Raw genomic sequence first — 255,703 nt, forward strand, 5'->3', positions numbered from 1 at the left:
TTTGTGATTTTCCAAATCTTTGTGATCTTTCTTGCTCTTGGTGGCTCCCAATAGCTGAAGATATGCCAAGACCCTTAATTGTCTCAAAGGGAAAGATCACAGTCAATACCTAGACACAGGCTGTTTGGAAGCCAGTTAGGTGACTGCTGGGAAAGTGTGTAGTTAAGTCCCTTTCAGGGAGAAACTGGGAAGTAGGCATTTTTGTCTGTTGCCTTTCTGCTGGGCCCTGGGTGTATAACCATGGGTGAGAGTGTGGTCCTGAATCTATTAAGAATTTCTTTGTTTTTAATAGTACCATGGGACTCCTGAATGCATGTCCCATTGGCTATAAGGGCCAGGTGATCTGGCGGCCCATTCCTCAGGTGTCAGCCACAAAAGCTGGGCACAAGACATGCATACAAGCTCCTTCCAGGGAGATACTAGTGACTTGAAACAGGCTAGAGGGAGAGGACAGAGGAGATGTCTGCAGGCTTTCCCTGGTCTCTGGAAAGGATTGCAGTTAGCCCCTAGTTGTGTGCTAAATTAGAAGCCTTATGCTCAGGCAGCAGCTTTTAAAGGAGGCAAATTTCCCTTTTCAGGGAAAGACTGAGAGGTGGGCCTTTCTGCCTGTTCCCTCTGTGCTGAGTCCTGGGAGAGGGAGAATAGCCAGTTAAGAACTGCTCCTTTGTTTGCTACTGTCCTATGGGACTCCTGAATGGAAGTCCATTGGCTATCAGAACCAGGTGATCTGTGGATCCATCTCTAAGGTGGTACCCATGAAAGTGGGGTACAGACATATGTACAAGCTTCATTCAGGGAGATATGGTGATTTGGGACAAGCAGGAGGTAGAAGGCAGGAGAGGCGTCTGCCAGCTTCCCTGGTTTTGTAGTCAGCCCCTAGATGCCTGCTAAATTAGAAGCTTGACCCAACGGCACCAACTTTTTTTTTTTTTAAAGTAGGTTCCGTGCCCAATGTGGAGCTTAAACTCATAACTCCGAGTTCAAGAGTCCCGTACTCTACCTTAAAGAAAGGATATAAATGGACCCTGTTCAGGGAAAGGCTGGGAAATTGACAGGTTTTGCTGGCTCCCCCTGCACTGAATCCTAAGGTGATAACAAAAGACAGTGCTCAGGTCTGTTAATAACTGCTTCTTTGTTTCACTATAGCCTTGTGGGCCTCATGAACTCAAGCCTCACTGATTTTCAGAGGTAGATGTTTTGGGGGTCTATCTACTGCATGAAAATCTTAAGAGTAGAGATATTAAATATGGAGTCCAAACTCTTCACTCCTTGAGGAGAAGCTTAGAATTAGGGGTTCCCTCCTAATTGTATGGCACTATCCATTTTGATGTGGATATTTTCTTGTTTGCCTGATGTATAGAAATTACTGAGCCAGTTCTGGATTACCGTCAGAGGGAACTGCTCTGTGTGCAGCTCTTCATTTGGTGTGTCCAGGGGAGCAGGAGAGTTCAGGAGCCTCCTATATCACCATCTTTAACGACCACTCCTGAGCAAGCCTAAATTCATTCTTAATAAGTAATAAAAAGTACAAAAGTGTATCCATTGAAAAATAAGTCTCCTTTTCATCTCTGTCTCCAGCCATCCAATTCTCTTAGCCAAGACAACACTTGCCTCTTGAATATACTTACATAGGTAATCTATGCATTTCCCACTATGTGTATATACATACATGCATATATATGTCTTTATAATATTTTATTAGTATAAATGATAATATATTATATACACACTTCTCTCACTTAACAGTATACCCTAAGGTGCATTCCATCTGTAGCTAGGTCTGTTTAAAACTCAGACCTTAACCATGTTATTATACTACTTTAAATTCCTTAGTGGGTCCACATTAACCCACAGAATGAAATTTATGCTCCTTAGTCTAACTTCAAGGTCCTCTCTAACCTGACTCTTCTTAGTACTTCAATATTCTCTCCCACCATCTACTGATTGCTTATATTCTAGTAGTCAAATTGCTTATAGTATGCCCTCATACTCAGTGTTATTTCACAAGTCAGAACCTTTGCAATGCCCTTCTCACCTTTCCTCATCTTAATTATATTTATATACCCTTCAAGAAAACTCAGATGTTTCTCACCCAGGAAGCTTTCCCTTTATTCCCAGCCTGGTCCAAGGATTCCTGCATGCTTAGATCATAGCCATTATCATATTAAATTAAAAGTATCGGGGCACCTGGGTGGCTCAGTGGGTTAAGACTCTGCCTTCGGCTCGGATCATGATCTCAGGGTCCTGGGATCGAGCCCCACATCGGGCTCTCTGCTCAGCAGGGAGCCTGCTTCCTCCTTTCTCTCTCTCTCTGCCTGCCTTTCTGCCTACTTGTGATCTCTGTCTGTCAAATAAATAATAAAATCTTTTAAAAAAATTTTAAAAATAAATAAATAAATTAATTAATTAATTAAAAGTATCTGTTTATGTGTACATTTTCATCACTTAACTTCTTCAAAGCAAGAATCTTACCATTTGGGGCTCATATTTGTTTCCCCAGAGCCTAGCATCATGTCTAGCATATAGTTGAAGCTAAATAAATATTTATTGACAAGGACTGATTTGAACTATTGAACTTCCTCTCTGGTAAGGTCAGAATCCTTTTTTAAAGCCGAGAGTCAAATGAAACAGTACACATTTCTAGAAATAGTGAGTTGTGATTGGGATGGGGCTATAAGGAAACTTTCTTGAAAAGTTGACATGAGCATGTTGAAGGTGAGAGACAAATCCTGCATTGGAAATGGCTAATGGGTAGGAAATGAAGAAACCTAAGAAGCATCAGTGAAAGGAGAAAAGGGAGTTAAGAATGAGTGCAGCAGGCAGAGGTATTAGGCCTAAATTGGACATGCTGGGATGAGTTAGCAAGAAGTGACTATAGTAGTATCTTCTAGTGCAGGGCATTTTTTCACTAATAGGCAGCCTGTGTATCAGGAGAGAAGGACCCTACACATTGCAAACTCCACAGTTCCAAAATGACCTTCTTTTCTCCACCCCTCACTCCCTGATGAAGGAGTAATAACTCTTTCAATGGTCTGGGGGAAAAAGATGGCTTTTCATGGTATGGGTAAGGAGGATGGGTTTGAACCAATTATCTACAACTGTTGATGTGGTTTGAAGTTCAGAGCCAACAGCCAAGAAAGAATTCTTGAGATGTCTTCAGTGCAAAAAGGTAGTTTTATTAAACCATAGGGTCAGGACCCATGGGCAGAAAGAACTACACTGGGGTTGTGAGGAGTGACTGATTGTATAAGATTTTCTATCCTATGGAAGGAAGGGTGATGTTAGGGTTCCAGGAAATCCAGTCTATAGGTTTCCGGAGATTGCTTTTTTCTTGTAAATCATTAGGACAGTTCCAAACTGATGGAGACTCATGTCCTGCATGACTATGATCTCTATCAGTTAACCACTTGTTTTTCCCTTTCCTTTGTTCTTGGGCAGCCAGGAGTGCCTGAGGAATGTCACACATATCCCACCTGGGGTTGGGGGGCTGGTCACGGTATTAACTTGTGCTTTACCCTCAGCTTGCCTTTTGCTCCTTCATTACTGTGATTAGTGCTCCTCCTAAGGGATGCAGGTGTCACAAGCACCTATGGCAGGGGACACCTTCTCAAAGAGGTCAGGGAAGTCTTCCTTGAGAAGTTTCAGCTGAGATCTGTAGGTTGACTAGGAGTTAGCTAGACAAAGCATGGTGTGAGTGAAGGGGGAGGGAAATGTGTTTCTTGCAAAGGGAAAACAATATGTGTGGAAGACTAAGGAAGGAAGATGTGAGGCTTATAGAAGAAAATAAGTTAAAAATGGCGTGAAATGAATGGCAAAAGACAAGGCTGGTGAAGTAGATAGAAGTCCCATCAGGCAGGGTCAGAAAGTTTGTGTACTTTATCCCCAAAACATTCAGAAGCACCTTAAGGTTCAGAGGAATGATGTGATTTGTGTTCATAAAGTATCACTCTTGGGGCACCTGGTTGGCTCAGTTGGTTAAGCATCTGTCTTCTGCTCAGTTCGTGACCTTGGGGCCTTGGGACTGAGCCCTGCATGGGCTCCCTGCTCCACAGGAAGCCTCCTTCTCCCTCCACCTCTGCCTGCTATTTCCCCTGTCTTGTGCTCTCTCTCTTTCTCTATGTCAAGTAAATAAATAAATCTTTAAAAAAAAATCCCTCTTGTCCATCATGTATAAGTGAATAAACAAAATTCAGTGTAGTCATACAGTGGACCAATATTCAGCCTTAAAAGGGAAGGAAATTCTGACACATGCTCCAAGGTGAATGAATCTTAAGAACATTATGCTAAGTAAAATAAGCCAACACATAAGGACAATATTGTATGATTCCACTTATATGAGGTACCTAGAATAGGTAAATTCATTGAGACAGAAGGAAGAGTAGTGGTTACAGGTGCTGGGTGGGGCAGGGTGGAGAATGGGGAATTATTGTTCATGGATACAGAGTTTCAGTTTGGAATGATGAAAAAAATTCTGAACCTGGGTAGTGGTGGCAGTTGTACTGCATGGTGAATGTATTTAATGCCACTGAATTGCACATTTTAAAATGGCTTAAATGATCTCAAAGAGCTCTGAATTGCCAAAACAATCTTGAGAAAGAAAATCAAAGCTAGAAAGATAACACTTCTTGATTCCAAACTATATTACAAAAATATAGTAATTACAGTAGTCAAAACAGTATGGTACTAGCATAAAGACAGATACATGGACCAACAAAAAAAAATAGAGTCCCCAAATACCGCCCCCCCCCCCCACATATGGCCTACTGATCTTCAACAAGCATGTCAAGACCATGCAATAGGGAAAGATAGTCTCTTCAACAAATGGTGCTGGGAAAACTAGATATCCACGTGCAAAAGAATGAAGTTGGATCCTTACTTTACAGAATATACACAAATTAATTCAAAATGGCTTAAAAACTTAACAGTAAGACCAAAAACTATAAAACTCCTAGGAAAAAACATAGAAAAATCTTCATGACATTGGATTACACAATGATTTCTTAGATATGACACAAAAAGTCCAGGCAACAAAAGCAAAAATAGACAAATAGAACTACATTAAACTTCAGTGCAGCAAAGGAAATAATCAACAGAATGAAAAAGCAACATATGGAATGGGAGGAAATATTTACAAACCATATATATGATAAGGAGTTAATGTCTAATATATATATAGAACTCTTACAACTCAACAAGCGAAAAACCAAACAGCCTGATTTTAAAATGATCAGAGGTGTGTAAACCTGGTGATTCACAGACCTGTACCCCTGGGGATAAAAATACATTATATGTTTATTAAAAATAAATAAATAAATAAATAAATTTAGAAATAAATAAATAAATAAAAATGATCAGAGGACTTGATTAGACATTTCCCCTAAAGAAGATGTTCAAATGATCAAAAAACACATGAAAATATACTTAGCATCACTAATCATCGAGGAAATGAAAATCAAAACCACAATGAGATATCACCTCATACCCACTAGGATAACCACTATCAAAAAGGGAAAAAGAAAAAAGAAAAGAAGTGTTGGTGAAGATGTAGAGAAATCGAAGGTAGCCCATGCTTCTGGCTACCTGGTGCATTTAACTCTCACCCCTAAGGTAAAATGGTGCAGCTGCTGCAGAAAACAGTACAGAGGTTCCTCAAAAACTTGATAAAAGAATTACCATATGATTCTGCAACCCTATTTCTGAGTATATATCCAAATGAACTAAAAACGGGATCTCAAAGATATATTTGCATACCCATGTCATTGCAACACTTTTCACAAAGGCCGAGAGGTGGAAGTAACCTAAATGTTCATTGATGGAGAAATGGATAAAGAAAAAATACATACATACAATGGAATACTATTCAGCCTTTAAAAAGAAAGAAATTCTGTCACAGGCTAAAACATGGATGAAACTTGAGGACATTATGCTAAGCAAAAGCAGCTAATCACACACACACACACACACACACACACACACACACACAAATACTGCTTGATTCCACATATATGAAGTATCTAAAGTAGTTGAATTCTTGAAAACAGAAAGTTGAATGGTGATTTCCAGGGCCACCCAGGCGCCCCATGGTATGTGTTTTTTAACCACAGTTTTTTACTTGGTTAAAATGGTAAGTTGAATATTATGTATATTTTACCATTTAAAAAAGAAAAAAAGACATCACTCTTTCTACAAGATGAATTCAAGAGGAAGCAAGGATTAGGTGTTTGGTAGGCCCAAGCAGAGAGATGACGGTGGCTTACTCTGGAAGAGTTGAAAGTAGTGGACAGGGGGTGCCTGGGTGGCTCAATGGGTTAAGCCTCTGTCTTCGGCTCAGGTCATGATCTCAGGGTCCTGGGATCGAGCCCCACATTGGGTTCTCTGCTCAGCGGGGAGCCTGCTTCCTCCTCTCTCTCTCTCTCTGTCTGTCTCTCTGCCTACTTGTGATCTCTGTCAAGTAAATAAATAAAATCTTTAAAAAAAAAAAAAAAAAGAAAAGAAAGTAGTGGACAAAGTAAAGCTATATTCTGGAGATGTCTTGTCTCCTGAGTTAAAATGTGAGTTCCTAAAAGGGAATGAGCACCATATTCTTTTTCTTTTATGTCCTTATACTGTATCCATCATAGATATACTATAAATATTGTTAGATCACCTGTAGGAAAGTGGCTACAGAAAAATCATATCCTGACTGACACGTGGAAATCAAGAGTTAATGACTTTTTCTCACAAGCATAGTGATTTGCCAAGTAAATCACTCCATAGTAGAGCTTTGGGAAACTGAGGTCTTCTCTATAAAATGGGAGGATTTTCTGTCAGGTCAAAGGAGACCCTATGGCCTCATGAAGGGGTGAAGGGGTGACTAACAGATCTAGCAGCTAAATGATATCCCAAGGAAGCAAATAAGAGATAGGCTTGTGAGCTAAACTTGCCATGAGCTAGATCAGTTCTTCTCCCTGCATGTTCACAAAGTTCTGTTCACAAAGTTCACATGTTCTGTTCCATCAGAACACGGAATGCCTATGGTGTTAGCCAATCTGATGAGGACTAGAGAATGAGGAAAGAGAGAGAGTGGCAAATGGTGGTCCTTGATATCTCAGGAGGGTGAGGGAATGGAGGTGTTGACACAGGGAGCCTTACAGGTTTTTCCTAGACCAAATAAAATACTAGGAGGAACTACAGATTTATTTGAGGCCTGCATCTTCCTTATGTGACATCATGTTTCTGACTTCCAGTATTCTGAGAAAGAATCCAAGCAAATATATATGTATTATATATAATATATATTTATATTTATAAGCCTATATATAAACATATATTTATAAGCTTATATATAAATATTATGTATATGATATATTTATATATATTATGTATATAATTATATATTTTATAGACTATATTATAATGTTAATAGTAATTAAAATAGTTAAGTGTTTATATATTATATATATCATATATTTTATATATATTTATATATACAAAAGCATATATATCTATATATCTATATATGCTCTTGTGTAAGTATGTGTGTAGTTTAATTCTGCTTGTTCAGGTTATATATCTCTGCTTATGTATATAGGATACCTGATACACACACGGGGGACACTACAGAGGTTGATACTTATATACACGTATGTATGTACACATATGTGTGTGTATATATCAGTGTGTGTATGTGTATGTGTCAGGCAGGGAGGTCGGGTAGAGAGAAGGGCTTTGAACTGAAATTTGATTGTTTTTGGTCAAGATGAAACGCAATTAAAGTGGACACATTTTTGCTGGCAGGCCTCTAGCTGCCTCATGATGTCAGCTGTAATCTTGCCACTCTCAGCCTTCTTCACAGCCCCCTCACCCTACTGATGAGGATAATGATCCCTATTAGTCACTGTCTGATTAACCAGACTGAGAAGGTCTCTGCCTCCCAAGGGAGGAACAATGTGGGGGATCCCTGTAGGTAGCTCAGTGATAGAGGAAAGACAGATACCAGGGGAGCTAAGCCACAGGCAGCCCATGCTTCTGGCTATCTGGTTCCTTTAACTCTCAGCCCCAAAGAACATTCTTTTAATCAGAAGACATTTAATTCCATAAGTTTAAGACTCAGAGACAGGATTTCTACTCATTTTCATTCAAGATCTCCCATTTCTCTCCAACTCAAATTCTCTGCCTCAGCCTACTCATTGTTTTTAATATACCTGGAGATTTCCTGCCTCCAAGTCTCACCTTGCTCATTCCCCTATCCCAGAATGCACCTCTCCACCACCACCCTCATTTCCAAACACTACATCAGTATGAGCTCAGAGTGAGCTCTCCTTCTTCAGAACTCCACTGGTCCTCATTCCTACCAATCAACCCCCACTGGTCATCTGCTAGGGTTAGTTCCCTCCATAGGCATGGATCACTTTTCCTCAAACCAGATTATAAACTCTACTCTCTCATCAAACACCCTGGTGTGTATGCAATCAGAGGCCCTGTTCTCACTGTTTTCTTAGTCGTATTAAGTGTCCTTAGAGTATGTTTCAATCAGATAACTCCCAATGTCTGTTAAACTGCCCTTAAAACACAGGGTATGTGTAACAAAACGGTCAAACAAAACATAACTGCAGACCGTACATGGCCTATTACCAATTTGTAACTCCTGACTTGAACCAAAAAACTTATTAACTAAAGGTTTGTTTTTCTCATTTTGGATACTTCATAAAGATCAGAGTCTTCATTTCCTGAGTTCTTTATTGAAAGCATTAAACCTTCTGGATAATCCACTTTAGAAAATCATTTGTAGGGTCCAGTTGGTTTGGGTTTTGGTTTTCGGCTTTTTTAGTCTACAAAATCACCTCTAGGAACAGGTGAATATGAATTTGGGACCCAAGATCCTGTGTTCTGCCTTTAGTTATCCATTATGCTTAACTCTCTAAGGACTGACAGGCTAGGTTGAGAATGATTTGAACCCTCTGAACTGTTCTCCTTCAAGCTTCCTGAGTTTCTTTTCCTTAAGCATCTCTCTTAGAGGTTAGCCTGGGTAACAACAGCATCCTTACTGCTAGAACTCTTGTCCCAGACACAGAAAGCAGCTAGGATTCCTTAAGGATGAAGTTTCTGATATCAGAAATGTAAACGTTCTTTTCAATGAGTCAATGTCACCTGCTTAGGAATCTGAACTGGAAACCCTGGGGGCTGTGGATACACAAGCAGATTCCAAGTCTGCCAGGGGACAAAGTTTTTCATTTGGACAATGATACTGAAGTCTGTTGAGTAGACAGGCAAGAATCCTCCCTCACAGGAACTCTAGCTTACTTCAGCCTGTCAAGGTCCAGAGTGGAATTGACCAGGGTTTTCTGAGTAGCCCAGGTTAGGAAGCCCCACTGTGTAAAGGGAGACCATGTCAAAATGCCTCTATGTTATGTCTATCTTGGCTTCAAACTGTGCTTGAGATCACCTTTTGCTTTATATTGACACATCACCTGATGGTCAGTTCTATCTAGAATGGTCCTACTACTGTGACCGAGATGGATCTCCTCCACCTGACTCTGAATTCTGTCTTGTTCTATTCCTTTCTTATGATGAGTACACAAGTACTTTTCTTTTCATACTTCATCTGTTACCTGCAAGTCTGCACAATCACAGGTGCCAATCACAGCTCCCCACCTGCTTAGGGCAGAACAAGGAGTAGACAGTGACAGAAGGGCAAAGCTCTCCACTTTACTAGTTACACAGTTCTGGTCAAAAATTGAGTAGCACTTGTGATGAACACAGCATAATGAAGAGACTTGTTAAATCACTATGTTGTACACCTGAAACTAACGTAATATTGTATGTCAACTATAATTTTAAAAACTAAGTAGAGGACCAAACATTACAAAATAAAACTATTATTTACCTTAACTAAAATAAATCAAAATTTATAATAATTCTTTACATGGGACCCCTGGGTGGCTCAGTCGGTTAAGCGTCTGCCTTTGGCTCGGGTCATGATCCCCAGAGTTCTGGGATGCAGCCCCACATCCGGCTCCCTGCTCAGCCAGTAGCCTGCTTCTCCCTCTGCCTGCCACTCCCCCTGCTTGTACTCTCATTCTCTCTCTCTCTCTCTCCCATGCTCTCTCTGGCAAATAAGTAAATAAAATCTTTTTTAAAAATAATAATAAATTAAAAAAATAATAATCCTTCCCATTTCCATAGCACTTTTACAGTTTACAAAGTGTTTTATTTTTCCTTATATTTGATCCTCACTTGCTCCTGCAAAATGAGGAAAACTGGTATTTCTATTCCTATTTGACAGTTAAGGAAATACATGCATTAGAGAAGAACCTTGATTTACTCAAGGTTACACAACTAATAGGTGGTATAGCTGGAACTCAAACTTAGACTTTCTTATTTTAGGTCTATAGTATCCTTGGTGTTCATTTATTCTTCTTTCTGCTGCCCTGTAACAGGGCCAGACAGGAGTGGAAGATCAGAACGCTCTCTGAGTGATCCCTTAAGTTTGTACTCCACCTGGCTTTTGTCTCAGTGGATGTGACTAAGTCCAAGGAAGAATATTAGCTGTTTCCAGGCATGCAGGCTCATTGTTTCCAGGTAGAAAACAGTACTGACTTGCTCATTTACTGCTTCAAGCCTAGGAGCCTCTCCCAAGTCTTCAGCCCCAAGAGGCCTCCTACAATAGAGAACATTCTCAGTTAGTGTGTTTGGTGCCAGTGACTAGGCTGGTTAGAATGAAGGAGAGGGGCTGACTTCGGGATGTGTGGGAAACTCCATAAAGGAAGATGAAGTTCCCATAGGCATGCCCTCTTATCTTCCTACCCTTGGGCCTAGCGGTGTTTAATAGGAACAGAAGAGTTGCCAGGCACAGACCTGTCCCCCTTCCACCCTGGCTTGGACAAAGCCATAGGCAGCGCTTGTTCCTAGCCCTATCTCCACCTGACCTGAGATATCATCATCAGAAAGTTCCTATTAAGTGCCCAACTGTAGGTCAGAGGCAAGAGTGATTTCTGCAACACTGTGCCCTTGAGCAGCTACCCAGGCCTTCCAGTTTTGCAATACTGTGGGGTGATTCTAATTATCCCCTGGGGGCGGGGGGAGGCAGGTGGGTAGTGAAGGGCCAGGGGAAGGGTTGATAAATTCCCCAAAGCCAAGTGTATTAAAATTCACACCAATTTAAAAATAAATATATACCATCTGGCATTTTTAAGAAAATGGAGAGGAGTTGGGTTTGGGGAGGAAGAATTGCTAAGTGGCACAAAAACAGGTTGTAACTTCTCCAACAGACGTGAGTCACTCTAAGGAGCTCAGTCTTGTGTCTTTCATTCCAAAGCCCTGAATCTCAGAGAGCTGGTAGCAGAGCTGGAGAGCAGCCAATCCCAGAAAACTGGGCTGGGGAAGGAAATACAGTGGGGAGGTTTCTGAGCTGGTCTCCAGGGAACAGAGGGAACAATGGAAAGAGGAGGGGCAGAGGAAACTCTTTACCACCTGGTGTCTTGACCCCAGACGACAAAACCACAAAACCACTTGGACTTTGATCCCTTAGTGACTTTATTAAATGCACCCTGCCCTAGTAGACACCTTGCTGAGAGATAAAAAGACAGTGGTTAGGAGCACAAAATCTGTAGCCAAAATGCTAGGTTCACATTCTGGGTCTGCCATTCACTAACTTGTGACCTTGAGCAAGTCACTTAACTTCACCTCCATTTCCTCAACTAAAAAATAGAACTAAAAGTAATAACTACAGAATAGAGCAGTGGGTAGGACAAACACAAAGAATAGTGCTTGTGTTCTGAGTTAGTGAAATACAACGTTGGTTACCTTTACAACTGAGTACAATGGAGAACTACAGAGGAAGTGAAGCCAGGGTAGGACAGCAGCTATAGTCTAAAGCACAAATGCATTTAAGACAGAAACTTGTTCTAAAAACATGAATATGTGCCAGGAGATTTAACTATGGCAGTTGGGCTTACTATAGGCCAAGTTCAGGCTACCTCATTGGAACAAGATAATATAGTTTCAGAACAATGACACTTCTTCTCAGACCCTGAGAAAAAAATAATAAAGGAAAAAAATGTCCTACTCCATCTTTAAGAAAGTCAAATCATTTAAAACACACTAAGCACCTACTCTGTATAAAATATTCTGATGTTATTAGAGTTAACATGAAATAAGGGACTTGTACCCTGTCATTTAGGGACCTTATAATCCCATTGTGAAGTCTGGGTCAACACTAATAGTGATAAAAGTGTATGTTTCCTCTTCTTGAACAATAAGAATCTACATCATAGGGGCACCTGTGTGGCTCAGTGGGTTAAGCCTCTGCCTTCGGCTCAGGTCATGATCTCAGGGTCCTGGGATCGAGCCCCGCATTGGGCTCTCTGCTCAGCGGTGAGCCTGCTTCCCTCTCTCTCTGCCTGCCTCTCTGCCTACCTGTGATCTCTCTCTCTCTCTGTCAAATGAATAAAAATTAAAAAAAAAAAAAAAGAATCTACATCATAATTTTTCTCTTTGTCCAGAGCAAGTTTAAATTTTAATTTAGTGCCCAAATTCTATAGCAATTCACTTTTCCCGAAGGGCCCTTCTGGATTCAATTCTTCATTAAAAGTTTTAACAGTTTTTTAAAAATATATATTCTAATATTACAAACTACTCTGAATTGTTTTGGTAATCAGAGGGTCAAAAACATTAAAACATTATATATCAGAGTGAAATAGCAGTACAAGAGAAATGACCTATGAAGGCTCCCTGAGTTAAAGGGAACTTAGAAGTCAAGGAATCAACATTTCTCCCAGAGTAGTATCCTCCTGTAAGATCTCTGATGTATGCCCCCCAGCATTTCCTTGAGCACAGTTCCAGACCATTCTGTTGTCAGCCAGCAATGTTGGGAAACTCTTAGAGCAGAAATCCATTTCACATTAACCATCATTCCTAATGATCCTACTTCTGCCCTTGGAGTGACATAGAACAAGTCACATACCTCTTCTTCATTTGACAGCCCATGAGCTATTTGAAGATAGTGATCATGTCCTTCAGAAGTCTCCAAGCTAAACATTCCTAGCTGCTGTGTCCTTTCATCCTGAGGAGCAGAGCTCAGGCCTTCACTGTCTTGTGGTGGATGGACTCCAGTTTACAGATCCCTCTCAGAACACTGTACCACACATAGTGATACAAATATGACCAGGCACACACTCCCTGCAACATCAGATCACTCTCTGCCTATTAATATAGCCCCAGAGGTTGTACCAACTGTTTTAGCAGCTGTTCCTCACTTGGGACTTTTACATAGTTGACTTCACTCCACCATCTTGTTTCACATGAACTTTAGCCAAAGCAAGCCTATACCATGCAATAGATTTTTCAACCAAAAGTGTGGCCATTGTATTTATTGATGCTAAACCTCTACCTACTGGATGTAGCCTATAATTCCAGACAGATCATTTTTAATGTTTATATTGTCATCTATATACTAGAAATAGATTTCAGTCTATTTCTGTTGGCTATCTTTTCTAGCTTTCCGTCATCTGCAAATTTAATCAGCTTGCCTTCAGACTTCAAGATCAGTAATAAAATTCAGTGCAATCTCAAACTAGTCATTTCAGCTCTTTTGGCTCCAGTTTTCTCATCTGTAAAATAATAAAGGGGCAGGGAATGATTTCCTGGGTCCCAAGAAATTTGAATATGTCTTATACAAATCAAATGGCCAGCTGGTGAAAGACTGGGAAGGGGGAAAAAGATGGGGTGATCACTTTCACTCCAGGGTAACTTGCTCAAGTAAATTGTGAGAGTTAATTTAATGTGTCAACTTGACTGGTTCCTGGGATTTCCAGATATCTGGTAAAATATTATTTCTAGGTGTATTTGTGAGAGTGTTTCCAGAAGGGATTAGCATCTAAATCAGTCAACTGAGCAAAGATCTCCTCACCAGAGTGTATGGGTGTCATCTAATCTAAGACCCAGACAGAACAAAAAGGCAGAGGAAGAGCAAATTTTCTCTCTCTCTCCTTGAGCTGGGACGTCTATCCTTTCTTGCCCTCAGACATGAGAGTTCCTCAGACATGAGTTCTTGGGCCTTTGGACTTGAACGAATTACACAATGGGTTTTATGGTTATACAGCTTACAGATGGCAGATCATAGGACTGTTTGACCTCCATAACCCTGTGCGCCAATTTTTATAAGTATATACATACATATATACATATATTATATTATTCTTTTGGAAGAACTCTAAGACATAAATTTTGTGTTCAAATAGATGGATTTCATGTATTTGAAAGGTTTTGACTTTGAATTCTGAAAAAAACATGGTAGATACCTTCACTCCTAGACTTTCTACTTTTGCATAGCTCTAGTCTGTGAAAGAGAAAAGTTGCAAAAGATATAGATAATTGTCAATTTAATTGCAATAATTTCAGTTCCAAATTCTGTGTGGTTATCTAAAACTACCTTGGTGAAATATTAGTTGTATATTCCCTTTAGTGAAAACAGTGCTAAATGTTATGTTATATATTCAGAAATTTACTATAACATATCCCAATAAGAGAATTTACAGAAGATCAGTTACCACAGTGTACCCACTCCTGCCAATTTTGCAGCAGCAATTAGCCCTGTAGCCAAGAGCAAAAACCTTTCAGTATAATCTGGATTTACAAGGTAAATTTTTAAATAGTCAAAAATAGATCTCCCTTCCACCCTGCCACACCTAACTTCTTCTATAGAGGTATAACAAATGCTTAAAGGGCTTAGATGGGATATCTGGCTGGTTCGGTTGGTAGAGCATACAACTCTTGATCTCAGGGTCATGAGTTCAAGCCCCCATGTTGGGCATAAAGCTTATTTTAAATGAATGAATGAATGAATGGCTTAGAGATACTCCAGTCAGTGTTGTACCCACCTCCACTCTCCCCTACATGTCTTCCCTCTTTTGCTATCTTCTGCCAAGGAAGAAGGGATCCAGCATTAGGCCAGCTTTCCTTGCATTTCACCTTGGCAGATCATCAGTAACATCAAGCAGTCTTATCTCGCAACCTTGGAAAGTTCTATTACTCTTGCTGCTTTTCTTCAGAAATCCCCATCATCCAAGCCCAACCCTCTATGACAACATTATTAAATTCACCTAATCATCTGGTAAGTGCTGAACACTGAACTAAAATGCAAGAATCAGAGGGAAATCAAAGGCACCTTTTCTTTTTCTTTTTTAATATTTTATTTACTTATTTGTCAGAAACAGACAGAGAAAGCACAAGCAGGGGGAGCAGCAGGAAGAGGGAGAAGCAGTTTCCCCGCTGAGCAGGGAGCCCGATGCAGGACTCAGTCCTGGGACTCTGGGATCATGACCTGAGCTGAAGACAGACACTTAACCAACTGAGCCACCAAGGCATCCCAAAGGCAGCTTTTCTATAACAGGATGGAGCTTAAGCCACCACCAGAGTCAACAGTGAATAAGTTTCAAGTTCCAACATCACTGACATTACAAGAACTTGGAAAGCTTACCACTCTGTCTTAAATTTTTCCTCCCTAAAGTCTAGTGTTTTACAATTTCTTGCTTATAGAGTTGTGTTTTTTGTTGTTGTTGTTTGTTTTTTTTTTAAACTATGGAATGTTTCATGAATTTGTGGGTCATTCTTGCGCAGGGGCCATGCTACTTATAGAGCATTTTAAAATAATAAAGAACTATTGAGTTTTTTTGAATAAAATAAGCAAACAAAAAAAAACAAAACAAAACAAAAAAAAACCTGAAAACAGCTAACTCCAATTTTCCAAAGGATTTATGAAATAATCAACTTCAATGCCAAATGCTAACTGCAGGCACACCAGACACTGGGAAATGTGTAAGTGGAATTTTATTGTGAATGCCTTGTGGAAGGGCCAGTGATTCAGAAATCCCCACTAGAGAAGAGCATTAGAAATTTTTTAAAATGTTTATACCTTACATTAGCATCCCCAAATCTAACAAAATATGTACAAGATCTATATAAGGAACACTATGAAGCTCTGATGAATGAAATCAAAGGAGAACTAATAAATGGAGAGATATTCCATGTTCATGGTTAAGAAGACTCAATACTGTCAAGATGTCAGTTCTTCCCAATTTGATCCACAGACTCAGTGTAATCTCAATCAAAGTCCTAGCAAGTTAATTTGTAGATATTGACACACTGATTTTAAAGTTTATTTGAAAAAGCAAAAGACCCAGAATAGCCAACACAATATTGATGGAGAACAAAGTCAAAAGATTGACACTACCTGATCTCAAGACTTACTATAAAGCTACAATAATCAAGCAGTATGGTATTGATGAAAGAAAAAACAAATAGATCAAAAGAACTAAGAGAGCCCAGATATAGACTCACATAAATATAGTTAACTGATCTGTATATATATATATATAGGAGTATATATAGTTATATAACTATATATATAGGAGTATATATAGTTATATAACTATATATATAGGAGTATATATAGTTGCCTACTTGTGATCTCTGTCAAGTAAATAAATAAAATCTTTAAAAAAAAAAAAAAAAGAAAAGAAAGTAGTGGACAAAGTAAAGCTATATTCTGGAGATGTCTTGTCTCCTGAGTTAAAATGTGAGTTCCTAAAAGGGAATGAGCACCATATTCTTTTTCTTTTATGTCCTTATACTGTATCCATCATAGATATACTATAAATATTGTTAGATCACCTGTAGGAAAGTGGCTACAGAAAAATCATATCCTGACTGACACGTGGAAATCAAGAGTTAATGACTTTTTCTCACAAGCATAGTGATTTGCCAAGTAAATCACTCCATAGTAGAGCTTTGGGAAACTGAGGTCTTCTCTATAAAATGGGAGGATTTTCTGTCAGGTCAAAGGAGACCCTATGGCCTCATGAAGGGGTGAAGGGGTGACTAACAGATCTAGCAGCTAAATGATATCCCAAGGAAGCAAATAAGAGATAGGCTTGTGAGCTAAACTTGCCATGAGCTAGATCAGTTCTTCTCCCTGCATGTTCACAAAGTTCTGTTCACAAAGTTCACATGTTCTGTTCCATCAGAACACGGAATGCCTATGGTGTTAGCCAATCTGATGAGGACTAGAGAATGAGGAAAGAGAGAGAGTGGCAAATGGTGGTCCTTGATATCTCAGGAGGGTGAGGGAATGGAGGTGTTGACACAGGGAGCCTTACAGGTTTTTCCTAGACCAAATAAAATACTAGGAGGAACTACAGATTTATTTGAGGCCTGCATCTTCCTTATGTGACATCATGTTTCTGACTTCCAGTATTCTGAGAAAGAATCCAAGCAAATATATATGTATTATATATAATATATATTTATATTTATAAGCCTATATATAAACATATATTTATAAGCTTATATATAAATATTATGTATATGATATATTTATATATATTATGTATATAATTATATATTTTATAGACTATATTATAATGTTAATAGTAATTAAAATAGTTAAGTGTTTATATATTATATATATCATATATTTTATATATATTTATATATACAAAAGCATATATATCTATATATCTATATATGCTCTTGTGTAAGTATGTGTGTAGTTTAATTCTGCTTGTTCAGGTTATATATCTCTGCTTATGTATATAGGATACCTGATACACACACGGGGGACACTACAGAGGTTGATACTTATATACACGTATGTATGTACACATATGTGTGTGTATATATCAGTGTGTGTATGTGTATGTGTCAGGCAGGGAGGTCGGGTAGAGAGAAGGGCTTTGAACTGAAATTTGATTGTTTTTGGTCAAGATGAAACGCAATTAAAGTGGACACATTTTTGCTGGCAGGCCTCTAGCTGCCTCATGATGTCAGCTGTAATCTTGCCACTCTCAGCCTTCTTCACAGCCCCCTCACCCTACTGATGAGGATAATGATCCCTATTAGTCACTGTCTGATTAACCAGACTGAGAAGGTCTCTGCCTCCCAAGGGAGGAACAATGTGGGGGATCCCTGTAGGTAGCTCAGTGATAGAGGAAAGACAGATACCAGGGGAGCTAAGCCACAGGCAGCCCATGCTTCTGGCTATCTGGTTCCTTTAACTCTCAGCCCCAAAGAACATTCTTTTAATCAGAAGACATTTAATTCCATAAGTTTAAGACTCAGAGACAGGATTTCTACTCATTTTCATTCAAGATCTCCCATTTCTCTCCAACTCAAATTCTCTGCCTCAGCCTACTCATTGTTTTTAATATACCTGGAGATTTCCTGCCTCCAAGTCTCACCTTGCTCATTCCCCTATCCCAGAATGCACCTCTCCACCACCACCCTCATTTCCAAACACTACATCAGTATGAGCTCAGAGTGAGCTCTCCTTCTTCAGAACTCCACTGGTCCTCATTCCTACCAATCAACCCCCACTGGTCATCTGCTAGGGTTAGTTCCCTCCATAGGCATGGATCACTTTTCCTCAAACCAGATTATAAACTCTACTCTCTCATCAAACACCCTGGTGTGTATGCAATCAGAGGCCCTGTTCTCACTGTTTTCTTAGTCGTATTAAGTGTCCTTAGAGTATGTTTCAATCAGATAACTCCCAATGTCTGTTAAACTGCCCTTAAAACACAGGGTATGTGTAACAAAACGGTCAAACAAAACATAACTGCAGACCGTACATGGCCTATTACCAATTTGTAACTCCTGACTTGAACCAAAAAACTTATTAACTAAAGGTTTGTTTTTCTCATTTTGGATACTTCATAAAGATCAGAGTCTTCATTTCCTGAGTTCTTTATTGAAAGCATTAAACCTTCTGGATAATCCACTTTAGAAAATCATTTGTAGGGTCCAGTTGGTTTGGGTTTTGGTTTTCGGCTTTTTTAGTCTACAAAATCACCTCTAGGAACAGGTGAATATGAATTTGGGACCCAAGATCCTGTGTTCTGCCTTTAGTTATCCATTATGCTTAACTCTCTAAGGACTGACAGGCTAGGTTGAGAATGATTTGAACCCTCTGAACTGTTCTCCTTCAAGCTTCCTGAGTTTCTTTTCCTTAAGCATCTCTCTTAGAGGTTAGCCTGGGTAACAACAGCATCCTTACTGCTAGAACTCTTGTCCCAGACACAGAAAGCAGCTAGGATTCCTTAAGGATGAAGTTTCTGATATCAGAAATGTAAACGTTCTTTTCAATGAGTCAATGTCACCTGCTTAGGAATCTGAACTGGAAACCCTGGGGGCTGTGGATACACAAGCAGATTCCAAGTCTGCCAGGGGACAAAGTTTTTCATTTGGACAATGATACTGAAGTCTGTTGAGTAGACAGGCAAGAATCCTCCCTCACAGGAACTCTAGCTTACTTCAGCCTGTCAAGGTCCAGAGTGGAATTGACCAGGGTTTTCTGAGTAGCCCAGGTTAGGAAGCCCCACTGTGTAAAGGGAGACCATGTCAAAATGCCTCTATGTTATGTCTATCTTGGCTTCAAACTGTGCTTGAGATCACCTTTTGCTTTATATTGACACATCACCTGATGGTCAGTTCTATCTAGAATGGTCCTACTACTGTGACCGAGATGGATCTCCTCCACCTGACTCTGAATTCTGTCTTGTTCTATTCCTTTCTTATGATGAGTACACAAGTACTTTTCTTTTCATACTTCATCTGTTACCTGCAAGTCTGCACAATCACAGGTGCCAATCACAGCTCCCCACCTGCTTAGGGCAGAACAAGGAGTAGACAGTGACAGAAGGGCAAAGCTCTCCACTTTACTAGTTACACAGTTCTGGTCAAAAATTGAGTAGCACTTGTGATGAACACAGCATAATGAAGAGACTTGTTAAATCACTATGTTGTACACCTGAAACTAACGTAATATTGTATGTCAACTATAATTTTAAAAACTAAGTAGAGGACCAAACATTACAAAATAAAACTATTATTTACCTTAACTAAAATAAATCAAAATTTATAATAATTCTTTACATGGGACCCCTGGGTGGCTCAGTCGGTTAAGCGTCTGCCTTTGGCTCGGGTCATGATCCCCAGAGTTCTGGGATGCAGCCCCACATCCGGCTCCCTGCTCAGCCAGTAGCCTGCTTCTCCCTCTGCCTGCCACTCCCCCTGCTTGTACTCTCATTCTCTCTCTCTCTCTCTCCCATGCTCTCTCTGGCAAATAAGTAAATAAAATCTTTTTTAAAAATAATAATAAATTAAAAAAATAATAATCCTTCCCATTTCCATAGCACTTTTACAGTTTACAAAGTGTTTTATTTTTCCTTATATTTGATCCTCACTTGCTCCTGCAAAATGAGGAAAACTGGTATTTCTATTCCTATTTGACAGTTAAGGAAATACATGCATTAGAGAAGAACCTTGATTTACTCAAGGTTACACAACTAATAGGTGGTATAGCTGGAACTCAAACTTAGACTTTCTTATTTTAGGTCTATAGTATCCTTGGTGTTCATTTATTCTTCTTTCTGCTGCCCTGTAACAGGGCCAGACAGGAGTGGAAGATCAGAACGCTCTCTGAGTGATCCCTTAAGTTTGTACTCCACCTGGCTTTTGTCTCAGTGGATGTGACTAAGTCCAAGGAAGAATATTAGCTGTTTCCAGGCATGCAGGCTCATTGTTTCCAGGTAGAAAACAGTACTGACTTGCTCATTTACTGCTTCAAGCCTAGGAGCCTCTCCCAAGTCTTCAGCCCCAAGAGGCCTCCTACAATAGAGAACATTCTCAGTTAGTGTGTTTGGTGCCAGTGACTAGGCTGGTTAGAATGAAGGAGAGGGGCTGACTTCGGGATGTGTGGGAAACTCCATAAAGGAAGATGAAGTTCCCATAGGCATGCCCTCTTATCTTCCTACCCTTGGGCCTAGCGGTGTTTAATAGGAACAGAAGAGTTGCCAGGCACAGACCTGTCCCCCTTCCACCCTGGCTTGGACAAAGCCATAGGCAGCGCTTGTTCCTAGCCCTATCTCCACCTGACCTGAGATATCATCATCAGAAAGTTCCTATTAAGTGCCCAACTGTAGGTCAGAGGCAAGAGTGATTTCTGCAACACTGTGCCCTTGAGCAGCTACCCAGGCCTTCCAGTTTTGCAATACTGTGGGGTGATTCTAATTATCCCCTGGGGGCGGGGGGAGGCAGGTGGGTAGTGAAGGGCCAGGGGAAGGGTTGATAAATTCCCCAAAGCCAAGTGTATTAAAATTCACACCAATTTAAAAATAAATATATACCATCTGGCATTTTTAAGAAAATGGAGAGGAGTTGGGTTTGGGGAGGAAGAATTGCTAAGTGGCACAAAAACAGGTTGTAACTTCTCCAACAGACGTGAGTCACTCTAAGGAGCTCAGTCTTGTGTCTTTCATTCCAAAGCCCTGAATCTCAGAGAGCTGGTAGCAGAGCTGGAGAGCAGCCAATCCCAGAAAACTGGGCTGGGGAAGGAAATACAGTGGGGAGGTTTCTGAGCTGGTCTCCAGGGAACAGAGGGAACAATGGAAAGAGGAGGGGCAGAGGAAACTCTTTACCACCTGGTGTCTTGACCCCAGACGACAAAACCACAAAACCACTTGGACTTTGATCCCTTAGTGACTTTATTAAATGCACCCTGCCCTAGTAGACACCTTGCTGAGAGATAAAAAGACAGTGGTTAGGAGCACAAAATCTGTAGCCAAAATGCTAGGTTCACATTCTGGGTCTGCCATTCACTAACTTGTGACCTTGAGCAAGTCACTTAACTTCACCTCCATTTCCTCAACTAAAAAATAGAACTAAAAGTAATAACTACAGAATAGAGCAGTGGGTAGGACAAACACAAAGAATAGTGCTTGTGTTCTGAGTTAGTGAAATACAACGTTGGTTACCTTTACAACTGAGTACAATGGAGAACTACAGAGGAAGTGAAGCCAGGGTAGGACAGCAGCTATAGTCTAAAGCACAAATGCATTTAAGACAGAAACTTGTTCTAAAAACATGAATATGTGCCAGGAGATTTAACTATGGCAGTTGGGCTTACTATAGGCCAAGTTCAGGCTACCTCATTGGAACAAGATAATATAGTTTCAGAACAATGACACTTCTTCTCAGACCCTGAGAAAAAAATAATAAAGGAAAAAAATGTCCTACTCCATCTTTAAGAAAGTCAAATCATTTAAAACACACTAAGCACCTACTCTGTATAAAATATTCTGATGTTATTAGAGTTAACATGAAATAAGGGACTTGTACCCTGTCATTTAGGGACCTTATAATCCCATTGTGAAGTCTGGGTCAACACTAATAGTGATAAAAGTGTATGTTTCCTCTTCTTGAACAATAAGAATCTACATCATAGGGGCACCTGTGTGGCTCAGTGGGTTAAGCCTCTGCCTTCGGCTCAGGTCATGATCTCAGGGTCCTGGGATCGAGCCCCGCATTGGGCTCTCTGCTCAGCGGTGAGCCTGCTTCCCTCTCTCTCTGCCTGCCTCTCTGCCTACCTGTGATCTCTCTCTCTCTCTGTCAAATGAATAAAAATTAAAAAAAAAAAAAAAGAATCTACATCATAATTTTTCTCTTTGTCCAGAGCAAGTTTAAATTTTAATTTAGTGCCCAAATTCTATAGCAATTCACTTTTCCCGAAGGGCCCTTCTGGATTCAATTCTTCATTAAAAGTTTTAACAGTTTTTTAAAAATATATATTCTAATATTACAAACTACTCTGAATTGTTTTGGTAATCAGAGGGTCAAAAACATTAAAACATTATATATCAGAGTGAAATAGCAGTACAAGAGAAATGACCTATGAAGGCTCCCTGAGTTAAAGGGAACTTAGAAGTCAAGGAATCAACATTTCTCCCAGAGTAGTATCCTCCTGTAAGATCTCTGATGTATGCCCCCCAGCATTTCCTTGAGCACAGTTCCAGACCATTCTGTTGTCAGCCAGCAATGTTGGGAAACTCTTAGAGCAGAAATCCATTTCACATTAACCATCATTCCTAATGATCCTACTTCTGCCCTTGGAGTGACATAGAACAAGTCACATACCTCTTCTTCATTTGACAGCCCATGAGCTATTTGAAGATAGTGATCATGTCCTTCAGAAGTCTCCAAGCTAAACATTCCTAGCTGCTGTGTCCTTTCATCCTGAGGAGCAGAGCTCAGGCCTTCACTGTCTTGTGGTGGATGGACTCCAGTTTACAGATCCCTCTCAGAACACTGTACCACACATAGTGATACAAATATGACCAGGCACACACTCCCTGCAACATCAGATCACTCTCTGCCTATTAATATAGCCCCAGAGGTTGTACCAACTGTTTTAGCAGCTGTTCCTCACTTGGGACTTTTACATAGTTGACTTCACTCCACCATCTTGTTTCACATGAACTTTAGCCAAAGCAAGCCTATACCATGCAATAGATTTTTCAACCAAAAGTGTGGCCATTGTATTTATTGATGCTAAACCTCTACCTACTGGATGTAGCCTATAATTCCAGACAGATCATTTTTAATGTTTATATTGTCATCTATATACTAGAAATAGATTTCAGTCTATTTCTGTTGGCTATCTTTTCTAGCTTTCCGTCATCTGCAAATTTAATCAGCTTGCCTTCAGACTTCAAGATCAGTAATAAAATTCAGTGCAATCTCAAACTAGTCATTTCAGCTCTTTTGGCTCCAGTTTTCTCATCTGTAAAATAATAAAGGGGCAGGGAATGATTTCCTGGGTCCCAAGAAATTTGAATATGTCTTATACAAATCAAATGGCCAGCTGGTGAAAGACTGGGAAGGGGGAAAAAGATGGGGTGATCACTTTCACTCCAGGGTAACTTGCTCAAGTAAATTGTGAGAGTTAATTTAATGTGTCAACTTGACTGGTTCCTGGGATTTCCAGATATCTGGTAAAATATTATTTCTAGGTGTATTTGTGAGAGTGTTTCCAGAAGGGATTAGCATCTAAATCAGTCAACTGAGCAAAGATCTCCTCACCAGAGTGTATGGGTGTCATCTAATCTAAGACCCAGACAGAACAAAAAGGCAGAGGAAGAGCAAATTTTCTCTCTCTCTCCTTGAGCTGGGACGTCTATCCTTTCTTGCCCTCAGACATGAGAGTTCCTCAGACATGAGTTCTTGGGCCTTTGGACTTGAACGAATTACACAATGGGTTTTATGGTTATACAGCTTACAGATGGCAGATCATAGGACTGTTTGACCTCCATAACCCTGTGCGCCAATTTTTATAAGTATATACATACATATATACATATATTATATTATTCTTTTGGAAGAACTCTAAGACATAAATTTTGTGTTCAAATAGATGGATTTCATGTATTTGAAAGGTTTTGACTTTGAATTCTGAAAAAAACATGGTAGATACCTTCACTCCTAGACTTTCTACTTTTGCATAGCTCTAGTCTGTGAAAGAGAAAAGTTGCAAAAGATATAGATAATTGTCAATTTAATTGCAATAATTTCAGTTCCAAATTCTGTGTGGTTATCTAAAACTACCTTGGTGAAATATTAGTTGTATATTCCCTTTAGTGAAAACAGTGCTAAATGTTATGTTATATATTCAGAAATTTACTATAACATATCCCAATAAGAGAATTTACAGAAGATCAGTTACCACAGTGTACCCACTCCTGCCAATTTTGCAGCAGCAATTAGCCCTGTAGCCAAGAGCAAAAACCTTTCAGTATAATCTGGATTTACAAGGTAAATTTTTAAATAGTCAAAAATAGATCTCCCTTCCACCCTGCCACACCTAACTTCTTCTATAGAGGTATAACAAATGCTTAAAGGGCTTAGATGGGATATCTGGCTGGTTCGGTTGGTAGAGCATACAACTCTTGATCTCAGGGTCATGAGTTCAAGCCCCCATGTTGGGCATAAAGCTTATTTTAAATGAATGAATGAATGAATGGCTTAGAGATACTCCAGTCAGTGTTGTACCCACCTCCACTCTCCCCTACATGTCTTCCCTCTTTTGCTATCTTCTGCCAGGGAAGAAGGGATCCAGCATTAGGCCAGCTTTCCTTGCATTTCACCTTGGCAGATCATCAGTAACATCAAGCAGTCTTATCTCGCAACCTTGGAAAGTTCTATTACTCTTGCTGCTTTTCTTCAGAAATCCCCATCATCCAAGCCCAACCCTCTATGACAACATTATTAAATTCACCTAATCATCTGGTAAGTGCTGAACACTGAACTAAAATGCAAGAATCAGAGGGAAATCAAAGGCACCTTTTCTTTTTCTTTTTTAATATTTTATTTACTTATTTGTCAGAAACAGACAGAGAAAGCACAAGCAGGGGGAGCAGCAGGAAGAGGGAGAAGCAGTTTCCCCGCTGAGCAGGGAGCCCGATGCAGGACTCAGTCCTGGGACTCTGGGATCATGACCTGAGCTGAAGACAGACACTTAACCAACTGAGCCACCAAGGCATCCCAAAGGCAGCTTTTCTATAACAGGATGGAGCTTAAGCCACCACCAGAGTCAACAGTGAATAAGTTTCAAGTTCCAACATCACTGACATTACAAGAACTTGGAAAGCTTACCACTCTGTCTTAAATTTTTCCTCCCTAAAGTCTAGTGTTTTACAATTTCTTGCTTATAGAGTTGTGTTTTTTGTTGTTGTTGTTTGTTTTTTTTTTAAACTATGGAATGTTTCATGAATTTGTGGGTCATTCTTGCGCAGGGGCCATGCTACTTATAGAGCATTTTAAAATAATAAAGAACTATTGAGTTTTTTTGAATAAAATAAGCAAACAAAAAAAACAAAACAAAACAAAAAAAAACCTGAAAACAGCTAACTCCAATTTTCCAAAGGATTTATGAAATAATCAACTTCAATGCCAAATGCTAACTGCAGGCACACCAGACACTGGGAAATGTGTAAGTGGAATTTTATTGTGAATGCCTTGTGGAAGGGCCAGTGATTCAGAAATCCCCACTAGAGAAGAGCATTAGAAATTTTTTAAAATGTTTATACCTTACATTAGCATCCCCAAATCTAACAAAATATGTACAAGATCTATATAAGGAACACTATGAAGCTCTGATGAATGAAATCAAAGGAGAACTAATAAATGGAGAGATATTCCATGTTCATGGTTAAGAAGACTCAATACTGTCAAGATGTCAGTTCTTCCCAATTTGATCCACAGACTCAGTGTAATCTCAATCAAAGTCCTAGCAAGTTAATTTGTAGATATTGACACACTGATTTTAAAGTTTATTTGAAAAAGCAAAAGACCCAGAATAGCCAACACAATATTGATGGAGAACAAAGTCAAAAGATTGACACTACCTGATCTCAAGACTTACTATAAAGCTACAATAATCAAGCAGTATGGTATTGATGAAAGAAAAAACAAATAGATCAAAAGAACTAAGAGAGCCCAGATATAGACTCACATAAATATAGTTAACTGATCTGTATATATATATATATAGGAGTATATATAGTTATATAACTATATATATAGGAGTATATATAGTTATATAACTATATATATAGGAGTATATATAGTAATATATAGTTATATAACTATAACTGATATAGTTAACTGAACAAAGGAGCAAAGACAATACAATGAACAAAGTCTTTTCAAAAAACAGTGCTAGAACAACTGGATGTCCTCATGCAAAAGAAGAATCTAGACACAGACCTTATACCTTTCACAAAAATCAACTGAAAATAGATAGCAGAGCTAAATGTTAAGATGAAAAACTATAAAACTCCTAGAAGATAATATAAGAGAAAAACCTAGATGATCTTGAGTATGGTAGTAAGTTTTTAGATACAGCACCAAAGGTACAATCCATAAAAGAAATAATTGATACCTTAGAATTCATTAAAATTAAAAACTTCTAATTGCAAAAGAAAGTATCAAGAGAATGAGAAGGCAAGCCATGGACTGGAAGAAAACATTTGCAAAAGACACATCTGATAAAGAATTATCCAAGTGCACCTGGGTGGTTCAGTGATTAGGCGTCTGCCTTCAGCTCAGGTCATGATCCCAGGGTCCTGGGATAGAGCCTCACATCAGGCTCCCGGCTCAGTGGGAAGCCTCGTTTCCCTCTCCCACTCCCCTTGCTTGTGTTCCTGCTCTCGTTGTCTATCTCTGTGTCAAATAAATAAATAAAATCTTTAAAAAAATTATTATCCAAAATATACAAAGAACCCTTATAAAAAGGACTCAAATAAGTAAGAAAAGAAACAATTCAGTTTAAAAAAAAAAATGGACCATAGACCATAACAGACCCCTCTCAAAGAAGGTATTCAGATGAAAAATAAGCATATGAAAAGATGTTCCATATCATCATCACAGGGAAATGCAAATTAAAACAACAATGAGGGATGCCTGGATGGCTCAGTCAGTTAAGCATCTGCCTTCGGCTCAAGTCATGATCCCAGGGTCCTAGGATCCAGTCCCACCTTGGACTCCTCGCTCAGCAGGGAGCCTACTTCTCCCTCTGCCTGGCTGCTCTGCCTACCTGTGCACTCTCTGACAAATAAATAAAATCTTAAAATAAATAAATAAAAGGAGATGCCACTGTACACCTGTAAAAATGGCCAACATCTAGAACAGTGACAACATCAAATGCCAGCAAGGATGAGGAGCAACAGGAACTCTCATCTACTGTTAGTGGGAATGCAAAATGGTATACCCACTTCGAAAGAGAGTTTGGCATTCTTTTACAAAACTAAACATACTCTTAGCTTATGATCCAGCAATCATGTTCCTTGGTATTTACCCAAAGGTAAATTTATTTACAAAAACCTGTACATGGTTGTTTATAGCAGCTTTATTCACAGTTGGCAAAACTTAGAAGCCACCAAGATCTCCTTCAGTAGATGAGTGGATAAATAAAGTGTGGTACATTCAGACAATGGACTATTACTCAGTGCTAAAAAGAGATGAGCTATCAAGTCATGAAAAGACACGAAGGAATCTTAAATGCATATTACTAAGTGAAAGAAGCCAATCTGAAAAGGTTTTATACTATTTTATTCCAACTGTACAACATTCTGGAAAAGGTAAAACTATAGAGACAGTAATCACAATAAAAAGATCTGTGGTTGCCAGGGGTTAGGCGATAAACAAGCAGAGCTCAGAGGATTTTTAGAGCAATGAAAAATATGATACTTTAACGATTGATGCATATCATTATACATTTGTCCAAACCCATAAATGTGTAATACCAAGAATGAACTATAGGATAAATTATGTGGGCAACAATGATGTATCAATGTAGTTATAACAACTGTTATTAACATTGGTGGGGGATGTTGATGATGGATAGATAGGCTATGCATGTGTAGGGACAGGGAAATCTCTGTACCTTTCCCTCAATTTTAATATGAACCTAAAACTGCTCTAAATAAGTAAAGTCTTACAGTGCCTGGCTGGCTAAGACTGTTAGCCAGTTGGTGGAGCATGCAACTTTTGATCTTGAGGTTGTGAGTTCAAGTCCTGCATTAGATATACAGAAGACTTTATTAATTTTTCTAAAATTTATTTGAGAGATGGGGGGCCTGGGTGGCTCAGTCAGTTAAACATCTGCCTTCAGCTTGGGTCATGGTCCCAGGGTCCTGGGATCAAGCCCCACATCAGGCTCCCTGCTTAGCAGGGAGTCTTCTCCCTCTGTCTGCTGGTCCCCCTGCTTGTGCATGCTCTCTCTCTCTCTCTCTCTCTCTGACAAATAAATGAAATCTTAAAAAAATATATATTATTTGAGAAAGAGAAAGAGAGCATGAGAGAGCAAACACAAGCAGGGGGAAAGGGCAGGGGGAGAGGGAGAAGCAGGCTCCCTGCTAAGCAAAGAGCCCAACTTGGGGCTCAATCCCAGGACCCAGGATCATGACTGAGTTGAAAGCAGATACCTAACCAACTGAGTCACCTGGATGCCCCTAGAGATGATTTAAAAAAAAAATAAAATCTTTCATGACTTTAAAAAAAAATCTTTTTTTAAAAAAGTGAAGTCTTAATTAAAAGAAAAAAGCTCATACCTTTAATCCAGTATTTCCAGTATTTTAAATCAAATATTCACAAACATGGAAAAGATTTATGTAGAAAAATTTTTATTACAGTTATATGAAATCAATAAAAATGGGAAATAACTCAAATATTCCATAAGAAATTATGATACATTCATAAGCTGAAATATTGTGTAGTATTTAAAATAATGTTTTTATTTTTTTTTTAAGATTTTATTTATTTATTTGACACAGAGAGAGAGAGAGATCACAAGTAGGCAGAGAGGTAGGCAGAGAGAGAGGGAGAAGCAGACTCCCCACTGAGCAGAAAGCCTAATGCAGGCCTTGATCCCAGGACCCTAAGACTATGACCTGAGCCAAAGGCAGAGACTTAACCCACTGAGCCACCCAGGCACCCTAAAATAATGTTTTTAAAGAACTGTAATGGAGTGTAAAATTCTTACAAGGTTATTTTAAATGAAAAGCAGGATACAATTATACATATATGGTCTTTGTCTTAGTTCATTCTGGCTGCAATAACAGAATAACATAGACTGGGTGGCTTATTAACAACAGAAATTCATTTCTCATAGTTTCTCAGAGTTGGAGAGGTCCAAGATCCCCAAGGATCACCAAGTCCCATGTCTGGTGAAGATTCATAGACAGTAAGCATTCCTCTCCCTGAATCCTTACACGGCAAAAGGGGCAGAGAGCTCTCTGAAGTCTCTTTTACAAGGGCATTATTCCCATTCATGAGGACACAGTGTCCATGACCTAATCACTTCCCAGAGGTCCCACTTCCAAATACCATCATTTGGAGATTAGATTTCAACATATGAACTTGGCAGTGACACAAACATTCAGTTTATGGAAGTCTTAGTTTAATGATAACAAGGAAAAAGACTGGAGAGAGTTCCTGGGTGGCTCAGTCCATTAAGCATCTGCCTTCAGCTCAGGTCATGATCCTGGAGTCCCAGGATGGAGTTCTGCATTGGGCTTCCTGCTTAGCAGGGAGTTTGCTTCTCCCTCTGACCCTCCCCCATCTCATTATCTCTTTCTCACTCTCACTTTCTCAAATAAATAAACAAAATCTTTTAAAAAGACAGGACAAAAATAGGAATATTAATCATAGTTTTCTTTGGATGATAGGATTATGGATGATTTTTATTCCTTTATGTTTCTATATTTTTCAAGTTGTTTTTTTTTTTAAGATTTATTTATTTTAGAGAGAGAAAGAGAGAGAGCATGAGTGGGAGGGGCAGAGGGTGAGGGATAGAGAATCTCAAGCAGACTCCATGTTGAGCTTGGAGCACAATGCTGGGCTCAGTCTCAGGACCCTGAGATCACAATCTGAACCAAAACCAAGAGTTGGAAACTCAGCCAACTGTGCCACCCGAGTACCCCTCAAGTTTTCTAAAATAAACACCTTATTTCTTTTTATTTATTTTTATCAAATTTTATTTATTTATTTGACAGAGAGAGAGAGGGAGGGAGCACAAGTGGGTGGAGTGGGAGAGGGAGAAGCAGGCTTCCCACTGAGCTGAGAGCCAGATGCACGGCTAGATCCTAGGACCCTGGGATCATGACCTGAGCTAAAGGCAGACACTTAATGACTGAGCCACCCCGGCGCCCCGGCATCTTATTTCTTTTTAAAAACAATGGAAATAGGGGTGACTGGGTGGCTCAGTGGGTTAAAGCCTCTGCCTTCATCTCAGGTCATGATCCCAGGGTCCTGGCATTAAGCCTGCTTCCTCTCTCTGCCTGCCTCTCTGCCTACTTCAGATCTCTGTCTGTCAAATAAATAAATAAAATTTTTTTAAAAAATGGAAATAGATAAAAGTAGTAAATGAGAAGTAGAAGAAATTATCAGTGATTCTGGACATCCCGGGAAGTTTTCCTTAATGGGCCAAACCCTGATGGCCTCATGCCCTCCACTATCATGTCACACAGAACTGGGTGGCAATTCCAGTTTTACCACTTATCTACATGAATAGCCTAGCCTTGCACAAGCAAGTAACTTATTTTGTGGGCTTTTATGTTCTTAATTTATAAAAGTGATGTAAAATCTCATAGGTTGACAGGAGGATTAAATGAAATAACCCATGAAAAGCCCAGGAACATTGTCTGAACTCAGTAAAAATATATTCCCTCCCTTATTCTAGAAGTAGAGCAAAACACCTGCAGATATGTAGGTGGAACAGACATTGATGCAGAGTTCTGTAGTGGACGAAGGACGCAGGACATCAAGCAGGTACCACCTCTGCACTACAACCCTGATCTTCTCAATAGCCTGATCCTCAGATTAAAGACTACGGAAATGAGGGGAACATGTTAATGAGGCAGACAATGACATGATTAAGGGATAACCCTTGTGACAAGAGCCCTTTCTCCAAGTCATCAGGCAAGGGTCAGCCCTCTTCTGAGAGTGCTGGCTGGAGTCAATCTGCTTTTGACTACAGAGCCAAGATGGATATCATACTGAAGCCAATGATCCTTGAAGACAAAATAATCTCTAAGGCTTCTTTCCGCTCTGATTATAATGCTATAATTATAATAAGCAAATGCTGGTAGGAATTTATTCAAATCTATCCAGTCTTCCATCTTTAAGTGCTTGGCAGGTTTCTTTCAAGTTCCATGGGCCATGACAATCCAGGGGGCGTTGTTTGGGAGTGTGAAATAAAATCACTTTAAACTCCAGCAGCAGGAGCCCTTCTCAGAGTAAAGGAGAAAGGTCTAGGTCCTGAGCCCTTAAGAGGCTTCTGGCAACTGCACCCTTCCCCCAGGGAGTCACGCACTGATCTCCATTTAGCAGGATTCCCTAGGGCAGGGGGGCTTAAATTATGGCTGGAAATTCCAAGCCTTAAAATGCTAGTGTGTGTGTGTTGAGATGGCCATTGGGGAGCGGGGGAGGGAAAGAATCCCGAAGGAGGAAGGAGGGTTTGGTTTTGGTTTTGGTTGGAGGCTAAAAAACAGACATTCCAGACAGTACCATTCAGGAACTCCACTTCTCTCAGCTCCCTTGTGGGTCAGCACATCCCAGGAGAATCTATCACGTCATCACTCATCTGTTACCTTTTCCCCACTGCCTTCCCCAGCCACCATCAAGCCGCCCGCTCCTGGTCACCATAGCAACCGGGACGAGCCAGCATCCAGCTCTGCAGCACTGACTTCCCCAACCCCAGCTGAGATGCAGCAGTGAGGACAAGAAGCGAGAGGCAGACACCCAGGATCTAGGTTCTTCCTTGCTGCCCCGACTGTGAATCCCTGGACCCTGGGAGAGAGTTGCGGAAAAGGGACAAGGGGGAGAAACGGCTGTACCTTGGAGCCTCCCGGTGCCGACCTCCGGTGGGGGGTCCAGCGGGAAGGTGGAGTGGGCAGCACTGAAGGTGTGTGCAGCCATAGCCGCGGCATCTGTACACTGAGGACCAACCGACTCTGGAGAGAAAGCATCTGTTACCTATCGAGGAGATGCCCTTTGAAGCCCTAATCGGTGAGTACCATCAAGTTTTCCTTTGGGTGAACAATCTCTGAAATGACAAGGTTATATGTTTTGATTACTGCCTTTTAAAAAAAATCACATTTTTAAATTGCTTATGATTGGGAAGCATTTTCCCTTCTGACATCCTTGGGTTTCTGGGAATTGTTATTTCCTTCTCCCTTTAAATGCGCTACTCCCTTAGCCAGTGGGAGCTACACTCCAGTCTGTGTCCCCATTACCGCAGAACACCCCAATGGTGCAGATACCAAGCATCACAAATAAACACTCCAAAGGTTATCCGAGAAGCAGCAGGGCTCCGTTTCCCAGCACCTTCATCCCATTTGCTTTGCGTTCCTATCCAACAATCAAAGAAATAACGTCCGCAGGCAAACCAGTGCCATGCCAGATGTCAGAGGAATGCCAGGAAGTCCTTGTTCCTTTCTGGTGAGCTCAAGGAAATGAATCCATTACCTCAGCCCGAAGAAACAATTGTTACACGAGGAGAGAAACCCACTTCATGCCAGTAGAGGGCGCGAGCGCTTGTCTGCGCAGCTAAGTACACAACCCAAAGGCGACACAGGCGCGCGCGCACGCGTGTACCGGAGGCTGCGGAGGGATGCAGGGCACTCCTTCTCCTGGAGATTTTTAACAAAAGGATGGTCAAATTCGTTACTTCTTGGAAGCACAGGGAAGCGCCAGATGGCTTCTAGGGGACTGCATCTTGTTTTTAGAATTGAATGATTACGACTCCGTGGCAAAGTACTTTCTGTGTATTAAGTCCTTTCCTTGCCAGACTACCCTTCCCATTCCTCTCCACCCCTCCCTCGAAAAAAAGCTTTGTTATTGGCCTAGCACTGTGATCAACTACTTAGAGTTTTCATTGTTATTAAGATTCCTTTCAAGGGAAAGGTGAAATCTTGTTAAAAGGTAAACAGAAGGCAGAACAGTTGGGTCCTTGCAGCACTGTTGAGTGGTTCTCCGCCGGCTGCGTGTTGGAACACCTGGGGAACTTTTAAAAAAATACCGATTCCTGGGTCCCATCCCCAGAGATTCTAACTTAATTGGTCTGGGACACAGCCTAAGCTGTGGGCTTTTTAGAGGCTCCGAGGTGATGCTAATGAAGTAAGTTTGCAATCCACCATTCCAATTAATTAGGATGACATTTTTCCAGTTGAATTTGATAGTTAAACTAAGCCTCTCAAAGAAGCTACTGCTGTGGGGCACAGTATATAATTGTTGTGAATGCCTAGAAGCTACAAGCTAAGACAGATGGCGGGGATCTAACTGCCCAAAGGGCCCAGAATGAAGGTGATGTTTTAGATGTGGGTGGGAGCAAGCATCTCTCTTAGAATAGGTTCTGTCACTAAATGAGATGTTCTGATTTATATTCCAGGGCAAGGGGAGAAAGAGATGTGTGCCTTTGCAAGTCTGTAGGGTGAAAGCCATGGCTCCAGTAGATTTATAGGCTTTACGTCTATTGGTACTAACCAGGGTCACATGTGTAAATCTTCCACCCACTGCAAGGAGAATGGACTCAGAGGGAAGAGGAGGGGTTTAGAATGCAGTGGTCACTCTAAAAAAGGGAGAAACAATAATAAGATCACCTAAGAATTATAAAGTCTTACTCTTCTCAGGCTGAAAACTCTTCCAAAGGGCTTGAACTCCTCCTAAGCTTGAGGGGAATCTGAAAATCTTAGGTTCCCTGAAAATTCAGGCATCAGCTCTGCAAGTACCACTGCATACTGGAGGGCAAACCTTGCAGGAGGTTCTTCCAATGCTCACATGGTAATGTTATCTCATGAATATTCATAAGTTCTGTGAAGCAGGAGGGAGGCAGAAACTACACAGCAATACCTAAGGTCCTCAAGGAGATAAGGTAAGACCTCAAAACTCTGGACATGAGAAGTTCGAATTTTAAATACTCTATTAAGTATCATTTACCAGCCTGGAGTCAGAAATTCACCCATCATGGCTGTCTTTTGTTCCTGCTTTAATTTGGGTTAGAAAAACGGCTACAGCCTTCTTGAGGGATAGGTATGAAAGTACTATATCTTATGAAACCCTCAGCAAGCCTCATTCACCAAATAAAAAGGCAAGAGAACTCAGATTCTGTTTAAAGATCATACAAGCTACCTGATGTGGATCACAAAGCCTAATGTGCCAGGGCCACTGAGGGAGTAACTGAGAGGTCTTCCTGACCACAGAAACACCACACTGCTACACGGGATTATTTGTATGCCTGCATTCTCAGGCTCTGCCCTCCACAAGTCCTTCCCTAATACCTCTCTCCAAGCAACCCAAGACAGTTGTAACCACCTCCATCCTGCCCTTTAGGCATTGTTTTCCTAGTCTGTGCATAGCCACACACACAACACTATTTTGTTCCCTCTTGGAGTCCCCCTGGCCCCCCCCCCCCCCCGCCCCGAGACAATGCTTTCCCTTACCCACCATGGGCCTCCCCCAGGCTTCCTCCAGCATTCACTTGGCAAGTCAGGCCATAGGCAGGCTTAACCTTGCCTGCTCTTAGCTCTCTCAGCTGAACTGGAGCTACTTTCAACTAATTCCACATAAGGGACGGCTCCCAGTGGCTTATGCTACCTCAAACCCAAGGCCCTCCCCCAACAGACCACCTCAGAGCTGATTCTAGAAGACCTTTTTATCCCAGGTGTGTCGATACAAGAATGTGAGTGAGAGTCACAACTTCTGTTCCGCCTACACTGTACTGCTCTTTTGAGATTGAACAAAACCTTTAATAAAGTATTTTGAATACTACAAAACAAACCTTTGGAACTTAAAAAAAAAGCACACACTAGAATTCTATGCATAGCTATATACTGTTGGATTCCATTTACATGACATTCTGGAAAAGACACACAAAAAAACAAATTTAGCAATTACCAGGAACTGGAGGTGTGGGGGAGAAGTTGACTACAAAGGGGAACAAGGAGAGTTTGAGGATAATAGAGCTATTTTACAGTGGCATATATTTGTTAAAAGCCAGAACCTTACACTAAAAAGAGTACATTTTTAATATGTAAATTACATCTCCATAAACCTGACGGGGGTGGGGGAGGAACTCCTTGGATAAATTCAGGGTCCATAAAAAGAAATTCACTCACTTGAGGAAGTAAATGAGCAAACAAACACATAGATATGTGTTTATTTTGACAGCAATCAAAAGTGCAAATTATAACACTGTGCTACTCTTTTATTTTTTGCTAATGATTAACAAATTTTAAAAACTGGGGCACCTGGGTGGCTCAGTTGGTTAAAGGTCTACCTTCAGCTCTGGTCATCATCCTGGAGTCCCTTAATCTCCCTGCTCAGCCTGTAGTCTGCTTCTCCCTCTCCCTCTGTTCCTCCTCCCCACTCATGTGTGCTCTCGCTCTCTCTCTCTCTCTCTGGCTCCTCTCAAATAAATAAATATACAATCTTAAAAAAAAAAACAATAACATAATGCCATTGAGGGGGCAATAAGATTGCATTGCTTATTGTGTGTTGCAGTGTAAATTGGTAAAATTAGGGGGGGGCGATGGAAGATGATAATATATAGGAAAAGTTCTAAAAGTACTATATCCTGGAATTTTTCTCAAAACAGTTTTTTTTTTAAATATTTTATTTATTTATTTGATAGACAGAGATCACAAGCAGGCAGAGAGGCAGGCAGAGAGAGAGAGGGGAAAGCAGGATCCCCGCTGAGCAGAGAGCCCGATACCAGGCTTGATCCCAGGACCCTGGGACCATGACCTGAGCGAAGGCAGAGGCTTTAACCCACTGAGCCACCCAGGTGCCCCTCTCAAAACAGTTTTTAAATCAATATTTTTAAAATTCCAAATGCATGAAAGATATCCTCTAGTGTGCTACCTTAATAAAAAAAAATAGAAATAGCTGAAATGTCCAACATTGGAGGAATAGTGAAAAAATTCATGGTACATCAACACAATAGAATATTTTGCCTTCATAACAAAAGCTTAAATCCGGAGACAAGTAGAAAGAAACATGGAAGAGATTTATGATTAAATGGATGTCAAAATATAAAATAGCAAGCATTCCGTGTTTGTAGCTTTTTTTTTTTTTTTTTTTTTTAGATTTTATTTATTTGGCAGAGAGTGACAGCAAGAGAGGGAACACAAGCAGAGAGAGTGGAAGAGGGAGAAGCAGGCTTCCCACAGAGCAGGGAGGCCAATGCAGTGCTCGAGCCCACCTGGGATCATGACCTGAGCCGAAGGCAAACACCCAATAACTGAGCCACCCAGGCGTCCCTCATGTTTGTAATTTAAAATAACTGTGTGTACCTAGAAGCCAAAAATCCTCATGTGCGAGTTACTGTGCTAAACTGATGTACTATAGATGATTTTTAAGTTTTAAAAATTCATTATTCATTTGCTGTTATACATTGCCATTTCATTAATAAAGAACTCTCAAGGGGTGCCTGGGTGGCTCAGTGGGTTAAAGCCTCTGCCTTTGGTTCAGGTCATGATCCCAGGGTTCTGGGATCAAGCCCCTAATCGAATGGAGCTCTCTGCTCAGCAGGGAGCCTGCTTCCCTTCCTCCCTCTCTGCCCGCCTCTCTGCCTACTTGTGATCTCTGTCTGTCAAATAAATAAATAAAAGCTTAAAAAAAAAAAAAAAGAATTCTCAAACCTTCAAGATAGAAAGAAGTACATGTGGAGGAGAAAAGAAATCCCAGAAATTATAATATTACAATGTAGAATGTTGTTTTCTTGGCCCTAGAAACCAGAGAAATAATGAGAGTCACAATTATGTTGAATAAGTTCAAGCTGTATGGATTTTTGTTCATTCTTGTTATGAGCTAATGTCAGTTTTGGTAAATTCCTTGCTTATGGCAAGCAGTTTGTCAATATCTGATAATTGACTGAATAATTAGGTCTTTTAGTTGTGTTTTTCACCATCTCAAACCTAGAAAAACCTGAATTTATCTCTGAAGAAGCATCAGAAATCTTAGTACAAATAACACTTTCTCCTTATCTATATATCGTGAGAGGACTTTAATTTTTCCAGCATAGTGAACGCCATCTTTGGGCTCCCCTGCCATTAAAACAATTATAAGATCACTTTAAGGAATGTCTGGTTGGCTTAGTTGGTAGAGCATGCAAGTCTTGATCTTGGGGTTGTGAGTTCGAGCCCCATATTGGGTGTAGAGATTACTTAAAATTTTTAAAAAAGAATTATAAGCTAATTTTAAGTAGGTCACAGCTCTGAAGAGAAAGACAAGGTGTAGCATGGATAGAAATCTGGAGAAATTTTCTTAGAAACTTGCCTAATGTAGCTGTTTAAATGATGGGGCTGTTTTATTTCAGGTGAGAAGGAGAGTGGGGGCAAAAAGAAAACCAACAACTTAGAAAACCTGCTTTTTTGGGGCGCCTGGGTGGCTCAGTTGGTTGTGTCTGCCTTTGGCTCGTTGTGATCCCGGGGTCTTGGGATGGAGTCCTTCATCGGGCTCCCGGCTCCATTGGGAGTCTGCTATTCCCTTTCCCTCTGCCCCTCCCCCTGCTCATGGTTTTATATGTGCACTCTCTCTCTGGCTCTCTCTCTCTCTCTCAAATACATAAAATCTTTAAAAAGAAAGAAAGAAAGAAAAAAGAAAAGAAGGAAGGAAAGAAGGAAGGAAGGAAGGAAGGAAGGAAGGAAGGAAGGAAGGAAGGAAGGAACCCCTGGCCCCCCCCCCCCCCCGCCCCGAGACAATGCTTTCCCTTACCCACCATGGGCCTCCCCCAGGCTTCCTCCAGCATTCACTTGGCAAGTCAGGCCATAGGCAGGCTTAACCTTGCCTGCTCTTAGCTCTCTCAGCTGAACTGGAGCTACTTTCAACTAATTCCACATAAGGGACGGCTCCCAGTGGCTTATGCTACCTCAAACCCAAGGCCCTCCCCCAACAGACCACCTCAGAGCTGATTCTAGAAGACCTTTTTATCCCAGGTGTGTCGATACAAGAATGTGAGTGAGAGTCACAACTTCTGTTCCGCCTACACTGTACTGCTCTTTTGAGATTGAACAAAACCTTTAATAAAGTATTTTGAATACTACAAAACAAACCTTTGGAACTTAAAAAAAAAGCACACACTAGAATTCTATGCATAGCTATATACTGTTGGATTCCATTTACATGACATTCTGGAAAAGACACACAAAAAAACAAATTTAGCAATTACCAGGAACTGGAGGTGTGGGGGAGAAGTTGACTACAAAGGGGAACAAGGAGAGTTTGAGGATAATAGAGCTATTTTACAGTGGCATATATTTGTTAAAAGCCAGAACCTTACACTAAAAAGAGTACATTTTTAATATGTAAATTACATCTCCATAAACCTGACGGGGGTGGGGGAGGAACTCCTTGGATAAATTCAGGGTCCATAAAAAGAAATTCACTCACTTGAGGAAGTAAATGAGCAAACAAACACATAGATATGTGTTTATTTTGACAGCAATCAAAAGTGCAAATTATAACACTGTGCTACTCTTTTATTTTTTGCTAATGATTAACAAATTTTAAAAACTGGGGCACCTGGGTGGCTCAGTTGGTTAAAGGTCTACCTTCAGCTCTGGTCATCATCCTGGAGTCCCTTAATCTCCCTGCTCAGCCTGTAGTCTGCTTCTCCCTCTCCCTCTGTTCCTCCTCCCCACTCATGTGTGCTCTCGCTCTCTCTCTCTCTCTCTGGCTCCTCTCAAATAAATAAATATACAATCTTAAAAAAAAAAACAATAACATAATGCCATTGAGGGGGCAATAAGATTGCATTGCTTATTGTGTGTTGCAGTGTAAATTGGTAAAATTAGGGGGGGGCGATGGAAGATGATAATATATAGGAAAAGTTCTAAAAGTACTATATCCTGGAATTTTTCTCAAAACAGTTTTTTTTTTAAATATTTTATTTATTTATTTGATAGACAGAGATCACAAGCAGGCAGAGAGGCAGGCAGAGAGAGAGAGGGGAAAGCAGGATCCCCGCTGAGCAGAGAGCCCGATACCAGGCTTGATCCCAGGACCCTGGGACCATGACCTGAGCGAAGGCAGAGGCTTTAACCCACTGAGCCACCCAGGTGCCCCTCTCAAAACAGTTTTTAAATCAATATTTTTAAAATTCCAAATGCATGAAAGATATCCTCTAGTGTGCTACCTTAATAAAAAAAAATAGAAATAGCTGAAATGTCCAACATTGGAGGAATAGTGAAAAAATTCATGGTACATCAACACAATAGAATATTTTGCCTTCATAACAAAAGCTTAAATCCGGAGACAAGTAGAAAGAAACATGGAAGAGATTTATGATTAAATGGATGTCAAAATATAAAATAGCAAGCATTCCGTGTTTGTAGCTTTTTTTTTTTTTTTTTTTTAGATTTTATTTATTTGGCAGAGAGTGACAGCAAGAGAGGGAACACAAGCAGAGAGAGTGGAAGAGGGAGAAGCAGGCTTCCCACAGAGCAGGGAGGCCAATGCAGTGCTCGAGCCCACCTGGGATCATGACCTGAGCCGAAGGCAAACACCCAATAACTGAGCCACCCAGGCGTCCCTCATGTTTGTAATTTAAAATAACTGTGTGTACCTAGAAGCCAAAAATCCTCATGTGCGAGTTACTGTGCTAAACTGATGTACTATAGATGATTTTTAAGTTTTAAAAATTCATTATTCATTTGCTGTTATACATTGCCATTTCATTAATAAAGAACTCTCAAGGGGTGCCTGGGTGGCTCAGTGGGTTAAAGCCTCTGCCTTTGGTTCAGGTCATGATCCCAGGGTTCTGGGATCAAGCCCCTAATCGAATGGAGCTCTCTGCTCAGCAGGGAGCCTGCTTCCCTTCCTCCCTCTCTGCCCGCCTCTCTGCCTACTTGTGATCTCTGTCTGTCAAATAAATAAATAAAAGCTTAAAAAAAAAAAAAAAGAATTCTCAAACCTTCAAGATAGAAAGAAGTACATGTGGAGGAGAAAAGAAATCCCAGAAATTATAATATTACAATGTAGAATGTTGTTTTCTTGGCCCTAGAAACCAGAGAAATAATGAGAGTCACAATTATGTTGAATAAGTTCAAGCTGTATGGATTTTTGTTCATTCTTGTTATGAGCTAATGTCAGTTTTGGTAAATTCCTTGCTTATGGCAAGCAGTTTGTCAATATCTGATAATTGACTGAATAATTAGGTCTTTTAGTTGTGTTTTTCACCATCTCAAACCTAGAAAAACCTGAATTTATCTCTGAAGAAGCATCAGAAATCTTAGTACAAATAACACTTTCTCCTTATCTATATATCGTGAGAGGACTTTAATTTTTCCAGCATAGTGAACGCCATCTTTGGGCTCCCCTGCCATTAAAACAATTATAAGATCACTTTAAGGAATGTCTGGTTGGCTTAGTTGGTAGAGCATGCAAGTCTTGATCTTGGGGTTGTGAGTTCGAGCCCCATATTGGGTGTAGAGATTACTTAAAATTTTTAAAAAAGAATTATAAGCTAATTTTAAGTAGGTCACAGCTCTGAAGAGAAAGACAAGGTGTAGCATGGATAGAAATCTGGAGAAATTTTCTTAGAAACTTGCCTAATGTAGCTGTTTAAATGATGGGGCTGTTTTATTTCAGGTGAGAAGGAGAGTGGGGGCAAAAAGAAAACCAACAACTTAGAAAACCTGCTTTTTTGGGGCGCCTGGGTGGCTCAGTTGGTTGTGTCTGCCTTTGGCTCGTTGTGATCCCGGGGTCTTGGGATGGAGTCCTTCATCGGGCTCCCGGCTCCATTGGGAGTCTGCTATTCCCTTTCCCTCTGCCCCTCCCCCTGCTCATGGTTTTATATGTGCACTCTCTCTCTGGCTCTCTCTCTCTCTCTCAAATACATAAAATCTTTAAAAAGAAAGAAAGAAAGAAAAAAGAAAAGAAGGAAGGAAAGAAGGAAGGAAGGAAGGAAGGAAGGAAGGAAGGAAGGAAGGAAGGAAGGAAAAAGAAAACCTGCTCTTTCTCTTCTAGGCTCTAGCACCTTCAGACCAAATGGCCTAGTGTATCATTTCTGCCTCCCCACCTTAACCTTTGGTTTGCTGTGTAACCTAAAGATAGACATTTAGTGTCTCTGTGCCTCATTTCCATATCCTTAAGAGGAATGAAAATTTTTGTCTCTTCTTTTTCCAAAGGCAGGTTGGGTGGAAGATTGTATGCATATTTATGTACCCCCTCTGCTCTTTTTCCTAAGGGTGTCTGCATTTTCTGATAGGCCTTCCACAGACAGGACATCAGGACACAGGTGGAGGACAGAGATATGAGGGAAACCTCCATAAACAAAACTGTGTGTGTGTGTGTGTGTGTGTGTGTGTGTGTGTGTGTGTGTGAAAGAGAGCGAAGGACGGAGGGAGAGAGAAATTGTACTTGAATCAAGTCAGAAGCAATAATCTTTGGACTAAAAAAAGAATTGATTTGTTGAACTAACCCTACAGAGATAATAATTTTCATTTTTAGGGAAAGAAAATTAATATGTATTAAGCACATACTCCAGGCCACTGCCTTTGTGTACATTATTTTCATCAACCCTCAACAACTCTGTGAAATAAGCGTTATTTTCCCCATTTTTCTGATTTAGAGGGAATTACTGCAATTTGGAGACATTAATGTAACCAGGGTTTTATGCAGAAAAGTGGGGATTTGAGCTCATTTTGCTCTCAGGACAAAACCTGCTTTATTATGCCTCCATGTCAGACAGACTTGGGCTAAGATTCTGACTGTAGGTGGCATTCATTAGCTGTGTAACCTTGGGCAAGTTTTTTAACATCTCTGAAGTTCAATTACCTTGTATTAAAATAGGGATAATAATGACACAAAACTAGGTTCTTAAGAAGGTTATCTCATACCTTTGGGGGTTTTTTGTGGTTGCAAACAACAGAGATAGACTTTAGGGCTAACTTTGGGGAGCGGTGGAAGAAATTTATTGGAAGAAGATGAATTAGCTAACATAAATGAATGAAAAGTATACTACCAGATCTTGCCAAGGATGAGGACCAGGGCTGCTAAGGGGATCTAGAGAGTAGAGAGAGAACCAGTTTCCTTCTTCAGGATATTCACAACGGGATGTAACAGCTTAGGTCATTTTCAGTTCTTGTGTCTTTCTGCATAACACTGAAATTCTAAGAAGAGAAGTCAGCCTGGCCTTGGCTGGGCTGTGTGCTGTCTACCTCACAGGTGAACAAGATGCCTTGGCTGACATGCCCACAGGCCTGCATGCAGCAGGGAAAGGAAGTTCCCACAGAAGATGTAGGTGCTGTTCCCCAAGAGAGGGCCTGGGTGCTGAGTAGGCACAAGTCGGTGATACCCACCACGGAACTGATCCAGGACCTGGCACAGAGGAACAGCTCTGTGCAGGCTTGCTTCTGGTGTTCTCACATCACTTTCTGTAAGATAGCAGTTCCAGATCAGCAAATTGTGGTTTAACAGTACATCCTGAAATCTACTTCAGTGTTTTCCATATGTGTGCTATGTTATGGCACATGTAGAAGATGGTATTTGACCAGTACCCTGGGGTGAACTGACAAGGTACTCCTGCAGGAAGAGGCTAGATGGAAGGCTCTGGCCATTGCGGGTCCTACCAGGCAGCCCGGAGAGCTGAGGGCATCACAGTGTGGCACCCATCAGTGACACACTGGTAACAAAGCTTAAGCTTATATAGTAGGGCTTTCAAACTACCTGCCATTACCTAGTCTCAACTCAGCTTGCACCACCTTTCCTCCTCCCAATTTTATTTTTGAAGATTTTATTTATTAATTTGAGAGAGAGAACGAGAGCATGAGAGAGCATGAGAAGGGGGAGGTCAGAGGGCAGAGGGAAGAGCAGACTCCTCACCGAGCAGGGAACCCCAAGCAGGGCTTGATCCCAGGACTCCAGGATCAAGACCTGAGCTGGGGGCAGTCACCCAGGCGCCCCTCTTCCTCCCAAATTTCTCATGAGGCTTCCCAGTAGGCAGGCAGGAGTTGAAGTCAATAGTGGTGACCCAGAGCCATCTTCTGTCCCCACTCCTTCCTTAGGGCTTTCACTGTCAGGAATTCAAGATTTGCAGAAAATCAAAGTAACTTCTCTTCTAGATAAGGTTTAGGGATATCTGGCCTAAGGGGCCTAAACTATCTTAGAGATTTTATTTTGCTGAAGCCAATGATTTTGCCATGATATACTCTCTGAGGGACTGCGCTGAGGCACGCTGCAGCTCTTGTTGAAGCAAATAGGCTGGGTTTCCAAGCAGGACAAGACATTGGCCGTACAAAAGACGGCCACGATTGTGGAGGCAGCCAGAGCACGCAAAGACTGTGTAAAGTTGAAAACATGTGGATGCCCTACTCATTCCTTTTTCTCTTTTTTTTGGGGGGGGGGCTATTTGAGGAGGAGGCTGTTGAGGAGGAGGAGGCTGTTGTTTTTATTTTTTCTCATTACAAAAGTATGTTCCATAGTCCATTCTTTCCCAAAATGAAAAAGCACAAATAAGCAAAAAGAAGAGAATCTCATACCCTACCCATCCCTTACTTCACTTAGATGTTAACATGTTAATATTTATCCTTTCAAATTAGATATCTATAGATAAAGATATCTATATATCTATCTATATAGATAGATATATACACAGAGATATCTATATATAGATATCTGTGTGTGTGTGTGTGTGTGTAGACATATATATAATTTTTGGTAAATTTTTCTTAGATGTGGCTGCATATGAAGAAATCAGTCCAGAAAAATCCTGTTAGCAATATTTGCCATGTTTCTAGAGACTTTCAAGAACTTGGTCTGAGTTGGATTAGAGAAGAGCCTTCTTGCACTGGGACTCTAGGAAACTCTATTTTGATGATGATTATAATGTGGTAACCATAGATGTTATTTTGCAGCAACTTTAGTGATTAGAGATTTCTTCTATAGACTATACTGGTTTCAGTTTGCTTACACGTAGATAGAATTTCTGACCACAGAACGTACGTACCAATGAGTTGAGGCAAACACTTCTTAATTTTTTGACATTGTATTATGGAAAATTGATGCAAAAATAGATTTGCAATTTTTCAAGTTGTGTTTAAGCTTTTTCCTAGCATGGTGAAACTTGCAAATCTGGAGTTAGTTATATTTAATTTGTTAAAAGATTTCTAACTTTTTTTTTTTTTTTAAAAGATTTTATTTATTTATTTGAGAGAGAGACAGTGAGAGAGAGCATGAGTGAGGAGAAGGTCAGAGAGAGAAGCAGACTCCCCGCGGAGCCGGGAGCCCGACGCGGGACTCGATCCCGGGGCTCCAGGATCATGACCTGAGCTGAAGGCAGTCGTCCAACCAACTGAGCCACCCAGGCGTCCCAAAAGATTTCTAACTTTTTAAAACCCCACTATGAAATGTTAGCCTAGGGATAAACCCCAGAACTGAGGATGTATTCCAGTTCTTGGACATCCCGATCTATGATTCCCTTTTCTCCAGAAGACTGGGTTATTTCAAACCAGTCTTTGGTATAGAAGAGGAGAGGACAAGGGCATTAAGTTTTTCATCTCATGTCTTCATAGGTCTATATGACAATGCATGTAGCCCAGGAATCAAAATTGTACCAAACCAGCCTCTTTTTCCCTCTTGACTCTCTTATCCTATAGAGAGAGAAGAGAGCATTCTGAGTCTGTCCGGCATCCTAGGAGACTTTACGCTACACATAGCTTGGGATTTCCCTGGAGATAGCTTCAAGGTAAATACCTCCTGGAGTCATGATGAACTGAACTAGCAGTGGTAATGGATGTGATATTTGGACTACAGAATCTCTCCACAACTAGTGTTTTAGTCGGCATTTTTTGCATTGCCAGTGACAGAAAGCTAACAAAATCTGATTTACGTTTAAAAAAGTGGGGGGGAGTATTTACTGTTTCATATAACTGGCTTCCCATGAAACTTGATTCAAGGCTCACATACGTGACCAAATCCAACTTTGCTTCTCTCCATTTCTCAACTCCACTCCTTCAGGCTTTCTCCTCCTGCAGGCAAAGTCTACCTCATGGCCCCATATGGCTGCCAGCAGCTTCCAGTGCTACCTGTATCCCACTTCAAGTCCAGAGAAGGGTTGTGATTAATTCCAGCCAAACTACACTGAAAATGGGGAGAGGTAAATTCTTCCATGAGAGATTAGGCTGTTGATGGCTGGAGAAAAAGACTTATGTAGAGGCAACCACAAAACAGAAAGCTAAAGGACATGAAAGCTAAGCAGGAGCTGAGAGTCACGTTGAGTGGACTGGTGAACCACTCCGTACTGGAGGATGGGCTGCCATCTTGGCCTGTCTTGGATTTATCCCCATCACAGAATTGGGTCTTATTGAAGAAGCACAAACTGATTTTAATATTAGCCTGTACTAATTGGTGACTGATACATTTTACAGCTGAAAAAATTTCTATGCATGGATTTGTCACCCATTTCAAAGTTATAGTGTATAGATTTATGTGTTGTTTTGAGCCATCTGTTCCACTACCTTTTTTATTGTTTCAGGTAAAATGACACTGAGTTTATCTGAGCTCCGATCATTTGAACAAATTCTACTCTGATTTTTCTATCATTTTTCAGGGGTTTGGGAGAAGGGTGGTTAAATGGAGGAAAAGGGAAACACTCATTTTCCTGTTTAATTTCAGGGCACTTGGGAGGAAAAATATATATTCACCACTTTTTTTTTTAAGATTTTATATTTATTTATCTGACAGACAGAGATCACAAGTAGGCAGAGAGGCAGGCAAAGAGAGAGGAAGGGAAGCAGGCTCCCTGCCGAGCAGAGAGCTCCATTCCATTTGGGGCTTGATCCCAGAACCCTGGGATCATGACCTGAGCCGAAGGCAGAGGCTTCAACCCACTGAGCCACCCAGGCGCCCCTATATTTACCACTTTGATAGGTAAAAATACACTATAATAATTGAAACAACGAGATGTTCTTCATCTGTTCAATTGCCAAGGATTACAAAAGAAGAGAAATGCCCAGGATTGGTGAGGGTTCAGAGAAATCAGTCAGCCCCTTCATAGCTTGCTGGTGGGAAAGTAACTGGTGTAAACTTCCTGAAAGACAACTTGCCAATATATATGGAATATTTTAAAATGTGCATGACCTTTGACCAAGGAATTGTGTTTCTAGAAATACTAGGAAATAATCATAGCATATATAAACATTTATATATGTGGATAATCTTTGAAGTTACATATATAATGGAAAATTGGAAATAATCTTTATGACTAAAAAGAAAATCTTGGTTAAATAACTTAAAGTATACCCATTTAAAGTGCAGTCACTTAAAGTCATGTATTAGAATAATATTTATTGGAATGGGAAAATTCCTAGTCTATTGTTATGGAGAAAGTAGACTGTAGAGCAGTTTGATTAAATTTTGTTTAAAAGATACATACAAAAAAGACATGCACACATACACAAAGAAAATACAGGAAAAATACATGGAAATAGTAACAGAGATAAGCTGTTAAGGGTAATGAGTAATTTTAATTTTTTGTAAGTCTCTGTATTAAAAGTTTTTGAACAATGAACATGTATTACTTTTGAAATCAGAATTTTTTTTTTTCTTAAAAGTAAGACAGAATTTTAAAAAAAGTAAGACAGAATACACCATAATTCTTTGGCCAAATCATGGGTTGATATTATCCCCCCTACTGTTTGGTACATGTCCTGTTATTTCTGGGTACCCTCCATTTTTCCACCTTCCTCCCCAATACAGATGCCATCTCCCCCACTCTACCCTCTCCCAGAAGCCTGCCCAGTGCTCTTCATCCTACTCTAAAGGACATACTTTTTTTTTTTTTTTAAAGATTTTATTTATTTATTTGACAGACACGAGTAGGCAGAGAGGCAGGCAGAGAGGCAGGCAGAGAGAGAGGAGGAAGCAGGCTCCCCGCCGAGCAGAGAGCCCGATGCGGGGCTCGATTCCAGGACCCTGGGATCATGACCTGAGCCGAAGGCAGAGGCTTTAACCCACTGAGCCACCCAGGCGCCCCAAGGACATGCTTTCTGACATGAGCTTGTAGTCAGCCTGGGAATGGAGTCCTGTCACAGACTTTGAGCTGACCCATTCCTCACCAAATAAATTTGATGTTTATCACCCTCTCCACTTGGAGAGTACAGCTTCATTTGCGATCAGTCAGGACAACCCCACACAACCTGACAGTCCTTTGCTCATGGTAGGTGCCCACTAAATGTTAGAGTGCATAAAGGAAACACTTAGATAAACAGAGGCTTTTTTAAAAAAGATTTTATTTATTTATTTGACAGAGATCACAATTAGGCAGAGAGGCAGGCAGAGAGAGGAGGGAAGCAGGCTCCCCGATGCGGGGCTCGATCCCAGGACCCTGAGATCATGACCTGAGCCGAAGGCAGAGGCTTAACCCACTGAGCCACCCAGGTGCCCCTAAATAGAGACATTTTTGAGCTCTCTGGGGATAAGACAAGACAGGAGAGCAGTGGGAGTGAAAATTAACTGGACTGACTAGTCCTGGGCCAGGCAGAGATCGAAACAGAAATATTGCCTTCAGAATTACCAGGCTTAGTCTTCTTAATGACATTAAAAGTTTATTGGCTCCCACATCATTTTGCCAGGTTGTCCAGCCCTGTGAGGATTTCTGCAGTTTAAAAAGAATGAGATCATTAGCCCAGCTTACATTTTCAGGGCTGTGTTTACAAGTGTCAGCGGAGCAGGGTACTTTAACTAAACAGCAACTAGGAAACTTCCCAGAATCTGTGAGCAGCAGCAGCCCTGCACATAGAAATCCCTTCCTCCTGGGCACAGGGCTGATTGTATCTCCCGGTACTTCAGGCAGTGGTGGGGGTTGCGGGCAGTTTTTGTTGCCCTTTGCTACTGAGTTTGCCAGGTGTGTCAAAGGCATAATCTCAGAGACAGAATATAAACACGACAGTAGAGAGAAAAGCTTAGTGCCTCTCACTCCTTATAGAAGCCTTCCTTGACTTGTTTTCCGCCCACTGTCAGCACTGGTGCCCTTCTCCCTGGATTCCATGCTGGGGGTGGGGTGTTTGCTGTTATTTGTTCCCATGTTGCTTATAATTGCTCTCTACTGGTTATATGTGAAAAGATTGTGTTCACCCAGGGAGCAGGGATTTCAGTGGGGAGAAAATGACAACTTGGAAAACCATACTTCATTATTGAACACTTTTGTTACCATAGTTAAACTGGTCAGCATTTCTGAGCTGTAGTTTTTTTCTCACTGCAGACAAACTGCTCGTAACCTTTCTGACATGGTTATTTTGAGGCTGAAATGGTATTATAGGTATAGACATGTAAAAAATTATATAAGTGTATGACATTATCTTTTGAATTTCCATGCTGTAGCTTCTTAAGAAATAGGAGATAGTGGGGTACCTTGGGGGCTCAGTGGGTTGAGCCTCTGCCTTTGGCTCGGGTCGTGATCTCAGGGTCCTGGGATCGAGCCCCACATCGGGCTCTCTGCTCAGCGGGGAGCCTGCTTCCTCCTCTCTCTCTGCCTGCGTCTCTGCCTGCTTGTGATCTCTGTCTGTCAAATAAATAAAATCTTAAAAAAAAAAAAAAGAAATAGGAGATAGTATTGCACTATGGGTTTGTGAAGGTAGAAATGACAGACCTCAACTATGTGTTCTTGGGCAAATCAGCTTCTCTAAGGCTCATTTTCTCTCCATAAAACAGGAATAATAATAGCACTTCATAGAGTTCATGTGATGGTGAAATGAAATGATACATACGGAGCATTTCCCAATAGTACTTAGCACATACTAAGCATTTAATGAATGTAAGCAGCTGCTGCTGCTGTAAATGAATGAGAGAGGAAACTATATTAATCAAAATTGCATACTGGGGCAGAAACTCAGGGTTATGGTGGCACTGAGTAGAAATGGGAGCTCTATAAATTCACAGCTTCTGTTAATCAACCTGGGGAGAAACTAGACTTTCTAGAACTCACTGAATAATAGTTGGAAGATGAGTTGGGAGTGGGGTGGGGCCTAGAGAGTGGAGCTATTAGAAAAGTATCCCTAACACCTCATATAATTTGGAAGAAGGTTGAGTGGATGTAGGGTGAGCAGATGATGGAAGATTGAAAAGTTCTGAAAAATAAAGGTGGAGTTGGTCTGAAGTTTGGTGGCCAAAATTTTGGTCTAGCTGCTGGTATAAAGCTCTAAAATTGAGCAAAGTAGGCCCCCCAAGGGTTGTTTTCAAGTCTCGAATTTGATGTGTAGTGTGACTAAAAGCATAATTGGCCATGAATAGTTGAATGGTATGCCAGACACTTCAGATAGTGCTTCAGCCTCTCTAATGAGGACTGCCCAGTGAGCTGTGTTGCTAAAAGTATGGATTCTGGACGCTTCAACAGGTGTAGTAATTACGAATTGAAACTTTTATATGTGGAGGAAGAGAGAAGGAAGAAGAAAAGGTGAATCTTGTAAGAGTAGAAATTATGAGATATTTGTAGCGGGGAGTAGAGAGTTGGGGGTGTTCACCACACATAAGAAAAATGCTTTGCTTTAAGAGAGGAGGGACAACGAATATTGAATGTGTCTTTACACAAGATGGGGTCTATACTGTCTGTATAAAGTGTACTTTCAACCAGAAAGTGTCCTTCCAATCAGAAAGTGTACTTTCAACCAACGTTTTTTAAGATGGGGCAGCATACTGAAAATTGAAGAATATATGTAAATACTGCCAATCCCACGCAAAGGATTAGAGGACCACAAAATATGAAAGGATCATCAGAGATCATTTCTAGTCCAATATTGTCATTGGATTAGATGAGGAAACTGAGGCCGAGAGATATAGTGTAACCTACCCAAAGTCACACACATATATCTGATTCAATTCTCTCCATATCTTGTTTTAGCTCTCTTACCCCAAAATTTGAGGAGCCCTTAATCTCATTGTTTCCCGTCTGGATAAGATCAGGAAGAAAATTCTGGTTTTGTTTTGTGGCGGCTTCTGAGGGAAACAAACAAGTTCCCTTTAAACGCATCCTCTCTTCTCCCCATCTGGCAGGTTTGATATGCCCACCGTGTTTTTCCATTGGCCATTTTGTGTGGTTCCTTGCGCCCTTCCAGGATTCCCAACCAATCAACTCCTCCCTTTCTCACTTGGGCGGGGCTTTGAGGAATGTACCATGTGGACCGTACGGGGGGATAGAGAGGAGGAAGGGAGTGGTGACAGCCTATTTCTTTACCTTTTGCATATACCATTGAGATTCTGGCAAAGCCTGAGTCTGCAGGTAGCAACAGCGCCCTGAGGACGGGAACCACGTGCCAGTTTCAGAGGCTCACTTAGATCTGTCGCCCCCGAGACTGGGGTCCTATGGCCAGGGCTGAAGGGCCGCAGCCCCCGCCCTCCCATGTGCCCGCCCAGCCACCGGCGGCGGCGCCGCTGCTTCAGCTGCCGCCGCTGCTGTTGCCCGCGCTAACGCTGCGGCTGGCGCGCGGGGGCTGCGGCGCTGCGGGGCTGCGCGCCCGGAGTGGGACTTGGCGGTCCGGGCCGGCCAGGGGACGCTGGCGCCGGGGGACACACCAGCATGAGGCGGAGGTGAGGATCGGGGTTCGAGACCTAGACCGGCCCCAACCGTTCCGTGGGGGCCGCATCCCACCCGCGCCCTGAGCGCAGGGTTTCCGGGGCCCCCAAGGGTGACTCCAGAGACGGCGAGAGCCGCGACCAGACCTGTGGCTGAAGACCTTACCCGGGGCAGCCGGGAGGGCTCGGGACCCGCCGTGGGCGCTTGGCGCCTCCTTCTGGCGGCCCCTTCGAGCCCTTTTCTTAGCTGGGCGGCGGAGTGAACGAGGAAGCCCCTCCTCGAGCTTCTCCGACTCTCCCGACCAGTGTCCTTGACCTGCAGGAGTTGGATGTTCGGTCAAGTGCGGCCGCGCGTGCCCAGGAGTTCCAGGGGAGGCTGGCACTGGGGGAAGCCAGGGGATTGGGGAGGTTTCCAGCGTCTTGTGGGAGTGGGAAGGAGAGTGGCTGGGACTGAGTGTTCTGAGGAAGCTTTGGGGGCGGGGGCGAAGATCTCTTATCTTAACCCGGGGGGGGGGTCCCCGAGGCTTGGGGATGGGGTGCGTCCAGCCCTGGCTCCCAGGCCCAGCCTCCGGGCCATTGGCCTTCCACTCGAGCTGGGGTATGGGACTCCTCTGTTGCACCGTGGCCAGGCGAGCGCTGGCTTCCAGGGGGGTAGATCCTGTCTTGATCTGGAGTCTAACAGAGGCTGAGTGTGGATTGCTGGGTCTCTCTGGGCAGGTGGCCATGAGAAGCATGAAGTGCTTTTGCCTTTTGTTTTCTTAGGGTAGTGGTGGGCTGGGTGAGATGATGGCAGCCACGTACGTCACTTATCTATGAAGCATCCCCCCCTTGCCTAACTGCCTTACAAGGTGATAGTGTTATTGGAGGTCTGTGTGGTACAACTGTAAATTCCTGGTTTAAAAACTACCTCGAGGAGCCCTTACACACATCAGAGACTTACCTTGTGTTAGCAGAAAGCCAGACCTGTAGTGATAGCCTTTGCAGGTTCTGGCATGGATGGTAAACTAGTCATCACAATTCTTTGTTGGGCCCCTCAGGCAAGGCCTCTACCTCATCCCATTAAGGGGCATGGATTAGCCCTATGTCTTGGCTGGTTTTTTCTCCGGAGGTTTAATTCGGGGAAAGCGTTTCTAAGAATGCATGCAAATCACAGTTACGTTCTTTTAATGTTGGTGTTTAACACAGACATTAATTAAGGTTAACCTGAAGTGCGTTAAGGCAGAGAATTGTGAAAAGTGTCTTTTTAAAATAAGGCTTATTATTACTTTATTCTTTTTTAGTGGGTTGTAGATGGAGAGAATGGCATTTAAACATCAGAACATCAGTATTTGGTCCCATTTGACAGTTTACTGTGTGGACAGTCATGTAGGATGATGGTTTGTACCCCAAGGGTGAGAATGAGTTGGGTTTTATAGTGAGAAAGGTAGCTTATTTTGCATTGTTGCTGCCAGCAGGGAGGCTTTGCCCTCTCATTACCTGGCCACCCAGATGCCAATTCATTATTGTGGTTGCTTTCTCCCCGTGAGCACATCTGTAAAGAGCCTGGAAGAGAATAGTGTACATTCTGGGTTTGATTGTCAAATGTACTCTCAGGTCAGAAATTTGGCTCAGATTGTTTTAGCCCTTAGTGAATTCTTATTGTGCTCTATGTTTTAAACATTTTTGAGCTTTTTTTGATAGTATATTATATATTCCTATATTCCAGAATTATAGGAAAAACGTGGTTTGAGTATTCCTCTTGCAAACAGTCTTTAGGAATGTGGACCTGGTTCCTATCCAATTTACAGATAAGGAACTAGGGTTTGGTAGGACCCCAAGTCGAAGGAGTGAGAGCAAGGCTGGCACTCAAACCTGGGCTGTCAGATCTCGAAGTGTGTGCTCTTAAATCCCAAGCTTTAGTGGTGACTAAAGGGCAGATGTCAGTCCCTAACTCTTGTTGCTGGTGCCTCCCTGGGGCCTGATGGCGCTGTGATTGTACTGGGCCTTTATTTTTCATTGACATAAAGTTTTCACACCCTGGAATTTTTCTCGAACCAGGGGCATTCTTCTAGCCAGGTGTAGGGTCGTTACTTTAGAAAAAATATTCAGAGCCGAAAAGGCATCTATATTTGGAGAGTAGGAAGTACTTAATAAGACCAGAAGGTAAGAATAGGGACAGAGAGAATCAAGGTGGTTTGTGGGCAGGAAATTTGTGATTTTCTAACCCCGGGGATATCTTTAGTACCCAGGCTTTTTAAACTTAGACTGTGCATTGAAATTGTAAACTTGGAGACAGGGCAGCACTGGGCTAAAATCTGTGTAGTAAGGCTCTCAGTTTCTCGTTTAGATGGCGAAGTTGAAATTCTGATTCCTTTCCAGGCTTTAGCTTCTACAAATAATGCAGTAAGTTATGGGAATGATGGGGATATTGTTTGGAAATTCACCTAAACTCTTTGTGGACTTCCCCTTCCTTTCATGCTTCCCTCGCCCATCTTCAGTTCCACTTTTTCAGAATTCCGCTCTGATCCTGTGGAGTTGGAATGGTGGAAGGTGTCAGGCTCTGCGATGCTTGGGATATACCAGTGGATAGAACATCCCTACCCCCGTGGGCTCTGCTGTACATGACTTGCTGTTGTCATGGTTTGGGCTTTAGCTGTCTTTGGATAAAAACTGGGCATGGAGGACAGGAAACCATCACTACAAACCCTGCAATTCATTGACTTGTCATTGTGGAGTCAGAATTTCACAGAGAAAACTGCCAACTGCCACAACTTACAGAAAATGAACAGTGGTGATAATCAGATTACAGAAGGGTGGGTGAAGTAGGACTATTGGTTTGTACCTTGCTGAAAGGGAGAAGAAAGGCAGGAGTTTCTGGTAAGTATTAAGTTTTGTGATAAGAACAGCTGGGTCTCCCTGCATCCCTCTTGCATGGCTTGCTCAGTGTCTATCACAAGAAAGGAGAAACGAGCATGTCTTGGTGTGTGAATGGAAGCCAGGAAAGGAGTCTTTCTGCATTAGATAGGTCTACAGAGGTCTGTTTAATTGTATCTCCAATGAAGGATCTGGTTTGGTTAACTCTGGAAGGAGAGAGACAGCGAGTGGTTAACTAGTAGCTTTTATTGACTTCTTTACTATTTTAAATAATAACTAAAAGGCAGAGTGAAACTTTAGTCCCAGCCTTGTCCTCTCTTCTTTCCTGCTTCTTTTCCGTTGTTGATTTACATAAGTATGGAGGAAGGCTGAGTTTGGGGAGGTCTTCTCTATGTCATTGTTGGAACCTGAGAAGAGAGGAGGGTCAGAGTAACCATCCAAGGGAAGATCAAGAGTAGCAATACTTCTAGCTTCTGTAGCCCCTCTGGCTTACACAACAAACCTTCAGCACAAACTGCTCCCAGCCTACAAAACTCTGACTTGTGAAGGTCCCAGCTGCACTCGTCCCTGTCTTCCCCCCCAGCTTCACCCACCTTCACCACCAAAGCTGCCTTCGATTGAGAATTGTTGGGTTTGTGAGCGGAAAAGGAAAAGAAGCGGGGAGAGTAACACAAGGATGATAATGACGTTAGCACTGGTGGCAGCAGCAGACACTTAGAGACAATTGACTGTGTACCAGGCTCTGCGTGGATGAACTCATTCAGTCCTCATAGCAGCCGTGGACGGTAGGTGCTGTTCCAATCCCGGCTTTCTGCATGAGGAATTCAAGGCCCAGGGAGTAGTGACTTACTGAATGTTTCACTTAGTGGTGGAGACGGACTGCGGACTTAGGTATTTGGTTCCAGATTTGTGCTCTCATGGACCAGTTAAGGGCAGCTGACTTGGGTAAACTTGTACCTAAAAGAGTTTTCTCTGGCCTGAAGGTCGCCTTTCCTCTCTTACAACCTCCCTTCCATTTTTACATTTAACCCCCTCTTTATTGATCTGAAATGCTGTAGGAGAGATGCATTTAGGTTAAGTGGTATATTCCTTTAAAATTGGGACAGAGACAGAGAAGGTAATTCTGAATCATGTAGAGGGGCCTAGGTGGGCTTCCAAAAAGGATACCTAAGACAGTGTACAGAGACTTCAGGGACCCAGAGGCTGGACCAAGAGTACTCATTATAGCACTGCTCCCAGAAAAGATGAGGAACCTTTCCTTTCCCGCCTCTACCTTTTTGCTTGGCATGGGTTGCTGATTCCCAAGACCTAGAACGTGAGCAAATCCTCTCATTGCCCTAGCTCAACTACTTTATGGATGATTTTAGTTTCATTTTCTTACTTAACTAAATAAACTAGACTTGGGTCCTCACCATGTTTGGAACAGAACCTTTTACCCAGTTTGGTCATAACTGGTCAGGATCATTTATTTCCCTGTGAAAAAGGAAAAGGGAAGTATTGTGACTAGTGGCAAGGACATGTGTCATTTTGTTTCCAAACAGGTTTTTCTCAAAACCAGACTTGCAGAGGAAGGGGGAAAAAAATTAACCCCTGCCTTTGGCATTTTAAGCATTTTTAGACAAGTGAGTCCTGTGGACAGTTAGGTAGTAATACTTACTGAGTGTTACTGTGGGCCAGATACTGTGCCAAATGCTTTAATACACACACACATCATATCTAGTCTTCAGGTAGACACTCCTATTTTATCATAGGAAAAATGTTCCAGAGAGGGTAAGGTCCATAAACCCAGTAACTTGCAGAGGCTTGATGACTCTGAATCACCTCGTTGTAAGGAATGAAAGGAAGAGAAAATGGGGAAGAAAAAGACAGTATTGGGCAGGGGAAAGAAATTCACAAGATGGCAACATGAATCAGCCCCTGGTATTTACTGTATACCTCAATGTACAGTAGGTGTACTGGGTAGGGCACCAAGAAGCCTATGGACTCCAACCACCCTTGGGGAGCCAGGGAACAAAGAAGTTTCAGAACCTAAGAGTATTAGGTTACACGCTGGGACTTGGTTTTAGTATGGATTTATTGAGTGAGTACTATATAATAAAGCAAGTGCCAGGTATTAAAACAATGTCTACCTCCAAGAGGTCACCAGATTTCTTAAGGCAAGCTGACATGAATCCAGAAAACCATAGTGTGTTATAAGTGACTTCACTGGCCAGGGAGCCCTGCACATGGAGTGGTGGGGAAAATTTATACTTACTGGCAAAATATTTCTTCTTGATTCAGTTTTGTTCATTTAATGCACATAAGATTGAGAATTTCTGAAATTTACCCACCCCTGTGGCTATTGTTTCTGGAATGTTTGTGTTTTAGCAAACAGAGGATCTCTTTGCAGATCCTCTCTGAGGACCATCCCTACACCTTGGTTGCAGGAAAGGCTGGGGCCACCTCCCTTTCCTGCAGGTTGCCCTTAGATCCATCACTACTGCAGATCTGTTGGGTTTGGTGCGCTTGTCCTTGCATAATCACTGCTCACTTGGAGGTATAGGTGCTCCAACAGACCAGTAACCCTTGCTAAAAGAGCATATTGCTGGGCTGTGCCCTTTCCAGGTGTTCTAACAGGGGTGAGAGCAGTCCTGGGCATGATGATGCTTTACCTATGCTTTGGGAATTAGATCAGACCATGTTACTACTGTGGCTCCTTTCTAACTCTAAGACCACATTACTGTGCCAGCAGTGACCTGGGCTCCCAGGGTAGCCTTGTAGTGATTGGTATCCGCCAGCCCTCCTACTCCTCCATCTTCCTTCCATATCTTCTTGTCATGTGCTATATTTGAAAGCTGATATATTGTGGAAAAGGCCTAATGGGGCTTCTTATTGCTTGAAATGCTTAGTGAGATTGTTTTTGTTTGTGTTTTAATATTTTATAAGGCCTTTGGATCACTATGATCAGGTCCATTCAAGTAGAAAGTACGTACGTCTCCTGGACATTAAGTTGACTCCGTTTGGTAATAATACTTAGGATCCTTCACATGCTGCTCATGAAAAGCTCTCTCTGTCCAGACCAGTGGCTCCAGAGAAGGGTTCACCAGTTTAAAGGTATCCCTTGCGTTAGGCATAGTTGATGTATGGAAATTGTATTGACCTCCAAAATATGATAGTATGTGTCTGTATTTCTTAGCTTTAAATTTAATTCTTCACAGTAAAGGAATTTTGCAACAGAATTCTCTCTCTAGGGATTTAAAATTTTACTTTTTCTGTGTACAACTTTTTCAGGCAGTCTGATATTCCACCATTGGTGGAAATGACTGCATCACTTACCTGCTGGGACCCTCCCCAACCCCCAGTATGCATGCAGCTGCAGAGCCACGGGAGTTACTGGGCTCTGCCTTTACCGGTTCGCAGGCTTATCACCCCGGCTTGTTGGTGTGACAGACAGAACCAGATGCTGTTATGGCCATCAGTCAGGGCGTATCCTGGCACTGCCTGGATGGCCAGCTTTGGCTTATGCAGTATTCAGTTGCACACCAGGATTCATCTGGACCATCTCTGTCTGTGCTTCCTCACTTGGCTCCATGCGCACTTTTCTTTCATGCTTGTCTCCAGGTTATTTCTGCAGGCTTTCATGAGGCCCAAATGCTTGGCCAAAGGCGATAGGCAAGAAAATGCAAGGTGAAGTGTAGATTGTTCCTGGCTAGTGGGCCGAGGGCTTTTGGCTAAAAACCTTGTATACATTGAAGTATGGGACAAGTGGGAAAGGAACTAATATATCAGGAGTCTACTTCATAAAAACACTTGATGACATAATCTTTGATTCTTAAACAACAGTTAAGTATATGGTGCCCACTTAACAGGTTGGGAAACATGAGACTCAGGGAAGTGAGATGACTTGCCTGATCGATATCTCTCATTTGGTGAATGGTGGAGCTAAATTAGATTTAAAAGACCAAAAGGTGGAGTGGTTAAGATCATGAACACCGGAGGGGCACCTGGGTGGCTCAGTCAGTTAAGCGTTTGCCATCAGCCCAAGTCATGATCCTGGGGTCCTGGGATCGAGCCCCACATTGGGCTCTCTGCTCAGTGGTGAGTTTCCCTCACTCTCTCTCTCCCTCTTCCTGCCACTCTGCCTACTTGTGCTCTCTCTCTATCAAATAAATAAATCTTTAAAAAAAAAATGAACATTGGAACTAGACTGTTCTACAACATTTATTAGGGTGTGTGACTTTGGGTGTGTACTTTAACCTCCTTGGGCCTCAGTTTCTTAATCTGTGCAGGGGCACAACAATCCTATTCACTTTATTTGGTCGTAAGCATGTGGAATTCTGCCAGGTACCTATTGAGCATCCTATTTATTAGCTGTACTGTTAGTGACTGTTGCTTATGAAACTTGGAGCTAAATACTGAGACATTGGGTTTCTTCTCCTCCAGGGACAGAGCATGTGTAGGTTCATGCTTAATATCAAAGTACCCTCAAATGCCCCCTGCTCTCAACCGTTAGCAGCTATTTAGACTTCCTGGAATAATTTGTTCATTAATTTGTCATCTGCTGGGCTCTTCTTTCTCCTGTTGCTCTATGCTGGGTATTAGGGCAGGGCACAGATTTGTAGAAATGTATGACCTTACCCTGTTCTTGATGAATGCATCTGCTTCAGAAGATACAGTATAATTGTAAAAAAAAAAAATGTCTGGGGGAAGAGGAAAGAAAAGCAATGACATACCAAAGTGGCACAGGCAGGTGACTCCAGTTGTAAGGACAGTAACCACAGCTGACCCTTGAATAACATGGGTTTGAACCGTGTAGGTCCACTTACATGCAGCTTTTCTTTTCTTTTTTTTTTTGTAAATGCAGTCTGGTACTACAAATGTATTTTTCCTATGATTTTCTTCATAACATTTTCTCTGGCTTACTTTATTCTAAGAATATAGTGCATAATGCATATAATATACAAAATACGTCTTAACTGTTTATCAGTAAGGCTTCTGGTCAACAGTAGGACACTATTGGCTAAGTTTTGGGGGAGTCAAAAGTTATACGCAGATTGGGGCACCTGAGTGGCTCAGTGGGTTAAAGCCTCTGCCTTTGGCTCAGGTCATGATCCCAGAGTCCTGGGATCGAGCCCCACATCGGGCTCTCTGCTTAGCGGGGAACCTGCTTCCTCCTCTCTCTCCCTGCCTGCCTCTCTGACTACTTGTGATCTCTATCAAATTAAAACAACAACAACAACAACAACAACAACAAAAAAGTTATACGCAGATTTTCAACTTTGGGGAGATTAGCACCCTCAACCTTCCATTGTTAAGAGTCAGCTGTATTGTCCATCCTGCAAGTTAGATGGTACCGTATCCTCCCTGCTTTGTAGATGAGGACTCAGAGATACAAGTGTCTTGTCCAAGGGCACACAGCAGGTGAGTGGGAAGAGCCTGGGGTTGGAACCCTAGTTGACACTGACTCACCTGGGCCCGGTCATTGGTAAGATCGTCCAGGTGCTGCTGTGAGCAAAGCTTGGGTTGAGAGTGAGCAGGATGCTTTCCCAGCAGTGAGGACTGACTGGCTTGCAGTTGAGTTCAGGGTTTGTGGACTGCTGTGCCACGTTCTGTCTGGGTGTTGGGATATGAATAAGACATGTTCCCTGCCCTCTTGGAATTGTACTGTAGCTGGGGAGACAGACACACAAATAGATGATTTCAGTGTAGTGTGGTAAGAGCTGTGATGAGAGTAAGTATAGGGTGCTGTGGAAGCCGAGGGAAGGGAACCAGGAAATGCTTCCAGAGTCTTGAAAAAGGTAGGCTTAGCAGCTGAAGGCAAGAAGAGTTTTCTAAAAGGCAGAGGGCCACATGAACAAAGGCATGGCCTTTGTGGGCTTTTCTTGCTAAAAGCAAGTTTATTCACCTGTTCTGATGGATACTACGGGACCAGGTGAAGTTTATAGGCAACACCAGAGGTGTTGGAACGCAGAGTAATAGTGTGGAAATAGTGTTTTGTGTCCATTAATCTGGTGGAGGCGGGAAAGATGAAAGTCAAGCAAGACCACCTGTGGGAGGGGTCGGCAAACTTTTCTCTGTAAAGGGCCAGAAAGTATTTTAGGTTTCAGTGGGCCATGTGGTCTCTGATGCAGCTACTTAGCAGCCTAGTGGGAAAGCAGCCTCAGACAATAGGTAAACAAATCGGCATGGCTGTGTGCCAACAAAGCTTTACTTGTGACCCTCCAAATTGAATTTCATAAAATGCTCACATGTCTCAAAATAGTCTTTGATTTTTCTCCCTTGAGCCATTTAAAAATGTAAAACCCTTCTTTGTTTGCAGGTTGGATTTGTCCCACAAGTCCTGGTTTGCCCACCCTGAGTGATTGGTAGTAATTCAGGTGTGACATGACAGGGAACTGAAACAGGTAGTTGGCAATGGAAATAGAGAGGAAGGGACTTGATGCCAAAGACATTTTGGAAAGAGGACACTGATTAGATGGAAGAGATAAGGGAAGAAAAGAGCCCCAGATGATGCTGAAGCTTCAAGTTTTGTGGCTTCCCACCCTCTTTTTGGTAAAATTGGCCCCATTTTTCATGTGCTGAGAATATGACTTGATTCGGGAGAAAAACCTGAGAGCATGACTTGATGCTAGACAAGAGCCCAGAAATAGCGGCTGCCCTACATGATCCCTAACTTCTGTCAGCATTGTTAATTGTTCCAGTTTCCCCAAGAGCGTCACTGTGCCAGACCCCTCTGCTGCCTTGGCCTCTGGGTGCTTTAGGTGAGAGATGGCTCCTGCTATAACTGGGAGAGCATGGACACCTGTTTGACGGGGCACAGGTGAAGTTCCTTTGTTGGAGAACTTCCTTTTATATACTTTGACACAGAGAAGTTGCAAGAGCAGCCGCCTTCTATCTGTTAGCTAGGTCTATTAAATGAGATTTTAGTAATTATTTACATTCTGTCCCATTCGCTGTTTTATTCTCTCCCCACTCTTCTCCCATTTTTTCCTGACCCATTTGAAAGTTGGTGACATCCTGCCCCCTTTTGCCACTAAATACTTCAGCATGAATTTATCAAGGAAAAGGTAACCACAGTGTGGTGGTCAACATCTAATGGTGGTTTTTGGAGCTAACACACCTCTAATAGCTGTTACTCATAGACTATCTGCCATATGTAAGGAATGATGCTGTCGTTCCCCTGACAGTTGCAGACACAGACACCTCCCTGGCTTTGGGGACCCACACTCCCCGCAGTAGCAGTTCTCTAGGACTCATGCTTGGGCTGGTCACTGGGTTTCTCCAAAAGGAGAAGCAGCCCCAGGGCTGCAAGGTCACTTGGTGTCTTGAGCTGCTGAGCTGCCGGAGGGCAGGCACTTTACTACTGCCATTTCCTGATGCCTTCATGAGAAAGCTCTTCTCTGAAATGGAGCACAGCTGCCACAGCACCCAAACTCTCACTTATGGTTAAAAACACATTCTTTCTCTTGGCTTTTTTCTCCTCCATTGCTCCCCAGCCTATGGAAAATGATTCTTTTAGAGTGGATTTTGTTCCAGGCCTGATCTGGGGGGGAAAAAAAAGGAATTAAATTGGAGTCATTTATTTTGGGAATAAAATAGGAGGGAAAACTATATTATCTTTTCTGACTTAGAGCAAAGGGGGATTTTCTTTTTTCCAGACTGAAACCAGAAATAGGGAAATATTTGATGCATACTCTTTAGTTCCTTATCAGTAGTGATAGTTTGTTGAGTTCCATGGGAACTATGGAAAAAGGAATCTGGAAATTCTGCCCCCAATGAGAAAGGAATAAAGGGAAGGCTTTTATCTTAGGTGTAACATGGGTGTTTCATTCCATTTACCTAAGTTCTGTATGACTTAACTGAATGCTTGGTCTTTGCCAGTGTGGATATGATTGGGACCCTTCACTGTGTTCAGTCATTACTGACCTTCAGAGAGCCCATTCTTGAGATCCAGGACATCTGAAATCTGAGAGTCAGGAGTCTTCAGAGCCTTAGATCTTGGAGGCCTTGTGCTGGCCTTGGGGTGGGGGGCGGGTCACAAAGCAGGATGAAGGTGTCAGGTGCCTCTGCATTCCCTGATTTCCCAATCTACATGAGAAAACCTTGACTCAGCTGTTGTGCAGTTAGCTCAAGTGAATCACTTAATGGTTTTGTGTCATGGTTTTGCCATTTGTAAAGTGGAGAGATATTGTCTCTTAGCCATTTAGAGGGACACCCTGGAGGGGCACCTGGGTGGCTCAGGTAATTAAGTGTCTGCTTTCGGCTCAGGTCATGATCCTAGGGTCCTGGGAACGGAGCCCCATGTCGGGCTCCCCCTCTTGGGAGGGTGAGGGGGTTGGAGGGAGAAGCCTGCTTCTCCCTCTCCCTTTGCCCCTCTCCCTGCTTGTGCTCTCTCTTGCTCTCAAATAATTAAATCAAAATTTTAAAGAAGCATTCTGGAGATAAAATTTGAGTATAACATTTGCAGGTGTGCTTGGAAACAAACTACGAGTACTTTTTACATGCTGACATTTTCATAGGAGCACCCTTAACACAGGTGGAGGTTACTGCTTACCGCTAGCTAGTATAGGAGGACTGATGGTCACAGATGTCCTAAGCTGCCCTCACGGGATCTGCTTGTCTTCTGTGTGGTTTATGGAATCCACAAAGGCAAGGCAGTACTTAAAAGTACTTAAAAGTACTAGGGACATACAAAGAGGGTAGAAGTCACAGGCTCTGTTCGTAGAATTCACAGTTCATCTGGGGAGTCAAGATAAATAGTAAAAGAGCAGTTAGTGAACAGCAAGCAAATACAGAGAATCCATGTATGTAAACCATATATTCTGCTGCTCAAAAAGCAGTGGGTATTATTCCCCTGGCTCCCTGTGCTCTAGCTTCTCTGGGTGTCGTGCTGTTCCTTGGACATCCCAGGCACACCCTGCCTCAGACCTTTCCCCAGACTCTTTGGTCTCTGTGAAGCAGGCTTCCCTACGGTGTACACAGTTGACCTCCTTAGTCTCTGCCTGCCTTTGGTCACATGTTACCTTCTTTATGAAAGCTACTCATGCCACCCCGTCTGAAAATTTCAGTGTGTCCCCAGTATTCTAAATTCCTTTCATCCTGCTTTTTCTTTTTTACCAGAGTACTTAAACCACCCTCTAGCATGTTTTACCTCCGTTTATGGAGAGGCACAGTAGCCTGGGCTCTGGGACCAGACCGCTTTGGTATAAGTCTTGGCTTCACCACTTACTTCTTATGTGAACTTGGGTAGATTATGGAACCCTTTTAGTTTTAGTTTCCTCATTTGTAAGAATAATACCTAACTCAGAGAATTTTTTTGAGGATCAAATGAATTGATATTTATTGAATGCTTAGCCTAATACCTGTCATAGAGTAAGCACTATATGAGTGTTTGATGAATAGTTTTTATTGTCAAATGAAAAACTGCATGAGGTCACAGAGCTTCATCTGTTTTGTCCTCTAATGTATCCCTAGCATTTAGAACAGGCCAGGCAGGAAGCAGGCAGTAAGTACATGTTCAGCGAATGAAGAGGCTGTGGAGAAGTTGGTCTGGAAAGGGGAGTAGTGAGGTGCGGGCAGCGCTGTGGATGACAGGCCAACCTGGGATCCCATTCCAGCCAGCTCTGCACTCTGTAATCTTGGGCCAGGGTCTCAATCTCTCCAAGGCTTGAGCTCTTGCTTCCCTTGCAGATTTGTTAGCAGAATTAAATGAAAGAATATACATTTAAGGGCCAAGCACGATACTGGCCTGGCTGGTAGCAGATGGTCCATAAATGTTAGTTCTTTTCCTTCCTCAGCACCCCTGGAAGAAGTGAGTCAGTGAAGGAAGCTGGTTGTTAGGGAGGAGCAGGGGAAATCCTGAGTCTTGGTGCAGAGAAGGGGAACAAAAACAAAATATTCGATAAAGATGTGACCATCACCAACACGCTGGACTGAAGTGCTTAGTTAGAAGGGGCTGTTCCTTGTCAAACTTTGATGTTAAGATGAGAAGTGTAGGGTTTTGTTTGTTTTGTTTTGTTTTTTGTAACTTTGTTTTGCTGCAATTTCAGAAAAGTGCAAGCATAGTGTAAGGAACTCTTTTTTACGCAGAACCATCAGTTTTCATTTTGCACCATTTGCCTTTCATATTTTTTCTTTCTCTCCATATGAATTAAAGACATTGTATTCCTTGTCCACTAAACAGTTAAGTGTTTATCTCCTAGGAAGAGGAATATTCTCTTAGATTTTTGATAGGAAGCTTTAGGTTCTTAAATAGGGTAGTGGCACTCTGTGAAAAGTACCTGGGGAAGATGGGCTGGAGGCCGATGGGCAGGCAGTTTAGGGTAACTTGCCCTGGTGGATAGTGAAGACATATTGATGAACAGAAATGGGGAAAGGGAGATAGACCTAGGAGATATATAGGGAGTCTTGGGTATGTTACAGCTGGGGACAAGGTGAAAATGATAACCAAGGGGAAAGGAGGGCTCATATGTAGCAGGCTGCAGTCTGGGGAGGAGAGCAGCATGCATAATATGAAAAAGCAAATTCAGCTTTATTTTATGCTTGGGAAAATGAAACCTCACTCCTGGCTTTGTTCTTGTTACTCAGTCTACAGAAGATAAAGGTCCACCAAATCCTGGCTGATGCAGTAGAGTCTATCTCCTACATTCTTAGAGGAGCAGCTGTGACAGGCTTGTATTGTCAAAGGCATAGAGATACACAGTGTGATCTGAAGGACACTGTAGTTGCTGAGAGCTGGGGAAGTACTTTAGGCTTTGTTTGCCATGAAAATAGTAAGTAGAGATGAGCATTCAGATAGTCCAATGGAGATCTAGGAGTTATTAGTGACAAAGACAGTTGATATTGAGTGGGGACAATGATGAGAAGCCAGGGACCAAAACCAGCTTTGGTGAAGTGATCTACAGCGAACCAAGGAGAGGGACGAAGACCAGAGAAAGAAACTTAAAGGGAGGGTAACAACAGTGATGTAAAAAGAAGTAGCATTAGGAGGACCCAAACTGAGCTAAAAGAGATCCAGGGAGTCGGTGAGTAAGCTCCCAGCAGTTCCCAATGCCAGCCCAGTACCTTCTGGGGCCTGGAGATACTTGCTGGGCTCTGTTTTTTCCACAGTAGGAGCCAGAACTCATGAGCTTTAAGGAACACCCTATGAATAATGCCACCCAGGGTGCTAAACCAAATTAGACTGTTAAAGGATTTTAAATTAACTTCCCAGTGCCTAAGTGTGTTGTGGAAGAAATCTCAGGGAGAATTTATCAAAAATATCTTACTTCTGAGCTTATACTAAGTATTAAAAGATCTCCTCCTTGAAGATAATGTGTTACATGGAGCATTCTGCTATTCTCTCTGGCCTTCAGAATTCTCAGATACAGTAAAATCTTGTTATAGGAAAGTCTTGATTCCCTCTAGAAGAGCAGACTTAAGTAACTGTAAGAGATCATGCTTTGTTTCCACGAATATGCATGAGTACCTTTTGTGTACTAAACACTGGGAATATAGTAGTGAGTCATGGCCTGCCTTTACCTTGTTAAATTTTCAGGAATTTTGCAGGTTGGTTGATAAGTACAGCCATTATTAAAAATTCTATAAACTTATAATTGAATAAATTATATTAAAAACAAGGGTAATAAATACTCAACATTCATCTCTTCCTCATTAATTTAGCACAAACAATGCTCTGTGTCTCTTCTATCCGTATGGTTGAGATACTATGTAATAGTGAGCTATGGTGCATTTCTTCCCAGCTTGGCGCCCATGCTAAGAGATGTCAAGTTGGTAGCTTGAAATTGACCATGATGGGAGTATATATTCCATAGAAACAAACAGCACTAAAAACCAGGGCCTGATTTATTTTGTTCATTGCCTAAGAAAGTGATGGAGAAAATGTGAACATTTGCTATTCAAACCTAGTGTTTCTTTTTTTTTTTTTTTTCCTAAGATTTATTTTTAAGTCATCTCAGTACCCAATGTGGGGCTCGAACTCACAGCCTCAAGATCGAGAGTTCCATGCTCTACTGACTGAGCCAGCCAGGCACCCCCAAACTTAGTGTTCCATGTCTACAGCTATTTTACTGTGAATTAATATGAGAAATTGATGAAATATTCATCTAGTGTTTGAAAGCTAGGGTCCAGTTCAGCAAGGAAGTTGCTCATATCCTGTTTGATATACATACATCTTTCTTCTTTTTTTTTTTTAAAGATTTTATTTATTTGACAGAGAGATCACAAGCAGGCAGAGAGGCAGGCAGAGAGAGAGGAGGAAGCAGGCTCCCTGCTGAGCAGAGAGCCCGATGCGGGGCTAGATCCCAGGACTCTGAGATCATGACCCGAGCCGAAGGCAGCGGCTTAACCCACTGAGCCACCCAGGCGCCCCTACATACATCTTTCTTCTTCCAATTTTATTTTACTCCTTAAAGTAAAAGAAAATATCATCATTCTCCTATTAGTTGAATCCATGAGTTGATTATAGATATATGAGTTAGACAAAAATCTGTGACAGCATTCTGTAAGAATCAATTGGCTATATGGAATTTACAGTAGAGAGTATTATATATTTTATTACTATATACTTTAGTATATATTTATTACTATTCTGTATATTTTGTTACTGTTGTATGCTACACATTTTTTTATCAGTAAAATTTATTATTAAAATTATTGAAATTTATTATAAATGTAAATATATGTTCACATAAATATATCTGTAAAGACATGAGCATGTTTTGGAGAATAGGCGGTTAAGCATTTACCAGCACCCCGCCCTAGTCAGTTAAATAAACACTGCCTTCATGGTGTTCACAGTTTAGTGGGGGAGACAAGTGTAGTCACAGAGATACATGGTGTTCACAGTTTAGTGGGGGAGACAAGTATAGTCACAGAGATAACTAAGTCTGTGAAGGACCTACAGGAAGGATCAGTGCAGGGTCCAGGGAAAGTGTGGGACAGAGTACTTAATCAGGGCTGGAGTGGGGAGGTGGAAAAGGCCTCCCGGGGGAAAAGGATACATAAGTTGAGTACAGACAGCTGGCAGCTGGGGAGTGGAGGAGGGCCTGGGGCAGAGTGAACAGTTTAGGCCTGCAGGAGGTTTGTGGGCTTGAGGAGTAAACAAGCTGTTGGACTGAAGCAGAATGATAAGAAAGAAGGAGAGGGCAGTTCTGGAAAGAAAGGTGGGTGTGTACCACATGGTGTGGGTGCTTGCTGTAGATCATGTGAAAGTCGTGGTAACAATTTAAGGATTCTGCTTTTAGGCTGTTTGGCAACTGAGATGCCAGCGTTATTTTGGCTGACTAATGTGGTTTAAGAAATGAGAAAAGAGACATTAATAATATTTTTATTATTTTTAATAATATATATGTTATAAAATAATATATAATAATATATTTTTATTATTTTTAATAATATTTTTTGTGAATAAATACTTAAAGTTGACAAATATGAATTATCCACTTATTATATGTAGGACTTGGTGCTAATGGTTTTCTTTTCTTTTTTTTTTTTTTTTAATTTTTTTATTAACATGTAATGAATTATTTGCTTCAGGGGTACAGGTCTGTGAATCATCAGGCTTACACAGTTAACAGCCCTCACCATAGACACATACTCTCCCCAATGTCCATAACCCCATCCCTTCCCCCCCATCCCCCAGCAACCCTCAGTTCGTTTCCTGAGATTAAGAGTCTCTTATGGTTTGTCTCCCTCCCCAGTCCCATCTGTTTCATTTTTTTCCCCTCCCTACCCTCCTATCACCTCCCCCAAATTCCTCAGGTGCTAATGGTTTTCAAGGAGACAAATCGTTAACACTGTCCTTACCCACCAGGAGTGTGTTGCACGGTGGGGGCGAGCAGAAACACCTACAATTAACTGTAGTATAAGGTGGCTTTAAACAAATGCTGTGGAGGAAGCAATTAATTCTGATTGTAGGATGGGGAAGGCCATATAGACAAGGCAGGATAGTTAGTTTTGCAATAATTTACTTGGGGGACCCCAGGAGAATATCCTGCTTTTGACCAAAGACTTTTACTGTCTATTTCCTGATTTATCCCCATCATCCGCTGCCTTGGAGTTTCAGCTTACTTCATGAATGCCAGTTCTGCCTCCAACCAGGCTGCTAGAGAGGGACCACATCCCAGACTTCCCTCGCATTCCTTAGAGCATCTGACCTGGAGCTCATGTTATATGCCTTCAGAAATATTTATTGGCTTTGTATGTTCACCAGCAAAGCATCTTAGAATCCAGGTTTAGAAGAAACTTTAGACTGAAAATATCAGCTTCATGTGCAGGGGGGTGTGCTGGGCTGGAGAAGGTGCTATGGCAGGGCTCCTGGCTCCTCTAGGCTGGGACTTGTCTCACGGAAGTCACTGAATGCGGTGGCGATTGCTCTAATGAAATCTTTGGTGAAAGACTCAACATTTCTATTATCTTTATTTAACCAACATTTATTGAGTACCTACTGTGTGCCAGGACCTTGAGCTAACTCTTGTTCTCAGTTGGGTTTTTTTTTCTTTTTTTTAACAGCTTTATTATATAATTCACATATCATACATTTCATTCATTCAGATTGTACAATTCAGTGGTTCCTAGTGTAATCAGAGAGTTTATAACCATCATTCCAATCAATGCTAGAACATTTTTGTCATCCCCCAAAGAGGCCGTCTACCCATAGCACTGACTCTTTACTTCTCTCCAGTGCCCCTCCTTCTTGACAGCCACTAGGCAACTTTGCTGTCTCTGTAAATTTGTTATTCTGGATATTTCATATAAATGGAATCATACAATATGTGGTCTTTTGTGAATAGCTTCTTTCATTTAGTATAGTGTTTTCAAGTTCATCCGTGTTGTAGCATGCATGAGAATTTCTTTCCTTTTTATGGCCAAACATTCCATTTTATGGATAGACTCCATTTATCCATTCAACAGTTCTGCTTTGGGCTATTTTGAGTAATGTTGCAGTGAATGTTCATGTACGAGTTTTTGTGTGGACATATGTTTTCATTTCTTTTGTTTATTTATGTACCTAGGGGTGAAATTGCTGGATCAGATGGTAACTCTGTTTAACATTTTGAGGAAGTGCCTACCTATTTCCAAAAGTAGCTGCACTATTTTGCATTCCTACCAGAAATGTATAAGGGTTCCAGTCTCTCCACATCTCATCCCCACTTGCTATTATCTTTTTTACTGTAGCCATCCTGGTGGATGTGAAGCCCTATTTCATTGTGGTTTTGATTTGCATTTCCGTAGTGGTTAACGATTTTGAGTGTCTTTTCATGTGCTTATTGGCCATTTGTGTATCTTCTTTGGAAAAATATCTATTCAAATCCTTTGCCCATTTTAAAATTTAGGTTACTTTTTATTATTGAGTTGTAAGAGTTCTTTATATATTCTAGATAAAGTTCCTTATCTGATACACAATTTGCAAATATTTTACCCCATTCTGTGGGTTGTCTTTTCAGTTTCTTGATGGCATCCTTCTTGGTTTGAAGCATAAAAGCTTAATTAATTTTGATGAGTCAAATCTGCCCTCAGTTCTTGAGTAAACCCAGATTTATATGACAGATTTCTATGCTTTCAGGTATTTGTTATATTTAACAAGTCTCTGTTGAATAGTTTATAGCCAGTTTTATAACCTTTACTACTTGCAACTTCTTAACGTTGGTGAGTTTGTTTTAGCTTTTATTTATTTTTTAATTTTTAAAAGATTTATTTATTTGAGAGAGAGCACGCGAAGAGTGAACATATGAGCACATGCTCATGAGCTGGGGAGTGGGGCAGAACGAGAGAGAGAGAGAGAGAGAGAGAGAGAGAGAGAGTCAGTCCAGAAGGGCTCCATGCTCATGGGGCTCCATCTCACAACCCTGAGATTAATGACCTGAGCCGAAATCAAAAGAATTGGCAGCTTAGCCAACTGAGCCACCCAGGTGCCCCTGTTTTAGCTTTTAGAAACTTAAAACCCTCTAAAAGCAAAGACTAAGGCGTATAGACTATTTATAGCATTTTAATCACCATATCGCTGGTAAAAATACAGCCATAGGCTGATGACTACTGAACCCATTGGGGCCAGGCTTCTGGGAATAGTTGGATGTTGAACCGAAGAATATTGAGATTATATTTAAGCACAGGCCAGGAAAATGGAGCATTGTTATTTCCTATTGTAATCTTAACTCCTTTGTGTTATCTAACAAGATTTTTGGTTATATTTACTCTATAAGGCAAGGAATTTAATAATAAGAAGTCCATCTGGGTTATGTAGATAAGTTAACAGAGTGAAATACTTAAACTATCTTCTACCTGCATCCCTATGGAATATTTTAGTTGTCTACCTTCTGCTTATATCGTTCAGACAGGACTAAAGACGTTTTACTTACATAATAATGTTAGTTCTGTTGCCTATTTTATTTGTTACCTCCTCTGAGCCACCTAGCACATACTGTCTCCTGTCGATGAGGGAACAAGCTCAGGGGGCATGCAGCAGGTGCTGTTTCTTGTCCAAGATCACATTCCTACTAGTAGGTAGGAATGCTGGGGTCCCTTTGCGGGGACATACTTGGGATTACTTGCAAATGTGGTATTTCAGAGCCTCATTTGTTTTGTATCCTTTTAGCTCTCTTTATAAGGTATTTCCCTTTCTAAGTTTGGATAAATGAATGTGTGAAGTTTTTTCCTTTGCATGTAATCTGAATAAGTGGGTATAAATCATGCAGCTGGGGGCTGGGAGTGTGTGGAACATAAGAACAAAAATGTGTGAGAGGGAGAGGACACCTGATTAATAATCAGGAATAGTGGAGAAGACAAGAAGTTCTGTCTTCCCAGCTTCAAGAAAGTAGTGGGAATTTATGAAATAGGAAGTGAATTAAGTAGGCCATAAGGCAATTTAGATTCTTAGGCTTGTTCACTTCTTGTTACACTGAGGTATCAGAATGCTTGGGTGTCTTTAGCAAGTGCAATTTTGAAACAAAGCCTGGTTCCATATTCCCACTTTGAAGATTTTTTTTTTTTTTTAATTTGACAGATCACAAGTAGGCAGAGAGGCAGGCAGAGAGGGACAGGAGGAGGAGGCAGGCTCCCTGCTGAGCAGAGAGCCCAATGTGGGACTCGATCCCAGGACCCTGAGATCATGACCTGAGCTGAAGGCAGAGGCTTTAACCACTGAGCCACCCAGGCGCCCCCATATTCCCACTTTGAATTGGGCTGCCTGGGATCAAGTGGATGATAGTGGGTGATGATGCTATCTTAGATTGCTCTAGCCTTTGTCTTCCATAGAACCATGCCGTATGGTTTTGTGATTACAAGGTCAACCTGAGACTGACAGTTCTTTCAAAGAAGTCACTCTCGGAATGTTTTTGGAACCTGTGACACTTTGGTCTCTTTGCCTACTTTATTCTTAGTGAGGGCAGATACTTTGATGATGGACATGATGTGGTTAAGACTCCAAATTTGGACTGCCTGGGTTAAGTTCCATCTTTTACTACTTAGAACTGTGTGACCTTGAGTACATTACTAAATTTCTATCTCTTCACCTATAAAATGAGATTTCTATCTCTTCACCTATAAAATGTGTATATTAGTACCTATCTCATGGAACTTTGGAGAATCAAAGGAAATCCTGTGTGATGTTCAGAGAACAGCATACAGTATAGTGCTCATCACATAGTAAGCACACATTAACTGTTAGCTGCTATTATTTGTCTTTGCTGTTGCTATGAAATGACCAAAACGTTAATTTGGACCCAGCTTTTGTAAATAAAGTGGGCAGTTAGGTTGGGTAGCAGTATTTTTGGTAAAACATGAAGTGTGAAAATAAATAGCAATCTCCATAGTTCCTATTTATTAAGCACCTCCTGTCTGTTTGGCCCTGTAGTGTAGGCTCTTACTCATACTTCCTCCGTTAGTTCTGATGGTGGTCATGTAGGGTGGTTGATCAGCATTGTTGAGGGACACGCTCACAGTCCGACAGCTGCTCAGTGTGGAGCAGCTAGTCTCGGTCACACAGCTCTCAGGAGCTGGGCTTTCTCTCGACTATATTGTATTGCTTCCCTTGTCTCTGTTCACCTTGGCAGCCAAAGTAACAGGAACGTCTTTATTTTCCATGAGCCTGTAATTTTGGTTATGCACACAAGCAATAGCCCAGAGGGAGGTAAGACTTCCAGGGTATAACCTTTTTTAGGTGAGTCTTTTCCATTGTGATGATTGAACAGTGAGGAGAGGAGGACGTCGGTCGATCTGTCTTTTAAAAAGGCCCATGGTCATCCATTTCAAGCCAGGTGGCTATTGGTTCTCCTGGCACTCACAGCCTTAATTAACTGCCACCACAGGCTGGGGGATGAATGTGGAAGGGGGTTCTTGCCCCATCCTCCACGGTTATAACATATAGGTCTCAGGATGAGTGCAGGGTCTGGATGACCCTTCCTGTGTCCTGTCCTCTCTTGGGAAGGAACATGGGCTCAGTTACATATTCCCTAGAAATAAGTCTCTTATCAGATATATGATTTGCAGAAATCTTTTCCCATTCTCTGGATTGTCTTTTCACTTTTTTGATGGATGTCCTTTGAAACCCAGCATTCTCTTGCCACCCCTCCATTTCCTGCCCTGTTTCCCATAAGGTGAGGCTTTGCAAGTGTTGGGATGCCACAACATGCAAAAGAAGGTAGTAGTACCCACTCCCTGCCACCCACATACACTTCCCTTCATTTTAAAATAACACAACAAAAGAAGAGTTAAGATTAAAGACCCATTGTTAAGTAGGCATGGAATAAGAGCGAAGCTCTGCCCAAATAATCCAAGACTGCAGCAAGTGGCGGTGGCTGTGGCCGAGGGCCCAGCGCAGCCTGATGTGGGCAGTCCAGGTGAGCTGTGAGCGGAGCGCAGGCGCGGCCTCCCTGGCACTAAGGGGCGGGGCCACAGGGCGGCTGAGCAGCGGATATGTGCTGTTGGTGCAGGGGCTGCCCGGGGTGTGGAGCATGGTAGGTTGCTTTGAGTCTGGCACTGCCAAAGACTACATGGGCTGGTGGTTCAGGTTACAGTTGCTGTGGGAACTGTGACCTTTGAGTTTCCTGGCTTATGCATGGAATTTCAGTTGCATAATACTACCAACAACTTGGATTTTTTTCCCCCTTCTTGCCTTTCTTGACATTTAATTTTTTTATCCCAGTGAATGGGATCCATAGCTCTTTGCCTCTCCTTCCCTTGGGGCAGACAGTTTCACTCACTTTCCTTTTCCTGCTCCCTCTGAGTGTGCCAGGGAGGAGACTAGCTTTGGCCCTTGGCCTGTGGGAATCTTCCTTTTGTCTCCAAGCAAGGCCCTGAGGTTGGGGTGAGCCGGCCTGGAGCAGCCTGTGTGGGGGACTGCTGTATGTTTTAGGGTGGGCTCAGTTGTCCCTGTGTGCTTATTTCTCCCAAATGGTCTTTGCTCGTTTCTACTTCTGCACCTCCATTTGCACTATTCCCCATGTCTCGAGTATCCTCTGCAGGTGGCTAAGTTAAATACTCCACAGACTTCAGTTTCTACTTGAGTCCCACTGTCTTTGGGAAACCTGTTGTCACAATAGCCTAAAATTATACCCCTTTCCAGTGAACTGTATATGACTTGAATGTTTCATTTGGCATTTAATCAGATATTGCCTTAGGATATTGTTCTTATCTCAAGGACATTTGTCATTTGGGGTGAAGTGGTAGTCTGGTTTCTTTTTTCTACAAACCAGATTATAAGATTCTTGAGGGCCAAGATTTTAAGTCATTGCATTGCTTGTTAAATGGTCACTGGTTTATATGTGATTTGCTGAATTAAGTGTGTATTTTCTTAATGTCTGCCATGAGGAAGGCATTGGGCTGGTAGCTCCAAAGGACAAAAGGAAAAAAACAAGGTCCTTACATCCAGAGTCCTCAAGATGCCTAGCCTGGCCTGGGGTGGTATGGCTGGCCACATTTTCCCTGCCAACCTCTTCTTTCTCTCCCAGTGAACTCTAAGCCCAGTTACAGAAAGTAAATGGCCTTGGTTCGTGGAAGGCCCAAGTTGGTTGTCACCAGACAACCGGTGCACATGTGCTTCCTTCTGCCCTCAGAGTAAGTGCCTACCTTCACTTAGCACCATCCTTCTGGGCTCTAGTAGGATAATACTTCCTTACCAAGGCCTTTCCTGACCACCTCAGCCAGGGAGGTCCCTTCTGTTATTCTCTCTTACATTCGCTTTTGTTTTCCACCAGAGACTTTTTTGTAGTACTTAAGTATAAACTTACTTGTTTATGTGTTGACACTTCTCTTTTGATGGTTATGTCCACCACTGTATTTCCATTTCTGGCGCATAGGAGCCCTAGCACTTTGTTCACATTCTATACTCAGTCAGACCCAATACAATGCCTGGTGTTTAATAGCCTCATTGGAAATGCTTAAATGATTGGGCATTCTTACAGAAATGTATGTACTTTTTTTTTTAAGGGAAAGAAAGGAAAAAATGGTGATTTATCCTGTGATCTATGGCTTTGGTTGGTCTGCAATAGACAGGCCTTGGGACCCACCCAGGATCCCTCTCTTGAGATAAAAATGGAAACATCTTTGATCCTGGCAAAGTGTATTTGCTTTTTTTTCTTTCCTTCTCTTTTTCTGTCATCTTCCCTCCCTCCTTTTTTGACTTGTCTAATAAATAAGTTAAGGCAGCTTTGGCTGTCTATCTGTTCTGTACTGTGAGGAGGGAGAGGCAGGACTGTTATTCTGTTCCCTATTCTGTGGAATTCTAGACACTTTTTGTGGGGGACCTTTGGGATACTCACTTTTTTCTAAGCTTTTAGAATCGAATTTGAGAAGCAGCCTTTGCTATGCACCAGAACAGCTATGAGAAGGCGCTGCTCGTCCACTTTCTTCAGATTTCCCTGGGGCAAATTGGTGTGGGTATGTGTGCTTTTCCTAATCTGTTAGGGTGGATTTAACATCTTCACTTTCCCAGGTATTGGATCCTGTATATGACTTGCCTTTGAAAAAGTTTAAATAAAGAACCTGTAGGGTCTAGTGAAGTAATGTCTCCAAAGTACTTCAAGTTCTTCAGGAAAGAAAGAAGCGCTCTGTAAACTCTGAGTATAATTATTAATCAGACTTTCCTTTGGTCCACTTCTCTGCCCTGGGTTTGCCTTCTGCTGCTGTTTAGGCTGCCAGGATTAACATACGGAAAGTAACTGGATCATCTTTCCCAACCCCCCTCCTGGCATGGTGGCACAGACTGTGGATAAACACTCTGAGCGACTGTCCTCAGTTTGAGGAGTGGCAGCGGTCTGAGCGAATGCTCTGACAGTCTTTGGTTCCTCTGGATGGCTGTCTCTGCCTCTGCCGCCTTCCGCCCTGCATGCCATTTTCAGCTGCCTCTGACACCCACTTTTCTCAGCCAGACAAGAAGAGGAGGGACTGGTTCTCCTTCAGTAGGCCCTCTTGTGTTGTTGAATATAAGCTGGGAGTGGGTACCAAGTTCTAAACCTGTTTTTTAGTCCATCCTTCAGTGAGCAATTAACCCAATCAACTGACCATGGGGCCCACACCTCAAGGGTCTCCATTCTCCACCCCAGTCCCCACTGGGCAGGCTCCCTCTAGGAGTCAGATAAAGAAGCTTCTGCAGTTGGAACTGTGTCCCTTTTATTGTAGCAGATTGTCGTATTTGTTTTTCAACTTTAGTTTTCTCTTCTTTTTTTTTTTTTTAAGATTTTATTTATTTATTTGACAGACAGATCACAAGAAGGCAGAGGCAGACAGAGAGAGAGAAGGGAGGAAGCAGGCTCCCTGCTGAGCAGAGAGCCCGATGTGGGGCTGGATCCCAGGACCCTGGGATTATGACCTGAGCCAAAGGCAGAGGCTTTAACCCACTGAGCCACCCAGGCGCCCCTAGTTTTCACTTCTTAAAAAGCATCAGATTTCAGTAAAATCATACATATATTTTTATTTTTTACTTTTTTTTAAGTAATCTCTACACCCAATGCGGGCTTGAACTCATGACCCCGAGATCCAGAGTCATTCACTCCACCAACTGGGCCAGCCAGGCACCCCTCTTGTAGACGTATTTTTTAAATTTCAGATATATGTATTTTAATGCAGGCTGCATGCCTAGCGCAGAGCCCAGTGAGGAGCCTGAACTCACTACCCTGCGACTGAGACCCGAGCAGAGATAAAAAATGGGACGCTCAACTGACTGAGCCACTCAGGCACCCACCTCCTTGTACATATACTTTTTTAAAAATTCAAATTCAGAAGCAGAATTTGATCACTTCCCCCTCATTGGCTTTTCCTGTGTCCCTTCCTCCCTCTTATGAAGTCCTGTTGCCTAGTTCTTATTATGTTCCTGGCACACAATAGGTGCTTTAATAGTTCTTAAGTTGGAGGTGGTGGGAAGAGGTATCATATAATTTAGCAGGATTCACCAAAATATTAGGAGAAAGTTTTATTTACTGTTTTCCCTGTTTGTTTTTTATCTTGTCCTCTAATTTAGCACTGTACTCTACATTGAGGCAGTGTGTCCTAAACTGTGTTCCATAGACTGTTAAGATGTGTTCTAGAGAAAATTAAAACATTTCTTAATAAGATAATTGAATTTTACTTTTTTTGTAGTGGTGAGAATTTTGTTTATGAAGTTTTAAAAAGTGATTGTTTTCTGCAACAGTTAATTTATCTATGAGACCTTTTGATTTGTGGTTAATAGAATACAACTTTATCCAAAATGTGGTTGAATTCATAGTTTGGATCACTAGGCACTTCTTAAATTTGTTGTCCCTTGCTAATCTAAGTGCCCCTAATACCTCTTGAGCTCCTTTAGTATTCTTTTTTAAGTTTTAGTGTGAAACTGTTCTGTGGCCAAATCTACTTGAAAAATGGTGGACCAGCATGGAACCAGCCTTACCTTGAAGACTACTTTGTGGGTTTTGAGTAGTCATGGTGATCACTGAATTCTCTGCTCTGTGTTGGAAATGTCCTAGGCACTTCAAAGAGGTTGCCTGTTTTGAGCCTCACCTCAAAATATTTATGTTCCAGGAGTTAAATAGTACTGGATCTCTCTTTCACAGTGGGGTAATGTAGGCTTAGGAAGCCTTGCCTATCCAAGGGTGTAGTAAATGGTAGATCCCAGATTCCAAGATTCACATCCAGATCTGTGGGATTCCAAAGCCTGTTTCCACAGTAGCCTCTGACATCTATATTGCTCATATTTTGAGAAGCTCTGTCTCTTCAGTATTGAGAGTCTAAACTTTGTGCTAAGATTACTGTCCTTTCCTCCATTTTCCCACATCACCATTCCCAGAAAGGCAGGCTTCACTACTTTGATTTGTTGCTGTATCTCTCCTTTGCCCATCATGCTAATTTTCTCATGTTCCTTCCTTTCCCCTTCTCTCTGCCCATCTCCCCCTTACTCATCCTTCAGGATCTCCTCAGATCTGTCTTTCTTTCTATGAAACTTGCTTGGATCTACTTACCTACTTTTACAAGCACTATTTTTTATTATCATAGTTAAATGTTTATTGTAATTAAGTTAGTTGCATGTTTATTGAATTGAATCTATTAGAAGTTTGTAGTCCAATCTCTACCCTGCTTCTGAACTCCTGTTGTCAGTAGGAGTCTGTGCCAGTAATCCTCATGCTGTGGGCAGTGACCATTTGTGTGTGTTAATGGCCTGAACTTGGTTTGAGTTAGTGCCATCTCAAACATACATATTCTGCTTTTTTTGCAATATGTAGATGCTGTTGTGATTAACAACATGTAAATTCATTGGAAAATGTTGAATTCATGGTGGGTTTTTCATGGTAGGTTTTTTTGTATTGTTAGGCATTTTTTTTTTCAGTCTGCAGGTTATAAAGAATAGCCTATATCGCATAACAATAACAACAAAATAGTTAATGGTAAAAAGGAGTCATCATGTCTCCCCCCCCCCCCCCCCCCGCCGCCAGAGTTGGGAACTGGCTATCCTATCCATTTGGCATGTATGTATTTTTTTGTATTTTTAGTTATTTTATGTGTTGCCTTACCTGCTTAGCTAGATTGTAAGCCCTCTGAGTATGAGCCCTTGGAGTACTTGCACATAATCAGTGTCCAGGAAATATATACATGTTTGATTTAATCTTGAAATCTTATTTTCCCTGTTTCACTACCCATCTCACTATATTTTATTTTCTTGAGCTCCCTCTCCTCTTCTTGTCCAGTTGGTTTTTTAAAAAGTTTTTATTTATTTATTTGACAGAGATCACAAGTAGGTAGAGAGGCAGGCAGAGAGGGAGGGGGAGAAGCAGGCTCCCCACTGAGCAGAGAGCCCGATGTTGGTCTCCATCCCAGAACCCTGAGATCATGACCTGAGCCAAAGGCAGAGGCTTAACCCACTGAGCCACCCAGGCACCCCTTGTCCAGTTTTTATAAAGAATCCCTAACCTCTAATAACTTCCCATCACTGTAGTGCAGTTACTTGTTGAGCTCCAACTGCACATTCAGCAGGCGTTTGGCTAGGCTGCGGGCAGATGCATTATCAATTATATAATTATTTTGTGGAGCATTTTGCAGGCATCGTGGAAAATACCTTAGAAATGCATTCTCTCATTTACTTCGTAGAAATACCCTATTACGCAGGCACTGTTTCTGTCTGCATTTTACAAGTGACTTATGTAAGAATTGGATAGCCGAGGGTGCGGCAGCCCGCATCCAGTCTCACTCAGACTCCCAAGCCAGTACTTGGAGGCCTTCTAACATCTGCATCTCCCAAGGATCCGGCATGGCTGTTCCCCTAAGGAATTTTCCACTGGGGAAACAGAAACAATGGCAAGCTATACTGCTTGGTTAAGAGTAAGTATTAAATTGTCTAGAACTGTGAAGGAGCTCAGAGGCGGAGGGACGCAGGCAGAACCGGAGATGCTGAGGGGCTGCACGGAGGGGCCCGTTTTCTGCTACGATCTGAATATGGTGGAATTTGGGTGCGGGACTGCCATGAGCCAAGGCCTGAGGAAAATGTGCTGAGCGGCAGCGGGGGCAGGGATGGGCATGGGGCTGGCCCAGCTGGAGGGCACAGTATCTCAGAGAAAGTGGGAGAGGAGACTGGGTGACTAGAGCCAGCAAATCCGTTGATTTTTGAGCAGGAAGTGACAGGGTGAATTTTCTGTTTTAGAGCCACAAGGTTGGCAGCAGATGGCAGATTGCTCATGGCACAATTGTTGCCTTCACTCTCTTGTATAGTTCTCCTTTCTTAAGGCTTCCTTCCCTGTGTGCCCCTGGGACCTCGGGTCACCTCTTCTGGTCCCAAGAGTAGCCATCTGTACAGAGATCCCATGCTGGTTGATTAAACTGTCTCAGAGTGAAAAGTTACTGAACACGGAGGTCAGAGACCTAGATTTGACTGCTGGGCGGTAGTTCACTGGCTAGACAAATTATCTAACCTTTTTTCATTCTCTTTTCTCCCTCCATCTGTGATCTGCAGATAATAGTAACAACTAAGAGTTGTTCCAGGAACAAGAGGCTAACAGATATAAATACAGAAGCTGTTTAATAGTCTAGTGGTTCCAGACTTTTGGGATCAAGTGCCAACTCTGTCAACTTACTGTGTGACTTTGGGGAAATTTCTGAACCTCTCTGTGTCTTCCTCTTGTTATCTATAAAATCAGGCTACTTCACAGTGAGAATTAAATGCAGAAAGATCAGTGGATAGTAGCTAGCTCTTACACAATACTGGCACGTGGTGACGTGATTAATAAAGTAGAGCTGCTGTCATTATTATCATCTTCATCACCACTGTCACCACAGTAGTCAGTATGGAGTATGTGCTTTCTTTAAGGCAGGAAACCAATGAAGAAAGCCTCTAAAATATATAGTAAGAAACTCCCTCTAATTAAACTGGAGAAATATATGTCTTTCAGTCCAATTACAGAGATACATGTCTTCATCACTTCTTTTTTTTTTTTTTTTCAAGAAAGATTTTTATTTGAGAGAGAGGGCACACATGAGAGAGAGAAAGAGCATGAGCCGGGGATGGGCAGAGGGAGAGCGACAAGCAGAGTTCCAGCTGAGCAGGGAGCCCGATGCAAGATTCGATCCCAGGACCCTGAGATCATGACCTGAGCCAAAGACAGACACTTAACCATCTGAGCCACCCAGGTGCCCCCAGTGCTTCTCTTAAGCACTACCATATATCCATCTTCCCCCAATTTCGGGATCTTTTGGAGAGTCCAGGTATTACTGAAATTCTTTAAAAAGTCACAACTTGCAAAGTTGGAATCACAACTTTTTCTCAGACATAAAACTATTTCCCTTCTTTTTTAAATAAAAAGAGGGGAGGAGGGAAAGGAGAGAGGAGAATGCCTGGATTTGCTTGGGCTGCACAGTTCTCTCTCTGTCAGAGGTCTTCCTACCTCTGAGTGAGAGGCAGCTGCCGTCATGGGACAAGGCCAGCCCTGCTGGATCTGTCCTGGGACTGAGTGTCACTGAGGCTCCCATGGGGAGTTCAGGGCTTGCTTTGTAACCCTTGAGCTACAGTGTTTCTGCTTAGGAATCTTTCCCCTCCCTTTGTCCCAGACCTAGACTAGCACGTGGAGCTTTAGCAGTGCAGTTACATTCAGCAGCCAAGGCCAGTACGTTCTGGTTGCTGCTTCTAAAAGACCCCAACCCCTTGGTCTTGAATCAGCAATTATGTCTGAGTCTTGACTATATCTGTGTGGAGCAATTCTTTCCCCCCCCTTTTTTTTTTAAATACCCAAAACTCAAATTGTTGGACCTTGTCCTTTGCAGATGAAGTGAGAGTTGTTTTCTGAGGACTGGTTTCATACCAGAAACCAGCTGCTTTTAAATTGCTACAGATCTTTAAAAAGACAGTTTATTTGTGGACCAAATTCCCTACCCACAGAACCTTGTTGTCTGTAGGATTCTCATGAAGACTATGACACTGTTGAGGTGGGTGACAGCTGGCAAAGGTGCATGAGTTTGGTTTTAAGACTTTAATCTCATGTAGGGTCAGAACCTTGTGGAGCTAATCCCTTTGACACCTCCCCCCCACACACACACATTATAGTTGGTAAAATGTGTGGATGTGTGCCATGGACTGAAATGGTGAACAAAACCCAAATGCACACATTAGGCATATGGGCAGATGATCAAACGAAAGTAAAGACTTATCATCTGGGAGCCTCTGACATTGGCAGTGGTGTCTTACATGGAACGATGCCCTTGATTAGCAGTTACTTTGTAAAGGGTCAAAAGACTGGGCTGTGTATACTTGGCCTCAACTGTGCAAGATAAAAATGCAATCAGAAGGATATGATGGGAGGACAGCCTTTTGGAGGGAGTGCTGGGTGCTGAAGAAAACAGGGTGACAGAATGATAGCAACAGGCTTTGCCTCCAACTTTGCCTTTCTTGGATTTGCACTGGCTCTGAGGGGGAGAGGCTGATTTTTTTGGGTAATGACTGGCTCTTTTCTTCATTCTTGTTAGAACATGGAATTCCAACTCCAATAATAATAATACCATTTTGATTTAATTTCATTTATGACCTATAGATTGGGGTTAGAAAGTACATAGATCTCCATCTGGTTTTGGGGAAGACTAGAAGAAAGTCTCTTTTACTATGTTGGTTATAATTGCCTTTGCATTTAAAAAAAATCTGTGACAGGGTCAGATTTTGCCATGTATTATAAATGCAGTAAGGATGGGGATAGTGTCTTTAAAAATGTCCCCACAAAATTTTTAGGGGTGCCTGTGTGGCTCCCCAGCCATTCTTGATGTCCCAACTCTTGATCTCAGCTCAGGTCTTGATCCCAGGGTCGTGAGTTCAAGCCCTGCCTTGGGCTCCATGCTGGGCATGGAACCTACTTTAAAAAAAAAAAAGAAGTGTCCGTAAAACCTTCTAGATATTTGACCCTCAGCTAGTCAGTTAGTAGGTGAAGAGGTTACTTGTCTGAAGCTAGGAGCATCTTATCTTGAAAGGCTGGTAACGGAGTGTATGGCATTTTATTTGGGTGTGGGTTAGGATGGGATGGGAGGTGGCAGAAGAGACTTGTGGCCCCTTCAGTGCATGTGGCTATGTCCTCAGTAGAGCACAACTTGCCAGGTTTGTGGATACTCCTGAGGTTCAAGCGGCGGGGAGGGAGTGAAGAGTTTTCCTTAGTGCCAGTGGAGCGATAGGTATCCTTCAAGCTCCAGCCCATTGTCCTCATCTCTTCGGGTTCTCACAGAGGGAAGATGGTGCTTGGCCATAGTGAGGTAAAAGGATGGGGAAAGTAGGCCCATCAAATGTTAACAACTGTTGTGTTTTACTGTTTGGGAAATAGGAATTTTAAGCTCTTTTCCTCCGTATTTATGTAAATGGAGCAGACAGAATAATTGCTGTGAAAGTGTGGAGATGGCTGTCATTCGGTCTCATGCATAGAAGACTAATGGAGTCTTCCTTTAAACATTCTGTGTTTAGGGGATGTTTGGGTGGCTCAGTCCGTTAAGCATCTGCCTTCGGCTCAGGTCGTGACCCCAAGGTCCTGGGATTGAGCCCCTCATCAGGCTCTTTGCTCAGCGGGGAGCCTGTTTCTCCCAATGCCTGCAGCTCCCCCTACTTGTGCTCTCTCTCTCTGACAAGTAAATAAATAAAATCTTTAAAAAATAAAAAATAAAACATTCACATTTAGGACAGTTGTAGGTAAAGTTAAGGCATTGACTGGAATATAGATGTATTTGTCAGCCTTCCTGCCTTTGAACAGGATGCAGATGATAAATAAAGTCAACAGTTGGTTTGTATAACCTCTATATCTAATCTGCTTTGTTATTTCTTTCTTCAGAATGTCTTTGGAAACTGCTTATCTCCAGCACCTAAAACTACATCTGCATAATTTGTTCTCAATATTTGTTAAATGACCTTCCCTTTTAAAATTTCGGTTCCCACTGCCACAGCTCCAATCTGGTTCCCTTCCGTTAGGTGCCCAAGTGATTGCGTGGGCTCCTGGACATTGCTTGGCTGTGGTTCCATCTTGCTTCTTAACCACCCTCCTGGCTGTGGCCAGGCCATTCTGCTGCTTTGAGGCTGGGCTGCTCCTCTATGGCCCTAGTCATATGGCTCCTCTCTTACATGGCTTCAAAAGCTCATAGGGAACTTCTCACCCTCCTCCTAGTCTCCTGCATGTGTTCTGCTAAGTCCTTCTTCTAATCCTGTCTCTGCCTTCTCTTCCCAGTCTTCCCGAATCATAACCATCCTAACCCTGATAGCCTGGCCATACAGTTTTAGGATGTGTTTGCTTGTTTGCTGGGGTACATGTGTTAGTTTTTCTCTGACTGGATTGTAAGCTTCTTGAGGGTAGGGATATTGTCTTGTTGTATGTACTACTTTCATCAGTCAGCATATATTGGTCACATTGTGAGCATTGTAAACACTTAAACTTACCACCGTCATAGTCATTGGCCTAGAAAATAATCAGCAAGAAGCACTTTCCTACCTTTGCCCTGTTTTAAATTCTTTTTTTTTTTTTTTGTATGACTTGTCTTTCTCAGGCTGAATATTCAGGATATAGCTTGTGTGGATTTGTAAGAAGCCCCAAATAGTATGTTTTTATTTTTTATTTTTTTTTCCCCCAAACAGTTTTTAAACAGCTTTTTAGGGGCGCCTGGGTGGCTCAGTGGTTAAAGCCTCTGCCTTCAGCTCAGGTCATGATCTCAGGATCCTGGGATCGAGCCCTGCATTGGGCTCTCTGCTCAGCGGGGAGTCTGCTTCCTCCTCTCTCTCTGCCTGCCTCTCTGCCTACTTGTGATCTCTATCTGTCAAATGAATAAATAAAATCTTAAAAAAAAAAAAAAGCTTTTTAAGGATGAATCTCACAGAAATGCAGAGTACCCTTTTGGTCTTTGGAAGGTGAGGGGGTAGAGGAGAGGAGTAGCTCTAGATGAGTGATACAGTGGTATTGGTGGTGGCTGCAGGGGTGGTGTGGGGCTGGGAGGCCTTCGTTTGAGCAGGAGATGCTCTAGAATGTCTGAGGGCAGGCACAGCCTGAGTGAGAGTGGGTTTGGGGTACAAACCCTCAACCTTTCTTTGACTTACCCTTCTTAACTCCTGTTATTTCCTACCTCCACCCCCAATTCTGTATCACCTTCTGCCATTATTGCCTCCTCAAGTAGCACAAAGTGTGGGGAAGAGACCCTAGTAGTTGTGTATGTACTAAGAATATGGGCTTCTGCTTTATCTGGAGCTCCGTTGAGCTGTCCTGGACCCGTTCGGGATTGGTAAAGAGTTCCAGGAGAAGATTCTGAGGATGTGAGACTGTGTGCCCGTCCACCTAGGGAGGGTTCCTGGTTCTGAGAATGCAGGAGGCAAAGTTGGGGGTGAGAAGCTGGATCTGGAGAGGATGCCCTGGTGGTCACATCTGGAGCATGGGAGAGGATCTCTGCCAGGTGACCATCTTCCCCTTGAGGGGACACACACAGTGAGAATGGCCGAGGGATTATTTCCCTATATCACTGCCTCTACTAGGACCCAGAATGGGGGAGCTTTATATGTTGGTCCTTTTGTTAGTTGGTTCTTCATTTATCTTTTTAGTTCTTCATGCCCAAGCCCTTTGGATGCTCCATTGGCAAGTCCTGTCAACTCCACTTTCCTGTTTGGACTCAGAACCTGACTACAACCTGCACTGATACTTCTTTAGGTCAAGCCACTATCACCTGTTCCCTGGAATTTTGCAGTAACCTCTAAATCAGTTTCCCTGTTCCCTGCTTTTTACCCCTAGACGTGTTGTCAACACAGCAGCCAGAGGGGTCCTCTGAAGATCTGGCTGCACTCTCATCATTCTTCCTTGCTCACACCTCTGCAGTGTCTCCCCCCCTGGTGCCCCAGTAGAAGCTGAACCCCTTGCTGTGGCCAGCAAGGCTTCACACAGCCAGATTGCCTCTTGTATGTCATGACCCCCTCTTCAGTCCATATGCTGCTCCCTTGCCTCCAAGGCTGCCCCACCCCCAGGTGATCCGGGATTTGCCCCTTTGGTTCTTTGCTGTGCTCTGTTTCCTCACAGGCTTCCCAAACCGTCCTGGTTAACCATGCCACCTCCTACCCAACCCCCCCCAGGGCTTCCTAGCCTCCTTCCATACTCTGTTCTTCCTCCCTAGCGTGTCTTTCCCTCCAGTACATCAGGGTCCACCTGCATGTTGTCTGTCCCCCTGTAGAATGAAAGCTCCACAAGGGCAGGAATGTTTGTCTCGTTCACTGTTCTGTCCCCAGTGCCAGGTGCACAGGGAATGAACAGTACATATTTGGTGGCTTCATTTCAGTTATTTTGCACTCATTATGCACTAGGCTCACACATACACACACACAGACACACATACATACACGCTACGCACACAGGAATAAGACAGGAATTTTGTTACCCTCCCCTTCCCCCAATGAGCTCACCGCCTGGTGAGGAGCAAACAGTGAAGTAATAGCAGTGAAGTGAAAGTAATACCGAAGGAGAGATAAATAAACTTCTGTGAGGATAAGGAGGAAACTGTCCGGGGTGGGGAGGGAGTGGGGCTGGGAGAGCCGCACAGATTCTCTCAACTCTGAGGCTGGTTTACCTAAACACATTCTGCTGTTCTTTGTGCACATCTGCTTTCCCCCTTCCTCACGGGGCTGAGTGAGAATTCTCAGCTTCCATTTGCTAATCAATCAACAAATATTAATGCTTTTTTGCATACGTTTGTAGACACTGGAATACTATTAGATCTTGAAAGCAGGGAAGGTAGCATGAGTTTTTTCATCTTCATGCCAAATGAGTCCAATTCCTTTAACCTTCCCTTATAAGGTCTGTCTTCTATCCAGTTAATCTTTTTTTTTTTTTCCTCCCTGTACCCTTTCCAGTTTTTTTTTTTTTTTTCCATCTTTGTTTATCTTTGTTTTTCTGTCCTAGAAGGATCACATCCCTACCAGGAGGAATATTACCTCCTTAAGCTACGTAGTATTTTACTAGCAAAATCCCCCTCCTGCCTTCTCCAAACAGTAGGCAGTCATTGTAAATCACTGTTGGTGCCAGCTGCATTTAGCGCCATACCTTCATGTAAAACAAGCCCCAGGGCTTGGGCTTCCACCACCTAAGCCCCATTCTTATGGCCAGTCTGGCCCTACTGGCTGCAGCCATGGTATGATCTACTCGCCCATGGACAGTTCTGTTTGACCTGTTGAGGGTTATCTTTGGCTCTTGGGGTGGAGAAGCACATCTGTCTCCACTTTAACAGAAGAGGGTGGGTATCAGGCTGGTAGGAGACACCTTTGGAAGGAGGACAGAGCTGAGCTGTAGCTCTATTTTCCTTTCTTCTGTAACCACCTCCAGTCATTTGTTACCATCATCAGCACTGTAGAGAGTATCCATTCAACTGAGGCTCTGTCAGGCATTTCATTTGGGGGAGCATAATACAATTAACAACATGTCCTGAAAAGTGAACCCTAATAAGGGTGAGTCTTGGTTGGTGAGTTAATGAACTGAAGGTTTTGAAATTCACTGAGATTTGGATTGGTAGGGCTTTTCTGCAGGAGGTAATAGTATAAGATAAACTGGCCTAAAACTGTTAGAAATTGATTATAATGGGGTTTGCATTATTTTAATTGGTGAGGAAAATCTAGTTTTGTATCATCTAGGGTTCACTGAAGAGATCAGATCATGCCACCTTACTGAATCAGTTTTTCCTGAGATTTCAGTTATGGATAATGTGGAATGTTTAGTTCCTTGGGGATGAATCTTCCTTTATCTTAGCTTCCCAGGAAAAGCTCTGCTCTTACTGATGAAACTGCAGCCAAAGCTGTGTTTTTGTAAGCAGGTACCAGTTGATAAGCTGCCAGGTAGAGTCTGTTCTATCTCCATATGCAAGACTGTATGCCATTTTATCTCCTTCAGAGCTTCCTTTGGTAAGTAAAGGGCTTCTGTTAAGGTCAGTGGTGTCAGTTAGGATTAGTTTCAGTTGGGAATTGCAAAATATGGTTGAAACGTGAAGGTTTTCTCCATTATGTAAAAGAAGCCTAGAGGTGGGAAGCCCAGAGCCAGTATGGCCAGTTCCATGGACATCAGGACTTTGGCTAGGATAATAGAAGTTCTTTTGTGTTAGCTACAACATGTGGATCCACTCCACGGATATATAGGTGAGAATTTAACTTGACCTAACTCTACTATCCTGGTGCATGATTTCCATCTTCTAGGTTACTCATGGTCAAATGTGGCTGCTGGAGCTCCAGCCATCATATTTCTGTTTCCAGGGAAAACACAAAAGGGAAGAAATGAAGAAAGACAAAAAGTTGTTCTCCCACATGAGACAACACCTTGAAAGGAGTCTTTCTGGAAGGCTCACACATTTCTGCTTGTATGTCATTAGCCAACACTTAGGAAAACGTGATATAGTTGGCTTTAAGGAAGGCTGTGAAGTGTGACTTTGTAACATTGCTAATAAAACTGGAGTTCTATATATTTTTTTAAAGATTTTGTATTTATTCATTTGAGACAGAGAGCACAAGCAGGAGGGAGGGTCAGAGGGAGAAAGAGAAGCAGACTTCCCACTGGGCAGGGAGCCCAACAGAGGGCTCGATCCCAAGACCCCGGGATCACAACCCCAGACGAAGGCAGACACTTAACCAAGTGAGACACCAGGCACCCCTGGAGTTCTATTATTAAAAAAGAAATCTTTGCACTAGTCGGTATGTCTAACTTTTCTGCCCTGTCTCCCATGGACATGGAGAAGAACTGAACATATAAGCACATAGTGGTCCTTTCTCCTGATTCTGTCCTTGCATCTCTCCTTTTAGCCAAATAATAATGTAATTGCAGGATTTGGTTGGAAGCTGGTTGGGTGAAAGTATATGAGTATTTCTGTAGGTAACCGCTCAGTTAGTAGCCGTGGGGGCAGTGCAGGCTGGGACCTACGGGGGCGGTGGCTTTTCTTATGTCTCTGGGTTCTTCCTGTTCTCTCTCAATCTTGTTTTGTTTAGAAGTTGTGATCTTGATGTGAAACCTTTTTAGCTCCTTTCCTTAGCTTACAATCACAGGACCTCAGGGGGATTGGGCACTAGCTAGGTGAGCACACAGCGCTTTGGAACGTGCGGATTAAGCCAGTGCAGAACACGAGAGGGTGGCCTGTGTGTGTGCTTTCCCTGCAAATTCTCTCCTGCAGCTGCATCTCCTGAAGAGATCAGGGATTACAGAAGATGCATTCTCAAGGGTCCTTCTTCCTGCTAATTTTCTCCCCCTTTGTACATAAATACTCACAAATGCTGTTTAATGGGCCAGGATTTGGGTTTATGGCTAAAAATCTGAAATTCTGAAATTCTCTGGACCCAAGTCCTCAGGAAACCTGGATCATATACTCAGCTAAGAGAGCGAGTTGAGATCTCTTGGATCTTTTCCAGATCGAATCCTCAGCAGTTCCGTGATGTCAACTCGGGGCTTTTTGGGCATGAGATCTATTTCCACCTTCCAGGCCTGGCTGGAAGTTGTCCGGAAATTGACACTGACACATTGAGTTGCATAGCAAATGGAGCTGTCAGGGGAAATGTGGGGTTCATCTTAGAAAGCACTGGTCCCAGTAGCATCTTGGCAAAGTGTTAATTTGTGAGAATTAAGCTGGTGTATTATGGGACGGTAGTAGGTGGGACTAAGTGTGTGAGTGAGTGGAGGAGACTGGCTTGGCTTTTAGATTTTCATTGGTTCTCAGCTGGCAGTCTTTTTAGGTGCCGTCTGTTTCCCCTGCTGTGCACAGAGTCTTTCAGTGCTGGGTCTGTCTTGGGTGAGCAAGTCACTGCTAATTCCTTAGCATACTGATATTTACATCCCCTCCTAAGCATGACAGAAAGAGGCTTCTCTGTAGAGAGGAGGATGGGTGAGTGTGGATTTGACAGGAACAAAGGGATGGGGGGTGAGGCAGACACACCTATAGCTTAGGTTAGGGTTGGGATGAAACAGGGCTGTCACTCCAGTCTGATCCTTTGATTCTGTGTGGTCCTTGCCTCTCTGCTGTCCCAAACCAGGGGGATTTTGAAGAATGGGCAGGGAGAGAAAATGATTATAGCTAATAGCCACCATTTGTTGAGAGCTTACTATACGCTAGGCATTAAATAAATAAGTAAGTAAGTAAATAGGCATTAAGTAAATAAATGCATTGTCATTAAATCCTTAACAAGAATTCTATAATGGGATTTAATTTGAGAGAACTGGAGTGACTTGATTAGTCACATAGCTTAATAAGTAGCAGAACCGGGATTTCAGTCTCATTCTGTTTGATTCAAAGCTTGTGCCCTTAACCGTATCAGGTTTCTGCTTCCCCCTCTTTCTTTCATTTATTCAGCAAGTGTTTGAGTGCTCATTCTTTTCCAAGCACTGTTCTAGGTGCTGGAGAATAGCAGTGAGCCAAACAGGTAACAGTCCTTGCTCTCGCAGAGCTTCTGTTTCAGCAGGGGGTTATTTCCCACCTTCTTTCACACGTACTTTCCTGTATTCCATCTTTTCATCCCCATATATTCTATAATATCACACACACAGGATGTTCCTTAAATGACTCTTCTTTTTCTCAAATACTAGAACAAGGGTTTTCTTGTTTGTTAGATATTGGGATATTGATCCCTACTCCCGCCTCCACGTGTTATCAAAGCCCATCATTGGGACAGTAAGCACTTATGGGAGGCCTGGGGGGTGCTCAGGAGTTTACCTGTGCCTGGGATCTGGCTTTGCCTGTCAGATCATTTCCTTTCTTTTCCAGGGAAGGGTACGCCTGACTTAGGTGGATAGAGTTGTCTTCCCTCCCCTCCCCCACCCCCAGAAGTTGTTTTTTGAGGTGGCTAAGAGTGAAAGTCAAGAAATCAGTGATAAAAATAAATAAAAAAATAAAATCAGTGATAATGTTGATTCTTGCTGTGAGCTGACCTTATGGCTGGTCTCAGAGGTTCTTGTTTTCAATTTGTTTTAGCTAGTCAGTCCCCCACCCCATCCCCAGCATCTGCTTTAGGCCTTAGGGATATAAGAGAAGGTTAGCTGAATGTTTTTGTCTGCCTTCAGATCAGCTTCAGGTACCTAGAGACAGATGACTTCTTGATTCAGAAGAAAGAGGAGGGAAGATGTCAGGAGATTAATTTATACCAAGAACAATGCAGTTATGGGCTTAGAGTAAGTATATTCATCTTGTGTTCATGAGATCTAGTGAATGAAGAATTTTGAATTTGACATTGCCATCAATTTTCTGATGTTAGGCATATGCAACAGGGAAACTCCAAATTCCTCTGCGGACTGTTTGGATCCAGCTGGGTAGAAAATGGACAGGAGACCTCTCAGAGCCTTAGTTGGGACTGCCCTGGCTACAGAGTACTAAGAGGACCTTGAAGAAAGTCAGTTGTCTCTTTCTCTAGGAGTTACAAATGAGTACTGGTGTATTCCCTTTAGAAAAAAGAGCTTCCTAGAAATTATAAGAATGTTCTCTCCAAAAAAAAAAAAGAATGCTCTCTCCCTTCCCTGGTTCCTCTGAAACCATCAAGACCTGACTGAGATCAAGTCTCGGAATTGGTATCTGAGGACCAGGGCATAGGCCTGTAGCAGGAGGTGGGGGCTTTTGGACACTCATAGCTGAAGCAAGTTTGGGGAATGCAGTGGCTTCCGCGGCTATTGCTTAGTAAAGCCACCTGAGACAATGGAGGGGTTCCCTGGAAATAGGAACACACTGATGTTGCTGCCCCCAATGTGCTGAATATCATCCATGTGGGTGAATTGGAATGTAGATCCAGGAAAGAGGGTAAGTCGTGGCCAGCTGGCCCATCAGGCACAGGTGGTGTGACAGTGGGGCAAGGCTGTGCCCAGTTCCCACTCCCCCAAAATGCATACAGGTTGGCTTAGTTCTCCCTCCTCATCTCCAGAATTGAAACACATTTTAAAAGCCTGGGAGAGTGGAATGTGATAAGAGATTTGAAGAGGAGGTATGCTGCCTTTGCATGTCAGAGCTGGTCACTTACTCCAGACATTTATAATCTGGATGCTGGGGTTTCCTTGGTGGTGCCACAAAGAAATGAAAACACAAGATTGTTGGAAGAGTCTGGAAAGAAGTGAATGGGGTATTGGGGTGGCTGGGGGCCACCCACCCCTATTTCAGTCAGAGAAGTTTTTACCTATTCTAGATAGATGTTGGGCACTGGCCGCTAACAAAATCTTTAATTGCTTAGCTAGTACAGTCCTGTCTTTTTACAAAAAAGGAATCTGAATCTTTGCCCAAATGAGTGTTTTATCCAAGGTTTTACAGTCTAATGAGCCACTGAGTCAGTGCTGGAATCCTGTTGCCGTGCTTGCAATCAGTTCGTCCTTGGGTTTTCATGTGTCAGATAACGCAGGTAGAGAGCTAAGTGTTTTGACTCCTGTAGGGCTTCTTTAGAAAATATTACAATGTTGGGGAAAAAAAAGAAAATATTACAATATTGATTCTCACGAAGTGAATTAGTAGATTGCTCTCTTATTATCCTGTAACAGAGAAATGTTTGACTTCATGGCAACCTTTAGTGGTCATTTCATTCCCCAAAAGTCATGTATAGTTGGTACTATATTCTTACAATAAAGTCAGCTAGAAGAAAGAAAATATTAAGAAAATCATAAGGACGGGTACCTGGGTGGCTCAGTCCGTTAAGCATCCGGCTCCCGATTTTGGCTCAGGTCATGATCTCAGGGTCGTGAGATCAGGCCGTTCATTGGGCTCCTCCCTCAGCGGGGAGTCTGCTTGAGATTCTCTCCCTCACCCCCTCCCCTGCCCAAATAAATAAATAAATCTTTTTTTTTTTTTTTTTAAAGAAAATTGTAAGGAAACAAAAATAAATTTACAGCACTGTATTGTAAAAAATCCACATTTAAGTGAACCCACATAGTTCAAACCCATGTTATTCAAGAATCAAACTGTTATTTAGTATTTGACCTTAAACAAGGCCATGGTTTCTTCTTTGTGCTTTGAGTTTTTCCTTTTTTTTTTTTTTTTTAAGATTTTATTTATTTATTTTGGAGAGAGAGTGTGAGTGCTTGCATACACATACATGAGCGGGGAAGAGGCAGAGGGAGAGAAAGAATCTCAGGCAGACTCTGCTGAGTGCAAGCCCCATGCAGGACTCAGTCCCACGACCCTGAGATCACAACCCGAGCCGAAACCAAGAGTCAGGTGCTTAACTGACTGAGCCACCGAGGCAGCCCGTTTTTCCTTTCGTAAAAAAGGGGATAGTAAATACTAGATATATACAATGGAGTACTGACATAAAAGAAAGTGTCATAAAGGGCCTCTTATTTTTCAGAACTCTAGGAGTAAGGAATTGTGTTTTTATAGTGCTTTACAACTTACGAAGCATTTTCACATACATTGCCAGATTTGACTCATAATAGCTTGGATTATAATTTGTTTTGTAAATGTGAAAATGGCTTTAGAGAGGTTATAGAGCTTAGTAAATGACAGAACCCTGATTCAGATCCCTGTTTCTAATTCTGAATACAGTGCTTCCCTGCCACACTACCCTGCCTCTTCCCAAACACAATGTGCACACTGTGTGACCTTTCCTTGCATCTGGGCATTCATTTCTGTTTGCTGAGGAATTCATTGGGAAAAGGCAGTGCCACTTTGTCTAAAACAGCAGAGGAAATGACCCAGCCAGGAAGTTGGGCCACATCACCAGATGGCATAGTTGGAGAGACCACTATTCTGGCCCTTCTCTTGGGAGATCTGTGTTAGGAGGCCAACATAGGGTGGGGCTGACAGTGGGGTTTGCTTTCCTGTTCATTATGGGATGGTAAGTATTTAAAAATGTCTTATGAAACATTCTTTGGCTAGTGGCTGAGTGTGTGCCAAAAGTTCATGGCTCTAAACTTCTGAGCATCACCAAGTAGCTGAGTAGTTGGGGCTGCCTTCTGTAAGATATTTATCATGGTGTTACCTTTATTAGATCAACAAACTAAAGTCATTCCCTACCTTAAACTTATTCTCAGGCCAGTCAGTAAGAAGCTCAGGGTTCTTCAAAGAGAATGAAGGTCGTAATTCCTAGGAATTAAGCGGTGATACGGTTTAGGAGTTTTTTATCTTTTTTTAAAATAGACATCTGTACCCTGAGCGACCTGTGTGTCTGTGCTTCTTCTTTCCTGGAGTTTGTTTTGTTTTTCCCTCCATCTTAAATATCATTTTGGGGGACACCTGGGTGGCTCCAACTGTTAAGTGTCTGACTCTTGATCTCAGCTCAGGTCTTGATCTCAGGGTCATGAGGTCAGACCCTGCATTTGGCTGCATGCTGGGTGTGGGGCATACTTAAAAAATATATATATTTATACATTTTTATGTATATAATACACATTTTCTTTCTTCCCAACACTCCACCCTAGACTTCTCCAGTTCTTTTGGTTTTTTTTTAAGAGTTTATTTATTTATTTGACAGATAGAGATCACAGGTAGGCAGAGAGGCAGGCAGAGAGTGAGAGGGAAGCAGGCTCCCTGCTAAGCAGAGAGCCCAATGCGAGGCTTGATCCCATGACCTGAGCCCAAGGCAGAGGCTTTAACGCACTGAGCCACCTAGGTGCCCCAGACTTCTCCAGTTCTACTCAGTTCTTTAAGGGCTCTGTTTCTGATTTACTTATTTACCTTTTCTAGACTACGCCAGCCCAGAAAGACCTTTGAAATACTCTAGCTCCTTGATCACAGCGTGTTAGAAACACAGCACCAGGGGCGCCTGGGTGTCTCAGTCTATTAAGTGTCTGCCTTCAGCTCAGGTTGTGATCTCAGGGTCCTGGGATCAAGCCCTGCACCAGGCTTCTTGCTCAGCGGGGAGTCTGCTTCTGCCTCTCCCCTCTAGTTGTACTTGCTCACGCTCATCAATATATTCATATCAATATATTCATATCATATATATATTCATATCCGTATAGAAAATTTGTCAGAGCCTGTATGGATCATATAAGAGATGTGACATGCATACCCATAAAAATTTACTGCTAAAGGTTAAAAAAATGTGAGCAAGGACACAAATTTGAGTCCACCAAATGAAGCAGCATTTGTGGAAGAGGCATATAGGCATTGGAACCAGCCATGTTTCTGTAGGTGGATTCTCCCAACTTTATCACTTGCTGTCTGTGTGTGTCCTGGGGGAGTTTGTCCCTTCATTGGACTCTTGTTCATCTTTGAATTATCTTCTGTTTTATAAAAGGGATAAAACAGATAACTTTCTTAAGAGTCATGTTACAACTATGCTCCCTTGTATTGTTTTATGATTTCCAGGATAGGTCATAAGCTCCTGAGAAATAAGGTTCCAGTCTTGTGTATTGACTTGCCCAAGAACGCTCGTCCCAGGAAGGAATGCCTGGGATTAAATGCTATTCAGCTGGTGTGTGAGGATGTGGGAGGAGCAGGAGCTTGATGGAGGGAGAAGAAAACTGCTGCTTGCTAGCCCTGCCTTGGAATACCATGCCCATCCCATCTCCCCCTCTCCCACCTAGTAGTTAAGCTTTTACAGATCCATGCACAAAGCAGACTACTAAAAGGTGAACTCTGGTCTAAGTAGCTGTCTTGGGAGCTCTCAGAAATAGGTATAGAGGGGCGCCTGGGTGGCTCAGTGGGTTAAAGCCTCTGCCTTCGGCTCAAGTCATGATCTCAGCGTCCTGGGATCAAGCCCCACATCGGGCTCTCTGCCCAGCGAGGAGCCTGCTTTCCCCTCTCTCTCTGCCTACTTATGATCTCTCTCTGTGTCAAATAAACAAAGTCTTTTTAAAAAAAATAGGTATAGAAATCCAACAAGATTGTGGCAACACAAAACATCTTCCTGCAAGCTCTTATATATACTTCTGCACAGGGCAGGGAGGGGAGTAAAGGCTTGTCAGATTGCCAACTAATTTGTCCTTCAATGGCAAGCAGCAGAAGGAGAGATGGATGGTATAAGCATCTGGTAGATCAGCTTGGGACCTGTTAAGCTATTGTGCATTTACTTTGTTGGAGCAGAGGCTTGGGGACTTCAGAGACCTTAGAGCTGATGGCCGAGATCCACATTGACAGGTTGCGTTTTACTTTTTGCTGTTGAACGCGTGGTGTCTGTCTGGAGCCAGGCAGGGTATATGTGAATGTGTCACAAATACGCTTCTTTGAAGGTGAAAATCATTAAGGTTACCAGCTGGACCATCATATCCTTTACTCTTGATTCAAAATAAAACAGAGGGAATGCCTTGTTTTCAGCATTGGATGTCTGGCCTTGTTACAAATCATGTTTAAAAAATGTCTAACTTTTGAAGGGATTGAGACGGCTTCCTAATACTTGTAATTTTACAACGACAAGTCAATGAAAATTGACATTTCCGTTCACATTGGTGATTTTGTAACAGCTGTGTGTATATGATACCCTGAGGTTTAGTAGAAGGAGGGCCATTATCTTGGAGTTAGCATGAGGCTGGTATCAGAGTGTTTCCCTGTTTCCTTAAAGGATTTCTTTCCTCTGAATTAGCTGCTTGTTAAGGGTGAGGCTGACTGTGTGATTGGAGTTGTTGTTAGGTTGGTGGGCGGCCTTCAGGTTGAGTAGTTGTCTTGGCTGGTTCAGCCTTGCCCACGGGGGTGCGGGTTGCAAGATTACTGTGTACAGGAGCTGTGGGCTGGCCTCAGAGAACAAAGAGGAGAATATAGGCCAATTGAGCCATGTGGTACAGCAAGCTCCTAGATGGACAACAAACAATTTATGTACAGTCTTTCTCTTCTGAAGTCATACTCCTACTTTCTTTGTGATTTAAAAAATTTCTCCTCTCCCACTTTTACTCCAGGCTCCTCAGTCCGTATTCTTTGAAGTCTGAAGTGTGGAGAGGTGGTATCAGGGCTGCCACAGCCTCACCTTCCCACATGGTGTCAGGAGCCTGTGCTCCAGCCAAAGCAATTTGCTGGAGCGCAGAGGGCGGGGCGTCCCTAGGGAAGAAGGCAGGAAGGACCAGAGGCTAAAAATAGGCAGCTTGGAAGAACCTGCTTACTTTTTTTTCAGGTCAGATGTGGTCCTCCCATGACAGCCTAGCTTGGAGTATAGTGATGGTTTTGGAACAAAGAAGAGGAAATAAATCACCTCTCATTGAAAGAAAGAGAGAGAAGGAGGGAAGGGAGAGAGAGATAAAGGGAGGGAGGGAAGGAAGAAAGGAAGTAAGAAGGAAGGAAGAAGAGAAGAAAGAAATATCACAAAATACAGGCTTTTGCAAGAAAGGAAAAGAAAAACATCACAAAGTATAGACTTTTACTGTATGTTCCAGATAAAAGGAACTTTCCCAAATGGACTGATGGTTTTGGATGTGTGTCCCCTTGAAGTTCTGGGGATATATGTGTTTGGGAATGTGTGCATGCACGTGTCCCCGCATGCCTGGCACTAAAATGGTTCATTGTGTCAGGTGCTGAGACATTCTGGGACTGTGGGTAGGTGTTCTCACAGAGGTTTTTCCCAAGAGATCTTTTGCACATATAAAGAAAGATGTGTCCCATTTATAAGGCAACTCTCCTTATACTGAATGGAAGAAACTCCCCTGGGTTGTGTTTGTACAGTAAATACACAGTCTGGGTCATTGTTTCTTTCACACAGGAGGCATACCAGATGCACAACAGAGGATCAAAAAGCAAGCTGTGTCAGCTACTCTCGTCCCTCCCTTTTCAGTCCTTTTAAAAAATGGTGGTCTCCTCCCCGCACCACCCCTGGCCTCCCCCCACCCCCCACCCCCAACCACAGAAAATGAAATCTTCCCTGAACTCCCTCCCAGACTATCTAGCAAGTGCAAAAGTTGCTGATTCAAGCTGGTGAGAGTCCCTTCTGCTCTCCCTGGGATAGCTGAAGGGGACTTCAAGGGAAACAATAGAAAGTCCTTGAGATGCTTTAGGTCATTTATACCTGCTTGCCGTATCTTCCTTCTAATACTCAGTACCATTTTTCTGAGGGAGAATTTTCTATCCTGACTTTCAGGCCATATTTCTAATAACTTAAAAATAAGGCTATTGCTTGTATATGCCCTTCTGCGCTTGTTTCTGCCTTTTTTTCCTGTAACCTGAGAAAGTAGCTGTACTCTTCAGCAGACTGCCCCCAGCCCTGATCCTACCCTGACATGGCTTGTGGCCGGACCTTCCACTGGGCTGGGCACTAGTGAAATCCTTGTGTGGTGTTGGCCTCTATGACTCATTTCATTCCTTTTATCTTTGTTAGCTAAATATATCTGCTTCTTTCTCTCACTCTTTCTCTGATCTCTGGGCAGAAGACAAACTTTGTCTATGGTCTTTGATGTAGTGGGGGCTGGACTAGAAAGGCATTCTTGGTGGGTGTGGGAGCATGTGGTAGAACTAGGACACACTGATGCTGCTGGCAGGCTTGTGGCAAGGGAACCCCACTGCTCTCACAGAACTCCTCTCCCTGGGTGTTGTGGTCCACATTACCCCATAACATCCAAGTCAACAAGGAATAGCTTCTCTGGTAGAAGAAAGCATTTCCTCCTGTGAATTTTGCTGTTTTACTTGGGGGGAAATGTGGGAATATCAATGATTGAGGATCTTCTTAAGGGGTGGCTTTTTTTCTGTAACAGGTGACTGCCCTGCGGTGGGTAGGGATGCACTCGGGGCTCACAGAAGATTGTGGTACTACCTGCTGTGGGGTAAGCTAGCCAAGGACCCTGCTTTCACATTGGGCCAGGGTGAACCTCAGTGTGAGCCCAGAGCCCACGGCGTCCTTGAATGCAGACTTTCATGTGTATTAGTGGCCAAGGAAAAGGAAGCACAAGCCATTGGGTAGTTTTAAGACTTAGGCTATCAGCTGGCAGTTCTGAGCCCAACCGGGGAAGGAAGTACGGAGACAAATGGAACTCTTACCCTGCACCAGAGAAACAACTCTTGGGAGAAGGTAAAGACAGAAATGGCAATGTGAGAGAAAAGCTGAATGTTCTCTTCTAGAAGTCAGGGAGAATCACAGTTGACAGCAGTCAGCCCTAAAAGGCTAGATTAAGTCTAGCCTGAACCTAATATTAGATTATATTGACTGACTTAATCTTACCTAGTCATCAAGTCTAGTCCATCAAAAAAAATGGAGTCCCATTGTTCATGTGTGAGACATTTATATTTAATGGCATTAGATGCTATATTTATCATAGAGTAACTTTTAAGAGCTCAGAGGGGTGTAGTGATATTATCAGAAATAAATAGGGCAGTGATTTCCCAGTAACTCTTCCCCCTTCCACCAGCATGGTGTGCCTGGTTCTCAGAGGGCTGTTTGAGGACCCAGCATTCTATGCTTCTCTTAATATGTTCAGTTGCATCCTATTTTCATTTAAAAATGCAGTTCCTCCTACATGCTTTCTCATACAGCGGCATGTGAACGTAGTGCCCATCTCTTGCAACCTAGTCACTCTGGCCTTTAATCAGAGTTGAGTGCTTGTTCTCCTTGCTGCCTGGCTGTGTCCAGCAGTCTCAGCTTGTAGAGTCCCAGGAGAGCTGGCGCACACGTTGCTGGGCAGACTTTGCATGGAATGTTGCCCTCGTGCCATTAGCCAAAGCGGAGGCTGGGTCGGCCCTGCTCTCTCTGCCTCCGACTTTATTGTTCAGGACTTAATGTAATAATATGCTTGAACAGGCGGAGAGACTGCATTAGCTTGGCTCTGCAGTTGTAAACAATATTTGCTCTGTGAGTTTTCTCCTTCACCCTCTACTCTCCTAGATCCCTGTGCCCCCTACCACCAATACCCCCTCTCTTCTTGCATATTCTAACCTTGGCTAAACAGCTTCATTCATAAGATGGTCAGTGTTTTCTGGGAGGAGAATGTACTGAAAATAACCAAGTCCGCAGAACCTCCAGCTGTCATGCACCGGTAAGAACTGCTTAGTTTCTGGGTAGAGATTTTAATTAATGTCTAGATAAGCAAAGTATTTTCCTTATATTTCCCACTTCCTTTGCTACTTTGAAATCCTGTTTGAAAACACATGCATATGCACTCTCACACACTCAGGTAACAAAAAACAACTTTCCTAAAACTGACAGCCTCCTTGGCAGGGAGCACTGGGAAGATTCCATTCAGTGCCTCCCAGAACAAAGCCTTCTGTGTCAGTCTTGCCAGGAGTGGAAGGTGGAGAGGGACAGGTATAGGGGCCTAGATGGTCTTTACTTACACGTAGGGAATTGTGGAGTTTCTATATTTTTTCCATAGACAAGTTTTTCTCCCTCTACTTCTCACTTTCTTACGTAATTTAACACAAAAACAGGGTAAAAGAAAACCCTTCCTCACACCTGCACCGTCTTTGACAATCATCGTGGTTGGCTTCCTTCACAGAACCTGCTCCACCTTCTCTGTGTTGATTGGTGGCTGATGATGTCATGGCATAAAACTCAAACTGATTGTTTTCTCTGTGGGACAGGACGAAAAACAGCAGACAGCAGAGCTCTTGCTCTGTTGTCTCCTCCAGTTCATGCTCTCAAATGAGATGGAAAAAGGTGGGAGCAGAGCCATGGCAGCAGATCACTTTGATTTACTCATCAGGCTCAGGCTCCAGCACCTGGAATAGGGAAGCTTCTCATATATGGAAAGAGCTTTTGTTTTTTCCTGAGAGGACCTACTGCTTTTTGCACAGAAGAGATTTTGATCCTTTTTGCTTTAATCTGTTTAAGGGATGGATAGAGGTATTTTCAAGGAAACTATATTGGCCCAAGAAAGGGTAGTAATAGGAGTTAATTTCAGGAAAATAAATGATAATTGGAAAAATTTCACTTGGTTCCTCACAGAACTTGGCAACTCTTGCTGTCAGCATGCTTCTGTCATGGAAGTAAACTTCAGCTCTATAACGACAACTCTAGTATGTGAATTAAGGGGACGGTACAACCTCAGAGTGTTACATCTGATCTGAAGAGCCCAGGGAAGAGAAGTTACATGTGATTCTAGTCTTGAGTGGACTTGATGAGATTCACTTTCACTGTGGACCTTTCTGGGCCCACTGTGGTACAGGCAGAGCAGATAGGCCTGGCCTGAATCTGGGGTAGGACCCATCAGACTTGAACCTTCAGGACTGCCTTGGTTGACCTCAGGGTTTGGGCTCACCTTACACTGTGCAGTAGAATTACCAGCATTAATAGACCCTTGTCATCTATAGCTGCTCAAAACATCTGGAAGCCTAGGGGAGAGTCTAGGCTCCTTCAGGGGCTTCTGCCACAGATAGCACCAAATGAATGAAGCATCTAAACAAAGCTCTGTCTTTCATCAGGTATCCACTGATGATGGTCTTCAGACTTGGTAAGGTCGCTGAGCATGTGAAAGCCTTTCCCCTTAGACTTTACACATTACCACAGGACACATTTTTTCAACCTACCTTTCTTTTTTCAGAGTTGTGGTCATACCTGAATTACCACTAACCTTAATGACCATTTCCAAAAAAATTGACCGGAAAAGTCACACCACTCTGGTAAGTGGAGGAGGTGAGGCATGTCTGACAGGAGGCATCATTGGTAGGACAGAGGCCTGGATAGGAGTCCCTCCCAACCCACAGAGCTGTCCTTGGTGGGGGCAGTCTATATTTACTCTCACTGAAGCACCCAGGACTTTGATTTGTTGGACGAAAGGAAACTCTAAAGCTGGCCTGGCAACCACAGTCACTTACATACAGTCTTCTTCACCCACTTGGACTGTGCTTAATTCTGTGCTTCCCTGCAAACATACAATCACTGGGCTATCTTTAGATATGTTGCGGTGTAACTTCACCCCAGGAGAGACAGAACATTACAGCTGGTTTACATTTTCCTAAACAAAACATACACACTGAAAGATTAGGCACACCATTTCCTTGAGCTGTGTGGAATATTACTCAGTTCTTTGCTGGGAAGCTCCCTTTTTGTTAATGTTATTTTAAGGTTGGGGATAGTAGAGATTTTTCAAATATGTGATTGACATGTATGTAAGGGAGAAGGCCCACTCGAAGGTAGATGAGCCTTTCATTATTCAGCCAGATGTGTGTTGCATTCCTAGATTTGCCTTCTGTTTCCTTTCTTCTCAACTCTGGTGGCTCAGCAGAATCATGGTGTGGGGAGAGTGACATATACCTACCCCATCCCACCACAGAGATTCGGATTGGATTGATCTGGGGTAGGGCCTGAACGTTGGTAAATGTTGTCAAGTTCCTTGATGAGTCTAATGAATAAATAGCTGATCTGAAGAGTATAGTAAAATGTACCCCCAGAATGGTACATCTGAAGTATGTGGTAGTTTCTTTCCCATCATCAAATTCTTAATCATCAAATAATTCTTTTTAGTAGTTGAGAATTGCCTACATTTTCTGAGCAGTGACACCTGTTGCTCTGGTGTGGCATTTGACGGCTCAACTTACTTCTTCTTTCCTTCTTTTAACTTCCATCTTTGCAAGGGAACCCCTTGTCTTCTGGGAGGAACCCAGTCATAGGTCTGCTGAGGGCATCTCTCTGAGCCCCAGATTTCTCTCCAGAAAAACTGAGAATGGGGAAGTGCTTGAAATGCTCAAGACCCTGGCCATTCTCCACTGATGGAAGGCTTTGTCTCCCCTCCTGAGAATAGCTGGGTTTTCAGCTTGGCTGACTAAGTAGACAGTGTTTTTGTTCACTTCTCCAGGCCAGAGAAAAATGGTGTAGAACAGCTCTTTGCCTCATTTTACCCCACAATAGCCAAAATGAAGACTCAATATAGGTCTAAGAGAACCAGAATTGTGGGGTACAGTCAGTGTTGAGTACAAGCACCTGCTGTACCTGTGATCAAGTGGGGGGAAGAAGTGCTCTGTCTGGTGGCCTCTGAGCACAGTTGGATGTCTTGTACACTTTTAGTGTGCAGGTGGGAGGGAGTAGGTTGGCCCATCATTCTTTCAGAGTTCTGACCTGATTGTGGGAGTTTGCATGGCTTTTGGCTAGTTTTGTGTAATTTATTACACTGTGATTTAATAGCTCTCTGAGCATTTGGCACTAACCTGTCGGAGGCAGAATTTATGGCTTTTTCTTGGAGAAGAAATTAGCCCATTGTTTGAGAAAATGTTCTTTAACTCCTTAAGTATTCACTACCTCATTTCTATGCCTTTTTCTACCTAGTTTCCCTTTCTGAGCCCCTCTGCAGCTGCCACTGCTCTTGTATTTATATAGACTTGAGTTTATACTACCTTTGCCTCTTTCCTGTGATGAGCAATTTTTTTTTTCTTTTATTCCCATGTACGTTATGTTCTTTGTATCTTCCACCACTGGACTTGACTGTTTCATGGAACTAGGCCTTCCCTGTTCCCTTTGATCTTCGGGTTTGATTTGCCTTTTCTTTTCTTTTCTTTTTTTTTTTTTTTTTTTTGATTTGCCTTTTCTAATGTTGTGTTGTACAGGTTAACAGCCTTCATCAGGATCAGTTCTCTTCTTTGTGGGCTGATTCACAAATACTTTTCACCTGTGTGAAATCTTGTTTTTTTTTAAGATATTTATTTATTTATTTGACAGAGATCACAAGCAGGCAGAGAGAGAGGAGGAAGCAGGCTCCCCGCTGAGCAGAGAGCCCAATGTGGGGCTCGATCCCAAGACCCTGGGATCATGACCTGAGCCGAAGGCAGAGGCTTTAACCCACCGAGCCACCCAGGTGCCCCTGAAATCTTGTTTTTGAAGTGGTGTTCAACTGGCCCAGAAAGACCAGATATTAAAATGGCAGCTAATGAGGGGCACCTGGGTGGCTCATTCAGTTAATCATCCGAGTCTTGATTTTGGCTCAGGTCATGATCTCAGGGTTGTGAGATTGAGCCCCACATCAGGCTCCACACTGGGTATGGAGCCTGTTTAAGATTCTTCTCCCTCTACCCCTCCTCCACCCCAATTCTGTCCCTCTCCCTCTTCCTTGCCCACCCCCGTGCAGTTAATAGAAAAAATCAGACCTTGGGGGTCGCCTGGTTGGCACAGTGTGTTAAGCCTCTGCCTTCAGCTCAGGTCATGATCTGAGGATCCTGGGATCAAGCCCCATGTTGGGCTCTCTGCTCAGCAGGGAGCCTGCTTCCCCCTCCCTCCCTGCCATCTCAATATTACCTATCTCTCTGCCTGCTTGTGATCTCTCTCTCTCTCTGTCATATAAATAAATAAAATCTTAAAAAAAAAAAATGAGACCTTGGTTCTGAAAAGTCCAGGTATCCTGTAAGATGGTAGACAGGTGAAATCTGGAAGACACCATGGGAATCAGTGGACTCCAAGCATATTGCCTCTTAATAAGTACCTACTTGGAAAGACTACAGAGGATATGCCTTAGGAAAGAGTTCAGTTCGAGCAAGAACAGGGAGAAAGCTTTGGGAAATGAGGCTGTATATGTAGGGGAGTTGGTTGGGTATGGAGTGATAGTTATAGAATGCACAATGGCCAGATTTGAGGTTTGAAGGTAAGAGAAGGAACAAGGAAGTTCAGGGCATTATGGGAAGAAAAGTATGGTAACATAAGAAGCTCAGGAGTCTTCCACATATGGTGTTGACTATTGAAAGTAAGGTATTCAGTAAATTTTGTATCAGTTCCATTGAGGAAGAGTGAGCACTAGCCCTACTGATAATCTTGATGACTTTTTATTCCCTTTATTCAAATCCAACCATAGTAATTGAGTGATCATCAGTATTAGCAATTCCTTATTGAATAGAGATATGTAGGATTTGAAATTTTTAATATTAGAAAGATATAAGGTGATCAATTTTAGATCATTTTGGCTTATCATTAAATATGACATTTCATTCTCATCAAATAAATTATGTAGATCAGCTTAACTAGAGCAACAGTGCCAACATTTTAAAAATTTTTAAATATTACATGCTTTTTATTGAAGTATAGTTGACGTACAATGTTATATTTAGTTTAACATAGTGATTCAACAGTTCAGTACATTACTCAGTGCTCACCAAGATAAGTAATAATCACCATCTGTCATCATACAACATTATGACAATATTATTGACAATATTATTGACAATATCCCCTATGCTGTGCTTTTTATCTCCATGACTTATTTCATTTTTAAAATTTCTTAGCTCATTTTAGTACCTATTTTCAGTAATCAAGTAATATATTAACATATTAGTCTTTTAAGAGAATACAAAGGAAGCCTGATTATTTGCTTTTGGGGTCCTAATCTGGAGTGTATAGGTTCCTTCCAGGAAAAGGAAGTTCATGACATGGTTTAGCCCAAATTAATATTGGCATTTGGATGCAAAATATGTTAATAAAGATGATTAGCTTCTCAGTCATTGGATACCTCTTATATATGGTCTTTGGGAACTTTTTGAATATGGTGGCTGGGAGCAGAAAGAATTCCAGTGTTTATAGGCTTCCTGGAAAGATGTCATCTCAGTATTACCTATTAACATATTTACAGTGTTTTGGAAGACAGTGCAGAAAATTTCAATATCATGTGTTATCACATTCTTTATAAACTTCATCTGTCCCAGGCTTTTTTTTGTTAATTAATGATTTGAGGATATTCAGTTGGTTCCTTTTGCCCAGAAGTCAGGTTAACGTATAGATTTAAACATCTTTTGAAGTAACATTAACTATTTTATTTTCCCTGTAACACTATTTTGATAATTGACAAAGTCAGTGATTGTAGTCAGGAATAGGTTACTTAGGTGGTGACTTACTGGTTTTGTAACTGGAAATTTGTATCTTTTAATTCCCTTCACCTATTTTGCTTGTCATCTGTACCTCGCTGCCCCCACAACCACCACTTTCTTTTCTGTATTCAAGAATCTGTTTGTTTGTTCATTTATTTTATTTTTATACTTCACATATAAGTGAAATCATCTGGTATTTGTCTCTGTCTGACTTAATTCATTTACCATAATAATGTCACAAATGGCAAGACTTCATTCTTTTTTATGGCTGAGTAGTACGTATATTTTTATAACTTGTGATTAAGTAAATTTACCTATTTCCTTTGTCTTGAAAATATAGCTCATATGTATACCTTTATTTAAAAAGCAAAGGTGAGGGGCGCCTGAGTGGCTCAGTGGGTTAAAGCCTCTGCCTTCGGCTCAGGTCATGATCCCAGGGTCCTGGGATCAAGCCCCTATCAGGCTCTCTGCTTAGCAGGAAGCCTGCTTCCTCCACTCTCTCTGCCTGCCTCTCTGCCTACTTGTGATCTCTGTCTGTCAAATAAATAAATAAAATCTTAAAAACAATAAAAATAAAAAAATAAAAGGCAAAGGTGAAAATCTTTAAAGATTTTGCAAATAATATATTTATAATTTGATTATTTCATTTTGCTAATAAAGGAAGAAAAATTCATTGTATGTTTGGTGGTGGGGGTTGGGGAAGAACCTTTAGACCTTGGCATTTCTTTGCCAGCCTTTTGTCCTTGGCCTCCGAGTTATAAAGCCCAGGGCCTTCTGTAGTGATCTTATAGGCATGTTCTGACCTAGGAGCAGAACAGGATTGCTGATAGTGATGACATGACTTCTAGGGCTACTTGGAGGAGTATTAGTATCTTCAGTAAATATAATAACATGTTCCTATGTCTCCTTAAAGTGTGTCCAGATGTTTTCTGAACGGGTGTCGCATGTTTCCAGGGTGCCTTGAGTGAGGTAACTTTCTGGTAGTAGACAAGGCAGTAGTGGGTAGGACTGTTTGACTTCGGAGAGAGCAGTCACTCTAATTTAATATAAAGATAGGAGCCTAGTTTCCCAAATCTCTCTCCAGCCAGGAAGGAGTTCTCATTTCTAATTATAATTAGAAGCAATTGCGTGATGCCACCTTTCAGAATTGCAGAGACAGATGGGTCTGTCCTTGACAAGGTACACAGAGTTGAATCTGAGCCCTTTTACCTGGCGAATTTGCTGCCCATAGTCCAGATCGGCACTCATGGGCTTCATGGCCTATCTCACGGTGTTTGCTCTCCTTGATGTAGGGCAGGGGTGCGTGGCCATCACTGGCTCCGAGAGGGGCTTTGTGTGAGTAGTGTGTGGATGCCGCTCCTTACCAGGTGTATAGTTTTCTGAGTGGGGTTGTAGCCACATTTCAGCCCCTGTCCATTCCCCTCTTTAACTGGGGAGCTCGCAGTGTTCCACACAGTGGCCAGGGGTTGGGGAGCAGGAGCCTGGTATTTACTTGGAATCATGATCTCTAGTGACTGTATGGATGGATATTTATCCTTCATTAACTTGTTACCCAAATGGTTTTTGCTATAAGTGTTTAATGTCCTTGAGATTTCAGCTAGAGCCAGGAGCACACAAGGCAGAAGTGGCCTCACTCTCTGCTCAGCTTCCATTTAGTCCGTTTATTCTCCAGTCATCTGATTATCAAAGCATTGTCTTAGAGCAAGGGACTCCTAATTCATCTTGACATCCAAATCTTTTGTCCAAAACTGTATTTGGCACCAGAGTATAGCACAGTTACTTCTCGGGTTTGATGTCGTTAGAGGCCTCATTGTAAGGAAACTACCTCCCACCCCTCATCCCCCATCTTTCCCTCAGCAGTGGTTGGAGCTGAACCCTGCTGTGCTTGGTGGTATAATAAATCATGATATCAAATGTCTAAGGTTTGGAATGACTTCCTTTCCCATTGGGTGCTCTGGTCTCCCTTCAGAGGTGTATGTTTGTATTCCATTTTTGACGCATTAGACTTCTTGGGGAGGAGATGGGATAATTTGGGCTTCAGAGTAAGGCACTCCTGGGTTTGAATGTTACCATTTTCAGCTTATTAGCTGGACAGGTTAATTATCCTCTGATTTTCAGTTTTCTCATGTGCACAATGAGAATCATAAGAGGTCTTGTAGGGCTGTTGTGAGGACCAAATTAAAAGATTTCCGTGAAGTGTCAGCATACAATGTTTGGCACGTAGGAAAGTTCAGTAAATGGTGACAGTTGTTATAATCAATAAGAAATAGGCCAGTAAACCTCTTAAGCCTCATCCTTCCAAAGCACAGAGTATTTATAAAATCTTACTCTTAGCTTGAAATCTGATTGCTACGACCATTTATAAGAGGGAGAAGAGAATATATGAGTTTTGGTTTTTTAAGTTTGTTTGGTTTACTCCTATCTTAACTGCTTTAATGCTGGGAATAGGACATGCTCCTTGTCCCTAGGAACTTAGAGATCTGGGAGACAGTCATATAAACTGGTTATACTGGAGTATAACTAACCTTATAGGTGCCATGATAGAAGTCATTGTGGGATACGGCAAAGTAAGCAATCCATCTTTGATAGTGAGCATCCTTTTTTTTCCCCCCTGCTTGGGGCTAAACTTGTCTTTTTACATGAAGTAGATGGGGAAAGCTACTTTGATATTATCTAATATAAATTGTTGTCCTTGGAGGGTTGATGAGTCCTTGGAAGGACCTTGGGCTTGCTTAAAAGTATGATATAGAGAAGCAAAGGGAGATAATGGAGAGACTTTAACCCTTAAATTGCAGTGCTATTGGTAGCTTTTTCTGTGACTCAGGACAAATTATTTCATCTTTCTTTTTTTTTTTTTTTTTAAGATTTTATTTATTTATTTGAGAGAGAGGCAGTGAGAGAGAGCATGAGCGAGGAGAAGGTGAGAGGGAGAAGCAGACTCCCGGTGGAGCTGGGAGCCCGATGCGGGACTCGATCCTGGGACTCTGGGAGCATGACCTGAGCCGAAAGCAGTCGTCCAACCAACTGAGCCACCCAGGCGTCCCTTATTTCATCTTTCAACAACTATTTTCTCTGGCCCTCAAGAGGAGGACATTAGCATCTGCCTTCCATACTCAACTGTGCAGGGAGTAAGTAGCGTAATGTATGTGAAAGTGCTTTAAGAAGCAGGAAATGCTACCTACATGGTGGTGTGGTTGAGAGCAGTATATAGACAGACATCACTCCCGTGTTGTATTGTATTGTATTGTATTTTTTCAGTGTTCCAAGACTCCATTCTCTTTGTAGAGGAAGATGGCACTGAGAATCAGCTAGAAAGAGAGAGAGAGAGAAAGAATTAGAGAGGAAACCTGTGAAAATGTTCAAGACTGAGCACATGGTGTTCCCTCTTCTTGTCCTTCAGACCTCTGCTTTAAGTTACCTACTCAGAAGAGCTTCCATGACCAACTTATTTTAGGGCCCCTCTTATTATTCTGAGTCAAAGAATCTGCATCTCCTTCCTGGCACTCATATTTTCTAATGATATGCTTGTTTGCTTACTTGTTTTCTGTCCATATGCTCCATAGGCAGTAAACTTCCTCCACTGAGGCGGGAGCCCAGTGTGGTGGGGCTCAATCCCAGGCTATGATCTGAGCCAAAGGCAGATGCTTAACCAACTGAGCCACCCAGGCACCCCATATTTAAATTTTCATAACAGTAAACTTCCTCGGCCTGACATACACTGCAAACTCAACAAATAATTTGATGAATGAGGTGAAAGGGGGCAAGACCTCTTGGTCTTCTACCGGCTTTGGGAATGCCCAGGTAGACATCTCATTCTTCTGTGGGTAACCAGAGGCAGGGTGTCTGTGCCTGAGACTGTTGTCGCACCTCCCGATTGCAGGTTCTAAATGCCACAGTCTGGATTTGTGACTCATCTCTCCCCTTCACACACGTGTCCCTTTCTACCCATTTAGAGACCCCTAAACTCATGCGCACATTGAATTTGGTGACTCTGTCCCTTGGAAAGCGAAAACTTACTCTGAACTGTGGAACTTGGTTCCAGGGAGTTGAGAGCTTGCCAGGCATGGAGCATGTGTCCTATTTACTATTTATAAAGTGTACCACCTTGGCTCTTGGTCAGAGGCCGCACCCCTTGGGTTCCCAGCTGTCTGTCCCCATCTTATGCCAAGTAGCACTATGTCAGGTTCTTCCTTGGTATGTGAGGCATAATGTAGGTTTCGTTCATGTATGCTGCTGGGTGCCCCTCGGATTGCAGTTCTCTTAGGACCCTGAAGAGATGCCCTTTTTTGGTTTATTTTTTGACTTTTAAAAAAATTAATTATTTTTATTAACTATAATGTATCATTTGCCCCAGGGGTGCAGGTCTATGAATCGTCAGGCTTACACATTTCACAGCACTCACCATATCACATACCCTCCCCAAAGTCCATCACCCAGCCACCCTATACCTACCACCACCCCCAGCAACCCTCAGTTTGTTTTGTGATTTTAAGAGTCTCTTATAGGGGGGCACCTGGGTAGCTCATTGGGTTAAAGCCTCTGCCTTCGGCTCAGGTCATGATCCCAGGGTCCTGGGATCGAGCCCTGTCAGGCTCTTTGCTCAGCAGAGAGCCTGCTTCCTCCTCTCTCTCTCTGCCTGCCAAATAAATAAATAAAATCTTTAAAAAAATTAAAAAAAGAGTCTCTTATGGTTTGTCTCCCTCCCAATCACTTAGTTTTGACTTTTTTTTTTTTTTAATTTGAACTCAAAGGCAGACACTCAATGACCGAACCACCCAGACACCCCTGCAACTAAAATTTTTATATATGTAAACATCTGTATGTGTCTGACTGGGTTCAGTTGGAAGTTGAGCTACTATGAATTTGGGTTATAAAAGATTTATTACAGAAATTAGACCTTACTCAATTGAGGGAAGAGCTAGGAAAGTGAAGGTCGAAATTGGGGTATTGGAGTGAGAGAAGAGTCACTAACCAGTCTGCCTGAAGCATCAGCGTAAGAGGACAAGTCAGAGGCTACAGGGAAGTCTGAGAAGTCTGCCACATCTGTTTCTGGGGCGGAGCTACCTACAAAGCTTTGTGGGAAGCCATAGCCTCTAGGCAGCTACTATCCATTCTGGTCTACAGCCAGTTGTCTGGTGGTGGATCAGAGGATCAACAGTGAGACGGAAGAACAGTATAGGGGAGAACAAGGACCTGCTGGAACCTGCCAGGGATCTCTCTCTCTGTCCATTACCACATTTGACTGCTAAGACCTTCAGAGAGTAATGGCCACTGATTCAGTACCATTTTCCAAATCTCATGCAAGTTCCTTTTTTGGCCAGCTCTAACTTGGAACCCTAACTGGGGATTCTGGGGAACATAGTTCCCAGCTTAACTAAGCTGACACAGCACTGTCCAGTACACCATCCAGTTCAGGATTCTAAAGGCCCCTTTCTGCCCCTTCTCAGACTGTAATACCACCCCATCACTTGCAGTCATTTTTAAAAATATTTTATTTATTCATTCATTCATTCATTCATTCATGAAAGAGAGGGAGAAGCAGAGCAGGGAACCCAATGTGGGACTCGATCCCAGGACCATGGGGTCAGGACCTGAGCTGAAGGCAGACGCCTTAGCCAACTGAGCCACCCAGGCACCCTGCAGTCATTATTTTGACTGACTTCTGCACATAGATTTGAATTGCATTTGCTTGTGATTGTTATATAAATGGAGTCATGCAGTATGATCCTTTTGTGTGTCTGCCTTCTTTGCTCACCTTTAATCTATGAGTTCATCTGTATTGTTAACATGTTGCAGTGGTTCATTCTTTTTCACTGCTGCATAGTATTCTGGTATAGGAGTATAACTGCTGCTTATTTTTCATTTTGCTATTTTTGGTCATTTGGGTTGTTTCCAGTTTGGGAGTATTATGAATAAAGCTGCTATAAACATTCTTATATTTATCTTTTGATCAACATAGACATTTTATTTCTTTTGGATGTATCTCCAAGAATAGAATTTCAGAGGTTTATATGATTAAAGGTATGTTTAGCTTCAGGAACTACTGCTGAACAGTCTGCAAGGTGGTTGTGCCAGTTCACACTAAGTATCTGAGAGTTTAGGTGTTCCATATCCTTTTCTACCCCTGGTATTATCCGTCTTTGATTTTAGTCATTCTAATGGGTGTGTGATAGTATCTCATTGTGGTTTTGCTTGATGTTTTCCGGATAACTAATGATATTGGGTGCCTGTTCGTATGCTTTTTGGCAACTCGGATGTCTTCTTTTGTGAAGTACCTGGTCAAATCTTATGCTCCTTCTTCACTGGATGTCTACATCTTTCTTATTCGTTTGTACAAATCCTTCGCATCTTCTGGATATGAGATTTTTCTCAGTTACAGGTAGCCCTTTGGTTTTAAGGAAGCATGTTCCTTCTGAAACAGTGAATAGGTGGGGCTTCAGGCATGTTTGAAGAGGGAAGCCTTGGAAAAAATGTGTTTATTTATTACTCTTTTCTCAGGGAATTAATACAGTTCAGGACTGGAAGTTAGCAACCCAACCTACATGTGGTTTTAAAAATAAAATATAGGACCCACAGATATTTCTGTTGTTTTTTAAAAAATACAGTTTATCTTGAGCACTCAAAATATATACATACACACAAGCCAAAAATTTAATTCATTCCATAAAGCTTTGAATGTTAGTTGTGGATCTGACTCAACTAAAAGCTGAGGATAGAAACCTGGCTATGAAACTTGCTATCCCCTAAGAGCTCAGTGTCCAGTGGTAGGTATTTGAGGAACAGAGGAGAGATCTATACCTAGGAAGAAGGGAAGAGCAAAAAAGCTGGGCAGAGAAGCGCTCAGAGAAAATGTGGAATTGAAGCCCTGATGGACGAGTAGGTTCGTATTTATCATCAACCTTGGTTTAGAGAAGATTGAAGGAGGTCGAATGTGTGTGCATGGGTGGGCATGCGTGTTGTAAGCTGTGAAAACAAAATGTACAGGAAAGAGCATAGCCTGTTTCTGGAGCATTCAGCAGATGTGAATGCCTGAAGCATGGGGCACATGAAGGCAGATGTAGAGAGTGATGAGGATGAGGTTGAAGCCAGGGCTAGCGTGGGCTGGCAGCCAAGGAGTTTAGTCTTTCAGGAAAATGGTGTCTTTCAGAGTATGAAAACAGGAGAGTGGCATGATTCGATTTGTTTAGAAAGATCACTTTGAAAGAAATGTGGTATATGAATTGGAATTTCAAACTTGAGACAGGGTCTGTAAACTTGTACAGCTGTGTTCATAGCAGCATTATTGACAATAACCAAAAGATAGAAACAACCCAAGTGTCTAAAGATGGATGAATGTACACAGATGATAGAATATTATTCAGCCATAGAAAGAAATGAAGTTCTGGTACGTGCTACATTGTCAATAAACATTTGAAAACGTTATGCTGAGTGAAACAAACCAGGAAGAAGAGGGCAAATATATGTTCTACTTATATGAGGTAACTTAGAATAGGCAGATCCATAGAGAAAGCTGAATAGAGATTACCAGGGGATGGAAGGGAGGGAACATGGGGAGTTACTGTTTAATGCATTACAGAGTTTCTATTGGGGGTGATGAGAGGAGTTCTGAAAATAGTGGTAATTGTTATTCAACTTTGTGAATTTACTTAATGCTGCTGAATTGTATACCTTAAAAAATGGCTAAAGTGATCAATTTTATGACACACACACACACACACACACACACACGGGCGCGCGCACCTTCCCACAAAAAATAAAAAACCTACCTTGAGGCAGGATCTGCATCTAAGAGACCTAAAGGTATGTCTTGACTGTTGTAGGAATTAAGGTAGAGATAACAAACTTCAAGGCAATGAATTTGAAAAGGAAGGGATATATGAGAGTAATTTAGGAAGACCAAATGGGAATGAATGTATCTTGTACTATCTTGTGTTCCCTCCAGTACTTAGTATAGTATAATCCCCATCTCCCTTTTTTTCGCCAATGAGAAGAACTTGGGAAGGCAGATGTGGAGGCTGACACCTGGAATTCTGGCTCTGGTGGGTGGCAGTTTTATACGAGGGTTACAATTCAGGGTTGGGGGCGGGCGGACAAGTTTGGAAGAGAAGATGAAGAGTTCTGTTTCGAGTGCCTGAGTTGGAGTGCCCTGACATATTCTGATGGAGATGTCTAGGAGGGAGTTACAAAAATGGTGCAGAATGAAATAAAAGGAAGAAAAAGTCAAGGGTAGAGTCCTGGGAGCTCTCATTATTTCTCGGTGTGGCAGAAGTCAGAGGAGCAACCCGAGAGAAACCAGGGGAGGAGAGTTCAGTTGTGTAGTCCTCTGTCTTTTGCTGGGTTAGCCTTCTGATTGTTCTTAATAGAGTCGTACTTCTCGCTTGGGGTATTCCCTCAGCAAGCCCGATTTTTCTTCAGAGGGCCCACACCTCTGGAGTGCTGAAGATGAGTATAGTAAAATGCACTCATGGAAGTGTATCCATGTCTAAGCAATTCAGTTGTGTATTTGGGAGTTGTGGACCTGTAGCCTTCTAACCTTTCCTGATTTTCTGATTCAGTTGTCCCTTCATTGCTTCTTTTTTTTTTTTTAATCCTGCATATGAAGAAAAATCGATGGCTTTTGACCAACATCAATCTCAGGATAAAAGGCATCTATAAAACCCTACAATCCCATGGGTAAAATTAAGATGCCTGTATGTTTATGGTTTTCAAAAAGGTTAATGCATTTTTTTCATAAATTTCAATTCTTTTGTTTGATCAGTGGTTTGGAAAATTATTGGGTTTGGGATTCAAGACCTCTTGCTTTACACTGTGCTTTTGAAAGCACACAGCTGTCAGGAGGGAAGTGACAGTGTCTGCTTCAAGATTTAATTGAAATCTGTTTGATTCTTTTGCCCTAGTACTCAAAATCTGTCCTGATGAAGAGAGATTTGTGCAATAGTACTACTGAGACATCATTGGGGGAGGGTGCCAGAAAATGTAAACAGATTAAGGTAGTCTTCCTTTTAGTTTGGGAACCACTATTAGCAGCATTTGTTACTTCTTAAAAAAAAAATTGTGTAAGTTTCCAGGTCCCTCAAGCTAAGCCCAGCCAAGTGCTTTTCAGATGAGACGGCTGTGATTTCTCTTCTGTGGCTTCTTCTGAATTCCTTTCCAGGTGCTGAATTGGCAGCAATAGCAAATGGATACTAACATCTTTCTTCATATTCTTTAGCCTCTTAAACCTGACTAAGTCATAATCATCTTCAGGTTTGGGAGTTATTAAAAAGCCTCCCTGAAGTGATGGAAATGTTCTGAAACTAGGTTTAGTGGTGATGGTTGCATAGCTTGGTAAATTTACTAAAAATCATTGAATTGTACACTTAAAACAGGTGATTCTTTGTGTATGTAAGTTATACCTCACCAAAGTTGTTTAGAAAAACATCCCTTCCAATCCTGAGCTCCTGCCTAAGTGCTACTCTTTTCGGGCAACCAAAGCCCTACTCAAAGCCCTCTTGGCTCTTGGCCAAGTCCTGGAGAGTTCTCTCAGGAATCTGGCACAGCTTGTGGCTCTTGCCTGGCTCCTCTCCACTTGCTCTGCCCAGTGCATCCAGCACCTAACCTGGTTGAACTACCAGCCAATTCTGTTTCTTTTGTGAGGCTAAAAGGTGAGCAGTTCAGGCTCTCTAGGGCCCAGAGGCCAGTTTTACTCAGTTTGTGGTTTATTCTGATCTGATGCCTCTTATTTTCCCTTGCTGTTTGGCCTTTTTACTGCTGTTAACACCCAGGTTACAGGGTAAGCACACTATTTCAGTGCAACTAGAACCTTGCGATATGGCCATTCTCAGCGGTTCCATTTGAAGGTTCAGTGGGAAGAAAGGTTAAGTAATGTTTCCAGTTGTCTGTATATTTTCTAATCTCTTTATCCTCTTCTGCTTTCCTCCCCAAATTGTCTAGATGACTGAAAATGAGGTGAAAACATTTTCCTGCCTTCACCCCAAATTTCACTCTACCTAATTGGATTGCAGCAAAGTTTGTTTCAAAGATTTTTTTTTTTTTATTCATTTGACAGATAGAGATCACAAGTAGGTAGAGAGACTGGCAGAGAGAGAGGAGGAAGCAGGCTCCCCGCTGAGCAGAGAGCCCGATGCGGGGCTCAATCCCAGGACCCTGGGATCATGACCTGAGCCGAAGGCAGAGGCTTTAACCCACTGAGCCACCCAGGCGCCCCCAAAGTTTGTTTCATATTGGGTGATTACTGACTTTCTCTTCCGGAGCCATAAGTCATGAGGGCAGGAGTCCTGCCTACCTTCACTGTTAGGAGTAGGAATTGAGGCTTTAATACAGACAGGTGGGTTAAATTGCCACACAGGAGGTGGGCAGCCAGAGCACAAAGCGAGTCTGCCCAGTTTGATGTCATCCTAGTGTGAAAATTATTGAGTTCCTGCCATCCTCACACTGTACTTGGAGGTTCTCTGGTGCTTCCGGTCAGGTGTCTTCGGAAATATAAGGTTGTTAGTTAAGGGTCTTTTTTAACACTTAGTCTTTATGTCTGTCATGCCCAGTATTTGGATCAAATACGGATTTAAGTTAGAATGCTTTCTTTTTTCTGTCCCAAAGTGAGTGATATTTCTCAAGGTGGTATACTTAATACTCAAAAGGGGAACCTTAGAGGGTGAGATGCACCCACTTCAGCTTGTAATGCTTGCTGTTGAGTAGTCTTGACTCGTGACTACACGCATAGAAGTCTCAGTTTGTGAAAGGGCAGGTGGCATCCTTTGGTGCCTTCCTCCCAAGGATGGCTTCCCTGGAGTTGGACCTGCCTAAGCCACAATGGTGAGAGGGTCAAGTAGTAAGTAACACTTTATAATAGCCCCTAGGGAGCATTTGGGTTCTCTTGGTTTCTAGATTTCAGTCCATGGAGCAAGCAAAAGTGTTTACCTTCTAAATGCCAGAGCCAGCAGGTCAATTAGCAGTTGTGCTATGTCTGTAATAAATTAGGCAAGCATTTTAGAAAACCGGGCAGTGGGCAAGGAATAGCTTGTAACCTTATACTGTGCTGCTGCCAAGCCAGAGAAGACTGCCTGGTGGCAGCCCTGGGCCTCTTGGCGGTGTTGGCGTTTTAGGACAGGAATGGATGGGGAATATAGTTTTTAGGCCCTTTCAGGGCTATATCACCTAAACTCTAAACTCATTGGCACTAAAGTAAGTAAAGATTAATTAATACTCTGTAGAAAAACTTCGTAGGTTGCTGGTTTTGAGCCCTGAGTAGTGGAATTTTGGAGCCCAAAGGCCTTGTGACAGTTGGTTTTTGATGATTGGTCTTTGGGAGAGTAGAAACTAATGTGTCAGCAGTACTTCAGCACCCCCTTGGACAGGGTGGGGGGGTCATTCCCAGGGGCTGCGGGTGGTGCAAGTAGGTAGTAGCTGTGGGCTATACACTTTGAAGACCCTGCCAGAGTGTTGCTTAGGGAATTTTTAATATTCCTTAAGCATAAAAAAGAAAAGTTTGTTGTTATTCCCTTTCTTTGGATGTTTCATTTCTAACCAAATGGACTCTTGCCCTTGTGAAGGAGTTAGACATACTGCTGTGGGAGTGATCATCTGATGTCAGAGCTCAACGAGACTCAGTAGAGTAGGGGTTGGCCTTGAGCATTTGATACAGAGAAGACTTCTGTCTCACTGGGAAAATTATGCCTCAGTTCCATACCCTTTTAAGCTAATTCAGAAGGGAAAGTATATTCTATAGAGATGCTTTAGAATTAGCCCTCTTGGTTTATTTCTGCTTTGGAGAGAACAACTGAAGTTTTTTCTATGAAAGTGGTTGAAGGAACCATGGCCTTGGAGCCAGGTAGCCCCACCTCCTGTGGCCTGGAGCAGAGGCAGATCTAGTTGGTTGGCTTGGTTCATGGATTTGAGGTGGAGGGGCCACATCTACCTTGCTGGGAAATCAGGATCTCTTTTTTGCTGTCAGCCTCCTGAAACAGCTTCTCTTAGCACTCCTGAGTTATAGCCACTCTTCTAATACTTCACTTGCTTTGTCTTTCCCTTCCTTCCCCTTTCCCATCTCCAAGAACCGTAGGGGGCATCGTTTTTTCTTTAGATGCTCTAATTTGAGAGCTTCACAGTCACAATTCCAGTAACTTAGGGATCATTTGGTATCTGAAAAAGGGTAATACCATTCTGGAATGTGAATTGAAAGTAGTGATCCTTTTTATAATCAGGAACTGTCCAGAGATGTCTTAGGGACCTCAGCTTGGCCACTTGTCTTTCTCTCACACCCTAAATCAATAACAGGTCAATAACAAACTAATCGTCACACAAATACCTTTTCCCCTTTTCTATACTTCTGTGACATTATACAGTGTGGCCCAAGTAAGCCTTTCATTTATGTTTTTTCTTCTTTCCTGGCATCTGCTTTTCCACAAACATGTGTACTAAGTGCAATAAAAATGAATTACTCTAACTCCTAACTAACATTGCATGAGTAATGGGTAGACAGAAATGGATGTAATTCCAGAGCCATTGCTAAGTGTTGAAAGAGAGATATGTACCAAGGTAAGAAGAGACACAGAGGAGGAAGTGATGAACTTTGACAGGGGTGGGTGGGTAGGTGGGGTCATTTCAAGTGGACGGGGAGAAATGGCATACTAGGCAAAGGGGAATGACATGAATAAAGTTCAAGAAGTTTGTAAGAGTGTGGTACATCCCAGTAACTGCAAGTGTGACTGAAGAAAATGGTTTGTGTTTGGAAGTGTAGGAAAGAAGGCTGGTGTTACATCTTGGTGGACCTTCTGAACCTTGCTGATGGTTTGGATTATTTCCTAAAGATAGTGGAGGGTTGTAATATCACATCAGAGGCAAAGAATCACACTTGCTCTTAAACAGGAACACTTTGGCACTCATGGAGGGTGGATCGGAAGGGAATTAAGATTCAAAGGCTGGGGCACCTGGGTGGCTCAGTCAGTTAAATGTCTGCCTTTAGCTCAGGTCATGATCCCAGGGTCCTGGGATCAAACCCTGCTCAGTGAGGAGTCTGCTCCCCTCCGCACTTGTGCTTGCTCTCTCACTCTCTCTCAAATAAATAAATAAAATCTTTTTTTGTTTTTTATTTTTTTAAGATTTTACTTATTTATTTGACAGAGAGAGAAAACAAGTAGGCAGAGAGGCAGGCAGAGAGAGAGGGGGAAGCAGGTTCCCTACTGAGCAGAGAGTCCGATGCGGGGCTCGATTCCAAGACCCTGAGACCATGACCCGAGCCAAAGGCAGAGGCTTAACCCACTGAGCCACCCAGGCAACCCTAAAATCTTTTTTTTAAAAAAAGATTAAAAAGCTATTATAATACAGTCAAGCTAGACATTGTGGATGCTTTTACCACAATAATGGTAGTGAGTATTAACTCTATAAATAGAAGTCCTAGAGAGTTAGAATCAGTGGGACTTTGCTTTTGGTTGATTGGATTGAGAGGTGAAGACAGAGAAGGGTCTAAGATGATTTCCATTTGATTTGTGGATGGTTGTAGCGTTAGTCTGTATAAGACGGTATAAATTGGGGGAGGAGAGCAGAAATTTTGGATTCCTCAGTCTGAGGTAATACGGGATGTCTAGGTGAAGATACTTAGCATTTGGACCTCAGCAAGGTCACAAAAGGTAAAAGTTTAGGGGTCATCCAATTTTATGAAAGGCAGGGACACATGAAATCATTGGAGCCATTTGAGAGAGATGAGCAGCAATGAGAATAGTAGTAGGAGAAGCAGGAGATAGAGCCAGGGGAGGGGCAGTTTCTAGGAAGAGCTACTGAGAGGGAACAAGTAAAATAAGGTTTGAAGTGTCTGAGCCTTTCACAATTAGGAAGCTATTGTCAATCTCGGTGGAGGGATGGAGACAGAAGCCAGATTGAAGAGGGAATGAAAAGATGGACAGAGGAGTCATTAAGAAGTCATGAAGTGGTAACAGAAAAGTCGACTGCTTTTCCAGGAACCCCAGTTATGAAAGCAGGTGGGAGAGATTGGTAGGTTGGCGGGCATACTGGTTTCATGGCCGGGGTGGCGGTGGGGGGTGTCTGTGTCTGTGTGTAACATGGAGAGACTCCAGCATATTGGCAGGCTAAAGGAGAAGTAAGCTGGTAGTGAAGAAGTTTAAAATGTGTGACACATGGATGGTGGTGATGGTTATAAACACATGGGTGTACTTAATGCCACCAAGCTGTACACTTACAAATGCTTAAAATGGGGAAATGTACGCTAGTAGATGGACCCAGATTCAGAGGAGAACCACGTGGATAGGCTGGGCAGCCTCTGGCTGGTGGGACTTTTCTCTGAGATGGGGGAGCAGGAGGGTGAGGGCATCCTTTACTCTTTTCTTGACCATGTGAGAGGCAAGAGCATTGAGAGTGGAAGGGGTTATGGAGTGGGGGACCTGAGAACACAGAGCCAGGGGTACAGGAACCAGAGTGAGTTCCACGAAAGAATTGCTGGATAGAATTGAGGCCCCATCTGTGGTTGGATGTGATGGTATGGTGTGGCCACATCAGGCTGCACGGCTGACTTTTTAATTTTTTCTCTCCAGCAGCTTAGAAAAGTTTTTATCCCATCTCTATTCCACTTCTGAAGCTGGTATTTCAAGTGTCACGCTATCTGTCTGTGTTTGCCTCCCTACCTCTCCACCTAATCTCTGGGCAGCCTTATCAGAGAAGCTGGTGAATAGTGAAACGCACTATCACCCTTGGCTCCCCTTTGTTATCCTGCCTTGAGTGAAAAAGTGCTGCCTTTTCAGACACCCTGGGCTTAAGACAGGTTCGTGGTTTTCTGATGCAGATTTAAAAACTACACACACAACTTGGATTTAGAAATATTATGGCTGCTTCCCTTATCTCTCTAGGGAAGTGGGTTGGGGCCTGTTGTATAGCATTTCATGCCACTGATACCACTCTTCTAAAACCCAGTTTCTTTTTATAGGGGACAGTGGCTTTGAACCTGTTTGGCTATTGAAACAAAGCTGTCTCTAGGTCTTGGCTCCTGTCCTGCTCTCCTCTACACCTTGCAGGTCCTGAGCTGGGTGCAGTGGCCTCCTGGGCAGGGCCTGGATAAGGCAGGTCTAGAGCAGGTAGTGGTCATGTAGAAGGACTAGATCATCAGCAGAGCAGAGGGTAGAAACCATCCAGATTCTCCTTGTGGGATTGATACCCTGATCTCTGTATGTGTACTCCTTCTCCTACCCTGATGGCATTTGCCCAAAGATACTCAATCTGTTTTCATTTGATATGACTTAGTCTCAAATCCTAACAGAATTCTGCCTCGGCAGGCTGGAGAAGTATATTTACCTATTCACTTATTTATTCAAGAGGTAATTATTGTATACCTGCTATGAACCAGGAACTGTCCCAGGCATAATAATAAAACAATAGTGGACAAATTGGCAAAAATCCTTACCCTCATGGGGCTTGCATTCTAGAGAGGAAGACAGACAATAAATAAATAACAATTTAAGTAGTTTGGGGAAAACCAGGAAAGGGGATACGCAGAGTGGGGAGTCCCTTTTAAATAATGTGGTTAGGGAAGGCCACACTAGAGAGGTGACATTTGAATAAATACCCAAGGGTAGTGAAGGAGTTAACTGTGTTCCTGTCAGCTCCATCAGAAGACTTCTGCCTTTGAAGGTGAGAGTGTTTTTCCCTCTGCTCACTGTATTATTTCAAGAACCTAGAAAAGTTCTCAGCACATAATGGCTGCTCAGTTCTTTTTGTATGCATGAATGATCTGAGGGAAGAGTATTTCAGACAAAGGGAGCAGCTAGTGCAACGACTGAGGTGTGTGTCTGGTGTGTATGAGGGACAGCAAAGGGGCTAGTCTGGCTGAGGGAGTGTGCACGATGGGTAGCAGGAAGAGGTTAGGAGAGGGGTAAGGTGTGTATGGGGTGTAGATTTTAGGGCTCCCTGAGACCTTTTCAGGGCATCCATTAGGTGTTTCACAAGAATACTAAGATGATACTATTTGCCTTTTCTACTCTTTTATACTCATGAGTGTACAGTGGAGTTTTCTGGAGGCTACATGATATGTGTGTGTTGCAACAGATGGAATGTAGAAAGCAGATACGGGAATCCAGCTGTCTTCATAAGACAGACATTAAGGAGCTTTGCAAAAATGTAAAAACATCACTCTTCTCACTAAGTTTTGTTTTGGAAAATATTTTTGTTTTGTATAAAATATGTTAATTATGTGGCTATATAATGGATTGTTATTTTTTAATGAATTAATAACTATTGAAATTTTTTTCTCTTTTAACCTTAAATGCATTAAATATAGATAGATCTTTGGGCCCTCAATATTTTTAAGAGTATAAAGGAAACTTGAGACCAAAATTATGTGAAATACTGCTACAAGGTCTTGTAGGCCATTGTAAAAATATTTGATTTGTCCCCAAGATGGGAGCTATAGCCTTGGCTCTGGCTGAGTCAAACAAGATGAAATTCAGTGAAAGTAGTTAAAAGGTTCTGAGGGGTCTTGAAAACAAAGCACATAAGTATAGGGTTAGGGAGACATATTTTAGAATAATAAGAATTTGGAGATGTACTATACAGTATGTATCAACAGTTCAGGGTACATTTCAGTCAAGCTCTTTACTTTTTTTTAGTTGGGCCTTCGTTCTGCTGGAGGAGGTAGACAATAAGCAAATAAACCACATACTGTGTCAAGTGATAACAAATGCCAGAGGAAAAATAAAGCAAGGGTGATAGGAGATTGGTATTCTTTCATGTAGGTGGTCAGGAAAGGTTTGATTAATTAGGTGGTATTTGAGCAAAGATCTGAAGAAAGTAGGGAAGAAAGCGTGTAGCTGCCTGGGTGGAGATCACCAGGCAAGAGACAGGGAAGGTCAGAGACTCTGGGTGCACAGCCTGCTGAGGGTACTTGATGAACAGGAAGAGGCCAGTCTAGCTAGAGCCCAAGGAGTGTAAGGGAGAGTGGTAGGACATAAACAAGGAGATACGGAAGTGGGGACAGGCCGCTCAAGGCCTTAGAGGCCATTGCAAGGACTTTGGATTTAGCTATAGGGTGGGAAGCCATTGGAGCATCTGAGCAGAGGTGTATCACCTGATTTGACTCACGTTTACGTGAAAGCTAGGGCTGCTGTGTAGAAAATATTTGGGGTTAGGGAGCAGAATTTGGACAGTGGAAGGGGAGAGAGGCTATTGCAGTAAGCCAAGTAAGAGATGATCGTGACTTTGGTGAAGGTGGTAAAAGAAGAGATGGTGAAAAGTGGTTGGATTGGCTTTGTGTTTTGAAGATAGACCAAAGTTACTGAGAAACTGAACATGAGATGTGGCAGAAATTAGGATAATTCTAAGGTTTTTGGATTAAGTGAGTAGGTGGAAGGTGGTATCATTTGCTAAGATGCAGAATACTGAGGAAGAAGCAGGCTGAGGGTAGGAATGGGAACCAAGTACTTGGTTTTATGTATGTTAAGTTTGAGATGCCTGTCCTATATCCAGGTAAAAGGTGTCAAATAAACAGTTGGTTATACAAGTTCAGAAGAGTGAAAATAAATATTGGAGCGCCATCAACTATCTCTACTATGAAATGGTGCTTAAAGCCATGGGACTGGAGGGTTTTCAAAGTGAATTGTGTCTCCTTAATGGGTCATGAAATCAATACAGTGGGGATCAGTAATTTTTTTTTTTTTTTTTAGTGAAATAGAATACAAAACATCAGAATATCTCAGTAGTAAGGGTAAACTGTGAAAGTTTAAAAAATTATACCTACAGAGAGATGACTGTGTGTACAATTTAAAAATTTTAAGCCATCAATGATCTTTAGGGAGTAGATGTAGATTGAGAAGAGTGCCCAAACCGAGGTGATCCTGTGGCCATTTCAACATGCAGCAGATGGCAATGTGTGAGGGACCAGCAGAGGACACAGGGAAGTGGCTAGTGAGGCAGGAGGAGAACCAAGAGAGTGGTGTCCTAGAGGCAAAGAAGAGGGTTGATCAGCTGTGACTCACACTGCAGATAGGTTGCGGACACTAAGATTGAGAATTGGCTGTTAGATTTGACAGTAGGGAAATGATGTACTTCCTTGATGAGACATTTCCATGGAGTGGTAGGGATCAAGCTAATTGCTGTAGGTTCAAAAGAAAGTGGGAGAAGAAAAAGTTGTGACCACAGGCAGTTCTTTCTGGGAGTGGAGTAAGCTAGTCAGAGGACATGGGGATAGGGAATGGTTTTTAAAAATGAGAGAGAGAGGTGTTACATTGATGGAAATAGTTCAGTTTGGGGGAGGAGGTTAATGCGGGAGAGAGGGACCAGTGTAGGAGGCCATGTAGTTGAGTAGGAGGGGATGGGATTTGGGTGCACAGATGGAGGGTTGCTTCAGGTCAGCATGTGGATAGTTGTCTGCTCACTGTTACATGAGGAAATGCAGATGAGATGGGTATAGACATTAATGATGGGAGTTTGTCGAAGAATGCTAAAGAAGGTAAACTGAAAACCATGTCAAAATTGAAACAGTTGAAGGAGAATGTGTAGATAGCAAATATTTGGAAGGTTGTTGCGTAAAAGAGAGGAACTGGTTTTGTTCTGGATGTCGCTTAGAGGGACATTTTGGACCACTGGGTAAAAAAATGATGGGCAGAATGATTTTGGTCTTCTACATAGAAATTGAGTCCTTGGGAAATCAGCATTTCAAACGGATGGAAGATTGTGAAGACTACTTCCTAAGATAGAAAGTTGCCTGTCATTGGAGATGTTCCTGTGTTGTGGCTGGTATATAGAAGATGCAAGTGTGGGATGGCTGGCTAGGTTAGATGATCTTTCAGATCCTACCCAACTCTGACCATTGTGTATTTTGTGAGTCATGGTAACTGGTAGTAGGCAGACTGTACAACTGAGAAACCCCAAATCCTATTCCAGGTTAATCTCTTGCCAGTTGCTTGTATGTTCTGGGAATGCTCTGGCTGCAGGTCTGCCCCTGGGGGAGGCAGATCATTAAGATGTGACAGAGTGAGTGCCTTTACAGGACCTCGAATTTTCCCCAGCAGTTCTACAGTCATCTTTACGGGGGTGTTTGTGTCCCTTTGGACATAAACACAACATTGGTGTTGTCTGAGCCCCTGTGCTTAGTTGGCCCTACCCAGCATTCTGCCCAGGTGTCAGCCAGATTATTTCCTGAGTCTGCAGAGGGTGTACCTGGCTTGGTGTCCCCTTTAGTCAGCAAAACCTCATTGAACATCTGTTGTGTTCCTAGAACTGGTGCATAGAACTGAACAAAGTAGATGGGAGCGCACCCCCTTGTAGAAGAGCAGCTTTTGGGTTGTGCTTTCCCACAACCTCAGTGAGCCTTTCTCCCGGCCAGAGGCCCTTCATCACCCTGAGAGCCCGGGTCTTTGTAACTCAGTGCTGTCCTCTTAGTAGTGGGTAGGTTGAGGTTCACCTTCTGTCGTGCCCTGAGTTCTTACAATGCCTGGGATGGCAGTAGAGGATTCAAACATTCTTTGTAATGGACTTCTGAAAGGTATTGCTGTTGGCTGGGGTGGGAGAGCCTCCTGAAGAATGCAGACTGATAAGAACTCTGCTAGTACTATTTTAGTTGTCTTGCCCTTCTGCAGCCAATGGGAAGAATTGCTGTGAAACCAGACCGCCCTTACTGCCATTTATGAAAGGGCTCCATTTCAAAGGAGCAGATGCAGCGATAACTTGTGAGAAGAAAAAGAATCGTGCATTGTATATCCTTACTAAATTTGCTTGAAACTGCCTGTCTGTCAGTAGCTGAGCAGCGACCTTCGTAACAGGCAGGGTCTGTCTGTGATCTGTGTGTACACCTGCAGGTTCTGGCTCTCGGGCAGCAAGGGACTGGGAGCATGCTTTCCAATGCGCCTTTATTCCTCCAGCTGTGTTCTCAGGTGGTTTCTCATAGTGGTGAGGCTTTGGGCTCAGAAATAGACAGCTCAGGATGCAAAACACGGCTGCATTACTTTCTTGCCATGTGGCCTTTAAAGCTCTTCAACTTGAGGGGCGCCTGGGTGGCTCAGGGGTTAAGCCTCTGCCTTCAGCCCAGGTCATGATCTCAGGGTCCTGGGATCGAGCCCCGCATTGGGTTCTCTGCTCAGCGGGGAGCCTGCTTCCCCTCTACTTTCTGCTTGCTGCTCTACCTACTTGTGATCTCTCTCCCTCTGTCAAATAAATAAAATCTTAAATAAATAAATAAATAAATAAATAAAGCTCTTCAACTTGAGGTTTCCCCATCTGTAAATGGAGGGAATGGATTCTACCTCAGAGGATTGAGGTGCAGATGCAATACCTGACAGCTAGTAACTGTTCGTGTAATTCGTTAGCTATTTTTACCATTATTGATGGAAATCCATCTTTCTTGTTTTAATACTTAAGTTTGGCAGGAACTTACACAAATCTTATTCCTATAGCCCTCCACCATTATCATACCTTCTAGAACAGATGGAATGGAGAGGGTGCAGAGCAATGATGGAACAAAGAAAGTTTTGAAACATTTTTCTTTTCAAAAAACAAAGCTATCTGAGCGCTCGAGTCCTAGTGTGTGAGCCATTTATTAGCTGGAGTATAACCTTTTGTTGCCGGGATTATAAACAACTGGTTAATAATAACTACTGCCACTTACAGGGTCCTGCCGTGTGCCTGGCACTGCTGAACATTTCACGTTCATTACTTCAGTTCCTGCAAAACTCTGTGATCTCGTGGGTATTACTTCATTTTGTAGATGAGGAAACTATTTATAAGAAACCAGCCTCAGGGACACCTGGGTGGCTCAGTTGGTTAAGTGGCTGCCTTCGGCTCAGGTCATGATCCCATGGGATCGAGTCCCACATCGGGCTCCTTGCTCAGCGGGGAGCCTGCTTCTCCCTCTGCCTCTGCCTACCACTCTGTCTGCCTGTGCTCATGCTCTCTCTCTCTCTCTCTCTAACAAATAAATAAATAAAATCTTTAAAAAAAAAAAAAGAAAAAGAAACCAACCTCAGGGATTGTTCTTTTTAGATTGGAGGGGGACATCGTTCTTTTTGACTCCTTGTTTTTCTGGTGTAAAATAAAGTTAGAGAAGGTATAACACAGAAGATAGGGTCTTAACCATGTCTTCAGAATTAGACTTCGAGAGAGCACAGAGATCACACTGCCCAGGCTCTTTCTCAGATCTCTCTAGAGAGGGTCATAACAAAAGATAAAGTGGTATGAGAATTCAGGGGTGCCTGGGTGGCTCAGTGGGTTAAAGCCTCTGCCTTCAGCGCAGGTCATGATCCCAGGGTTCTGGGATCGAGCCCCGCATCGGGCTCTCTGCTCGGCAGGGAGCCTGCTTCCCCCTCTCTCTGCCTACCTCTCTGCCTACTTGTGATCTCTGTCTGTCAAATAATTGAATAAAAAATCTTAAAAAAAAAAAAAAGTGGTATGAGAATTCATAACAAAAGTGCTACATTTTTTTTTACTTAACGTTTTTTTGAATTCATTTTTTCCTATTTATTTTTTAAGAGATATATTTATTTATTCATTTGCGAGAGCGTATGCAAGCATGAATGGGGGGATGGTCAGAGGGAGAGGGAGAAGCAAGCTCCCACTGAGCAGGGAGCCCCAAAGCAGAACTTGATCCCAGGACCTTGGGATCATGACCTGAGACAAAGGCAGACTCTTAACCGACTGAACCACCTAGGTGCCCCTCCTATTTATTTTATTTACTTTTACCTCATGATAAATGTTCTCTTTAATCCCTACCCCCTACTTCCTTATCTCCCCACCTCCCCTCTGGAAAAAAAAAATTACCAAACATAATAAAAACATGAGTGACAGTCAATAGAAAAAAAATAGCACATGTACAAACCCAGGAATTATAATAGAGTATAATATAACTTAGTGTAATAAACTTTATAGGCAAAATACTGAATAAATACTGGTTTTTAGAGCAAGAGACTATAAAAAATGGGCAGGAAAATATGAGAAAACTTTCAGAAATAAGATTTAAAAATGTTGAAATTAAAAACTGAACAACTGATTAGAGAAAATGAATAAATCTAAACAATAAGGGATTATCTAGAATACAGTATATTGAACAAGGGGGAGACTTTTTTTTATTCGAGTAGAATTAACATACAATGTTACATTAGTTTCAGGTGTACAATATAATTTAGCAGTTCTATACATTTCTCAGTGTTCATCAAGATAAGTGTAGTCTTAATTTCCTTTTCTGTTTCACCCACACAGCTCCCCTGTAGCAACCACTAGTTTGTTCTCTGTATTTGAGTCTTTTTTTTTTTTTTTTGGTCTTTTTTGTTTGTTCATTTGTTTTGTTTCTTAAATTCCGCATATGAGTGAAAGCATATAGTATTTGTCTTTCTCTGACTTATTTCACTTAGCATTATACCCTCTAGAACCATCCATCTTGTTGTAAATGACAAGATTTAATTATTTTTTATGGTTGAGTTATACTTCCTAGTATATATCCCTCACAGCTTCTTGATCCAGCCATCTATGGATGTATATTTGGGTTGCTTCCATATCTTGAAAAGTGCTACATTCTTGCTAGTGTCTCTTAGGACATCGCTCCCTGTCCAGGCTGACCTTTGCATTTTTAGATACAACTTTTTTGGTAGCAAGGTAGAAGTCTCTGTAACATGTATCCAGTTCTCCTCCACCTTCCCCAGCCATGCAGGCCAAGGCCAGTGCTTTTCTAGGACTGGTCCTTCCAGTGTGGAGCTTCTGGGCTCCCATACTGAATCCCTTGAGGAGATTCTGTTCCCCTCATCAGCTCCAAAGAAACTGTGTTTTCACTACAGGTCAGGCTCTAGCTACAAAGACGTGGGCCCTACCCTAAGGAAGCTCTTAGTGGAGGAGGGAGCCATTTATGTAATGACTTTGTGAACTGAGAGTTGCAGGTGAGTAATACAGTATGACTAAAGAGTAGATATAGGGTTTGGGGAAGGACACCGAGGTAGGGTGGAGACTGGTTTTATGTGTCCTTAGCATCTTGCTGAGTGTCAGTTTGATGCTAAATAGGATGGGAAGTCAGAAACAAGCTGAGGACGGACTAGTGCAGAAACAAGAATGCAGGAGAAAGACTCCTTTCCCAATTGTATTTTGGGTTTGCTTCCTAGGTACCTGCAGAACTTTAGATAAGGCTGTGAGAGAGACGCCATTGGTGCCCGAGATGGGAAATAGTAGGAGGCAACAAGGAGTCTCATTCCCAGACTGTCTGGTTCAGTCAGCTCATTGCCTCCTGAGGTGAGGGCCTCAGTGTTCCCATCCACAGATGATAGTAGCCTGAGTGGCCTTTGTTGCAGAAAGTCTGATCAAGAGCTCAAGGCACTTGGAAACTTTGGTCTTTGTTTCTGAGACAAAACACACAGGAATCTCTATAATCTGAAGCGCAGTTTTCATCTAAGTTTCCTCCTAATCACATTCCAAAACCTGCCTTCCTGTAGATCTACTTACTGCTAAGATCTTTTTAGACAAGTCACAGCTCTGACTGAATGGGTTAGGGAAAGAAGCATTTCTTAGATTCCTTAATAAGATTCAGAGATTTATACATCTGCTGGTATATTGATGCTGCAGTGGCTAGGGAGAAAATTAAACTTGACTCTGTTTCATACTTTTTTTTTTTTTTTTTTTCTTTTTAAAGAGAGGGAGAGGGAGATTCCTAAGCAGTCTCCACACGGGGTATGGAGCCTGACGCGGGGTCCAGTCCCACGACCCTGAGATCGTGACCTGAGCCAAAACCAAGAGTCGGACACTTAACTGACTGAGCCACCCAGGCGTCCCTGGTTTCATACTCTTAACGTATAATTCCTACTTTCTTGTTTTGTTTCTCTTTCCCTTTCCTATTTTTTAAGGATTTTATTTATTTATTTGAGCAAGAGAGAGAGAGAATGAGTGGGAGATGGGGAGGGGCAGAGGGTGAGGGAGAAGGAGACTCCCCACTGAGCAGGGAGTCTGAAGCGGGACTCAATCCCAGGACCCTGGGGTCATGACTGGAGCCAAAGGCAGCTGCATAACCAACTGAGCCACCCAGGGTGCCCCTCCCTTTTCTTTCTTTCTTCCTTTCTTTTTTTTTTTTTTTTTTTAAAAAATTTTTTTTTTTTTTTTTTGACAGAGACCACAAGTAGGCAGAGAGGCAGGCAGGGCCGGGGGTGGGGGGCGGGGGGGGAAGCAGGCTCCCTGCTGAGCAGAGGTTGTAGGGCTCAATCCCAGGACCCTGAGATCATGACCTGAGCCGAAGGCAGAGGCTTAACCCATTGAGCCACCCAGGCGCCTGCTCCTTTTTCTATCTTTAAAGATAGTTCTCCCCTCCTACAAATAATCATCCACCTACTCTAAGTTAGAGATTGAGTGTTCTCATAACCGGCCGTGAGTCAGTGACAGCTTTTTACTCTTGTTGTAAATAGAAACATAAATTCTGTTCCTGCATGCACTTCATAGGCTGCCTCCCCAGCATTTTCCTCCACAGCCAAGGAATGTGCAAGGCTTCTGAGTCAGCAGTCAGCTGCCACGGGACAAAACATGCAGGATATTGTCCACTTGCAGAAATTGCACCAGTGCCCTGGAAACCTGGCATCATCTCCTCTTCCTCTTCCCTCCTCAGACTCCTCACTTCCCCTTTCCCTTCCTTCTACACCTTGGCTTTTCAGTCCCCAGGATTTCTGGCCCCCTCTGGCCAGGTTTCCTGGTCTTTAGGTTCCTGTAATTACGAATACAGAATTTTCCCAGGATACTAGGATGTTTGGCACACAGGGATGGTCCAGGAGAGGCCAGGAGAAGCAGGATCTGAGTTGACCTTCAGGAATGAGGGAAATGAGGGCAACAACAGGAATGGCCCTTTTGCAGTTCTCCCCAGCTACTCTCAGAATAAATCAGAATGCCAGATTCCCCTTGCTAAATGACACAGTCCCAGTCCAACAGAGGTACAGAGTAATGCTGTAGCACTTGAGAGTATCTTCCTGCTGTGGTCATTTGGCTTGCAAAGTAGGAAAAGTGAGGCAACCCAGGGGAATTAATCTTGTGTACTCTTACCTTGGGTGCTTGTCACATTGTTCCAGGAACCAACTTAACCTCTATTTATCTGTTGTCATTAGTGACCTGCAGGTCGAAATCCCTTAGACTGTGCATTTAATACTTGACTGCTGCTTGTGAGCAGACTGTCTGCAGCTGTCTGGGAGCTGTGGCTGAAACCCGAAAGTCAGCAGAAGGATTGAGGGCCAGTTATTAATGAAGGTGTTCATCTAGGGTGGGGGTTGATTTGGAAACTCTCTGTGGTGGTTAGTAGCTCTATGGAAGTGAATATTTCAAACAGAGTGGGCGACAGCCAACCAAGGAGGTATTAGTGTACAAAGCAGAATTTTTCTTTGAAAATAAATGCCCAAGACACTTTAGGGAGTTGTAAGCTTAAAACAGGCATTATGACAGAGGAAAGGCTTTTAGAAATAATGTTGCAGGATTTTTTAAAAGATTTTATTTATTTGAGTGGGAGAGAAAGAGCGCCTGCATGCATGCAAGCGAGGGGGTGGGGGCAGTGGGAGAGGAAGAGAATCTCCAGCAACTCCACACTTAACGTGGAGCCAAACTCGGGACTTGATCTCAGGTCCCTGGGATCATGACCCAAGCCAAACCAAGAGACAGATGCTTAACCAACTGAGCCACCCAGGTGCCCCAGTTGCAGGATTTTTAATGTTTTGGTTTCAGCAAGAACATCCTGGTACTGAGTGCTCCAGATGCTGGCAAGGAGTGGAAGGTGACTGCTTTTTAGGAACAAAAAGAAATCATTTTCTTCTTTGACAAGAGGCAGAGTGATCAGACCAGGTGTTTTCAAAGCTTTCCAAACGTTATGACTCTGGTGGAGTCAAAGTTGACTATGAACAGAGGTCGGGCATGCAGGGTCAGGATTGCAAAATGCTGTCTGTTTGCCAAAAATGCAAATAAAGCCACAGAAATCTACACAAGGAAGGCAAGAGGCAGTCACTCTGGGACCTTTGTTTCCAGTCATCAGTTGTTACCTGTTACCCTTCTGCCTTTGGATAGACACGCTTTTTTTTCTGCTCTTGCAAGATCTCTTTTTATTACGTACCAATTCTAAGATAAGCTTTGGCATGTAAGAAAAAGAATGGGCTCTTTTTAGGAATTTTAAAATACTTTTCTTGCCACATATTGTTTCCTGGAATAAACTTTTATTTAGGAGGATCTGGAGGTTAGTTGCAGTTAATTCTGTTTCTTGATGGACTCTTGGCCAAGTGGCTATTGAGACAAGCTGTGTTTTGTAGCAGTGTAGTTTTCCTATCTAGAGCCAGGAGAGGTTGTTGAGTAAGTATATATCTGAGATGAGAAGTCAAGTCGGTGTGTTCTGGGTGAAGAGTGCCGGGTCTGCTGACATAAAGGGAGAATGTCTGTTCTCAGTGGATAGCTATTGCTTTCTCCCGCGAAGCTTAAGACAGGTCTCCTATTGATGCGATTTAGCCTTATAATATCATGGTAAGGAATAGAGAGACGAAGAATGTTATTTCTTCACAAAGGGGGATTCTGTTGCACAGACGCTTACCCAATGTAAGAGCTTCGGGACAGAACATGGTCTCATCCATGTCCAGAGCTTGGTGCCTTCTTCTGACGGTTGATTTCTTCAGCACATACAGTTTGATGGTTCCCAGTACTCTTGGGGGTTGCTTCTCTAAAAACTGAGTGAGTCACTTCTTACCTCTGTACCCCTCCTGACCACAGTGGATCAACACCCCCCATCTCCCCCCATCTCCAAGAGAAAGTCTTCTTTAAAGCAAAGTTTCAGTGCAGCCCTGTTTGTCACACTAGTAGCAAGTGTGACACTAGTGTGACACACTAGTGTGCCTATGATGGAGCTAGCTCAGACTAGAACACCGAGAGTGAGCGCTGTGACCATGAGGATTTTCTTAGTACTAAATTCGGAGAACTTCAGAATTGAAAGAAGAGTTTAGGGACCATCCAGTGTAGCCCCCTCATCTTACACCAGGGAAAATCAAGACCTGGTAAGGCAAAGTAACTTGCCCAAGGTCATGCAACCAGTATCTGGCACAGGGGGCTCAGAGCTATATTAGTGCTCATCTCCTTGCTCTCACCTGCTTCTCTGTTCTTACTGTGCCTTAGTTTTCGCTCTTGGCCCTTTGCCTCCCACCTCCCAGTAGGAGTTCTAAGTTGTGATGATACATGCATGAAACGTGGTACAAAAATGATGAAACAGACTCCAGGGAGTGAGTGCATTAAAGGAGCATGTAAAGTGCCTTCTCCCATCTTAAAGCTTCTGTCCAGCAAACATAGGGTGGTTGATGTGTAGATGTTTTTAATAAGTGGAAAGTGTAGACATTATCATTACTTTCAGATATGTTTGTGGGCAAAATGAAATGGCTATAAAGTCTTCCCACCCTGCTGTGTACCACACGCAGGGGCAGGACTTTTTCAGTCCTTTAAAACCCTATTGACTTGGCAGCCTCTGAACTTTGTGCTTCTTAGACTGATGTGACACTGCCCTTTGCTTCTCCTCAGACCTCTCTCCACTGTGCTTCACAATCTTGTTAGAGAGCTCCTCTTTCTCTACCAATTGCTTACAAGTTGACAAGTCCCAGATCTCACCCAGGGCCCATGGCTCTCTCTTCCCATGGGCTGTCCTTGTGTGATTGTACCACTTTTGAAGATGCAACTACCATCTGTATGCAATGACTCCTGAATCTGGGCCTGGGTTCCCGGCTACTCCCCCGAGCTTCAAATACTTCCTAGCAAGTACCTCTCTTAAGGCAGTTCAGACATAATAAGCCAAAGGGTACTCACTACTCTCCCCTCACAAATGAGTTCTTCTATTTTCTTCTATTTTTAATTCATTGGCCTGGTGTCATTATTTACTCTGTGGCCTAAGCTAGAAACCCAAAAATCATTCTTGAGTCTTTCATCTGTAAAAGTCACTCACTCACAAGCCTTCCTACTTTATTTCTTTCCCTACCTTCCACACTTCTTCCCTGCCTGGCTAACACTGACTTACCCTGAAAGATTCAGCTTTCACCTTTCAGAGGTTCATCTTCAACGAGCACCCACTACAATTAGGTATTCATCATCTTCGTTCCGAAATCCCTTACACCTCTGTCTCTCTAATGACACTTAGCAAAGTACGTTTAACATTCTATTTATGAGTCTGTCTCACCCACTAAGCTGTAAGACCCTTGAAAGCAACATTGTCTTACTCATCTTTCCATCCCTAGTGTCACAGATAGTGCCTGGAATTCAGAAGGTATAGGATATGCATTTGTTGAATAAATTAATGTGATACTTCAGAAGTTCATCTGAGAAGGAGTTACGTCTCCTAAAAAATGTTTATAGGTAGAAATTTGGATTTGCTAACGATTCCTTTTTCTTAATTTATTTTTGTTAGATTAATGTGACAGAATCAAGTGGATCAACAGTCATCCCACTGCCCCCTTTGTTGGGGGGTGCTGAGAGTGGGGAAGCATGGAGGACAGTAAGAACGAGACGATGAATCGCGCTCACGTCCTCTTTGACCGCTTTGTGCAGGCCACCACCTGCAAGGGGACCCTCAAGGCCTTCCAAGAGCTCTGTGACCACCTAGAACTGAAGCCTAAGGACTACCGCTCCTTTTATCACAAGCTCAAGTCCAAGCTTAACTACTGGAAAGCCAAAGCGCTGTGGGCAAAGTTGGACAAGCGGGGCAGCCACAAAGACTACAAAAAGGGAAAAGCGTGCACTAACACCAAGGTAAGGGTTCGGTTTCTCCCAGGCCTTGGGGTCACTGACCTAAGGATTTAGCCACAAGAGAAAAGATTGTGAGGACAAGTAGGCCAAAGAAAGGGATTGAGTAGTGGTAGACCGGGTGAGAACTAGACAGTCTAGCAGAGACTTAGTACAGAAAGTCAGACTCTGTGAGTCTATTACCTGTGTTCAGTTGACTGTTCCATATCCCAGACCCTGTTCTTATTTCATGTATTCCCATTGAACAGAGTTTTAGCTATTTAAGTACAACCCTGAAGTCAAGTGATTTAGGAACTTTTTCCCCCGCTGAGAGCTCTGTTTTGAATTTCACACTATTAGGAGGATGCAGGTTGCTTAGCAAAGAAGAAGCCATGCCATGTTAGCATCCTGTCTGAACATGGCTTCGTGGTGCCTGGCATGTCATCTTTATAAAGTCGTCATTCCATACCCAGTGACTAATAAGGTCTAGATAGTATTTGCTAACTTGGGGATCTGCCACAATCTTCAGACCTCTTTTCATCTGTATTCCAATGGTTTGTTTTGATAAACAAGGGCTTTGTGAGCCAAAATATTTCTTTTGCTTTCTTCATGATCTAGGGAAATAGAGTTTTCATGAAATAGGTGAGGTATTCAGTCACCTGTGCAGGTGGTAGGAACAGGGAAGTGAGAAGGGACAGTCTATTTCCTGCTTTCCTCCTTATGTGAAAACACCTTCTTGTGAGAAAGTTTTTTGGAAAAAACTAGCAGAGAAACAAAATTGCAAACGACTTCATGACTAGATTATTAATGTCCTTTCATGAGCTTTAATTTGCCCTGTGTGGAGACCTAGAGACCCTTCCCCCACGGGTTTGCCTCTGGTAGATACTCATCAGCAAAATTCAAGAAATTCAGAGAGGCATGACTGAGTGCAGTGTTTTATTAAGAATAATACAGGGGCGCCTGGGTGGGTGGCTCAGTGGGTTAAGGACTCTGCCTTCGGCTCAGGTCATGATCCCAGGGTCCTGGGATCGAGCCCCACATCGGGCTCTCTGCTCAGCAGGGAGCCTGCTTCCCCCTCTCTCTGTCTCTGCCTGCCTCTCTGCCTACTTATGATCTCTGTCTGTGAAATAAATAAATAAAATCTTAAAAAAAAAAAGAATAATACAAATTAGTTAAGTGTCCGTTCTCACCTTGAGTACTTCTCTAGAATATGGGTTTTTAACATCATTTCCCTGGATTTTCAGTCCTAAGATGGTGATTTTAGAACTCTTTTTAACACATAAAACTTGGGCCCTTGGAAGTTACCTTCTGGGAATCCTTGAGTGGTAGATTCATTTCAGGACTCTGAACTATGTATTTAATAATCTGTGTCTCCTTGGACAGAAATCTGCTTGACTTCGAAACCTTTCAGAAGGTTCTCTCCTGTTAATAAAAGGTGACATGTGATTTTCGAGTCATTCGTTGAAATGACCACTTCAGTATATTGCAGACCTACAAGGTGAACCCGTGCTGGGTTTATGTGAAGCACTAACAGTTAACAGTCTCCTCTGTCCATAACAATCACCGGCTTTCCTCTCAAGCCACTGCAGATGCTCTCCTGTGACCCAGACAGGTCTGAAGATTTCTTAGGAGAATAGCCTAACTTGGAGGCTTTAGGGAATGATGGTTATCAGATCATGAAACTGTTACAGAAATGTGAGCTTTCCTAAGAGGTGCTGCCTTTGCCCTGAAAGCAGATGTGTTTTTCAGTGTCTCATCATTGGAGCTGGGCCCTGTGGTCTCCGTACAGCCATTGACTTATCCTTATTGGGAGCTAAAGTGGTCGTTATTGAGAAACGAGATGCCTTCTCCCGCAACAATGTCTTGCATCTCTGGCCATTCACCATACATGATCTGCGAGGTCTGGGTGCCAAGAAGTTCTATGGCAAGTTCTGTGCTGGAGCTATCGACCATATCAGTAAGTAAAACCAATCCTCCTGCAGGATCCCATGCCTGCCCCTTACCCACTTGTTCAATAGAAAGAGATAGATTATTTGAGGAATTCATACTCAATAGCCCAATTTGTTTTGGTATCATTAACGTCCACTGTGCTTGGAGTCAAAATACCTGTGATGCGGTGGTTTATAACCTAGGACTCTTACCTGCAGTGCAAGTGTTATCTCCTGTGACATGAATTTAACTTAAGGATTTCTAAAGTTGGGTCTTGAACGCTTCCTGAGCACTTGGAGTGGGTGGGATGGGCATTGGGCCAGCCTAGGAAACACTACCAGTTTGAGCCTTAACCCTCTGGTGATTCTTAAGCCAGTGGAAAAAGCACAAAGCATGAAGCTCTCTCTAATGTGATATGATAGATACTCTATTGACGTAAGGACAAAATGCTGCGGCGTCAGTACTGGGGAAACCACAGTTTTAGAAGCAGCCTCCTAGTTTAGTCACCAATGGCAAATCAGTAACGAGATTCATTTGGTTAGGTGATTCTCGTGAGGTCTACAGCGTGGATAACTCTGGCTGAAATTTTGTCATCTCCAAGCTCAGCTTGGGCCTGTGCTTCTCTAAAATCCTATAGAGTAGATACAGGTCAGTGCAGACAGTGGTTTTCTCTCCATGACTGTCAAGTGGCGTGTCTGAAAGGTGATTCAGGATAGACAATGTCCACATTATGAAGTTTTGAGTCTTGTTTATTGATCATCGTTAATGATTCCAGGAGATTCTTATCAAGGAACTTTTGTTCTAAGCTCCTCCAGATATGTCCTGCAAATACATCAAACTGTTGGACTGTTTGCTCTTCGTAGTGGTTGTGCCAGTTCACCAAACATTGGCCGGCAGCTGCCATAGTCCATTGGCAGAGGAAGCACTCTGCCCATCTGTTTTGCTATAATATGTAAAGCATCTTGGAATCTAGTTGTCTGCAAATATTAAATGTGTACTAGAAGGAGATTTAATGAGCCTTTAGGAGTGTGACTTAGAGGGTGATGGTTGTGATAAGCTGGGGGAAAAAACCAAGATGACTTAGATGAGGACCTGCACGCACCACATTAGTCAGAGGCTGCAGGTGAGATTGGTCTTAAGAGAGGACCAAGGTCATTTGATTTGTCTGGATTTGTGTGCCTTATGTGGAATTTGTTTCGGAGCTAAGATAGTCCTACATTGGGGACTAGATTTTTATCTCAGTAGGCCTGGGGCTGCTACTGTGTCTGACACTTGGTGGTCACTCATTAGACACAGAATAAATAAATCTCACTGTGATAAGGAGCAAGATTTTCACTCATTTTGAGCCTCAGTTTCTGTGCCTGTAAACCAGTGGTGGGAGAGGGAATGGTAAAAGACTAAGGTTGGATGAAGGTTTCCCCTTCTCACTTTATAAGAGTGTATTAGATCAGGATGAAAGGGAGATGTGGGAATCTCAGGAAGTAGTGCAGCCCTTTTGTATCAAACTGGAAAACCCACTGCAGGGCGCACACCTTTTGCCTTCTATGGTAAATCCCTTGTCCTGTCAGGATTGTGGATTCCGCTAGATGACTGCGGCTCTGATGGAATCGGGGGAAGATGGAAAAGAAGGTCTCCTGTTGGCCACAATCTGTGTTGTCTCAGAGCTTTAGGTTGTTTTGAACACCCAGCCCAAAAGGTGGGCGTGGCCTTGCATGTCTTTTTAGAACATCTCGCACTGAATTGTATTTGCCCTTAAAAAAAAAAAAGAAAGAAAGAAAGAAAGAAGCTATAGACTGTGGCTTGGAAAATGTCTCCAGCTACAGGAGGCTTTGAGAATCTGGATAAACTGTGTTTGTGGGCAGGTAAGAACCCAAGCAGTAATTGCTGACTAGTACTCTCTTTTTAGTGTGCCCTCACTGGTATCATCTTTTTGTTCCTGCAGGTATCCGTCAGCTTCAACTAATACTTTTGAAAGTTGCCCTGATCCTGGGCATTGAGATCCATGTCAATGTGGAATTCCAAGGTCTTGTACAGCCTCCTGAGGACCAAGAAAATGAACGTGAGTTAGGTTGAACAAATGAAGGAAAGATAAAAGGGCATGGAGTGTATGAGAAAAAGATGAGCTCAATGGAGAAAAGTATAAGAATCTGTGGGTTGTTTTCAGAAGGAGTTAAAGAGGTTTCTTCAGTTGTACAGCCTATCTCTTTCAAGGGACTTTGGCTTAATGAGGAGGCTTTTGACATACTATTAGATGTTGCAAGCACTTGTATTCATTATAAAAAATCATGTCGTGGGGAACATTCTTTTGTGAGCCTTCTCCAAGGCTTTTTTCCCTGTGTTTTGTATCCCATGCTTTTACTCCTAGTGTTTTCAGTTTGGGGTTTTGTGCAGTTTGTATCTAGAGGTGTCTTAGGTGTATAAATATAGTCTGGGTAATGACCTTCATTTTGACTTTGGTCCACAGGGATAGGTTGGCGGGCACTGGTCCACCCCAAAACCCATCCTGTGTCAGAATATGAATTTGAAGTGATCATTGGAGGGGATGGCCGTAGGAACACCTTGGAAGGTATTGGTCAATGCTGCTTTGCCTGGTTCATAGCAGAGTGAATGGTGACCCCCCACCCACCCACCCAACCCTGCGGGGAGAGTTTGTATCATCAAAGAATCCACATTCCTTAGTATCTGCTTATGTGTGCTATCTATTCTAACTGAATGATAGACCCAGCCTTGCACTAGCCAACTGGTATTTGGGTTCTCTTCTTACGGGGCACTTTTGTTAGGGCAGTAAGAGGTAATTAATTGGTTGACACTGCAGGATTATATCTATGTTTAGTAAACTGGTGGCTTCCTTTTCTTTCTCTTCTTTTTTCTTTTCTTTTCTTTTCTTTCTTTCTTTCTTTCAGTGGAATCCATTGCACTGAGTAGTATTCTGGTCAGTTAGATTTCACATTGTTAGTGCATGGGAGACTTTGACTTCCTTCCTGAAATTCATGTATTTTTTGGCAGGTAAACACCTTATTTTCAGATAGAAAAGAATTGTCCTAAAATTTTCCCATTGATTCCCATCCCACATGTTCCCCAATGTCTTCATCAACACCTGTTCCTGTTTGAAGTGATCTTCCTTCTTCTCTAGAGAGCCTTGGTCTCCTCTGAAAATTTCTTTCCTTCCAGGATTTCGCCGGAAGGAATTTCGTGGCAAGCTGGCCATTGCCATTACAGCAAATTTTATTAACCGAAATACAACAGCAGAAGCCAAAGTGGAAGAGATCAGTGGAGTGGCTTTTATATTCAACCAAAAATTTTTCCAGGAACTGAGGGAAGCCACAGGTTGGTGTAGATGCCTCCAAAGCAATAGGGATAGAATTTAAATAACTACTTGTGATTTTTCTCTCAGAGGGTTTGGTAGAGTGGGTGGTCATGGCATTGTTGCTATTATTTGCCCCGCTGCTCGCTCTTTCTCTAGTGCTTTCCTTACCACTGTCTCCTCTTCTAGCGTTCTTTATCCTCTTTACAGTGACAGGGCTGCTCTGGGCTTAGTTTCTATTTATTTGTTTGTTTTTAAGGGGCCGTTCTGCCTTTTACCAACTCTTCTCCAACCCTTTCCACTATGCTGTGGCTCTAAGTAATGGTGCTCGATGCAGTAAGCTACTGATGGGTAGTTCTCTGGTTCTCTAGAACCTGACTTTAGATACTGAGTATACAGTCTCCTGGTGTTCCAATTTGGGCATGAAGTAAACCACGTGCTAGATAGGAATGAGATTATTGTATGATAGCTTTTGAATAACTTATTTTGCTGCTGCAAAAGTGTGCATCAGATTTCATTTCTCTGTTTTCTCGAACATGATTGCTTTCCATTATATCTGTTTTTTAGATTATTGAATTATTATTGAATTAAAATATTATTGAATTAAAAACATCAGTAGTTCACTCTCTGCTTCCAGACATCTAGTTATCTGTCCTGTTACGAGCAGAGGTGATTCTCCCAGTTGCTTTGATGACTATCAAGATATTTAACTTGAAAACTAATCCTGACCTCTTACTGGAAGTTGACCTTTCTTTTTCTTCCAGTCCTTCTATTTCTGCTTACTATTGATCATGGTTTTTAGGATAACTTAGGGTATCAAGTGAATTACAGAGCAGTGCAGGTATGAACATAGCTCCCCCTCTTCTCATGAACTGAATATGCAGGAAGTAAGAATGTGGGCTTAGACATCTTTTTATTTTCACTTTCTCTGCCTAGTGTTACAGCCTGGTCTCTGTGGACACATGTAAACGTTCTGGCTGTCCTAACGTACCTTCATTTCAGCAAGCCCACATGTGACAGATTTGCTTTCTGGTTGCAGGTATCGACTTGGAGAATATTGTCTACTACAAAGATGACACACACTATTTTGTTATGACAGCCAAAAAGCAGAGTTTGCTAGACAAAGGGGTGATACTGCATGTGAGTAATGGATTTCTTTCAAACCTCTTTTATGTTGTACAAGGTAATATGACCACTAAGAGAAAGAATTTTATTTTCTGATGAGTTTTTCCTGCAAGGGAAGGAAAATGAGCACCCAGTTCATCTCCTGGAAACATGTACTCCTCTAATGTTTTTTAGTTTAACTTCTAAAAATTCTTTTGTTATGGAGAATTTCAGATGTAAACAAAAGTAGAGAGAATCATATAGTGAACCCCCCCCCACCATGCCCACTATCTTGCTTTAACAATTGTCAACACATGGCCATTATTATTTCAGTAGTACCTCACCCCACTCCCCACTCCTGCCATTGGATTGTTCTAAAGCAAATCTCAGATCTCAGTTATTTTGGATACCCAGTTTAATTTTAGGAGATTTGGTATGTCATTATAACTAATTCTGCATATGACTGATTAGTAGTTGGTTAATAGGTTGTCTTTTGGAACAGGGTGGTAGGGGGAAGGGAGTTTGACCTGAAAGTCTGAGAATGGTTCTGGTTTTACTGCAGATATGTCTCAGAAGTCTAGGGAACACTGGCTGGATCAAGGTATATTTAGACCTCTTCGTGACCTAACAATCATGAGAGGTCTGCTTCAGCCTTTTTTCCAGGTGGATAATTGTATGACATTCCCTGAGATGATGAACAGAATATGAAATCAGAGAACCACAGGATAGGTGGTTCTTTAAGGAGAGTCTCTTAAGTCTTATATGGTGCTCAGTCTGAATCAGAATTACTATTCCCATGTGATGAGTTGGAAAGAAGAGGCACCAGATGTGCTGATTCAGGCCTCTACAGGTCTTACCATAGACTCCTGGCTAAAGTTCAGGGTGCCTTTGTCTCTGCAGCACTGAGTTATACTGTTGCCATATCTGAGAGCAGCAGTTGGGGGCAAGCCAGTGAACACGTGCCTGCTGCACAGCCTCTTCCCAGTCACAGACCTCATTTTCTGTTTCTCAGCCTTGAGTTCCTTTATGTACATGAGGAGAAACAGGACAGAGCAGTTCATGCAGCCCATTCTGCCAAAAGCATAAGCAAGATGGCAAGATGTACTTGGTTTGATGCTTTATCAGTAAGAAATAGCCAGTGAACCCGGGGGTAGGCTGTGGACTAAATTAAGACAAATTTATCATCTTAGGCAGAATAGTGGTTATTAGTTGAAATTATTGTTTTATTGTGCTTCACAGTTAGTGCTTTTTGTTTATTTATTTATTTTACAAAATTGAGGGTTTGTGGCATCCTTGCGCTGAACAAGAGAATTGGTGCAATTTTTCCAAAAGCACTTGCTCATTTCATGTTTCTGTGTTATATTTTGGTAATTCTTGACAGTACTTCAGACATTTTCATTTTTATATTTGTTATGGTGATCTGTGATCAGAGATTATAACTTGCTGAAAACTCCAATAATGGTTAGCATTTTTTAGCAATAAAGTATTTTTCAGTTAAGGTAGGTTCATTGTTTTTTTAGACATAATGCTATTGCACACTTTTTACAGCATAGTATAAATATAATTTATATTTACTGGGAAACCAAAAAAACTCATTTGACTGCAAGTTGTGACATTCACTTTATTGTGACATTCACATTGTGGTGGTCTGGAACTGAACTTGCAGTATCTCGAAGGCATACCTATATATAGGAACCGTCTAGAATGCCCAGACCTGATATACTTTTGCTTTTTGTTTATTCTTCTAGAAGGCAGGGGCCATGTTTCTGTGTGTGCTGCTAATACTAAACCGGTTGTAGTCACTTACTCAATGTTGAACAAACATGGTTTCAAGGACCAACTTGAGTATTTGTGTTTTGACTGTTAACATCTTGTAGTGGTAGCTGGAAGTACCATCAGGGACACTTGGAAACAAACCATAGGCCCCACTTTAGGAGAATAGAGATCTGGCTCAGTTAGCCAGGAATCTCCAAAACAAAAAAGGAATTTTTCAGTCCTTTTATGTGGAAAGCCCATTTTCCTCTCATCATTGTTTTTCTTTGTTGGTGGGTTTCTATGGAGCCTTTCAGAATCTTATTTTGAAAGCCTCTGTTCCATTTTCAGTGTATTTCTTCTCACCCCCTGGCTGCTGTTGCTCCCACCTCTCATCTTTTTGGCACTAGAGCTTTCAGGTGCTTCCTTTGGGTTTGATGAATTACACAATGCTGAGTATTTCATATGTTCCCATTTGCCAGAAGCTATTTGCTACCCAGAAGATAACGATCGCCAATATAACATAAATTATAAAATATGTTTTCAGTTTAGAAAGTACCATCACGGGCGCCTGGGTGGCTCAGTGGTTTAAGCCGCTGCCTTTGGCTCGGGTCATGATCTCAGGGTCCTGGGATCGAGTCCCTCAACGGGCTCTCTGCTCGGCAGGGAGCCTGCTTACCTCTCACTCTCTCTGCCTGCCTCTCTGCCTACTTGTGATCTCTCTCTGTCAAAGAAATAAATAAAATATTTAAAAAAAAAAAAGTACCATCACATAAATTATTTTATTTGATATTCAAAACAACTCCATTAGTTGGATTAGGCAAGATTAAAGAAGTATGACATGCTCCAAGTAAATGGAAACACCAGGCAGCAAACCTGTGCTCTTTTAGAAACAGCCTCCCCCATGGGGCACCCAGGTGGCTCAGTTGGTTGAGCATCTGACTCTTGATTTTGGCTCAGGTCATGATCTTAGGGTTGTGGGGTCATCAGGTTCCATGCTCAGCAGGGAGTCTGCTTGGGATTCTGTCTCTCTCCCTCTCGCCCTCCCCATCATGCTCTCTATCTCTCTCAAATAAATAAATATTTATTTATTTTTTATTTTTTATTTTTTTTAAAAGAAGGGCCACCTGGGTGGCTAAAACAGTTAAGCATCTACCTTCAGCTCAGCTCAGGTCATGATCCCAAGGTCCTAGCTTACCCAGTGGGGAGCCTGCTTCTCCTCCTCCCTCTGCACACGCCCCTTCCTGTGCTGTCTCTCTGCTTTCTCTCTCTCAAATAAATAATCTTTTTAAAAAAACAAATAAAAATTTTTTCAAAAGAAACAGCCTCTCTTTTTCTCTTTAATTTGTGTAGAAGACTTGTTTTGGAATATGAAATCACTTTAGGAAGAAGGGAGAGGCTGTGAAACTAGCTTATATCTGACATGTATAGTGTGGCTCTAGCGGGGCTTTTCCTTCGACCCTTTTCTCTCTCTGGAGACAGGACTACGCTGACACAGAGCTCTTGCTTTCCCGGGAGAATGTGGACCAAGAGGCTCTGCTGAACTATGCCAGGGAGGCGGCTGACTTCTCCACTCAGCAGCAGCTGCCTTCTCTGGATTTTGCCATCAATCACTATGGGCAGCCTGATGTGGCCATGTTCGACTTCACTTGTATGTACGCCTCTGAGAATGCTGCCTTGGTGCGGGAGCAGAATGGACACCAGTTACTAGTGGCCCTGGTTGGGGACAGCCTCCTGGAGGTGAGTGGTAAGGGTGGCAGCGCTTTATAGTAGAGGCAGTAGTAAGGAAGCAGTGATAATGAGGAACAATGGGAGTATCCCAGGTTGCAGAGCGAGTGCCTACAGCATGGTGCAGCAGAGGTAGACTCCCTGCAGAGATACCCCAGGAAGTAAGGAGGTTGCTCACTATGGATGGAAGCTCTACAGCTTTTGTGATTTGTTCTGCCGGTTTATGAACAGTTGCCAAACAGTACCGTCAACAGCAGACTTTCTCTCTTAGTTTAGTTTCCCTCTATTGAAAGGTAATTTATTTTAATTCTTTGTTTTCTGTTCCTTCATAGCCTTTTTGGCCAATGGGGACAGGAATAGCCCGAGGATTTCTAGCTGCTATGGACTCAGCCTGGATGGTACGAAGTTGGTCTCTAGGAACAAGCCCCTTGGAGGTCCTGGCCGAGAGGTAATGGGAAGTAGCCACGGGTCCCTTTCACGGGAGTGATGAGTGGTTTGCTCCTCACGCAGAGTACAGGTTTTCTTCCTTCTCTCTCTCTCTCTCTCTCTCTCTCTCCTGCTTTCTTAATTAAAGATGTTTTCATATTTAAGAGAAGAAAAGCAAGATAATGATTAATAAAGTCATAGATATGTAAAACTATCTAATTTAAGTGCTCTTATTTCTTTCCAAATTAAATTTATTACTGACAAATGGTATCTGAATCTTTGTATTCCTTTAAGGAACAGTATCTGATTCCTTTATGGCAGTCACATGAACAAATACGTAAGCATAGTACATTAAATCTTCCCATCCTTAAAGTAGAAAGACTTGCACTAATGAAATCAGTATGGTAGCAGGGGACATACTAACATAAGAAAAGAAATACAAAGTGACTTTGGATTCAAAAGAAAACCCAAATTGCTTGCAAACATTTCTCAAACTTTCAAATGTCAGATATGTTGAAGGAGATTATTGCATATGAGGTAAGAGTCCTAGGATTTGTTTGCTAATAAAGAACAAATGCCTTGACCAGAAAAACTAGAGAAATAAGATTTCCTGGGTGTAGTCGGTGGTTGATAGCATTTTAAGTCTGTTATCTAAGGTACTCTGAGCAAGTTTAGTGGCAAGTTCTTTTTTCATCTGTGGTTTTTGTAAATATTGGCCTACTTGAAAAAACAAAAGAGTAAATTATTTGCCTTTTAAATTAGAATCAGGCTTTTTATCTCAACCCACCACCAGTAGCTTTTGCTACTGGTCCTCAACCAGTCCAGTGCCTGTGGAATCACTGGAGTAGTAGGAATGGGAGCAAGGGCTGATGTAGGTTTGGAGAAAAATGGCCAATGATGAGGACTTGTCATATCCTTCAGATTATTTGGGATATTGACAGAAAATAGGAATATTATCAAAGGAGAAGGAGATATGCATGCTGCTTGTCACTGCTCTGAGTAAATTGTTGTATGTTCTTGCAGAGAAAGCATTTATAGGTTGCTGCCTCAGACCACCCCTGAGAATGTGAGTAAAAACTTCAGCCAATACAGCATTGACCCTGTCACCAGATACCCCAACATTAACGTCAACTTCCTCCGCCCGAGCCAGGTAAGAGCCTTCTAGTCAGTTATCTACATCTAAGCCCATATTCAGGATGGATCAGGCCTCTGAAACACTGAAATATGTCTGTTAATACCGTATACATACACTTCTTTCATAATCCAAGTAGATGTCTCCCTGGAATGGTATCACTTTCCCTCAATAGATTGAGCAGCTAAGGGAGGGAGTTGTTGAATGACTTGCCAGAAGATCCCATGTGACCAAAATGGTGGATCCAGGACTTTCTCCGGGACTTTCTCATTCAAGCTGCATGTTGTAGGGGAGAGAGTACTTGCTCACTACTCAGGAAATGGAACTTCTTAAATTATTGCCGCCCATCACTTTGATGTGGATGTGTCATCCCGTCTTCTCTGAACCCCAGTTTCTTCATCAATAAAGTGGAGGTGATAGTCCTGCTATTCACGGGACCATTGTGAGGGCAAATGAGATTATTCACTTGAACAGACTGACTTTTGAAAATTAGTATCTTCTGTGCAAGTTAAAGATACTGTTGGTCAGTTCTGTTACACTGCTGAGTCATTTCTCACAATGTCTAAAGCCTTAAAATTGCATTGAGAATGACATTTGACAAAGCGCTATAATCCCAAAGAACCCAACAGTTTTTAGAAAGCGGTCCGTTCAACATATTTGCCTCTGTACTTGTATAATTTTTTATTCACTTTCTATCTGAAGTTTATGGCTCTAAGCCTTCTATATACCTCTATTTAAGGGGTCTGTGAGACCTGCTATCAATGGGCAGTATTAATGGTTCAATAGTAACTATCAAGGGGCCCTCCTTGGCTGAGTAGCTAATTTTTAGCACAACTTTTTTACACTAGTCTGTATTTGTTTACATGTAACCCCAACACATTCCAGAAAGGATTTAAAGGTCATTGTCATAGCTTTTATCTGAACTTTGCCCAACCTGCTATCTTAGTCTTTCATTTTGCTCTCAGGTGGGAACTTGTTAAGTACTGTTTGATTTTCCTTCTTAACTTTCTGCCAGGTGCGCCATTTATATGATACTGGGGAAACAAAAGATATTCATCTGGAAATGGAGAACCTGGTGAATTCCCGAACTACCCCAAAGTTGACTCGCAACGGTGAGTTCTGGCAATGACCTATTAAATGCGAGTACCCTATTCAGAGAAGTCTGTACTTACTGAGCTGGTAGTGCACACAGTACTGTATGAGGCCATGGTTCTCAACTGGGGTGATTTTGGCCCCCGGGGAACATTTGGCAGCATTTGCAGACATTTTAGATTGTCATGACTGGGGGAGGGTGCTAAACCTCCTATAGTGCACAGGTCAGCTCCCCACAACAAAGAATTGCCTAGCCAGAAATGTCAAGAATATCAGGGCAGAACCCAGAGAAATCAGGTATAAATGCTGTTGAGAGAGAGGAAGTGAGCACACATCCACACCAACTAAGGTTTCTTGGGGGAGACTTTAGGAAAAAATGGCATTTTAGCTGAGTACTACGACATTGCCAGGATACAGTTATGAGGGATAAAAGCCATTCCATATTTTGTGTTCACTGAAGGGCCCCTGTAGATTTTTTTTTAAATGAGAGCAGAATGAATGTACCTAGTCAGCTACATGGAAGATGGGATGGAGAAGGGAAATGCGAGAGGCAGGGCCACTAGTTAGAAGTACATTGTAGCAGTCAAGCTAACGGTGGTGAAGGCCTGAATCTGATGCTCATGTCGAGGACGGACAAGGGAGTGGAGCGTAGTTAGAAGAACTCTGACTTTGGAGCCAGGTGCAACTGTGTCCCAATCCAAGCTTTGCCATTTGTGAAATTTGAGGGCCAGAACAGGTTATTTTGCACCTCTGAACTTTGGTTTCCTTTTCTGTTAAATGGGCATAAGAAATAGCTACTTCCACCATGGTCACAAATGGCAGCCATTTTGTCATTGTCGTTATTCATCATGCAAGTGAGAGTATATTCTAGAGCCAGAATCAATAGGCATTGGCAGTTTGGTTGCATGGGTCAAGAGATGGTTGCAGATGGTGCCACCATCAGTTTGGACAAGGAAGCAGGAGGATAGAAGGTTTGAGTCTGTTTTGAGTTTGACATGTTATTGCAATATCAGGGTGGATTTCACAACCAACAGGCAGTTGGAAGCATTTTCGTCTGTGTCCACTCGGGTGTCATCTACTTGAAAGCAGGCAGTAAACCTTTGTCACTATCATTTTAGAGCCTGGAATGTTGAAGTTGCCCAGTACATGTTGGGTTGGTGGAAAAACAGATTTGGGAGACATCTGAACAAAGTTAATTTCTGAAGTAAATTTCTGATTTATGATGATAACAGCAGGAGTATTTCTCTGTATAGTTTTAGAATAAATTTTCACTGAAAAACTTAAATGAAACAGGGTTTTTATGATATACAGTTTTTATCTTATGTTCCCAAGTCACTAAATGACTTCATACAAGATTAGATATTTCCAGCTGCCAAAGGTAAGAGAGAGCAGACATTCTTGGACACAAATAGGAATTCACAGATTCTTCTAAATGCTCCATATCAGAGCTCCTCTGATGCAGTTAAGAAAAATGGACTTTTAGAAAGGCCATCCGTGTTTAAGAAGACACAGCGGTGAACTGAAAACATCCAAGTGTATGTGTTGATGTGTTCTCTTTTTCAAGTTGTGATCATTTATGATATGGAGTGCCAGTTCTGGCCTGGGGGACTGTTCTGGTCCAGGGTCTTTGACCTTGCCAGTGTAATCCTACAGAGTTTCTTCATTTGCCAAATCACTCTGTACCCTGGAATGTTTAAGAGTGGGCTTTGCGCATTATTGGTTTAATGTATTGCTAGAGAGAACAGACTCTTTACTGCTCTACTCCTCCCAGTATAATTTGAAGGGAAGGAGCTTCTTCAGCTAGCTGCCAAGCCACGCTTCTAGACCTTCTGTAGGTGGGGTAACAGGTCAGTAGATGGTGCCCTTCCAGCTAAGTCAGTATCCAAGAGTGCTGCAGGGACCCCGGGCTTCCGGACCAGCAGATCCAGATCATTCCTCTTGTGACTTACCATTCTGTTAGAGGGACTGGTGTTGACATCAGATACTGGGTAAATTCGGTAGTTTCTTATCTACCTAAAATTCCACTATTGTGATACCAATTACATAGCTTTTTATTTTTGAAAAACAGTGATAACTGTTTTGTTCCTGCCTTTAGTAAGTTTTAAAACCGATATGTGTACTATAAGGAGGATCCTACATCAATGCTACCAGGTGACCACACTTCTGATGATGTTTTTGTTTTTGTTTTAGAGTCTGTAGCTCGTTCAAGCAAACTGCTGGGTTGGTGCCAAAGGCAGACAGATGGCTATGCAGGGGTAAATGTGACAGATCTCACTATGTCTTGGAAAAGTGGACTGGCCTTATGTGCGATCATCCATAGGTACCGCCCTGATCTGATGTAAGTTGTGACAAACTTTGTGTTTCATTTTGTATTTGCTCAGGACCTCAGAGTATTTTGCTATCAGGTAGCCAAATTTTGCATTTCTTCCTAGAATGAGATACATAGCAAGATACTTTTTTCTAGGAAGCAGTGATTAATTTCAAGTTAGTTATATTTAAAACTTGTGTCAAGCATCGTGTAGCTGAATCCAGCTGAAGTTTTAAAAATCACAGCACTCAGAAGGTCAAAAACTGGTTTTAATACCCACCTGGGCCTATTAACATCACACAAAGGAAAACTCTGTTTATTGGCCCCAGGTTGAACTCTTCATTTCGGCCAGCTATTTCCCAGATGCTGGTGGTCATAAGGAAAACCTCACTAGAACATTTGGCTGGCTGAAGGCAAATATGTCACTACCAACAAACTCAAAAGCAGTGAATACTTACCCAGTTTATCATGGTTCATTGGTATTTTCTCTGTTAAGAATTGTGCCTTTTGCAAATATACTATGCCCAGGCCCATAAGATTCAGGCTACCTTACTCGCTTATATCAGTGACACCCTCTCTTTTGGCCATTCTTTACTCACCTAAATGCAAAATCACTACAATAGGATGACCCCAGGTCAACTACAGAGACCAGTGCCTTCAGATTTCCCCCATAGGCATTCGTTACCATGGAAGCCAAACAGGAAGATCCAGAAACAGAAGAAAAGACTGTTGAATTATTTTGGCTGCCTGTCCTTTTCATTAGGGCCCAAATTTGTGCATTTGCTTTAATGATTGCTTAAGGAAACCTAAAAAACATAGTTCCTGTTTATATTAGGTTATAAATTAATAAGGCCAGAGCTACTAGAAATAGCCTTACATATATGATTTTGGAATAAGAATTTCTGATTTATTTAGATAAAGCTAAGTGATCTCCAGTGCTCCTGTCCCATAGGTAATGCAGAGGTTGGTAAATGAATGTAGGGCCCCCCCACCCCCCATCAAGAAAGGACAGGAGAAGAAAAAGGAGTAGTTTGAGAAGGATTGTGATGAATGGCAGAAGACTGGGTGAATCTGTTCTCTTCCAAAGGGAAGGCAGGAAAGAAAAGGAAATGGAGGCAAAAGTAGCTGAAGGGAAGCTAGCAGGTGAGATGGGGGGTGGTAGAGGGAGAAGGCTGCCTGCAGAAGGTCTAGGGAAGTTCCATGTAACAGAACACAAAGCAGTGGGGGTAGGTGATTTGGCACCGTTTAGACTACAATGACGTCATTCAGGAGGAGGCCTTCCTGGTTTAATAGACTTAATCTATAAAGAAAAAGCATTTAGAAAAATGAAAACCTTGCTACAGAGTCAGTAGAAGGTTAACACAAAATAAGGCCTGCCAGTTGATCTGAAATCACCCCTTAAAGAAGAATGGTCTCGGTCTTTACTTCATCAAATGGCAAGAAGTTTGAGACACAGCGGGAATTTATTTAAGTACTTGGGAAAACTTGGGAAATTTAGCCTCAGAAACATCTTTTGAGGAAGGTTTTGGTATTTCCCTTCACGTAGAAGGCTGAATAAGATTTACCAGAGCTGATTTAGTGCATCAACAGCTCGTCTGGTCCAAATGACACAGCGAGTAATAGTCCTAAGTCTTTAGAAGCAGTCTGATCCAAATAGGATATTCATCATTATTGAGCATTAGTGTAATATGTACAGATCACATACGAGGTACAAGAGGATACATATTAAAGATAGTTCCTATTCTTGGGCTTACCTTTTAGTAAGAAGTTTACATTATTGGGAAAATGAGAGTAGTTCTTCAACTTTTCCCTCCTTTTTTACTTTCTGGGTAGATCTTTAGTCATTTCTTCTCCTTGAGGATGATTTGCATTTTATTGGTGTAAGGGAGGAGACCAAAAGGTGAGAAGATCAGGTTGGCTCTCAAATTGCAGTAAACCCCGCACCCTGGATTTTAGCTGAAAGACGAAGGAAATGATGATGACTCTACTGATACTGTGTTTTCTGGCCTGAGGATAAGCAACCCTTCTCATGTTTTTCTCCTTCTGTTTTTCTTAGAGATTTTGATTCTTTGGATGAGCAAAATGTGGAGAAGAATAACCAGCTGGCCTTTGATATTGCTGAGAAGGAACTGGGCATTTCTCCCATCATGACAGGCAAAGAAATGGCCTCAGTGGGGGAGCCTGACAAGCTTTCTATGGTGATGTACCTGACTCAGTTCTATGAGATGTTCAAGGACTCACTCCCCTCCAGTGGTAAGGGCTGGCGGGCACGGGTATGGAAGGCCTCCATTTTTTCTGTATTTTCCTGGCTTTTCTTTCTTCCCTTCTAACCACGTCCTTCGTTAGTACCACCAGAAGCAAACCTGCACTTACTCTGTATTATTATTGGTTGGCAATCTGGGTAAGGCCCTGGGACTTTGCTCCATTATTTTTTCCTTCTTAACTAGTATGTTCTCAGCCATTATTTCTTTCCCCAAATCTTTCTCACTAAGCCTATGAGTTTGCAAAAATCATTCCTTTACAAAATGTTTTCCTTGACTCTACTACTTCCTTATACCCTTCCTCTCAGAGCCAGCCTTTTTAAAAAAAGTGGTTTGTTCTAAGTAGAACCTCTGCCTCCTAAGGCCTAAACTTCGCAACACTTTGCAACCCGGCTTCTTCTTTTTTTTTTTTAAGATTTTATTTATTTGACAGATCACAAGTAGGCAGAGAGGCAGGTAAGGGGGGGGGGAAGCAGGCTCCCTGCTGAGCAGAGAGCCTGATGCAGGGTTCAATCCCAGGACCCTGGGATCATGACCTGAGCTGAAGGCAGAGGCTTTAACCCACTGAGCCACCCTGGCACCCCTCGGCTTCTGTTTTAACTGTTCTGCCAAAAACTATTCTTTACAGTCGTGAAGAATCACCCAATCTGCATTCTTTTCTCATTTTGCATCTCTCACTCACTTGGCTTTTCTGCATTATTTAGCACTATGGAATGGTATTCTTTTTCTTGAAATTCTCTCTTCTCGTTGGCCTCTGTGGTCCTGTACTTGTTTGCTTCATTCTCTTTCTTCTGTAACTGTTCCTTCTCTGGCTTCTCTCTCTTCTCCAACCTTTTAGTGTTTTTCAAAGTCTTTGGCCCTCAGCCTGCTGCCTCAGTCTACCAAAATGCTACCAAAAAATATACCTGTTATCATTTATTGTCCCTCAGAGTAAGTCAGTACACATATTGCTTTAGAGTGTTGACCATGGTACCCAACCTGGATTTACTTCCCAGTACTTGCACCTGTTTGACCTTAGGCAAGTCACTAAATTTCCCTGTGCCTCAGTTTCGCCATCTATAAACTGGATTTTATGTACATATAACATAAAACTGATGAGCTAAGGAGAGTGTTTGGCAAACAGTCATTTAATATCAGCAGTATATTATTAATTTTGATTACTTTTTAAATTACTGTTGTTACTAATAAAACATTATAATCCATAGAGTTTGTGGTTCCACAGTGTGTACTCTTACAGATGTCCATAGCTTTTTCTGATCAGATATGCAGTTCTTACAACAGGAATCCACAACTCTCAAATCTGTTTAGGGAGAGCCTGTTTAGGGAGAGCCTTCCTGTTATGTGTGCCTGTGTACATGGTTGCCTGCATCATCAAAGCCAATGACCCTGAGCTATGTATCCTTCCTCCCTTTCTCCCTCTACCTTGAAGTTTTTGTCACGACAGTGAGGCTTTAGCAGTCTGTTGTAACTAACAATCATAGGCAGATTCCAACGTTTGAAAAGCAAAAAGTGGAGGGTTTTGTGACTGCAATGGATTGGAAAGAAGAGTTGGTTCTGTTAACATGGATGGAAAAGAAAGCTCAACATCCAGACCATAGTGTGCATTTCTTTATTGAATTTTCCACTGAGTTCCTCTTGCTTTTGTCAGAGCAGATGAACCTTTAAAGTTTTCTGGGGTTCTCTGAGCCACCTGCAAGGAGTGTAGTTCTGGTCAGTACTTTGAAGCCCCCTCCAGGGCTGTGCTCAACATTGCTTCCTGTTCACAGATGCCCTGGACCTGAATGCCGAGGAGAAAGCAGTTCTTATAGCCAGCACCAAATCCCCCATCTCCTTCCTCAGCAAACTTGGGCAGACCATCTCTCGGAAGCGTTCTCCCAAGGTAAATAGAGGAGGTTTTTGACCTGCTACAAACCTACAGGTGAGGTATGGTGACTAGGATAATGCAGTCTCCCTCCTCTCTTGATATAGGATAAAAAGGAAAAGGACTTGGAAGGTGCTGGAAAGAGGAGAAAGACCAGTCAATCGGAAGAGGTAAGATTTAGCTGGGATTTGCTAGAATGGTCATACTGAATTGCCCATTGGGGCTGAAATTAATTTCCAAATTGATATTGCTAGATCTTTTCATATTCATTTTTATGAGAATTTCTGTGAGCAGCTGCTTTTTCAGTAGGCTTTTGCCTTTGTACAGTGTTTTGGAGAGCATCTAAGGAAGCATACACACACGTGTGTGCACTAGTGCTTTCCTCTCTCTTCAGAATTTTACATTTTGCCGGGGGCAATGGCTTTCTTGAGATAGGACAACACCAGCCCAAGTCCAGGTACCTCTTTATACTGCCCCATGCACCAAAGTCTTGCTGACTGCCTCTGGAGTTTAGAACCTTGAAGAGAGCTGTTAAGCTTAACCTAAAGCAAAAATAGCAGCTGCCATGCCAGGCACTGGCTGCACTCCTTTGAGGGAAGGGCATCTGTGGGGGACTTCTCTAACCAAGGCCGGTTCTTGGGTGTTGGTGTTTGTCAGGAGGATGTGCCCCGTGGTTACAGAGGAGGAAGGCCCACACTGGTGAGCACCCTGACAGACAGGAGGATGGATGTGGCCCTTGGCAATCAGAACAAAGTGAAGTACATGGCGACCCAATTGTTGGCCAAATTTGAAGAGAATGCACCCCCACAGTCCACTGGTATGAGGAGACAGGTAAGCCCCACTTCGTATCTCACCCATCCATGCTTGGTCTGGCCATATAAGAAGGAGGGATCTTCTCAGTCAAATGAAGTGGGACAGGGTGTGTCTCAGCCGAGCACTCACACCCTCATGACTGTGTCTGGTTTTCTCCTTGTCTGACTGTGGTGGAGAAAAGCTTTTGATAAGCTCCTCCCATGCTTTCAGCACTGCTTTCTCCTCACCATTCATGTCTGAGGTGTCTGTGGCAAAAATTCAGAAGAGGGATTTGAAGTTTTATAAATATCTATACATATTTATATGCTCACATATGTGCACAAGTTGAATTATTAAAGAGATAGATGCTTACTGAGGAAAATGCTGGAGAGAATAATAAAGGTAATCAAAACACCTCTAATTCTGTTAACATTTTTTTGTATTTCTTTCTCGTCTGTTTTCAGTGCATTTTTGTTTTTATAGTTGAGGTCATTTGGAAGATACACTTTCTGTTCTGCTTTGTTCGCGTAACATTGGGCATATTCCCATGTTGTTCCAAACTCTACAAGCATCTTCCGATCCATGTATGTCCGTGCTTTTCTTAACTCTTCCTCTGGTGTTGGATGTTTTTGATGTTGTTCATCTTTCATGATGAAGTATAAAGATAAAAAATGTTCTTGTGAGAAATCTTCTTTTGTGTATTGTGGATGGTTTTCGTAGGCTATCCTTGAACTAGGTCAGGAATTATGAACATTTTAAAGAGTCATCATGGGTACTAACTTGAGAGTGCTAGACAGAAGCATTTGACTTGAGATGTCTTTGTTAGGTCTTCCCTCCCCTCTTGCTTATTTGAAAGTCACTAAGACTTCTTATAAGAGGAGGTGCTAGGATTTGGAGTAAGTGCAGGAAGTTTCTTACAGAGCTCCCAGTGACCTGAGAGAACATCCAAAGGAAAGGGAGCCCATTCTTTTTATTCTTTTACTCTCTTTCTTCAGCTTTTTCCATACATATCAGCCATTGTTCTAAGGACCAGGGGTGAGGGGGGTACTGACTTTGCTTGGAGTCTGGCCAGAATTAACTTCTTCTCACATTTAGCCTTTGGTTATTAATTTTTACACTCCAGTCATATGTATTGTGGCTCATAGAGAGGAATAATACTGTTCATTGGTAGACGTCTGAGGTTGCCTGGCAGCTCTGGCAACTGTGGGATCTGCCCCATCTCAGGAGGTTTGGAAAGCTCTCCTTGGGAGGAAGTTTGCCCCTAAGAGCAGGTTGTGTTCCTCATTTTGAGTAGAAAGTTTAGTTTTCCAAACCAGAATTAGTAGTTTAGGTTCAGAGCTTTGAACTAGGGAAGAGGAGAGTGAAAATTACAGCTTCTGATTTCGTTTTTTTCCTTTTGTATTTGCTTTTGGTTTGTGGGGTTGGGTATTTTGTTTCCTTTGTAAATGTAACTTTCTAAGAATTAATTCTGTGTCTGTTCCCACTCCCCGCTCATATATGTGTGTCTGTCCACCGTTATCTTTTTTGTGTCTTCTCCTACCTTAATGTATTTTATTTTGTTTTGTCTCCATGTCCTGTCCCCCACCCATACTTGGCCTGTGTGTCACAGCCGACACAAGAGCGTTGGGTCAGCCAGCCGTCCTGCTGCCTACCTGAGCAGGGTCGCCCTGCTCCCACCCCCCAGTGGAAACAGGTAAAGGAGCTGTCCAGGGGCCAAAAATGGGTGCTGCTTCCCTGGGCCTTCCCAACCTGCTCATCCCTCAGCCAGCCAGGGCTGAGGCCTACACTTTAGAATCCTGGCTCCCAAGGACAGGAAGCTTTTGTACTCATTTGAGTAGCAGCTTTGGGGAACAGTTTAACAGACAGTGCTGATTGTATTGCATGATTTGTTTAACTCCTTGGGATTTGAGAAATTAGTTAAAAGAGTGGGTGGTAATTTGGTGTTGAAACTAGCTGAAGCTCTGTGGGAAGTTGTTCCAGGTACCTTAGCTTCTCTGCTTTACCACTGTAACCTTTGACCCAAGTTGACTTTTTACTTACATATGTCCTTGTAACTAATGGAGGGAGAATCCTGAACTCAGCAAGGCTGAGAATTGGGGCAGTGGAGCCTTTCATGTTAAATAGGGAAATGTTAGCCAAGAAATATCTTGAACTATGATTTTTATTTGTTTCAGACCCTCAACAGAGATGATCATGGGCATTTTCTTGGCGTTTTGTCTCCATTTAACATACACCTTGAAAATTTTCAAAGTAAAGTTTTTACAAGATCTCCTAGAAGGCTGCGTCTAAGCAGTATTGGATAGGACAGAAGAAGTGAGTGGAGGGATGTCAGCTGATTGATAATAGGAAACCCTTCGGTAGCATTGGGGCCTCTACTGTATTTTCTCCCAAGTCACAGTTGAGCAAGGTCCTGCTCTAGTAAGTGTAGCCTGGATTCTCTGTCTTGTGGTTTGGTATCATCTAGGACTAAGATTCTGAGAGGTCAGGTGAGCTGACCCTTGATTTCTTCTTGTGCTATAGAGTGCCAGCTGTTGCTGGGAGGTGCTGGGGAGTGGCAAGTGGATTTTATTTGAATTACATTCAGGACAAAAGTTCCTTTCTAACCTCTTTTAAATAATATGCCACATTAAAGGCAAGCTCCAGGAGGCTGAGATGAAAGCTGGAGAGAGAAGTTCACACTCACAACAGAAGCCAAGCTGCTTCTTCCTCTGTATTTGGAGGACGTCTTCTGGAAAACAAACAAAACTCATTGGAAAATCCGTTTTATTTTCTTACCCTTTGCCTTGAAGTGTAGGTGGAATGTATGATTTGAAAGGTAATTTTTAGTTGAGGATCTGCTGAAGGAGGAAGTGAACTCTAGATACCCCCAAACTCTAGATTCTGACAGTATTCATCAAGGTCACCTGACATAGGAAGAGCAAAGGGGAAGAGAAGTTAATTTTAACACGTGTAGTGGATGAACAGATGACTTTAAATGTCACATGCCCAGAGCAGCTTTGGTTTGGCTTGCTGGGAAGTCTCGAGGGTAGTAAGTGTGACCGAGGAGCCTGGCTCAGCCAAGCCTCTGTCCAGGTGAAGAGTGGCATGTCAGCTCATCACCTGATGGAGCTGTACTGAAGGGGCATCAGTAGCTTGGTGTTGGTGGGCCTGCTTGTGTTTCCCCTGTTTATGAAGTATCTGATGGCCTCTGACCTTGTGCACGGTGCTACATGGAGACATAAAAGCTAGGTTGTCATCTGGGTAATTTATGAAGTAAAATATTGCTAGGCTCTACAGGCAGCAGAATAGAGCCCTTGAAGTCAAACCTGGCTTCTGTGGAGTGGGCACCAGAGATTACAGTTGGAAGGAGTATCTGGGTAGATCTTGGTAAGTGAAAAACGATGAGCCGTGAAAATCCTATTATATCGTTGCTGGATAGAGTTGGAAATTGTAAATTTACTTCGTTGTGAAAGAACTGTAACTCACAGTTACATGTAATTTTTCCTCAATACTAAATCAGGGATGGCATTATGAGTCTTGGCCCTGTCAGTTTATCTCCTAAGAGAACAGGAACATGCTGGTGCTCCAGAAACATGGGAACAGAGGAACTCCGGTTGTGTGCTCCAGTGGCCCTCTGCTCCTGACTCATCCTGATGATGGCCTTCATTAGCTCCCTTTAGGAATGAGGGGCTTACCAGCCAGACCTTACAGTGACTCACTTTCTGTTTCTCTTGAAGAGGTTTGACTTGAGGCAGGAGGGTGTGGCAAAGCAATCACTGGTGGCTGAGGTGGCATGAGGATCAGTTTTAACTTCGGTCATGGATGGAAGAGGGAAAATGAATAATAGTTGGCTTGCCAGTGGCTTCTCTTTTTTACCTTCCTATGTAAATAAACACTTTGGCTCTTCCCTCCCCACCCCTCTGCCATTTGATCTCAGAAATGGGTCCAGCAGGCAAACTCTGCATATTAACCAGTCTTGGTTTGGAAGTAAATTGTCGTGAGAGGTGGGAACAAACCGGGGGTGGGGGGCTGTTTCCCCGGGCCCTACAAGCTCCACACCTTCTTCTCCCTCCTGGGCTGCCCCTGTGTGCTGCCCCACACGGTCATTGTGGGCATGAGGAAATGGAGGATTCCTCTGGTCTGGAAATAAGTAACTGTTTCTTAAGCACCGAAAAGTTCTGTAAGTCACAGATGTACAGGAAGGGAATACAATGGAGAGGGGGAGAATGGGGAAATAATCCATGGATATATATGGTATTCGGTTAGTGACAGATGTACTTATTTTCTTATATTCTGTTTCCTGTACTTTATTCTATCTCCCTGGTGGTTTTCCAGAACCTTTTAAGTACACTCCAGAGGCTGAGGAGAGGGAAGCCATGGCAGGGTGTTGTCTCGGTTGGCACTCAGGGAGCATGCTGCTTTGCTGCTGGTGGGTGTACAGGTGACTGAGCCCTTGGGGGCCGGTCTCCACACTCCCCTCATGATGGTCGGCCTTTGTGCCCTTTCTCTCTACCTACATCCAAGCTCATTTCTTCTATCCTCAACTTCCCTCATAAAACCAACAAAGGATATATCCTTGATCCCTGGCGTTTAGAAAGTGTTACATGCAAGTTCTGTCCCAAGACCAGCTGCAGAGATGACCCATGTGGTCTGCACTTATCAGACAGCGCAAGTATGGCCTGGAGGCCAGTTGCTGACTGTGACCAGCCATCTTTCCTGACCACACAGCGATTGTCATGGAGGACAGAGAGGCACGGGAGGGATGTCTTTGGTAAATGCTCTTAATCCTTCCAGAACCAGCCTAAACGTGGCCCCTGTTTCATCAATGTTCTCTCTATTTGTGTCTGTTGGTGTAAAAGCGACGGGAAAAGGAGCGTTCTCGGACCTGCCCCAAAAAAGTGATCACGCTCTCTCCTCCCCCTACTCCACCTCCCTGTCGGGTGCGTGGCAGCCAGCAGGTGATCCTCTCTGCATGCTCCGTGGTCCTCGTCTGTCTTCCTGCCTGCCTGCCTGCCTGCCTGCCTGCCTGTGTAGGTGGCTAGGGTGGAGACCAAATCAGGATTCCCTCTTTTCAGAACTAACAATTAAAAAACAAAAAGAGCATTTGTAGCAGAAGCAACCTTATTACTCAAATGAGCAATTCCAGATCAGACCCCAGGATGGCACATAATACATTCAAACCCTGGCTGGTTGAATCTAGTCCCACATCATAGGAAAACAACTATGCAAGCACAGACTAAAACTATATTTGTCGCAGATGCAAAGTCCAAGAGCCCTGAAGAGCAGCACATTTTTATGTAACCTCATTTAAAGCAGCCACTTTTGTCTTGCTACCCAAGGAGGTATATTTAGATGGGCTTTTGGAAGGCTTTTATAGGGCCTCACTTTATGAGTTTTGTTCTTTCCAATTTTGAGAGCCCTGCTTCTTCTTATCCAACTTGTGCTAACAAACACCTGCCCTTCCTGTCTACCCTACTCACACTCCAGGAAGTTCACTTAAAAAATGCTTTCAGAGCAGTTAACCACAGACACGATTAAAGGGGACAACAAGGATACTTATATAAAGTACATTTATAGAATATATATTGACCTCTGTAGGATATCCATATAAAATAAAATACTAATTTTAAAGGCAGGAGCTATGGAAAGACATTTTCTCAACTAAGGTGGCTTATTTAAAAGGTGACCCCTAGTAATGTATCTGAAAAGACCCACACTGTGTTCCTGGGTCTAAGAACTGAGCCACTGTAGGTTTAGCGATTATGCTATGCCTTATCTCTACATAAGAACTAACACTTAGATCCAGGTGGTATTCCCAGCTCTTCCTGTGTTATCTCATCCAATTCCTTACAGTAACCCTACAAGGCAGGTACTATTATCACCTCCATTTTACAGATGAGGAGACTGAGGCATAGGATAGGGAGGCCAAAGCACTTGGTACAAGGTCGCACAGTAAGTAATGGAGCCAGGAGTTGAATCTGGGATGTGACTTGAGCCCAAGCTCTGGCCTCATCCTGCCTGTGGAGACAATGTGCTCATGGGCCCCATTACCAGCTTTGGATTAGTTTTTCCACCAGCACATGGCCATAAGCTGAATCCTCAGAAGTAATCCAAAGAGTGGTAAGAGTAGCCTTTCCTTTCCCTGTGTGATTGCTGATAGTGGTTTCCTCAGGTCAGTGGTAGCAGCCATATGCCTGTCTTCCGGATTTCCATCCCTGTCACATACATATTCCTGTCTGTTGACTGAAAATGCTTCCAGTCATTGTCCATGTCTCCCTTTAACAAATAATGCTCTGGTCCCGTATTCCTATTCAGGGACCACTCCCCACCCTGGAGTTTCCTCTGGACTGTTGGAATGGCCATTTGTTGCAGCCAGTTTCCATCTCCCCACCTTTCCTTTCTAATGTCTTGTTGTGGAAAACTTCACCCTCCTAACCAGCCTCTCCTATTAAGCCTTCCATTTAATGCCTCTGATCTTGTGCCACTGTGTGAAAGAAATACGTTTGTTCCACTTTGGTACTAACCATAGTTCTTTATATCTGTGGCTGACCTCACTGGAGGCCAGATGGACAGGGTGCTGGACAAGGAGTTGTCCTAGGGTCATGGGATTTGATATAGATGGGATTGTGGTTACCTGGGGTGGGGATATGTCAGGGGCAGGGAATATATGTTGAAATGAATTCTGAATTTCTGGCACTGTCACTTAGTAGGTCCACATAGAACATGTGGATGGAGCTTAAGTTTCTACTTTGTTGCCAACAGACATACAGGGATCTTGATGCTGACAGCCGTGGCAAGCAGAGTCCCCATCAGGAGAGGGTAAAAGAGCATGAACCATGGCATGGGATGCTGAGGGCCAAACAGATGGGGCACGCTGTGGTGGGGGGCGGGCAGAGGGAAGGTGGGGATGGTCTCTGCTCCCCTTGCTTTCTGCACACTCTTGTCACCCATCCAAGAGCAAGAATTCTTGTTGCTAACTGCGTTGACCTGTGTAAATAGCATTCACAGGAGAGCATTCATCCGCCCAGTATTCAGATCAATAAGCAGGTGGCATTTGCTTCTATCTTTTGACATTCAGGGGTCTAGAGGTAGAAATACTGAGAGAGCCAAAGCTCTTACTGGTGTGGGGATTTTGTAAGTATGAAGAGGGTGGAGAGGAAGGAAGGCGATGACGAGATGGGGGTACGTAGTGAAAAGCTTCAGCTACTCTCTTTTCTGAAAAACTGAAGGGGCAATTACTGATGACACCTGGACATTGTATCATTTGACATATAGCAGAGATGCCCCTTTTAAAAAGCCTGCTTATTTTATGAAGCCTTTGGGGTTGTTATTGTTACCCTTAAACCCAGTTCCTGAGTCGGTATAGCTCTGCAGCAAGAGTGAAGAATCATCTTTTAATTTCGCATGGGCCTTTTTCTTTTATTTTTACCTCTCTTTCTGCTTTTGCTCTGTGAGAAATAGAGTCACAGCTAAGGAAGCTAGTGCTGTCTCCTTAGGCCCTGTCACCACGCGAGAAGCAGGTAGGCTGTGTGTTGTCAGGACCACACAGGGATTGGTGCTGGGTGAGGGAGAAGAGTCCGGGGTGGAGGTGGAAAGAGGACATCCCTTTCACCTCCTCACACACAGCCTTGCTCTGCCTCCTTCTCTTCTGCTGGGGCTGCTTCCTTCCACAAGCACTGTGTGCGCCCGGCCTCTTTCTTTCTTCTTCCTAGGCTGTATTCCTCTCAAAAAGAAAAGTAGGCATTTCCTGGAGACCGGCAAGCCCTACATTTCAGGGAATTCATACTTAAATGAGGTCCTGATGATTTTTCATGAAACAGAGCCTAAGTGAAGAAGAACAGAGGGAAGTGTGTCAAGGAAAAGGAGAGATGGGCAGGGAGAAGCTATCAGACGTCTGGGGCTACAATAAGGAAAGGTAGCATTTTCCCAATGAGCTGATTTCCGGATTCTTCACTGCAGGGTTCCTGTCTAGATACCTTTAAGGGTTACATTTACGTTCTCTTCCAGGATTTTCTCTCCACTGTTCCAAAATCTTGCCTGTGCACTCACCTGCTCCCTCACCCTCCCGCCCCAGTCTTCTCACCAGTTTCACTGCTTTGCCTTCTCTGGGGGAGCAGCCTTCTGTCTTGTTTCTCTGTGGTGGGTGGTGCTTTTCTACAGAGATCGCCAACCCTCCCAACCCCTGCCTTGGGTCTGTGTTTCTGAGCCTGCCCTGCATGTTGAGCGGAGGGCCAGTGAGCTGGCTGAGTGTCTGGAGCAGGGGTGGTTACATGCTATGTTGCTACCCGTTCAAGCTATGAAGTTAGTGGGGAGCACTGAATTGGGGGTGCCGTGGATCTGCTTGGAGCTAGAGGGCAGAGGGCTGGCTTCTCTTACCATGATAGTACCTCTTTCCTCTACCCTGCATGTACTTCACCCTGAACTGGTAGGAAACTAAGCAGTTATCACTTGCCAGAGCTTTTAGCCCTCTTCTTCCTCTTCTGGCGACTGGATGGCTCTTGGCTGCATGGGCCATGGAGGATCGTGGCTTTGTTATACATGCTGCATGCAGTCTGCAGGAAACTTGGGATCTTTTCTCCTGATCACTGCTGGGATTTGGCTGGCTCCTTGGCAGGCAGAGTTTCTCTGAGCACTGGCAATAGGAAGAGGCAAAGCCACCTTTCTGGCCTTTATGGAGAAGGAGTCAGCTTCACTCGAGATTTGCTATCTCTGGTCACTGTTTATAAGATGGTAGAATCTCCTTCTGCCCAGGAGAGGTCCCAGCTCACGCCAGTGAGGGGTCCTGCAGAGCATAAAGAGTGTGTGTGTGAGCAGGACACCACCTTTGCCCTCTGCCACCTCCTGGCTGGTAGTGTTTTCCACTTGGGGTGGATTGAGTAAAAACCACCAAACAGGAGAAGACAAGGCTTTCAGAGGAAGCTCACAACTACAGTGACCGTGTTCCAGAGCGAGCTTCACTGTAAGCACGAGGCAAGGGTGAGCTAAAAGCAGAATGGAAGGCTTGAATGAGCCATTAATGCTTTTGGGAACTAAGAATATTTCTTTACTTCATTTACTATTTAGAGAAAGGTCTAAAACTCCCAAATTCCATACACTCAGGTCAGTATGTAACTTTTTATTTAATATTTCCTTTGATTTTTTTTTTCTCCATCTTGTATTTTGTAGCCAGAGCCTGAACCTTCTCGTCGATTTTTTGTTGACCAGTGGGAGCTTTCTGTTAGTCTCCGCTCCTCCAACCGCCCTGCCTCTCCCTCCTCTGACTCCCTCCGACAGGTAGCACAGCCTGGAACTTGGCAATGCTCTTTCCTCTTCAGCCTCTCCTCAGTTCACCTACACAAATGTTGTGTAGCCCAATGAGGTTGCAGTGCTATTAACTTTAGCCTGTCTTCTGTGGGAATCCACGTGTGTGTGTGTGTGTTTCCGTCTGTCTGTCTGTTTTGCATGTGAGGTCTGTAGGCATACACCAAAGTTACAGAGGCTGCTAGCTTTCATTGCATCAACTTCTGTCAAATAAACCCTCTTTTATAATATTTCAGCTATATCAAATAAAAATAAATATTTTTTAGCCATTAGCTTTTTAAATTCCAGGTGTCCTCATATTAATATGTATGACAAAATATGAGCCATAGTGTAATTAAATCTCTTCCATGGAGTGGTGATTATGCAGTATTGTGGGTGCCTCTTGAATTGTAATCATTTGAAGAATGAGCCCTGCTATTTCCTACAATGGAACTGATCCAGCTATAGAGTAGTTTAGAGAGCAATTGGCGGGTCTTTTTGCCCTTTCTGTTTATTTCCTGTTCTCAAGCAGTCTATGCAGTACGTGTGCGGAAGCATATGCATGTGTGGTGGCAAAAGTGTAAGTCCAATAATTGCTACAGTTAATCTATTTCTTAAGAGAGGGGAGAAGGAAACCATCTGCTTTTCGTGCCAGAAAAAATAGACGAGTCTCCACCTCTTTTATCTGCTTATCAATATTACCACATCGCTGAGAACTGAAAGTGACCAGTGCCTTTGTACGTGGGCAGCCCTGGGCTGTATTTGCTGAATATGCCGGTTCCTGGTGGGAGGAAAGGGTCCTGGCTGAACAGTGAGGACCCTGGGCTTGCTTGGCGTTCCAGCCTCGTGTGTGACATCTGGTCTGTGCTCTCACTTACTTTCTGCAGAATGAAGTGCAATTTCCCGCACCCTCAGTGTCAGCTGTTAGACGATCTGCTCTGCTCTGCCTGGTGCCAGTCCGTTCCAGGCACGAGCTTCCCTGATAGCTCTCAGCAAAAGAAGGTTTAGATTTTAGAGCCACTTGTTTTTCTCGACTACTAATCGGTATAAGCTGTGGAGTTAATGAGCAAGTGGCACCAGTCCTTGGAAACCTCCTTATTTTAAATTGAAAAATAGAATTGACTCCTCAGTTCCAGCAGAACCTTGGAGAATTGTTTGCTCATTTGGGCTTGTTACTCTCGTAGAGTTCACACGGAGTTAGTTTTCCCCCAGAGCGCTTCTCTTATTTGTCCCTGCCCAGCCCAGGCCGTGCCGTTGCTCAGGCTAGCAGTTCTCGTACATACGGGTTGGTGTGTATTGTCTATTCACACCACTTCCTAATGGGGTTGTGGACATCCCCAAGACAACGGACCTGGTGTGTTTCTCAGTCAGAATGAGAGGACTCCTCAAACCCGGCCGGCAGCTGTCCTATTGCACATAATTTACGAGAGGGAGTATCGCACACACGGGGTGTCCTGACCATCTCCACGTGGAAGGGTGACTGTGGAGTCTGTAAAGGATGGCCGGCAAGGCTTTGACCTCATTCCCTTGGGACAGGCTCAAAGCGAGGCTGCCTAGCAGGAAGGCTTACAATCGAAATGTGGTAGGTTCTTGTTACTTCTTCCACATTGCTACAAAGAGGACTGAATTGGTTGGATTTTTTCTTTTCTCTTTTTTTCAACCTATGAAAAAATAATCCCTCTTGGACTAAAATGCATTCTGATTTCCCAAAACTATACCGAGCCACTTGTCTGCATGGCTGCGTGTGTTAGCTTCCTGAAGCCGAGTTTAAGAAGCCCAGCCCAGTCTAGAAGGTTTTAGCTGTAGTGCCCGGATAGAACACATATGGGAGAACAACAGGGAGAATGGGCCAAGAAGGATTCTACAGATGAATTTCAGGAATATTTGATGTATGTGACAGGTTATAAGCGAAACAGTAATAGAAGGAAGGTGATCATCACTAATAATACTAGGCTGTTGGCATCTTTTACCCAAGTGGAGAGTCAGCCTTGCAAGAGTGAGCTTGGTTTCTTTCTAAATGAGGAAATACCTTCCCAAGCCCTCCCCAGACCCAGCTTGAAACATGCTGTTCATCTGGACATCTGCCGTCTTGGTAGGAGTTGTTCCTCTTGCATTCTTTATATGTAATTTGAGTCACTAGGATATGGGCCCTTCTTATTCCATTCTATATTTGTTTCCTTCCTGTCTTCCCACCTCCCTGAACTATATATTCCAAAAAGAAATGAAAGACTATATTCTCCCTTATTGAATTTAATTATTCCTGCAGCCATTATTCTTACCAATGCTGATACATCTGTGTGGACAAGGACACCCGTTTTTCTTATCACCAAGTTTCCCTGCTTGTGGGCACTGTGTTGGCATGGTTTGCTGCTGCACCTTATATTCATTTTATACCTTTCAAAGATTTTTTTCCCTGTCTTCTTAATTTATTTATTTTTTTCCTTCTCATTTCCCTTCATTCTGGTCATTTTATAATCTCCAACCAATAGAAGTATATAAAGATGTACACGGGCGGAGTGAGCTCATTGGCTGAGCAGATAGCCAATCAGCTTCAAAGGAAAGAACAGCCCAAAACCCTTCTAGACAAGAAGGAACTGGTAAGAGATGTATTAAGGGCACTGTCTAGATATAGCACAGCTGTGGCAAATAAACCTGGTTAATTCTAAGTAGCTTAGTAACATATCTAGCCATTATCTGCCATGTGGTAATTTTTTTTTTAAGGTTGTCGGAATTTTGTAACTAAATTTCTATGACTGAGTGGTTGTTTAGAATGTCGTGTGGAAAAACGTACTTAGTATCTCTAAAAGTGATTGCTCTAGGTCCAGGGGACCCAGATTGCTGTAGAACCATGTGAACACTGAAGAGGTATTTTTATGCTACCTTCAAAACAGAGTTCTGTCAAAACAATTTGGTTTGATTGTTGTGCGGTTCTGGAAAACCAACTGGGGTTCCCTCTGGACTGTTGGTTAACATCAATTCAGAGTCTGCCTTCTGCAGCTTGCTGCGTAGAAGGCACGTGGGACAGTCACTGCCATAGTTCTGCTGTGTTGTGGGAGAGCCTGTAGCAGAGGGAGCCAGCTTAGTCTGTTTCAAAGCACAGTTGCACAGTGAGGGTTGGTTTCACATATGGAGAAGTCATGCACCTCCTGGAGGTGAGCCTGAGAAGTGTTGCCCTGACATGCCTCCCACCGCCCCCCATTACAGGGCTCGATAAAGAAGGAGTTCCCACAGAACTTGGGAGGCAGTGACACGTGCTATTTCTGCCGGAAGCGGGTCTACGTGATGGAAAGGCTGAGTGCTGAGGGCAAGTTCTTCCATCGGAGCTGCTTCAAATGCGAGTACTGTGCCACCACCCTGCGCCTCTCTGCCTATGCCTATGACATCGAGGACGGTAAGCCCATTTGCACTTGAGGCCATACTTAGAAACTGGGCCTACGGACACTGTTTTCCACGTGAGCTGATCTTAGGGCCTCTTTACTGCGTTCTTATATATACATTTTTTCTGCCTCTCCTAACCCTTCCCATCCATCTCCCTCTACTCTTTGTTTATTTTTTCTCTGAGACTCCTTCTTATAAATATTTCCCTAAAGTCACCAGGCCATAGCATAGAATTACTCAGCAGTGATGGTAATGAGAATGGCATGTGTTTACCTAAATCACTTCCCTGGCTTCATAGCCACTTGTTTCTTACTTCAGGGTGGGATCTTAAAATAAAAGGGACACAAAGAGGATAAAGTTTTTCTTGTCTTTACTTTAGAGAAGGGGAAATCACAGATCTGTCGGAGTCCTGTCTCTTGTCACAGATCAGTGACAGCCTGGATCCCATGCCGCCTAGATTCTCACACTTTGCTTCTGAAGGATGTCGCTCTCTAGCATCAGCGTATCTCTGATGAGAGCTTGTTGCGCAGGATCTAAATCTAATTTACCACAGTGTTCAAGCCTTCGCCTTTTGTGGCATGTATTGTTTTTATAATGAAAGACCTTAATGGAGCAGAAGGTGGGGAATTATACAAATAGATGACAAAGCCTGACAGACAGACAGAGGCAGACTGGCATGCCTGTCATTTGAAAACTCTTTAAGATTAATTGAACTGGTCACCAAAGACATTGATGATTACTGTACTCATTCCTGTAGAGTGCTGAAGGAACTTCATGAGAGGCAGTCTTACTGATTCAAAAGTAATGAAAACACCTAGATTAATAGGAGTCCTCACAGGGGTGGCATTATATGACCTCTTTTTGGAATCTCGGACCCAATTCCAGTCTAGGAGTGGGGGGAGTCCCTCACCCCCCGAGCCCCATAACACCAAGCAATTCTCTGACACCAACAGAGTGTATGAGAATTCAGCTCAATTCTGACCCTATCTACTCTGCCCAGTGATAGTATCGCATTCCACAGGTTAAGCAGGCCTGGAAGACTGCCCCTCACCCCCCACTTAGACACCAGTCACAAGCCCCAGGCTGTTACTTGTGCTTCTGACCCATCAGCTGCAGATTGGAGGTTCCAGTGACCTCTTCCCTAGGTTCTTTTCATTTGCTAGAGCGACTCACAGAACTCAGGAAAACACTTAGGTTTACCAGTTTGCTAAAGACTATGATAAAAGCTACAAATCAACAGCCACATGGAAAGATACATAGGGCAGGGTTTGGAAAAAGGGCATAGAGCTTTCATGGGGCACCTTTCCAGGGACGCACTACTCTCCCTGCAGCTCAGCGTGTTCATCAACCCAGAAATTCTCCGAACCCCATCCTCTTGGGTTTTTACAGAGGTTTCATTGCAGTCATGTTTGACTAAATTATTGGGCATTGTTTGATTCAAACTCCAGTCCTCTCCCCTGGAGAGTTGGGGGTACCCTCTAATCCCACGGTTCGTCCTTCTGACAACCAACCCCTGCCCTTGGGTGGGGTCTAAAAGTCACCTTAACTATTACAACAAAAGATGCCTTTATCTAGGAAATTTCAGGTATTTGGAACTGAGTCAGGAACTGTGGACCTTGACCAAATGTATATGAGAAATATATTTGGTTTTCTGATACATGTGTCTTATAAATTACAGTATTGTACATCCATTACTACGTTGGTAGGTAATTTTTGATGGAGGAGATTGTAAGATGGTGTCACATAGGAGAAGGAGTCACCTATGAGTCACCTCAGTCATCCAGGCTCTGCTAATAATGGATAAATAGGTAGCTCTGTCAGAAGTAGCAGTAAAGGAGCCAAAGGGATGAACCAAGAAAAGCTAACTCTTTCCATGATGGTACCTGCCTTTTGTAACATTAGTAAAAAGCACCACCTTGTGAGGGAAGAGTTCAGACAGTTATCTAAATAACAAAAATATATCCTTAGGTATCAGATTTCCTCTGGCACCGTTCCCACACACGTGCTCTTTCGGTAATGCCTTTGACTTCCAAGGATAGGGGTTGGCAGTGGAGCCCACCAGTGTCTTTTAACTGTCCTTAATGTTCGTTATTTTAGTTAGCCTTTTACTGAAGTCTCTCTGGAAAGAAGATTCTTCAAGGTCCAGCCAATAGATCCCCAAGTATTTTTGCCCATTGATTGTGTACTCATCTCTGCCACATTCTCTTGAGGATGCAGACAAAAGGTAAAATGTTCCTCAAGGAGCTTATATTCTGATGGGCCTGATAAGACAAGGGCACATGGAGCAACAACAAATGATGAAGAGTATATAATTAAGGGCTCAGAGACAAAATACAGATTCTAACTTTGCAGAAGTTCAAAGGAGGAAGAAATCAATGAAGCTTCCCAGTGTTTAGGAATGACTGAACTGACCTTGGGCTAGACTCTGAGAGACAATAAGTAAATATAGAATGTCTCAGTGGAGGGAGAGAAGGCATGCCAGGCAAGAGAACGACAGAATGACAGGAGCACAGATGGGAATGAGCGTGACATTGGGAGCAGACGAGGCATGCCAGGCTGGTTGAGTGCATTGTTCACACTGGCGGGGAGGACAACAGATCTAAACCAATTCCCCAAATTCTAACCCCAGCCCCTCCACAAAAGGACAGGTGAACTAGAGAAAAGAATGGAATTTTAGGGATCCTGAAATTTTAGTCTGTTCTTTATCCACATTACTGTGTGACTCAGAAATCTTAACTGAAGGGCCTCAGATAAGAAAAAGACGGGGAAGTCATAGGTCATTTATAGGAGAAAAGAAGTAACCCAGGCACTGTGGTGGGCCCTCTAACACATACCATGCCCTTCCATCCTCACAACAACCCTATACAGTATCACAACAACTCTATACAGTAACTAGTTACATTATTGCAATTTTACAAATCCAGAAAGCAAATTCGGAGAAGTCATAAGTTCCTTGTTCAAGTTCACCCAAAACTAGTAAGTGCTGGTTTGCACTAAATGACCTCTGGGATCCCTTCAGGTCAGATGTTCTGGAATTAGTGACTCTGCACCCGTGTCAGCTCCACACTGGCAAATTGAGAATCGTACACTTCAGAGAAATATCCATGTTCTACCCTTGTCCCTGATGAGTCTTCCCTTCAGCTCTTTTAAAAGGATGCAGTCTGCCCTAAAACTAAGCTCCTCTTTCTCTTGCCAAATACTAGCTTATTTCCAACTGCTGCCAAGTCTTAAGACAGTGACTCTAGGGGCTCCTGGGTGGCTCAGTGGGTTAAAGCCTCTGCCTTCGGCTCAGGTCATGATCCCAGGGTCCTGGGATTGAGCCCCACATCGGGCTCTCTGCTCAGCGGGGAGCCTGCTTCCTCCTCTCTCTCTGCCTGCCTCTCTGCCTACTTGTGATCTCTGTCTGTCAAATAAATAAATAAAATCTTTAAAAAAAAAAAAAGACAGTGACTCTAAATTAGGCAGTGTTTCAGGTCTTAAACTTTCATCTCAAGGAGAGAAAACCCACTATCTGCTAAGGTGGTCTGTGAAGGGCCAGCATCGGTATCGACAAGCCTGAAACAGTCCACTGCTCTCTGTCTCTTCGAGTATCAACCGCCCTGATCACCCTCTGCATCTTCCACAGGGACTACCAGTCTCCCTGCCTCCACCATTGCCTGCTATGGTCTGCTTCCACAAAGCAACTGAGGGATCTTAAAAGATGTAAATCAGATCTTTCCAGCCTCCTGCTTTATACCCTTACCATCTGCTGCAGTCCAAATAGAATCCATTCAGGCTGAGAGCTTTGCTTGTCTACCCCAGCCTACATTTCCTCTCTGCTGCCAGCTATCCCCTAGCTCGCTCTACTCCTGCCACGTTGGTTTCTTTCCATTTCATAAACCTGATTAGGCTGCTGCTACCTTGGGACTTTGCTCTAGCTGTCTCTTCTCCTGGAATGCATTTCCCCCTAATCTTCACAGGGTGGGCTTCTTGTCCTTCACAGCTTCGCTTACATAGTCCCTCCCCGGAGAGGCATTTGTAGACCTCCCGATGTGTGGTACTCATCACTACCTGGTGCTTATTTACACATTTTCAGCTCTTCTGAGCAGAGACTAGTCTTTCTTCTTGACTGAACATTCTCGGTGTTTAGATTAGTACCTGTCCTATGATGGCATTCAGTAAGCTGTTGAATGAATGAGTCATGGCCCATTATGCCTTAATCTTGCCCTTTAGCCATTTGTTTCCTCTAATTTCTTTTTCCAGTCACGCCCATATTTAATTACCAAGATTTAATTTATTTAGACCATCTAAAATCAGTGGGTTGGCAGAATCAATTTGTGGTTAGTTTATAACATTAGCATGGCTGTATTCACTGATTGAGACGGACATCATAGAGTAGTGACTAAATGTACAGACTTTGGAGCCAGGCTTCCTAGGTTCAAATTTTCTGTGAGGTTCAGAGTGGGGGCACTTGGGGCAGGTTGCTTAACCCTTCTGTGCCTCACCTGGAAAAAGGTGGAGAGTAACAATATCTACCTTATTGTGTTCTGAGGACTAAATGTGTTGGCAGATGTTACAATAGTTATGATAGTATCTGGCACATGGTAAATGTTAGATAAAATTAGCTCTTTTTGTTATTAATCAAAGAAGCAAAAAGTACCATCAAATTGAGCTTCAGAAGGGGTTTGAGGAGATACTGAGTACCTGCAACACATAATATGATTTCTCATTTACTTATCTCATCCTATGAGTATTATCTTCATATTCTACGTGAAGAGACATGTTTCAAAATGCTAAATAGTTCACACGGCTACTGAGTGTGACAGTATTTAAACTGAGATCTGACTTCAGTGCTCATGTTCCTTCCATCACATGATACTGCATTTTTAGAGAAAACAATTTTCTGGACTTTTCCTGAAAATTACCTTTTGGTTAGGTTTGGGACTTGCTTTGAAACCTAAACATCTTTTCTTTATTAATTTAGGATACTCTAGCAGAATTCAGTGAGGACTCCCTGGAGTTTAGCCTATTGAGTTGTATTTTAAAACCTAGGATTCTGGGGCACCTGGGTGGTTCAGTCATTGGGCATCTGCCTTCGGCTCATGATCTTCGGGTCATGATCCTAGGGTCCTGGGATCGAGCCCTGCATTGGGCTCCCTGCTCAGCGGAAAGCCTGCTTCTCCCTCTCGCACTCCACCAGCTTGTGTTCCCTCTCTTGTTGTGTCTCTCTCTGTCAAATAATAAATAAGATCTTAAAAAAATAATAAAATAAAATAAAACGTAGGATTCTACTTTAGTTGAAGAAAGCAAACTAATGCAGGGAAAAAAAATAAAAGAAAGGAATGAAAGTAACTATAACTGTAGTTTTCTGATACTATAATAAAACAAGACTATGCCACCCAGGCACCCCAGGAGCATTCTTTAAAAAGAATAAGGTACAGGCGCCTAGGTGGCTCAGTTGAGCATCTGCCTTCAGCTAAGGTCATGACCCCGGAGTCCCGGGATTAAATCCCTCATCGGGCTCCCTGCTCGGCAGGGAGTTTGCTTCTCCCTCTGCCCCTCGCCCTGCTCATGTTCTCTCTCTCACGCTCTGTCTCTCTCTCAAATAAGTAAAATTTTAAAAAGAAAGACAAAACAGACAAAAAAGTAGTATGTGATCCAAGCACTAATAAATTCTGTCTTGCCCTTATTACATTTTATCTTACCCAAAATTCACAAAAGGGAGGGGTGCCCGAGTGGCTCAGTCAGTTAAGCATCTGTTTTAGGCTTAGGTCATGATCCCAGTGTCCTGGGATCATGCCCAGCATCAGGCTCCCTGCTCAGTGGAGAGCCTGCTTCTCCTTCTCCCTCTGCCACTCTCCTTACTTATGCTCTCTCTCTCTCTCTAATAAATAAATAAAATCTTTCTTAAAAAATTCACAAAAGTGAAATGGTTTATTACAGATTGTAAAAGATATTTTGTCTAAGCTGAAAAAAATAACCCATAATTCAACTCCCCTTGTAGAGAAATCAGCAGTGAGACTGATGGTCCTTTGGCTGTCAGTGTTCCTGACAATAGATGTAGTGTCTCTGAGTTCTGGTTATGTGCTAAGAGCTAATAGGAAATTCTATTTCAGAAAACATGCTATATAATGAATATTATTTGAAATTATGAAATCCATAAACTACATTTTTCTAAAATATTTAATTAGTGTTGGGAGGCAGGGTACAGGTAAAAGAAGGCAGAAGTCAGTTACTTTGAAGGAAAAGAGGAAAGATACAGTAATCAGAGCACCAGCTCTGGAAAAGAAAGGCCATCTCACCTTTATTTCTTTTGACTTTTATGTCCTCCCCCTTTTTTCCCTAGATTTATTGAGATATAGTTGACACATAACAGTATTTAAGTCTGAGGTATACAGTGTGTTGATTTATACTTCTATAAACTGTAAAATTATTACCATCATAGTATTAGGTGCCATCTGCATTGTATCACATAGTTCTTAATTCTTTTTTGTGGTGAGAATCTTCTCTTTTTTAAAAGATTTGTTTTATTTAGTTATTTAGTTATTTATTTATTTATTGAGAAAGAGCAAGCAAACGAGCATGCATGTACACACATGTGCCCACGGGTCAGTGGGGGAGGGAGAGAGAGAATCTCAAGCAGACACCCCCACTCCCTTTAACGCCCCCACCACCATGCTCCTCTGAGCATAGAGCCTAGCACAGGGCTCGATCTAACCCTGAGATGACAACCCAAGCCAAAACCAAGAGTCAGATGCCCAAGTAACTGAGCCACTCACGTGCCCCTATGGTGAGAACTTTTAAGGTCCATTTTCTTAGCAACATTCAAGTATATAATACAGTATGATTAACTATAACCACCGTGCTGTGCATTAGATCCCTGAGCTTATTAATCTTATAACTGGAAGTTTGTACCCTTTGACCAGTATCTCATCATGTTCCCCACCCCTTAACCCCTGGCAACCTCCATTCTGCTCTATGTTTCTCTGAGTTTGTCTTCTTTAGATTCCACATTTAAGTGAGGTCACACAGTGTTTGTCTTTCACTATCTGACTTCACTCAGCATAGTGCCTTCAGGGTCCATCCAAGTTATTAAAAATGGCAGGATTTCCTTCTTTCTCATAGCTGGATAATGTTCTTTTGTGTCCATGTACCACATCTTTGTTATCCATTCATTCATTGACAGACACTTAAGTTTATTTCCATATTTTGGCCGTTGTAATGCTGTAATGAACATCGGAATGCAGATAGCTCTACAAGATTCTGATTTTCAGTTTCTTTGAGTATCTACCCAGAAGTAGATTTCTTTTGACTTTTATGTCCTTCCCCATTTTTCATTTATTGAGGAACTTCCATACTGCTATCCGTAAGGGCTGCACCAATTTACATTCCCACCAGAAGTTCATGAGGATTCCCTTTTCTCCATACCTTCACCAACACTTAACTCTTCTCTTTTTAATGATGTCCATTATGACTGGTGTGAGGAGATATCCTGTGGTTTTGATTTGCATTTCCCTAATGACTAGTAATGTTGAGCACCTTTTCATCTACCTGTTGGACATTTGCAAGCCTTTTTTGGAAAACTATCTGTTTTGGAAAACTATTCAATTCTGCCCAATTTTTAAAATCAGGTTGTTAGTTTTTTTGTTGTTGAGTTGTATGAGTTATTTATATATTTGGATATTAACCCCTTGTTGGATATATGATTTGATTTTTTTCTCATTCTGTAAGGAGAAATACTGCCTTTTCATTTTGTTGATTGTTTCCTTAACTGTGCAGAAGCTTTTTATTTTGATGTAGTCCCACTTGTAGAGATTTTACTTCTATTGCTTGTGCTTTTGCTGTCATATCTAAGAAATCACTCCTGAGACCAGTGTCAAGTTGCTTTTCCCCTGTTTTCTTGTGGTTTTGTGGTTTCAGGCCTTAAACTTAAATCTTTAACCCATTTCAAGTTCGTTTTTATGAACGGTATAATATAGAGATACACTTTCATTCTTCTGCATGTGGTTGTCCAGTTTTCCCAACACCATTTATAGAAGAGACCATCCTTGTCCCATCAAGTATGCTTGGCTCTCTTCTCAAACTGGGGTTTATTTCTGCGTGTTCCATTGGTCTGTGTGTCTGTTTTTATGCCTATAAAAACATGTTGATTACTATAGTTTTGTGATAGAGTTTGAAATCAAGAAGTATGATGCCTCTGGCTTTGTTTTCAATATTGCCTTAGCTGTTGAGGGTCTTTTGTGGCTCCATACAAATTTTAAGATTTTTTTCTACTTCTGTGAAAAATGCCATTGGAATTTTGATGGAAATTGCATTGATTCTCTAGATGGTTTGGGGTATTATGGACATTTTAACAATATTAATTCATCCAGTCCACAAACATGGATATTTTTCCATTTGTTTGTGTCTTCTTCAGTCTCTCTTATCAAGGTATTGTAGTTTTCAGTGTGTTGATCTTTTACTTCCTTGATTACATTTATTCCTAAGTATTTTATTTTTTTGATGCTAGTGTGAAAGAGATTGTTCTCTTTACTTTTTCAGATATTTGGTTGTTAATGTGTAGAAACAATTGCTTTCTTTGTGTTGATTTTTTTTATCCTGCAATTTTACTGAGTTATTGATTAGTTCTGGTGGTATTTTGGTGGGGTCTAGGCTAGGATTTTCTACATACAAGATCATATTATCCTCAAACAAAGACAGTTTTATTCTTTCCTTTCTTATTTGGATGCCTTTTATTTCTTTCTCTTACATGATTACTCTGGCTAGGACTTCTAGTGCTTTGTTGAATAGGAGTGGTGAGAGTGGGCATCCTTGTGTTCCAAATCTGAGAGGAAAGGTTTTCAACCTTCACCTTTGAGAATGATGTTGGCTATGGGTTTGTTGTATATGGTCTTTATTGTACTGAGGTGTGTGTTACTCCTGTAACCCAGTCTGTTGAGTGTTTTTATCATGAAAGGGTGTTATACTTTGTCAAATGCTTTTTCTGCATCTGTTGAGATCACATGGTTTTTATCTTTCGTTCTGTTCATATGGTATATCACGTTTACTGATCTGTGTATATTCAAACATCCTTGTATCCCAGGGATAAATCCCACTTTGTTGTGGTGAGTGATTGTTTTACTGTGCTGTCGAACTGGGTTTGCTAGTATTTTGTTGAGAATTTTTGCATCTGTGTTCATCAGGGATATTTGTCTGTGATTTTCTTGTCGTGTCCTTATCTATTGTGGTATCAGGGTAATGCTTTCATTGTAAAATAAGTTTGGGAGTATTCCTTCCTGTTTAATATTTTGGAAGAGTTTGAGAAAGATTGCTGTTAATTCTTCTTTAAATATTTGGTGGAATTCACCAGTGAAGCCATCTGGTCCTGAACTTTTCTGTTTGGGAAGGATTTTGATTACTGATTCACCCCCCCTTACTCAGTATTGGTCTATTCAGATCTTCTCTGTCTTCATGATTCAGTCTTGGTATGTTATATGTTTTTAGGACTCTGTTAATTTCTTACAGGTTATCCAGCTTTTGGTGTATAATTATACATAGTAGCTTCTCACAATCCTTTGTATTTCTGTGGTATCAGTTGTAACGCCTCCTCTTTCATTGCTGATTTTACTTTTTTGAGTCTTCTGTTTTTCTGAATTAGTATAGTAAAGTCTTGTGAATTTTGATTATCTTTTCAAAAAGCCAGCCCTTAGTTTACATCGATCTTTTTTACTGATTTTCTGGTTAGGTTCTCTTATTTTAACTTTGAGAACAGGAAAGTTCATTTGTCAAAGGAGTAACCTCTGCAAATGAAAAGGATAAATGGGATTACTTCTGTTTCAACAGTTTCTATAATAGGGTCTATCCTTTAATTTTCATAAGCCTTGGCTCTTTAAAGTGGGAGTAAGGAAAGAGCCAGGAAAAAACTGACCCTTTGTGACTGACTCCCACTACCGGTGTCATGGGAAAAGCCAAGATCATTGTTTTTCAAACTTTGGACCACACCTGCAAAAGAAAATGCATGTTCCATTAGGGCTCAGTAAACACATATAGACACAACTAAAAGCTGTCGGGACTGATACTTAACTCTGATTAGGCCGCTGTGCACTTTATTGCATGTTACTGCTTCATTCTATTCGTAGTCCGTCGCAGGATTGTTTGATTTGGTTTGGTATTGTTTTTTAATGCTGGTTGTGACCCACTACGGGGTCATAAGGCTGGCTTGTGGATGGTTGCAGCAGCGGAGGCCCTGTCAGAGCCAGTGCTCCATGCTGCCCCACCCCCTGCAGCCTTCACGCCTCCACCCTGCGCTTATGTTCATTCTTGGTTTCCCCAGAAATGCTACTCCCAGCTTTCCATGTGACCACATCTTTGTTCTGTACACACTGCCACTTTGTTCACTGGCCCTGCCATGCAAGCTTCACATCTTTGCTCTGGATGCTGATTGGGTGATAGCTCAATGGCCTTCACATATCCAAAAGAAATCCCCTCCCCCTTCAGGCAAAGGGGAGAGGAGGGCTGAAATCAAAGTTTTTAGGGAGGGTTTGGCCTCCCTGGACAAGAAGCCTGGGCAGTGGTGACAGTGCCCTGTGGCTAGAGGAGATAGACAGGAGTGTGCTGAGACCAAGGAGTCAAGTTCAGAATTAAGAGTCTCACTCACTTCTTTTTCCCCTGCATCTTGCTGCCTACAGGTAAATTCTACTGCAAACCACACTACTGTTATCGACTCTCCGGCTCCGCACAGAGGAAGAGACCGGCAGTGGCTCCTCTCTCTGGAAAGGTAACGGTGATCCATCTGTAGGTGGGGGAGAAGCAGCAGGTGCATTTTAACATGGTGACAGGTGAGGGTGTTGATGGCCACTAACTTGCCTTTCTTGTGAATGGGAAGGGCCTGAGAGACGGTCACAGTCCAACTGGGGAGGAAACCCACTTTTCAAGTATAATCTTGATACTGCATTTCACTAAGGTAATGTTCCATCCACCACCTGAGTTAGATTTATTTGAGAGACTGTGTTAGGCCCTCGTGTTTACTCTATATAAAAGAAGACTTCAGTCATTGTTAAAAGCATCCTTCTGAGAGAAGGACACCCTGCAAAGGAACTTGGCTGTAAATAATCTGCTCTGCTTGTCAATTCCTTTCACTTTCTTTGTTCTGTGAATTACTTTTCTAAGTTCCTTTTTCCTTCTTACTTTTTTTTCTTTTTTTTTACCAAGAGTAGCTCCTCCACTTGTCATTGTCCAAGTGAACCGGGTATTCCCTTCATGACAAGGTGTTCCCTTGTCAGCATGCAGGCTTACTAACCCATCCTGGAGGGGCTTTTGTTGACTGCAGAGGGACCTGTAGGGAAGGGAAACTTATTCCAAGATGGACCTAGATTTTGACTCCTGGTGATTTCTCCATGAATTTTGTCCTGGGTTTTTAAAGAAAGACTGTGAGAAATACAGTGTGGATTGACTGGTGGGAGCAGCAAACTAGCCAGGCAGGGGCCATTGTCTTCTGAGATTTGAGTGCTTCGGTCAGTCACTCTTCTTCTCGTGGACTTTCCTAGGAAGCCAGAGAAGCCCTGCAGGATGGCCCCACTGTGGACACAAGTGGACGGGCCAGCGCCATCGCCAGCCCTGCTGAGAGAACTCCAGGTAGCCTCACTTCCTTGTTTGGCTGGGTGGTGCGTCACTCTCTCGGCCTCTGTGACAAGGCCAAGGGGATGAGCCAGCACCTCCAAAGCAACATTTCTTCGATTGGGCATCAAGTGGCCCAAAACCCTTTGGACTCCTTTTTCATGTGCCAGCTGCTTGCATTCGGAGTCCCCTTTCTCTATGGCCTGTCGGAGGTGCTGGTACAAATCAGAGGGGAGTTTCACTTGCAGGCCGTGAGCCAGTAGGGGCGCCATCTGGTAAGCGGGATCACCTGAACTTCAGGAATGTCTGTTCACACTGTTCACAACCTCAAAGTGTTGTTGCCGGAGCTTGGGAGGCTGCCCACACTTCTTAAGTGTGTCTTAACACTGAGGTGGTCGGTCCAGGCCCTGCCCAGATAGACAGGAATTCAGAACAGGCTGCTTGCCAGAGTCTCGGGGCCTTCTTATTTTGGACTCCTTGGACAGCATGGAATTGTAATAAGGCCACATGATCTGGATTTATGTTCACCTAAACTTGAAATTCTTGCATCCTATCCCCTATTTGGGTATCTACATAAGCTGACACTATACTTCTATTTGATGTGTAACCACTATAGGCCATGCCCTGTCCTAATCACTTTGGGGCATTTGAACTTGTAATGAGGACCAAACCCTAATTTGTTCAATTTCCCCTAATCATTTTCTTGTGTCAGGAAGTGAATGACACTATCCATACCTCTGAAAACATTTATTCTGGTTTTCAGTTCATGGGCTCATGGACATTAAGCTTATTGTGAAGAATTGTGGTTTTTCCCTTAAAATTGCCTCTCTCTGCTCCATGTCAAGCCAGCCCATGAGATGTGTCCCCAGTTCCACAAACTGCTGGATGGTCCCAGTACCCCCAGTGAAGCCACAGACTGTATACAATCCGGGGTCATTGTGTAGGTGAGAGAGGAAGTCAATGGGCCGTGTTTCTGCTTCTCACACTTTCTGTGTCTTTCACAGCAGATAGAGCTCAAGCAGCCATTTACAAACTCATGAAAATTACCATATAAAAGCTAAAGATCATCCCAATTTCTAATGCTAGAAACTGTGGAGCAGGAGTTGGCAGTGAAATTTCCATAATGGGAAAAGAGAATGATCCACTCCACTTTCAAATGACAGGTTTTCAGAGTTGTTTCCCTCCCTGTGCTTAAGAATTAGAGAAAGGGAGAATGTGCCCAGGGAGGGCAGTGATTTGGAGGGTAAGACCCAGCAAACCCCAGGTGAGCTAGGCGAATTCGGCTTCTGCTCCTGTGTGTGCCCTTATTAAAATCCGGGGAAGCTTTTTAAGTGCCCTGCAATTTGGACCAACATTTTATAGCAATGTTTAAGCCACAAATGACTTTGAAATGTATAGCTTCGAAACCCTTTACAATCTGTCTTTCCCATGAAATGCTGGCAGCCTTTTGCAGTTGACACTCTCAGAGCACCAGGGGGAAGTACTGGTAGCGAAGACAGTCTTCAGCTGTGGGGTCTAGAATGTGCATTTGACCGGGTGAGAATACCACCTCATCAATCTGGGCCTTGTTCCAGCAGAGATGGATTTCCCAAGGAACTTGGCTACTCAGTAAAACAACTCAGAGAAATGAAACTTTCCTTTTGGGTATCAAGTACAGAACATTCTTTTTAAAAAATCTGAACACAATGAAGTTCAGGTTGTTTCTGAGCAAGCCAGGTTTGTTCACTTTCCCATGTGGTTCAGTTTGCCATTCTTACTGTCTAGTTTGAAAGCATAACGGATTTAAAGTTACTGTAGAGAAGAAGAATATTCTACAAAGCAAAAAGAGAAGATAAGAGTCTGACAATGTCATTAAAGACTCAACCAAGAAAGAATCAAGTCCCTGAGGATGTCTCAGCCCCTATGGTTCATGATTCTGAAGGTGACTTGCCTGTTCTAGCACAAGGGGTTCAAGTTGTGCATCCCAAAGGAAACCCTGCTTGAACCCTAACATGAATGAGGAATGCACTGTCCCCCCACTTGAAAGCAGCTGAGGGCTAATGGGGTTCAGTTCGTATCTGCCTCTGGGGACTTTTGGAAATGACAGTGCTGAGTCTGAACATGCTCCAAAACCCCAGCACTTCCCCATAAGGTATCTAATTCTTGCTAGACGCTATAGAAAAGGAACAGAATTATGGGTGGTATTTTATAGTTGGCATGAAGTAGATTTCTTTTTTTCTTTTGATAGGGATGTCTTTCTCTAAATCCCACACTAAAGCTTTGATTGGTTTGGAATTTCCTTTTGAAAAGCTTCAGAAAAACTCAGGTATTTCAGGGTTTCAGAATATGTGTCCTTGATAAGTCATTAACCCAGATCCATGGTACATCTCCTCTCCTGTACTGTAGACAAGAAGAAGCTGCGAATGAATGAACTTGATTTCACTGTGTATAAATAGGCTATCCTCCTAGATGCATATCCGCCAGAAGGCAGAGCTGGAAAAGCTATGGCCATAGCTGGCACTTAAGCCTACTGTGCATTATCTCTGGGCCACCTCTGTATTTGTGGCAATGCCCTCTTTTCCCTTATGTACTTGTCCCCTTATGCCAAAATTACTGCTGTTGCCAAAAAATCCCAAACAACTCACAAGTTGAAAGAACCTATTCCAGCCTGCTTTGCAGTGTTGTCTCTCTCTGATAACCTAATCTGTAACTGCTGCTAATTTAGTGTTTGGAGGAGGACGTGGTTTACAGTACTGTTGTTTATAATGTGTTTTTAATATAGAAACCCTCCTTTCTGTTCCCCAAATCTGTAAATGCTTTGTTTCCAAGCTTCTTATACTTAACTGCTATAGATTAGTGGACCTGGCACAGATTTTCTACCCTGGCCTCCTGGTACCTACCCTGACTTTAAGAAAAGTTGGGAAAACAACAGGTAGAGAAAAAAAAATCCCAAATTATATATTTTTCTCCTTGGACTTAAGACCCTCAACTGCAGAATCCTCTTTACATTTCATATAGAGGATAATCAAAAATGAAACATAAAGGTTATGGGGAATCATAAGGGAAGAGAAGAAAGCTTTTCTTGTAGTACAGGTAACAGAGTGGGATGGAAAGGACAGTCTTAACTTTAAAAGCTGCCTAACAATTAACAAGAGGCAAGCACCTGCTCCCTGTCCCTAGACAACCCTTGTATGATCACTATTAAGTTCTATAGTTTGGGTGCTAAATGGACCAGAATAGCCATGCGATACAAGGAATGCCATGCAATCCTGGGATTCCTGCCTGTCAGGATGAAGTTAGGGAGTCTCACTGCTTCCCAAACCCTCTTCTCTTATAGGCATTTCTGGAAAACCTCTTAGTAGAGCAAAGAGAATTGTGCAGTCCAGCTTAACTCCCCAGCTCTCCCCCAAGAGTCATAGTTTGATGGTAATGTGTAAATATTTATACATATACACATGTATATTTATATAGGTATAATTTCATACATACAAGTAGATATTTATCTATCATGTCCTAAATAATTATAACCATATTAATGAAGCTGTTTCTGAAGCTTCTTTTTCCTGGGTTCTGGAAACCAAGGGAGCTTTTACAATGGGGAACCATGCCACTGGCCTGGCTTAGAGTCAGGTCAGGGTTTGGAGGGAACAGAGCAGGCCAGCACATGTGTGGAGGTGGAGACTTTGGGGGCAGGGCATGGGTATCTCAGAAAAGGTGCAGTACCCGGCCCCAACCTCAGAAAGTTGACTCACAAACAGGCTAGGAAAGCAGGGGTTCTGTTGCTCATGAACTACCACAGAGAGGCAGACCCCCTCCCACTCCCGTTTTGCTTCCAGGCTTTTCTATCAGTTCCCCTGGCTTAGTTACTGCAGCTTCCTTCCGCCTCTTGGTGTTTGGTTTGTCTCTGTAGAGCAGTGGATCATTCTTAGTCCCTCCTAAATGGGCCTCAGCATGGCCTGGAATGCCGGCCCAGCGGATTAAGGGCTTCCCTTTTTCCTGGGCCATTCAGCTTGGGGTGGAGGTCAGGGTAGAGGTGGGGGGTGGCAGCCAGCCAGGTTCCCACAGCCATGGTACAAAGACGCCATAGCGAGGGAAGATGCACTGTGCCAAGGAACACATCACCTGTCTGCTTCTGGCCTTCCCTACAGCCTTTACTTTTGCCCTTGTTTATAATCTGTGCTGTGAGTTTTTGGTGTGTTTCTTTGTGAGTTTTTTAATTTAATTGTGTAACTTTGTTTTTGCCGTTACTGTGAAACTAAGGTGTTGTGCTTTTAATTTTTTTTAACAAATGTTACCATTCTTATTTAAGAGAATAAATTCCAAACAATCTTCAGGTTTCTGAGTTTTTCTTTTCCTTCCCTTTCTTCTGTTTGGAGGGTGGGAAAGGGGTTAGCTTAGGCAGGTCTCAAGAGTGGGCCTGAAGGCCATTGTGCCTAAGAACTACCACTTCTGAGGTAGAGTCAGGAGAGAGTGTGGATGTAGTAAAATGGGGAAATGGGGTGTTTACACCTAAAATACAGATGGTCGTTAACAGAAGGGCCTCTGTCCATGGGGGATGGCATGGTGGAAGACATTTTGTTCTGTAGCCGCTGCAGATAGAAGAGACCGAAAAGGCGCCACCTGTGCCCCCCAGGCAGTCAGGCAGCGTGAGGGACTTGAGGGCTAGAGCAGATGGAGGGATAGAAATGGAGCCCATGTCTGCCATGGGGACACGGAGCCAGAAGCCTGCCTTTCCTGTTCCTGCCTCTGGCAGGCCACTCAGGGAACTGGGAGCAGTTATGTGTCTCTCCTCTGCTTTGAGGCTTTTGCCTAAGGCACAATGACCTCACTCCTGGTGACACTGAAGGTTCCTGTTCTGTTCTCTCCAGCTGATGTCCCTCTCATGCTATCTCTGCTGTCACCTGCACACTGAGCTAGCATATCCAGTTCTGCTTAGCCACTCACCCTCAAGCCAGGAGAGATGAGCCTGTTGCCTTCTCCCACACACTGCTGTGACCTTAGCAGTGTTGGCTTCTTGTGTGGTGTTGGCACACCGGCCACAGTGGCACAGCCCAGCTTTGGTGCCACATTGGGCCAAAAGAGGGCACCTGGTAGGGGAGCACTCAGCACCAACTCTGCTCCCACTGACTCTAGGAAATTGGGTATCCGTTGTTAAAAAGGCCTGTGGAGCCTCCTCTACTCAGAAGCAGCCCACTTAGGACTCTGGGTTCTCAGGCTTACCCACAGAAAAGAGAAACAGAGAGCTGGGTTCTCTTGGTATCTAGATTATCAGACTCCCCTGTCAGGGAGGGTCTGTATCCTTCCATAGCTTCCAGTTCTGTCAGAACACTATTTGTACCGTTTTAATCCTCAGAGCATTGCTGCAACAGAGAATTTGAGCTCTCATTCCCACCCCCCACCCAAGTCTATATAGTCTTTTGCTCCCCTGTCTCTGAAATAAGTCTCTCAGTACCCTGGTGCCTACAAAAGGCTAAGAGAAAAAGAACTGGGATGTGGGGGATGCAATAAGCGATAGTGAATAATTGACTAAGAATCGATAAGGCTAGATCTACATATATAATTGAAGAATTTTAGACCTTTGCTTCCATTGTCTGTCCCATGCCCCAGTAATAAAGGGAGAGGAAAGCCAAGATTGTTTAGAACAGTATACTGAAGCATCTAACAGGAAGGCAGTGACAATGAACGTGATTCTGTGCCACCCGTTGTGAAGACCCTAGACGAGTCCCTTTGGGTCCCAGTTTCTTTCTGAAGCTTCTTAAAATCCATCCCCCCGCTTCTCTTTTATAAATTCCCTGGAGATGTCCCTAATTGAGATACTCCCTAGGAGAATCCTGTGGTGTAGACGTGGAAGCAGTACAAGCAATGAAAATGGGCCACTCTCTATTTTCATACTGAAAAATAGGGCAAGATAAGGCCATGTAGGACCCAGGTCCTACAAGTGTCCCCCTTGAGGTACAAATAAAAGAAAAATGCCCAGGTGGGGCTGTCTTAAATGTAACAGCCAGGCATAGATTTCAGGAAGAAGCCTCCCTGAATCCCATTCCCTTTCACAAAGCTTCAAAACCTTATCCAGATTCCAAAACCAGTCCTTACCTTGGAACTCAGATCCAGCCAAGCACCCAGCAAGTGCCAACAAGTAGTCATAATGAAATGAGGGGGAGGGACATCAGATTGGCGCTCCCTGTCTTGGTTAAGCCATAGGATTGCTGTGTTCTTCTCTAACTCCTCTTTCTCTCTCTCTCGTCACTGCCCACAATTCTCAGCTGTGTGTGTTGGCTGCTGATGCCTCTTTCTTCACAATTGCTCCTTGTCTCTTCAACATGTACGTTCTGGAGGGGGTAGGCTTTTGGGCAGAAACACCTTCCATATGCCTGAGAAGAGAGGCGGGGCTCCAGCGTATGTGACTCTCCTTCAATTACTTCCAGGTTTCACTAGCCACGTGAGCACCATTTCCTTTTTTACTTCCTGTGGGTCAACTGCCGCATAGCTTTGCGTAGTTAATGAACATTTTGAATATTTCTGAGGCAGTTCTATGGCCCTTCAAGAAGGACAATGGGCAAAAGTTTGAGTCACTGCCAACACCCAAACCCTAACTCAGGCTAACTGAACTCGACCTTGCCTTTGATGTTGTTCTTTTCCTCCAGATCTATATGTACAAGTGTAGCCAGAGGGCTCCCAAAATGTGAAGAAGACTCCCAGCCCTCAGAGAGGGCCCTCATTGGCATGAAAGGGGGATTTTGGGGAACATACTTCAACAGAAAGGGAGTCCAGGGCCCCAGCTCTGCCTGGCTACAGAACAGAGTCTCTTGGGGCCATGCTAGGAGAATTACTAGAAAAATTCTTACAATTGAGTCAGAATTTCTGTTGGCCTCTTAGGTTTCCTTCACTTCTTCTTGCTTACTTACCCAGCTTGTGTGATTATGCATTAATCACATGAAACTGTTCCAAGTGTGCCTATTAAGTGATTGAATTCCTTATTCTGTACTTTTGTAAAATATCAGGATTATTGCCATTTTATCACTTATTTCGTAGTTTAGCCTTATTTCGTTTAGGTCCTTGCCTGACATTATAGGTCTTTTGTAATTATTTCATAGTTAGTCACCCTGTTACCAGAAGAACTTTACACCCAGGGCCACCTGCTTCTCTTAAGGTTCAAGAGCTCTCTTCCCTGTACCCTGTGTCCTAGTGTTCCTGGGCCTCTACCAAAGACACCTCCCTGAAAAAAGATGAACCCAGTTAAAAGGGTAAAGACCCCAAGTTCAGTAACTAAAGACCACCACTACCAGGCAAGGACCTACAGGTACCAGAGGAACTCAGGACCTCGATGAGTTTTGGTTTCCTCAACAAACGGGACAAAATCAGAGCTGTTTCACTGGTGAGACCTAAATAAATATGTTTTCCTTCCGTCCTCATGTTCTTTCAAGGTTAATAAAACCAGGAATACTATGAAAATAAATTCCAGGGAGGGTAATCCTCTTGACATTTAGTAGCTGCTCAGAGATCAGACCTGACACTAAAAAGTGTGATTAGACAACCTTAGGGGGAAGAGTTTGTCTCCAAAAAGCTAAACCACAGTGGGTTTCTTAGACTGAGTTCAAAGCCTTAACCAAAGAATAGCTGATATTGACTGTAATAGGATTATAACAGCTTATTTATTCATGTTTCCCTGTTTTCTAGAAATAAATCAGGATCTAGAAAGATCAGATTAGAGAGGGATCAGCTATAAAATTCCTCCAAACAGTTTACCAACAAGAGACATATTTGAGTTAGTAGGTTCTTCTTTTAGAAGTAAATATTCTCAGGGCACCTGGGTGGCTCAGTTAGTTAAGCGTCCAACTCTTGGTTTCAGCTCAGGTCATGTCATGATCTCATGGTTGTGAGATCGAGCCCTATGTTGGGCTCTGCGCTTAGCGCGGAGGCTGCTTGAGATGCTCTCTCCCTCTCCCCCTGCCCGCTGCTGTGCTCATGCTCACTTTCTTGCTCTCTTTCTTCTTGTTCTCTCTCAAATAAGTAAATCTTTAAAAAAAAAAAAAAAAGTACATATTCTCTCCTAGAGTTTAGTCTAATGTGAGTTACTCTAAACCAGCTATTTGCTTGTCTTTTACCTGGTTCACCTTTCTTGGGAATTAATATTGGTAGAGAAGCCTAGGAACATGGGGACACAGAGTACAGGGAAGACAGCTCCAGGGCTGTCCAAATCTCAGTGAAGGGCTTTGTAACATCAGAGAAGTAGGTGGCACTGGGTGTCTGGGCTAACTATGGTAACAGGGAATTGATGGCCTGCAGGAGTTAACAGCCGAAGTCTTAAGGGCTTTGCCACACTGCTGAGAGCTGGCAACCATCCAGCTCTGTAACCATCCTCCATGCTGCTGGAAATACAGTGCCAAAGGGTCGTCTATATTTATAGTCAAGGGAGCCCCCTTCTCTCCGAAGTCTTTTCCTCAAATAAAGATAGAAATTAAAACTCGAAGTATGCTAACTCCTGTCGTTTCCTCCCTGTGATTAATACCGGCCAGTTTACCATCATAGTGTTTGTTGTACTAACTCTGGAAAGTAATGTGGGAAGACACACAGTCGTGATGTAATAACACAGCACCTCCTGTGTCCTGGGTATTGTGCAGGAGCTTTCTGTGTAGCCCTCATGTAATCTGCACAGGAGCTTGTGAGGGAAGTGTCATTTTACAGATGAGGAAACAGGCACACAGAAGTCAAGCAAACTTGGTCAAGGCCACATAGCTAATCAGTGCAAAGTCAGGATAGAATCATACGGAAGATATGAGAGCATTGTTCATGCACTGTGCCCTACAGCTGCCCGTCTTCTGCTCTCGAACCTACCCTGTCAGTACTTGGTAAGAGGCAAAACACTGTTTAGCTACAGAAATAAGATATTAAAAAAAAAAAAAAAAGGCGAATGCCCTGTATAAATCAGTGTATGCATTTGATTATTTCTGAGAAACATATGCCCCCCATCCCCCAGTTTCCTGGGGAGTGATCCCAGGGCTAGGAACGTGTCTTTGGAAAGATACTAGTTGGAGGCACCTCGTGGCTTATTCAGTTGAGTGTCTGACTCTTGATTTCTGCTTGGGCTGTGATCTCAGGGTCATACAATCAGGCCCCTCGTGGGGCTCTGTGCTCAGTGTGGAGTCTGCTTGTCCTGCTCCCCCATCCCAACCTGTGCATGCACACTTTCTCTTTCTCTCAAATAAATAAATACAATCTAAAAAAAAAGATACTAAAGAGAAAATTGTTTCATCACTGATATGTAAGGGGAGAAAGTCACCAAAAGAAATTGAGGAAGAGAATAATAATCACTGAATCAACTATAAGTAATACAAAATGGACTCCCTCTTCGTTTTCCCCATGTCAGCTCTCCTTGCTCGTCACAAATAGAATCAAGCCTAAAGCTGATTATTCAGAGTAAGCCCAGAACTGGAATGTGTCCCTCCAAATGGAACGTACCCTGCCAACAGCCTAGAGGAGATGGGATTCTGTTCAGGGGGAATGTTTCTTGTTCTCTGGGCCCCAGTCTAACTGCTTCTAACTTATTAATCTTTCAGCTTATCCTCTGTCTCTGCTGGCTCGTTTGATTGTCATTTTTAAAAAGGCCGCATGATGGTTGAGCTGCCCGACATGTTTATTATAATTGTCATTCATAGTCCCCATAGGAAAACGCCTGCTTGGCCCTGGGTGGAGTTAAGGTATGAGGGAAGAGAGACATGATCTTATGCTTCCTTTTGTACTGAGAGTTTGAGCAGAGTCACCTGTGACATCAGAGGGGAAACATGGAAGTTCTTACCTATCCAAGTTTGGGCTACTTTGGTCTCAACTCACATGTAAAATGACTTGACTTTCAAGTCTTTGGGCTAAATGTGCATATCATTCTGGGCAAGCAGTTTTGGTTTTGCCCTGTTGGATAAAATTTGATTTAGGCACAGAAATGATTTCAAGAAGTCTCCTGAGCATGTGTAGACATAGCTTTGGAAAGGGATGCCAGGACAGGGAGCTTTTAGAGCTCGTAGATAGGATGTTTTGGGTAAGTGGGAAAAAAGAGAAAAAAGGTGAGTTTTTCCACATGTGTCTTTAAGTCTAGTTTTTCCCTGGGTTTAGTGAGAGGTCCGCCCATAATGTGTCACAGGGCTATTCCAGCTATCAGCAGGCTGCTGTATCCAGCTGGAGAAAGTGGGTGAAAGGAGGAGTTAATCAAATGCATTTTTTGGTCTCCTTAAATTCCTGCTTCGGCCTGATAGTAGGATTCACACCCAAGACAAGTGTGGATGGTTTGGGGGAGTGGATATGTGTAGGTTCCCCTTGAGGGGCATTGCCAAGGGTGAGCAGGGTCAGCTTGTAAGTGGAGTTGTACCATAAGATGAAAAGTCCAGAAGTCTCATGCAATGACTTACTTCTGCTCAGTGTGGGCCATTGGAACAAGCTCCTCACTCAGCATCTGAACATCTTCCCGCAGTTCCCTTTCTGTGGGCAGCATGCCAAGAGCTGTCTGTTGACCATGGCAGTTCTCAATTGGTCCTTCATGTATTACACTTCTATTGGTCAAGATGTCTTACCTTGGCAGCAGACATGAAGGTTCATGAGCTCACTAGTCTGTGTTCTACATGCACCCCATCCAAATCGAGCCATGGTCAGAATATTTGGTGGATTGGTTGACCTGTTGGTGAGAGATTAGGGAGAGTTTGATGTAACTTCTAGGCCAGTGCTTTTCAGGCTCATCAGTGTTGACATTTGGGGCTGGATAACTCTTTGTTGTGGAGGGCTGGCCTGTGTATTGTGGGATATTTGGCAATATACCTGGCCTCTTCCCATTAGATGTCAGAACACACCACCTCCCAAGGGTGTGATGACCAAAGCTGTTTCCAGCCATTGCTAAATCATCACTGAGGAAAAAAGGATGTGAGACTGACATGCAATTAACGTCAATTTTATTGTTTCCAGTAGGAGATCAGGAAAGAGGGTGAGTGAGAATAATGAAAGTGATACAGAACCATGTTGGAGCCTTACAGGAGTGCCTCTAAACCTTACTGCCTCCTCCTGTGAAAATCATGAGCACCTATGTCCCAACAGCGTACTTATTTACATGAGGGTACCCCACTAATACGGCATGTGCTATCGGACATTTACAAGACATTTTAGAAAGCAGGGTAAAAAATTAAGAATGAAGATCTAGTGTTTCTCTTCTCTACCCCAATGACTTAATTGTCCCTGTACCCTCAGAATGCACTCATCCTTCTGTGGAGACTATAGCCTCAGAGCACTGGCCTGGGTCTAAGTGGAACAAACAGAGTTCTTAGTAACAGAAGATGCTAATTTGAGTTCCAAGTCTGCAGCCTGTTGTCCTTGTCATCTTTGGTCATTAACTTCTCTGAGCCCCTGTTTCCCTAACTTAACGAAATTATAAAATGAAAAAAATGCAACCTTTTTCTTTCTACTCCATAAGATTATTGTGAATCTCAAATAAGCTAAAATATATGGAAATTTGTTTATTCAAAAGCATTACAGGAACATCAAATATTATTACCATTGGTAGGGATCCCAGAAAATTCTGGAGTAATCAGAGTGAGAAAGTGTTTTCTATTCACTGACTGACTAATGGTCTCCTGCTCTGGTCTGTGCATCCTTTGGGGTTAGCACAAGAAGGTGCACTGGGTTGTATTCTAACTGGCAGAGGCTTAGGGGAACGGAACAGTAAGAAGGGCTTGGCTCTCTGTAGTCTTCAGCAGAATGCTCTGGGGGGAGTTGACCTGCACCGAATGCCAGGTTTTTTGAAGTATTGTTAAGACTCTGCAAGTGATTGGCTAAATTTGGCATTGCTTTTTTTCTTAGCCTGCATGGATGGGATGTGAAGTCACCTACTAATTGCATGATACCCTGGGGGCTCTTCACTATAGTAACGAAAGTAAAAACAATCCTAGATAGGGTTTACATTTTGAACTAAATTTTGAACATCTAACCCAAAAGTCAGGACTGACCAGGAGTCAGTTAGCCTTATCCTGGGCAGATCTAGGGTTATACCTGGTCCTAGGCATGTCTGCCTCTGTGTTGCCTTGACCCACAACCCCTGCCCCCACCCCCCGCCACAGGCCTCAGTGCTTATGTCGTGACCCTTTTGCAGAAGATATGAGAAGAGGGGGTCTGATTTCTTCTAGGAATCAGTGCATGAGAGGGCATTTTATGGGTGACCAGAGAGCACTGGTCATTAGTAGGGGCTCTCTGACCCTCTCTGAGCACTGGCTCAGTGCTCAGTGCCCCTATTCCATCAGCCTTCTATGGCCTCTGTCCCCAGGCATGAATGTTTTCCAGGCCAGGTCTCTGTGACCTTCAAACAGATGAAAAGAAAGGTGTAACTGTTGTAGATATGAGTATCAAGTGGTAGTTGCAGGCATTGCTGGAGGGGATTTTAGTTCGTTTCCAAAAATGTATCTTCAGCTAGCTAAGAGAATGCTGTGTATGAGGTTTTGTGTCCTTAAGGAGGAACCTATTTGAGAGAGGCTTTTGTGGGGATGTGGGTTTGTCCTTACTGATGGTCTGATGATAGACAGAGCCCCGGGAAGTTGAAAATCACTTTCCTGGCTGAGCAGCTGGCCACGTGTAGGCCACCTCGCAGCCAGCTTCGGACACAGTCTTGACTGAAGGGCTCTGGCACTGTGCTCTGGAGAGGAGGAGGGACTGGAATTTCAACCTGGCATCTTGGAAAAAGCACACCCAGTTTGGAATGCCTCGCCTGCAAACTCATGGTCCTTCTCTGCCTTCCACCTCTCCTCTCTGCCTCTTGTTCTTAGGTCTGCTCTTCTGGTAAGCAAGCTGCTGCCTATAACTAGACTACTCTCTACTGGGAAGTGCAGCCATCACTTTTGGACATCAGATTCTTTGAGGTAGACTCTTTAAACAGCCTTAACGCATGGTCTTCTAAAACGTTGGCGACCTTGTAGGAATTTCTCTTTCTCTGGTGCTAAGGGAAGAGTTGCTGTTTTACACATTTACCCCTTTCACTGTACTATCTCTCGTTTGTTCGTGGGGCCTTGCACAGCATCCAGCTGCTTGGGAGACAGAGGCCTTAAAGTTTCTGCATTAGGTTGAGGAAACAGACCGTACATAATACATTCAACTAACTTCCTAAATTATAGTGTGATATTCTAGTTTAGGCCTTTTATGCTGGTCATTTATTCAAAACATGTTATTGACATACCCACAGGCATCAGAAACACAAAGATGACTGGAATAATTCCCTCCGTAGCAGAGCCTCTGGTTTTGGGGTGCATTCAGACCACTGAACAGGAGATAGATACATGAAAGAGTCCTTCAGGAGGACAGAAGTCGAGCCTGTAGGCAGAATTGGGAAGCAGTAGGCAGAAGTAGGAGAGAAGGAATGGTCTTAGCTTACCTTGTTGAACCATCCTTCTCTTTACCTGCCTCTCAGGATTTCAGAGGTCAGCCCCACAGCCGGATTGATTTCACAGCTTATATATACTTAACTCTACAGAATCTCCTGGGTTATGAGGCACGTATATAAGCTAATAGGTTAAAATATTCTGCTCAAGGCCCATTGCACAACAGTTAACCCTTCTGAGATTTCACCCTCAGGAATCTGAAGGTGGGCAGCCAGAGAAGGAAGGTAGAATATTGCTAGAGCGCAGCTCTCCTGAGACTTAAAAGAAAAGACAGCCAGAGCCCTGTGCTTTAGACATGCCCACAACTTCCCAATACCCAAGAGGTCACCAGTTAGTAGGCTGACCCCACTGATTATGAAGGAGCAAGTCGAGTTTCATCTGTGAGATAGTACAACACATGAAAAGTACAAGAGAGCTACATAATTCACTGGTAAGAATTTTTGTAATAAAAACTAGGGTATATACTTTAAAATAAACCCCTTTGCCTTGGCCAGATGTACCAGAATTTCCATCTGCCCAAAAGGTGCCTTTGGAACATACCATAATAGTAGCAAGAAGAACAATTTAACATTAGTAAATGAACTTAAGGGTAAAAGTTTCATGGGATCACACAGATCAAGAGCAGAGGTTATGGACGGTGGAGAAAGGGCCACTCAGTAGCCTGCTAAAGGGAGGGCAGTGCCCTCAGCATTCCTGAGACACTGTCCCAGTCTGCAGGAGTCCCCATTCTCATGTGGATGGTTATTTCTGGTGCTGTTCTGATTTATTCCTTGTTGGGTTTTTCCCTTATTGGTTTTTGTCATGTAATATTTAGCACAGAATTTCCCAACTCTTGGTCATTAAATATCTCCAAAGCAATTGAGCTTCCCCTTGAATCCAAATAACCTACTTTTCTCTGTGCCCCACATAAAAATACAGTTACCCCAAATGAAGAATAAATTGTTCATGAGTAAGGGGCAATTAACAATTCCGTCCCACGTGGTTTAGTGGAACCAGCTCAAGCTTTGGAGTAATAGAGCCCTGGGTTTAGTCTTGGGTCTGCCTCCTTTGAACCTTTGAGCATGTTACTCACCATTACAGAGACTCAGGTGTCATAGTGGTAACAACGGTGACTGGCTAGCATGATGTGATAGGCACTGCCATCGTGTGCAGCATAGCTGTCGCGGTGATTGACACAGGCAGCTCTCTTTATTCCTCCATCACCCCTGCTCCACAGGCAGATTCTGTGAACTCCTCTTCCCTGCCAGCAGGAAGCCAGAGAAGAGTCTATTGGAGGGTGAGTGTTTACGGGCAGAAGCCCCCTTGTCCTAAGAGTAGCTTGGACCCTCCTTTCTTTGGTCTCCACAGCAAGGGGATCCCTTTCCACAGACAGCTACAGTGCTTGTAGAATGGTTAGTACCCCCTCAGAATGAGAAATCTCTGCAAAAGGTATAAAAAACCGTGAGCCCAGTCAAGCAGGGTCTACTAAGGCAAATGTCCTGAGGGGCTAAAGAGGGAGAGAGCCCAAACTGGTAGTTCCAAGCACCAGCAAACATGCAAAGAAAGGCCTTTTATCAGCCCTAGTAAATCTTTACTCTCTAGATCGGGTTCTAGGCTGGGAGTGACCTCCTGATCCTCTCACAGGTACCAGATCGAGCAGTAAGGAGGTCTCTGAGGCAGGTGACCAATTCTGTTATTTTGTTTCTAAGCCAGGATGACACTGAATTGGCATGGTGCGTGCTCTGCCTGCCTTTCAGGCCACTAAGCAAAAACATATATAGCAACTATAGCTCAAAGCAAGATGGAAGGAGTGGGTTAATATCCACGGTGACTTCTAATTATAACCAGCCTGGCTCAAGTTACCAGGGTCCAACTGCAGCCTAATACATTCCAAAAGGAAGCAGGGCCCAAGCCCCAGGCTTTGTCCCATGTAGGAAAACGTGTCTGGGCTGGACCGTGGTGGTTCTGTTTTAGACCAGCCACCACTTCAGATGGCTTCATCCTCCTTTCCCAGTGGATGAAGAAACATGGGAGAATATAGTTTCAGTATCATTTCTAACAAGAGCAGAGAGAAAACATAATTAAGACACAAATTCCCCCTCATAGCCTTGTAAGGATTAGGGTTCTGTGTGAGGAGGGGTATGCTAATTTCCCAGGGTGATTTTGTGAATGTTTCTGAGACCAGTGAACAAGGCAACATAAAAGTCACTTTAACCAGTTTTGCAGTGGGTCCAGGAATTTTGATTTATACTGCCAGCCTGGTAATTCTTTCTTCAGGAGCCTTCATCTTCCTTAACACCTCCTTGAGATCTTGTAGCTCAAACCTAGTTCATGCTTTGGTGCTTTCTTTTGTGTCAGATCATGGACAGGCCAGGCTTTGCGCGGATGTGTGAGGAGGCCATCTGAAATGACTTTAGTTCATCCTTCTTAAAAAAGAAATCGCAACAAAAATATCCAGTAACTTGTTCAGGGAAACAGAAGTAAAAATGAGCAACCTTAAGGGAGAATCTCTATATTCCAAAATGGCAAAGGGTGCTTTTCTTCTCAAATGGTACCAATCATTTCAAATCACAGGGCCATCTCTTATTAGAACATGGCCACAGTTGACACCTTTTGATACCCTGGGTCATTGGTCTCTCCCAGCAGATAGGTGACACCCATCGTCCTACAGAGTACAGGCTCCTCAAGGGCAGAATTCTTGCCTATGTTGCCTGATGTACGCCCAAGTGCCTAGCATGGTGCCTAGCTGGAAATAGCTACTCCATAAATAATTGTTTAATGTACAGTTGAGTGAATGAATCCAAGCATCCATTCAGCTTATGGGTGCGGGAAATATGATGAAAATCCATCCTGAATCTCAGTTCACTGTGCCTTTTCCTAAAGTCCTTTTAGACTTTCAGATTTCATTCAAGCTTTCCCAAGCTTAGAGAGAAGGAAAGGAAAAAAGAACGGGAAACAGGCCAGACATGAATATGGTGCAAGGAGAGAAGCCCTCAGATGTTCCAGTCTCTTAGCTGACATCCTTCACAATCACCTGAAGTCCTTCGGTGCACTGGGCTGCTGGCCACCACCACAGGAGAGAAAGGGGGAAGAAGAGCATCCCGGGGAGGATTGGGAGGGCCCGCCTCTTCAGTGTCATCGTGTCCCTCGCATCCCTTCAGGAATCGGACAGACACAAACAACTGCTTTTGGCAGCTCTTGCACATCAGCTGAGAGCAGGTTGTTCTGTTAGGAAAAATATTTCTTTCGGGATGATGTATGGACCTCGTGTTGGCAGTGACTGTTCCAAAACAGAGCCCTGGGGTCAGGCCCAGAGCCTTTTTCCTATTTAGGAGACGACCCAGATCCTGGGAGCCGTTTCCTTCTGGTATGTGTGAAGCTGGAATTGGCCTCCCGTGACCTGAGATCTGACTTAGTGAGGACGCGGCCTTGGAAATCATTTCAAAACTTTCACCCGTGTTGAGCTGGAAAGTCCCCGTGTAGTTGCTGTTGCGCTGAAGCGTGTGAAGTGGAGGCCAGGTGGGCCCTGGCCAGGCGGCCTGACCCCACTGCTTTTCCTCTCACTTGCCAAACCCACATCTGTCAGCTATTTTTACAGCTGTGCTCCGATAGCCTTTGCTTCCACGTGCCCTTCTCTTCACAGAGAGGGGGAGGTCCTGCGTCTGTCACTGTTACAGCAACTGCCTGGGCCCCCTCCACTCTTTCTTCCTTTTTGATACTGTAGTTTATCATCGCCACCTGGTTAATGTAGCCCCTTGCATATCACAGAGAACCAAACATGCTGCTTTTGTTGATTTTTTTTTCTTTTTTTTTAATCCCTGTGGCGTTTTGAGGTTATGGGCTAGGAATGTTAAGCATATTTTGGCAGTTGGTGAATTTTGGATACTTGCCGAGTATCCTCTGAGGTGCCACATTCCCTTTGGGAAAACAGAACCTCCCTGGAGCCTCGGCCCTCGGGGAGATGTCATGTCATGCCCATGTTGCTCAAAGCTCTGGGTGTGTCTAGCTCCATGTGGACATGGACCCAGTGGGCATAGGAAGACTGGAACAGTGAGGCAACTCTCTTCCTTCCACCTCAGTTCTTACCAATTCTCCAGTGGGACCCTTCTAACAGTTTTCATGAAAAAGCATCCTTTCTCTGTGGGACTGATGTATGAATGATCTGAATAGTTCTGAGAGCCTCTCGTTTCGCTTTTGTTGATTGTGGCCAAGGCCAGAATTAAGTCAACATTTCCCCTCCCTAAAGCCCCAGACTCTGGGTTTGGTCTGCCAAGTTCTGTTACTTGTTGATCTATTAGTCCACAGAGCTTATAGAAACCCCAGAGAAATAACTCTGGAAGGAGGACAGAATGTCATTGCAATTGCCAGATCCTGTGCTCTAAGATGCTTTCATATAGTTCTGTGTCCCTCATCTTGAAAATTATAGTGGGGAGGAGACAATGGTGAGGAGTCCCAAAGGGAGAAAGCAAAACAGGACTGTGTGGATTAACGCTGCCCTCCTTGGATTCAGATCTTGGCTCCACTGCCCACTAGCTTTGTGACCTTGGGCAGGTTGGTTAATGTCTCTGAATTTCAGTTACCTCATTTGCAAACTACTACCTAGCTCATCGAATTTTCTTTAAAGCTGGTTAGGCTAACACCATATTCCTCCAGAAAGTCATTCTTGACTCCCCTGGGGGGTGGAGCTGCCCTTTTAGGCGCTCCCATAGTTCCACCGTGCGGCATGAGCTGTGGTATGGGATACAGCACACTGCAAAGACCCCTGAGCGGGACTGTCTCTTCTGTGACTAGCCTACAGCTCTTTAAGAGTAGAGAGTGTTTTAAATCTGCTTTGTGTCCCAAGGTTCTAGTTGAATTTCTGGCAAACGGTATGGTTTTTACCCGCTAAAAACAGGTGTCACTTCTGGAGTGTTTCTCTCCGTGAGTATGTTTGTTCAGTCTACCTTGAAATCGTTTGTATCTGGGTTGATGAGTGTTAGTTGTTTGTTTCCCTGAAGTTATCATTCTTATTCTATTCTTCTTTCCCTAGGTAGAAGATATACTGGTTTTTACTCTTTATCTGTGGAGTTCCCCAAAACTTTATACTTGGGTAGTGGCTTCACATTTATTTCACTTTCTTATTTGCTTTCTGTTTAAGGGCATTTGTCAAAAATACATGATGGGAAGGAAAATATCAAATGATACTCTACTCAGGCGATCCTTAGCCTTCTCGTGTTTATCTTGCTGGGTTTTGCTGAGGGGAAGGAGCAAAAGACAACAGGGAGACGGCTGTTTGGAAACAATGAACTGATTCGGGTAGAGCTGGGGGCCAGGTGTGGGAGATGCTGTAGGGGCTTCCACCTGCTGTGCTCCCTTGCCTCCCTACCTATTCTTCCAGGTGCCCTGATGCTACATCATAGTTTATACTTCAGGGGCCCTGAGGTCCGCATTGAAGAATGGACCAGGGATGTATAAAATGTCCCAATGGGGTTTATAAAAACTAGGACAGGTGGGCATTGCACAGGGCCCTAGGGAGCCCAAGGATTCATGCCATGACCCCATCATTAGAAGTTTCGTAGATAAATGTGCCCTGGGTCTTACTTTATAGTAAAGGCTGTCTAGTAAATTTGAAAGATGCTATTTGGTGGAAGATCCAGATAAATCTGACAGATATGCTAAGACTTTATTCTGTGACTGCCTGGACACATAGAAAGTTCTTTCTAATGACAATACAGAGAAGTCCAGAACATTGTACACAACAAAAGTGCCAGGCTTCCAGAATATTTTCTGTGGACCTGTCGTGTCACAAAAATTACTAACTCAATAGTCCCACCGCTTTCCTTTAGTCCTACATTACAGAGATTCTGGCTTTCCCCTGATAGCCCATCTGTCACCGAACACCAGGTCAATATGATGTCGCCTGCTAAAGCCCAGTGCCATCTCTTAGAGCTTAGAATGTCACCAAAGGCCACGTGGGCTCTATTCCCACCCTGGTCTCTTCCTCTTCCCTACCGCGTTAAGAGTACTGCCACTAGAAGATCTAATAATACCAACCTGCCATTACAGGCCATTGTACCACTGTCGCTGTTCCCTCTGCCCAGAGCTCTCTTCCCATCTTTGTCAAGTAACTCTTGCTTGCAATCCAGAGCAAATGGACACAATCTACCCACACAAAAATACACACAAACCAATGCTAAGAATGTTACTGGACATCAGTTATAGCACTTAACCTGTAGTTGCTGGATACTGCCCAAGTGCAGGGTTTAAGTAGAAGAGGAAGATGATGGGTTCGGGCGCATGCGGAGTCGGCACACACACGTACTTATGTATACATGTATATAATTCCATCCTGTATTTATAATAATCTAGGAGTTGAGGGTTGTCCTCATTTATAGATCAGGAAATGAGCTCTCAGAAGTTACATAATTTTCTTAAGATCCTTCAGGTCACTCGTGGTCACAGGTGTCTAGCCTGGATTTGTCTGACGCTAAATATAAACCTACGTCATATTACAGTGAAGACGTAGAGTAAAGAATAAATACAGTGGGCCTCTTCTGACCCAATCTGGGATAAAAAGGCACATCAAAAAAAATAATGATGGGTATTAAGGAGGGCACGTGTTGTGATGAGCACTGGGTGTTATATGCAACTAATGAATCGTTGAACACATCAAAAACTAATGTACTACTATATGCTGGCTAACTGAACATAATAAAAAAAAATAATGATGAAGGAGTTAATAAGGAGGGAGACAGGGAAACTTCCAGATTAAAGGAGATGAAGAAAACACGGCAAATACAACACTTAAGTTTCTCAAAATCCATAAGTCATTTGGTACTCAAAAAAAAAGAAATGGGAAAAGTTCTTTGCAAAGAATGACAATGGAGAAGGAATGATACAATTTTTATAAAATCCCGATTCATCAATGGGTACTAAAACCCCTGGGTGGAAGGATAGTGGGGTAGGATAGTCCCATGGTTTCTACGTATCACCCCATGGATTACTTATTAATTACAAAAGGGGAAAATACCTCTTTACAACGGAAAGATGGTTGGGCACCACTTTAACCAAGCAGTCAAGCTGATGTCACCAAGAATGAGACAACCTGGGTGCCTGGGTGGCTCAGTCATTAAGTGTCTGCCTTTGGTTCAGGTCATGATCTCGGGGTCTTGGGATCAAGTCTCACATTGGGCTCCTTGTTCAGTGGGGAGCCTGCTTCTCCCTCTGCCACTCCCCCTGCTTATACTCTCTCTTTCTCTCTGTCTCTGTCTCTCTCTCAATAAATAAATAAATAAATATATATATATATATATATATATATATATATGGGGGGAAGGTTTAAAGAAGAGTGAGGCAACCCAACCATATTCCTCCTGTGTGCAGTGGAAGGGGCACAGCATCACCCACGTGGTGTTCTTCCTAGATGGGAAGTGTTTACCATGAATCTAATCACAGGGAGACAGACAAACCCACTACGTGACAAGTTCTGCAAGCAGCTAGCCCCGACGCCTCCATGGATCAGCCAGAAGCAGTGCATGAACATTGACTGGGTCCTGGGGGTGGGCAGCTGGCAGGACCCCCCCTTCTCAGTGGAAGCTGAGGTGGGCGTGGTCAGTGAGAAGCTCCTCCTTAGGATCCAACCCAGTCCCCTTTCCTCCGCCTCCCCAGTCACCATCACCTCTTCCCTCCGCTGTGCAGGGGTTCAGGGCTGACGGAGGAGAGTCAGCCTGGGGCAGCCATCTTGGAGCATGACTGGGGCAGTCATCTCAGGGCAGATGTGCTGTCTTCCTGTTTCTCCTGCTCAGGGAAGGGTTGCCGCTCTCACCCTGCAGTCCTTTCCTGGCCTGTGTGACCTCATGGACTCCCCTTGTCTGGCCCCCATCCCTCCTTTCACTGAAATGAGTGGTGACTGCCTTGGATGCTTAGATATCCTTCTGTTGGCGCCTCCTCCCTCCCCGCATACCCCCTCCATCCCTCACCACCTGTGGTCATTTCCCATCACCTGTCATGGAACTTTGCCACTTTGCTTGTCTTACAGGTTCAAGTGTGAATGGTCTGGAAGAGCCTAGCATTGCCAAGAGACTCAGGGGCACTCCTGAACGGATCGAGCTGGAGAACTACCGCCTGTCTGTGAAACTGGCCGAGGAGCTGGAGGAGGTGCCCGAGGAGACACAGGCCGAGCACAACCTGAGCAGCGCGCTGGACAAAGGCGCAGAGGAAGATGTGGCCAGCAGGTCAGCCTGTACCCAAGGGCTGCAGCCCGTTTTCTTGTGTGTTGCTTCATGCCTGTGGTTTGTCCTGGCAGCCCCTTCTCCAGATGAATGTACCTGCCTATGAGGGGAGGCAGCTCTGTATCCTCGGCAGGGGACCTGGGTGCCACTTACCAGCTATGTGACACTAGGCAAGTCATGTAACCTCTCTGTGCCTCCATTTCCTCATCTGTGAAATGAAGGCAGTGCTAGGACTTGCCTCACACAGTTGCTGTGAGGGTTAAATAGTAAGAAGCGTTGGAAACAGTACGTGGCATGCCTGTTGATGGCAGTTGCCTTTATTACCCCTTTGCATGGCACTGGACCGTTTCCAGAGGACTTGTGTATCCATTACCTCACTTGGTCATCACCTCGCTTGGTCATCCTTGCAAAAGTCCTGTGAAGTAGGCCAGAGCATATATCTTATCACTCTATAATTACGGAGACTGCTGGTGACTAATACTAGGATCGAGGGTTGACTAAGACTCAGACTCAGGTTTCCTGGATCCAAGTCACACTTTGCCATTCATCGAGAAGGTAACAGAACAAAAATGACAGTCCCCGCTCCTGCTCTGAGGCTGTTGACAGGTTCACTGGAGGGACAAGCCATGCTCAGAGGGACAACCAGAGGCCGGAAGCAGTGCGCTGGGTCAGTGGCAGGAGTGTCAGGGTTGGAATGAGGGGCTCCTGCTATGACCCCAAGTCGCCCGGCAATCTTAGGGAAGCCACCTCACCTCTCCAGGCTTCTTCCTTCCTCCTCTAGCTGAGATGGAAGGTAAGTAAGGTAAAGAGGTAAAGAGTGGAGCAGAAAGCCTGTGTCCCAGGGACCGTAGACACAGCCAGTGTTTTTTTTTGCGTGGCCATGCCAGCGTTTTCTTGATGTCTCAGTGAGTGATGCCTGAGGGGAACGTGCGCCCTGCAGCCCCCACAGGCCTCCTGAGTCCACTCTCTTTGCCCCAGGGCCTCATGTTCATTACTACCCAGGTCTGCCAGAGTCAGTACAGGATTCAGAGTGCTCCATGGAAGATGATCAGGGCCACCAATAGAGAACAAGGTGAAAGATGGAGTAAAATCACTATCAGTCAGACTGTCCTGCAGGGCTTCTGGGATGGGAGCACCCATGGTGTCTTCCAGACTGGTGGAGGCTTTCCATTAACACTGAGACACACACTGGGTAATTGTCTGTAGCCAAGATTTGCATTCCTAAAAAGTTCCCAGGTGATGTTGTTGTCTAGGGACCACACTTTTCAAACCACTGCTCTAAATCTCCCAAATTTCCCTGATGATAAGGGCCACCTTGGGACACTTGGTACGAAAGTAAATCCTGGACCCTCCCCTGGAGTAACTGAGTCGGTGGGCTTGGGGTGGGGACCAGGAGTACCTGTTTTGAACAAACACACCGCGTGGGTGTCCTGATTTAGTTTACCCAAGCAGAGACTACTGGTCCAGACCTGATTAGCTCCATGACCCTTCCTTGGAGTAGGGGAGGGAGGAACATCTTCCAAAGGAGACCCTAGAAATAGTACTTTTATTTTCTCTGGGAGAGAACAGGTGCCTGAAGACAAAAGAAAACTAGGGGTTTTGTTTGTTTGTTTATATAAGATATTATTTATTTATTTGAGAGAGAGAGAAGGGGAGAGTACAGAGGGAGAGACAGAGGAAGAAATAGACTCCCTGCTGAGCAGAGAGCCCAATGTGGGGCTCGATCCCAGGACCCTGAGATCATGACCTGAGCTGAAGGCAGATGCCTAATGGGCTAGGCCACCCAGGCACCCGGAAAACTAGCTTTATGATTTTAGTTGCTGGGCAACTTCATCCCAGGCGATGAAGATGGCTTGGGCGGCACCCATCTGGGGAGGGCCTCAAGTCAGTGAGGGCTAGAGCAACCAGGTGCCCTTTCCAGATGGGGCAGCCAGATCACAGAGGACTCCCCAAAAGTCTGTGACAGGCAAGTGCTAGTTTTATGACGGCTAGTTGTGACGGAAGAGGCTTGGCCCTCCATTGGAGTAATGCAATAAGGAGAAGCCCCTTCTTCAAGGTTGACCATAAATAAGTGGAAATTCCTGACTGGTCCTCTCTCTCCCTCACCGCTTCTCCAGCAGAGGTAGTAATGGGAGCCGTCGCTGAGCAGGACACTGCTTTCAGCACGGATTAAGTTTCCATCATGCCACGATAGCTGGACAATATCCATCTTCTCCAGCAGTGTGCCGAGCGGTGGAGTGTTTATACAGTCATTAGAGCGGATGAGATCTAGGAGTGGGCACTCTGATATCTAGAGTAGATTCATTTAAAAATGAAAGCCATGATTTCCTGTTTTCCCTTGAAAACCACCCAAGAACTTCAAGTGGTATTTCACACAGCAGTCTGCCTCAGTCACCGTAGGGCCTGCCCAGATTTCCAGTCTCCACTTTCTGAAGTTGGACCCAGGCAAGCAGGAGATGGTCATGGTCTTTTTCCTGGGTTTGGCACCCTGACAGCTGCCAGTGGCTAAAGAACTCTTGGGTTCTTGGCGAACCATCCAAGAGGACGCAGTGTGACAAGGGTGTGAACATTGGTGGGAATCTTGACCTCTCACCCAACCTCTTTAAGCTTCACTGGCCTCATTTGTGACAATGGGGATATTAATATGTCCTAGAGTCCTAGAGTTATCATGTCCTAGAGTTAATGGGTAGTTAAATGACCTAATTCATGTGAAGTGTTTTGTGCCACATGGCACTTCTTAGAGCTCAGGGAGCGTTCACCATCACTGTTACTATCCTTGGCCCTTCCCTCCTGGCATGGCAGAATCTCTACTCGGCACATTTAAGTGTGGAGCAAATCTTGTTTTTTTAGAATCTTGTTCACATGCCTGCTGGTCTGGCTTCCTCCTTCCAGGCTCCGTCATAGCTTCAATGAGAAGAAACTCAGGGAAAGTGCTTTAAGATCAGGGATTGGATAAGTATCATAGCAGGGAGGATTTTTGCAAGATTTTCTTCTAACTGAAAGGGTCTGCTCCTATTGATGGACTTCAGAGGTCTCATCTCCATGACACCTGTGAATTTAGGCAGCAGCTTGCCCTGGCTTTGCCTCTTTGGACTGTGCAAGGCCCCATGGTAAGCCCTGCAGCGAGCCAAGCAGACCTATCCCTGCTCTCAGAGAGCACGCAGTCCAGGGGGTCCCACCCACATCAAACAGTCACACAAAGCAATTGATTGTTTCAAATGCAGAAACAGACACCTGTCATGACGGAATGCTGATCTCGAGGGCTGCATTTTCTGGCCCTCATCTCTCCTAGGAAGCTATAAATTGAGAGGTCACCCCCTCTTCCCAAAGGACAGAGAAGTTGGTTGACTGTGTTGTATTTTGTTCTGGTGTGTAGCAGCAATTCTCCCCACTTAAAAAGTTTCTAGGCTGACTCCCAAGTGGTCGGGGGTGGTCTGCCCCACTATACATTCCTTCTCTTCCCCCTTTCTCCTAGCCTTTTCAAAGTCCAGATCCAGAAATTCAGGCACTGGAGACAGCCAGAAAATGTAGACTGGGCCTACTGAATTTGTGCTATGAATCTTGCATGACATAAGGAGCCTAGTGAGACTCAGAGAACGGCTCCAAGGTCCCAGGGAGATGATGGCCTAGGAAGGAACATTTGGCAACACCTGTCCATCTATCTGTGCTTCACATAGGGAGCAAGTCTGGTTTGCCTATCTCAGATTTCCAGAAGCAATGTAGCCAGGCCTCTCAGAAATGGACTGAGAGCTGTTGAAGAGAGGCAAGTGTTGGCCTTCCCACCTGATTTTTTATGCTTTGTGCCTCACTTGCTATTTTCCCGTGGTCCTTGAGTTATCATAAAACTAGCCAGTGTGGCACTCAGAGCTGTAAGTGGGGCCCCATTGCCTCATCATGGAGCCCAGTGCCACCACCCTCATGACAGGGCGCAGTACAAGGAGCCTGGAAGCTGCAGTGAGGGCCCGTTGAGTCTGCTGACTCCTGGGGTAACCTTGTGTGCCTGACCGTGAAGGAAGGGCAAGCTGGCCTGCCTTCTGCCCAAGTGAAGTTTTAATAAATTTACTTAAGATTTAAGATGAGCATAGGAGGCATTCTTATCTTTATTTCATGTTGGAAAGATGTTAGGTGATCTATGTTGGGTTATACATTGTTAAGTAGTAAGAAAGTAAACAAGTGAGAACACAAAAGTAAGGCAAAAATAATACCTAAGTAAGTCATGAAAAAGAGTCAAAATCCAGATGCCAAGCTTTCTGTGGCCCAGATTCTTACATTTACTCACCTTAAACTACCTCCTCTCAACCCTCCATCCCACTACAGTAATGTTGTACCTTCTTTTATCATTGCCGTGTTTGCATCTTATCTCCCCTGAAGAATGAGGCTCTTTTCTATGTCACCCTTGTATCCTCTGCAATGTCTAGGAAGTGCATTACAAGTAGAAGATGCTCAGTAAATTTTCAAGGGGGCTGAATGAATGAGTGAACGAAGTAGCATTCACTAAAGGGAGCTGCTTGCAGTAAGGAATGGACTCTCTTTATTTTTGTACCTACTGGGTGAACTTTAATAGGCACTCAAAAATGTTCATTGAATAAATGAAGGAACATGTAAACGAGTAAACAGATACGTGAATAGCCAGAATCCCAGAGTGTAACACAAACATGAAAATCAGGAAAGTGCCTGACCTTCACAACATTTCTCCGAGGCAGGTATTAACATTCCCGCCTTACTGACAAGGATGCTGAAGCTCAGCTGTAGTCAGCTCAAGGTCATACAGCTGGTGAGGAGCAGAGCCAGTGTAGGCCTGTGAGAATCAGCCACCTGAGAAGTCATGGGCGCACAGCCTCCTGGACTGCCCTCCCTTCTGACCCGGCCGAAGTATGGGCATTCCCAAAACCACCCTCGAGTTCATTAACTTGTTAGAAGGATGCCCAGAACTCACCAAAAGGCTTATACTCATGGTTATGATTTAATTACAGGGAAGGATACTGATTGAAATCAGCCAGGTGAAGAAGTACACAGAGCAGAGTCCGAGAAAGTACAGACATGGAGCTCCCATCGTCCTCTCCCTGTGGAGTCAGGGCTGTGTTACTTTCTTGGTATTAATGTGTGACAAATCCCATGTAGTATTACTCACCCAAGCCTCGATATTCAGAGATTTGTTGGGGCTCCATTACCTAGGCATTGATGGACTGATTTTCTACATGGTGTGATTGATTTCAGTCTTCAGGCCAATTAATACCGCATGACTCAAGTCTCCACCCTAAATCATTGGTCTTTCGGAAGTGGTCAGCCCTCCCCCTAAATCACATTATTAGACTGTCCACCGTGACCCAAGGATTCCAGGGAAATAAAGACCTCCCAGGGGCTTAGAGTTGACCTCCCAGGCCCCAAGACAAAGACCAGACCATCTCTTTAAGCAAGGTGAAATTCTTTACTGCACAGGTACAACTAGTGCTGGGGGTGGGGTATTATGGACCTTATCGCACTGTATTCTCTGATGCTCTCTCCACGTGCACTGCCCCGCTCCAGGCAGGGAGAGAGCAGCCCACCGTCACAGGAAGACGGGACCAGACCTCAGCCTCATGTGCGATGCCTCTGGGGTTTGGGGCTTTCTCGTGCCAGAGGTTGACCCATGCCACATTTCCCCCAGCCCAATCAACTACACATTTCTCACTGAGGGCAGAGCCTCTCCCCAAAAAGACTTGGGGAATTATCCGACCATGAAATAGGTCTGAGGAGCTTCATTTGTGCGGTGATGTTTGGGTTTTTCTCCTGTTCTACAGCCCCGTTGTAGGGCATTGAATTTTATTCTTATACCACCTGTTGACAGCTCACTCTGCCGGCCGAGGAAGAGGGTACAGATGCTCCGGGGCCATGGCTCTGAGGGCGGTGGTCCAGGATTTGGGCTTGCATAAGTCACAGCTAGTGTCTCGCAGCATTTAGTGCTGCTTCCCTTTTCCAGCTGAGCTCTAGGCTACGTGCTGTCAAAGGAGAATGGTGGTGGAAAACGAGGCTGGTGGTCAAGGGTGATGACCCCAGAGATGCAATGTTTGTTTCCACGCCCTCCCCATACTCCCTGTTCTGTAACTTCAGTGGACAGTGCCTTTGCTGCCTTGTTATGCTGCCTTGTTAACTGCGTGTTCACCATGGTATCGTACTCCGGGCGTGGCATATCAGGGGGACATCGGGAACACTGTGGAACTGAATGCACGGCCTTCGCTCCAGCACACACACCCTGACGGCTAACCTGTCTGTGGCTAAGACTTCAGTTCAGGCCTCTTGGAAGCAGCTCTTTCTCACCATGGTTCCCACGAGAGCCTTCCAACCCACCTAAGTCAAGTAGAATTGAGGTCCTCAATAAATAAAAATTTATTTAAACCAAACAATAGGTCACGATGAAAGGACACTTTCTCTCCATTCTTAATTCCCTTGGGTCATGGGTTCATATCAAAAAGGCCCGTGCGCCTACTGTCTCTGAGGGCCTCTAAGACTAAACTTGGTGGAGTTGCTGTTCACTGAACAGAGCGCCCCGCCAGACTGGGCTGTTGGCTCATGTGGCTTTATGTCGGGGTTACTCATACATGTGTGTTTTCTCTGGCCCTCTACTCACTCTCCTTCCCCTCGTGTCTTACCTGGGTGGGGAAGCACGCTGCACCCCTCCGTGCCTGTCCTCTCCCCCTTCCTGCCCAGCAGTTGCTTTGCTGGGACAGTTTGCCTCCGGTTGTGACTTTTAACTGTCTATTCACTTCGGTTGTGTCGTTGTTTCCCCCACAGCAGTTCTGAGTCCGAGATGGAGGAAGAGGAGGAGGAGGAGGAAGAGGAGCCCCCTCTGCCCCCCTCAGATCTGGGCGGTGTTCCTTGGAAGGAGGCTGTGAGGATCCATGCTCTTCTGAAAGGAAAGAGTGAAGAGGAACTAGAGGCCTCAAAGAGCTACGGCCCTGGGAATGAAGAGGAGGAGGAGGAAGAGGAATATGAGGAGGAGGAGGAAGAGGAGGAAGAATATGAGGAGGAAGAGGAGGAATCTAGTGAAGGTCAGAAAAAAAAATCTCTTCTCCTAACTCTGACCCTGTCCCACCCCTGAGGCAGCCTGTTCCGTTCTTGAGTAAGGTTTCTGTTGCACACGGACTGGGAGTCTGACACATAGATGTGCCTCCCCCAGCCCCAGAGATCATCCTTCCTGCCTCTCTCTGACCTTAGTTTCGGGGGGCAGAGGAGGCCATTGACAGTGGAAATAATGTCCCTTGTGCACATTCTGAGGAGAAATTGGAAGTGGAAGGCAGAGGGTCAGCAGATGGACTTTGTCCAAATTAGGTTACTCATTCTCCTGTCCTCATTTTCTCTCTTTTTTTTCCTTTAGTTTCTGTTAAAGAAATTTATTTTAATAATGAAAAGGAATTTACTTTCAAGAGGATTCCTGGACTCAGAGTCCAGGATATTGGCGGCTGCAGAGCATTGACTCTCACTCTGCTCGGAGCTGTTGTCACTGAGGAGGGGCTAGGAGCCCACTAGACAGGGTTTAGTTCATGGCAGGTAGTAACGTGTTTGGATCAGTGTCCTGAGAAGGAGCATCTGTTCCAGCACTTGGTCTGGTTGGCTCTGAAGTGTTCTCTTGCCTTGAACTTGAAATGTTTCAATTCTGCCGCTATCTCTGGCTGTGTGTGTCCTTGAGTGATGAGGAAGAACTTGATGGGCCTCCTTTTCTTGCCTCTGTAAGAGAGAGGCTCATTCTTTCCCTGCCTTGGCTGCCCAGAAGTCTGGTGGGTGGTAAGGAAGAAACTAGGGCAGGTAGAGACCTGAGTTCCCCTGACAGCAGTGCCTGTCGTCTCACAGCTATGCTCTCTCCAGGGCACATGGTAGAAGGGAAGGACATGGGCCTTTAAAGCACCCATCCCTCCCAGCCATTGTCAGAGGAGCGCATTAATTTGGGACAGCTCTGGGCCTCATCGAGTTGGCAGTAGATTTCTCTGCCACTCTTCTGCTTACCTCTGCTCCTCCTGGAATTCCATGTCCTTGGCGGCCCAGATCCCATCCCCCAGTCTGGCCCAGGGAAGGTCCGAGTGCTAACCAGATGCAGAGCCCTTCCCAGGCAGGGTGCGCGGTACTGAGATGGTCCTGAGAGCTGTGTAACTCCGAGACCCTAGTGAGGCAGGGCAGGCAAGAGGAAAGACAGCCTCCTCTTGCCCCCAAGCTGCCTGATGCCAGTGTGAATGGTCAGAGGCCAGGTACTTCCTCAGGCCCCTGAGGGGCTCCTCTAGACCCAGTTCTCCTGCACTCTTCCCTCCAAAGACAGAGGCTGGGGGAGGCCCACAGAGGCAGCCCTTGGTGGCCTGACCCTCTCTCCCTCCTTCTGATGAGAAATGTATAAGATCTGTGGAAGAAGGAGGCAGGCCCTGGGCCGGGAAGCCAGTGTCTTGAGTTCTCCAATCTGCCGTGTCTGCAGAACCATGGTTGGCTCAGTCTCAGGACTGTCCCCTCGTCCCTGTTCATCAGGGGAGCGATCAGGCTCACAGGGCATCCGGGAAAAAGGTATTTTGTTTGTATCATTTCAGATGTCATTCTCTCTAGCTGGTGATTCATATGCTTGGTGGCTTTAGCCCCAGACACAGCTTACGGTCAAAGTCTGTACCCTTTGCAGGAGAGTTTAGCCGTGCTTTCGTCCCTGCAGACTTAATTTCCTGCATCTGGAACTAGTGTCAAGACCCAGCCTGCAGGGATGTGATTTAACTGGAGAGATACCTACCGACAAATTCACCCCAACCCTGGGGCCTGTGTTCCTAGCCCATGGTGTTTGTATCTTCTGGGCAGTGGACTTCAATGGCTGTGTAGACAGTAACAGGATGTTCTTGCCTTGCACCCGAAGATAACTCTTCTCTATTCTCTTTCCTCCCTTCCATTCTCTCTTCTCTGTTTATCCCCATGTGGGGTTCTTGATGCTGTGTTTGTGGGTGTCTGGCTCCCCCTGCTGTAGAAGGGGAGTACTGCCCCTGGGACAGAGAACTGCAAGGCCAGTGGCTCCAGCAGCTGTCAAAGGAAGAAGCTACGGGTACACGTAAAGGTACCCGCTCTGCCCGTTGCCCACCTTCTACCCTGGCTCCCTAACAGCCATCCAGAATCTGCCTTCAAGAGCAGGTCCCACATGAAAAGATCTGTGCTTTATAAAGCTGTGCTGACAGGCTTTGGCACATGCCTAGCTTGGCACCCATCCCTGGGCCCAGCCTTCATGGATGGTCACCTGCACAGTAGCATGTAAGACAGAGGAGAGGCAAGGGGCAGTCAGAGGAGAAGACACCAGAAGCATCCTTATTGAATGTGGCCCCGTTTGTGCCCCTCGTATGCTTTGCTATAAGCCCTCTGCTCTAGCGAACACCTTCTAACGTAGAGAATCTCCCGTTGCAGTCATAGTGGCTGTAAGTGGCAGAGCCGGCACAGCAGAGGGGCCCAGAACCTCCTGCCATTGTGCCTTGTCACATTTCCCCGAAAAACTGGCTGCTGGGTCCCCAAGGCTACATTTATGACAGGAAGCAGCACACTATCTTGGGAGAAGACTCACTGTCTTCTCTTTGTTGCTTAGAAGATGAAGACGGGGTCCACGTTTTTCTCTGACTGACCTTCCTTAGTCGTCTGCCATTCGAGCTGTTGGGTGACTTTGCTGTGATTCAGCCCCATCCAACACCGCAAAGGCCGGTTGACCTGAGGAGACGAATCTGTGGAGACTATCAGGTTCAAAGGGAGCGTGCATGCAGGCCTACCACCCCACATTTAACATAGCACGCTGCCCGCACCCACATTCACTGCTCTTACTGTTACTTCCTGTCCAGACCACATTCTCCATTGCTTAAAAATGAAGAGGTTGTGTGGTAGGGAAGCCAAAGCCGAACTGTCCAGGTAGTCTGTTGAGAGTGGGCTCCCATCAGGAGTCCCAGAGTCCTTCAGATCAGGTGGCACCTGCTCTCGCTGCCTGAATAGCCACCCTCCCTCCTGAAGTGTCCCTTCTCCAAGTTGCTGGCTGTCCCTTTATTTCACCCTGCTGTATGGCATGGTCCAAGCTCTGAAGACAGGGAGTTTACAGGGCAGGGCTGCATGTATAGTCCTTGGGCTCTAGCAGCAAGAATCAGTGGAAGGGCTGCTGGTCAGTTCTCCTTTAGCTGAAAAGGCAGGTCTTGTGTCCAGAGGGGAGCAGTGGGGCACCAAATGGAGTTTTAAGGAAAAAGGCCTTGACCTCAGAAAAAGCAAAGAGGTATTGTTTTATTCCTGCCCACGAATTCCCAAAGCTTTGGGGATTTACAGGATAGAGCTCTGCTTCGTCTCCCAGCCATTGCCTCCCCAAACTCCATTTCTTCCCTATAGCCGTGTCCCTGCCACAGACCAGCATGCAGCATGAGACCTGTTATGGAAGGGGGATTTTTTTCTCTCTCTCTAACTGCAAAAGATAAACACTAAAGGACCAACAAAGTAAGTTTCTGTCCTGCGTGAGTTAGCTTGTTCCTGACAGAATGATACTGTCCCATCCTACTTTTTTCTTGTCACTTGGCTTGAATCTCAAAGGAGAAGCTGTCAGCATGACAGGTGGTGGTAAGCACCACGCTGTGTGACACAGAAGGGACATGAATGGTGCATTCTCTAGGATCTCAAATTGTGCTGGGTAACAGAGCTGAGTACTCAGGACCTGGAAGGATGGCCCTTCGGAGGGCAGTTGTAACCTTCTTTTTTTTTCTGACTTGGCATTTGGGTCTCTCAAATGCAGAGAAGATGAAAAGAGCATCAGAAAGGAGAGTTCTTTTTGGAGTTGTAATGTATGGTTCTCTTTATTGAAATTACAGTATAAGTGAAGCTTAAAACAACTAAATCAAGTTGAACAAATAGAAATCGTGTGTGTGTGTGTACACGCAAGTGTGTGTTCTCAGTTTTTGCCTTTTTCTGATTCAAACTGATCCTGGCAAATACAGTAACTTTTCTTTCTGTTTCCTTTCTTGTGGTGTTCCATCCCCTCCTTTCCTTGATTGTTTATTTTCTGCTTCCGTCCTCCATCATCTCTCCCTTTCTCATTTCACCCACTTCTGACCCTGGTACTCTAGTCGGGAGCCAGAGGCTACAGCAGATCATAAATCCGGCCGACCCCTTGGAGATCCAGGCTGATGTGCACTGGACACATATTCGAGAGAAAGAGGAGGAGGAGCGAATGGTACCAACCTCTGAGTCCTCCACTTCTAGAGGTAACTGTTTCAAAATCCAAGGTCCCAATGCCCCTCAGAGCACCTTCCCCTCTCATTGTTGTAAAGGACTCTTCTGTCGGGACCAAAACCTTCAGTTTGATAAAAACGTAAGAGCCAATGAATCATTTTATTTTCCTGATGTTAATTGTGACCACTAACCTTAGCTGTTGTTTGAGGATATGTAAAGTTCTCTATAGGTTAAGAGGTTATGAGCTCTTTCTTCATGGATGCCAAATAGTAAAATGAACTTGACCTTGGGAAAACCAAGACTTTGCTTTCTGTCCCCATATGACCAGACAGGGTTACTCTGTCCACTTGGTAAAATGTTCTGCTGCTTTCCTTGTGTGGTGTGTGTCTGAGTGTGAATGTATATTGGTAGGACAGGGTGGGGCAGTATATTTTGAACTGAAATGAAGTTTTAAGAAGAGATTTAGATCCAGGAGGCCTTTAGAGTAGATACTGTAATGTCCAGCTCTAGGTCTCAGGTGAGATGGTCTGTGTTCTACAGTAGGGTGAAGACGAACTTTAACCTGACTTCTTCAAGGAATAGCAAGCAATAAAAGGGGAACATGGAGACTGGTGAGAGATATGCCAGCTGCCATGTCATTCTCCACACCTTCCCACCTCAGCATACCCACTGTCCAAATATGGAACCTTGGTGTCATCAACCTCTGTCTCTCACTCACTTGTTTTCGTGCTTCCATTCAGCGCCTGACGGGGCCACTCACCCTGTAAGGCTGAGTAGATAAAACGGGTGCTCCCTGCCTTCCTGAAGTTTAGCCCTATGGGACATGTGATCCTCCTCAGCCCCAAGTCTTCACCTATAGGCAAGACCAACCTCTGTTAACTACTCTGCAGCAGCATAAATACTCAGCGGAAGTGAGGAGAGAGACCTGCTAACCAGAGACATCAGACTGGCCTGCAGCCATGGGCTCCGCAGCCTCGAGCCACCGTTGACCCTCCCTGTGTTTTCTCTCCTTTTCTCATCCCGAATACCCATCTTGTAGGCTTACAACAGGACTCTGACCCCTCGTCGTTGGCTGACAGGCCTCTGGCTTGTAATGTCTCTCAGTTTCTCTTCTGTTTGGGGGCTCTAGGATGACCTCAGCTCTCCTCACGGGGACCACACATTCCTGTGTAACTTTGTATCTATCGTCTGTTTTAAATTCAGTGCCTGACCTTCCCTCCATACGCCGCGCAGCCGTGCAGGCCTGGCTGGAGACAGTCTCCGGAGGTAGTCTGGTGATGTTTGTTCGCTCTCCACTCACCATAACCACTCTCTCTCGGCAGTTCTGCTGGTACCTTAACACTAGAATTCTGGTCCTGCTGCTCGTGCATGCCAAGGTTGGTGGGGTGGGGGGGGCACATGCATGCCTCACTCAGGCAGCCCGTCCTTGCATGGACCAGACGCGCACCCCACACCCTTCAAGGAAGATCTGGAGGAGAGCGATAGCATAGGCAGAACTGACTAAACTTTTATTGTTATTATTATTAATAAAGGTTGAGTAAAGGCAACATCTGAGGGAACATTTTTAGCAGTGATTTTTAAAGTCTGTAGGAATTAAGTTATGTAGCAATTGGGTGTGAAAGTGGAGGAATCAGTTAATATTCCACAAACCCACAGAAGTCCAGAGGAGACAGTCAGTAGTCAGAGACTTGTGGAAGACTCCCTAGTGATGAGGGGGGAACAGAGGATTGGTGGATATTGTCCAGCTCAAAGTAGAGGGACAAGCTGGGTATAATTAGACGTAGTGTCCCCTGGGTCTGCCTACTGAGATGTGGGGTCTCTTTAAATACTTAGACCAAGAGATAGCTCAGAAACCTGAGTTGTCCTTCCTGACCTTTGCTGGAGAGGTGTTTCTCAACACAGATGATAGCAGTGTTCAGTGAGGGCAGGACTGTTCTCTCTCATTGTGGGACATTTAGCTTCCTTGGTCTTGGCTCTCAAAACGTCAGCCGTGCAGCCCCAGCCATCCAGGCAACAACCAAGAAAAGCCCTACACACTCTCAAATTCCACTTGAAGAAGGGCAGCATGGCCCCCCGGTTGAGAACTCGGGTCCTGGTGGTTGCTTCTGAGGTGGGTAGGATCGGTGCTCATGGATCTCTACCACCAGCCCAGCCCATTGTCCTCACTCTCAGCCAGAGAAGTCGACACAGGCACGCAAGTCACAGAGCCACAGGGAGAGCTGGGCCTTCAGCCAGAGCCTAGCCCTGTGCACAGAGCTGCTGCGCGTCCCTCCTAGTTAAGTCAGTCAGGTCTCCCAGGATGCTTGAAGAAGGCCGAGGTGTCAGGACTTCCTCGCTAGCAGCTGAAATAAAGCAAAAGCTACGTATGCCTATGATTCTCAGCTTCCATAGTGTGTGGCAGCTTCTAGCACTCTGCTCTCCATCTTAACCTGGGTTTAATCTCCCAATTCCATCCCTCCAGCTGCGTTTCTCCAGTATCTGCTGCTGCTGCGTTGATATTTCTCACTTGTTTGTTTTTTTAATATATGTGACAATTGTTCCTTTCAAGGTGCTCCCGAGGACTGTAGACTTAGTATCTTTCTGACTCTACAACAGACATTTCTTAGTAGCAGCTCTGAGTCGGAGAACCACTGGGGCTGGGGTCAGGCTGACATGGGGCAGTGTGACTGGAGTCCTGTCGTGGTCTCCTTTGTTCTCACATCTGGTGCACTTGCCGACAGAAGTATAAATTACCATATTGAGGTCCCAGCACTCATAGATTCATTTGAGCATGCATGTTGGGCACAGTGGGCCCTAATGGGATGAGCCCTGGTTCCATTTCCACTGGTTTGGGTGACAGCCAAAGGAGAAAAATGCTGGGTGAAGAGAGGCGTCTGTGTCCCCACCTCTTCAGAAATGGTGTCATGAAACCATGAGCTCGTTATCCACGCAGGAAGCTCAGGTTTGAGGCAGCATAGACTTTTGTGATCCTCAGAAATCCCACTACTTAGTGTTTGATGAACTGAAACAGCAAAGTTACCCCACAAAGGTTTTCAACCTGTGGAAATAATTGAGTAGTTTTACCCCCAGTATTTTTCCCAACAAATGCCACCATCACAGGAAAGCATCGTGGCATTACCAGCTCTACGGGCTGCTCTGGTATCTCAAACTAGGAGCGTGACATAAACTATTTGCCAGCTTAGAACTTATTCTGGAACTCTTTCATCTTTCCCCGTAGTCCATTCTGAATAGTTCTCCAGAATTAGATGCAAGTCACACCTTATTTTTAATAAGTGTACGAAAGGGCTGGTAAAATAATTATATAGTTTAAGGAATTATTTTCATTGTTGTTGCTGTTGTTGTTTTTTGAGAAAGAGAGTGTGTGTCTGCAACTGTGCCAGCAAGCGAGGGTGGGGGGCACATGCAAGAGGGGGAGAGAGAATCTTGAACAGGCTCCATGCCCAGTGTGGAGCAAAATGTGGGGCTCGATCTCACCACCCTGAGATCATACCTGAGCCGAAATCAAGAGTCAGACACTCAACTGACTAAGCCACCCAGGCGCTCCAAAGAGTTATGTATATAATATCTTTATTAAAAACCCCTATGACTAGGGCAAGTCAGCATCATCTTCAGAGTGCCCCTTTCCTTGTCTTCCCCACCCCACCTCCAGAGATAGTTTCTTGATTTTTATCACACTGAGACCTTGGTGTCTGCACTCACTGTGCACATGCTTACCATAGCAGGGGTACAGATTCATGAGGCTGGACAGTGAGGAGACCAGTGACTTGAGAGGACCTGGTCCTTGCACAGCCTCTCGTGACACCACCTTTGAAGAAATCTCCCCAGCTCCACCACAGCCAGTGCCCCTGCTGCCCACCCAACCCCCTTGGGATTGGATCTCCAGCTCTTGGATTTGCAGATCTAAGCATAACCCCTGTTTCTGAAGCGAAAACCATTAGGATTGTTTGGAGAGTGGCTGTGCTTCAGACCCTAGAAGAAGCCCTTAGGACCCCTGCCAGACGGGCAGTATCAGTCTCAGGGACCATGAGGATCTCAGGGCACCCTTTAAAGGAGCCCATGTTGCTTTCTTAATTGCTTTTCTTACTCCAGACTGTTAGTGTGAGTTCCAAGTGTGCAGAGTTTGTGTGTGTGTGTGTGTGTGTGTGTGTGTGTGTGTGTGTATTTAGGGGCTGGTTCCTCCTGAGGAAAATGAAGTCAACGAGTGCTTTGCCTCGTTCTGCAGCACTGAAAGGCTACTCTTGAGTCTAGAAAATGAACTTTACATATCCCCTTAACCTCTCCCTCTTGCTTTAAAAAAAAAAAAAATCATTTCTCTGAATGATCCCAGAGCTGCAACCTCTGCTGTCGGAGAGGGAAGGTAGGTGCCCTCAGAGGTCCTGGTGGTCACTCGGGATTTCACCTGACAGCACTGCGGCTGTTAGATGGGGCCGTGTGGCTATGAGCAGGTAGTCTCAGTTTCCCCCAGTCCCTCTAGAGTGTCAGTGTGAGGACTCAGTGCCTTGTGCCATGTATGCGGTCCAGAGAGTGCTGTTGCTGCTGGATCTAAAGCAGGGTATCTGCTGGGCCTGGAGAAGCAGTGTCTCCCCTCTGACCTCACACTGAGGAGCTTACAGCAGCCCTGGGGAGGAGGATTGATGCCCAGACCTGGCGGTGCTAGTCCCAGGTGTTCAGGAAGGGCTCCGGGCCCTCGCCAGCACCCACACTGCTTTTAGCCCCCCCAAGTCTGGCTGATGTCTGCTGTGGGGTTCAAATCCAGACACTTGAGAATCCATCTCCTCGCTTCTCGAGGTCTTTGCATTGCAGCCCTGGGAAGACCACCACGCATTTACACCGGCATAGGCAGTTTCTCTGTCCGTCTGTCTGTCCTTTTCTTCCTTCCTTTGAACGTTTCTGCTTTACAGTCCCATTTGATGAGAATGACCTGGAGGAAGATGTGGACTCGGAGCCGGCAGAGATAGAAGGGGAGGCAGCGGAGAATGGGGACACAGGGGACACTGGTGCTGAGCTGGATGATGGTACGGGGGACCCCAGAGCCTCCCCTCTCCACTGTGCTGACCACCCTCTTCCCCACTGTGTGATTGCAACTCAGGAAAGATAATATACGTTAAAGCAATAGCAAGGCAGTCAGTCTCCTGGTCACGTTCTTTGTTCTGGCCCTAACTGGGATGTGTGTCATTCCGCCCCTAAGCCAGCAGCCAGCAGAGCCTGCATCAGTAAGTTGTAGTTGAGAAGCTGAACAGACTGGGTGATTTAGACAAGGGCCTCCAATTCAGTGGATGTCCTCTGAAAGGTAGCTACAAGAGGATGGTGTTTTAAGAATTATAGTCTGGTTGGTTGGGGAAGAAGGGGCAGGGACTAGCCTGGGAGAAATGAGGTGAGTCCAGGCAAGACTATGAAGGAACATAGTCATTGCTGTGGTGTTAGGGGAAACACAGACCATTGGTGAGTCCACAAAACAAGGCCTGCCCTTCACAGGTACATGCCCTATGTTTCTTTCTGTTCTGGTCCATCGGGTGCCATCTTGGGCATTTAAAAAGAAAATGGAGCACCGCAGGCTTTGATGAGAGCACCACGTTGCAGAGACTTTGGGCCGAGTCTCTCAGAAGCTTGGCGGGGACCAGTAGGCAGGGCCCAGCCAGGGCACAGAGCCAGGACTAGACCTCAAGCCGTGATGCTGGTTTGGCTGCTTTCTGGGGACAACAGGAGACTCAGAAAGAAGCAGAGCCTCACTCAGGTGGGCTGTGCTCTCCCTTCCCTCCGGCAGATCAGCACTGGTCTGATGAGATCCCATCGGATGCTGAAACGGAGCTTCGCATGCAGCACCAGGCAGCCGTGGAGGCAGAGCTGGAGCTGAGAGTATCAGAAAACGAGGACGAACAACCTGCCCCCACACCAGGGCACCAGGAGAGAAGTAAGTCCCTTGTCTCAGGAGAAGCTGCTTCCAGAATTCCCACTGCAAGGATGAGAATAGCCCCCGGGACACAGGTCACCAGAGCAGAGCCAGAGGAGACCGGGAGCAGAGCCTGCAAATGGCAAACAGCTCTGCTTGCTGTCCTCCTGCCCCATGCGTGGACCCTGCATGTAGCTTTGGCCCTTCTATGTGTGCTGTGGAGCCGGGAAAGGGTAGGAGGTACACTTCCAAGCTGGACACAGATCACACACACAGGAACAAAAGTCCACACTTCCAGCGTGAGCAGAGGTGGCATCCAGGGACTCTGTGGGAATGCACTTTCCTGCTGCTGGCGGACAGTGAACCCCCACCCCCACCCCGGCAGAGCTGGCTGGGAGAGGAACCCTCAGGGGAGGGGGGGGGAGTACTTCCTGTTTAACCCTCTGTCTGTTCTGTTCAGGTCCTGCCCAGGTCCCCAGCCCTGCCCCGTCCCCAGAGGAGCAAGCTGGTCTGCTCTCCCCAGGCCACAGCCCTGTGGCAGAGGTAAGGGCTCAGGGCTCATTGTCGGGGACAGAACTGATGGGACCCTGAGTGGATATAGTAATTCTTCGTTTTAGGGCCCTTGCTGTGAACCCATTTTTTGGCTTCTTGTGCTTAGTGGAGCTGCTAAAAACAGGAGTTGCCTTGGGGATCCAGCTTAGTCCTCACCATGAGGACAAGGCAGTCTAGGCAGCATCTCTCTAACCCAGCGCTATACCAGTCCCAGATCTGAGTCATCCCACCACTATGTCAGTCTTCTATCATACCATACCATTTCAAAAGTAAATTTATTTTTAGGTTAACACAGTAATTTGGGTGGAATCATCAGTTTGATAGGACAGATGTGTTTGTTTCTTAGTATAAAATGAACGTCTGACTGAGTTTTAAAATTGAAAACATCCCACCCAGATTACCAGTGGTACGTGAACCACACATTGGAGAATGGTACGTAAAAGGATCGCCACAAGGTCCTGTGGAATATGTTTTGGGAAATGCTATCTGGAGGACAGATTTGGGAAGGAGGCCAAACTCAAGACCTGGGTTGGCCTGATTTGGTCTTTGAGATTCTAAAAAGCAGGGTGAATTTGGTGATTTCATTCGTGAAATTGGGGAGCTTTGCTGAGACTAACGGGTGGGTGATATAAGAATTTGTGCTGGGGGCGCCTGGGTGGCTCAGTGGGTTGGGCCTCTGCCTTTAGCTCAGGTCATGATCTCAGGGTTCTGGGATTGAGTCCCGCATGGGGCTCTCTGCTCGGCGGGGAGCCTGCTTCCTCCTCTCTCTCTCTCTCTCTCTCTGTCTCTCTCTCTCTGCTTGCCTCTCTGCCTACTTGTGATCTCTCTCTGTCAAATAAATTAAATCTTTGGGAAAAAAAAGAAAAAGAATTTGTGCTGGAATATACGGATCTTTGAGTTTCCTGGGAAGGACAATTTGTAGTATAGACTATAAAAAAAAAAATAGCTGTTTTAAATCTTACCATGTGGGCCTCTGTCTTCATACATCAGAGCTCTTGGGGTCCATAGTCAGGAGATCTGGCTCCTTCAGTGTGCTTTGGGCAGTGTCCATTTCAGTGCGCAAGGAATGTAGGATGTGTTTGAGATGAACCAAACCCTGAAAGCTGAGTCTGTTGAGCAAAGTAGAGTGGCTTTAAAGATTGAACAAATAGAGTGGAGAGTGAGAAAGTGTGTCCTAGAGCCATTTCAATGACAGCCTAAAGGAGAGGGAGAGGAATTTACTTCATAAGCACAGGCCCTTTGAGAGAAAGCTTGCCAGTGGGTTTCTTCTGACCATTGAACCCTTCCTTCTAAGCAGCTTCTATCTTCCTTTTCTGTAGGGGGCCCAAATCCCACCTGTCTCTGTTGCTACCAAGGTGAAATTGCCTGAGGACAGCCTTTTCCCTGAATCTTTGCTCCCCAAAGTGAAGCCCAAAGCGGAAGTGCCCACTGACCAGAGGGCTGTACACTCTCCTATCCGATTGCAGCCAGTGGCTCTGCCGGAAGCCAGGACACCTACCTCCCCAGTTAGCACACAGCGCCTGTCACCATTGGCCACCTCCACCCCCACCACCACCCAGCTCCCCATTTGCTCCCAGCCTCAGCCTTCCTCTGAGGCCACTGTCCCATCCCCCACCAAGTCCCCCATATGTTTCCAGCCTGTTCCAGCCAAAACAGCCATCCCTGTGGTTTCCCTCCCCTTGAAGAACCAAGGCGACACCAAGGATAGACTGGGTAGCCCTCTAGCTGTGGATGAGGCCCTGAAACGGAACGACCTGGTGGCAGAGTTCTGGATGAAGAGCGCTGAGATCCGCCGCAGCCTCGGGCTTACCCCTATAGATCGGAGCAAGGTGTCCGAGTCCAGCTTCCCCTCACCTACCTTTAAACCAGTGTCCCTAAAATCCTATTCAGTTGAGAAGTCTCCTCAGAGTGAGGGACTCCAGCTTCTAAAACCTCCACCTGTTCCTAAGAGGCTAGGCCTGCCGAAGCCCGATGGTGACCAGCCCTCCCTGCCAACCCCCAAGTCCCCATCTGACAGAGAGCTGAAAAGCTCCCATGAGGAGAAAAGAGATCTGTCAAGCAGCTCCGGGCTGGGCCTTCATGGGAGCTCCTCCAACATGAAAACCTTGGGCAGCCAGAGCTTCAACACCTCGGACTCCACCATGCTCACTCCACCTTCAAGCCCACCCCCACCCCCACCCCAGAATGAGGAGCCTGCAACTCTTCGAAGGAAGCCATATCAGACTTATGAGCATAAGGAGACCAAGCCCAAGGCCTCAGTGATACCACCCCCACCACCTGCCTCCTTTATGCGGGCCCCCCGAGAGCCTGCCCAGCCCCCTCGAGAGGAGGTGCGGAAGTCGTTTGTGGAGAGTGTGGATGAGATCCCCTTTGCCGATGACGTGGAGGATACCTATGATGACAAGACAGAGGACTCGAGTCTACAGGAGAAGTTCTTCACACCCCCTTCCTACTGGCCCCGCACAGAGAGGCCCCTCCACCCACCCCTAGCCAAGGAGAATGGTAGGTTGCCTACTCTGGAGAGTGGGGTCCAACCACAGAAGAGGGGCCTGCCCGTAGTCTCTCCAGAAGCCAAGGAACTGGCTGAGGAGCGCATGCGAGCCAGGGAGAAGTCTGTTAAGAGCCAAGCGTTGAGAGACGCTATGGCCAAGCAGCTGAGTAGGATGAAGGAGATGGAGATGGCAGCTGGGACCTCCAGGCCCCCAGGAGGCACCTCCCGCAAAGCTTCCTCAGTTCCCTCCAAAGGCAAAGATCTCGGCCCCGAGTCCCCTAAACGCCCAGTTCTCAAAGGCCCCAGGGAGCCCACCCTGAAGCACGAAGCCACTAGTGAGGAGGTCCTCTCCCCGCCATCGGACTCAGGGGGCCCCGATGGTTCGGTCACCTCATCCGAGGGCTCCAGTGGGAAGAGCAAGAAGAGATCGTCACTCTTCTCCCCCCGCAGAAACAAGAAAGAGAAGAAGTCCAAAGGTGAGGGCCGGCCCCCAGAGAAGCCCAGCCCAAACCTCCTGGAGGAAGCCACTGCCAAGCCCAAGTCCTTGTGGAAGTCAGTCTTTTCTGGGTACAAGAAGGACAAGAAGAAGAAGGGTGATGACAAGTCCTGTTCCAGCACCCCTTCCAGCAGTGCCACTGTGGACTTGGGCAAGCATAGGATGTCTCCCATTGTGAAAGCAGGTATGTGAGCACCAGGGGACCCCTCCTGGGGCAGGGCGTAAGGGGTGTGTCCTCCACCACCAGTTCTCGGAAGATCCATTTCTCCTGCTGCTTGCTTGAGGGTTCTTAGGAGCGATGCTAACGGGATAAACAAGAAGGAAGCCGAACCATGGGCTCACAGGGCATATTCCACGTGATGGAATCATTGTAAAACCCAGCTTGGCACTGAGTAAGGGAGATTTGGGTGGTGTGTGCTCCTGTCACCCAGTCCCAGAGCAGGGCCTGATTCTGAGCACAGTGGAGCGCGGCACTGCAGGGAGGCACCAGGCAGGCTGTCCTCCAGACACTGTATATTCAGTGGTCGCACTGCCCCTGCTGGCACAGGGGTCAGCCTCCAAGCTCCTGGCTCCCTGGCCTAGGTTAAGAGCCCCTCAAACTGGGAAGAAGTCCACCCTCTCCCCAATTCCCCTGGGCGGCGCATGTGCATGCAGAAGTTGGGAAAGCACCGTGGTGTCCTTGGTTTGCCTCTTCTCTCCGTCCCCTTAGAGCTGCAGCTGCGGCGCCAGCTGAGCTTCTCGGAGGACTCGGACCTCTCCAGTGACGACATCCTCGAGAGGTCCTCCCAGAAGTCCAGGCGAGAGGTACGTAGGGTCAAGCTCAGCCCAAACCTCTGGGTAGTGTTGGTGGGCATTCCAGCCCAGGGTGGAACGTCAGTGGCCTCCTCTGATCGCCCAGCGGACCCCCAGCTGAATGCTCATAAAGGGAGTGCTTCTCTTTGGGCTTTTTTTTAATAGCTGGAGCTTATTTGTTTCAATGGCAAGAGTTCCTGTGTTTCTTTCTTGGGAAGAAGACAGAGACATTCATGCTCAAAGATTCACTCGATTTTTAGCAAGCCGCTGGTGTCATCCATTTGTTCTTTTGTCCTCAGAATTCCCAACGGGGAGTAGCATCAGCCAGTGTCCAGAGTGACAGCAGAAGGGTTTTCTGCCCAGATCTGGTGGAGGTTGGGACACGGACGATGGGTTTAGGCAGTGGATGGAGGCTGAGTCACTAAGGAGTGCACCCTGTCAGCCTTCCTGCTTTGTACATTTGTGGGTTAGAGAGGAATTTTTAGTATTAAAGAACCGGTCCAGGAAACTGACCTGGATTCTGTGCTGAGTAGGACACTCTGGATTTGACTTGGTTCCTCTTACTGCCCCAGGAATGGGCGCTGAGGTGGCTGCTCAGCTCTCCTCAGAGTGAACCTGCAATGTGGAGGCCTCTTGGATATTTATTCAATCTTCTGATTTCCAAGGGCTCTTGTAGCTCTGTTGTAGATCCATGAAGTTGGAGGAGGGAGTGGGATTAGAGAAAGTTCTAGCAGGGCATCAGCATCACGGAGATAGTGATGGGGTGGGGAGGACAATCTAGAAAGGCCTGTGCAGCACAGAGGGGCAGTTGACACTACACCATCTCCATTGTCCAGTCTGGGACACACTCTCAGCCTCCTGTCCCAGGCGACAGCCCAGCTATCTTCAGCTCCCTTTCCTGAATGACAGGTGCCCGCAGAGTGTTATACAGCCTTCTTTATAAGGCTCTCAGGGCTCAAATTTGAGTCTGCCTCTCTGCTGGCTTCCAAGTTGTTGCCACAGCAGACCTGAGCCTCACACACGTCTGGTCAGTAAAGGTGGCTTCAGCATCTTTGGCTAGTCCCCTCCCCCCAGCCTGGTCCAGCTTCAACAACTTGGCACACTGGAGGAAACCCATCTTTTAGTGCTTCTCTCATTCTTGGTCTGTTGGCCTCCCTGGCCATGCCAGCTGTTTAGCTGTCCACTCTCCTAGAAGGACACCTGAACAGTCAGGCCTCCGATCCCGCCCTGCAATGTGCAGAGCCAACTCCCACCTGTCCCAGCCAGGCCGGCACTGAGTTAGGGTAGGGACCCTGTATGCTGGCTCTCTCCCAGGAGCCTAGCTTCGTGGGTCTCCTATCAAGTGCTCCCCATTGTACTTTCCCAGGCAGCAGCATTACTATGACATTGGGACTAAGAACTGCTTCTGGATATGTACATGGGTCCCCCAACATGTGCTGATACTGGAGACTGGCGCTGCCTTAGGGGGCTCAAGGGGCGGGTCAGGGGGGTTGTCTATGAAGGAGAATGTGGCCCAGGGTTCACTTTGCTTTCGCGTAGGTATGCAGACGTTCAACTGGTTCATCTCCTATTGGTCAGAAACTCCCATCCATGGTTGCTTTTGTGGTCAGTTTCTCCACTGTTTCTCAGTTAAATGAAACATCCCGACAGAACGCAGAATGGCAGGCTGCCCAAGCTGGCCATGCCCAGCTTTCTTCCTGGTGATATGTGTCACTGAGGACAGCCTCCCCTGGGGCCCTGCTGACCTGAGGCACACAGGGAGTTCTTCCCTTCTATGTGACCAACAAGTCATGGCCCCCACTCCTAGACTCCCAGAATCAGAGGCGTGTGTGCCCCCACAGAACCCTTTGCTGGAGGCTGAGCAGGGAATACTAAAGACAAAGCTGAGCCTAGGACATGTTGACTTGAATCCTACCAAAGTGTGGGGTCGGCCTGGGGGAGAGTGGACACTGTATTCTCAAGGATGGACGCTAAAACAGGAAAACAAAAACAGCCATGCTGGACACTTTGGGTTAATTAAGTGAATTTGGTCACAGATGGTATAATATGTATAGATATGCAGTGTTACCACATCCATGCTAGGTTGCTTGTAAGACATTAAGGTACTATAGTCATGTAGGAAAATGTCTCTGTTCTTAAGAAGTACATGCTAAAATTTATAGGCACAAAAAATGCCTGCCAATGACTCCCCAAAAAAAGATTATATATAAATATATACAAAAAGATATATATAATATCAAGTATGTAGCAAAATGATCAAGTTTAGCAAATCTAAGCAAAGGTGTTCATTGTTCTCTTCCAACTTTTCCTAGGTTTGAAAATTTTCAGAGCAGGAAGTGAAGGGAGTAGGGACCCCTAAAGGGACCACGGGGTCAGGAGGGAGCATCTGGGGGAAGTGGTTCCCCTTGCGTCACAGACCCATCTCTGAGTCAGGCATCTGGGAAACAAGTGCCTGAGTTTTGTTTCACAGTACATCATTAGTTTCTGATGTAGTGTTCAGTGATTCATTATTTCCAAATAACACCCAATGCTCATTATAACACGTGTGGTGACTAACATAACACAACAACAAAAATAATAATAATAATACAAACAACAAAAAAACCTAAAGTTGAAAATACCTTACTTTTATTTAAAATGTTAACTTAGAAAAATTAAGATAATACAGACAAAATCTATATATTACCTGTCACACTACCAACAAAAGATGATTCACATTTGCCTCTTTTCTTTGCCTGAGGCTAACTTTAAATATAAGTAGTGCACGCATCTTAACCTCTGTGGCCCAGCCACAGGCATGTGCCTTTGCTCTGGGACAGGCCCTAGTCCCCATGTCGCAGCAGAAGCAGCAGCTTCTCTCAGCACACCACAGATGCATCATGATTTCTCTCCTCAAGTCGATGCCTCTGCTGAGTTGGTACCTGCCCTCCTCTGCCAGAGGCCAGTCAGGGATTGCCCCCACTCCCTTTACTTTTTACAGCAGCCGCAGGTGCAGACGTTAAGTGCTACTCCTTAGGTCATGGTTACATAGTTCCTATGGAGTGATTCACATGCGGTTTGGGGAACTCATCCGTCTTCTGTTCATTTAGCTGATTTGTTCTAATAATGAGATTCGTCCTCTCACTCTGGTTTGTGGGAGAGATGAGTCAGTCTGAGGTAGACATATGTGCCTGAGATATTTTTGGCTATTATCAGTTATTTATGCCCTTTCACTGGGCATAATCAAGCAATGGTCCCCACCCCCATCCAGGATTTCTGGGGGGCCCACTAGGAACCCACCTGGCCCACATTGCCGGGAGAGAGCCTTTTGGAAGAGAACATTAGGTTTGCTTTGTATCTTTGTCTCTGTGTGCCCAGCAACGGGAATTCCCCATCACCGGTGCCCCACCCCCTGACTGGACTGAAAGAAGTCGTCTGAATTTCCACAGGCAGATGGGTTACTGAAGCAGAAATGGCATCTGTAACCATACATTTATACAGCTTTAGTTTATTCTGTACAAGGGAGAGTGAAGAGAGAAGAGAAGTTTAGGGCATAGTGAGGATGAAGCTGTCTTCTCAGTAGAAAAGTGAACCCAATCCTTTACTCAAAACCAGGGTTCACAGAGACTCTGCTGCTAGGATCTGTATCCCCAGGTCCCTCACTTACGCAGTCCTGTGTGACATTGTGAAAAATAATCACGTTTTAGTCTTTAGTCTTGCCTGTTTGTTTTAAACTTCTGATTTTGCTCCATTTCTGTGTTCTATTTTTAATTTTTTAATTGTTATTATTACTATTCTGTTTTGTTTTCCGTTGCCATCCCCTTAAAAGTCGATTTATGTACCACTCGCCTTGGCATTCAGGAGATCCTATGCATCAAAGGTAGTATCTCATGCCCATGGCTGGTCATTGTTGCATGCGTGTCTGTGATTAACCACCCAGAGCTGCGCCCAGCCCTGGCCCTCCAGCCACATCCTCACTAACTGTTCACACATGCATGGAGCAGTAGCCAACACTGGCAGCAGAACTTTATTTAGCTGTGTCATGGCAGAGGAAGGGGAGATGCCCTACTCTTGACTGGCTGGAGTGCATGTGGTCATTTCACTCCAGGGCTGCCCCTTGGGGACTGGGCACCGCAGGGTTGGGGAGTTCGAGAGCCCTCAGCTCCATGAACTGCAAGGGGAAGTGCTTAGGGCACTAGAACACCACAATGTTCCTTGAGGACTTAGCTGCTCAGTTGGCCCTCCACTGTCCTTGAGCTCTTAAAATAAAGATTAGTAGACTACACTCCTGATTTGAATTTGGAAGTCTCTTTTAAAGTCTATCAAAGTCTCTCTCTTTTTTTTTCCTCGGAGGAAATGAAGATGTTAGGAATAGAGGCAAACCCCTCAGCATTTGCCTTTTGGTGGTTGCTCAGTGTTAACACAAGGCATATGACCCTGCCTTGCGCCCTCAGTGCCCACATTTGCAGGTGGAGTTACTCAGGCGGTTGTGTCCGTGAATTGGCCCTGGGTTTGGCCTGTTGCTTTCTGAGGGCTCATTAGCAGGGGCTGAAACTGCCCTGCCAGACCACCTCCTCCCTCCTCTCAGCAGCCAACTGCTGCCCCTGGGTAGACCCTGGGGGTGGTCCCAGTTCACCTCCGGATATCCCTTCTTCAGACCACATTAGTTAGGTTGGGGTGCACTCAGACTTAAAAATAGAAGCATCCCCTTTTTCTCTACTTTAGATGTTACTTCCTAGAGAACCGTATAAATATCACTCATCTGAAGGAATTGGCATTTGATGCTAAACAAGAAAAATAAAAGGATCCTGATTTTTCTTTTTCCTTTCCCTGAATGCCTTCGAGAAGCAGGAGGCTTGTGGGAACTAATTATATTTTTACCCCCAGAAAGTCTTAAAAAGAGCAGACATCCTTCCATTTGAAATAGGTTATCTCTGTGATAAAGGAGCATATGACCCTCGGTCCCTTTAACTTCCTAGTAGTCGGTCCCAACTGAGCCTCCTGTCCCTGCCACAGCGGGGAGTATCTCATTTGTGGTGCTTTAGCTATCCCCTGTAGCAGTTAGGGCTCCAGCAAGGACAAGCGTCAGTGAAGCCTCTGGCCGAGCTGCAGCCCCGGAGTCTGCCCATGGGCACTCTGCTGAAAGGCAGCTCCGACCAAGGGGAAGTGCTCTCCATGCCCAGGCCTGCTGCACGTGACTGAGGAAATCTCTCTCATTCTCTCCAGCCAAGAACTTACACAGAGGAGGAACTGAACGCCAAGCTGACCCGGCGTGTGCAGAAGGCAGCTCGGAGACAGGCCAAGCAAGAGGAGCTGAAGCGGCTGCACCGAGCCCAGGTAAGATCACTGGAGGGGCCACAGCTCCTGAGTGGGAAAGAGCCTTCTCTCCAACATGCTTGTCCTTGTCCATGACTCGGGAGGGTAAAGAGGACAGAGCAGAGGTAGACGGGGTGTCCCTGATATCTGAGAGGACAGCCCCAATGTGTCAGGCCACAAGCCTCTGGCTTGATGAAACTGCAGAAGCCTTGTTTTTATGGAGTTCTTGGTAGAAAAGGAAGAGCCGGGCTTTGAGTTTCTTCCTAAATTCCTTGCTCTGGTGTCATCCTTGTGAAGTCAACTAGTTCAGTTGTGAGGATTGTCCTTGAGAGGCCATCTATGACCTGTCAGCCTCTACTGGGCCTGGGATTTCTAGGTCAGAGCTGTCCTCCAGGCCTCAGCCTCTGTCTTCAGGCCTCACAGAACCTAGACCATTCCAGGTTTTCTTTCTGAAACAAAAAATAGTTTCTTTTATAAAGTATTAAAGAGTATTACAGGGGCGCCTGGGTGGCTCAGTGGGTTAAGCCTCTGCCTTCAGCTCAGGTCATGATCTCAGGGTCCTGGGATCCGAGCCCCGCATCAGGCTCTCTGCTCAGCAGGGAGTCTGCTTCCTCCTCTCTCTGCCTGCCTCTCTGCCTACTTGTGATCTCTGTCTGTCAAATAAATAAATAAAATCTTAAAAAAAAAAATAGAGTATTACAATAAGGTTTTGTAATGAGTTTGTGTATATAAAGTTGTATTTATATTAGTACACTAATCAAAAGCTATAAACAATGAAAAACATTAACAGCAAACCCAAATACCAAGGTATTTCTCTAAATTTTCATGTTTAGCAAGCATCAGAAGCCACCAGTCTTTTAGTCCTTTTCTTGAACATTATTCTGTATCCACATTCTCTGCACTGATTGGATCCCTGGATTTTATTTCATTTTCTGTGTGCCATTTTCCAGATATATGTCATGGGCTGCTGCTTTGGGGGGTTGAATGTCCTTCTAGTATCCATGATTAGTCCCCCCCATAGCACAGGGAAATTTCTCACTGTATGCTTCCACACAGATTCTAGCACACTGCTCCATTCTGGATTTTTCTTTTAATCTTCCAGATTTTTTTTAACCTTTTTTTTTTTTTTACCTTTTTTTTTTTTTTTTAATCTTTTTAATCTTGCAGTGTGCTCTAGGAACCCCTACTAGTGCTTTAGCAACCTCACCGTTGGCAGTACTTAGGATGCAGTATCTCAGTCCCTGCTGCAGGGGCTGACATCACCTCCAGGGTCTGAGCCGCCTGCCGAGACACGGACACCGCACGCTGTGTGCTTACTAATGACAGGCCCTGGGGGATTCAACGCAGGGGGGCTTCCCTCCCCACTTCGGGCGTAATGCCTGTGGACCAAAGCCTTTCCAGCTTTCAGACCTAATTTGTTTTTCTCCCTGTTTGTGTTTATACAGTTTAGTTGTCCTCCTGAAACCTAGGAGATGAGAGAAAGTGGGGTGCTCACACTGTTCCGTTTTCCCGTAGATTATCCAGCGGCAGCTGGAGCAGGTGGAGGAGAAGCAGAGGCAGCTGGAGGAAAGAGGGGTTGCCGTGGAGAAGGCGCTCCGTGGTGAAGCAGGTATTGTCTGGGTCTCCTTTGTGAGGGGGTTTGTTCATAAAGGAAAGGCCCTGCCCCCACCCACCCATGGTAGGCTACTCTTTTGTCACCTCATGTAGAATTCAGCTGGGTTCAGCAGGGTTCTCTGGGGCCCTTCATCACTGAGACTGAGGCTTCCTATTAAGCAAAAGAAAAGGAAAGCCTCTCCGTTTGGGACTGCCCCAAGGCCTGGACTTGTTCTTCCGCCCTCTTGGAGGGTTTGCTGTTTATCTGTAGGACCAACTCTCAGTCTGCTTCACATGTTGACGGCAAGCACTGGGCCTCCTCCTCTCTTCTTCCTCCTTTCCCCCTCCCTGCCTTCATTTCCTCTAGAAGAAAAGAGCTGGGTATGAGGGACGCTGTACCACAAGGAGCCATCACAGAACTGCGCGAGTGGGTCCCCAAGCCGGCTTCCCATGCCACCTCCTGTGTTTAGCTTTGTGGGCTCCCTCTCCCACTCAGACTGCACAGAGAATGGGAGGACACATGCCCCGCAGAGCCCTCACCACCTCCTCCAGTGTGAACCCGGGCTCTGTATCTCCCAGAGGCTGGTCACTCGGAGCATGGGACAGGCTCAGGGGATGGTGGTGAGTCAGCACAAGGTAGACACGGGAATGGCTGCGAGGGCCATACACTCAGTGGCTGCCGTGCCCAGGGAAGAGCTGTGAATGTAGTGCAATCACCCACACTGTTCTTCCAAGAAGCCTGTGAGGTGCGTTCAGCACAGTGGGGCCCACAGGAAGCAAGAAGTACCTGAGTCATCCCTGGTCCCAAGGGCCAGGAAGAAGCCCTGTTGGTTCAGGACCTTCAAACCACTGGGCCAACCCCAACTACAGGCCCAACTCAGGCACGGAGTGACTAATCTCTGCTTTCTCAAGAGTGCGTGAGTCTTGGTCCAACCTCTGGATGGGGAAACCTCCCTCTCTTTGTAGAAAGCACAGGCCTCCAGGGTCAGCAATCAATTTTTGAGGCTGGGGGTAAAGAAAGGAGGTGACCTGACTTTGCAGTAACCCCTTATCCCTTAACCTAGCATGGCAGAGGGACAGGGCGCTACGTCTCCTGGCAGGCAGGCTCTCTGTAAACTTAAGAACCAGTAGGAGGCAGCCAGGAATGGGCCCAGTTGCTGCCCCATCTCGGATCTTACTGAGCTGACGTCACAGGAAGTGCCAGATGTCCAGATGAATGCATAGGGTTCTGTGGATGGGTGGGAGCGAAGGTTCAGGCATAGAAGAAGATCTTTCCGGGCCTTCAAGGCCTAGGTATTGCAGCTGAACAGTTGACTCAGTGATAACCTTCAGGTGAAGAAATGGCATGGGGAGAAAGATGAGGATGTGATGTTCTTGGTTTTGTGCCTTACCTGATGCCGGAGTTACTGCTTGAAGCCTGGGCCACCAAATGAGATGCAAAAAGTTGAACCACTGAGCAGCCTGTAAGCCAGAAGCCTGGGATGTGTGACTGCGAGGCAAGCGCTGGCCCATGTTGATGAGTGGAGATTCGGGTTCACCTCAGAGGGTCTCCAGGCTTCCAAATGAAGCTGTGATGTCCCCCACCATCCCTGTTTTGGCTCCCTGCCCCGCATGCGCTTCCTTGGCCTCCTGAGTTAAGCCTCACCACCCAGAGGGAGTTAGCCTAAGCCCAGCAGGGATGCCCTCCCCAACTGTAATAGGACTCACAGGGCCCTATCCTCGTGGCTTTCTCTTCTTGCAGATGTCAGGAGGGAGCCTTCTTATCCTTCCCCACAGATTACGTCTGTGAAATGGAAAATGAGGGATAGATCTTCCAACACGTAGTCAGAGTAACTCAGTAGGCTTATGTACCTCCATTTCATTATTAGTCCTCCATTTCATTCAAGTCCTCAAGGAAGACAGCCTGTGCTGCCTCTTCACGGGGTTCTGAGGTTCAGATGGGCCGCCCCAGGGCTGATGATTTCCGCAAAGCACTTGTGTACTTGTTGGAGGCTGTGCAGTTCGAGACTGTGGCATTGCTTCAGTTTCTCTAGAACAGGCCATGTTACTCAAGCTGCTGACTGCCAGGGGGTCATAGAAACTTCCCTTGAAGACTGGTATGCGAGCTTGCCAAAATTCCCCTTTCTAGTTGTTTAGATAATTACCTTGCCATAAAAATAAACAACCAGGATTTCATTTAAGTCAGTGGTTTTCCAACTTGTTTCAAATTGTGAGCTTAAGTTTAAATCAAAAAGAACCACTCTGGAATGTTGATGAGCACTAATTTGGAAACACAGGTTAGAGTAGAGAACTGCATGTGATAATAGGCCTCAGCCTCTGGTCCATCCCCTGGGCGGTCTAGAGAACATCCTGACACAGGGAGTTGCCGGAAATGGCAACAGTGTTTGAACAGTTCACTCGGAGATCTCAGGATACGTTTGGTTTAAGTGGCCTCCATCCCAGAAGCCGAAGGTGGGAGCAGTAGGCATTGTTTACACAGTTGACTGACTACTAAATCGAGCAGCAGTTCATATTCCTTATAAAGAGTAGATCTAGAGAAAGGCTCCCAAGCGTTCAGTAAACCCAAATGCCAGCTCTGCTGTGCTATCACAGCCTGGATGTTACCCTCCTCCAGGACCGCAATGTGACAGGAGCTGCTCCGACAGGCTGGGTTTCCCTGCACGATGGCTCCCCAGGGTGCTGCCCCGTACAGCTGTTTGCTCCTTGCAAGCCAGAACTTAAATAAATACATACGATAGCCTCTTCCCTAACACATTTTCAGGGAGTACAGATCCTTGCACCTGCAGGGCAGAAGAAACTTGGTCCTGAGAGCCTCAGAAAAGTGAGTTTTCCCTGATAGCACAGATGGACATGTTGATGGTCTTCAGTGGGTTAACGTCGGCATATCAGACTTCTGAATGTGATGTGTCTTATGTAAGAATTAAAGGAGTTCAATGTATTTGCAAGTCAGGTAGTTGGGAGACCACTGGAATAGCACTCAAAGAGCCCGAGGGTCTCGCAGAACAGTTTGAAAACCACTGTAGTAGTCCAAATTCTTCTAAGCAAAGCTATATCAAAACACCTTCATCCATTGCTTCTCGGCCTTTTGGCTAAGATCAAGTGTAGTATCTGTTCTTATCAGTTTAATATCTGATACGTCCTCTATCCGAGGACAATATAGTAAATGGATTTTTGGAGCAGGGAGATGGAATAGGAGCTTGCTCCATCCATTCCACTCATTGACCTGGTATTGCCGTATTTCCAGGAATGGTGCACCCCCTCAGGGGTAAAAAAACAAAACAAACAAAAAAAACACCTTCATCCAAATACAGATTTGCCCTTTTTTTAAAGACAGACTTTGGTGGCTACATTAGATTTCCCCATGAGGCATTTGGGAAATTCTCAGGATATAGCAGCTCCTACCATAAGAATGTATTTCCAGACATACATTTTTCCTTTCCTTATTCTAAGTACCTCCCTTGTAAGACTTGCCTCTTGTCAGTAGTCCCAAAACAGTCCCAGTGGCCCTGTTCCTACTTGGCCAAGATCATCTTTGAGGCTGAACTGTGACCACTGGCTGTCCTTTCTCTCCTGCTTCTGCATTCCGTTCCTCTTGTTAGTCTGGTTGCTCCTAGCTGAGTCCTTAAGGAGATAATCTCAGCTGAGCATGGCAGTTTGAAGTCTCCAGCCATGCTGGCTCGCCCCTTTCCTGAGGGTACACAGTTGACTGAGCCTGCCATCCTGCCTCGCTCAAGGCGCCCCAGCTTCCGTAGCTCTCTGAGGGGCCAGGCTGTTAGCCAGGCTGCCCTTCCAGATGAGAGATCTGATGCGGACCTGCCATCCATTGAGAGATTGCCCTCAATCTGTCTAAGGCTCATGTGTATCTGGACCATAATGGTTAGGTTCAGAGCCTGCAAGCCTAGGGCAGTGGGGATTTCTGGGCTGCAGTACCAGAGAAGCCCTTTTTGTTTCTGGAACCATGTTGCAAGTTTTATCTACTGCATCAGCCTTGAGCATGAGTTGAAAAACCATTCCAGGATTACATTCTACTTTGTGGTATGGCCATTCTTAAAGGGGGAATCCCTCAGGTGGAACAAAAAGCTGTCAGAATCAGCATGCAGACTGAGAGATCTGGAGGCAGAGGGTAACAAGGTGCAGCTGCCTTTTGTTGTACTCTGCATTTGCTTATGACTCTGGGAGGATGAGGACTGCCCAACCAAGCCCAGCCCCTAAGCAGTGCCCAGGCTCTGCATCTCCAGCATGTGAAGAAGGCAACCTCCTTGCTGAACAGCTGCGTGGAGCTGAAAGGCAAGGAGGGCCTGAGGCCGGCAGACCTCCAAGAGCCTTAGGGCAAATAGTGACTTCTGCTTTTAAAGAGAAGCTGGCTGAAGTTGGGGCCTAACCTCAGAAGAAACAGGATCTCCTTCATCTCAAACCTGTCCAATAAAAGTGGTTCCACAAGGAGTTTGACAGCTGAGCTGTGGGGTCACTGGTGAATTCTTGGGGGAGCTCTGACTGCTTTTAAACCTAAGGCTTGGTGACCTTGCAGAGCTTTCCTACAGTGTTCACATCTTGCCTTCAGCCCCTCAGCCTGGGGCTGCTAATATTCGAAAGTAGTAAGTAGCCCCTGATGTGCCCTTGAATTTTTAAAAAGTCTTCATTAGATACAGTTGACTTCCAGCAGGCCAGGACTTCCAGCAAAGCCAAGGCCTTCTGTCCTGTCCTAACTGCTCAGAGGTATGGACAGCAGCCACGTGGTTAATTGGTGGTTAACTGTATCACCTATGGGTTTAGCGAGCTCTCCCTTCCACCACCAGAGAGTTTACAGCCGCAGCACGCGTGTGTGTGTGTGTGTGTGTGTGTGTGTGTGTGTGTAGTGCACTGCCAGAGAGATGCATGCTTTCCAGCTGTCTCTCCTCGCCCTCTTGCTGAATCTCTGTGTTTTCTATGCCTTATGTCATTGATTGCTTTGGGTCTGGGGGCACAAGAGGGTTATCTGATCCAGTAACTCTCTCTTCACCAATTCCTTGTTGTAGACTATTGGGGAGAGTCTTATTACAGTGACCTCATCGACTTGCATCTGGGTGGTATGTATAGCGGCGTCTGTTGCTGGCACTAATCCTGCTGACCCCCCTTCCCACCCGCGGTCCCCGGTCCCTGCTCACAAACAACAAGAAGAAATCAACCCAATAACCAACTGGCAAAAGCAGAGGCCCTTTTCCAGCTCATACTAGAGCAGCATGCTGGATCCTCCGCATTGTCCAGAGGGAGATTTGAGAGTGCCTTGGCTTCCCCACAGTATTTTAGTTTTTTATCATGGAAGTTCACCTGCCCTTACCCATCTGTGTCTCATCTGCATCCTGGTCCCTCTGATACTGTTTAGTCATCTGACAGTAACACACATGCACACGCACTCACATGCACTCATTCTGGTTCTCCCTCTCTCTCTGTCCGCACCCTGCCCCCACCGAAACATGGCCTCTGCCCTGATCTCATTCTCATTCCTTATAACTTGTAGCCATCACATCCAGTAGGACTCTCCCTGCCACTCATAACTCAGAAGCCAAACATGTAGAGAATTCAGCCTCACCCGTTTTCATGAGGGTGTGTTCATGTTTCCCCTAAAAGATCCAAGTGTGTGGGAAACGTGTCAGTTGTGATTTCTGCCCAAATTCACTGAACTTGAGGCTGTGTTGACAGATGGCTATAATAATGTCCCTCCCTCCTTGCTGTGTCATGGAACTTATTTGCTGTTCTTTTCAGTGAACATATGAAAAGTCTAAGGCAGTGGTTCTCAAAGTGTGCGCTCTGGGCCAGCAGCATCAGCAACATTACTTGGTAGCTTACTAGAAAGGCAAATTCCCCAGCCCTACCCCAGATCTTCTGAATCAGAAACTCTAGAGGTGAGGCCTGGTTCTCTGTGTTTTAACAGACCTTCCAGGTGATTCTCATGTCCCCTAAAGCAGGAGAACCACTACCTTAAAGGAATTCACGATTTTTGAAGTCTTGGCTGTACAGAGCTCACCACTTGTTTTTGATTAGAGTGGTAATGAATCCATGAGTCTCATTTCTAGACTTTGGGCAGTTTTGTCAAGAGGAGAGCCATGCCGCTGCTCCTGAGGTTAGCCAGGGGAGCTACGGGCTCCTGGGATGGGCGGTCCGACCTCTTCACCTCCCCTTACAGGCTCCTTGCCTAGAAGTGGTCTTAAAACAGAAGAACCAGCAAAGATTATTCTCTGCCATTTTTTGCCATAATCCCATCCTTTTAAGAGTCACTTTGTGGTCCATTCATTTACAAACAAAGGGCCTAATTCTGTGATCCCTACTGTATGACAGTGCCATATTCTTAGAGAACCTCAAGCACTAAGGGAACAGTCTCTTGGCCTCAGGTGGGTTGGGTTGCTCATCTCTGCTCTCTGTTTTCCATCCCCAGGGTGCCACAGATTCCCACCCCTCTGCAAACCCCATCAGTGCCCAGGGCTTCTGGTGTGTTCAGAGACTTCATACTCGTGGCCACTGATGTTGTAAAAGGGCCGCTGCTTGTGTTCCACTTAACAAATCCTGTTTCCTGTCTAATAGCCTTGACTCCCTTTCCCATCTCCTCCTAACATGCCCTGGGTTGGGGGGCAGTGTTTATGTCAATCCTAAAGGAATCTCCAGTGTCTGAAAGAGAGTCTCATTAATTCAGAATCTCCTGGAAAGAACTGTCAAAACCCATTTCTTTACAATTATATTCACCTTCCCTCCAGCTCAAGATCCTGTTGCCACACTGATCACCTCATGTGCCTAAAGTTTTGTTTTCTTTACCCCATGCTTGAAGGAGGAAATATACTTGGCTGTTTTCAGTTCTCTGTCCTTGCCTTGATAGCTACTAGCCTCTCAGGTTTATAATTCCAACAGATTTCAGGGGAGAAGGAAATAAGTAGAAAAAAGAAACCCTGGGGTATCTTCTGAGTTATAAAATACGCCACCATCAAATGCCTTCTAGCTCCTGCTACTCGATTCTCATCAACTCAGTACTTCCTCTTTTGCCAGCTCAGTATGATTTCAGTGTTAAATTTAGACTTCTCTGTGGTTCCACTTACCACACAGAGGCTGTTACTATCCAGCCAATGAAGCAGGAAAGAACCATCCATTCTGAAGGTAGTCCTTTATACCCCAGGCACAGATCAAGGACCCTCTGGCCCCTGTTCCTGCCCAACTCCAAGAGGAAAACAGATGCCAGAATTAGGTCCCTTTTTGGTTTCTGCTGATGCTTCATTCTTAAAATACTTGGTAATATTCGTTGTTGGGGGGATGGAGGGTTCCCTTTTGAAATCTGGTGCCTGAATTGTAGAGCCTGATTGCTTCTCTCCTCTTACATCCCCACATGCCCACAGGGCAACCCCATTGCTGGACCCAGCACCAATCTTAGTTCTCAAGTTGGATGAGACAAAGCTCCAGGCAGTGTCCAGGTGTTGAAAATTCCATACCCTGACCAGAGGAGTCCAGACTCCTGATCCCTGCCCCACATTCTGCCCAGTAAACTCTATCGCTTTAGTAGGATCTTTCAGTGGCTCTCAGCTAACTATTTTAAGGTTCCAGACCTGTATTAAAAGTCTTTTGGGGCACGTGGGTGGCTCAGTCAGTCCAACTCCTGATTTCAGCTTAGGTCATAATCTCAGGGTCATGAGGTCAAGCCCCACATTGGGCTCTATGCTAGGCCTAGAGCCTGCTTAAGCTTCTCCCCCTTGCCCTCTGCCCTTTCCTACCCTTGCATGCACATGTACTCTCTCTTTTCCAAAAAAACAAAAAAAGTCACTTTTTGAGCCACAGAGTATAGAAAATAAATTCACATAATTTCACATAATTGAATCTTGTGATTTCAAAAGACACCATTAGAAAAACACATAGTGAACCCTGGACCAGAGAGGTGACCCCAAGTGACCTCACTCCCCTTCCCTTATCTTCTCCAGACACTGAGCAGGCTCTCCTTAACTGGTCCACCCATCATGTTTTGTTGCACTAGGACAGATAGATGACTGGAAATCCTTAGATAAAAATGGTCTCTCTTCAAAAGAACTTTCAATTTAAAATATATACCTAGTTTCTCATTTTTGAAGATTTCCCCACCTGTATGTGTCAAAGGGAAATTGAAAGAACAGGAACAGTTTAGAAATGTAACAGAAAGGCCTGAAGAGTGGTCTTTCATTGTTGCTGGTGAGAGGCACAGGGAGGCCTAGCCCAGGCCTGCTCACTTCCCTCCCTTCCTGTTTTATTTGCTTTCCTTAATTTGATGTGGGTACATTTTTTTTATTTGTCTGTTTGGTCTGCTTATTATTAGCCTTGCTCTGTTTTTGCTTAGGAACTTTAAAATTCTTAAGATTTCAAATCCAGCATTTTAGCGTGTGTGTGTGTGTGTGTGTGTGTGTGTGTGTGTGTGTGTGTGTGTTTGTAAGTGTACATATTAGATCTCCATCCTTACCTGTTTTTTCCTTTTCTTTGGTGGGGGGCTTCATTTATTCCCCAACCTAGAGATTCATTCTACACTGAGTTTTTATAACACAAAGCACATCTTAGCCCTGGCTATGTATGTAGACTGGGGCTACTAGACCAGAAGCCTTCCACCCTATTATGTTGCGTGCTCACCACTCAGCAGCATTGCAAACCAGCCAACTTGATTCCCTCTGGGTTTGGAATTGGCCGTGTCATCCTTGGCAGTGCAAAAGCTGCCTGCCTTAAATCAGGAGCATGGCATTGATACTGAGGAGTTAGAACAGGCAACCAAACATCTGGTCAATCTTACCTTGCTTCAGGCTACATAACCTCAACTACACAGAAAAGAAAATCAATGAAAGCTTCATTCCTTATACCTGAATCACCAAGAAATTCTCCCAGTCTTGGGCTTTCTACAAGTTTAATCTGGTAGATTGAGCTTGGACATGAAAGGTGATGCCCCTGATGTTCCTTACTAAAAGATAAAAAACATTCTGGTTGTGTCTATAAGCATGAATTGTATAAAAAGTTACTGCTACAATGCTGGGGAAGCTATCCACAGATAGAGTGGCGTTACTGTCAAAAACCAGGCTGAGAAATGAGAGCCCCCACCCAGGCAAGATGACGGCTGCACAGCCTGGCCCACAGAGACAGGCCCAGGGCTACCATAGCAGGAAAATGGAACCACAAAATATGACCAAGAAATAAGCATTTCTGTGTCCTGTCCAGGACACCTTGGAGCTTGTTCACAGGCCAAAAGGAAGTGGAAAAGGATCTCTTCCTTTATGTGGGATTTTCCAAAAAATGTAGCTGAAAGGAAGTAATCTAACCCAGAGCTACTTTATGGATTTTCATACATGAAAAAGCTACAGTGTATCAAAAGGTGTTGGGATGGGGAGACTATTTTGAGTCTATGAAAGAATGATATTTCTATGGTGTTTGTGAGGTAATTGTTTGGAATTCTGCATTTTCCTGTGAAAATGCAGTTGTAAGTTATGGCTCAGCTTATAAAAAGCCCATTTTCCTCATAATGTCTCTAGTGCACAGTACAAGGCTATGACATTCTAGAATATAACCATGATCCCATGGGGAAATACAGCAGTCCAGGCTGGTACTTCTGGAATGTAGATTTCTCCCTATCCCATCTGTCTAGACCCTCATCCTGGTCTACCAGGTGCTGTCAGTAGAGACTCAAGCTTTAACCCTGGGGTGAGGGCTCCTTTGTCCAACAATAGGAACTGGGAGCCTGTATGGTAGGAGGAGATAAGTATCTGGGTTGAGGCAGATGCCCACAGTTGTTCCTGAGCTCCAGAACAGACCTAAACATCCCCTTTATTTTTGTCCAGGAATCCTTGAGACTGACCCACCAACTTGCTCCCAGACCAGCCCTGGACCACATGAGAGACAGGGCCTAGAGTGAGGTGTCCCGGCAGGTCAGGGCCAAGTGATAGTATGGGGAACACCCCCAACCTAGGATTTAGGTCCTAGCTTCACTGCATGCCCAGCAAGGTCACTTATCTCTCCGAGCCTCTGCAGAATAATGGAAGGAAAGACTGATGCTGCCGCCTTCCCAGGCCTGGCCTTCTGAGTAGGTTCTACATGGGACTCCTCCATCTCCTGGTTGCTTCCAGGAGCTACCATATTTGTTAGCTTTGCCTCGAGCCTTTGTGGGCCATTCCAGAGGGCAGACAGACTCTTGGTTCAGAATGGGAGAGGAGGATGTGGGCTTTAGTCAGGCAGTGCCACATTTAACTGCTCGGAGCCTCAGAGCCCTCATTTGGAAATAGAGCTGGTACACCTGGCCAGGTAGCCACCCGGGAGCAGGGTAAGGCTCAGACGAAGTAACACTTGTGAGCATGTTTTGAAATGAAAGCAGGATTCATGTGTATCACATGCAGCACACTGACTCTACGTTGTGCTGTCAGTGGCCTTTCTCCGCTGCCCCCATGTCAAGATGAGTGGCACTAAAGAACTTGCCAAAAGGAAACCTGTGGCGTTCAGTTTGCTGCCAAGATAGAAGGTGGGGCAGGCGAGCTTGCAGCATCTTGAGGGCAGGCAGAGCAGTCTAGGATGAGAGTGTAGACCTGCTGGTGAGAGGCCTCCAACCAGGACCAGATTCTGGGTTTGCTCAGACGGTCTGACTTGAGGTCCAGGGAACACAGGGATATTGGAGAAGTGATCACTGTGGTACCCGTTGCAAAGACACAGAAACCTACTGCCCTGGCATCTTAAAATGATCGTAACAAAAGTTTTAAAGACTTGTGTTTGCCACAAGCTTGACAACATCTTTGCTCTTAGAACTAGTGGACCAAATCGTCTATTTCTCACATCTCCAAAAAAGGCGAAGAAATTACACTCAAAATCAGCACCTCTGTGTTTCCCTGGCATGCTCATTTCAGATTCAAGTCCTGGTGGAACTCCCCTCGTTTAAATGATTTTTTCTCCTTGATTTCTTATTTTTAAAACAATATTTATTGGGTATTTTTTCTGATTATAAAAGTAGTATACATTACTACTTGGACTTTGGAGCACAGAGGAAAGTCTGGAGAAGAGAGTCCTAACCGTGCATCCTGTCTGCTCAGTCCAGCTCCTCTCAGAGGGGTGGCCCACTCCCATTCTGCGTTCTGTCTATTACTATGACAATGCCTTCTCTTTTTTTATACTTTTTTTAACACTTCCTTTCCTTGATGTCCCCTTTACTAATTTCATTTTCAAATTTCTGTTCTGAATATCCTGTTATCTCGTATTGTCTTCTGTATTGGAAAGGGTGTATGAGGATGTGGTCTACATAAAAGGAACTAAAAGTTACATTTTGTGATATCCAGAAAGTACATATGTGCAAGTACATGGGCTCCACTATGTTGGCTGTGCATCATGTCCCCATCCCTTGCTAACAGCTGTGGACACCATTCCACCCCACACCAGTCTGTCTGCATAATGCCAGTACCAGGAAGCCGCAGACATTGTTCATCGCCATTGTCTTACTTATCCAGGTGTTCTGAGTGCCAGCATGGAGTCTACACTTTGAAACAAGGAAGGTTGGATATGGATCAGCCCTGAGCAGAGAAAGGAGCCCTTCTCCCCTCCCCTAGCGTATCAGCTGGTCACAGCCATGTTCGTTTAGAGCCCTGGATGTGATCAACATTGTAGACACACGTGCACACCCACAAACAAGTCTCTGGCTTTAGTTTTGAAGTTTTACCCGACACCAGATTCACTGTGCACAAAGCACTATGAGGAAGGGTTAAAAAGAAAGGGAAAATGTGGTACCTGCGTTTGCAAAGCAGAAGGGCTCCTCGGCCAGTAGGTTGTCTATTGGGCCTTCCTGTTGTGAAACAGAGCTATTTCTTAAACCCTGTTCCAATCCTAAAACCACCCCTGCTCCCTACAGTCCTGAGGCCATTTCTCTGAGCCTGTGTCTCCTGTGTGCCCTGGTGGTTCTGTGATGGTCCCTTGCTGGGCTCCTCTCCCTCTGCCTCTCCCTGAGTAACTGTCAGGTCTCCCTCAGTCCTAGGCATGTCTCTCTGCGCCCTGTTCTCTCAGTTGCCCCGTCCATGACTCTTACCAGCATTGTTACTGTGAGTTTTCGATATGTCCTGTCAGCTCACCCCTTTGGTCTTCCAGTCCGAAGTGTGACAGCCTTCCCCCAGCTGTGCTATTGGAATCCTCTCTGGAGATTCTGGAGATGGAGGGGCAGAAGAAAAGGGGGTGGTTGGCTCTCCCTGGTACATGGTGGGGGGATATGATGCGGACCAGGGGAAGTCGCCTCTTTTGTGGATATGTTTCCCTCAATTTGTCCTGGCTCAGAATTCACAGCACTGTAGAGTCGGCCCTGGAAGCCCTCCCCAGATGAGGCGCTGCCTCCATAGACTCAGAGCTGCTTTCTGGGGGCCTGGTAATCCAGTGGTGGCAGACCCCTCCTCACCTGTTACACTTCTCCAAGGCCAGTTGTATGTGAAGCGCACACGTCTATGGTGACATCGTAGAATGTTTCACACGGGTTTGGTTGGTGACATGAAATGATCACCTGCAAACCTAGGAGCAGTGTTGGGCACAGATTTAATCACGGACTCTTCCACAGAGGTAGGCTGACCAGTCCCAGGGGCTTTGGGCGTTTTTGAGGAGGGAACCCAACACCCAAAACCCAAAGGCTACCACATGATGGTATCCCAATGTCACTACCCTCACAGTAAGGAACAGAGGAAGAAGGAGCAACCCACTCAACCCCAGAACCTCCCACCATTGCCAGGAAGCACGTGCATTCTTTTTTTAAGCCACACACCTGATGCCTGGGTCTGCCCTTGTTCAGTTTCCATGCTGAAAAAAGGACTTAATTCATTTGTAGACTTTGTTTCCCTTGTTTCTGCTTTTCCATTTCTTGTATTTTTTTTCTTTTCCTCCTGTTGTTCCTTTCTCACTTCTTATGCTTTTTGTCCTCTGCTTGTTTTTTATTTCACCTTCTCCCTGTCCCTCTCCACTTCCAAACTCCTCTTCCTCCTCCTTTTCCTCCTCTTCCTTTTTGTCTTTCTTCGTCTCCTTCTCCTTCTTTTCCTTGTTTGGTCCTTTTTGAAGTTGAGCCCAGTGGCGGGACTCCACGGCGTAGACCTCTCTCCTTCTGCCCTTGCTGTGTCCAGGAAGGTAACGTAACTCCCCCAACCTCATCCCCACTGCCTCTCAGCGGTCATAGCAACACTAGCCAAACAGGGACCCAAAACCCAGCTATTTCTCTTTTTCTCTGACATTCAATAGCCTTGTTACAAAATTCCATGAGTATGTGGCAGTTTCTTACAAGGTACAGTATCCCTTTGACTGTCTTGGGGAGGACTGGGGTACAGAGGAAAACCAGAGAGCCTCCAGGTACTGGCCTTTCAGGCTACAGCTGAAGCATCCCATGACGTTGTGCCACCATTCATGGTGGAACTTCTCAGACTCAAATCGAGCAGATAGAGGGGACACACGGGTGAGGAACCCCCTACCTGTGTGGCAGAGATTTGTATCGGTGGAGTCGAGGAATACTGTCCTTACAAAGACTGGTCTACAAATGCCCCCAAGTTCTTTTCCCAAAAACAACAAAAACAAACAAACAAAAAAACCCCACTAAATGCAAACTTCTCTACCCTGTGTCTTGCTGAGTGTGTGTGTGTGTTTGTTTTTTTTTTTTTAAGTTTGTCTGATTTAAAGTCTGTTGTGATAAGATTGTTATTGAAAAGGCATGTGGGAAGGGGAAAGGGGAGTGTGGTCATGACTAACCCTTGCTAACCTCTTAACCCTGCTCTTCATGGCGCTCACATTTGACTTTCACCCACCCCACCATATACCTTTGCTCATCAGCTGTGAACAGTCTCTACCATAGCTCATGAGCAGTGTTCAGATGTCTCCCAGTGGAATTTTTGTCCCTGCTCATGGGGAGGCGGGAAGGAGGGAGAGACTTCCCAGTGCATTCCCAGCTTGCCGCACTGGACAGCTTGCATGCCTCAGGGCTCCATCTTCCATGCCATGTGGGCACACTGTGCAGAGACGCTCAGAAAGGAATGCATGGAACTGAGCTGTGGGCTGCTCTAAAAGCCAAAGGACCAAGTCTATTGGGTCGGGTAAGGAGAACTTTCATCCCCAGACACTCCAGCACTCCACAGAGGCAGGCTCAGCTGGTCAGGAGGGAGTTTCTGCCTTGCAGAGTAGGACTCAGGGACAGGCCTCCACCTTGGGAGCACAGCCGCACGGGTACCTGGGCTGTGTGCATACACTAACCCCCGCTTGTGTGAGTGCTATTCGTTTCTGCCTCTCCAGAGTGTGGCCCCCATTGAAAGACTAACTGGCTTGGGCCTCCTGCGTGTCAAGCAAACAACACAGCAGAGAGTTGTCTTTGAACAGTGTGCAAGGAAGTCAGGTGGGAAGAATGTAGGAAAACAGTGAGTAAGGAGCTTGACAGAGGAGCGTTGTCCCACTTGAGGGTGTATTCCATGTGTTTCTGGGTCTGGTCTTTACCAGGATAGGACATCCATCCAAGTGAGTCATAAAATGGAAGGCACTTGGGAAGATCTCCCAGTCTAGTGCCTCTTAACCTGGGACCCACAGGTGAACTTCAGGGAGCCCACGAACACCCTGAAGTTCTGTATATAATTGTTGGACATGTAGACATGTATTTTTCTAGGAAGAGTGTCCCTGGATTTCCCGAGATTCCCAGAATGGTTTGAAATCCAAAAATATTGAAGACCGCTGATAGAGTCTGTCTTTTGCTTTAGGCAGGACCGCACTATTGCTGTGAGCTTCTTTGTGCTCCAAGGAAAAGGAGTTTGTTCTCTCCTTGGGTGGTCTGATTCCTTGGAAAGTTCTTCCTACTGTTCTGCTGCCTTAGTTAAGCCCCACAGGGTCAGGCTGCCACTGATGGAGATGGAGTTTTCAGCTATGTGTTAGTGCAGAGCACTAGTCCCAGAAACTGCTGTTGACATTGGGTCAGAGCAGAGGGCACTGCCTGATTTCCTAGTGGGTGTTCTCTCTGCCCTTGGTGAGAAGACTGACAGCCATCCTGGGAGGTACTACTGCATGTACCATGCAGGATTCCTCAGGGGAGCGTTTGTCAGGAAGCCCGATAAAGCCACAGTTTGAGAAAAGCCATCTCCCTGACCGGGAACTAAAGAAACAGACAGGCATCAGTACCAGTGGCCCAGACAGGGGCAGGAGCTGGGTCAGTGAGGGTACTTTTAAAGGAGGAGTAAGTGCAGTTTATAAACTTGCATTTGCCTGGTTCACGAGACTGGTTTTCTTAAAGCAGATCTAGTACCCAGCAAGTACCATACAGATAGGAAATGAGTGGGGAAAAGGGGGAAAGAGAGGGCAAAGCACTTCAGACCTACCAAGAGCAATCCATTGAGCAGGAGGGGTCCAGACAGGCTGTAATCAGGTTCCTGAGGGGGTGTGGGCTGGGCCTGGGAAGGAGAGGTGGAGAGCACAGACTCTGTTAGACTCTGGGGCACCGCGCCCCCCTTCCATGGCTGTAGGCAAACTTTGGACCTGGCTTGGGAGTGTTCCGGCAGCATCCTGCTCGGCTCTCTTTGCACATTTGCCCCTGTGTGATGACTCCTGCCGGCCGGGGAAGACGGCAGACACTTGCTGCACCTGACGCACCCTCTCTCTTGGCAGGCATGGGCAAGAAAGATGACCCCAAGCTGATGCAGGAGTGGTTCAAGTTGGTGCAAGAGAAAAATGCCATGGTGCGCTACGAGTCAGAGCTGATGATCTTGTGAGTAGCCTTTGAGTGGGGGCCCAGTCAAGGGGGGCCATCAGCTCAGCCCCTATCACAGCAGGAGCGCAGCTTCTTCCTAATTTAGGGGATGAGGAGATATGGCCCCCAAGCCACCGTGCTTCTCTCCCTCTCTCCTCTCCTCCTCCCCCTTCCCGCCCCCACCCTTCCCCAACGCCAGTGCCCGGGAGCTGGAACTGGAAGACCGGCAGAGCCGACTGCAGCAGGAACTACGGGAGCGGATGGCGGTGGAAGGTAAGCGGGGAGCAGGGCTGGGGGCCACCAGGGAAAGCTGGGTGTGGGCCTGCTGCCTCCTGGCCCTAGAGACCTAATGTCTTTGGCCACTACCCAGATCACCTGAAAACTGAAGAGGAGTTGTCAGAGGAGAAGAAGATCTTGAACGAGATGCTGGAGGTGGTGGAACAGAGAGATGCCCTTGTGGCCCTGCTCGAGGAGCAGCGACTCCGGGAAAAAGAAGAGGACAAGGACCTGGAGGCCGTCATGCTGTCCAAGGGCTTCAGCCTGAACTGGTCCTGAGCTCCAGCTGTGTTCCGGCTGGCTGGTCTGTGGCATCCACCTGACCCAGGCTGGGTTCTTCCAAACCACCCAGATGGAAGATCTCTCAGAAGGCCTGGCACCTCCTGGGAGTTTACATGCAAATGTCTATGTGCCTCTTGAAAAGTGGGTCAAGGTCTATGCTCTGGGGAACCCCAGGTGAAGATGATTATCTGAGGTGGCTCAGCCTCCTTGGAAGGGGCCTACCCTGACTCCCTGCTCCAGAGAGAGAGAGGAATATTTGACACGTGAAGTGGGAATAAAGAAAACCTGCCCGCTCCCCAGGGCTCCAAGGTGGCTGGTGCTCCTTCTACAAGAGAAGACAAGAGAAGGAATCTGCTTCCTGTCTGTCAAAACCACAGCCACCAGAGTGCACCTCCACGGAGCAGAGGGGGCAGCAATCTTCTTCATGCTTCCTGAAGCACCACCAAAGAAATGAAGAGGACACCCCGGTCGGGGGGACAAGATGGGAAGCAAGCCTGGGGAGGGGGACAGTGGCCCACAGGTGAGCACCTACCCCAGCATCACAGGGGAAGCTGGAGATGGGCTGGCTCCCGAATTCATGTTGCAAGTAAGGAGGACCCAGGAGGGGTCTGCTTCCTGGCCCCCTGCACCACACACTGGACCCCTCATGGCCAGATGCCCCAGGCCTCTCTCTGGCTTTGACCTGAGGCCTGTGGACTGCTGCATTCTGCTTTGAATTCACAATTTTCACACTGGAAAATACTGACTTTGGGGGACAGGATGAGGCCCTGCATTTCTAGCCCCCAGTTGACAGACAGGCGTCATTACCGTTCAGCGCCTCACGTCGGGGTAGGAGATTATCTTTTTCCCTGACATTTTTCCTGTGTTTGCACATTGAGATGAAGCTGTCAGCCTAGCAAGATGCTCAGCCGCTTCGGACCCTTTTTGTCAATTAACTTATTTTTTTAATACTTGAAAAGAAGTAACTTCATTTTTATATCTTTACTAGAGACACTGATCACTTGGCACCCGGTGTGGGAGTGACGGGTGTGTCTGTCACGTCCTCCTACATGGTCCCATCCCGACCTGACTGAACACTGTCCCAGCCGTCTATTTATTAGCCTTCTTCAGAGTGTCACTGACCCAGTTGGCATCAGGGAGCAGCTGAGACCCCTACGTGGGTTCTTGCTCCTAGCTCTCCTGTCCCCTCCTGTACTGGGTGTCCGCCCCTCCTCCTTCACCCAGCCCACCCTCACTGTGGTACCAAACTTCGTGTCTGCACCACTCATTTGTCTAAGGGTACATTTCAGCACTGTTGGAGGCCAAGCCAAAGGGCACAGATGCCACTCGCCTCTTCCTGGCTCTGAAGAACCCATTTTTTTTCTCCGTTTTAGTGCCAGGGTTTCACCTCCCCTCAGCACATTTATTATGAAAGGTGAGCCCTTTTCCAAGCTGGCAGTGTGTGCCGGGACCTTGTAATCCATCTGGCTGCTGAGAATTCCCTCAGCCCAGCCTCATAGACAACCAGACAGAGATGCAGATGTTGGAATTGAGGTTGGTCTCTCACAGTTGACTCCACCCCAAACCTCCTGTGTAACCCTATCTTCATGGAAGGCCAGGGATAATGAATACCACGGAACTGGCTCCTTGAGTCAAACTGCTCATTTCTCATAGTTGAGCCGGAGACCGACATTGTCCAGCTAGCTCACAGAGCCACAGTGGGGAAGACCTGGTGACTGATAGGTAGTCAGCCCAGGGAGGGTTCCTGCCCAGACGGGGCCAGTCCGGAAGGGGCCTCTGGCAGACTTCTGGTGGAGAGGGGCTGGTGGAGGGCGAACAGAGGCCTGGCAGCTCTTCAGGGCAGCCTAGATCAGGTGTCTGCGCCAACCTTGGCACTACCATGGGAGCCCCACCATGCCTCAACTTGAACCTTCATTCCTAGTACAAAGGAGCAGAGAACCTGTCTCACTCTTCACTTTGTCCAAAAGCTGCCATGGCTCTCCTGTGGAAATGCAGGAGGGGTGCTGCTAGCAACCGTCACAGCTCTGACTCCTTCGCTTCCTGTTTTCCGATGAGGTGGAATGCCCACGATTATTCTTATTCTTAACAAGGCAAGAGGAGGGTGTTCTAGATTCTCCCTTTAAACCTCAGCCTTCCAGTAAAATTGAACTTGAGACAGGACTTTCATCACCTGTATGGCCTCGTCCCTAACCCTCTTCACCTCCTGAATGCCACCAGAACTAGACCAGCCCCCCCCGGAGAGCCGCCTCCATCCCTCGAGGCTCTTGCAAACCCCAGAACAAGGCAGTGCTGTGCCAAGTGGCGGCTGCGGGATAGGGCCGCAGGGAGATGCTGTTAGTGGTCTCATGTGGTGGGAACGCCACACGGGGCCGTGTGCCCCACTGCCGGCCGGGACGGTTAGCCTCTTAACACTCCTGCATTCTTGTGAAGCACACACAGTGACCTGCGATTACTAGAAAAGGGACTGAAGACCTTCCAGAGAAGCTTCCAAAATCCACAAGCCTCCAACATGTGCCCTGGTTCTCCGCTCTCCACAGTGTTCCTTCCAGCTCTTGCAGCGCACCTTTCCTTTAAAGCTCCCGTTTTATAACCACTAGTTTGCAGTTTATTTTAGAATCCTGGTGACATGCTGCATGAAATGTTTTCCAACTCTGGAAACGCATGCAGCTCCAGGCAACTGTTCTTCCCCTGATTGAAGTCCCCTTGAAGGCAGGGGATGCAGGAAATGAAATGCCAGAGCTTGAGTGAGCCCAAACACAAGGCCGATACGATGGGCAACCAGCTCCCCATCACCAGAGGGAAGGCAGCAGGCATCTCCATTCCTGAGTCTGCGGGCCTCCGCGTGGGGTTCTCGCCCTGTTTGAATGATGTCTTTGGACCTTTGCCCCCAGAAACCATCTTCCAGTTGCTTTTGACCAGCAATGATAGGTTATTCTTTTTCATTTCAGAAGAGAAGAAATTTTTCAGTGGGGCAGGAGTTAGAGTTCAAAGGAAAACATTTGAAAGGTGGTAAGAACCAAGCTGCAAAGGGGAATGGGCCATTTTCTGCGCAATAAAAGTTTTTCAAAGAAATACAGAGTGTATTTCTTAAGTCATTTTACCAGACTTGGCCGTGAGCTGGGATATAGTTCCATGTTCCAGCACCTGCCTTTTGCAGGTAGATGGTGTCCACTCAAGTCATTTAGATGTCTGGCACATGTATGAGTGTGTGTACAAGCTTGTTTAAAGAACACAACTCCATAATATCCTGGCTCAGCCATCAACTGCTGTCATTTGAGAAAATGCATAAAACAACTTAGCGTGGTAGACGCTGTTCTTCAGAACCAGGCCCCAGTACCCTCTAAAAGAGAAGAATCATGTTCTGTGAAAGCAAGAGTCTTCAAGTCGGCGTGGTCCTGTGCCCCTGGCAGCATTCCTTGCCAGTCCTGCTTCTGTGCCACCCTGGCCTCTGTCCTTTGACACAGCTGACCAGGGAGCCCAGTGGCATGGGGTCAGCAGCCTCTGGGCCTTAATCATTTAGATGTGTCAGTGTCTACGAGGACATTCAGCATAGGGTCTTGGAGAGATGCTATCACCCTTCTTTGGACTGGAATCATCCCCAAGAGATTAAAGGGAACAATCCTGGCCAGCTCTTCTCTCTTGGCTACAAGAAGCCTCTTGGGTTTGTCTCCAAATGGAGACACATTCCAGCTCTTCCCCTCCCTTGGTGTGGTGACTTTGTCATCGCCCAAACAGCTAATCCCAAAGGCACATGTCTCCCTCTGGCGCAGTAACGGCATCAGGGAGAGACAAAATGGCAATAAATGGGTGGAGGTGAGGGTTGTCCAGCCTAGAGCCAACTGCCATGGAAGCTGGTTCCCAGAGCCTTTCAGCTTTATTGCCAGTTATCTCTCTCTGACACAGACGTGGACATCTCAGGCAGAAAAAACAGAACTAGCTGTGCCATTTTATTTGATGAGCTGGCCAGACTGGCCCTCTTACGGAGACTCACCTCCTCCTGTTGGGTTACCTGCTCGGAAGATCCCCCCCGCCCCCAAGCATTGCTCAGTGAAGAGGGTAAGAAACAATCCTCTTAGCTGAGACATAACCCCGGGGACCAGAGCTGCACCTCAGACGCTAAAACAAAGAGCCTGTTAAACCAGGTGCCCAGGGTCACACAGGCCTTTCATGGACACTCCCAGATGGATCTCCTGTTGCTGCCGAGCTTCACCAGGTAGCATTTTGTGACAGTCCCACTCCTTGGGTTCCCCGCCCTGAGGTCTTCTTGCAGGTGGGGCTCAAACAGGGAGCCTGGAGTCCTGGCTTCTGTGGGTAGGCCCTGTGTGCCGGCTGCCTCTGCCTGGGAAGCCACCTGTTACTGAGACCTATGTGGAAGAGGAGACGGCGTCCCACAGTGCACGCACGATTCACACGCACGTGCACACACACGAGCACCTTCCTTTTCATGGTCAACATGGCCTTTCTGAGCCAGAGTGGACATCTGGCTCTAAAGAAGGCTGGATTTAAGCCTTTGAACCCAGAAAGGACTAGCCTGGAGCATGGAAGACCTCGGTTGTATGGACCGGTCTCTGAAGTAGGCAGGTGGAGCAGTCCGCCAGACCCAGGGGAAGGGGCGTTTGGAGTCCCCAGTGCAGGTGTGGCGCTGCCTCACACAGCTTGTGAGATGAGAAGGAGGTTGCTGGTGTCTGTCCACACGTGAGAGAGCGGTAAGGAAAGGGAGTTAGACAAGATTAAGGTTAGCATTCAGACATGAGACTCGTTCCTGTCTCTTCTCTGACTTCAGAGGAAGCCTGAGACTTATCATTTAACTGGTGGGTTCTCCCTCCTTGTTAACCAGCCCACAGGATCCTCGGGAGGGCAAAACATTGAAGGGTTTGAGATTCTTAAATCGGGGCCTTTGTAGATGGACAGACATCTTTCATGATAGTAACTAATGTTGAAGGAAGGCAGTCCCAGCTCCTCTAGGGGCTGTCTCCTTCCTACCCAAGTTCATCTCACATCTATCTGGTGAGCCAACAGAGTTGTGCATTTATTTTTAATTACTTAGAATGCTGGGCTGAACCTTCTGTTTGCTCTCAGGAACTTACCTTACACAGTACAGTTGCTATAGACAGGCAGTGTTCACAGAACCTTCAGCTGGGCCGCTGAGGGGTGCTCGCCTGAGGCTGGACAATGCTGAGCCCGAGTCAGCACTCGGTGCCTTACTGGGAACAAACCAGTACTCTCAGCTCAAGGGGACACCCTGCCTTTTCCCTCCTGCCTCCTACAGCCACCAGCCACCTCCACCTCCACCTCCACCTTCATCTTAAGGTAGCTCCACCAAACCTGCTCTCTCCACAAGGGCTCCAGGGACATGTCATGGGTCCCTGGTCTTCCAGAGTCATTATCAAGGATAAGGGATTCATCCAGGTAAAAGCTAGGTTATGTTTAGTGTTACAATGCTGATCGAGAGCCAAAAGAACAAGGGTTCATTCATAAATGACCAGAGGCAGCTGGCACACCAAGCAACGAGAAAGTAGTGTTTCTTAGCAAAAATACCCAAGTTTTGGCACTGTGGCCTTCAGGTTGTCTCCCCAAGAGCTTGAATGCCAGGTCTTACCTGTGGGAAAAAAACACAAAGCAGCACCTAACAGCCAACAGTCCCCTTTCCCCAGCTGCATTTTATTTAACACTTTTTAAAAATCTTTTTAAAGAATTAAGTACCATTTTTAAAATGTAACCAGGGCCAGACTTACTTGGTGCCATCCTCCCTATTGGGACAGAATACTGTTTCTGGCCCTAGTAATTAATGTCTGAAGTCTTCATCACCGGTTAAGGTCACCTGTAAAATCTGGGTGGGGAAGGTCATGCCTGAGGCTGAAGGATGCTGGCCTTGGGTCAGCATTTGGTGCCTTATACCCATGGGAACAAACCAGCACTCAACTTGGGGGGATACCCTCTTTTCCCTGATGCCTCATCTACAGCCCAGGGGATCAGAGTTGGTAGAGCTTTAACTCACCCCAGAGTGAGTGTCTCTTCTGAGTGAATCACCCCACCATGGCCTGGGCCCCTGTTCCTGGAAGATACAGAGAGCAGCCCCAGGACCCTGCCAAGTTTTCCTATGGGAAGATATTTGGAAGACGCATCAAGAAAAGACAAGTCTTCTGCAACGCCGTGCCAGAGGAAAGTGGGGAGAGGAGTGTGCCCGCTGAGCTGACTGCAGGGCTTGACGTCAATGTGTACACTGAGTTCAGGCCTCTGTGTGTGAAGAGCCATGCCCACCCTGTTCATGAAGTTTAGAGTCTTGAGTGGGAAGGAACGAGGGAAACAAGTAACTTTTCTTCAGTTTGGTGTAGGGGAGTGCACATTTACCCTCCAGCTGTTTGCACTCCTGTGGCCAACAACCAAAATAAAGTCCGTCATTATTTTTTTCTTTTGTGTGGAAGAGGATCATTTCTTCCCTCCTTGAGGTGCCCCCCCTCCCAACCTGTCCTTTGGCAGGGCTCCTATCTATGGAGGTGGGGTGGAGGGAGGGCGGTGAGCTGTGTTGCTGCTTGTTACTCCTGTCTCCTCCCACTCATCCCCCCCCTCCACCCCACCCCACCCCGCTCCAGTCTTTCTACCTGCCCCCCACAACTCTGTTTGGATTGGAAAAAAAACAGCTAGGAGAATATTCCTGCCTCTCTTTCCCTTGATTTTACTATGTATCTTGAAAGAAAAGAGCAAACAGAAAAATTGTCTTTCTGCCCTAGCTGAGGATCGCACTTGCCCCCCTGTCCCCCAACATCTGCTTTTTCATTTCTGGGTGAGCATGGGAAGTTTTGCTGCAGCACAGTTGGGGTGGGGGGGCGGCCTAATGGAGAAAGGGTACCTTTGCTGTTGGAGAAGGTAGGATGGGAGGGATCTTAAGGGCAATAAAAAGAAGACATGGATTCAAAACCCAGCTACGTGATCAGGAAACTAGGAACCTGATGAAGGAGAAGGGCATCGGTGGGTTGACCCTGGAGGAGGCCTTAATCAGCAGAATGAATTGGATGGCACTGAATGGGGGCGGGGGGGCTATTGGCCTCTCCAGGGTGGGCAGCCTGGCAGCCTGGCCCCCTTGCACCCAGCCTGGGGAGTGCGTACATTCTGCTCCTACCTAGGCCAGGGGCACCTGGCTGACTCAGTGGAGCGTGCAGCTCTTGATCCCGAGGTTGTAAATTCAAGCCCCACATTGGATATAGGGATTACTTAAAAATAAAATTTAAACAAAAAAAAAAAAGTTGAAGCCAGTGAAGAACTTCTTGTATAAAGCAAGTGGAAGCAACAGAACTTTCAGGCCTCCTACCCCAAACTCCATACTTCCTTCTCCCTGGAGAGGAATTCTCCAAGGACCCTGTGGGAGAACAGAGACTCTCTGTGGATTGGGCCATGATAGCAGGAGCAGCTGCCTGCTTCTCTCCAGGGGGTGGTGGCTGAGAAGAATGCTGACAAGTCTCCTCCAGCTGAGGTGAGGCTGTGCCCCTGGACCTGGCAACTGAGAAGGGCTTAAACATCAACAGATGTGTTTGGGCCTTCACGGGCCTAGGAACTGATCTTGGCTTTGAGAGCCCATAACTGAGTTCAGCCGGGGAGAGTCTGCTGTAGTTTTCATCACAGCGAATAGTGTCTGCAGAGCCCCTCTGGGCAGCGCTATGGATATGCTTGGTCCCATAGATTTGGAGAGGTCTGCTGTTGAAAACATTTCCCATCCATTTTTCCCACCAAGCCAATACAGTGGTGTTCCCTGCCCCCTCCCTTTGCCCTTACGCTCCTCTAAAGGTGATCCCAAGAGTCTTATCCCCTTCTTTCCCCCACCTCCAACCAGGAGAAAGTTCTTGATTGGAGGCCATGTGGCTGTGTGAAATGAGCACTGGACCAGGAGTCAGTTCTGGTGTCTGGCCGAGCATGGCCACTGCCTGGCTGGCTGAACTTGGATGTGGCTCCCCAAACCTATTATCTACGCTTGTGAAACGAGAAACTCACCTTCACTCTCTGCCCCGTGAAGTGTTTGTGGGGCTTCGAAGAGATCGGAGATGCCGAGTGCTCAGAGCTTTGTGGGCCCTGTGCCTGTCCCTCTGTGGCTGCTGAGTCACAGTGGCACACCATTCACCGGAGCCACACGGAAGCGCTCCCCTCCACGTGTAACCCGGGCCCCTGCCCACAAGCAGATGTGCTGGTGACCCAGGAGGCGGGGGAGGTGCTCCTAGCCTTGTGCCCGTGACAGGAGCCGGCTGGCAGCAGCTGCTCTAAGTCTGCTCTCCTGGAAGTGAGTGACGACAACTGAAGCTGAGTGTGGCATTGGCAGGAAAGGACATCACGGGGTTGGGTCGGATGCCAGAAAGCCAGCATAGGAATAAAGAACCAGAAACTTCTTGTGACATGAGGCAGGTATCTCTTACCTTCGTGATTCCAAGCCCGGCTCCAGCTCCGGTGTGCCTGGATCCATCGCAGTGAGAGTCACGGCCCTCCTCTCAGACAACACCCGATTCCACATCCAGTGCTCACACACTCTGCCACATGGCACTCTTCACCTGCATCTTTGAGCAGAATTCTGGACACTGATCTTCCCTCTTCCTCAACATCCCTCTCTCTGACAAACTGCCATGTAAAACGTTCAGACCAGTCATGGCCAGGCCCCTACTCCACTCTGGGGCCCCCACACCCTCCCCTTGGCTTGGTGGGATTCAGCCAACAGTCAGTGAGCTAACTTCAGGAAGAGCAGCCGCAAGGCAAAGGAGAGTGTAAGGAGCAAGTGACCTGGCCAGCCCTGGCGCTAAACGATGGAGGACCCAGCTCTTTGGCAGAGTCAGCCCACCTCCCCCAGGAAAATCCTGTCTGCCTCTTGCCCCTGGAGCCCATTCTGACCAGATCCAGACTCTGGAATGGGACATTCTGGGTTCTCTAGCCCCTTGGGCCTAAGGGCCTAAGTCAGCCCCCTGAAAGCCTGCTATGAGTCCCTAACTGGGAGCCTCAGTGGCAACGGTTGGTTGTTGACTGAAGAGAAAGGTCCAGGGGTAAGGCTGCTAAGGTAATACTGGAAATCCCAGACTGGTTGTTCAGCCCATTGCAGGCACTGAGTCGAAGCTGGATCAGAGCCAGCCTCTCACAGCTTCCGCTGGGCCCTATCTGCCAACACATACCAGGTGGGGCTGGGGTGGGGAAGCGCCTGACGTTTTCCAGTGCTGACAGTCCATGTGTACTAGACTGTGGGTATGAACACAAACTTGGCCCCACAGGCCGGGGTCCTGGAGGTAGCCACCTTTCCCCTCTCCTCCAGCAGGAGTTGTTTGGTGTTCCTCCCTCTAGACCCTCCTGCCTTCCAAGCCCCATATCCTTTAGAGCCTAGACTCTGTGTTGGTGAGAAAGCACTTGGACACTTTCCCACCAGGCACGGGTCTGCAGCTCCTGTCCCCTGTATACACACATCCAAGGACAGGGGAGTCATGCCTCGGTGGAAACCACTGTTCCCTGCCACCTGGCACTTTCCTTCAGCTCCCCCTGGGCCTCACATGTTGGCCTCTCTTACAGCACCTTAACCCCACTCTCTGTCCCCACCTGTCAGCCCAGGGTCCAGCGTGGGTGGTGAGCCCCTGGCCTGACCTATGGTGGAGTCCCGAGTCGGGCACAGAGCAGAAGCTCTGAGCTACTTACTCACTTGGGTCTAGAAATAAGGAAATAAGCCAGCCGTCATGTTCTTCTTGCCTCCATTAGCCGACTGTTGGTTTAGAAAGCCCTGGAGGGCTCAGGTGCACCCAGCCTCCAGTCCTATCCCAGAGTGGGGACTAATGGACAACTAGCTGTGTTCATGGTATGCTGAGCAGTGCCAGGGCACCTCCACCATCCCCGACGTCACACCCTCACCTCTCGTACACCACTCCAGACCTTTGCTATCAGATTCTCTTCCTGAGGTGAGGGCGATGGGGGTGTCTGGGATGGGAAGAGCCTTGACTTCATGGCTTCAGAGTCTGCTGGGTGCATCACAGCTGTGGGCTTTCATGAGCACTGGGAAAAGAGGAGGCAGTGGTATTTGTGGGCTTGTGGAACCCTGACCCTAAGATTGGCACCTCTGGAGAGGCTAGGCTTGGGGTTGCTTGTGGGAAGTGGGCACCAGAAGGTAGAGCATGAGCCCATCTTGCCATCCAGACCCCCAACCCCATGTGGACTTGTCTCTGGGGGATGTCAAAGGTTCTGCCTCCTGCAGTTTGAGGGGACAAGATCCCATCAAAGCAGGCACAAGAAATGATTCGGTCAACATGCACGTGCAAAAAAAAAAAAAAAACAAAAAAATGGGACGCCTGGGTGGCTCAGTTGGTTAAGCAGCTGCCTTCGGCTCAGGTCATGATCCCAGCGTCCTGGGATCGAGTCCCACATCGGGCTCCTTGCTCATCAGGGAGCCTGCTTCTCCCTCTGCCTCTGCCTGCCATTCTGTCTGCCTGTGCTTGCTCTCTCTCCCTCTCTCTCTCTGAAAAATAAATAAATAAAAATCTTTAAAAAAAAAAAACAAAACAAAAACAAAAACAAAAACAAAAAAAACATGCACGTGCAATATGCCAGACACCAGGAATCAAATGCAACAAGGCAGCCACGGGCAAGTGCTCTCAGAGCTCAGTTGACAAGGCCCAGGGGCACTGGCCTGCTACCCTCCTTCATCCCTTCAGTTTCCAGGGCCAGGCACCCGAGGTCTATTGAGAGCCGAGAGGCAATACTGGGCACCAACTCTGCTGGGAAATGAGAGATACCTAGAGAAAAAGTTCATTATCAAGTCCAGGTGTGTACAGGGCAAACCAGTGAGGGAGAGGCTATGGAGGCAGCTCGGAAGGTGACAGAGGAAGGAAGGGGAAGGGGGTACAAGCAGGCAGTCCCTCTCCTCTCCTTCCTTCCTCTTCATGCCCCTTCAGAAACCCCAGCAATAGAGCTCCTACTCCCTGAATCACATCCCTGATCCCCAGCCTCGGACTCCCAGCCAGGAGACTTCACCTGCACAGAGATGCTCCGGAGCCTCTGAAGGGACGGATGCCAAGTAACAATGGCAATGGCAGCCATTTACTGAGACCTTCCTATTGTGCGAGACACCATGCCTGAGACTTTTTCATATTTCATATATTTAAAATGCAACTTTGAAATATGTGCTATCATTTTCTTTGATGCTTAGGAAATAGGAAATCAAGAAATTTATCCTGGGGCCTCAGCTTTCTTGGGGGTAGCTGCTGGCCTCCTTGTTTGCAAACCCAGGAATGCCAACGACTTCACGCCAGATTTCTGTGTGTTCTGAGACCTTGCCTTGCTCATTCTGACTTAATGCCTAACACATAGCTCTTCCCCTTCCTTGCCATTTGACAGGCAATAATGAGAGCATAAACACGGTACCAGTCACTGTATTTAGAGGCATTATTATCCCCATTTTGTTGTTGAGCCTCAGAGCAATTAGGTATCATGCTAGGGCCCCAGAGCTAGTAAAGAACAGAGCTGAGAAAGCAAACTGCAAAGGCTGAGCTCTTAACCACTATGCAAAAGACTTGCCAGCCTCCCTCTGAGCTTCCCTGGACAGTCTGCCCAGATCCCTCCAGTCCACACGCCGTCTCTACCCTCTAAATGCCCCAGCACCTCTGGTCTGGGCCACATGCTGACTCTTCAATGCATCCATGTGTCTTGCAGAGTTCACTGCTGTCCCCTGTATCTCTGCTGTCCCCAGCCCAGCAAAGCTGATTACTAAGCTAAGCTATGTTCCCTTCCAGCTTAGCAACTTTGTCTCTTCTCACTTTCCTCTCTCCAGCACTCTCCCCATCTAAACCTATCCTCTAGGATGGCTCATAAACTCTTTCATATGTTTACAAAGGATAAAAGTACATGGGTGCCTGGCTGGCTCCCTGGGTATAGAGTGTGCGACTCTTGATCTTAGGGTCATGAGTTCGAGCTCCACATTGGGTGTAGATGTTGCTTAAAAATAAAATATTTGGGGCACCTGGGTGGCTCAGTTGGTTGAGAAGCTAACTATTGGTTTTAGATCAGGTCATGAATCTCAGGCTTGTGAGATTGAGCCCCAAGTTGGCCCCCACTCAGTGGAGAATCTACTTAAGTATTCTCCCTCTCCTTCTCCCTCTGCCCCTCACCTACACTAGCTTGCTAACTCGTTCACGCTCTCTCTCTTTCAAATGAATAAATAAATCTTTAAAAAAATAACAAAAAAATAAGGGGCACCTGGGTGGCTCAGTGGATTAAGCTTCTGCCTTTGGCTCAGGTCATGATCTCAGGGTCCTGGGATCAAGCCCCGCATCAGGCTCCCTGCTCATCGGGGAGCCTGCTCCCCCCCTCCTCTGTCTGCCTCTCTGCCTACTTGTGATCTCTGTCTGTCAAATAAATAAATAAAATCTTTAAAAATAAATAAATAAATAAATAAAACCTTTAAAACAAAAAAGAGGGCACTTGGATGGCTCAGTCTGTTAAGTGTCTGCCTTCGGCTCAGGTCATGATCTCAGGGTCCTGGGGTCAAGTCCTGAATCTGGCTCCGGCTTAGCTGGAAGTCTGCTTCTCCCTCTCCCTCAGCCTCTCCCCTCTGCTTGTGTGCTGTTTCTCTCTCACTGGCTCGCACTCTATCAAATAAATAAAATCTTCTTTAAAAAAAAAAAAGAATAGGGACGCCTGGGTGGCTCAGTGGGTTAAGCCGCTGCCTTCGGCTCAGGTCATGATCCCAGCGTCCTGGGATCGAGTCCCACATCGGGCTCCTTGCTCAGCAGGGAGCCTGCTTCTCCCTCTGCCTCTGCCTGCCACTCTATCTGCTTGTGCTCACTCTCGTGCTCTCTCTCTCTCTGACAAATAAATAAATAAAATCTTTAAAAAAAAAT

The 255,703-nt window shown here is 44.5% G+C and overlaps 1 protein-coding gene across 2 annotated transcripts; it reads left to right on the plus strand.

Annotated features, from left to right (window-relative positions):
* The first annotated feature begins 32,024 nt into the window (after positions 1-32,024).
* Positions 32,025-242,855, plus strand: LOC111159745 (microtubule associated monooxygenase, calponin and LIM domain containing 3). 2 transcript variants are annotated; one of them, XM_022522328.1, is made up of 32 exons: positions 32,025-32,376; positions 132,557-132,897; positions 134,620-134,827; positions 136,742-136,858; positions 137,264-137,365; positions 137,971-138,126; positions 139,143-139,243; positions 142,442-142,699; positions 143,020-143,135; positions 144,137-144,263; positions 145,261-145,357; positions 147,528-147,675; positions 149,702-149,898; positions 151,673-151,785; positions 151,875-151,937; positions 152,425-152,598; positions 165,022-165,208; positions 175,842-175,930; positions 176,700-176,787; positions 198,145-198,340; positions 205,109-205,365; positions 209,410-209,547; positions 214,417-214,530; positions 215,280-215,426; positions 215,866-215,948; positions 217,277-219,128; positions 219,654-219,748; positions 224,942-225,052; positions 226,547-226,640; positions 242,219-242,318; positions 242,500-242,573; positions 242,671-242,855. In XM_022522328.1, the coding sequence occupies exons 2-32, from the start codon at positions 132,634-132,636 to the stop codon at positions 242,853-242,855; spliced, it is 6,051 nt and encodes a 2,016-aa protein (XP_022378036.1). In that variant the 5' UTR covers positions 32,025-32,376; positions 132,557-132,633. The 2 variants fall into 2 exon arrangements, with proteins under 2 accessions (XP_022378036.1, XP_022378037.1); XM_022522329.1 differs by lacking the exons at positions 32,025-32,376; positions 198,145-198,340; positions 205,109-205,365; ... (9 more) ...; positions 242,500-242,573; positions 242,671-242,855 and adding exons at positions 157,398-157,496; positions 159,301-159,357; positions 161,704-161,811; positions 164,307-164,414 and having other exon boundaries at positions 132,606-132,897; positions 176,700-177,032.
* Positions 242,856-255,703: the final 12,848 nt, after the last annotated feature.

The sequence above is a fragment of the Enhydra lutris genome, unplaced genomic scaffold (assembly GCF_002288905.1).
Source record: "Enhydra lutris kenyoni isolate GAN:26980312 unplaced genomic scaffold, ASM228890v2 scaffoldscaffold69, whole genome shotgun sequence".
Taxonomy (NCBI): domain Eukaryota; kingdom Metazoa; phylum Chordata; class Mammalia; order Carnivora; family Mustelidae; genus Enhydra; species Enhydra lutris.

Bases quoted from the DNA above. Each gene is read 5' to 3' on its own strand.
- LOC111159745 (XM_022522328.1), top strand. From the start codon at position 132,634: ATGGAGGACAGTAAGAACGAGACGATGAATCGCGCTCACGTCCTCTTT. The intron at 143,136-144,136 runs GTAATGGGAAGT...ATGTTCTTGCAG, and splicing joins TTGGAGGTCCTGGCCGAGAG to AGAAAGCATTTATAGGTTGC. The intron at 176,788-198,144 runs GTAGCCTCACTT...CTTGTCTTACAG, and splicing joins CCCTGCTGAGAGAACTCCAG to GTTCAAGTGTGAATGGTCTG.